A 284,736-nucleotide genomic window follows, 5' to 3' on the forward strand; every position below is an offset into this window, starting at 1 on the left:
TGACGTGCAACAGAGAAGGAAGAACACGGATGATTTGTTTGGATTCCTTCACTTTTTTAAAAACTTAGTATGTTCAAACATTCAGAAAAGTAAAATAATGACAAGGTATATATAGTTAAAGATGAACAATAACCGCTGCTTCATCCATTCCTTTTTTTCTTTGATGAAGTGGACAACCTATTTCCTATTTCATGGTGTCTCTCATTTTCAAAAGCCTTTACATCTCAAATTGGTGAAATTACATTTTGGGGAAGCCGTCTGCTTCAGTGTGGCTAGAAACATGGTAAAGCAAGTTAATCCCATGACCAGGTGTTAATGACTGCTCTTCATTTACTGTGTAGAAAATCCCTAAGGCTGAAGCAATGCCCTTAATGGGGGATATAGCATTCTGTAAGTCTATGCATGAATAGTTGTGGCAGAAGCACTGTGAGCAGGATAGGAAAATCTTTACCCAAAAAATCTTCCCATGAGAACAAAGTGCTATGTCTTCCATGATAGAACTGGTCCAGTGTAATCAGCCTACATAGAAACAGACAGCTGGCTGATTCCCCAGGAGAAACCATGTCAAGGTCTCAGTGTTGGTCTCTGCTTTTAGACTCCATCACTCAGAAGTAACTGTAGGTTGGCCCTGTGCAATTCCATCCCTGACAGTTTATTCTTTTTTATTAAAATTGTTAAAAGTTACTTAAAAATTTACATTTTCCTCTCCCAGAACCCTCTTTTTTACCCCTCCCCAACACCCTCCACTGAATCCCCGCACCTTTAAAAATGACTATTCTCTCTTTTTTGTTTGGCTTTGTGCCCTCCTCCATCACCACTGACATGTTGATGGGCCCAGTATTGCTCAGGTACCAGCAGCCCCTGAGAGATCATTACAGTGATCATTTTGTGTCTGATGAACAGTTTTCCAAAGCACTCCTCATCCTTTGATGCATACCTTCTTTTTGCCACCTTTTCTGCTATAGTCACTGAGCCATTGGAGGGTGTGATAGTGATGTCTTGTTTAGTGCTGAACGCTCAACTGTCACTTCTTAGGACTTTGACAAGTTTTGAGTCTCCTCAGCATGGACACTTTATTCTTGAGTTCATTTTGCTGAAGGAGACTGGTATCTACAAAATTATATCCACCTCATTAAAATTCTCCATTGTGGAGGTTACCCTTTGGTAAGCATTGATATGGGTCAAAAAATATCTAACATTCTGTGCTCAAACATTAAAGAAATAAGGAAAGCCAAGAAGCTCCTGAAAGCTGCCCAATATTATTAACCACTAAGAAAATGCAAATCAAAAGCACAGTGAGGGGCTAGAGAAATGTCTCAGCAATTAAAGGCCCTTGCTTGCGAAGTCTGACATCCTGGGTTCAGTTCCTCCAGTACCCAAGTAAAGCCAGATGCACTAAGTGGCACATGCATCTGGAGTTCATCTGCAGTGGCAGGAGGCATTAGCATGCCCTTCTCCCTCACTTCATTTCTCCCTCTCTTTTTCTGTCTCTTTTAAAAGCACAATAAGGGGATGAGGAGATGGTTTAGCAGGGAAAGTGCTTGTTGCAAAAGCATGAGGATCTGAGTTTGAATCCCTGGCACCCATGTAATGGTGTAATGCATGCACCTGTACTCCAGTGATGGCGAGGCTGAGACAGAAGGGTCCTTGGGACTTGCTTGCTAGCTACTCTAGGCCAGAGTTGGTGACATTTAGGTTCGTTGTGAGACCCTATCTCAAGAAATAAGGTGAAGAGCAATTGAGGAAGACACCCAACAATGACCCCTGGAATCTATTTGGACTGGCACATGTCAAAAAAAGAAAACAATGGAAAGATATTTCTATACATCTATCAAAACAGCTACAGTAAAAAAATAATATTGGCAACCAGCGTAATTGATGAGGTTATGAAAATCAGACTGTTTCATTGTCATTGAGAATGGAAAAGTATGGCAGTTTCTTATCAAGCTAAACACTCAGCTGTTCTACTACCTAGTTGGCATCCCTGGATTTTGCCCTCACAGAATATGAAAACTTATGTTAGCACAATAACACATTCATGAGTATTCATAGCAGATTTATTTGCAATAGCCTCAAACTGTAAATATTCCAGATGTCTTTCAAAGGTTACATAGTTTAACACACTCCAGTAAATCCATGTCATAAAATACTTCTCAACAATAATAAGGTCCAAGTCATTGTTATACAAAACTCAGATGTCTGGAGAATTATGGTAACAAGAAAGCCAGTTTTAAAAATCTTGTACTGAAGCAGGGCGTGGTGGTGCACACCTTTAATCCCAGCACTCGGGAGGCAGAGGTAATGGGATTGCCATGAGTTCGAGGCCACCCTGAGACTCCATAGTGAATTCCAGGTCAGCCTGGGCTGGAGTGAGACTCTACCTCGAAAAAAAATAATCTTGTACTGAGGGCTGGAAGAATGGCTTAGCAGTTAAGGGGCTTGCCTGCGAAGCCTGAGGACTCATGTTTGACTCTCCAGATCCCATGTAAGCTAGACATACAAGGTGATGCAAATGCACAAGGTCGCACATGCATACAAGGTGACACATGCATCTGGAGTTGGATGGCAGTGGCTGGAGGCCCTGATATGCCAATACATTCTCTCTCTCTCTCAAAAAAAATTACAAAAAAAAAATCATGTACTAAGGGGCTGGAGAGTTGGCTCAGTAGTTGAAGCACTTGCCTGCAAAGAGTAATGACCTGGGTTCAATTTGTCCTGTAGCCATGTAAGCCAGATACACAAAGTGACACATGCATCTGGAATTTGCTTACAGTGGCTAGAGGCCCTGGCACACCCATACTCTCTCTACCTACCTACCTACCTATCTATCTACTTACAAATAAATAAAATGTGTTAAAATGTTTTTAAATCATGTATTGGGGCTAGAGAGATGACTCAGCAGTTAAGGCTTGCAAAGTTTAATATAGATTTGATTCCCCAATACCCACATGAAACCAGATGCAAAAGTGACACATGCATCTGGAGTTCATTTGTATAGTAGGCTGGAAGGCCTGGCATGCACATTCTCATGTTCTCTCGCTCTCTCTCTCTCTCCTCAGAAATAAACACAAACATATTTAAAAAGGAAGTGACTTGAGTGAATGTTAGAGAAGAGTACCAGGGAGAAGGGAGATACAGAGCAAATGAACCTGTTTCTAACATGAAACCTATGCTCTTTCTTCTGTGATCTTGACTTTCTAGGAAGAAATTCCTGATTTTAAACCTCAAAACTGGCAGTTTGGGGCTGGAGAGATGGCTTAGCAGTTAAGACGCTTGCCTGCAAAGCCTAAGGACCTGAATTCAATTCCCCAGTACCTACGTAAAGCCAGATACACAAGGTGGCACATGCATCTGGAGGTCATTTGCAGTGGCTGGAGGCCCTAGTGTGCCCATATTCATATTCTCTTCCCCCACTGTCTTTTTCTGCCTCTTCCTCTCTCAAATAAATAAATAAAATATTTTAAAAATTAGTATTCTGGGCTGGAGAGATGGCTTAGCGGTTAAGCGCTTGCCTGTGAAGCCTGAGGACCCCAGTTCGAGGCTCAATTCTCCAGGACCCATGTTAGCCAGATGCACAAGGGGGAGCACACGTCTGGAGTTCGTTTGCAGTGGCTGAAGGCCCTGGCATGCCCATTCTCTCTCTCTGTCTGCCTCCTTCTCTGTCTGTTGCTCTCAAATAAATAAATAAAAATAAACAAAAAATTTTTTAAAAAATTAGCATTCTGACTGCTACTGTACAAATGCCTCCAGGGCATCCTACCTGCCAGCTTCCTCTGCCATGGCCTGCCTTTTGGACTTTTAGGTCTAATATGTCAGCATAGACTCATGTTGAGCTGATTTTCCTGAATTCTGGCCTTAGCTTCCTGTCTTGAACTTTCATATTCTTGAAAGACTGTCCCAGTAAGAGCTAATCTTTATTGGGAAAAACTTCTTTGGCCCATGTTAGTACCTCATCCTGGTTTCTCTACCTACCTAAGTTGCAGAGCAAACAAGGTTCTCAAACCAAGTACCAAAGTACTACCAGAAATTGAAGCCCGGCATGATGCTGCACACCTTTAATCCCAGCACTTGAGACTACATAGTGAATTCCAGGTCAGCCTGAGCTAGTGGAAGACCCTACCTCAAAAAAGAAAGAAAGAAATTGACGCCAAAGCTGCATGGCTAGCTTGATGTAACAGACAAAATGGGAAAATTAAGGGCTGAAGAAATGGCTAAGCAGTTAAGGCACTTACATGCAAAGCCCAAGGACCCAGGTTCAATTCCCCAGTACCCATGTAAGCCAGATACACAAAGTGGTGCATACATCTGGAGTTTGTTTGCAGTGGCTAGAGGCCCTGATGCACCTATTCTCTCTATCTGCCTCTTTCTCTTTCTCTCAAATAAATAAATTAATTAAATAAAATATTTTAAAATGGGAAATCAATTTAGCAATAATTGTTATATCTGAACATTTGATTTTTTAAAGGTTTTATTAAAGTATAATTTATACACCACCAAATTTATCCATTTTAAGTTCATAATTCAATTACTCTTAGTAGATCTACCAAGCTGTTTAATCATCACTATTTATAGAGTTACCTGGGGATTATAAAGGGATGAGGTTTGGCTGAATATGTTCCATATCCACATTTACCTAGTTCTCAAGTACAAATTATGATACTTAAAGAGGGCAAACTCTGACTGAAGGCCATCCTCATTTACTGCTTTCCTAGATCTCGCTAATATATGTTCCTCATACTAGGGAAAGAAGTACACTGAAGAAAGTATGCTACACTTTAAAATCCCTCTCTCTTCTATCGCTTCTTGGCTTTTTGGCTAAGATCAAGTGCAAAATTCCTCTCCAGACTTGAGCCTCCCAAAACTCTCTCCTGCCTACATTGTAACCCTTCAATCTCTCATGTAGCCCTGTCTTCCTGGGATGCCCTTAGCACAGAAGCTGGCTGTCTCCCTGCCTCCACGTGTCTACGCAACCTCTCACTCTCTAAGGCTTTGAACATTTTTCTGGGACAAGCTCATAACCTCCACAAAGTCACACCAATCCACACCACATTATTATATATTATTTACATTGGCAGATCTGTCATAATGCTGTGGAGAACTGTAGTAGGCAAAATCAGACATTGTGGCACATGCCTATAATCCCAGTACTCAAGAAGGTGTGCATTCAAAGCCAGCCTGGGCTACAGAGTGAGACTTTTTTTATTATTATTATTGATTTATTTGTTTGAAAGAGCAAGAGAGAGAAAGAGGCAGACAGAGAAAGAGAGAGAGAGAATAGGTGTACCAGGGCCTCCAGCCACAGCAAATGAACTCCAGACATATGTGCCACCTTGTGCATATGGCTTACATGGGTCCTGGGGAATCTGAACTGAAGTCCTTTGGCTTTGCAGGCAAACACCTTAACTGCTAAGCCATCTCTCCAGCCCCAGAGTGAGATTTTTGCCTCAGAAAAAAACAAATCAGAAAAAGCCCACAATAAAAAGCAAATAACCAGGCTGGAGAGATGGCTCAGTGGTTAAGGCACTTGCCTACAAAGCCTATGGCCCAGGTTCGATTCCCCAGAACCCATGTAAGCCAGATGCACATGGTGGCACATGCATCTGGAATTCATTTACAGTGGCTGAAGGCCCTGGTGTGCCCATTCTCTCCCTCCCTCTCCTTCTCTCCCTCCTTCTGCTTCTCTCCCTACCTCTCTAATTTAAAAAAAAAAAAATGTTTTTAAGGTCTGGAGAGATGGCTTGGCAGCTAAAGTGCTTGCTTGCAAAGCCAAATAATCCTGGTTCAACTCCCCAGGACCCATGTTAGCAAGATACACAAGGGAGTGCATGCATCTGGAGTTCGTTTGCAGTGGCTGGAAGCCCTGGTGCACCCGCCCATTCTTTCTCTCTCTCTGTACCTTCCTATTTCTGTATCTATCTCTCTCTCTCGCTCTCTCAAATAAATAAAAATAGAAAAATTTTTAAAAAGCAAAATCCTAAGCCAAGTGTGATGGTGCACACTTTTAACTCTAGTATTCAGTTGACTGAAGTAGGAGGACCACTGTGACCCTGTGTGATTTGAGGCCAGTCTGGACCACAGAGAGAGTTCCAGGTCAGCTTGGACTAAAATAAGACCCTGCTTCAAAATTTAATTTAATTTAATTTTAAAAAAAAACCACCATGTGGAAGAACAATTCTTCATGTGTTAATCCCAAGAATTTATAAATAGGTAGCCCTACATAGCAGAAGGGACTTTTCAGATGGGATACAGGGCACAGACCTTAAAATGGGGAGATTTTCTTGAATATTTTTAAGTTGAATTCCATGAGCCAAGGAATGTGGCAATGTCTAGCATGCAGGAGCATATAGCTTATACCCAGTTTAAACAACAACAACAAATATCTCAGGGTTAGCCAAGGGCAAGGAATCAGGTCTGCCAATAATCCATATGATCATTAAAGAATGAATCCTTCACAAATTAAAAGAAAATGAATCCTTTGGCTGGAGAGATTGCTTAACAGTTAAGGCACTTGCCTGCAAAGCCTAAGGACCCAGTACCTACATAAGCCAGATACAGAAGATCTCTCATTGGCCTGGAGCTCACCAAGTAGGCTAAATTGTCCAGCCAGTGAGCACCAGGAATCTGCCAGCCAAGGCCTTGCCAGTGATGGAATTATAAGCATGTGCCACCATATCTGGCTATTTAAATATGTGTTTTGGGCATCAAACTCAAGTCCTCATGCCTGCAAAGCAAATGTTTTACTGACAGGGCCATCTCCCCATCCCTGAAGACATCCATTTTATCCTAAACAAGTTGTATGCTCTTCCTGTTTTGAGAAAATGAGCTATTATTCCTCTTAATCTTCCCAGTAATGTGGCAGATAGGACTATGCAAAGAACCTTGCAGATTGAAAAAGAAGCGAAAAATTATGAACATTTTTATAAACAAACATACTGACAATCTGACATGAGAGTGAAGAATTGGTGAGTTTTTTTTAATTTTTATTTATTTATTTGAGAGCGACAGACACAGAGAGAAAGACAGAGAGAGGGAGAGGGAGAGAATGGGCATGCCAGGGCTTCCAGCCTCTGCAAATGAACTCCAGACGCATGCGCCCCCTTGTGCATCTGGCTGACGAGGGACCTGGGGAACCGAGCCTCGAACCGGGGTCCTTAGGCTTTACAGGCAAGCGCTTAACCACTAAGCCATCTCTCCAGCCCGAGATTTTTAAAATAAGTGAGAACTAGGATCCTAAAAGGTGGGTGGCAAACCTGACCTTTGTACTACTAAGTCCTGCAGAGCATAAAATTTCAAATTGACAGCTTCCTGGGGCAGTAAACATAGGGCACAGGGCCTGCCAGTGGATGAGGCATTCTACAAGGAACCCTAGCAAGGACCCCCCAACTTTTTCTCTCAGTATAGGCTAAATGATTTTATTTTATTTTTTTTTTTTTGAGGTAGTGTCCCTCTGTGGCCTAGGCTAATCTGAAATTATGTAGTCTCAGACTGGCCCCAAACTCACATCAATCCTCCTAATTTACCCCTTCCCCCAGTGCTGGAATTAAAGGCATGAGCCACCACATCCAGGAAAGAGTGAATGGGAACATCAGGGCCTCTAGCCCTGTAAATAAACTCCAGATGCATGTGCCACTTTGTGCATCTGGCTTTTTGTGGGTACTGAGGAATCAAACTTGGGTCATTAGGCTTTACAGGCAAGTACTTTAACTGCTGAGCCATCTCTCTAGCCCCATAGATGATGTTTTAGAACCGCCATACAAAATGGAAGGGCAAGAGAAGATATTTATCATATATTATGAATTTAATGGAATTCTGATAATCTGGGGTAAGTTAGGGGTAAAGTTGCTGGAGTGAATGCCCAGTCATAGGGCTCTGCTGGATAGGCCATTCAGGATAAGAATTTATACCCAGTCAGCAGTTAGTAGCATAAGCTTAGTGGTTAAGTGCTTGCCTGTAAAGCCAAAGGACCCATGTTTAATTCCCCAGTACCCATGTAAAGCCAGATGTCCAAGGAGGTGCATGCACCTGGAGTTCATTTGTCATGGCTAGAAGCCCTGACATTCCCATTCTGTCTCTATCTGCACTCCTCTCTCTCTCTCTCTCTCTTATTAAATAAAATACAAAATGTGATGGAGGGGAGGGGATTATTCTGGTTTATTTTAAAAAGGTGAGCATGGTGGTGCTGTTGCAAACTTTTAATTCTAGCACTGCAAAGGCAAAGATAAGAGGGTCCTAGGGGCTTGCTGGTCATTATAGCCTATGTAGTGAGCTCCAGGCCAGGGTGAGATCTTATCTCAAAAAAATTAAACAAAACCCAAGGAACAATGCCTGACATTGTCCACTGTAAAACATACCAACACACACACACACACACACACACACACACACACACAGTGATATTTTATGGCCAATTGTGGAAGCCAAGTGTAGTAGACAGTTCCAAGATGCTGGGATGAATATCCAACCAAACACAGCTTTATGGGAAGAAGGGCTTTATTTCAAGATCACAGATTCAGGAGAATTTCTATCAATGGCAGAAGCAGCTGGCTTCCATTTATAAATCCAACACCAGCCAGAAAACACCAAAAATGCAGAAAGCAGGGACCTCTCCAGAGATCAGATGGCTTTGCACACCTTTGGGCTGGAATTCAGATCTGTCCCCAGTGACATGCTCCCCCGTGGAAGGAGGCTCCCTTCTAGGAGCTAAAGCTGCAAACTCAATTTGAAAAATGTATATATTTTATTTATTTGAGAGAGAGAACAGAGGCAGATAGGGAAGGAGGGAGGGAGGGAGGGAGAGAGAAAGAATGGGCCTGCTGGGGCCTTAAGCCACTACAAACAAACTCTAGATGCATGTGCCACCTTGTGTGTCTGGCTTATGTAGGTACTGGGGAATCAAACCTGGGTCCTTTGATTTTGCAGGTAAGTGCTTTAATTGCTAAGCCACCTTTCCAGCTCCAAACTCAATTTTTGGTTTTTTGTTTGTTTGTTTGTTTTTGTTTTTCAAGGTAGAGTCTCTCTCTAGCACAGGCTGACCTGGAATTCACTGTGTAGTCTCAGGGTGGCCTCGAACTCACAGCAATCCTACCTCTGCCTCTCAAGTGCTGGGATTAAAGGCGTGTGCCACCACACCCGACTCCAAACTCAATTTCAATAAAATACCTGAGTTTAACACTCAAATTACTACACCAAGTAAGAGTAATATGAAGAAAAGCATAAGGCTAACCAGAAAAGAGATACTTAGAATAAATATCTATTTATATTGAGGGATTATCTTGGAAGAATGTCGGTCTGAAATACAATAGAATTAGGAAAGCCATACAACCCAAGAGAAGAGGGTTCCAAACAGGAGCATCCATCCACCAATGTTCTGGGTTGAGGGTAAGGAAGGAATGTTAAAATCATCATATTAATTTAAAAAAACTTCCCCAGTGCTGAGGACTGATCCCAAGGCATTGTGATTACTAGGCAAGTGCTCTACCACTAAGTTAAATCCCCAAACTCTATGATAAGTTTTCTTAAGGAGGTAAATAAGAACTTGGATGGGATTTCAAGAGCAAGGAGGTTAGGGGCGTGGTGGTGCATGCCTTTAATCCCAGCACTCTGCAGGCTGAGGTAGGAGGATCACTGTGAATTTGAGGCCAACCTGAAACTACATAGTGAAATTCAGGTTATCCTGGGCTAGAGGGAGACCCTGCCATTAACCTAAGATATTCTGTTATTTTTACCGATTATTTCACATTGAAAGCTAGGGTTAGGGTTTCCCAAATCTTGGCAGGCTGTACAAACAGGACTTGGGCTGTCTCCCAGCACTCATGTCTGCCTTCTACCTGACAAAAGATCTGCCAGAGATTCACGACCACTGCCCTGCGGGTCTAGAAACAAGCACTACCACGTAGGACCTGGTTCAGCACCACGGATCGGGAGCGCCCGCTCGCGCCCATTTTCTCGCATCATATCCAAGCGCGCGGGCCGCAGAGGCTTCTGGGAAATGGAGTCCGCGCCTAGGCGGGGCATTGATTGGGAGCGGGGGTGCCAAAGCCCTGCGCGCAGGCTCACTGCTTCCCCGACCTGAAGAGGTGCAGTCTTCTTGGGTCCCCAGCACTCTGTGCAGGAGGTGAGGGTTGCGGGTCTGTGCCGTGCAGGAGCCGGAGAACGCAGCGGCCGAGAGAAAGGGACCCTGGGAACTTGGGGGAGGTTTGCGGGAGCAGAACGGGGCGACCCTGGCGGAGCCGGCTGCAGTGTGCGTGTGACGACGTCCCGGCTCCGAGAGCGCGGGCGCAAAGTTGTCCCCACCGTGTGTGCGTGTGTTCCGTGGGGCGTGGGCGCTGTGACCAGCGGTCTTCTGGGTGCGCCGCCCGTATGTCAGATCCCGTGCCTTCAAGTTGGAAGCGCCTCGGGGTCCTTCCCCTGCCGGATGCGTAATGAAGGCGGGCCGAATCGACACTGGATCTAGGGTGCTGTCCACTGCAGCCTCACCCTCCTCCCCTGGAAGCGCCTCACGTTGTCTCTTTAGCTCCGTGCATTTGGCCTGCTCCCGAACGTGCCGGCGTGGGCGGGGGGCGTGCGTAGGAGACAGGAGTTGAGGTGAAGGAAACCCCAATGTAACAAATGTCATTAGGCAGATTTGAGGGGGAGATTTTTACTGGAGTGCAGTGTCAAGGAATCGAGGGAGACCAGGGTGAAGAAATGTACCCTGAAGCTGGCCAAGGCACAGTGGTAAAGCCCGCTAAACACGGTGGTGGGCTGGTCTGAGAACCACAAAAAATATATTAGAGGGCAGTTCTTCTAGAGGCCACTCTCATGATCACAAAGGAGAACAATTTGTATGTGGAGCCGTCACGTCACAACCCCTTGTAATATTCACATGGTACCTGTATAATCACAACGTGGCTGCCATTCCATTGTCAAACACTGAAGTTGTTTGTAGTTTATCACTAGTGATCCTTTTCCTAGAGATGTTAGACCAAATGTCACTATGTAGCCTGCATTGGCCTTAAACTTTCGGCCCTTCTGCCTCAGTCTTCCAACTATTGTGATTGCAGGTGTGTGTGTGTGTGTGTGTGTGTGTGTGTGTGTTTGACAGTACTATTACCATAGTCATGTCAGACTCCCCTGAATGCTTGGATTGAGACTTTCTAGTTTAGTCTGTTGGTTTGCTTATCTTTGTACCTATCTTCCCATAAAAAAAAATCTTTACAGTTATAGAATTAAAAGCTGTCAGGCAACTTCACGATTCAAGTTCTGTCTCAGCTTCTTACAAAGTCTATGTTTCTTATTTGCTGTGGAATAGTTCCTGATTTAAAAGGATGGAATTAAATTCCTATATTAACAGCACTTGGCACATTGGCTGCTGAAGAGCAAGTGCTCAACCATGCTAGGTAGTATGATGCTTAACCATGTTCATTGTATGTCTAGACCCACCTGAATTACTAATCTGATTTCTTGGTTTAGGTTATTTCATCTTCTTGCTATATTATCATAAAAATTAAATGTGATAATCCATGCTTATAAAGTTGGCTGGCACATAGGCCTCAATAAAGGTGAATATGTATGTGTCCATGATTAATGAAAAGGGCTTTGTTTTTATCCTCATTTCCTAGATAAATCTCTAGAAGAGTGTCAACAGGTCAGAGAGTGTGTTTGGAGGCTCTTGCTACATGCCACAGTGATCTTTCTTAAGCACAATCTATGAGGACACATCCATGCTGAAATCCCTCCATGTTTCCGGGTCTATGGTGAAGGGGCTTTGAGAAACTCTCCTCGATGTAGCTGGCTTCTGCCTGCTTCGACAGCCTCTTCTTTTTCCCCAGCAAAACTCAGCCTAAACGTTTGCCTGTCTAATTCCAGTTATTAATCCTGTACACATAAAGACCTGCCTCCTTGTTTTTGAAAAACTCAAGGATTTTCCCTCCTAGAAAAATCCTGTTCCTCTTCAACATAAACACTACCATAGATCCCAGTTCTGCCTTGAGAGGTGTTCCTCCATTGTTCTCTCCCTCCTGTATGGAGTAGGAGAGCCTCTGGAAACAGCCCTCAGAGTTTGCCCCAAGTCTGTCTTTACAGGACCTAATCCATCCTATGGTGAGATGTGGTTTTTGTTTGCTTTTTATTATTTATTTATTAGAGAGAGGGAGAGAAAGAATGGGCACACCAGGGCCTCTAGCCACTACAAACAAACTCCAGACGCACGTGCCACTATGTGCATCTGGCTTACGTGGGACCTGAAGAATCGAACCTGGGTCCTTAGGCTTCAAAGGCAAGTGCCTTAACTGCTATGCCATCTCTCCAGTCTGAGAGGTTGTTTTGTGTACTTGTCAGATCTGTGTACAAAACTTACTTCTGAAGGACAGGGGCTGTATCTTGCAGCTTTTTTGCTTGGTGTAAGCATGGGCAAAATGAATACCAATTGAGTTGAAAGATAACAAAGTTCGAGGGGTGGCAACATAGTCCCTCAGCTGCATGAGAGTGGTCAGCAATCCACAAACACACATTTTCTTCCTCCTTCCCACTCTCTCCCCTTTCCTCTCAGGAATCCCAGAAAGTCTTGCTTCACCCGTCATTGCAAGTAGAATTTGTCAACAGGAAGGGGTTGCGACAGGGTCTTGCTAAGTAGCTCAGGCTACTCTTGAACTCACTATATAGTCCGTGCAGGCATCAAACTTGTAGCAGTCCTCCTGCCTCAGCCTCCCAGGAGCCAGGAATACCAAGTGTGCACTCCCACAATGCTGGGTTTAGCCTCTGGATTGTGAGAAAGTGAGAAGGGGAGATAGCTCAGTTAGTAAAATGCTTGCCTCCCAAGTGAGAGGACTTGAGTTCAATCCCTAGTACCACATGAAGTGCCAAGCATGGATGCACACCTGTATTCCTGGCACTAGGGAAGTGGAGACAGGGAGGATCCCCGGGGCTCCCTGGCCAGCCAGTCTAGCCACATTGTTGAGCTCCAGGCCAATGAGAGGCCCTGTCTCAAAAAAAGTGGATGATATACCTGAAGACTAATGCCCAAGGTGGCCCTCTAGTCACCACAAGTATATGCACACATGAGCACCCACACCCACATGGGCATGCAAACATGCCACAAACACACATCCATGCACACACACTACACATGCACAAAAAAGCAAGATGTAGCTAATTCGAACAAAGGGGCTTAGTGATGAGTTCACAGAGCACAGGAAAGTGAGGGTCTTATAGGAACGCAAGGATCTGTAAGGCTGGTGTGCATGGAAGTGAGCTCATAGGTGAGGCAAGGCGTTCCGTGCACAGGAACTCTTAGGTCTTTGCTTCAATTCCGTCACTGCAGGTGAGTTCTGCTTCCTGGTGACTTTGGTTCCCTGGTCCTTGTAGCTACTTCAGTACTTCCCAATATCCTCTCAGCTCATCATCCACCTGTTTTCCTGACATTTAGTTCATGTTCACACAAAAAGGATGTTATCTTTTCATACCAGATCACCTCTCCATATGCCAGTCACTCATACATTGCCCAGATGGAGCATGGCAAGGCTCCAGGAGTGAGATATAGGGTCTTGTGATACCAAAGATGGATGTGCAAGGGTTGCACTTATGTGAATGAAATTCTTTTCTTTTTTAAATTTTTTTGGTTTATTTTTATTTATTTATTTGAGAATGACAGAGAGAGAGAGAAAGAGGCAGATAGAGAGAGAGAGAGAGAGAATGGGCGCATCAGGGCCTCCAGCCACTGCAAACGAACTCCAGATGCGTGCGCCCCCTTGTGCAACTGGCTAACGTGGGTCCTGAGGAATCGAACCTTGAACCAGGGTCCTTAGGCTTCATAGGCAAGCGCTTAACCGCTAAGCCATCTCTCCAGCCCGGAATTCTTTTCTTTGAAGAGGCTACAGGTTTTAATTTGATATGTCTCATCTACAAAGTCATTTACAAAATATCCTATGGTGTTTGTCCATAAGCATTCAGAGAAATACTGCATTTTATCTTTCTGGCCAAGAAGTGATGATGTAGGGAAATATTAAATGTTAATGTATAAATATTATATGAAACTTATTGGCTCTTGGGAATAGAAGTCTGTCCTGAGGACCATGGTAAAACAGGCACTATGTTGTACTTGTAATATCTGTGCCCTTTGGCTTCAGCTCTGTGGTGAGGGCCTGGCCTTACTTCCTTTTGCCTGCCCGTTGTGGGGTGGTGGAAATGAGTGTGGCTCATAGCACATTGGTATATGGAAGGCCCTTGCTTCACGAGTCAGGAGCATACAAACCAGGACTGATATTTCTCATACAGTCTCTCCTCCCCGTACCCTTTTCTTACTAGGACTCTGCCCTTTCCTACCCGGGGAGCACAGGAGGAAATGGCTGCCATGTCTCCCCCAATTCGATGCCAGGTGAGGTAAAGTTGTGTTTCTGAAATACTGTATTGGTTTCCAAAATGTAGTAGCCTTTCTTTCTTCATCCTGGAGCTTCTTCCATTACAGCCTTCACCCCAAGGTAGATGATGGGCTCCAAAGGGAGTACTTCCTTTCTCTTTGAAATAACCTTCAATGATCTTCTCTTTCCTTGAGACTGTGCCTACTACCCTATCAGCACATAAGAAATGCCTACAGCCTTTATTCTAAGTAACTTTGCCTAAAAGCTAGTAGAACAAAACTGCCTTTACGACTTAGGGATCAGTGAGCTGGTTCTGGTCCTGATTGTCCCTTTGATACAGCCATATATGAGCTAAGAGTTGGCCCCTGTGTTCCAGGGAATGCTGAATGTGGCGAATGCTGTAGAGTAGCCAGAATGAGGTCCTCTCTCAAGCAAGAAAACAAACATCAAATGAAACAAGTTGTGAGTAAGGGAGAGTGTGATTGTGTTTTCTGGCAGTAGTTGCGTGGTGTAATGGCTAGCACTCTGGACTCTGACTCTAGTGGTTGTGTTTTCAGGCATCAGTGACATTTGAGGACGTGGCTGTGATGTTCACAGACGAAGAGTGGAGGCAGCTGGTCCCTGTGCAAAGGGCACTCTACAAGGCGGTGATGCTGGAGAACTATGAGAGTATTGTCTCACTGGGTAAGGAGGCTTTCCATGAGTTGTCAGAACATGTCCTGTTGTGTGTGGGGTTGAAGGGCTGGGTTGGAACCACCTGACAGAGAAAATGAAAGCTCAAAGAGGTAATGTAGGTGAACAGCAGCAGCAAACTTCTTAATTGTGAACCAGGACAGACAGGCTCCCCCAGATGTTAGCAGTGGTGGGCACCACAAGCTCCCTTGCTTCCCTCACAAAATGGAAGGAGGATAGAGCAGAATATGTGCTACATGCAGGAAGCCGGCTCTCCAGCAACGCTGAGCAGGACAGTTAACGTGCCCAGGTCTTCTCCCAGCTCACCAGTCAGGTAACCTCCGAAGCTCCACTCAGATGGTGAAGTGGTGGGAAGGAGCTGTCATGGTGAGGGGAGATTATTCTCCTGGAAGCTAGTGAGAGCAAAGAAGTGCTCCCTTTGAAAGGAGAAAGATAACCAAAGATGTGTTTGATTTTGAATATTTGTTGTAAGTCAGATGCCTGGAGAAGACACATTGCAACTATAGAGACTTATGTGAGAAGGGGGAAATTAAAAAGCCATTGTTGATGTCAGGTGTTAGTGAGAAGGGTAATGAGAAGCTCTTAGAAGCCAAACACAGTGGTGCGTACTTGGTCGCGGCTGCTCTGGAAGTGAGCAGCACACAGACTGGGAAGTAGGCTGAAGCAGCAGATGACAGTGAAAAGTCACACGGCAAAGTTCACATCCAAAGAGCAAGTGGCGGGCTGGGGAGGTAGTCATTTGGTAAGGTGCTTGCATTGCAGGCATGAAGACCTGATGTGATTCCCAGAACCTAAATATAAGCCAGGGGTGGAAGCCTGTAATCCCAGTGCTGGGGAGACAGAGATGGGAGGATCTATAGGGCTTGCTGGCCTGCTGGTCTAGCCTAATCAATAACTCTAGGTTCAGTGAGAGACCAGTCTCAAAAACTAAGATGGAGAGTGACTGCAGAAGACACCTGAGATTGACATCTGGCCTTCACAGGAGTGTTCACTCACATGCACCTGTGTTCACAGACATACACGTGTATTCACGTGCACTCACATCCCCACCCACAAATACCCCACCCACATACATGCACATGTACTCAAGCACATGTACCACACATACATATACACATGCTAAAAAAAAGTACAAGTGCCAACACCTTCAAATTAGTATAAGTAAGCCAAGTAATGTCCCAAACAGAACAGAATATTCAGAGGCACTAAGGGAGATCACTGAGCCTTTCTTGGGCTGTGACAACATGGAATTCCCTAAGGTCAGAGACATGAAGCACAGAGAGGTCATGAGTGTGGCTATTCTGTCAGCCAAAAATCAGCACTCACCTGACAGATGATCCTTGGGCCCAGGAAGAAAGTGTCTCTACCCAATGTGGAGCCTGCATCAAGGGATGTTTAGAACTCAAGCCAGTCTGTGTATGTATGTAAGGCAGGGGCGCCTGATGTTTTTATGTGACTTAAAATAGACAGGATTGCTTCTAGGAATTGCTTTTAAGTAAATAATAAAAGTAGCAGTCCAGGGGGTAGTGAGGGCATTACCATGGGATATTGTTTACAATCATGGAAGTTGTTAATAAAAAAAATTGAAAAGAAAAATAAAAGTAGCAGTCCATGAGGCACACAGGAAGATGTTTACCATAGCATTGTGTGTTCATAGCAAAATATTAAAAACAGTCTAAAATATAAATCAGCAGACAATATACTATCATGTAGCCATTAAAATGTTGAGGACTGGGCTGGAGAGATGGCTTAGCAGTTAAGGCATTTGCCAGCGAAGCCTAAAGACCCAGGTTCAATTCCCCAGTACCCACATAAGCCAGATGCACAAGGTGGTGCATGTGTCTGGAGTCCCTGGCACACCCATGCCACCCCATCTCAAATAAATAAAATATATTTTTAAAAAATCTGGGCATGGTGGTGCAAAAAAAGTTGAGGACTATATATACTAATTATTTTAAGTTTATTAGTATGCAAAAGGAATCCAATATTCAACTTAGTAGTATTTGATTGTTAAGTTTTTAACAGAATGAATCTATAGATATATCTTTCAGAATCAAAATTAATAGAAAGAAAATGAATGGGGGGCTGGAGAGATGGCTTAGCACTTAAGGCACTTGCCTGCAAAACCAAAGGACCCAGGTTTGATTCTCCAGGTCCCATGTAAGCCAGATGCACAAAGGGGCACATGTGTCTGGAGTTCATTTGCAGTAGCTAGGGGCCCTGCAGCACCCATTCTCTCTGTCTCCTCTCTCTCTCTCTCTCTCTCTCTCTATCTTTCTCTCTCTCAAATAAATAAATAATAAAATATATTTTAAAAAGAAGCAAAAAGAAAATGAAGGGGGCTGGAAAGATGGCTCAGCAGTTAATGGTACTTTCTTGCAAAACCTGACAGACCATGTTTGATTTCCCAGTACCCATGTAAAGTTAGATACATGAAGTGGTGCCTCGTCTGGAGTTCATTTGCAGAATTAGGGGGCCCTGATATAACTGTACCACCCCCCTCAGTAAATAAGTAAAAATAAAAAGAAAGAAAATCAATAGATACAACGTATTAAAGATGATTTTTCTTTTTACTTGGACATACCTCTAATTTCCTATGAACACACTTGCCTTGTTTCAGTAAAAGCATTACACTAAATATGAACAAATAGGCAAAAATGGGCACTTTCCTTACCCTTTTTAAATCAAGATGATCTTTTTCCACCATACCAGTGTCTGAGTGAAGAGCTTCCTGTTCACATCCTGTGAACACCAGTGGCTTTGGTCTGCACTGACCTAGGACCACTTGTTCCTTCCTAACGCCTCAGTCCTGACCTCCACTCAGAGCTTCCACTGCTTTGTGCTCTGCATTCCTCGCCTGCACCTTCGGACTTTTCATTGTCTTTCTGGAAGACTCAGAGGCCAAGATTAAGCTTTGGAATAATTATAGATTTTTTAAATTTTATTTTATTTTATTACAAGGAGAAAGAGAGTGGGTAAGAAAGAGAGAGAGAGAAAGTGGACATGCTAGGGCCTCTAGCTGCTGCAAATAAACTCCAGATGCATGTGCCACCTTGTGTATCTGGCTTTACATGGGTACTGGGGAATTGAACCTGCGTCATTAGGCTTTGCAGGCAAGCACCTTAACCTCCAAGCCATCTCTTCAGCCGTGGTTAAGTATTTTCATTACATAAAGCCACCAGATGTGTTTCTTTCTCCATGATCAGGACTTCCAGTTCCTCGACCTGATATGATTTTTCAGCTGAAGGCTGGGGACGGGCCATGGACAGCAGGTCTTCAAGGATCTGAAGAAAGAGAATGGCCAGAAAGCCTCTCTCTAGGTAACTGTGTATGAACAGGATGGATAGAGTTTCTGCTATTTCAGCATGGGAGTGCTTGAGCATTTATTTCATACCACCATTAGTTTTCTTTTTTCCCTTTATGCCTCAGAGAATTTATCTGTATTCAACTGTTTTTTTCAAATCTGTCACCTTGACCATTCATACTTTGATATTCCTAATGGTCATCTACCTCTCCACTTAGCCTACTAACTTTCTTCTAATTATCCTGGCACTTCTCCCCAAGGTCATTGATATTCTGGCAAGTCTACTGTCAGAGGTCTTACCTGCCTCCCCAAGGCCCAGAGTATAAGATCATCTGTGGGCGCATGCTGTGATCATCACTGCCTTCATGTTCATCAGATCTCCTCTTTCCCTGTCATACTCAGGGAAGACACTGCGTCTTTGTATCTGTGTCTTCTCTCTCTCTCTCTCTCTCTCTTTTTTTTTTTTTACTTTTAAAATTATTTTTACATTTATTTTTGTTAATTTTGATTTATTTATTTGAGAGCAACAGAAAGAGAGAGAGAAAGAGACAGATAGATAGAGAAAGAATGGGCACACCAGGGCCTCCAGCCACTGCAAATGAACTCCAGATGCATGCACCCCCCCTTGTGCATCTTGTTTACATGGGGCCTGAGGAATCAAGCCTCGAACCAGGGTCCTTAGGCTTCACAGGCAAGCACTTAACTGCTAAGCCGTCTCTCTAGCCCCTGTGTCTTCTCTTTATTCTAGACTGGGAGACTAAGCCTGAGATTCTAGATACCTCAGAAGGAGAAAAACAAGAAGACTCATTGAAAGAGAGTCCTCTGTGTCCTAAACTTGAAGTTCCAGCCGCAGAAGGTGAGTTGGAGCCAGAGAAAGAATCCTCCACAGTGAACACTTGCAAGACGCCCCTTTCCCTGGACAAAAGCTTGCAGCGCCGGTTAGCACCACTCAAGAAAATCCTCACTAAAGACCGAGAGCAGGAATGTAGTGACTGTGGAAAGACCTTCTTTGACCACTCGTCACTGATCCGCCACAAGAGGACTCATACTGGAGAGAAGCCCTACGACTGTCCCGAGTGTGGGAAGGCCTTCAGCCACAGGAGCAGTCTCAGCAGACATCTGATGTCGCACTCTGGGGAGAGCCCCTATGAGTGCAGCACATGTGGCAAAGCCTTCTATGACCAGTCGTCCCTAACTGTGCACCAGCGGATTCACACAGGAGAGAAGCCCTTTAAATGCAGTGAGTGTGGCAAAGCCTTCTTTGACCGATCATCCCTTACGCGCCACCAGAGGATTCACACCGGAGAGAGCCCATATGAATGCCAGCAGTGTGGAAAAGCCTTCAGCCAGAAGAGCATCCTCACTCGCCACCAGCTAATCCACACTGGCAGGAAGCCCTATGAATGCAGTGAGTGTGGGAAATCCTTCTATGGTGTCTCTTCCCTAAACAGACACCAGAAAGCTCATGCTGGAGAACCTCGCTATCAGTGTAGTGAGTGTGGCAAAGCTTTCTTCTACCGCTCCTATCTCACACAGCACCAGAAGATCCACACTGGAGACAAACCCTACGAATGCAGCGAGTGTGGGAAGGCCTTCAGCCAGAGGTGCCGGCTCACACGGCATCAGAGAGTTCATACTGGGGAGAAGCCTTTTGAGTGCAGCGTGTGTGGGAAAGAGTTCAGCTCAAAGTCCTCAATTATTCAACATCAACGGCGTTATGCCAAACAAGGGCTAGACTGAGGTGGGTGGAAGCATGAGTCAGACAAAGGACCTCCCTACAAACTTGACAGGTCTGTCTTTCTGCAAACCGCATTTGCTTTTTCTACTCTCTCTGTTCTCCTGTCTTGTCTCTGCTTCACAGCCTTTGAATAAATGATCTGTACCTACTGTGTTACAGAACTGATACGGAATTCACAAATTAAGACGTGACTATAGATTAGACACATTGGATGGGGCTGAGGATGTAGCTCAAGGGTAGACTACTTCCCTAGCATGAAGAGACCTTGTAGTCTGATTCCCAACACTGCAGAAGGGGATCCTCAGACAGATCTCCTGTCAGGACATAGGCCCCAGTTATCAATGCACTTTAACTGGCTGCAGCTACTACAGGAGGGAAAGGCAGTTACCTAAGAGTAATACCATTTTCTCCACAATAGTTTTGGGTTCTTTTGTAGTTGTTAGTCCCTCTCTTGGAGATTTTGGGACATGGGTCTTGTTCTGTCTCTTTAAAAAAAATATTTATTATTATTTGCAAGCAGAGAGAAAGAAAGAGAGAGATTGAGAGAAAGCAGATATGCAGGGGCCTCTTGGCACTGCAAATGAACTCCAGATGCCTGTGCCACTTTGTGCACCTGGCTTTACATGGTACTGGGGATTTGAACCGGGCTATTAGGCTGCAAGCAAACACTTGAACTACTAAGCCATCTCTCCAGCCATATCTTGTTCTCTTGTTGCCCCAGTTTTTATATCTCTTAGTATTAGTAGTACTGGTAGCACTTATTGAGCACTTATCATGGGGTAAATTCTCAGCAAAGAAGTTTACAAAGAATATATTGACCTATCCTCTCACCAATTCTGTGAAACAGGCACTAAGTTTTGCACTATAATTCATATACACATATTATATTATGTTTATTATATTATATTCTCAACTAGATTGTAAGCACTTAGAGGTATGAATGAAGTTATTTATATCTTACACTATGCCTTGTAAATAGTAAGTGCTCAATAAATGTTTATCTCAGTGAATACTGAGTTCCCTCCACTAAAAACCTTCTTGGATTTCTCTTGAGTTCTCAAAATCCACCTGTACCCATAACATCCTGGGCTCCCATACAGTAGCAACTTCCCAATTTGTTTTATTCCCCCTTCATTAATCAAGAGGTATATGTTAGCTGGAGATGTGGCTTAGTCAGTACAGTACTTGCTAGCATGCATGAATTCCTGGGTTTGATCCCCAGTACTAAATAAACTGGATATGGTGACACATGCCTGTAATCCCTGTGTTTGAGAGGTGGAGGATCATGAGTCTGCCTTGAAGTAGATAAATTGCAGGGAATACTTTGGGAGTATGTGTGAACTTTGGGAGAAGCTTGAAGAAAATATCTATATTGCTTGATTATATCAAGTAGAAAATAAAAGGGAATGTTGGCAAACTTGCCAGTTGACTAGCTTTGAGACTTCTGAACCTTTGCTGCCTTGTTGAAGACAAATTTGAGAGTCAGCTGGGCAGGGTGGTGCACATTTTTAATACCAGCATTCTGGAGGCTGAGGCAGGAGGATTACTTTGAGTTCAAAGCCAGCTTGTGCTACAAAATGAGTTCCAGGTCAGCCCAGGTTTGAGTGAGATTCTGCCCCCAAAACTATAAATAGAGCATCAAGTATTTTCCCAAGACATTCTGTCATTGCCAGTAAAGTGAGATTGGAACAAATTCAGGATTCCAATGGCCTTTTGAGGAATTTGGTACCTGAAACAGTGAGAATGTAAATTCAGCACTTTCCTTTCCTTCACCTTTAAAATTTTGCAATCTGCAGAACATTTTCTACAACAAAGGATACTGTCCCATCTCTGCTAAGTACCTAGGGAAGGACTATTTTGCTTTTAATTGATATCTCCCAATATGGTGTACTTCGGTAGAGATTTTGAGGTTTCAGCTTTGCCTTGTGCGCTGAAGTAGGATCAGATCATAGAATCAGAAATTGGTCATTAGAAGTATACCAGCGCACTTAAGGCACAAGGCAAGCCAGACTGAGTGGCATTTGTTGGGTTTGAACTGAAGACTTTAAAATAACTTCCAAAAACACTGAAATAATATCTCTGATACCAAATCAGCCTTTTCTAAATTTTGAGAATTGAGTACTTCTTATGCCAGTGAACAGAAGCTCTGGATGAATCAACTCTAAATTGAAGGGGCCAGGTGTGGTGGTGCATACCTTTAATCCCAGCACTTGGGAAGCCCTCCACATGGGATCTCTAGCCACGTGGGTGTCTTCCCTTGGCTCTGCTACCCTCAATAAATATAATAATTTAATAATTGTCCTTCTCAGTTTTCTTTTTTATTCAATTCTTTGACTAAAATTAGAAACAAACCCAGGGTTTGGGGTGCAAGGACTTTCCTGGACTCTTAGCATCCAGTTACATATGGTGACCCAGATGGGGCAATCTTAAGAAGAAAATGATGATATATTATGGAAGAAAAATGAAACCACATTTTCCAGCTGTGAACACTACTTGGGGTACTTCTGCTTCTCCCCAGTTCTGGGAAAGCTGGCTTGCTTTCTCTTCTATCTCTGGTTAAGCTGAAGGGTATGAATGATGTTGGCCAGGCAGGCTCAACTACCCACCATGGCTTCTTGGCCTGGTGTGCTCCACCCTGCTGGGATTGGAAGCCTATTAAAATGCCCGTCACCTGAGGCCAAACTGGTATAGTGCCAGTGGGGGGCGGTTTTGCAAAGCTGACAACTTTTGTAGGGAGATGCACTGGGATGAGCTTCTCAGACCCCAAGGCTAAACTCCTCCAGAGCTTGGGAGCTGGTTCTGCTGGGCGAAGGGGGAGAAGCCTCCTGGCCACATGGAGGCTCCAGGAACCAAAGACCCCTGGCCTAAATGTCTTCTAGGTTTTTTATTTCCTTTTTCCACTGTGCCACAGGACACATGGCTGCCTGTGGGGGGGTGGAGGGAGGATGGAGCTCCAATGCCTGCTCTGGGCTCCACCCATCCTGCAGCACCAGCCTCTGCTGACCCAACCTGACCCAGTTGGAGATTTGAGACTTCACGGCCAGAGGGAAGGGAGCTGTGCCGGGAGTTAAACAAGGACCTGAGGGGAAATAAACCTGGATGGGAGATGAGACACAAAGAAGGAGACCAAGTCTATATTCTGATCAAGGTCTCAGATTTATTCAGGCGAGCACAAGCTTATATACAGAAAATAAAACTTTCTAGACAGTGCCTACGTGCCTAAAGTCGGCTCCACAAATGCCTGTGTCAGAAGACTGTTTGCCAAGGCCATACGATAAGGCCTCTGTGCACGGAGATCCGAAAACAGCTGCAGTTCTCATGGTCAAAGATCAGCTACAGCTCCCAACAGAGCTGTCCACCAGAGACTGCGTGTCTCTGGCTGCCTAAATGAAGGGGAAACTTAAAATGCTCCAGCCAATCCCTGAGCCTAAGCCCTTGGCTGGAAAGCGCTTTTCAGCAGACCTGGGTCTCAACCACATGCTTCCTCCCTCCTATGGAACTGAGGCCTGAGGCTATGTTAACTGGATGCAAAAAGTAACCACACTGTTTCTGAAAAAATGCAAAGACACAATGGAAAAGGCATGCCTCATGGTGCTCACTAACTGCCCTGTTTTTTGGTAAATTGCTCTATGACAAATATATCTTTATGTAACTGTAAATCAATTATTCATACAGGTATTATAAATAGTAAGGGCACAGGTGTATTATCCTAGCTACTTGGAAAGCTGAGACAGGAGGATCACCAATGATAGCCTGACTCCACATTTTTAAGCCATATGACTTTGAAGTTGCTTGGTAAAAATAAGTACATCATTTTAATTTAAACTGTGCCTGATATTTTCTCTTTTGTTTAGGCTTTAAGCATCTTTTGGTTTCTTTATTAATCCAAATAGTCCAACAGGGGGCTGGAGAGATTGCTTAGTGGTTAGAGTGCTTGCCTGTGAAGGCTAAAGACCCAGGTTTGATTCTCCGGTACCCACATAAGCCAGATGCACAAGGTGGCACATGTGTCTGGAGTTTGTTTGCGATGGCTAGAGGCCCTGTTTCTCTATCTGCCTCCCTTCCTCTCCCTCTGTCAAATAAATAAAATAAAAGATCAAATAGTCCAACAGGCCTCTCCTAAAGTTTTTGTTGGCATTTAATTTATTGCAAGGTTTTTTTTTTTTTTTTTGGTTTTTGTCTTAAAGTCAGATTTGCCAGGCATGGTGGCACATGCCTTTAATCCCAGCACTTGGGAGGCAGAGGTAGAAGGATCACCATGAATTCGAGGCCACACTGAGACTACCTAGTGAATTCCAGGTCAGCCTGGGCTAGAGCAAGACCCTACCTCGAAAAACCAAAAAAAAAAAAAAAAGGCATATTAAACTAAAGCCTATGGTGAGCTGAAATTGCTGAAATTTCATATAAATGAAGCTATACTTTGTTACATGATATACCATAAATATAATTACTGAGTTTATGTTCTAGGTCAACTTCAATTTACATAGAAGATTATTGAAAACAACAAAATTCTCCCTGAGGTGGTGGCTCATAATTTGCCAAGTATTTTAAAAGATAGTAATGTTGGGCTGGAGAGATGGCTTAGCGGTTAAGCGCTTGCCTATGAAGCCTAATGACCCCGGTTCGAGGCTTGGTTCCCCAGGTCCCACGTTAGCCAGATGCACAAGGGGGCGCACGCATCTGGAGTTCGTTTGCAGTGGCTGGAAGCCCTGGCGTGCCCATTCTCTCTCTCTCCCTCTATCTGTCTTTCTCTCTGTGTCTGTCACTCTCAAATAAATAAATAAATAAAGGTGTGCGCCATCACACTTGGCAGCATTCAAAAAAAAAAAAAAAAGATAGTAATGTTCTGTTACTTAAAAGGAGAAGTGGAAACTGACCTACATTCTAGGCCAGCATACCTCAAGAGAAAAACAAAAATTTGCCTTACTTCTAATAAAAACATTTCCAAGTATGATAGAAGTATTGATAAAGATTATCCCCAAAACAGATGTCATGGTTTGCCTGTATTCATAGACTTATAACTCAAAAATGTATGGCATGGGGTTTATTAATAGGAGATATCTCAAATCAATGGGTTACATAAAATTAGTAGGTATATATACTGGTATTATAAGACAAATCTACTCAGATAGAGATTTTTGGTGACATAAATACTAAGGAAATTAGAAACTTTTCTGGTAAGACTGTTAACTCTTTAAAGCTAGACTACTTGCTTCTTTGTCAGTGGGTAACAGAATTAATCAATTTGGTGTAATTTCTCTTAATAATCTTATAAAAAGATGGTTAATTATGGGTTGAGATGAGATTATGGAAGGAACTGGGAGAATTTTTTTCAATGTTGGCCAGAAAATGCTTGCTTAAAAAAATGATGGGTTTTTTTTTAGCATAACTTAGATCAAAATGTTAAAGCAAGCCAGGTGTGGTGGCGCACACCTTTGACCCCAGCACTCAGGCGGCAGAGGTAGGAGGATTGCCATGAGTTCGAGGCCACTCTGAGACTACATAGTGAATTCTAGGTCAGCCTGGACTAGAGTGAGACTCTACCTTGAAAAATTAACCAAACAAACAAACCAACAAAATGTTAAAGCATGTAGATAAAGGTGTGCATATGTAAAAAAACAAAAAAAGTAGATCTAAAAAGACCAAATTTTCCATAAAATCAATTTTCTTTTATAAGAAACAAAAGGCTAATTTTCAGGATAAATGTAGATAAACATCATGCTTAAAATTAAAGATTTTTCAACTGTTTACAAACTCTTAAGGATGCTTAAAATTTTTATATAGGGACATAGACTTAATGTAAATTCAGCTTACATCATATTAGACACAAAGTCATAAACATAAATATAATTCACATTCTTTGGAGATCTGACAAGGTTAGATGTAGACTATCACTTTGTGTATTACAAATGGGTAAAATAAGTTTTCTAGGTTAAAAACAACAACTTCAAAATAGGGTAAAGAATGTCAGGATGTGAGCCGGGCATGGTGGCGCACGCCTTTAATCCCAGCACTCAGGAGGCAGAGGTAGGAGGACTGCCGTGAGTTTGAGGCCATCCTGAGACTCCATAGTGAATTCCAGGTCAGCCGGGGCTAGAGTGAGACCCTACTTTGAAAAAACAAAACAAAACAAAAAAAGAATGTCAGGATGTTTAACTCCCTGCTCTGTCACTTCCTTTTGCTCTTGCTTAGTGTTATATGCTATCTAAAGTCATGACAAGCTGGACTCTGGAGAAAGAAATGGCACCTCCTTTATCTCAGACCCCATACAAGTTTAAGCCATGTCTCCCCTAGACCCTGTCCAGAGACAAAATGGCCAATTGTCTCTGACAAAAAAAGTAAAAAAGAAAATGACAGACAACATATAACTTTGTTTCTCTTTATATCTAACATATGTTAGATGACATTTCTCAGTAAACAAAAAAAAAAATTGGTAAAATAAGTCAAGGTACTTAATCAGGTCACAAACTCCTTATATAAAACAAACATCAGACTTACCTAAAATATATTAGAGTATAAACAAATATGATAAAAAAAACATCAAGTAAATGATCACTTAGTGGTTAAGATGCTTGCCTGGAAAGTCTAAAGACCTAGGTTCAATTCCCCAGCACCCACATAAACCAGATGCACAAGGTGGCACATGTGTCTGGAGTTTGTTTGCAGCAGCTGGAAACCCTGACATGCCCTCTCTCATCTGCCTCTCCCTCTAATATCAACAAAGGATAAGGTCCCCATATTTAAAGTAATAAAACCAAAGATTACCTTTGAAATAATAACCTTTAGTCCCTAAATCATTCTAAAACATTCACAAATGGGGGAGCCATATCCCAGGCTCCCATAGAGCAGAAAAAGAAAAGTGGACCCAGGAAACCCCTTCCGCCAGAAGGGCATCTAGGCTGTCAAGACAGGAGTAGATGTGGAAGTCTTCACACTTGGGCCCATCTTGCCAAGGACACTGCTTATATGCTGTGATGTAAGGTATGTGCGGGGTTGGGGGACTGCTGGGGTACTCGGGTTTGGGAACTGGCCAGGGAAGATGAGCACAGATATCCTGTCCTGGACCATCCTTGCTCCTAGAGGCACATAGGCCACACTATGTCGCTGTGCTATGTGTTTGGTTGGGGAGAAAACAACACCACCACCAACAATTAAAAAAAAATATATGGGGTAAGAAATCCTGTAGGAAGAAAATAAAAGAACCCTAATTTCTTCTCCCAAAGGTGGTTGGAAAGATGCCCCCTTCTACTAAAAAATGTGAGCCAGGATCGGACATAACCTGACTCTAGACTCTTCACTTTCCTCCACTTCATTTTAGATGAGACAATTGGCTTCCAAGATAGCTGAAAAGTCTCTGCTAGTCTGTCTTTTAAAAAACTGGAATCATTTAGATAATACAGAGAGAACGGGAATTGTCCAGTACTTCTCTCCGGAGACTTAAGGAGACAATTAGACTTAAGGAGACAATTAGAAAACATAGGTAACACAGGAAACATAGAGGAGAAAATTCTCACCTAATACTTGTAAAATATTACAAAAATTGGTAGTCAAATCATATAAAAACTTAACAGGGGCTGGAGAGATGGCTTAGCAGTTAAGTGCTTGCCTTTGAAGCCTAAGGACCCCAGTTCAAGGCTTGATTCCCAAGGACCCACGTAAGCCACATGGACAAGGTGGCACATGCATTTGGAGTTTGTTTGCAGAATCTGGAGGCCCTGGTGCACCCATTCTCTCTCTCCCTCTCTCTTTCTCTCTTTCTCTGTCTTTCTCTCTCTCTGTATATATCTGCCTCTTTCTCTCTCTCTTAAATAAAGTAATTAATTTAAAAAAAGCTTAACAGGCACTCCAGGTAGCAACTGCTGTTTTCTTTTTTTTTCAAATATATTTTATTTTATTTTCAAATTTTAATTAACATTTTCCATGATTATAAAAAATATCCCATGGTAAAACCCTCCCTCCTCATCCCACACTTTCCCATTTGAAATTCCATTCTCCATCATATTACCTCCCCATCTCAATCATTGTACTTACATATATACAATATCAACCTATTAAGTACCCTCCTCCCTTCCTTTCTCTTCCCTTTATGTCTTCTTTTTAACTTATTGGCCTCTGCTACTAAGTATTTTCCTTCTCACGCAGAAGCCCAATTATCTGTAGCTAGGATCCACATGTGAGGGAGAACATGTGGTGCTTGGCTTTCTGGGCCTGGGTTACCTCACTCAGTATAATCCTTTCCAGATACATCCGTTTTTCTGCAAATTTCATAACTTCATTTTTCTTTACCGCTGAGTAGAACTCCATTGTATAAATGTGCCACATCTTCATTATCCACTCATCATTTGAGGGACATCTAGGCTGGTTCCCTTTCCCAGCTATTATAAATTGAGCAGCAATAAACATGGTTGAGCATGTACTTCTAAGGAAATGAGATGAGTCCTTAGAATATACGCCTAGGAGTGCTATAGCTGGGTCATATGGTAGAAAAATCTTTAGCTGGTTTAGGAATCTCCACACTGATTTCCACAATGGCTGGACCAGATTGCATTCCCACCAGCAGTGTAGAAGGGTTCCTCTTTGTCCACATCCCCGCCAACATTTATGATCATTTGTTTTCATGACGGTAGCCAATTTGACTGGAGTGAGATGGAATCTCAATGTAGTTTTAATCTGCATTTCCCTGGTGACTAGGGATGTAGAACACTTTTTTAGATGCTTATATGCCATTCGTATTTCTTCCTTTGAGAATACTCTATTTAGCTCCATAGCCCATTTTTTGATTGGCTTGTTTGATTCCTTATTATTTAACTTTTTTTTGTTTTTTTTTTTTAAATTTTTGAATTTTTATTAACATTTCCCATGATTATAAAAAAAATCCCATGGTAATTCCTTCCCTCCCCCCTGACCCTTTCCCCTTTGAAATTCCATTCTCTATCATATTACCTCCCCATCTCAATCATTGTACTTACATATATACAATATCAACCTATTAAGTACCCTCCTCCCTCCCTTTCTCTTCCCTTTATGTCTCCTTTTTATTATTTAACTTTTTGAGTTCTTTGTATATCCTAGATATTAATCCTCTATCACATATATAGCTGGCGAAGATTTTCTTTCCCATTCTGTAGGTTGCCTCTTTGCTATTTTCACTGGGTCCTTTGCAGAGCAAAATCTTTGTAATTTCATGAGGTCCCAGTGATTAATCTGTGGTTTTATTGCCTGAGCAATAGGGGTTGTATTCAGAAAGTCTTTGCCAAGACCAATATGTTGAAGGGTTTCCCTATTTTTTCCTCTAGCAGTTTCAGAGTTTCAGGTCTGATGTTAAGGTCTTTAATCCATTTGCATGGAGAGAGAGAAGAATCTATTTTCATCCTTCTACAGATATATATCCAGTTTTCCCAACACCATTTGCTGAAGAGGCGGTCTTTTCTCCAATGAGTATTTTTGGCATTTTTATCGAATGTCAGGTGGCTATAGCTACCTGGACTTACATCTGGGTCCTCTGTTCTGTTCCACTGATCTACATGTCTGTTTTTGTGCCAGTGCCATGCTGTTTTTGTTATTATGGCTCTGTAGTATAGGTTAAAATCAGGTATGGTGATACCACCAGCCTTATTTTTGTTGCTCAGTATTATTTTCAATGTTTGAGGTTTTTTGTGATTCCAAATGAATTTTTGGATTGTTTTTCCTATTTCCATGAGGAATGCCTTTGGAATTTTGATAGGGATTGCATTAAATGTGTATATTGCTTTTGGAAAGATTGCCATTTTCACAATATTGATTCTTCCAATACAGGAACAAGGGATGTTTCTCCACTTTCTAGTGTCTTCTGCAATTTCTTGCTTAAGTGTTTTAAAGTTCACATTGTAGAAATTCTTTACTTCCTTGGTTAGGTTTATTCCAAGGTACTTTATTATTATTATTATTATTTTGATGCAACTGTGAATGGAGTGATTCTCTGATTTCATCCTCTGTGTGTTTGTTGTTAGCATATATTGAAGGCTACTGATTTCTGTGTATTTATTTTGTATCCTGCTACAAGGCTGTAGGTTTTGATCAGCTCTAACAGTTTGCTAGTAGAGTCTTTAGGGTCCTTTATGTATATAATCATGTCATCTGCAAATAATAACTTGATCTCTTCCTTTCCAATTTGTATCCCTTTTATGTGTGTCTCTTGCCTTATTGCTATGGCTAAGACTTCCAAAACTATATTAAATAAAAGTGGGGACAGTGGACAGCCTTGTCTTGTTCCTGATTTTAGTGGAAAAGCTTCCAGTTTTTCCCCATTTAGTAATATGTTGGCTGTAGGCTTGTCATAAATACTTTTTATTATATTGAGATATGTTCCTTCTATTCCCAGTCTCTGTGGGACATTTATCATAAAGGGATGTTGGATTTTTTGATTGCTTTCTCTGTGTATAATGAGATGATCATGTGATTTTTGTCCTTCAACCCATTTACATAATATGTTACATTTATAGATTTGTGTATGTTGAACCATCCCTGCATCTCTGGGATAAAGCCTACTTGGTCAGGGTGAATGATCTTTTTGATATATTCTTGTATTCTGTTTGCCAATATTTTGCTGAGAATTTTTGCATCTTTGTTCATGAGGGAGATTGGTCTGTAATTTTCCTTTTTTGTTCTATCTTTGCCTGGTTTTGGTATCAGGGTGATGCTGGCTTCAGAAAAGGAGTTTGGTAGAATTCCTTCTTTTTCTATTTCCTGAAAAGCTTAAGAAGCAATGGTGTTAGATCTTCCTTAAAGGTCTGGTAAAATTCAGCAGTGAATCCATCTGGGCCTGGGCTTTTTTTAGTTGGGAGATTATTGATAACTGTTCGGATCTCCATGCTTGTTATGGGTCTATTTAAGTGATTAATCTCATCTTGATTTAATTTAGGTAGGTCATATAAGTCAAGGAAATCATCCATTTCTTTGAGATTTTCATACTTTGTGGAGTATATGCTTTTATAGTATGTCCCTATGATTTTTTGAATTTCTCTGGAATCTGTTGTGATGTTACCATGTTCATCTCTGATTTTATTAATTTGTGTCTCTTCTCTCTTTCTTTTGGTCAGATTTGCTAAGGGTTTATCAATCTTGTTTATCCTTTCAAAGAACCAACTCTGTGTTTTATTGATTCTTTCGATTTTTTTGTTTCTATTTTATTAATTTCTGCCCTAATCTTTTTTTTTTTAATTTTTATTTATTTATTTTATTTGAGAGCAACAGACACAGAGAGAAAGACAGATAGAGGGAGAGAGAGAGAATGGGCGCGCCAGGGCTTCCAGCCCCTGCAAACGAACTCCAGACGCGTGCGCCCCCTTGTGCATCTGGCTAACGTGGGACCTGGGGAACCGAGCCTCGAACCGGGGTTCTTAGGCTTCACAGGCAAGCACTTAACCGCTAAGCCATCTCTCCAGCCCCCCTAATCTTTATTATTTCTTCCCATCTACTGATTTTTGGTTTGCCTTGTTTTTCTTTTTCCAAGGCTTTAAGGTGAAGCATTAGGTCATTTACTTGGGACCTTTCTAGTTTCTTAATATAGGCACTGTGGTGGTTTGATTCAGGTGTCCCCCATAAACTTAGGTGTTCTGAATGCTAGGTTCCCAGCTGATGGAGATTTGGGAATTAACACCTCCTGGAGGGAGTGTATTGTTTGGGGTGGGCTTATGGGCTTTATAGCCAGTTTCCCCATGCCAGTGTTTGGCACACCCTTCTGTTGCTGTGGTCCATCTTATGTTTGCCAGGGGGTGATGTCCACCCTCTGCTCATGCCATCATATTCCCCTGCCATCGTGAAGCTTTCCCTCAAGCCTGTGAGCCAAAATAAACCTCTTTTTCCCAGAAGCTACTCTTGGTTGGGTGATTTCTACCAGCAATGCGAACCAGACTGCAACAGTAAAGTGGTCCCGAGGAGTGGGGTTGCTGCTAGACACCTGACTGTGTGGCTTTGGCCTTTTGGAGCTGATTTTCAAGAGGAATGTAGGAGGATTTGAAACTTTGGCCTAAGCGATGCCTTGCAGTGCTGTAAGTACAGCTTGATGGACTATTCTGGTCTGAGCTGCAAGACCTGAATGCAATAAGAACTATGGACTGTGAGGTTTGGCTTATGAGGGTAAGAAAGAGCTTTGCTTGGACTGGGCTAGCAGTTTGTGTGAGAAGCTTGCTCTTATGCCCATGTCCTGAGAAGTTGTGCAGGGTTGCTTTGCATAGAAATGAACTGGTGTGTGCAGAGGAATATGGCACAGAAAGAAAAATCTTTGGGTGAACTGTTGCCCGTTCAGCTGCAACTGAGAGATTACAACCTATGAGACTGGGCTAGCTGACCTGCGCTGGGGCAACAGGAAGAATGTAGACTCTTTTGAAGGGGCCTGAATGTTCAAGGAGTGTCCTGTTCTTCAAAGTCTGCTTTATTCCCCCCTGGATTAACAAATTGGAACCCTACCTGGTATCATGGAGTATAAGAAATGCTGGAAAGAGGGTCATTGAGTTTGCAACACGGTCTTGTGTTTTGGAAATGGCCATGGGCAGTGTGAAGCGGGATTGCTGGTTGCCTGCATAGAGACCCCATGGGGCCATGAGGACGAACCATGGCTTGCAGTGGAGACCCAGTGGAGATGCCGGGACCATGAGATGGCTGCCGAGGAGTTGCCGGCCCAGATGAAGTTTTCCAGGACTGTGAGTAGCCTAGCTGGAGGGGCGGAATTGGATTGCCAGAGACTTGTTGCTGGTTAGAATTATCAGACTTGAAGACTTGTCACTGGCTAGAGTTGTTGGACTTGAAGCTACAGTTTGATATTTGCCCTGGTTGTTTTAAATCTTGTATTAGTTGAATGTTTCTTTGCTATGGCCAGTGCCATCTTTTGCAGTGTGAATATTTATTCTGTGCCATTATGGGTTTTTTGAGGTTATTTTTTGGTATTATGGCTCAGTTAAAAGATCTTGAACTATGGGGATATATGAACATCATTGGAATTGGTAAAAACTATGGGGATTTTTATAGTCAGACTGAAAGCATTGTATTTTACATCATATATGGATATCAGTTTATGGGGGCCAGGGGGGATTTGGTGGTTTGATTCAGGTGTCCCCCATAAACTTAGGTGTTCTGAATGCTAGGTTCCCAGCTGATGGAGATTTGGGAATTAACACCTCCTGGAGGGAGTGTATTGTTTGGGGCGGGCTTAAGGGCTTTATAGCCAGTTCCCCCATGCCAGTGTTTGGCACACCCTTCTGTTACTGTGGTCCATCTTATGTTTGCCAGGGGGTGATGTCCACCCTCTGCTCATGCCATCATATTCCCCTGCCATCGTGAAGCTTCCCCTCAAGCCTGTGAGCCAAAATAAACCTCTTTTTCCCAGAAGCTACTCTTGGTTGGGTGATTTCTACCAGCAATGCGAACCGGACTGCAACAGGCACTTAAGGCTATAAATTTACCTCTTAGAACTGCCTTGATTGTGTCCCAGAGATTTTTGTATGTTGTGTTCTCATTATCATTTGACTCTATAAATTTTTTGATTTCCTTCTTGATTTCTTCATTGACCCATTCATCATTTAGTAGTGTATTGTTTAGTTTCCATGATTTTGTGTATGCTCTATAGGCTTTCTTGCTACTGATTTGTAGTTAAATTCCATTGTGGTCAGATAGAATGCAAGGAATTATTTCAATTTTCCTGAATTTGTTAAGATTTGCTTTGTGTCCTAATATATGGTCTATTTTAGAGAATGTTCCATGTGGGCTGAAAAGAATGTATATTCTGCAGCCTTTTGAAGAAATGTCCTGTATATATCTGTTAGGTCCATCCCCTGACCTCACTTAGTCCAGATAGCTCTCTGTTTGTTTGTTTTTTTCCCCCTGGGATGACTTGTCAATTTATGAGAGTAGGGTGTTAAAGTCACCCACCACCACTGTGTTTGGTGTTATCTGTGACCTTAGTTTTAACAGTGTTTGTTTGATGAATTTGGGAGCCCCCATGTTAGGTGCATATATGTTTAGGATTGTAATGTCTTCCTGTTGGAGTGTGCCCTTAATCAATATAAAGTGACCTTCCTTATCTTTCTTGACTAACGTTGGACTGAAGTCTACCTTGTCAGATATTAGGATAGCAACCGTGCTTGTTTTCTAGGCCCATTTGCTTGAAACACCACTTTCCAACCTTTCACCCTAAGATAATGTCTGTCCTTTGTAGAAAGGTGAGTTTCTTGGAGACAACAAATTGTAGGATCCTGCTTTTTAACCCAGTCTGCAAACCTATGTCTTTTGGTTGGGGCATTGAGGCCATTATATTAATAGATATTATTGAAAGGTGTGTATTTATGTTTGCCTTTTTTTTTTTGGTTCCAATTCTACCTTTGCTGTCTTGTGTTAACTAGTATTTGAGTATTGCTTGTTTTTTCCAGGTTGCTTATATGTGCGCTTTTCCTTTTCCTCAGCATGGAGGATCCTGTCAAGTATTTTCTGTAGAGCTGGTTTTGTCTTCAAATACTCCTTTAACCTGCTTTTGTCATGGAATGTCCTTATTTCTCTGTCTATTTGAATGGATAGCTTTGCAGGATAAAGTAACCTTGGTTGACAGTTGTTATCTTTCAGAACTTGGAATATATCAGTCCAAGCCCTTCTGGCTTTTAAAGTTTGTGTTGACTAATCTGCTGTGATCCTGATGGGCTTGCCTTTGTAGATAACCTGATTTTTCTCTCTAACTGCTTTCAATATTTTTTCTTTGTTTTGTGTGTTTTGTAATTTGATTATGATATGGCAAGCAGAGGTTCTTTCTAGGTTTTGTCTGTCTGGGGTTCTAAAGGCTTCCTGTATCTGCATTGGAACCTCATTCCCAATTTGGGGTTAGTTTTCTTCGATGATTTTGTTGAAGACGCCTACTATGCCTTTGGAGTGGAGATCTTCTCCTTCTACTATGCCCTGAATTCTTATATTTGATCTTTTCATAGTGTCCCAAATATCTTGAAATTCCCACTCATAGTTCTCTATAAATTTGTCTTTCTCTTTGTTGGACTGTATTTGATCTGCTAGCTTAGATATTCTGTCCTCTCTTAAATTTTTTTTTTTAATTTTTTTAATTTATTTATTTGAGAGTGACAGACACAGAGAGAAAGACAGATAGAGGGAGAGAGAGAGGGACAGAGAGAGAATGGGTGCGCCAGGCCTTCCAGCCTCTGCAAACGAACTCCAGACACGTGCGCCCCCTTGTGCATCTGGCTAACGTGGGACCTGGGGAACCGAGCCTCGAACCGGGGTCCTTAGGCTTCACAGGCAAGCGCTTAACCACTAAGCCATCTCTCCAGCCCCTGTCCTCTCTTTCATCCATTCTACTGGTGAGATTTTCTACAGAGTTTTTTATTTCATTAACTGTGTTCTTCATTGCTAGTAATTCTGACTGGTTTTTCTTTATTATTTCTATTTCCTTATTTATGTCTTGTATTGCCTTCTTTATTTCATGAAATTGGTGTCCTGTGTCTTCTTTGATTTCCTCTTTGATTCCTTTGATTTCCTCTTTGATTTCTTCTTTGATTCCTTTGATTTATTCTTTGACCTCTTTGAACATATTTACAATCATTCTTTTGAAATCTTTCTCAGGCATTTCCTCTAACTCGTTCTCATTCGAGGTCATTTCTGATGCATTAATGCTTTTAGGTGGATTTATATTGTCTTGCTTTTTAGTGTTTCTTGTGTTATAATGTATATATTTTTGCATCTTGGATTAAGTTAATGCTTGGATTTTCTAGCTAGCTGGGTATTCTTAGCTTTATTAATTGATTTGATGTTATGTATTTTCAGGGTAGGAGCTTAAGATGTTAGGTGTGGCTCTTAAGACTCTCAGAGTATCTACAAAGGTGTTCCTAGGGGTGAGTTTCCCTGCAATGGGAGTATTCAAGTAGGCTGAGTGGAATAAAATACAGGTAGATTCTAAATCTTAACTAAACATTGTACACATTCAATCAAAAACCGCCCCAGGTATTCGTCCAAGAGTAGTTAATATAACAACCAGATCCTCTATCAACAAAGAGGTTAAGATTTCTGGTCTGTTGAGGGATCCAAGTCAGCTTGTGACCAAGTGATACCCTTCTCTCGTGCAATCCCCGTTATCTTGGATGATTTTGGTCTCAGTCAAGTTGCTGGCTGGCTCTTTGGGCTGCTGTTCTGATTTCTGGAGCTGGGCACTGGCTTTTCCTGCAGGGCATTCGAGACTGGCAACTGTTGCCCTGCAGATCAGCACCCCTGCTGCTGGAACTGCTGCTGCCAAAGCTGCTGCTGCTGGATCTGTCACCGCTGCTGCCTCTGAAGATTCTGCTGCTGGGTCTGTCACCTGTGCTGCTGAAGCTGCTGCTGCTGCTGGATCTGCCGCTGCTGCCTCTGAAGATTCTGCTGCTGGGTGTGCCACTGCTGCTGCTGAGGCTGCCGCTACTGGATCTGCTGCTGCTGGGGCTGCTGTTACCAGTGCTGGAGCCGCTGATGTTGCTGCCGGACTCTGTTCCTGCTTGGGTCCCGCTGTTGGCTCAAGTTGGCATGGCCGAGTCCTGGGACTGCTGCTCTGTTCCCGGGAGCTGGGCACAGGCATTGGGGGAGGAGAGGGAGTCGCAGCTGCTCTGGTTCTCTTGTTGCTCCACGTGTTCTTCTACCTCGTGGTCTGCTCCTCCATTGCTCACTGCTGCTCTCCCTTCACATTTCTTGAGTTGAGGAGAGCACTGGTGTGAGTGGAAGCTCTCCGTTCCTGGCTTTTTCTGTGGCTTGAGCTGAGCCTGGTGGCTTTCTGGTGCTGCCACCACCGCAACAGTTGGCAGACCTGCTGGGGCCACTTTTGCCAGCCTGTGTGGGCTCTGGATGCTCTGGATCTCTTCTACATCTCTGCTGCCATTTCAATTTCCTGTCCACCTCACTTTTTAGTAAAAGTGTGTATTTTGCTGAGTTTTTTTGGTCTTTTTCCCCCGTAGGCTGCTTTGGTGTGGTACCTATGCCACCATCTTAACTGGAAGTCCCTCTGTTTTCTTATAATAAAAAAGCCAGAAAAAAAAGGGACTGAAAAAAAAATTTTTTTTTCTTTTAAGTGAGGACACCATGCTTTAATGAAGAAAAGCATTTTGACAATCTAGGTATGATTCATTTAGGACATCTATTAAGCCATGAACTCATAGGGAATAGGCTCCAGCAGCTCCTGCTCTTTTCCATTAGTCCTCACAAAGTGCGCCTCTCTGGGTGGAGCGGGCTGCCACTTCAGCTGCACCCAGGTTCCCTTCTCCTTGGCCTCCTTCTTCTTCTGGTCATTTTCCTTCACCCATTTCAGGAAGCTGTCTCTTAGAGTGCTTAATATGCTCCATACGCACATTAATTCTCTTGGCAAGAATCTTGCCCTTGACTTGCTTGTTCACAACAATGCCAACAGCATGCTGAGTGACATTGTAGACTCTTCCAGTCTTCCCATGGTAACATTTATGAGGCCTTCCTTTTTGGACAGTACCCATTCTCTTTATGTCTACAATATCACCCTTCTTGTAGATTTGCATATACTTGGCCAATGGAACAACTCCATGTTTTCTGAAAGGCCTAGAGAACATGTACCGGGTGCCTCTCCTCTTTCCCTTTGTGTTTGTCATCTTGGCAAATTACTTCAAAAAATAAAAAGCAGACAGCTGGTTGTAAACCCCGACCCCTTGGGCCCGGCGTCCTTTTTCCGACCAGCTCAGATTGTTGGGTGCAGAAAAGCAGGTGGGAAGGAGCAGCCCACGCGGCTGGTAATTAGGCCCAGGACTCCGGGGATGAAGCCCCAGGAGAACCACATTCGCCTCGCCGCCTCTCTCGGCTTCCGTCTCCACGAAGGCTGTGGCGCGGGACTCGGCGCTCGATCCCCGCGGCGCCGTCAGCTCCCAGCCAGGCAGGACCTCCACCGCCCAGGCCCAGTGACCTGCACAGCGGCTGCACGCTCTCTGAAAAAATTTTTTTAAAGTATAAAAAACTGAGTCTTCGGTTCCCCAGGTCCCACATTAGCCAGATGCACAAGGGGGCGCACGCGTCTGGAGTTCGTTTGCAGAGGCTGGAAGCCCTGGCGCGCCCATTCTCTCTCTCTCCCTCTATCTGTCTTTCTCTCTGTGTCTGTCGCTCTCAAATAAATAAAAATTAAAAAAAAAAAACTGAGTCTTATGGTTAAGACCTCACTCATTAATGGCTCACTGATGCTAAGTGTTATGGTTTAAGGGCTATAAAAATTGGCTATAAGGCTTTCAGTAAAGTAAATTAGGTTCCTCTATTTGTCAAGGTTTTTAACTATGTGCGGTGGTTTGATTCAGGTGTCCCACATAAACTTAGGTGTTCTGAATGCTAGGTTCCCAGCTGATGGATATTTGGGAATTAATGCCTCCTGGAGGGAGTGTATTGTTGGGGGCGGGCTTATGGTCTTTATAGCCAGTTTCCCCATGCCAGTGTTTGGCACACCCTCCTGTTGCTGTGGTCCATCTTATGTTGGCCAGGGGGTGATGTCCACCCTCTGCTCATGCCATCGTTTTTCCCTGCCATCGTGGAGCTTCCCCTCGAGCCTGTAAGCCAAATAAACCTCTTTTTCCCAGAAGCTGCTCTTGGTTGGGTGATTTCTACCAGCAATGCGAACCAGACTGCAACACTATGGAAGAAATTGAGTCTTAAGATAAAGGTTCATATATAAGTTTAATTTGTAAAGATGAGGTACTCATACCTAAAAACATTGTGACTTTAAAGTTAGCTTCTGTTTTATTTATGTTAATTCTATCAAATAGTCATCACTAGGTTTAATCACTTCAGTTTAAGTGATTTAATTTCAGTCACTATAACCTTTATCCTCCTGTTAGGTAAAATATGTTGGGATAACTTACTTAGCTTTACCAATTTTAAGTCATGGGTAAAACAAAAAATTGTTTTTTGTTAATAAAAATTTCTATGGTACAAAAACTCAATTACTGTCAAGATTAAGCCAAAAACATTGGTTGTCAAATGGTGCTTTCTCTTTCAAAACAGATTTGTCGGGGGCTGGAGAAATTGCTTAGTTGTTAAAGCCCATTGTTGGGCCTCACGTCCGGGCCTCTCAAGGCCCAATGGCCCTTGACTGCAAAGCCAAAGGACTGAGGTTCAATTCCCCAGAACCCATGTGTGCCAGATGCACAAGGTAGTGCATGCATCTGGAATTTGTTTACAGTGGCTGATGGCCCTAGTGTGCCCATTTTCTCTCTCTATCTGCCTCCCTCTCTCTCTGTCTCTCTCTCTCTCTCAAATAAATAAGTAAAATGTAAAACATTAAAAAGAAAACAGATTTGTCAAGGGTGTATTAGAGCTTAGCTGTTTTGGCTCAACAATGACCATATTCTGCTCTATTATACATAAAGTTACTGTCTCATTTCTGACATCTCAAATCCAGTACGTATAACAAATTTAACTCTTAAGACATTTCCTGCTTTAGGGTACAGCCTCATGTTCAAACAATAGTCTTCATCTGAGAGAAATAATTTCAAGCTCTGTGGTTCTGTTTCCAGTGTTCCCTGGGTAATTGGTACATACACAGGTATCTGGACTAATCAAAGATATTTCAAGCACAGATGCTAAGACTCTATACTATCTTACTTGTCTTTTTGCTGACAATTTCTAGATTAAATTAATTCATTTAGATTTGTATTATTTTCAAGACTAATAACAGGTTCTGTCTGTATTTATAACTGTTAGATATTTAAAGGATAAGACGTGCCTACTTTCTTTGCCTCAGATATGGCCTATGATGCCACATGACAACTAAATTTAAAAAGGTAGGACAAAATGAGTTTAAGCTCTTGCAACATTCTTTAACTAAATCTATTGCAGTAGTCAAATGTGCTCTATATGTACATACAGCCAGGTGGTATAACTTCCTTACTAAGTGAATTAATAGCCTATGTAAAAGCCAAAGCCAATTAAAATCATCAGAACTAAAAAAGCCACTGGAGATGATGGGACACTTCTACACTAGCCCCCTGGTAAATCATCTGTCTTCCTGGTCAAGGAGGATACAGAGACCTAAAAACAATCAGTGTACAGTGTAAAACAAGACACAAACACACACACACACACACACACACACACACACACACACACAGGCAGTCCTCCTGCCTTCCCCCAAAAAGGAAAAACTACTTGGCCAGCAGGGCCCTGACTCTTCAAAAAAAAAAAAAAAAAAACCAAAAAAAACACAAAAAACAAAAAACAAAAAACACCTATATTGTGAAAGCTACTCCTGGGTCCCTAAGATCTCCTTTGAAGAGCCATTAGTGACCTCCAAAATCAACCCTTGATTAAATTTTGGCTATCTGCTTGGTCTTAAACATTCAGAATATATATATACACATATATAACCAAAGATAAAGTGATACTTCAAATATATAAATGGCCTATTAAGTAATACAAGAGCTTTCCACAAGAAAAATAAACATGGTCTTAAGACATGTTGTCCCCATCTCTAATAGCTCTAATTGTATAATAAGAAAAAACAACCATAGATGTCAAAGGGGTATTTTCAAATCGAAAATATATATTTAGATGACTCTAATCAAAGGTCACTTAATTCAAAAGACTTTCTTATACTGGAAACAATGGTAAATCTCTTCTAATTTATGCCAGGACATCCTTAAGTAAGTCCTAAAACCAAAAATATATTTGTACAGCCTTTAATGACACCCAGTGACTCTATGGTACCAACCTTTGGCCCTGGCTAACCTCAGGACAAATTTTGAAAGGTACACTATAAAAGACTATTGTACAAAATATGGTATATTCATCATTATCAAAGTTGAATGTTGTGTGTATGTTTCGGATAACTCTGTTAATAGCTCATTCGTTTTACAAGCCATACAAAAACAGATTCAGGCCATGTGAAACACTACTGTGTCATTCAATTAGTTCTAAAAAAAGCTCAGCCAGCTCATGTTCAGATGATCCTGAGACAATCTGACTCCATCCATCTACTTGGGTTCCATCAAATGCTCCCCAAGGCCTAGAAGTCCACAAGAAGAATAACCCTCAAGTCAATGAGTTTATTATGTGCTTAATTCTCATTAACTCCTTACTTTGTTTGTTTGTTTGTTTTTTTAACCCAGAGAAGGAAAAAAATTATTTTGGCTTCAGTTCCAGAAGTAGAGTCCCACCAGCGTGGGGAAACACAGCAGGAGCCAGAGGCTGGCACCACACTGTCAAATGACTAAGGAAGAAGTAGAGAGAGATGAATGCTGGTGTTCAGCCTCTCTCTCCTTTCTATGCAGCCCAGGATCCCCATATCATAGTGCCTCTCACAGTTAGGGTGGGTCTTCCTACCTCAATTTATCTAAACAAGAACATCCCTAACAGACCTGCCAAGAGATTTGTTTCCATGGTGATTCTAAATCCTGTCAAATGACACATAGATTAACCATCACAAATGGAATCTTGCTTTTTTTTTTAATTAATTAATTTATTTATTTTTTTGGTTTTTCAAGGTAGGGTCTCACTCTAGTTTAGGCTGACCTGGAATTCACTATGTAGTCTTGGGGTGGTCTTGAACTCTTGGCAATCCTCCTACCTCTGCCTCCCGATTGTTTGTTTGTTTGAGGTAGGGTCTCACTGTAGCCCAGACTGACCTGAAATTCACTAGGTAGTCTTAGGGTAGCCTTAAACTCGTAGTGATCTTCCTACCTCTAACTCCTTACATTATTCTTTCTCTCCAACATTCTCTTCCAAGACTATGTTCCTGCACTCATCAATACACTTTCTGGGTCCTTTAGAATAGTTCCCCTTTCTGGGAGAGATGTGCTAACTGCCACAACTTCATGCCTTATTCAGCAGGAAATAGTTAACAATCTGATATCATCACCCCTTGCCTTCTAACAATAGTTAAAGTGTCTTCTCACGAGAAGAAATGAAAGGGGGGTAGAGTTAGGGTGACTGGACCCCTGAAGGTGAAAAGCACAGAAAAGTTTGTACTTGTTAAAAATCCAAGATGATCTGACTTCTTATCTCTTGCCGAGTGCCCCATGGGCATTTTTTCACAGTCAGGTCCACTCCTGGGAGAGAGGTCTTTCATAGGATTTAAACATTGTGGTTGGTTAAGTTCAGTCCCTGGAACTTGGTGCCAGAGCTAATCTCTTCCTGAGACAGCCCCTAGTTATAACCAACCAGCTGGCCCTCTGGTTTACCTGGGTCAGAAGACAATCCTCTACCCTAAGGTTATAAATACCTTTTAAAGGGGAGAGAAGGTGCTCTGATCTCTTGGGAACTTCCAGCTGTGGGTAAGTTTTTTGTTTGTTTTTTTCTGAGATTTCACTCTAGCCCAGGCTGACCTGGAATTTACTACATAGTCTCAGGGTGGCCTCGAACTCATTGTATCCCCCTACCTCTGCCTCCCAAGTGCTGGGATTAAAGGCATGTGCCACCATGCCCAGCTTTGTGGGTAAGTTTTTTCCTCTGCTGGGCCTGGGCTGGCTTGGCCCAGTCCCAGGCTGAGAGTAGCTCAGCCTAGCTCCTAGCCTAGGCCCAGCCAAGAGGGCACCTAGCCCTTACATTCTGCATGAGTTATTTATCCCTTCCAGCTCCCCACAAGGCAGGAGCTCCCTGAACTTTCTTCTCTCTTTTCTTTCCATGCTTTTCCCCCCAGGCCCTCCACATGGGATCTCTAGCCATATGGGTGCCTTTCCTTGGCTCTTCTTCCCTCAATAAATATAATAATTTAAAAATTACCCTTCTGGTCTGGAGAGATGGCTTAGTGGTTAAGGCACATGCCTGTAAAACCTAAGTACACAAGTTCAACTCCCCAGGTCCCACATAAGCCAGATGCACATGGTGGCACATGCATCTGGAGTTTGTTTGTAGTGGCTAGAAGCCCTGGTGTGCCTATTCTCAATCTCTCTCTCTTTCTCTAATAAATAAATAAAAATAAGATCTTTAAAAAAATAAAAATTACCCTTCTCAGTTTTCTTCTTTATTAATTTTTGACTAAAATTAAAAACAAACTCAGGGTTTATGGTGCAAGGACTTTCCTGAACCCTTAGCATCCCATCACACAAACAAGCATAGGGACTTCCCATCTGTTGCATCATAGTGCTGAGGGTGGGGAATCCTCAATCAAAAGTAGCTTCTTGCGCCTGGCATGGTGGTGTACATCTTTAATCCCAGCACTTGGGAGGCAGAGGTATAAGGATTGGCATGAGTTTGAGGCCACCCTGAGACTACATAGTGAATTACAGATCAGCCTGAGATAGAGTGAAACCCTATCTTGAACAAAAAAAAGTAGCCTCCTGTGGGGTGTGGTGGCACATGCCTTTAATCCCAGCACTTGGGAAGCAGAGGTAGGAGGATCGCTGTGAGTTCAAGGCCACTCTGAGACTGCATAGTGAATTCTAGGTCAGCCTGGGCTATAGTGAGACCCTACCTCAAAAAATCAAAAATAAATAAATAAAGTAGTTTCTTTAAGACCCTCTCCCTAAAATGCTTAGTAGTCAGGGGAAAGAGAGGTTCAGCTGGCAGGGAGGTTGAAAGAGGACTCCTCTGCTCCTAGGAGCTAACATCTGTTAACCACAGACGACAAGACCATGCTCCAGGTGGCATAGACAGGCTGGAGTCACCAGGATAGGGGGCCATAAACTATCGATAAGTTCGAATTACAGGTACCCCAAGGACAATTGACCAGCTTTCTTAGTTAGTTTTCATAAATAATCAGGGACAGTCCTAACTCTCCCTGTAAGCTAACAGCTTATTGTTTTGTAACCTGCTCATCCCTTGAGAATTTCATGACTATGCCCCTAAAATGTGTGGCCTCAGAAACTTGTAGCCCACAGATAATGTAAAAGATACAAAGTGATGTCAGATTTTTGCAGGAGTTTAGTGTCCAGGAGGGTTCCCTTAAATTTATGAACCCCAATTTTGGGCCCTGTCCTACTTTTATGAGATGGACACACTACCTACTGGGCTAGCAAGGCACCTCTGTCCTACTTTTAACAAAGAATTGATAAAGGTGGACTCAAGAAGGATAAATTATGAATTGTTCAGTTTCATTAGGGAGAAATCATGAATTGTGGGTTTTATTTAAAGGGATATTTGGTATCTAGGAAAAAGGCTAAAGCAGTTATAAACATGTGAGAAATAGGAAATATCTATTCATGTGGAAAATGCTGCAATGTTCATAAGGTTCATTTAAGAGAAATTGAGGTTCTTAAGGAAAGACTGGAGTGAAGCCACAACCTCGTGGAAGATAGAGCCTAGGAGCTTGTGTAGGGAGACTTCGAAGGAACACACATTGAGAGACCAAATATAACCATTTTAAGTAAAAAGGCCCAGGCCTGACTTAGATAGAGAACTAGCTGGCTAATGTGCTGACCTTTGCTTCTGTAAACTTTGCTTGCTTGCTCAATTGCTGCCTTTCCCCCTAAAGTTTCTGAGGAATCTCCACTTCAAGGACATTGCAGAAACACTCCACTGCGGGGGGCCTCCAGCCTCCGACCACCTGCTTAGATAAGAAACTGAGGAATCTCCACTTCAAGGACAATGGAGATGACTTCATCTGCCTGGAGTGCCCCTAGCTCCTGCCCCCAACTTTGCCCGCTGAAACCCCAAGCCAGTCAAAACTGTTTAAATCAACCAGCCATGTATCTATCCCCTACTTCTTTGTTCGAAGTCCTATATGAACCCCTTCCCCCAAAAGAAAGGGGCTCTCTCCCTCACTACCGCTGTGCAGGACTGTGGGGACAGAGCCCAGGCCTAGGCTTGCAATAAAGAAACCTGCTGCTTTTACATTCGAGTGTCTCGGCTTCTGTGGCGGTTCTCTGGGTGACTCCTGGGTGACCGGGGGACTTGGCTCCTGGTCAGGGGTCTTGGCACAACAACATAACATCTGCCTTGGGTTGCCCCATGGAAGGAAGTTAAGGGGGCAAATGGTGGGGGGCATAAGGAAGAATTGCAGAGGGAAAATATCAAAGCAGAGACCAAGAAATTCAGATAAGAAATGAGTAGTAAAGATTTACACCAATGGTTACCCCAAGTTTAAAGAAATTACACAGGTAACAGGCCAGAGTTAGAGAAAGTACCCACCTGGTAGATCTGGAGTATAAGGGAAGTACACACATGGTAGTAGATTCAGAGACCAGAGGAAAATCATACATGTACTTAAAGTGAGAAGTTTTCCCAAAGTACAAAGCAGAAGCAAGCAGAAAAACCACCCAGACAAAGAAACAGTACTTTGCTCTCCCCTGACCCAGACTAGCTGGGTGGGTGGGGGAGCCAGACTCAGATGTATCCAAGCAGCAGGGGTACGGCAAGGAGAAACACGGAGAGAATGAGCCGGGCATGGTGGCACACACTTTTAATCCCAGCACTCAGGAGGCAGAGGTAGGAGGATCGTTGTGAGTTTGAGGCCATCCTGAGACTACAGAGTGAATTCCAGGTCAGCCTGGAACAGAGTGAGACCCTACCTTGAAAAACCAAAGGTGAGGGGGAGTGAAGGTTGGGAACAGCCTTTGTAAGTTGATTGAAAGTGTATTCCTTTGTCAGATTCAGGTATGCCAAGGGAAGAGCTGACTGGTTTGCAGATTTGAAAGGGGCAGGCTTCAGAGCCAGCCTATGTGGGCAGTGAAGCCTGTAGTGTGCTGGACTGTGGAGAGCAGGGGCAAGCCAGCTGTTCTACATCAGTTTCCATCAGACACGGGTTCCATTCCTGCCAAGAGTTCTACGTGCCAGAGTGAGGTGGCATCTGTTTTCTCTGGGCTTCAGTTTCTAATTGAAACAGCCTAAAGGAAGCTAGCTTCTTCCTATTTCTCCTTCAAGACTGCCTGCCAAGCGCCTATAAAAGACAGACTTATAATAATTCAGGGTGGAAAACATTTTAGAGCATGGAGCTGAGCTCATTTTCAAACCACCTCTGTAAATAAATGATTTCTCCACCTCTCCGAATGATGCTTGGATTTCTCACTGACTTTAACCCAGATTTTCTGGAACATTAGTAGCCTGTTGTCTAATAAAAACTCTTCACACTTTTAATCTCCTGAAGCCTTGGTAAATCTATTTATTTCTACTAATTTCTGTCTTCCAGTTTTTTTTAGTAGTGAAAACAGTCGGTAGAAGAGGTATGGCGGGGGGGGGGATTAGGAACTTAATTACAAACAAGCTACTTAAGACACTTTTATTAAACATCAAGAAGTGGAGCTCAAGGTCTCAAGGTCACAGAAGCAACCTAGGCTACAAATATTAACTAGAGGTTGACCATATTTGGATGATGTTGAACATCTAGAGTGAGCATGATCACCGACCTGTGGATAGGGAGAGACCCAAGGGCTGAGTTCCGCGGTTTCCCTACACTTAGTTGGTTCCCAGATGTGCAGCTTCAGTGACTCCAGGAAACTCCTTAGAAATGCAGATTCTCTCAGCTGTTGAAAAGGAGATGCGGACTGAGAAGTAACAACGGTAAGCAAAGTTTTCTGTGACAGATGGTAGTCATTCTCTGGTAGCCCAGACAGGTCGGCTGGAACGCCCTTCAAACATACCATCTTTGGAAGGAAGGTAACTTCCAGCTCTTATCTCCTATTGTGGAAGAGTAGAGGCCTTCCAGCTTCTATTGGAGCTGCCTGGGCTGTATCTTCACTGCAGGCGCCGCTCCCTGCAGCCTCAACAAAATGTACAGATCAGTTATAAAGTGTGGCAGTCTGTGTAGGAGAAACCTTATCATAACAATGTCTGGTATAAAATAGAAGTTCACAGCCCCTGTGTGCTAAAGCCCAAGTTCTGTTCCCAACACTCTGAGAGACCTCATTGTGAGTGTAATTCCTTCTCTCTCTCCCTGATCTGAATTACTTTTTCTTTCACTCCAGGATCGCTAGTCTGCTTGATTTTTCATTTTTGGAAATTAGGTCTTGTATGTTGTCCAGGCTGGCCGGGCACTTACTAGTAGTAGAGGGAAGTAATGAAGGTGGGAGAAGCATGCAGGCTTTGGCCCATCGAGAGCAAAATGTGGGAAGACTGCGTGGGTGAGGAGTGGGGCCGTAGGAGCCAAGGTCTCTGGAACGAACGTCTCATGCAAACCGGGCTTGGAGTGCACAGCACCCCACGTAAGCACCCAGGGATGCTTGGTCTTTTCAGAGCCAGGAGCATCATCCTAGAGAGCTCTCTAGGTATCCGGGAAACCAGCCTGGTGCGGACCCTGCGCCGCGAGGTCCTCTGGGAAGGGGCGTTTGGGGAAAAGGCTCCCTGCGGAGGATTCTGGGACTTGTAGTTCAGCTAGCCAGTGGCCAGTCCGCGCGGCTCGGCCCCAGCTGCGTTTAGATACCTGGTGGCTGGTGGCCAGGTGCTTGTGTGTCGTGAGCGTGGTCGGCCGGAAGTGCGGCGGGCTGAGCACACAGCGGCCCTTCCAAGTCCGAGGAGAGCAGCGCGGGGCCTCGCTGCTGGCCTCGGGAAGCCCGGAGCCTCTGGCGGGCTCCCGCGCTCGGCCCGGGCCGGCGGGCGGGAGGAGCGGTCGTCATGGAGCGGCGGGCAGAGGTGAGCATCCGGAGGTGACGCCGAGAAAGGTGGGAGAAGGGCTGCTCTGGCTGGGGCATGTTCCTTCTAGCTGTTCCACGATGTGATTTTGAGGGAGTCCACTACCTCCGTTGCCCTGATAGGCTATAGATGACTAGTGTCTCGCTGACCCCGTAAAATCAACAAATCTGACAATTTGGCTGTTGGTAATGACTTCCTTTTGTCCTGGCCGGAACCCCATAATGCCACAGAAAGGAGAATACCGCATTTTTTTTTTTTTTCTCGAATCCTGTTTTTGGTTGGTTGGGTGTTTTTTTTTTTTCTTTTAAGATTTTTTTTTTTCCCTCCAAAAGACTCATCTCTTTTCTAAGAAAACAAGTATTGGAATCTGAAAAAACAGTGGTCACAAAGAATAATTAGGGGACTAGAGAGATGGCTCAGAGGCTAAGGCATTTGCCTGCAAAGCCTAAGGACCTGGGTTCGGTTCCCCAGTACGTACATAAAGCCAGCTTCACAAAGTGGCACGTGCATATGGAGTTTGTCTGCAGTGGATAGAGGCCCTCGTGCACCCATTCTCTCTCTCTTTCGTCTCTCTGCTCACAAATAAATATGTAAATATTTTTTAAAAGAACGTACCTAGGGCCGATGTTCAGCTGTTAAAGGTGCTTGCTTACAAAGACTGCTATCCTGGTTCGGTTCCCCAGTACCCACATAAAAGTTACACATGGGTCTGGAGTTCATCTGCAGTGGTAAGAGGCTCCAGGTGTGCCAACTCTCATTCATTCTTATCCTCTCTCCCTGTCTCTCTGTCTCCTTGTAAATAAATATTTTTTAAAAAAGAATTTAACTAGTTTAGCCTGCCTGGAGTACAATATAGATGAATCTTTGAGAGAAGGATCAACCCACAGAGACTTGATTATTTTGGTTACTCAGCTGAGAGAGAAATATGTGTTTAGTTTACTGTCCAGATTCTGGTAGAGTACTACCAGAGTTTTAGGGCAGAGGAGGGCAGGAGAAACTTGAGGCTGTAATGTCTTGTGTCAAGGTGTTGTGGGATTGCCCCATCTGTGGCCTTTGAGGAAAATGTAGGCGAGTGCATGGAAGTTTCTATGAGTTTGCTGCAAAGGCTGAGTAATTGCTGTGGCTCCTGATCTCCACTTCTAGGATGGCTATCTGAGGACTCAGACCTTCCTGGTTCTGGAAACCCAACGGAAAATGGCATGACCAATGTGCTCCTGACCTCTAGGTCCTAGGTAAGTGTGGATCTCCTCTTTTCTCAGCATGACTATGTCTTCTTCCGATGTTAAAAATTTACTCAGCCCTATTTCTTAGATCACTGGGGTCATCTTGATAGACTGATGAATGATGTCTCTCACAGAAAGTACACTTGTCCTGCCCCATGGAGTTTGCTGAGCAGTAAGATCTAGATACATAAACAGCATGAAGAAATACATTTTTTTTAATGAAATGACAGAGACAAGTCATAAATGACCTGGAAGATTTCCATCTTCTAGAGTGTCAGAAAAAGGTTTAAGAAAGAAACTGAAAGGCGGGTGTGGTGATGGACACCTTTAATCCCAGAACTCAGGAGGCAAAGGTAGATCCAGGTCTGAGTGAGTTCCAGGTTAGCCTGGGCTAGAGTGAAAACAAAAATTTAAAAACGCAGGGATAGTATGGAGTTGAAAGAGTACAATACAAGAATATTCCAGCTTTGGAAAATTTCTTGGGAGGCTCAGTGGTTAAAGGCACTTCTTTGCAAAGCCTGATGGCCTGAGTTTGATTTCCTAGTGCCCAGGTAAAGCCAGATGCACAAAGTAATGAATGCATCTGGAGTTTGTTTGCAGTGGCACTAGGCCTTGGCATGCCCATTCTCATTCTCTCTCCCTCTTTCTATGTCTCTCTCTCTTTCTGCTTGGAAATAAATAAATAATAAATAAAATATTTTTTATTTAAAAGTATTTCTAAATGAGTGGAACCAGAAATGGGAGTCTGCTGGGCTTAGTGGTGCATGCCTTTATTTTTTTGACATTTTTTTTTGTTTTTGTTTTTATTTATTTATTTGATAATGACAGAGAGAAAGAGAGGCACAGAGAGAGAATGGGCACACCAGGGCCTCCAGCCACTGCAAACAAACTCCAGATGCATGCGCCCCCTTGTGCATCTGGCTAACGTGGGTCCTGGGAAATCGAGCCTCAAACTTGGGTCCTTAGGCTTCACAGGCAAGCGCTTAACCGCTAAGCCATCTCTCCAGCCCAGGTGCATGCCTTTAATCCCAGCACTCAGGAGGTCAAGGTAGGAGGATCACTGTGAATTCAGATTCAGCCTGAGGCTACATGGTGAATTCTAGGTCAGCCTGGGCTAGAGTGAGACTCTACCTCAAAAAAAAAAAAATAAATAAATAAATAAAAAAAAAATCAAAAGGAGTGGGTGTCACTGTCAGGGTGAATTGAAGTCTGGTAAGGGACTTGGAAGTGTTGTAAGCAGATAATCAGTACTAGGTCTTACTCCAGAAGTGCATAGAATGATTTTAGGTTCCAGTCAGGATGAAGCATGCCGTACGTGCTTGGAGAGACGTTAGCAAAGATGCCTCTGTAGGATCTGGAAGACCAGCAGACCTTTTGTAGATGTGCTAGCACTGCTTATCTGTGTCACCGCCGCCGTGGGTGAGCATCGCACCAGGCGTCTAGTTGCTGATGACTGGTGGAGGGGAGAAAACTCCAGTTCAGATTGAGTATTTCTTATCTCATTCTCTCTCCCTCTCTGCCTGCCTGTCTCTCTCTCAGTTAAATAAATAAGAGAAAAGAAAAGTATGAAATCCTTGGGATGCAAGTGTTTCTGATTTTGGAATTTTAGAAATTTGGAATATGTGCGTATATGTAATATCATGGAATTTATTTTTGTTTCATATATGTATAATCCAAAGGTAATTTCTTTTTTTTTTTTTTGGTTTTTTGAGGTAGGGTTTCACTCTGGTCCAGGCTGACCTGGAATTAACTCTGTCATCTCAGGGTGGCCTTGAACTCATGGCAATCCTCCTACCTCTGTGCTGGGATTAAAGGTGTGCGCCACCACACCCAGCTCCCAAAGGTAATTTCATATAATTTATTTAAAATTCTTTATTGACAACTTCCATAATTATAGACAGTAAACCATGCAAATTCCCTCCCCCACTTTTTAAAAAAATGCTGTTTTACTTTTACTTATTTATTTGAGAGAGAAAGGGGCAGAGAGACGGAGAGAGAAAGAGAATGGGTGCAATAGGGCATCCTGCCACTGCAAATGACATCTAGATGCATGTACCACCTTGTACATCTGGCTTACATGGACCCAGGGGAATCAAACTTGGATCCTTTGGATTTGCAGGCAAGCTCTTTAACCGCTAAGCCATCTCTTTAGCCCTTGTTTTGTTTTGTTTTGAGGTAGGGTCTTGTGGTAGCCCAAGCTGTCTTGGAATTCACTGTGTAGTCTCAGAGTGGCCTTGAACTCACAGCAATCCTCATACCTCTGCCTCCCAAGTGCCAGATTTGAAGGCACGTGTTACCACGTCCAGCTTCATATAATTTTTTTTCAAACATTTATTTATTTGCAAGGAGAGAGAAAGAGAATGGGCTGTCTAGGGCCTCTTGCCACTGCAAACAAACTCCAGATGTTTGTGCTGCTTGGAGCATCTGGCTTTAGGTGAGTACTGGGGAATTGAACCCAAGCCATCAGGCTTTGCATACAAGTGCCTTTAATCATGGAGCCATCTCCTTGGCCCTCCTAAAATATTTTAAATAATTTTGTGGTGGAACAAAGTTTCCTTGTGTGGAATTTCCCATGTATGGTGTTAAATCTAATTTTTAGAGCATTTTGGATTTTTGGATTAGGATGTTCAATCCACATTAGTTTTGCCTTGTTAAATTTATAGAACTCTTTCTGAGGGAAAAGAGAAAAAGTCAATGGCATCCTTAAGATGGTGTCTCATTGATTGACCTGGGCACAGGTGTCAATTTGATTAATAAAGATCTCCTGGGAAATAGATCTGAAGGGAACTTCCAATAGTCTTCTATTTTTAGCAAGGTTGATAAGGGAAGAAAATATCAATTACTTTTGTTGTGTTCATCATTGTTAAGGCATGGGTCTTTAAGTGACCATAAATTTAAATAAGAAGTAGAGTAATTTCATACTTAAAATGTTTTAAAAAAAGAGTTCATTTTGCACAGGGGATTTTTTTCAAAGAGATCTTTTAAATTTATATACATTGTTTTGCCCATTTTATATTATAGGCAATGTCATACTCAACAGAATGCTGAATAAACATTAACCTACTCAAATAAATTATAACCCAAGGAGTCATGTGTTACATAAGACATTTTACTCAACAATGGACCACATACACAAGGGTTGTCCTATAAGATTATATCACCTAGTGACGGCATAGCCATCTTAGTGTGTTGTTCTTTCAGGGATAAAGTTGCCTAATGATGCATTTCTCAGACTCTATCCCATTACTAAGTGCACACAGTCATATGTGTCCTGGGGCTTATGGCAAAAGTGGTGGCTCAGAGAGCGGTAAGACCAATATATTTACTAGCAATTCAAGGGGACTGCTCTATTTTAGTGTGTCTCCATTAAACTTCAGTTGCATAGAAAGTCTTATTTATTTATTAAAAAAATTGGTGGGGTGGGAGAGAATGGACATTCCAGGGCCTCCAGCTGCTGCAAACAAACTGCAGATACATGGGCCACCTTGTGCATCTGGCTTACATTGGTCCTGGGGAATTGAACGTGGGTCCTTTGGTTTTGCGGCAAGCACCTTAACCACCAAGCCATCTCTTCAGCCCTAGAAAGTCTTTAATAGAATCAGAAAGATTATTAGACATTTGTCTTAGCAGCAAATAGTTTCAAAGGAGCATTTTACCTCCCTCCTCCCTCCTCTCACATTGTGGCAGATAAAGCAGATATGTGCCTGCCATCTAGATCAAGGTTAGCATAGGGTAACCCCTTTGGCAATGTTGTCATTGTCTGGTACTCTTCCTTTCCCCTCCCACCTCTATTGCCATGCACACATTCATAGAACACCCTTTTAATATTTGTGTTAATTCTTATTCTTTCCTTCCTTCATTCAGCTATTCAACAAACATAATTGAGTCCTGCTGTGTGTCAGGTACTTGGGCTGCTTTGGATCTCTCATGAAGCTTAAGGTCTTCTGGGAAAGACACATTAATCTCAGAGTATGTGACTCAAGTGTTAGAATGTCTGAGACTCAAGGAAGCTGTCTGAGGAGGAGAACCTGAGTGCAGATCTATGGTGGTTTGATTCAGGTGCCCCCCATAAACTTAGGTGTTCTGAATGCTTGGTTCCCAGCTGATGGAGATTTGGGAATTAATGCCTCCTGGAGGGAGTATATTGTTGGGGGCAGGCTTATGGGTGTCATAGCCAGTTTCCCCATGCCAGTGTTTGGCACACTCTCCTGTTGCTATGGTCCACCTTATGTTTGCCAGGGGTGATGTCCACCCTCTGCTCATGTTGTTGTTTTTGGTGACATCATGGAACATCCCCCTGAAGCCTGTAAGCCAAAGTAAACCTCTTTTTTCCCCATAAGCTGCTCCTGGTTGGGTGATTTCTACTAGTAATGTGAACCTGACTGCAACAGTAAAGTGGTGCTGAGGAGTAGGGTTGCTGCTAGACAACTGACTGTGTGACTTTGGCCTTTTGGAGCTGATTTTTTTTTTTTTCAAAATTTTTTTTTGGTCATTATTTATTTATTTATTTGAGAGTGACAGACACAGAGAGAAAGACAGATAGAGGGAGAGAGAGAGAATGGGCGCACCAGGGCTTCCAGCCTCTGCAAACGAACTCCAGACGCGTGCACCCCTTGTGCATCTGGCTAACATGGGACCTGGGGAACCGAGCCTCGAACCGGGGTCCTTAGGCTTCACAGGCAAGCGCTTAACCACTAAGCCATCTCTCCAGCCCTGGAGCTGATTTTTAAGAGGACTGTGGGAAGATTTGAAACCTTGGCCTGAGAGACACCTTGCAGTGCTATAAGTACAGCTTGATGGACTATTTTGGTTAGAGTTGAGAGACTTGAATGCAGTAACTATGGACTGTAAGGTTTGGCTGGAGGGTAAAAAAGAGCTTTGCTTGGACTGGGCTAAAACCAGTTTGAGACAGGCTTGCTGTTATGCCTGTATCCTGAGAAGTTGTACACAATTGCTTTGTGTAGAAATGGACTGGTATGAGCAGAGGGCTAGGGCACAGAAAAAAATGAAATCTTTGGGCCTAAACTGCTGCCCATTCACCTGCAAATTGTTTGAGAGATTACAACCTTTGAGAATGGGCCAGCTGACTTGCACTGGGGCAACAGGAACAATGTAGACACTTTTTTTTTGTTTTTTAAAATTTTATTAACATTTTCCATGATTATAAAAAAAATATCCCATGGTAATTCCCTCCCTACCCCCTGATACATTTCCCTTTGAAATTCCATTCTCCATCATATTACCTCCCCATCTCAATCATTGTACTTACATATATACAATATCAACCTGTTAAGTGCCCTCCTCCCTTCCTTTCTCTTCCCTTTATGTCTCCTTTTTAACTTACTGGCCTCTGCTACTAAGTATTTTCCCTCTCACGCAGAAGCCCAATCATCTGTAGCTAGGATCCACATATGAGAGAGAACATGTGGCGCTTGGCTTTCTGGGCCTGGGTTACCTCACTTAGTATAATCCTTTCCAGGTCCATCCATTTTTCTGCAAATTTTTTTAAAAAATTTTTATTAACATTTTCCATGATTATAAAATATATCACATGGTAATTCCCTCCCTCCCCACCCACACACTTTCCCATTTGAAATTCCATTCTCCATCATATTACCTCCCCATTACAATCATTGTAATTACATATATACAATATCAACCTATTAAGTATCCTCCTCCCTTCTTTCTCCACCCTTTATGTCTCCTTTTCAACTTACTGGCCTCTGCTACTAAGTATTTTCATTCTCACACAGAAGCCCAGTCATCTGTAGCTAGGATCCACATATGAGAGAGAACATGTGGCGCTTGGCTTTCTGGGCCTGGGTTACCTCACTTAGTATAATCCTTTCCAGGTCCATCCATTTTTCTGCAAATTTTTTTAAAAAATTTTTATTAACATTTTCCATGATTATAAAATATATCCCATGGTAATTCCCTCCCTCCCCACCCCCACACTTTCCCATTTGAAATTCCATTCTCCATCATATTACCTCCCCATTACAATCATTGTAATTACATATATACAATATCAACCTATTAAGTATCCTCCTCCCTTCTTTCTCCACCCTTTATGTCTCCTTTTCAACTTACTGGCCTCTGCTACTAAGTATTTTCATTCTCACACAGAAGCCCAGTCATCTGTAGCTAGGATCCACATATGAGAGAGAACATGTGGCGCTTGGCTTTCTGGGCCTGGGTTACCTGACTTAGTATAATACTTTCCAGGTCCATCCATTTTTCTGCAAATTTCATAACTTCATTTTTCTTTACCGCTGAGTAGAACTCCATTGTATAAATGTACCACATCTTCATTATCCACTCATCTGTTGAGGGACATCTAGGCTGGTTCCATTTCCCAGCTATTATAAAGTGAGCAGCAATAAACATGGTTGAGCAATTACTTCTAAGGAAATGAGATGAGTCCTTAGGATATATGCCTAGGAGTGCTATAGCTGGGTCATATGGTAGATAAATCTTTAGCTGTTTTAGGAACCTCCACACTGTTTTCCACAATGGCTGGACCAGATTGCATTCCCACCAGCAGTGTACAAGGGTTCCTTTTTTTTCCACATCCCCGCCAGCATTTATGATCATTTGTTTTCATGATGGTGGCCAATCTGACAGGAGTGAGATGGAATCTCAATGTAGTTTTAATCTGCATTTCCCTGATGACTAGTAATGTAGAACATTTTTTTAGATGCTTATATGCCATTCGTATTTCTTCCTTTGAGAATGCTCTATTTAGCTCCATAGCCCATTTTTTGATTGGCTTGTTTGATTCCTTATTATTTAACTTTTTGAGTTCTTTGTATATCCTAGATATTAATCCTCTATCAGATATATAGCTGGCGAAGATTTTTTTTTCCCATTCTGTAGGTTGCCTCTTTGCTTTTTTCACTATGTCCTTTGCAGTGCAAAATCTTTGTAATTTCATGAGGTCCCAGTGATTAATCTGTGGTTTTATTGCCTGAGCAATTGGGGTTGTATTCAGAAAGTCTTTGCCAAGACCAATATGTTGAAGGGTTTCCCCTACTTTTTCCTCTAGCAGTTTCAGAGTTTTAGGTCTGATGTTAAGGTCTTTAATCCTTTTGGACTTAATTCTTGTACATGGTGAGAGAGAAGAATCTATTTTAATCCTTCTGCAGATATATATCCAGTTTTCCCAACACCATTTGCTGAAGAGGCTGTCTTTTCTCCAATGAGTATTTTTGGCATTTTTATCGAATATCAGGTGGCTATAGCTACCTGGACTTACATCTGGGTCCTCTGTTCTGTTCCACTGATCTACATGTCTGTTTTTGTGCCAGTACCACGCTGTTTTTGTTACTATGGCTCTGTAGTATAGGTTAAAATCATGTATGGTGATACCACCAGCCTTATTTTTGTTGCTCAGTATTATTTTAGATATTTGAGGTTTTTTGTGATTCCAAATGAATTTTTGGATTGTTTTTTCTATTCCATGAGGAATGCCTTTGGAATTTTGATAGGGATTGCATTAAATGTGTATATTGCCTTTGGTACAATTGTCATTTTCACAATATTGATTCTTCCAATCCAGGAACAAGGGATGTTTCTCCACTTTCTAGTGTCTTCTGCAATTTCTCACATGAGTGTTTTAAAGTTCTCATTGTAGAGATTCTTTACTTCCTTCATTAGGTTTATTCCAAGGTACTTTATTTTTTTGATGCAATTGTGAATGGGAGTGATTCTCTGATTTCATCCTCGGTGTGTTTGTTGTTAGCATATATGAAGGCTACTGATTTCTGTGTATTTATTTTGTATCCTGCTACATGGCTGTAGGTTTTGATCAGCTCTTACAGTTTGCTAGTAGAGTCTTTAGGGTCCTTTATGTATAGAATCATGTTATCTGCAAATAATGATAACTTGATCTCTTCCTTTCCAATTTGTATCCCTTTTTTATGTGTGTGTCTTGCCTTATTGCTATGGCTAAGACTTCCAAAACTATATTAAATAAAAGTGGGAACAGAGGACAGCCTTGTCTTGTTCATGATTTTAGTGGAAAAGCTTCCAGTTTTTCCCCATTTAGTAATATGTTGGCTGTAGGTTAGTCATAAATAGCCTTTATTATATTGAGATATGTTCCTTCTATTCCCAGTTTCTGTAGGACTTTTATCATGAAGGGATGTTGGATTTTGTCAAATGCTTTCTTTGCGTCTAATGAGATGATCATGTGATTTTTGTCCTTCAACCATTTATATCATGTATTACATTTATAGATTTGCGTATGTTGAACCATCCCTGCATCTCTGGAATAAAGCCTACTTGGTCAGGGTGAATGATCTTTTTGATATACTCTTGTATTCTGTTAGCCAATATTTTGTTGAGAATTTTTGCATCTATGTTCATGAGGGAGATTGGTCTATAATTTTCTTATTTTTGTTATATCTTTGCCTGGTTTTGGTATCAGGGTGATGCTGGCCTCATAGAAGGAGTTTGGTAGAATTCCTTCTTTTTCTATTTCCTGGAAAAGCTTAAGAAGCAATGGTGTTAGCTCTTCCTTAAAAGTCTGGTAAAATTCAGCAGTGAATCCATCCGGGCCTGGGCTTTTTTTAGTTGGGAGATTATTGATAACTGTTCGGATCTCCATGTTTGTTATAGGTCTATTTAAGTGATTAATCTCATTTTGATTTAATTTAGGTAGGTCATATAAATCAAGGAAATCATCCATTTCTTTCAGATTTTCATACTTTGTGGAGTATATGCTTTTATAGTATGTCCTTATGATTTTTTGAATTTCTCTGGAATCTGTTGTGATGTTACCTTGTTCATCTCTGATTTTATTAATTTGGAATATAGACACCTTTGAAGGGGCCTGAGTGCTCAAGGAGTGTTCTGTTCTTCAAAGTCTTCTTTATCCCCCCTGGATTAGCAAATTGGCACCCTATCTGGGATTGTGGAGTATAAAAAATGCAGGAAAAAGAGGGTCACTGAGTTTGCAACACAGTCTTGTGTTTTGGAAATGGCCATGGGCAGTGTGAAGCAGATTTGCTAAGGATTGCCTGCATGGAGACCTGATGAAGCCCTGAGGATGGACCGTGATTGCAGTGGAGACCAGTGAAGATGCCGGGGCCGCGAGAAGGCTGCCAAGGGGAGCTGCTGGACCCAGATGAAGTTTTCTAGGACTGGGAGTATCCTAGCTGGAGGGGCAGAATGGGAATGCCAGAGACTTGTTGCTGGTTACAATTACCAGATTTGGAGATTTGTCTTTAACTGGAATTGCTGGACTTGTAGCTAGAGTGTTTGCTGTTTGCCTTGGTTGTTTTAAATCTTGTACTGGTTGAATGCTTCTTTGCTATGCCCAATGTCATCTTTTGTCGTGTGAATGTTAATTCTGTTATGTTATGGGTTTTTATGGGAATTTGTTTTGGTATTACGGCTCAGTTAAAAGATCTTGGACTATGGGGATGTATGCATATCATTGTAATTGATAAAAACTATGGGAACTTTTTTGTTTTTGTTTTTTGTTTTTCAAGGTAAGGTCTCACTCTAGCTCAGGCTGACCAGGAATTCACTAGTTTTCGAGGGTGGCTTTGAACTCATGGTGATCCTCTTACCTCTGCCTCCCGAGTGTTAGGATTAAAGGCATGCACCACCATGCTCAGCCCAGCTATGGGAACTTTTAAAGTCAGACTGATTGCATTGTATTTTACATCATGTACAGATACCAGTTTTATGGGGGCCAGGGGCAGAATGTGGTAGTTTGATTCAGGTATCCCTCATAAACTTAGATTTTCTGAATGCTAGGTTCCCAGCTGATGGAAATTTGGGAATTAATGCCTTCTGGAGGGAGTGTATTGTTGGGGGCAGGGTTATGGGTGTTATAGCCAGCTTCCTCTTGCCACTGTTTGACATACTCTCCTGTTGCTTTTGTCTACCTTATGTTTGCCAGGGGGTGATGTCCACTCTCTGCTCATGTCATTGTTTTCCCTGCCATCATGGAGTTTACCCCTTGAGCCTGTAAGCCAAAATAAACCTCTTTTTTTTTTTTTTTTTTTTTTTTTTTTTTCACCACAAGCTGCTCTTGTTTGGGTGATTGATACCAGCAATGTCAACTTGACTGCAACAAGATCTGAATTGTCAGTACCATTCAACCAAATAGAGCAGGGGAAGACCATTCAGGAATAGAAAGGTCCATGTATGAAGTAGCAAAAGGGACCGTGACACACATTTCACATAACTGAATGTCAATTACCTAGTGAAAGAAGTGTAGGAAGAAATATAGTTGGTGGGAGATCAGGTCTTAATTATTGGGGCATTTTGAGAAATGACAAGAACATTTTAGGAACTTTCTTTGTGCTTGAGTAAATCTACATTCTGTGGCACATGTAGCAAACAACTTTTGACATATGCTGGACTGATTTTATTCTTAATGGAAAAGTAAAAAAGTAAAGAGAAAAGAACTTCCTGGGTTATGAATTACATATATATGTGTGTGTGAGTGTGTATGTGTATATGTGTGTGTGTATACATATATATATAATTGTTTTTAAATTTTTTTAACTTTATTTGTTTGAGAGAAAGAAAAAGAGGAAGAGAGAGAATGGGCATGCCAGGGCCTCCAGCCACTGCAAATGAACTCCAGATGCATGCACCCCTTGTGCATCTGGCTTACGTGGGTCCTGGGGAATCAAATTGGGGTCCTTTGGCTTTACAGGCAAGTGCCTTAACCATTAAGCTGTGTCTCCAGCCCTTCTTATATTTTCAATCATTGTGTAAAGAAAATTTAATATTTTCTCCTCTTTGTTCTATATAATAAGCATTTCTACAGTTCTGTAATTTAATTTAGTGATACATAAACTAAGAACCTTGTACTTCAGGTTTTACATTTGAAGGAGCTTTGCTTACTGCATGTAGGTATCGTGAATTCTGATGCGTGTAGGCAAAAAGTGAGTGTGTGGAACACAAATATACCAGAAGATCCTAGTGTTGGAAGGGATGCAGAGTCACTTTATCCAGTGTTTTTACCCCTTCCACCATCCTCCTCTACTGTCAGTTTGATCTGTTCTAATGGCCATTGGTAAGGACTGTTGTGTTTGCTTTTCAGGAATCTAAATTTCCTGCCTTGTCTGTTCTCCAACTTGAACCCTTCACAGAAGATAAGCAAGTATCCTCTGCTAACCACACGTTCTTCACAAGTATTTGGAGCTTTAATCCACCACTTTTGATACATTTGGACATTCATTTGCCTTTGACCTTATGCTACCTTATTTGTTTATTAAAATCCCCAACTCTGGGCTGGAGAGATGGCTTAGTGGTTAAGCACTTGCCTGTGAAGCCTAAGGACCCCAGTTTGAGGCTTGATTCCCCAGGACCCACATTAGCCAGATGCACAAGGTGGTGCATGCGTCTGGAGTTCGTTTGCAGTGGCTGAAGGCCCTGGCATGCCCGTTCTATCTATCTGCCACTTTCTCTCTCTGTCTGTCACTCTCAAATAAATAAAAATAAACAAAAAAATTTTTTTTTAAAAAAGAAGAAAATCCCCAACTCTTCCCTGAGTATGGTATACAGTTTATAATATTCAGAGACAGGGCTGGATATTAAAGACCATTGATTTTACTCTATTTGTTTTGCTATAACAAAATACCTGAGTCCAGGTACTTTGTCAGGAAAAAGCTTATTTAGCTTACAATTCAAAAGACTCAAGAGCTTTCTGCCATATCTGATTGTCATTACAACATGGCAGAGAAATGAAATAGTCATATGAAGAAATGGCAAAATGTGAGGTGTCACATGAAAAAATGACCAAACATGTAGGGTGATTTCATAATATAACAACCCATTTTTGCCAAAACTAACTTATTCCTTGAGACCAGCATTAATCCCTTCTAATGGTAGTTCCCAATTGCTATTGTGGGTTCCTGGGTCCTTGCTCAGGGGCCAGTTGCAGTCCCTCCGGAAGGCACCCAGGCATCCGGCGTGGGTGAGCGTGTGAAAATAAAGGACTTTCGGGATGAGTGTTGGTGAACAGCTCTCTTCAGTTTATTGTCAGTGAAATGGGTTTATAAGCATCTGAGGGTGGGGGGAGGATCCTAAGGGGATTGGATGTACCAAGTTAATTTCTGACGCTTAATTAGCATATGGGGACATTCATTCTAGCACATAGTCAATGGGGTCAGGTGATCTAGGGTCTCAGGGCTGTGTAAAGTCTGCTGGCTGTTAAGCAGTTTCCTAGGTAACTGGCCAAAGGTCACAGGGCTATGGGCAAAGCCTAAATTCAGGTGTGCCGGGCTTGGAGAGGGAGTGGCCTCCTGTAGCCCAGGGTCCTTAGCTGTGCCTGGAAGCTTAGGCCCCTCTCCTGAAGGCTCCAGCCTGTGCCTGGAAGTGCCCGACACCCTGTGACCAGTTTACTTTTCATTAGGCCATACCACTTAAAGGTTCTAACCACATCAACATGGCTATACTAGGTGTCAAGCTTCTAGTACATTCAACCCATGTCAAATGATAATACTTTCTAAATCTGGAGAACTTAAACATTTTTAGCAATGAACACCCCCCCCCAAAAAAAAAAAAACGCCCCTCATTAGTAAGCTCAGGATCTTGGAGTACAAATCCTGACAGGCTAGAGAACATCTTCAACAAATAGAGCTCCACATACCACACACACACACACACACCCTTTATCTTTTTTTTTTTTTTTAAGCTGTGGTAGGGTCTTGCTGTAGCCCAGGCTGACCTGGAATTCACTGTGTAGTCTCAGGCTGCCCTTGAACTCATGGCAATCCTCCTACCTCTGCCTCACAAGTGCTGGGATTAAAGATGTGCACCACCATGCCCAGCTTCCTTCTTATCTTCTTTTTAATAAAAATTGATACTACTTCATTCGTTCCATTTTTCTGGATGGGAGGCTGGAGGAAGAGGTATTTACTTTCTAACTACTAAGCTTTATGTGGGGAAGTTCCCTATAACATTGAATGCTAGCTTCTAAAATTTGTGTTTCGTCTTGAGTCAGTAGTAGCAACAGATTTTTGTTTAAGAGGGGTAGTTTTGAAAGTTTAGTAGTGATTAGGACATGCATGGAAAAAGATTGTGGCAGGGAGAGAAACTGTTGTCACATTTTCATTGCTGGAATAAAACACCTGACCAAAAGCAGCTGATGGGAGGAAAGTATTTATTTTGGTTTATAATCTCAAGTGGAAGCTTCACAATGGCAGGGGAAAGCATGGCATGAGCAGAGGCTGGACATCGTGTCTGCCAAAGCGGGTGCTGAATAACAGCAGAAGAATGAGACAAACTAACATTGGCAATCTAAAAGCTCAAGGTCATGCAGCAGCACATTTCTTCCACCAAGGTTCCACCTCCAAAATTGCTATCAGCTGAGGACTGAGCATTCAAAACACATGAATTTATTAGAAATATTAGTTCAAACTACCACATTCTGCCCGTGGCTGTCACAATCTCATGACCATCCATGATGTATAATGTTGTGTAGTCAGTCCAACTTTAAAAGTTTCCATAGTTTTTTAACTGTTCAAACATCCCTACAGTCCATGGTCTTTTAACTGTGAGCCTGTAAAGCCAAAAACATCTAATGGTACAGAATAAACATTCCTACTGCAGAAGATGGCATTGCATGTAAAGACAACCAATGCAAAAGCTAAAAAGTGCAAGCAGTAAATCCTGTAGCTCCAGGGCTGACATCTGTAACCAGTGATGAAGTCTCTGGAGCTCTAATTCCACCTCTTCAGCTGGGCTGCCCACAGCCCAGGGAAAACTCCATCCCGAGACAGCAGCTGTCCTTGGCAGCCGTCCCATAGTCCTCACATTTCAAAAAGTTCTGGAGTCTCCACTAAAACCCATGATTCATTCTCATTGCTCCGTCAGGCCTTTCTCCATACACGGACTCCAACAACCATGCTTCGCAATGCCCAATGATCATTTCTAAAACACAAACCACATTGCCAATCCATTGACCCTTTCTTTCCTGCATTTGTTATTCTTCCATATACCAAGTAGCCTACCCAATTTGTTAATGCACCAGGGAATAAAGGCTTTGAAGACCAGCACAACTTCTTCAGCATTCTGGCCCCCTATTTTCAAGAGTCAGCATTCTTTTTTTGTAAATATTTGTTTTTCTTTTTTTTATTGACAGCTTCCAGAATTGTAAACAATATCTCATGGTAATTCCCCCCCCCCCCCACTTTCCCCTTTGAAACTCCACTCCATCATATCCCTTCCCCCACTCAATCAGTTTCTCTCTTACTTTGATGTCATGATCTTTTCCTCCTATTATGATGGTCTTGTGTAGGTAGTGTCAGGCTCTATGAGGTCATGGATATCCAGGCCATTTTGTGTCTGGAGGAGCATGTGTTCTTTTGTTTGTTTGTTTGTTTGGTTGGTTGGTTTTTTGAGGTAGGGCCTCACTCTAGCCCAGGCTGACCTGGAATTCACTATGTAGTCTCAGGGTAGCCTCAAACTCATGGCGATCCTCCTACCTCTGCTTCCCAAGTGAGATTAAAGGCATGCATTGCCACTTCCGGCTGTCAGCAGTCTTCCTAATGACCCGATGCAGAATAGCTGACCCGATCTTAATGGTGGTAATCTCTTAAACAATTGCAGCTGAAGCAGTCTTCAGCTCAACGTTCATTTCTTTGTGTGCCATGTCCTTCTGATCATACCAGTCCATTTATTCTAAACTCAACCTTGCACAAGTTATCAGGACATGGGAACAGCTAGCCTCTCACATAAACTGCCTCTATCCCAGTCCAGAAAAAGCTCTTTCTTTCTCTTGTAAGACAAGCCTGCACAGTCCATACTTCTTTATGCAACTAGATCTCTCAGCTCTAACCAGAGTGGTTCATCAAACCCTGCTTACAGCACTTCAACACTACATTTAAACTAAGGTTTCAGATATTTCTACTTTCCCCCTGAAAATCAGTTCCAAAAGGTCAAAAGCCAAACAGTCAGGTTTCTAGCAGTAATTACCTAATCCACTGGTACCTATTTTCTGTTGTAGTTACCTTTTCATGGCTGGGACAAAGCACCTGACCAAATGAAGCTGTTGGGAGGAAGGTATTTATTTTGGCTTATAGTCTTAAGGGGAAGCTTCATGATTGCAGAAGAAAACGAGGCACAAATAGAGGCTGGACATCATCTCTGCCAGAGCAGGTGATAACAGCAGCAGGAGAATGAGCCAAACTAACACTGGCAAGCTAGGGGCTAGTAAATTTCAAGGTTCTCCCCTAGCAACACACTTCCTTCAGCAAGGCTCCACCTCCCAAATTTCCATCATTTGAGGACCAAGCATTCAAAGCACGTAGGTTTATAGGGGACATCTGATTCAAACCATCACAAAAGCTAAAGAAAGCGTACAGTAGAGGCTTTGGCAATTTGAGTAAAGTGTCTATCCTCTGGAAACCATACTTTTCTGATACTAGCCCTATGTCATGAAGACTCTATTTTTATTTTATTTAGTTATTTATTTTTGTCTACCACTCCCCAGATCACCTCTGCTTGGTCACATTCTCTGATTCTTCATTTCCTACCTTGCTGCTTCGAGGAATACTGAGTGCCTCTTCACCTTCTCCTTTTGTGCAGCTTGTTTGCCTAGTCATCTGTCTTTCTTATGTCCTCTCACCATTGCAAGACAATTTAAAAAAAAAATTTTTTTTTTAAAATTTATTTATTTGAGAGCGACAGACACAGAGAGAAAGACAGATAGAGGGAGAGAGAGAGAATGGGCGCGCCAGGGCTTCCAGCCTCTGCAAACAACTCCAGACGCGTGCGCCCCCTTGTGCATCTGGCTAACGTGGGACCTGGGGAACCGAGCCTCAAACCAGGGTCCATAGGCTTCACAGGCGAGTGCTTAACCGCTAAGCCATCTCTCCAGCCCTGCAAGACAATTTTTGAGAGCTTTATAATTCATGTGTTTCTGTAAGTATTTTTGTTTGGTTTATTGTTTTTCTACTACAATGGTTATTTTTCTCAGTTGTACTTTTTTTCTTTCAGAGTGGGAGACAATGCCAGAAAGGAAGGAGCTAACTCCAGAGAAAGGCTTTTCTGAAGAAGACTCAGCCCCTGGAGTGTTGATTGAAAGATTTCCAGAGAAAGGGTCCAGTGAATGTGAAGACTCTTTAAAAAGTCAGCTGGGAAGCCATGAGAATCCTTTGATACAAAAGCTTATCCCTCAGAAGAAATTTTCTGTGGAAAGAAGTTACCATTGTGATGGATTTAGAAGAAATTTTAGTCGGAGGACATTACTTGTTCAACAAGGAGAGAGACTTCATACTTGTGATTCACTTAAAAAGAACTTACAACAAAATTCAGATATAATTAAACATGAGAGAATTTGTGAAGGAAAGAAACCTTGGAAGTGTAATGAGTGTGAAAAAGCCTTCAGTTATTACTCAGCTTTTGTCTTGCATCAGAGAATTCATACTGGAGAAAAACCTTATGAATGTAATGAATGTGGTAAATCTTTTAGCCAGAGCATCCACCTTACTCTGCACCAGAGAATTCATACTGGAGAGAAGCCCTATGAATGTCATGAATGTGGGAAAGCCTTCAGTCATCGCTCAGCCCTAATTCGGCATCACATAATTCACACTGGAGAGAAGCCCTATGAATGTCATGAATGTGGGAAGGCCTTTAATCAGAGTTCATATCTCACTCAACACCAACGAATTCATACTGGGGAGAAACCTTATGAGTGTAATGAATGTGGGAAGGCCTTCAGCCAGAGCACATTCCTTACCCAACATCAGGTCATTCACACTGGTGAGAAACCTTACAAGTGTAATGAATGTGGCAAATCCTTTAGTGACCGGTCGGGCCTTATTCAGCATCAGAGAACTCATACTGGGGAGAGGCCTTATGAGTGTAACAAATGTGGGAAAGCTTTTGGCTATTGTTCAGCCCTGACTCAGCACCAGAGAACTCACACAGGGGAGAAACCCTATAAATGCAGTGATTGTTCCAAAGCCTTCAGTGACCGCTCAGCCCTTATTCGTCATCAGAGAATACATACTGGAGAAAAGCCTTACAAGTGTAAGGATTGTGGAAAAGCTTTCAGCCAGAGCTCATCTCTTACAAAACACCAAAAAACTCACACTGGAGAAAAACCTTATAGGTGTAAGGAATGTGGAAAAGCCTTCAGCCAGAGTTCCTCTCTTTCTCAACATCAGAAAATTCATATTGGAGAGAAAACCAGGGAACATGGACAAGCCTTTGGCCAACAAAAGATAATCCATACTGGCTAAGTGGGTGGTACATTTAGAGCACATTTATTGAGAATTTAATACATGCTGTGAGTGCTACAAAGAAATTTAAAGAGTACTGTTTTTAAAAAGATATTGATAAATCATTGTTGATGTGGGATATAATTCAGATTAGCAGGGCTTTTAATTTTTTTAATGCCCAAATTAAGGCCACTGGATTTCTCTTGTGAAATTAACACCCTAGTGTGTATGTAAATTACCAAGTCCTTGACAGAGAAGTAGGATTAGCAGTGGTGGAAAGAAAACATGTTACTTGGTAGGTAGTCGCATAGTGCTAATGAGATGAAATTCTAAAGAACAAGTGGTCCTTTTATATAAATTATCTGAGCAAACTAAGAGATTGAGAATTCACAATGAGTTTGTCCAAGGTGAGGACTGATGAAGGAACAGTTATCCTTTGGCCTTACATACAAGGACAAAAAAAGAGGTTGATGGAAAGGACAGAGAAATGTTGGAGGATGAACTCATGGAATGTTGGGTGAAATCACTGCTGAGTATGCACAACCAGAAAAATGATTAAACTTGAGTTGTGGAGTTCCTATGATAGCTTTACTGTAAATCTAAGGAGCTTGGTCTGAGGGTCTTCTGTACTTTTTGTCTTGTACATGATATTTATAGATGCCTCCTGGGAATCTTCCAAGGTCAAAGACTTATATATCACAGTGTACAGAAGAGAGCCTGTGATGTGTTCAGTGTGATGTAAGCTGTCTGAGTTAACCCGAGAATTTATAAAGATTTACCTCAGTTGGATGTAGTTTGTGCATTGGATTTTTTATGCCATAGTAACATTGTAAACTTACACTGACACAGCTTATTAGATTGTGAAAAGTTGATAAAGATTTTTAAATGCTTGCCTTTCCCATGTTACTTTGGGTAAAATTACTGGAAACATTTGAGTGTAGGGCTCTTGTTCTTCAAGTTTCTCCATGAGGTGTTTTGGTGTGGCTTTCTGAAAGTTAACTTTGGTTCTGTATTGTTGAGCTTTTTCAGTGTATAAGTTTATGTTCTTTGCCAAATGTGCAGGAATTTTCAACCTGTTAACCTTTTCACACAAGACTTTCAGCCCAGTGCCCCACCTCTCTCCTTTTCTGATGGCAGAACTGTTGGCTCTATAAATTGTAGGTCCACAAGTTTCTGAGTATGTTGTTTTTCTTCCAGTCTGGTTTCCTTTTAGTCTTGTTGAGCTGCTGTAACAAAAATCTCATAGACTAGGTGCTCAAGTAAGGTATTTCCTACAGTTCTGGAGGTTGGGGAGTCTTAAGAACCATTTGCCACCCGACTGTCTAGTTAGGATTCTCTCTTCCTGCCTCACAGATGATGGCTTTTTTTTTTTCTTTTCTTGGTTATTTGAGACAGGGTCTCATTTATTTTTCAGCCAAGGCTGTCCACCATGTGGTTGAGGATGACCTTGAACTCCTGATTGACCTGCCTCCAGCTCCCAAGTGCTGAGAGTCCAGGCACACACCACCATGCTTGGCCCTTACAGCTGCTTTCTGGTTGTGTCTTCACATGGGCTCACCTATTGCATGTACAGGAAGACAAGTAGGAACTAGCTCTTATTGTAAGGTTACTAGTTCCATTACATTAGGATGCTACTCTTGCCACCTCACTTTACCATAATTCCCTGCTAAGAGCCCTATCTTCAAATATAGTCATATTGGGGGTTAGGCCTTCAACATACAACTTGACATATAGTTCACTCCCTATCAAATCTCTATTCCAATAGCCCCAAGCCTTTTAGCTAATTCTAGCTTCCACTGTGAATTCTAAAGTCTAGAGTTTGACCTAAGTATCACCTGAATCAAATGTGAGTGAGACATGAAGTTTGATTATTCATTCTGAGGCAAAATCCCAACCCAACCATGAACTGTGAAACCAAACAAGTTACATACTTCCAAAAACTGTTGTGGGACAGACAAAAAATAGGGGAAAGGGCTACAGGTTTGTCCCCTTGTTCTTTTGCTGATATAGATGGATAAGTAAAGTTTTCTGTCCTGATGGTCTCCCTTCCTGGCCTTGTCACTAGCAACAGTAGACTTTACTTGAGGGTTTTAAACAAGGCAATCTGTTGTAGTCTGGGATGCAAATGGCACAAAGAAGTTCCAAGAAACTTAGTGCTGTGGGTTACTTGGGTGGTTAAGTCTTTGGTCATTCATCCTACCCATCTGTCAGAACCTTACTGTACTTGTTTTATATGTAGTATCCAGGACTTCAGCTGACTTTGAGGGTTAGAGAAAGCCACGTTGGCACTAAATGGCACATCAGGTTGTGTAGAGTGCAAGCCGAACACTTATGTGTTACAGAGTCATCTGTAGATGACAGGTAGAATGGGAAGGTCGCTTGTTCCTGCCTGTATGACAGGAAAAAGTTATGCAATGCTTCAAGCTTTGTGAGGAGTATCCTTTTTAAATTGGGGAAACACTAGTGTTTACTTGTACATTGCAAAATTAAGGAAAGATAAGACTGTGAATACAAACGCACTATAACATTTTTTATTTGTGTCTTTACTCCAAGAATATATGAGAATCACTATGGAATTGAATTTACAATTTACAATTTTTTCAATTATTTATTGCTTCTATGTGACATCAGTTCATTTAAATTTGATACATAACAAAATAAAAAAGGTATAATTGATGTTAGGAACAAGTCACTCCATTCTTGAATTTTTTTTCATGTATATTTTTTTCAAAATGTCATACCTACTTGCAGGTGGTTAGAATTAGGTAAAAGATGGATGCAAAAGTGACTTGAGTGCTGTGTGTGCATCATAATCATTAGATACTGTTGATCTAGTCATTAACATGGTCCGTCCATCCTGTACACTTTGTGATGGTGTAGCTTAATAAAAATGATTGAATATAATGGAAATGTTTTATTTGTGTATTTGTGTGTTGTGTGCATGTGTGTGGGTGCAGTGTGTACAGGTGTATTTCTGTGTGCATGCATGTGGAGGCCAGAGGTCAACATCAGATGTCTTCCCCAGTCACTCTTCACCTTATGTTTTGAAACAGGATTTCTCACCTAACTTAGAGCTTACTAATTTCAATATATATATATATATATATTTATTTATTTATTTATATTTATATTTATATTTATATTTATATATTTATTTACATATTTATAAATTTACTTAAGAGAGAACAGATGTGCTAGGGCCTCCAGCCACTGCAAACAAACTTCATATGCATGCACTACCATATGCATCTGCCTTATGTGGTGCCTGGGGAATTGAACCTGAGTCCTTTGGCTTTGCAGGCAAGTGCCTTAACTTCTAAGCCATCTCTCCAGCCCTTTTTTAAAAAATAATTTTTTGATGTCTTTTCATTTTATATGCCTGTAGCAGACAGCTTCAAGTTCACTGAGATGAACTTTCAGACCGGGCACAGTTATGGAAGAAGGGATATTTATTGAAGATTACAGATCCAGGGGAAGTTCCATAATGGCAGAAGAAGCTGGCCCCCTTATAAAGGACCAACCAGAGAGAGAAAAAGCCCAAAGCCACAACCACACAGCACACTTCAGGAACTCCAGGCAGAACTAGGCACTTTGTATATCTTTAGATTGGAATTTCAAACCCAGTACCACACCTTAAGATCCGCCTAGTGACACTTCTTCCAGTGAGGTGGCTGCAGGTCCAAACTACAAACTAATAAAACACTGAATATATTGGGGGCCATCTATTCAAACTACCACATTCTGCTCCTGGCCCCCAATAGATACAAAACCATCACATACTGTAAATTGTATTTAGTCCAATTTTAAAGGTCCCTACAGTCTTGACCAATTTAAGATAGCTCCAAAGTCTTAAGTCTCCTCTGAGATTTAAGATTGTGTTTTAGCTGTGAGTCCTATAAAATCAAACAAGTTTAATGCTTTAAACACATAAAGGCACAGAGTAAATATTTTTAACTGGTATAAGGCATAGCAAGGAGAGACTGGGACAATGAAAACTCAACCAACATCAAGCAAACATTAAACTTGTGTAGCTCAGGTCCAATACAACAGAGATGGACAGTCTCCAGATTTTCCAATTCTGCTCCAGCTGGGCAGAATAGCCAGGGAAAGCTTTTATCCCAGGCTAACAGTGCATTCCATGGTAGCTCTTATACAGTCCTGGTATATCCAAAACATCTTTGGGCCTTTATGTAAATCATGGTTTATCTTCCAAAGGCTCTTTCAGACTATTAGGGGCATCATGTTCTGTCTTATGCTGCATCTCAGCAGTGGCTCCTGGTACTGTAATGGGGAAATTAGGGTTCTGGGGTGCTTCCTGGAACCCAAGCCCTTATCTACAAACTAACCAAAGAATAGGCAATTCCAGATTCAAGAGAATGATTTTTTAAATATTTTATTTTAATTAATTTATTTATTTGACAGAGAAAGAGGAAGGGAGGGGGAGAGAGAGGGAAGTCGGGGGGTGAGGGGGGAGAGAAAGAGAGAGAGAGCATGAGTGCGCCAGGCCTCCAGCCTCTGCAAACGAATTCCAGATGCGTGCGCCCCCTTGTGCATCTGGCTAATGTGGGTCCTAGGGAATCACACCTGGGTCCTTTCACTTTTCAGGCAAATGCCTTAACCACTAAGCCATCCCTCCAGCCCAAGAGAATGATTTTTAAGATACCACATTTTATTCAGATTTTACAAAGGAGTACAGAAAGGAGAAGGCTGAAAAGTAAGGGGAGATAAAGTGGGGAGAAGAGCAGTACACCACATGGAGCCCAAAAGCCTATGTGGGCCATGTGACCAGAAGGGATCTGGGGGGAATAAAAAAAAAAATGCAAAGAGAAGAGAAAAGAAATTTCAAGGAGCTTCTGCCATGTGGAGAGTAAGGACTAGGGTCCTCCCAGCTGGACCTGGGCTAGGGCTGGGACCTGAGCCTGGGCCAAGGCAATCCAGGCTCAGCAGAGGGAAAAGCTCACCCAAGCTGGAAGTTCCCATGTGATCAGAGAGCCTGCCCTCCCCTTGCAGAGGTACTTAGAACCTTAGGGTGGTGAGCTAGCTTTTGGCCCAGGTAAACCAGAGGGCCAGCTGGTTGGTTAGAGCTAGGGGCTGTCTCAGGAAGAGATTATCTCTGGCACCAAGTTCTGGGGGCGGAACTTGACCAACCACAATGTTTAAATCCTATGAAAGACCTCCCTCCCAGGAGAGGTCTTGATTGTTTGTGGAGAAACTGGTCCCTAGGGTACTAGGCAAAAATGAGAAATCAGATGATCTTCGATTTCTGGCAAGTGCAAACTTTCCTGCCATTTTTTACCTTCAGTGGTTCAGTCATCCTAACTCTATTCAGCCCCCTTAGAGTTAGAACCATGTGTATTTTATGACCACTCCATGCATTTTTTAATGCTTCTGAAACCAATACCAGGTGTGCAGGACACAGCCATATTCTTAATTTAGGGACAAAATAAATCATGACCTTGAAAAGCAGAACTATTTTTTCCAAGTCAATCTTTTCAAAAGAATTTATACTTCTATCATAGCCTTTCCCCATGCATCCTCTCCATTTAAAAAAAATATATTTATTTATTTTAGAGTTACAGACAGAGAAAGAGGGAGAGAGAGAGAGAGAATGGGCATGCCAGGACTTCCAGCCACTGCAAATGAACTCCAGACACGTGCGCCCCCTTGTGCATCTGGCTAACATGGGTCCTGGGGAGTAGAGCCTCAAACCAGTGTCCTCAGGCTTCACAGGCAAGTGCTTAACTGCTAAGCCATCTCTCCAGCCCCCTCTCCATTTTTTTTAATTGACAACTTCTATACTTACAGACAATAAACCATATTTCCCTTTCCTTCCCCACTTTCCCTTTCACAACTCCACTCTCCATCATATCCCCTTCCTCTCTCTGTTGGTCTCTCTTTTATTTTGATGTCATTGTCTTTTTCTCCTATTATGAGGGTCTTGTAAAGGTATTGCTAGGCACTGCGAGGTCATAGATATATCAAGGCCATTTTCTATCTGGGAAATTGCATCGTAAGGAGTGGTGCCCTTCCTTTGCCTCTTTCATTCTTTCCACCACCTCTTCTGCATTGGACCTTGAGCCTTGGAGGGTGTGATAGAGATGTTTTAGTGTTGGACACTCCTCTGTCACTTCTTCTCAGCACTATGTTGCCTTTTGAGTCATCCCAGTGGTCATCATCATCTGAAAGAGAAGCTTCTCTAACCCAAAGTGAGAGTAGCAATAATAGATGTCTCCCATAGGGCTGCATGCAGTGCAGCTTTTTCCAGCTTTCAGTTGGCTGGGATATAGGGAGAAGGTTTACTCAGCTCAGCAACAGCTTGATTTTTCAGTGATCTTGCTGCCCATGCACATGAAGTCTTCATCAATAGGGTCTTACCATCTGTTACTCACGGGAAACCAAGGTCCTTGGCAATAGCCTTTAATGTTTTGGAGGCAACAGGGACCTCCCTAGTCAACAACTCACTGGAAGGTATCCCATCCCTGGCACTGAAAATTTTCTAGTATGGCTTCTGGATGTGACATTATCCAAATTGTCTTTCTCTAGCTCAGGCTAGACCTGGAATTCACTCTGTAGTCTCAGGGTGGCCTCAAACTCATAGTGATCCTCCTACCTCTGTCTTCTGAGTTCTGGGATTAAAGGCGTGTGGCTAAATATCTTGAATTTTGCTTGACCCTTCCCCCACCCTTCTCTCAGTCTCTTCCCATGGCCTCACTTAGGCCTTTCCACTCCCTGTTATTTGTTCTTCTACTTACATATATACAATACCATCCCCTAAAGGTCCTTCTCTCTCCTCCACCCCCCCCCCCATAGCTGTTTTCTAGCTTATTGGCTTTGCTACCAATTGTTTGGTTCCAGCTCACACACAAGCCTAAACATTTGTAGCTAGGGTCTACATATGAGAGAGAACATGTGACATTTGGCTTTCTGGGCCTGGGATAGCTCACTTAGTATAATCTTATAATCCTTTCCAGAACCATCCATTTCCCTGAAAATTTCATTTTTCTTTACTGCTGAATAGAACTCCATGTACCACATCTTTGTTATCCCTTCATCTGTTGAGGGACATCTAGGCTGGTTCCACTTCCTAGCTATTGTGAATAGAGCAGCAATAAACATGGTTGTGCAAGTATCTCTAAGGTAGTGAGAAGAGTCATTAGGATATATGCCTAGGAGTGCTATAGCTGGAACATATGGTAAAACTATTTTTAGCTGTCTCAATTGGGTTGCTTAATTTCTCATTGTTTGCTTTTTGAGTTGTTTTTATATTCTGGATATTAATCCTCTGTCAGATGTATAGCTGTCAAAGATTTTTCTCCCATTTTGTATGTTGTCTATTTGCCCTATTCACGGTGTCCTTTGCTGTACAAAAGCTTTGTAATTTCATGAGATCCCAGTGTCTACATTGTTTTAATGTAAAGCAGTTGTGCCATCTTCCTTAAGATTGTTAATGCATTTGACAATAGCAGCTTCAGTAACCTAAAACCAGTTTCAATGCCTGTAATTTTAATTTGCTTGAAGTTTTTCAACTTAAAATCTTAAGTCTTTTAGTCTAATATACTTCGATAAGCACATCGGTCTATTACAAATTTAATCTAGATCAATCTCTCTAGGCATGGACAGAAGAACATAGCCAGCTCTTATGCCAGTAGCCCAGTTTTAACAATCCTCTGCAGTGTTTCCTTCTCCTTAGAAAGCGTATAAGCCAAGCCTCCAAATACAATTCTTGCTGCACTTGGCTTACCACTCCAGAAGTCCAAGTCCATGCCTGTTCCTCTAAAACCAAAGTTTCAAAAGACAAAAATCCACATGGTCAGATTCATCTCACCCCATATTCTGGTACCAATTTCTGTACATTTATCCCCTGAAGTAAATTTAGATTATTTCTAATTTTGGTGATTATACATAAAACTATAAACATGTATACAGATTACAGTTCCAGAGGCCGGGAAGCCCAAGAACAAGTACCAGCATGGCTGGTCTCTGTGACCATAAATTTTATTTCTCTTGGGTACATATCTAGGAACATAATGACTGGTCATATGCTAAGTAGGTTTAACAGGGAGTAGAAAGGCCTAAGTGAGGCCATGGGAAGAGACTGAGTGAGAGAAGGGTGGGGGAAGGGTCAAGCAAAATTCAAGATATTTAGCCACACGCCTTTAATCCCAGAACTCAGAAGACAGAGGTAGGAGGATCACTATGAGTTTGAGGCCACCCTGAGACTACAGAGTGAATTCCAGGTCTAGCCTGAGCTAGAGAAAGACAATTTGGATAATGTCACATCCAGAAGCCATACTAGAAAATTTTCAGTGCCAGGGATGGGATACCTTCCAGTGAGTTGTTGACTAGGGAGGTCCCTGTTGCCTCCAAAACATTAAAGGCTATTGCCAAGGACCTTGGTTTCCCATGAGTAACAGATGGTAAGACCCTATTGCTGAAGACTTCATGTGCATGAGCAGCAAGATCACTGAAAAATCAAGCTGTTGCTGAGCTGAGTAAACCTTCTCCCTATATCCCAAAGCCAAGCTAATTTTCAAATTAGTTGTAAATTTTTGTATTCCTGTGAGCAATGTGTTACGATGTAGCGATTCCACATTTGGCCAGCACATGGTATTGCTGGCATTTTATTTCATCTACTCTAATATATATGTAATAGTATCTCATGGCTTTGATATGCATTTCCTTGTGCTTATTGTGCATTTATGTATCCTTTAGAGATGTTGATGGACTGAAAGCTAAAATGACTCCATTTTGTATGCTCTACCACATTGTATAGACCAGGGAATTTCCACACCAAGCAGCTTGGAGACTCACAGGTGCTCAGCAGTTCCAGGAACTTGTAACCACAAGTAGGCCAACTGTCCTAATCAATTTCTTAATCTTGGCTTCTGTAAGCTAGCTTTGCAAGAAATTAGATATGTTATTATGCCAACCATAATATGGTTTTTGCCTTTAAATTGCTGTGCCACCTGATGGTTGGGGCTGCACTCAGAAGCCATTCTGTGCTTAGTGCAGTCACTGGTCAGCTAATAAAAGTTGCTGGATTTGAGCACTGCCTGTCCTGGGTAGTCTCTGTGTCCATTTGGGCATTACAGTGTATCTACTAAAATCTCATTTTTAAGAAATTCTGGGCTAGAGAGATGGTTTAGTGGTTAAGATGCTTGCCTGAAAAGCCAAAGGACCTAAGTTCAAATCTCCAGGACCCACATAAGCCAGATGCACAAATGGCACATGTGTCTGGAGTTTATTTGTAGTGGCTGGAGGTCTTGGTGTGCCTATCCTTACACCCTCTCTCAAATAAATAAAAATAAAATATTTAAAAAATTTTAAAAATATCCGATGGTTTGTTTTCCTAGTTTAGTGTCACAGTTTGTAGCTTGTCTTCTCATTTCCTTTTATTCCAGTGTCTTTTATAGAACAGAGGTTTTAAATTTTAATGAAGCCCAGTTATTTTTTTTTTTTACTTTATGGACCATATTTTTGGTATCATATCTTAGAATTCAATCCCCTGTCAAGGCTTAGAAATCTCTACTGCTTTAATAATGTTTGACATTTATATCTATGACCCCTCCAGTTCTTTTTTTTTTTTTTTTTTTTCAGGTTGTAGGATAAAGACCCAGGTCCAATTTTCTGGCATGTGCTTCTCTAGTTGTTCCAGCACCATTTATAGAACCAAATATATTCTCCCCATTGAGTTACCTTTTTCACCTATTAATCAATCAAGCAAGCATTCAATCATGTTTGTGAGTCTGAGTTCTCTCTCCAATTTCATCGTTCCATATTTCTATACCTTTACTGAAACTACACATTATCTTAATTACTGTAGCTTTATACTGAGACTTAAAATTAGTCATGTAAACCCTCCAAATGTATTTCTGTTCTAATTTGTATGTTCCTACTATCAGTATGTTTTTCCTGTGCCCTATGCCAAGTTTTATTTTGTATTTATGTATGTATGAAAGAATCCATTATATTTGTAAAAGACTTATTAAGTTAGAATCCAATAAAATATGCCCACTTAAAGTACAATTCAGTGAGTTTTAATACACTTATAGGTTTAAGAAACATCTTCATCCCTTCAAAAGAAACTTTATCTATGACCCATGCTATAGGAAGAATGCTAGTATGCTCTTTAAATCCACATATTGAAATCTTAATCTCATTGTGATGATACTGGGAATTAGGGCCTTTGGTAGGAGGTGACCAAATCACAAGAGCATCACCCTCATGCATGGATCAGTAAGAGAGGCCCCCAAAAGATCACTCACCCCTCTGCCCTCTGAGAACAATGAACCCATTAACCAGAAAGTGCCTTGCCAAAAACCAGCCATGCTGGGGCCTTGTTCTTCACTTTCCAACCTCTATAACTGGGAGAAATAAAATTTTAAAATTTTTAAAAACTATATACATATATTTTTTATTGACAAATTCTATACTTACAAACAACAAAGCATGGTATTTCCCTCCCCTCCCCAGCTTTCCCTTTCATAACTCTGCTCTTCATCATATTCCCTCCTTCTCTCCATTAGTCTGCCCTTTTAAAAATATATTTTTGTTTATTTTAGTTATTTGAGAGTGACAGACAGAGAGAGAGAAAGAGGCAGATAGATAGACAGAGAATGGGGACGCCAGGGCCTCCAGCCACTGAAAATGAACTCCAGGTGCATGCGCCCCCTTGTGCATCTGGCTAATGTGGCTCTGGGGAATCAAGCCTCAAACCGGGGTCCTTAGGCTTCACAGGCAAGCGCTTAACTGCTAAGCCATTTCTCCAGCCCTAGTCTGCCTTTTAATTTGATGCCATCATCTTTTTCTCCTTTTATGAGGGGATTGTGTACATATTGCTAGGCATTGCAAGGTCATAGATAACAAGGCCAATTTCTGTCTGGACATTTGTATGTAAGGAGTGGTACTCTCTTCCTTTCGCTCTTACATTCTTCCCACCACCTCTTCTGGAATGGACCCTGAGCCTTGGAGGGTGTGATAGAGATATTTCAGTGCTGGACACTCCTCCATCTCTCCTTCTCAGCACTATGTTACCTTTTTGGTCATCCCAGTGGTCACCGCCATCTGAAAAGTGAAGCTTCTCTAGCTAGAAGTGAGAGTAGCATTAGTATATGAGTATGAACATTAAATGTAGTGCTTTCAGGGCAATTTGGTGAGAATAATATATGCATTTATCCAGACAAGAGTAGGATTTATACCCCTAAGGCTCATGACCTTCCCTGTCATAGGCTTTTGATTAGATTTTCAGTACCAGGCATATATTCCCTCCCATCGAGCAGGCCTTCAGTCCAATTAAAGAGCAGTTGGTTTCCCCCAGAGCAGACATGCCACTATTGCACTCGTTCAGTCATTTGACCTATCTGGCCACTGTTTTCACTGATGATTACTTCTGTCTCCCATAGGGCTGCATACCGTGCAGTTTTTTCCAGCTTTTAGTTGGCTAGGCTACAGGAAGAAGCTCACTAAGTGTAGCAATTACCTTTGCATTGCTGAAACAAACATCTTACCTGAAGCAGCTTTTGGAAGGGAAGAGTTCATTTCGACTTGTATTCAGGAGGGGGAGTTTCATCATGGCTAGAAAGCCTGGCAAGAACAGACAGCAGTGTGTCATATCTTGTCCGGCCATTTGGAAGGAAACATCAGGAATGACCTAACTTGCAGTGGCAAGTGGGGCTGGATTATAAAATCCCAAGCTCACCCCTCCTGACACATACAGCGAGGCTATACCTCCCAAAGGCTCCACCAGCTGGAGATTAAGTATGAGGCTGACCTGGAATTCACTAGGTAGTCTCAGGGTAGCCTCGAACTCATGGTGACCCTCCTACCTGTGCCTTCCAAGTGCTGGGATTAAAGCACATGCCACCACGCCCAGCTTCATACTAAGCAATTTTGTCAAGAAATATTATACATATGTGTAGGACTCTCATGAAGTCACATCAGGAGGTTTGAGATCCCAACTTGTCCTGCTTCTAATGTGGAATTTAAATACTTTGATCACATGTTCACATTCTCACTGTACCTCCTAGTCTCTGCCTCTGTACTTGATAAGTCACCTATGAATACATTATTTTCCAACAGTGCTTTTGTAGTGGTGTTAGTAACCACTAATGATTCTTGCCTGAATCAGTTATTGCATTAGTGCTTATGTGTGGCATTCTTCTGATTCTGCTGTTCTTTCCATGTCAAGTAGCTGACATTCTCATGAAGTTTTTATTATGCCCATCCATTTTTTTCAGTATCACTATGGGTTCATGGAATCCTTGTGAAAAATAATTTGAGCTGCGAATGCTGGCGCATACCTTTAATCCCAGCACTCGGGAGGCAGAGGCAAGAGGATTGCCTTGAATTCAAAGCCACCCTGAAACTACATAGTGAATTCCACATCATCCTGGGCTAGAGTGAGACTCTACCTCAAAGAAAAAAAAATTGAAGGTAGACATCCTACCATGAGTAGGTCTTTGGTATATGGCTTGATGAATTTTTATATATACAGAAGATCCTAGAGCCATCAACCAGATTTATGCCAAGACGCAGACCATTTCTATTATTCTGGAAGGTTCTCTCATGGCCTTTCCCAGCCTATCTACCTATTCTACCTTATCATCCCACCTCCTCACTTCCTGAACTCCTAGGTACTACTGCTTTGGGTTTTAGCCTCCTTGACTAGTTTTACTTCTTCCTGAACATCGTTTAAATGAAATCCCACATTGCATATCCTTTAGCATCTAAATTCCTTACAGCACTGTGTGTGAGATTAACTGTTTTGCATGTGCCAGTTATTTGTCCTTTGTCACTAATGGTGTAGTGTTCCACTGAACAAGTGACCGCTTACGCATTCCACTGTTGATGGATAATTGATTGCTTCTGTTGTTTGACTATTAACACAACTGTTGTGAATATTCCTAGTAGATACATCTTGGCTTCAGAAGATAATGTCCAATGGTTTTTCAATGATTATACCAATTTACAACACCTCTATCAACAAAGCACAATAATTTCAATTTCTCAACACTTTAATCTTTTCTATTTTCACTATCTGGCTTATGTGCAATAATCTCTCATATTTTTTTTAAATTTTCTGCTAGTATGCCTGATATTGGTCACTTTTTTTGAATACTTATTGGGTATTTTGATGTCTTCATTTTAAAACTATTTGGATCTTTGGGGGATAATGGGGATCAAACCTAGAGCCTCACAAATGCTAAGCTCACACTCTGCCATGGAGCTACACCTGCAGCCCATCTGGGTCTTCTTTCCATTAAAAAAAAATGCTATTTGTAGAGGTTTTGTAGATATATATTTTGTTAATGTTTTATTTATTTATTTATTTGATAGCGAGAGAGAGAGAGAGAATGGCACATCAGGGCCTCTAGCCATTGCAACGAACTCCAAATGCATGTGCCACCTTGTGTATCTGGCTTACATGGGTACTGGGGAATCAAACTCTGGTCCTTAGGTTTCACAAACAAGTGCGTAACTGCTAAACCATCTCTCCATCCCAATAATCTATTTTTTATAGCTTCTGTTTTAGAGCTATTACTTAAGTAAAACAAGAATTACTTAAACACAAGCACTGTGATAGTTCATCTAGCAACTCTGAAGGCTAAGTGGCTGGTGGGAGGTCGCATACACAGTGTGGATACATTGGACAAAAGGGTAAATTGTTGGAGCAGAGCATACGAAATTTCATCATGCTACTCAGATTGATGCACAACTGAAACTATATAAACTGTTTATTTCTGGATTTGTTTCAGGCTGTAGTTAAGTATGTGTAACTAAAACTATAGAACATGAAGTCCACAGTTAAGGGAGGATCTGTGGTGTCTGTGTTGGGAATATCATCTCCCACCATTCACTTTGTTACAACACAATGCGGAAATCAGCAACCCTTCCTACTGGCTCCTCCATCCTTCAGTTTGGGTACCTTCTTGTTTTCTGATATGATGCACGTACAGACTGCTTTTTCCTTTGCACCAAATCTGAAACTAGCCATCCTCCAAGAATCCTGGGTTCCTTTTTTTTTTTTTTTTTTTTTTTTTTGAGGTAGGGTCTCTGCTTTAGCCCAGGCTGACCTGGAATTCATTTGTAGTCTCAGAGTGGCCTTGAATTTAGGATTAACCTCCTACCTAATGCTGGTATTAAAGGCATGCACCACCATGCCCAGCCTTTAAAAACTTTTTTTTTTAGTTTATCTATTTATGAGAGACACACACAAAGAGAGAGAATCGATGACTCTGGGCCTCTAGCCACTGCAAACAAACTCCAGATGCATGCACCACCTTGTGCATCTGGCTAATGTGGGATCTGAAAAATCCAACCTGGGTCCTTTGGCTTCGCAGGCATGTGCCTTAACTGCTAAGCCATCTCTTCAGCCCCTGGGCTCCTTTTTGTGAGCACTGATTATTCATTTGCTTTTGACCTCTGGAGGAAGGGCTTATGTTTTCATGAACAGGGTGGGTGCACACTTGTTATAAAGTTTGGTGAGTTTACAAAATATCTACTTCTTCTAACACTGGCACAATCATTTATGTTAACACCTATTTTCCTTTTGTAGCTCATGTAGAACTGGATTTCTCGCAAGCTGCAATAATTAAAGGAAACACACACTAGTGGTGGGAAGGTGAAAATGTTAGTACTGCTTTGGAAAATGGCTTGGCAGACATAGCAGTCTGACTCCTGGAGGTTTGCCCTAGAGAAATGAAAATACATATTCACAAAAGACTTCTGCAAGCATGTTTCAAGTTCTATTCATAGTAGCTCAAATTGGAAATAGCCAAAATGTCCATTATCAGTGCAGCAGGAAGACAAGCTGCAGAACGTTTACACAGTGACTCGCAGTCAACAACAAAGGAGCTAGCTACTGACTCGTGACGACCTCCTCCAACGCCCTGCTGAATGGAAGAAGCCCGAGCCCCACAGCACAGTGCTCCATGACTTCTCTCATGGGAAGCTCTGAAAACCACAAAACTGACGGGTAATGACAGAAAGTAGAAAAGTCATTGCTTCTTAGGGAAAGACTGTCGAGAAAGGTGAGAATTCTCTGGGGTGATGACAATGTTTTTTGTATTTGTCACTTATCTGTGTTGTAACATATGTAACATTTTCAATAAAGTTGGACGAATACATGTTAATATATGCATTACTTATGTCTCCAAATTTAAAAGGAAATGAACACGCCCCTGGGTGTGCTGGTTCACCTGTAATCCCAGCCTCAGGAGGCTATGGCAGATGGATTGTGAGTTTGAGGAAAGCCTGGGATACAATGAGGTTCTGTATCACAAAGAAGATGGAAGTGTTAATAGCCTCGCAAACGCTTAGAATTGCTTTAACACTGTGGAAACAGGAACTATCTGCCCATTAGTGGGCTCCAGGGAGGCTGCTATCCACAGGCTGAGCTTTGCTTTTATTGCCAGAGCTTTCATGTAGTTCTTGTAAGAGTCACCAGGTGGCAGTGTTGGTCAGTCCATCAGGTCCCAGTCAGCTCCTAGGAGATACTTTGCCTAAGCCAGGTTTCGTTGCACACCATCACTGGACATTACTCACCTCACTTACCTATTTAAATCACCAGGCTCATCTGGAAACGACTTTTATCTGTTTCCAAAAAGTATATCTCGGGCGCATCTGTGGCTCCGTCACAGGTAAAGAGCCTTGTTGAAGGCTGAGCGGTAGAAGTCAAGTAGGGGCTGGAGAGATGGTTCGGTGGTTAAGGCACTTGCCTGCAAAGCTTAAAGCCCCAGGGTTCAACACCACAGTGCCCACGGAAAGCCAGACGTACAAAGTGGCACATGCATCTGGAGTACCCTTGCAGTGGCTGGAGGCCCTGGTGCACCCATTCTATGTCTCTCCCCCACCTCTCTCTCTCTCTCTCTCTCCCTGCTTACAAAAAAAAAAAAAAAAACAAAACATGTTTTAAAAGGCTACAAGTACTGCCGTTCTTTTTTTTTTTTTTTTTTAAATTTTTATTTATTTATTTGAGAGCGACAGACACAGAGAGAAGGACAGAGAGAGGGAGAGAGAGAGAATGGGCGCGCCAGGGCTTCCAGCCTCTGCAAACGAACTCCAGACGCGTGCGCCCCCTTGTGCATCTGGCTAACGTGGGACCTGGGGAACCGAGCCTCGAACCTGGGTCCATAGGCTTCACAGGCAAGCGCTTAACCGCTAAGCCATCTCTCCAGCCCAGTACTGCCGTTCTTTTTGAACAGGTGGTATGTGTTGAAAAGCAGGAACAGGGCTGGAGCAATTGCTAGTGATTAAGGCACTTGCCTGAGGACTCTGGTTTAATTCCCTAGCACCCATGTAACGTACAAGGTGGTACATGCATCTGGAGTTTGTTGCAGTGGCTAGAGGTCCTAGCCCACCCATTCTCTCTCTCTCTCTATAGTGAGTATATATGTATTTTATCATTTTATTTATTTATTAGACATAGAGTATCAGAGGGAGAGAGAGAGAATGGGCATGCCAGGGCCTCTAGCCTCTGCAAACTAACTCCAGATGCATGTGCCACGATGTGCATCTGGCTAATGTGGGACCTGGAGAATCAAACTTGGGTCCTTAGGCTTCATAGGCAAGTGCCTTAACCACTAAGCCATCTCTCCAGCCAATCCAATGAATATATTTTTAAATTTTATGTATGTATGTATGTATGGATGGATGGATTTGAGAGAGCGCGAGAAAGAGGCAGACACAGAGAGAAAGAGAATGGGCACACCAGGGCTTCCAGCCACTGCAAATGAACTCCAGACGCATGTGCCATCTTGTGCATCTGACTTACATGAGTCCTGGGGAATTGAACCAGAGTCCTTTGGCTTTGCAGGCAAACACCTTAACCACTAAGCCATCACTCCCTCAATTTATTTTATTATTTTTTATTTTCATTTTATTTATTTATTTATTGTGGTGGTTTGAATAGAATAGATGCTACCCAATATATTCAGTTGTTTGTTTGTAGTTTGCATCTGTAGCCACCTGGCTGGAGGCAATGTCACTGGGAGGATCTTTAGGTGTGGTGGTGGGTTTCAGATTTCAATCTAAAGATATGCAAAGTATACCTAGCTGGAGTTCCTGAAGTGTGCTGTAGCTTTTGGTTTTTGGTTTGTACTTCTCTGTGTCTGCTTGGGCCTGTGGCCAGCTTCTTCTGCCATTATGGAACTTCCCCTGGATCTGTAAGCTTCAATAAATATCCCTTCCTCCATAACTGTGCTTGGTCTGGAAGTTCATCTCAGTGAACCTGAAGCTGTCTGCTACATTTAGTTTTTGGTTTTTCGAGGTATGGTCTCACTCTGGTCCAGGCTGACCTGGAATTAACTATGTAGTCTCAGGGTGGCCTCAAACTCACAGTGATCCTCCTGCCTCTGCCTCCCAAATGCTGGTATTAAAGGCGTGTGCTACCACTCCCGGCTTCAGATAAATATATATTTTTTAAAGCCAGGGGTCAGGAGCTAATGAGATGGCTTAGAGGTTAAGGCACTTGCCTGCAAAGACTAAGGATCCAGATTCGATTCCTGAGAACCCACATAAGCCAGATGCATATGGTGGCACATGCATGCATCTGGAGTTTGTTTGAAGTGGCTGGAGGCCCTGGCATGCCCATTCTCTCTCTCTCAAGTAAATAAATAAAACTAAAATTTTTTTTAAACCGGGGGATGGGGAGTCCGCTCCACAGCCAGGCAGACACCTTTAGCCACTGAGTCATCTCTCCAGCCTCTTAGCTATATCTTAAGTTCAAGGCCAGCCTGTGCTACATGAGACTCTGTCTCAAAAAAAAAAAAAAAAATCCATGAGAACCTGACTCTCTTTTCTTGTTTTCATTCAGCACAGCGTTGCATCCTGATCCTGTTGGTAGCTGCTGCTGGCGGAGACTGCTCACCTTTTGTATTCAAGGACATGTAGCTGTAGAAAATGTCCCTCCATTCACCCATGGGTGGATACATTATGGGTAAATGAAGGTGTGTGGATGTAATGGCCTGCTGGTTCTTGGCAAAAAGGAACCTGAAATTAATTTTAGCTCACTAATCCTCATTTGCTTCATTATGTGGGATGTCCTGTTCCCTGGTGCACTAATCGTTTTTGAAAGATTCACTTTGCCCAGGGGTGACTTCAAGTCACATTCTTGGCTTGTTTTCCCTCTCACTTTGTCCAAGGTTTCTTATAAGGCCCAAATTATAGCTCTTTGGCGCTGTGCTGCGCGCGCGCACACACACACACACACACACACACACACACACACACACACACCCTTTCCCTTTCACATGCACAGCTCAGGGCGGGCTAATCCTGGCTGATGTCTGCTAGCTGTTGCTGCATGCCCCTCTAGCCCTCAGTCTGAGCTTGGGAAGCCCACCAGCTCATCAGCAGTTTCCCACTGTCAGGTATGCTCATTTGTTTCCATGGAAACAACCAGGGGCTGCTGGACAGGGAGGCGGATCTGGCACGGGTTGAAAAGATGGTACTACCTCTCCCTGTGTGTCTGAGGGAAAGAGAAAATGGCTCTTGGGTGGCTTCCTGGGGGAGGCGTGAGGAGGTTTCTCTGGTAATATCCAAAGGAGAGGCTTTGCATGGACACCCTCTGGCTTTGAGTAGAGGGCAAGACCTCTTGCTATAATTTGGATCTTGGGAAGCCTCCATATGTTGAAGGCTTTTTCCTCAGCCTATGGCACCATGAGGAGGTGGTAAAACCTTTAAGAGGTGGAGCCTAGGGGAAAGAAGTTAAGCCATAGGTCATGTCCTCAAAGGGGATGTTGAGAGACCTGGCCCCTCTCGTCTCCTTCTCTCTTTACTTCTGGACCCCATGAGATGAGTAGTTTTCTCTGCCTTCCCCTCCCACCATGTGCAGTCTCACCACAGATCCAACAGCAGCATGGCAGGCTGGGAAGACGGCTCTGTGGTCAAAGGTACCAGCTCCGGTTCAATTCCCCATCGCCCACATACAGCTGGACACAAAGAGGCACATGTGTCTGAAATTTGTTTGTAGGGACAGGAGACCCTAGCATGGCCTTATGTGTACACACACACACACACACACACACACACACACACACACAAACTTTACAAAGCAATATGGGCAAGGGATCACAGATTGAAACCTCCATCCTTTACTGTGATGTAAAAAAACACAAAAAACCTTTTCTCTCTTTAAATTGATTAATCTCAGATCTTAGCGGAACAAAAAGCTGACCAACACATACATGTGCTCTCCAGATAGCCCTGTCCCAAACAAGGTCTTCACAGGGAACCCTGCCTGGAGTCACATCCTGTTGGGCCTGCTCTGAGCGCTTGGTCTTGTTGCTTAGAAATACATAGTCAAGTGGAACCAAGGACAGGAATATAATTACATCATGGGAGGAGAGGTGCACCCAAGCAGATAGGTATTCAGGCACCCTGAGGCCCTAGCGTGGATGGTGCATTTGGAGGTTTAGCTGGTGGAAAATTATGGGAGGGCATCTGGGTCAGGGAGCAGCGTGTATCTCCAGAAGGGAGGAGGTGTGAGGGACTATGCAAGGACCATGGTACGGGGTCTCCTGCTGCTGCCCATCTGGATTTATGTGGGTGGCTGGGAAAGTGAACCTGGCCCAGCAGGTTTTATAGGCAAACGCTCCCATTCTATTTTATGTTATAGTTTATTTTACTTTATTGAGACAAGGTCTCCCTTTATCTAGCCTGAGCTGACCTGAAACTCACTTTGTAACCCCAGGGTGGACTTGAGCACACGGTGATTCTCCTATCTCAGCCTCCCAAGTGCTGAAACCAAAGGCATACACCACCAAGCCCAGCTTTATTTTTTTAATTACCTAATTAATTTTTTGGGGTGCTGAGTATGGAACCCAATGTCTTGTGCATGCCAAGCAAGCACTCTACCACTAAGTGACGACTCTAGCTCCTGATCATTTGAGACAGGGTCTCACGATGTAGCACACATGCACCTTGAACTCCCTTCTTAGGCTCCCGAGCGCTGGGACTGCAGACAAATGCCACGGTATCTGGAGTGGCTCTGAGGTACTTTGAGTAGAGAACCACCATCCTCAGAGGTCCTCACCAGTGGCCATTCTTCATAATGGTATGGGCAGAGCCCGGGAGTTTGGCTGGTGGCCCACAGGGCAGCGCAGAGGCTGGGGACACTCAGCAGGTGCTGCTGAGCCTGGAGAGTTTTCTTCCACAGAGCTATAGAAGGGATTTCAATGGTGGTCCTTCTCCTGTGAAGCATGTGAAAGGGGTGCTCCCAGGTGCCCCACACCCACCAACAGAAGCCACACTGGGTCTGGTTTGGGGGAACCCAGGCCAGCTCTTGCTTCCAGGTGCCCCAAACCCACCAACAGAAGCCACGCTGGGTCTGGTTTGGGGGAACCCAGGCCAGCTCGGTGGAACCTGGATCCTGGCTCCTTGCTGCTGTGAGTCTCCAGGCTTCCTGCTGCCTGCTGAGACTTGTCTTTACCATGCTTTGGTATCTGCCCCCACCTGCTTATCTAGTTCCTGCAGTGCCCAGCAGCTGCCAGCCCTCCATGCCAAACTTCTGTCCACCTCGTTGCTTCACAGGAACTTGGAAGTAATGTGTGTGTTTGGCCATCATATTCCCAGCTCACTTTCTGATTGAGCCTAGATCCTTAATCCCTACACACTCAACAGCTCTTTCTCTTCAAGCTCTGTCTACTGACATGCACCACCTCCACTTTACTACAACTACTTATCAAGGGCCCCATCTTCAGGCAGGTCCATGCCTTCCTCACCAAAGTGCATTCCTGGCCACCTGGGAGCAGTTCGCTCTATCAGCTTGCAGCCAGTCACACCACAGCTCCCCCACTGTGTACTGGCATTCACCCAGGTGGTCTTCCACCAGAGCCTTGACCTTGAAGCTAGCCCCTTCGTTTGCCATCCTGTGCCTCTGGGGCCTGGAAGACCTGGCTGTATGAGCAAAGACCCTGTCCCTTTCTCCCTCTGCCTTCATGGCTGTGAGAACTATGACACTTTCTGGGTGGAACTCATTCTCCCTGCACATGGGTGGCTGGCCTTTCTACTCAATAAAACCAACAGTTAATCAGTAGCGTCCCGGGCCAACTTCAGCCGTCAGCAAGACCAAGCCTTCCTTTTCTCCTTGGGGAGGTTGAGGGCCTTGAGCTTAAAGAGGGCGGATCCATGAGGTGAATATGTTTGACATGGGAGGCCGAGGCCAGACTGGTGGTTCTTTCTGTTGTGCCGCACTCTCCAAGTACACAGAGTGACAAATGAAAGGCTATGCATGCACGTGGAAGGTACTCAAAATCTAGTCCCAACCTCCACCATGTGATTGAGAGGTGGGGCCTTTTAGAGAGTTTGTGGGTGCCTCCCTCAGGAATGGATGAGGGCCCTTATTTAAAAAGGCCTTTAAAATTTAACAGGGTTTAATAAAACAATAATAATTAAAAGGATTCTGCCTTTAGCTGGGTGTGGTGTTGCACACATTTAATCCCTGAACTCAAGGGACAGAGGTAGGAAGATTGTTGTGAGTTCTAGGTCAGCCTGGGCTGGAGTGACCTTAAAAACAAACACTTTCTGCGAGATGAGTGCATGACCAGATAGCTGAACACACACACTCACACACACACACACACTCACACATGCACACACTCATACACTCACACACAGTCATATACATTCACACACCGGCTCACACACTCAACACACTCACACACACACACACACACACACACACACACAATCAATACCATAACAGCTATTCCCATGTATCTCCTCCCTTCTTCCTTTCTTCTCTCCCTTCTCCTTCCTTCTTCCCTTCTTGCTTTCCTTCATTTTCCTTCCTTCCTTTTTTATTTTTTTATTTTCAGATAGGTTCTTGTAAATTCACCAAGGCAGGTCTTGAACTTGTGACCCTCCTAAATCTAGAGGGCCTGTGCCTATAAAATGTCTGTTATTTAGACTTATCAACAGCAAGGCTGTTTGTATTGGATTCTGCTGTTTATTTGTATTGTAACTTCCTGAAGGTTGTAATAAAATGTTTTTAGCCCCAAGAGATTAGGAAATAAACAGCTACTTGTCATGAACAAAAAAAACCAAAAAACAACAAAAAAAAAAAAAAACACTTTCTGCCACACGAGGCCCCAGGAAGAAGGCACTCAGTGCTGGCACCTTGACCTTAGGTTGGCCAGTCTTCAGAACCGTGAAAAATTCAGTTCTGTTCTTTATACAACACTCAGCCTCAAATACTTTGTTATGATGGTACAGTGGGACTCCAACACCAGCATGCAAGGAAGGAGGAGAACTTGCAGACAGACAAACAGACAGACGGAGCCAGGAGTAGCATTACTGGGCAAAGGATAATAATGGAGTTCCCATGATTATGAGGCTGATACTCAATTGGAAGCTTTTTCCTGTCACTGTGGCAGTGACCATCCCTCACCTATGACTAATGTCCACTAGTTGAAGATCTTCACATGGCTATCTCAGTGGACACTTGGGCTCAAAGCAAAGGGACCAACTCCCTAGACACCAGATCGTGACCAGCAATAAAGCCAGGAGTGAGGGGATGTGAGCGCATTGTCCTCTGGCCCCAGTTCTCATGGAGGAAGCAGTCTTGCACAGAGGTGGGAAGGGATGATGAAAGATGGAGGTTGATCCAAAAGGAGAGAAGTTCCTTCGATTCTTCGTGTCACTGCTATATGTCTAGGGGCATTGCTGGTTGGTCAGAACAGGCTCCATGCAAGGACTCAAGGCTCCTCCCGCAGAGTCACACAGAGCTAATCCACACATGTGCCACTCACCAGCACTGCCCACGGTCCCTCCTCCTTGAGCTACAGAAAAGTGGCTTTATTCCAGGCAGCAGAGTGCCTAGCTATACAGACATATTTCCCAGACAACCTGAGACTATGGATGGCCTTACGACCAAGTTCTGGTCAAAGAGATAAAAGTTCAGGGTCTCAAGGTAACCCTCGGTAAGGAGGGAGATCAGGCCTTGTCAGTCTGAAATACGATGTGGTGACTGAACTTCCAGTGGCCTCTTTTCTCCTTGGAACAATCACAAATTAGCAATTTAGCTGGGTGCTCTATGAAGAGCAGAAATGGATTCCTGACAGTTTTAGAGACTAGAAGGTCTAAAATATGAGAAGCGAGATTAGAGCAAGGGGAGGTGGTCCCAGGTACTTCGGCAGTCATCCACAGCCAGGCTCCTCCCTCTGCCCCTGCTTCCGGCCCCATGCCCCCTCCCAGAGCAGCAGAAGGCCTGCTCTGAGGCCTCCACCCTGCACTGCTGTCTTACACACACTCCCTACACCCTGACTGTATTGATCTCAAAACCTGGCACTTGAATGACTTATTCTAAGGTCAAGGCCACCTGACTGTGGTGGGTGGGCAAGAAGCAATGCAGGTGGTCACAGACAGGACTGGAGTTGTCCCACTCCCTGCCCCTGCAGTGACTGCAGGGGAATGCCTTGCCTCACAGGATCAAGGCTGCTCCTGGCTCATGGGCCTAAGGTACCTTTGCTCTCAGTTCTGTCCCACCAAAACATACCAGTGCCCCAGAGATTCTCATTTTGGGGTTCTGTAGGTGACCTAGGCATTCATGGTTGGTTTTCTTTTTTGTTTATTTTTATTTATTTCTTTGAAAGCGACAGAGAGAAGGAGGGAGAGAGAGAGAAAGAGAGAGAATGGGCGCGCCAGGGCCTCCAGCCTCTGCAAACGAACTCCAGACGCGTGCGCCCCCTTGTGCATCTGGCTAACATGGGACCTGGGGAATCGAGCCTCGAACCGGGATCCTTAGGCTTCACAGGCAAGCGCTTAACTGCTAAGCCATCTCTCCAGCCCTCATGGTTGATTTTGATGGCAGACACCCATCTCCCCATCAACTGCGTTTGAGGCTTCTCTCTGCTCTTGCCCCATCCTTTCTCACTGGCTGGGCAGCAAGGGCCTACTCTGGTAGCTGCTCTCATGGCCCCAAACCCCAAAGAGCCAGACCTCTCAATGTGGGGGACCTTTTAGTGAAAAAATCAGAAAAGAAATGAGAGAGAGAGAGAGAGAGAGAAAGAGAGAGAGAGAGAGAGAGAGAGAGAGAGACTCTCAGCTCAACGCCAAGACAAGCTTTATTTGGGAGGCCTGAGAAGGGCTCTAACAGGGCACGCTGGCAGCTCCTTCCCTTACACACTAAGGGATAGTGAAAGGGTGGTGGGAGCAATCTTTGGTTGCAGGGTAGTCCACCTTGCCTCAGGGCTTGAGCCACTTCAAGGAAATGATATGTGGACAGGTGGTTTGGGCCATTCTAAGACAATGCTAAATGGGATGGATGGCCTGGGTCATTCCCGGGAAGTGATAATTGGGAAGGGTGGTTTGAGTCACTCTTGGGACACAGAGAGATGACAATCAGAGTCCCAAAAGGGAGGCTTTCTGGTTTGAATGGGCCTTGTGTATTACTAGGGAAAAGAAGGCGGCCCCAGAGAAATGATCACCTTTGGTGCTATCCATGATCTTCAACAGCCAGCATTTCTGTTTTGTTTTGTTTTGGTTTGGTTTGGTTGAGACAGGGTCTCCTGCAGCCCAGACTGGCCTCAAACTCACTATGTCTCTCAGGATGACCTTGAACTCCTGATCCTCCTACCTTCACTTCCTAAGTGCTAGGATTAGAGGCTTACACCTCCACGCCCAGCTGTAATAGCTGGCATTTCCTTGGATAAGGGCATGTGAGACAGAAGCCCCTCTCATAGTTTTATGTCACTTGTTTATGCTTTGGGACTGTTATTATACAGACATCCCATATTGTCATTTATAGGGGAACATGTCTACATTTTATGATTTGAGAGTCTTGTTTCAGTGAGCATAACTCTGCCTCGAATAAACCCACAGCCTGACAGCTGGCAGTGAGGCTCTCGCTTTTGAGATGGCTTTCTGCGAACCAGGGTGCGGGGCAAGTTCCCTTTGCAGGCCTCCATACCGCCTGGAGGCCAGCCAGTGCCTTACTCCATCTGTTCCTGGCTGGCTGTAGAGGGCGTCCAAGGTGCAGGGTAGGGTTGAGCAGCACAGGTTGGCAGCGCTGGGCTCTGCTGCCAGACCTCTGACTTCTAGGGTAAGCTAGCATTACAATGCCATCTTAGGTGTCTCTCTTCATTATTGACTCTGGCTACATTGTGGTCAGCTAACCCATTACAGTCTCTATGCCACAGACAGGAATCTAGGAAACTGTGAATTCCACTGCCATTACAGGCCATTCCATTTCTAGGACCTCCATGTAGTGCTGCAGATTTAAAGCCATCATTCCAGTTGGTCAAGATTCTTTGGAACCTTTGCTCTGTCATGAAGTCTTGTGCCTCCTGCCCGCATTTCCCCCTCTCCCCTGCCACCCACCCCCCAAGGTTTTGTACCCTTGGCCATTTTGGAAACATAATTTCTAGGTCCTGAGCAGAGACAGACTCTGAGCCAAAAGAGAGAGCAGCAACTTCCCAGGAGACTTGGAGTCTTGTTTTGCAACGCAGCAGACCACATTTGGTTTGGTCATCTCACTCTGACTGGCTGGCTGGGCTCTTCAGGCTTCACCCCTTTTGCCAGACCCTCCTTGAGGAGGAAGCTTTACAATTGTGTCCTGGGCCTTCCCTGAACACACCAAGGGACAGAGTGAGAGCCACCTTTCCCAAGCTGCAGCTGCAGATCTGTCTCCCTGAGATGGTGGGTACAGGACATGGCCAAGAGATCCTCGGGATCAGAGGGCACTCCTGAGAGTCTGAGAGGTGCTGTTGTGAGAGCAGCCAGGAGGGAGAAACAGATGCACGGCACCTCCAAAGAGGGACCAGCGGCCCTACTTCCTTGTGCTTGTGGTGATGGGAGGAGAGGAGATTAGAGATGCTGCTGTGTTGGATATAAATTGACTGTGTTCTCCAGGGGTTCATTCCCATGGTCCTCAGTGTTGCTTCGGTAGACCCTCCAATAAGTGGAGCCTACCAGGTGATTAGATCACTGGGGCCACCACTCTTTTGTGTCACTTTGACCACAATACAGAGACAACTGAGAAAAACAACTTAAGGAAGGGAAATTTTGTCATGGCGTACGGTTTCAGTTTAATCATGACAAAAGGTGTGTGGGAGCAGCTCTGTTCATGGAGGGGAATGTGTGGTGGAAGCCGTCCATATCATAGCAGATCAGAAAGCAGTCGCAAAACTAGAACCAGGGTCCAGGGTATAACTTTGAAAGTCCTGCCCCCAGTGAGCTACTTCCACCAGCCAAGCCATACTTCTTACAGTTCGACAGCTTCTCAAGTTAGTGCCACTATCTAGGGACCAAGTATCAAAATATGAATCCATGAAAGGTTCCAGAACATCTTTGGAAAAGATTAATCCTGGTGTCATGGATTGAGCTAGTTCTTTCAAGAGTGAGTTATTATCAAAGCTAAAACAATCTCGTCCCTCTCCAGCTTCTGGCTTCCTGTGTCACCGTACGTGTATCTCCACCATCTGCTATGAAACTCTCACTGGAGCCAAGCAGAAGCCAGCATCATCCTGCTGGACTTCCAGAACTGTAAGGTTTCTTTCTGGCTCACAGTTTCAAGAGGAAGTCTGTCATGGTAGGGAAAGCATGGTGGGAGCAGGAAGCCACAGTCACATTATCACAGCCACAGAGAGGAAATAAATATATACTACTGTAGTCAGCTGTATATTTCTGGATGAATATCCAGAACAGGCACAGTTTAGGGGAGGAAGGGATTTATTTCAAGTTTACAGATCCAGGGGCAGTTCTATCAAGTGATCAAATAATGAAATAAGCCAGGCATGGTGGGTCACACCTTTGTAGGAGGATTTCTGTGAGTTTGAGGCCACCCTGAGGCTACATAGTGAATCCAAGGTCAGCCTGGGCTAGTGTGAGACCCTACATTGAAAAACGAACAAACAAACAAAATGGTAGAATAAACTGCGTCTATACATCTAAATAGAAGCCATCACCTGTCAGCAGCACATGCAAGCATAAACCCAGCAGGGAACAGTAGGAGACCAGGCAGAGTTTAGACTGCTCTGCATACCTTTGGGCTGGGAAATCAGATCTATCCCCAAACACACCTTAGGCCTGGACCCCAGGATCTGCCCATAGTGACACCTCTTCCAAACAGGCAGCTGGAAATCCAAGTTACAAGATTAACAAAACACCTGAGTTGGCTGGAGAGTGGTGTTTGTCTGCAAAGCCAAAGGACCCATGTAAGCCAGATGCACAAGGTGAAGCATGTGTCTGGAGTTCGTCTCTCTCTCTCTCTCTCTGTGTATGTGTGTGTGTGTGTGTGTGTGTGTGTGTGTGTGTGTGTGTGTGTGTATACACATGCATGCCTCTTTCCCCTTTCCCTCTCTCACTCTCAAATAAATAAAATAAAATAAAATGAAATAAAATAAAATAAAATAAAGCACCTGAGTCTATTGGGGAACATACATTCAAATGACCACATTCTTCCCCTGGCCCCAAATAGATTCATGATCATTTCACACTGTAAATTGCATTCAGTTCAACTTTAAAGTTCTCACAAGCTTTACCAACTTTAAGACTGTTTCAAAGTCCCAAGTCTTACCTGAGATTCAAGTCTGTCTCTGAATTGTAAGTCCTGTAAAATCAAAACAATTTACATACTTCCAGCACATAATGGCATAAAGTAAACATTTTCATTGCTATAACACAATACAAGAAAAGACTAGACCAATGCAAAATCAATAACCATCAAGTAAGCATCAAACATTTGCAGTTCAAGTTTGATACCTATATCCAGTGACAACAGTCTCTGGATTTCATTTTCACCCCTCCAGCTGGGCTGAGTGGCCAGGGAAAACTTCCATCCCAAGCCAACACGCTCCATGGTAGCAGTTGCACAGTCCTGGTATATTCAGAACATCTTTGGGTCGCCTTTGCAAACCACAGTCCATCTTCCAATGGCCTCACTGGTCTCTCTACCAGGATCATCATGCCCTGCCTCATATGCCATATCTCAGCAGTGGCTCCTGGAAATATGTGCACTTCCTGACCAATTTCACACATTTTCATGCTTCCAAAACCAATACCAGGTGTGCAGGACACAGTCACATTGTTAATCCAAGTTGGTTCATCTTCCTTAAGATTGCTAATGTGGGGCTGGAGAGATGGCTGAGTGGTTAAGTGTTTGCCTGAACAATCAAAGGACCCAGGTTTGATTCCCCAGGACCCACATAAGCTAGATGCACAGGGTGGCATATGTGTCTGGAGTTCTTTATAATGGCTGAATGCCCTGGTATGCCCATTCTCCCTCTCTCTCTCTCTCTCTCTCTTTCTCTCAAATAAATAAAATGAGTAAAATAATTTTTTTTAAAAGACATGAGCCACCATGCTGGTTTTCTCTTTAAAAAAAAAGAAAGATTGCTAATATGTTTGACAACAGCAGCTTCAGTAATTTAAAAACCAGTCTCCATGCCTGTAATTTTAAACTTGCTTAAATTTTTCCAACTTAAATCCTACATTGCTTAGTTCTAGTCTACACCCATACCACCCTGAATGCACCCAATCTCATCTTAGTTCTATGTCTTTCACCAAGCACACCAGCCCATACTTAACAGTCAATTTGCCTAAACTCTCTAGGTATGGGCAGAAGAATGCACCTAGCCCTTATGCCAGTAGCCCAGTTCCAACAAAGTTCTCTGCTGTCTTTCCTTCACTTTAGAAAGCTCATAAGCAAAGCATTTAAATACAATTCTTTCTTCATTTAGCATTTTCAAACTCTCACCAGAATAGTCGATAAAAGTTAGCTTACCACTCTGGCATTTTCAATTACAACTGCCAAGTTCTGTCCCATTCCTCTAGCACAAAAGTTCCAAAAGAGGCTAAGTGGTTAAGGCACTTGCCTGTAAAACCTAAGGACTGGGGTTCAATTCCCTAGTACTCATGTAAAGCCAGATTCACAAAGTGGCTAATGTATCTGGAGTTTGTTTGCAATGGATAGAAGCCATAGCATGCCCATTCTCTCTCTCTCTTTCCCTCCCTCTCTCTCTGTCCATCTGCCTCTTTCTCACTCTATCTCAAATAAATAAAATATATTTTTAAACGTTCCAAAAGACCAAAATCCACATAGACAGATTTATTGTGCAGCAGCCCCACTTCTGGTACCTATTTTCTGTTGTTGTCAGCTCCATGTTGCTGGGATAAACCTCTAAACAAGGCATAGTTTAGGGGAGGAAGGGATTTATTTCGAGATTACAGATTCAGGAGAATTTCCATCAAACTGTAGAAGAAACAGCTCTTATACTCCAAACAGAAACCATCACCAGCCAGCACCACACACACGCACAAAACTGGAAGCAAACAGCAGGGAACTAGGCAGAGCTCAGACTGCTCTGCATACTTTTGGGTTGTGAATTCAAATTGGCTCCCAAACATACCCCAGGGCTGGACCCCAGGATCTGCCTACAGTGACACCTTATCCAGCCAAGTGGCAGGAAATCCAAGTTACAAGCCTTAACAAAACACCTGGGGCTGGAGAGATTGCTTAGTGGTTAAGGTGCTTGCTTGCAATGCCAGATGACCTGGGTTCAATTCCCTAGTACCCACATAAAGCCAGATGCACAAAATGGTAAATGCATCTGGAGTTTGTTTGCAGTGGCAAGAGGCCCTGATGTTCCCATTCTCTCTGTGTGTCTCTCTTCTTTTCTGTTTTTCTGTTTTAAAATAAATAAATAAATATTTTTTTAAGAAAAATCACCTGAGTCTATTGGGGACATATATTCAAATACACACACACACACACACACACACACACACACACACACACACACACACACTACAAGTGGGGCAAGGCTATGACACCTCAGTGACACCCTTCCTCCAGCAAGGCTCCAACTCTTCCCCCCCACCCCCGCCAAGGCAAGGTATGATGGTTATTCACCATAAACTCATGTGTTCTGAAAGCTTGGTCCCCAGCTGATGGCAATTTGAGAATTGGATCCTTACTGGAGGAAGTGTGTTGTTAGGGATAGGCTTATGGGTGTTATAGCCAGCTTCCTCTTGCAAATGTTTGGCATACTCTCCTGATGCTGTTGTTTACCTGATGTTGGCCAGGAGGCAATGTCCAGCCTCTTTGTTCATGCTACTTTCCCCCTGCCAACATGGAACTTCCCCTCAAGTTTATAAGGCAAAATAAACAAGCCCCCCCCTTTTTTTTTCTCCCACAAGCTGTTTTTGGCCAGGTGTTTTGTGCCAGTAATGTGAATGTAACTACAACACAGAGTCTCACTCTAGCTCAGACTGACCTGGAACTCACTCTGTAGTCCCAGGCTGTCCTAGAACTCACATCTATCTTCCTACCTCTGCTGCAATTAAAAGGCTCTGAGTCTTAAAGGTTCCACAATCTCCCTGAAGAGCACCACCATCTAATGATTAAGTATTCAAACACCTGAGTCTATGGGGGATATTTTTTACATCAAATCACCACCTTCTGATCCTGGCCCACATACACCTATGGCCATCTCATGATACAAAATGCATTAAATCCAGGTCTAAAAATCTTTATCAGTTCCAACACTATCGAAGAATCCAAAGTCCACAGTTTCATCTGAGAATCAAGGCAATCTCTTAACCATGAGCTCTGTAAGATCAAAGCACAAGTTGCATACTTCTGATATATAAAGGTACAAAATAACCACTCTCATTGTAAAAGGGAGGAACAGAGGCATAGTAAAGAAAGACTTGCCGGGCATGGTGGCGCATGCCTTTAATCCCAGCACTCGGGAGGCAGAGGTAGGAGGATCGCCATGAGTTCAAGGCCACCCTGAGACTCCATAGTGAATTCCAGGTCAGTCTGGGCCAGAGTGAGACCCTACCTCGATAAAAAAACCAAAAAAAGAAAAGAAAAAAAAGAAAGAAGAAAGAAAAGAAAAGACTGGACTAAAGCAAGACTGAAGCCCAGCAGAGAAAGCATCAAATCCTACAGCATCACGTCTAGAGTCTAGGCCTCATGATTAAATCCTCTGGGCTCCAAAAGGCTTGGGTAGCTCTGCCCTTCCAGTTATGGGGCCTGTTTCCTCTCTTGTTGGCCAGATCCACCTCAAGTCTGTAGCTTTTCTTGGCAGATTTCCCATAATCCTGACATCTTGAGGTCTCCACTGTGACTTTTGCAGTGACCTCACAGGACCTCTGGGTAGGGCTTCAACCTTGTCTCACATGGATTAGCCTCTGTGGCTCTCTGGAACTGTGGTAAAATATTTGATGACCTCTTCAATCATGCATTTAAAAAATGTGTATGTATGTCAATGCTTTATTTGCTTATTTAATTTTTACATGTGTGTGGACACATGTGCACTTATGTGTTATCTTCAACAGCACCATCCTCAGCTGCCATGTCCAGTATTTTTCTCTGTGGGTACTGGGGATTGAACTCGGGTCCTCAGGTTTGTGATGTGGGCACATTATATCCTTTGGGCTACCATTCAGCCCCATATCTTTTTTTTTGTGTGTGTTTATTTATTTATTTATTTAATTTTTATTAGCATTTTCCATGATTATAAAAAAAAAATCCCATGGTACTTCTCTCCCTCCCCCCCCCCACACTTTCCCTTTTGAAATTCCATTCTCCATCATATTACCTGCCTATCACAATCATTGTACTTACATATATACAATATCAACCTATTAAGTACCCTCCTCCCTTTCTGTGTGTTTTTTTTTAATTTTTATTAACATTTTCCATGATTATAAAATATATCCCATGGTAATTCCCTCCCTCCCCACCCCCACACTTTCCCGTTTGAAATTCCATTCTCAATCATATTACCTCCCCATTACAAACATTGTAATTACATATATACAATATCAACCTATTAAGTATCCTCCTCCCTTCCTTTCTCCACCCTTTATGTCTCCTTTTCAACTTACTGGCCTCTGCTACTAAGTATTTTCATTCTCACGCAGAAGCCCAGTCATCTGTAGCTAGGATCCCCATATGAGAGAGAACATGTGGCGCTTGGCTTTCTGGGCCTGGGTTACCTGACTTAGTATAATACTTTCCAGGTCCATCCATTTTTCTGCAAATTTCATAACTTCATTTTTCTTTACCGCTGAGTAGAACTCCATTGTATAAATGTACCACATCTTCATTATCCACTCATCTGTTGAGGGACATCTAGGCTGGTTCCATTTCCCAGCTATTATAAATTGAGCAGCAATAAACATGGTTGAGCATGTACTTCTAAGGAAATGAGATGAGTCCTTTGGATATATGCCTAGGAGTGCTATAGCTGGGTCATATGGTAGATCAATCTCTAGCTGCTTTAGGAACCTCCACACTGTTTTCCACAATGGCTGGACCAGATTGCATTCCCACCAGCAGTGCAGAAGGGTTCCTTTTTTTCCACATCCCCGCCAACATTTATGATCATTTGTTTTCATGATGGTGGCCAATCTGACAGGAGTGAGATGGAATCTCAATGTAGTTTTAATCTGCATTTCCCTGATGACTAGTGACGTAGAACATTTTTTTAGGTGCTTATATGCCATTCGTATTTCTTCCTTTGAGAACTCTCTATTTAGCTCCATAGCCCATTTTTTGATTGGCTTGTTTGATTCCTTATTAGTTATCTTTTTGAGTTCTTTGTATATCCTAGATATTAATCCTCTATCAGATATATAGCTGGCGAAGATTTTTTCCCATTCTGTAGGTTGCCTCTTTGCTTTTTTCACTGTGTCCTTTGCGGTGCAAAATCTTTGTAATTTCATTAGGTCCCAGTGGTTAATCTGTGGTTTTATTGTCTGAGCAATTGGGGTTGTATTCAGAAAGTCTTTGCCAAGACCAATATGTTGAAGGGTTTCCCCTACTTTTTCCTCTAGCAGTTTCAAAGTTTCCGGTCTGATGTTAAGGTCTTTAATCCATTTGGACTTAATTCTTGTGCATGGCGAGAGAGAAGAATCTATTTTCATCCTTCTGCAGATATTTATCCACTTTTCAAAACACCATTTGCTGAAGAGGCTGTCTCTTCTCCAATGAGTATTTTTGTCAGCCTCATATCTTGTATATTTTATATGTATTTATTTGAGAGAGAGAATGGGAGAAAGAGAGAATGGACATACCAGGGCCTCCTGCTGCTACAGATAAACTCCAAATGCATGTGCCACTTTGTATATCTGGCTTTATGTGGGTTCTGGGGAATTAAACCCAGGTGGTTAGGCCTGCTGAGCCATCTCTCCAGCCCCTATTCCAGTACTTTTTGAATTCAGCCTCCTCAAAATTTCAGAACATGAGCAGAAGGCAGCTGGTTTCTCTGCCACAATATCACATGAGCTGTATTTGGTTGGTTCCTGGTAGAGCCTATTTTCCCCTGTGTAACCTCATAGGCCCAGCCTCCATTTGTCCACATTTCTCTTGGTCTTCTGGTCTTCCAAACTCCCATCAGAATGGCTCCTTAAGCTCTGATTATGGCATTCTAAGGCTTCTCGAGTCCAATGTTCCAAATCTTTCAACATTTTTTTCCTACAAACCAGCTCTGAAGGACTAAGAAGGGGCTAAGGAGAGGGATCAGTGGCTAAAGGTGCTTGCTTGTAAAGCCTACCAGCCCAAGTTCAATTCCCTAGCCACCCTCATAATGCCAGATAGCATTCATTTGCAGTAGCAAGAGGCCCTGGGTGTGTGCACGTGTGCACACACACACATACAGACACACACACTAAATACATTTTTTTTTGTTGGTTTTTCGAGATAGGGTCTCACTCTGGCCCTGCTGACCTGGAATCAACCATGCAATCTCAGGGTGGCCTCAAATTCATGGCGATCCTCCAACCTCTGCCTCCCCAAAACTGGAATTAAAGGGGTGTGCCAACATACATGGCTTTTTTGTTGTTGTTGTTTATTTTTTGAGGTAGGGTCTCACTCTAGCTCAGGCTGACCTATTATTCACTATGTAGTCTCAGGCTGGCCTCAAACTTTCAGCATTCCACCTATCTCTGCCTCCCAAGTACTTGTATTAAAGGTTTGCTACACCATGCCCAGCTTTTAAAGTAAGTACATTTTAATACTTTATTTATTTATTTGAGAGAAGGTGGCGGGGGGGGAGGGGGAGAAAGAGAGAATGGGCATACCAGGGCCTGTAGCCATTGCATACAAACACTAGATGCATGCACCACCTTGTGGCATACTGGGTACTGTGGGTACTGGGGAATCAAACCTGGGTCCTTAAGCTTCACAGGCAAGCACTTTAACCACTAAGTCAACTCTCCAGCTCCAATAAATACATTTTAAAGCAGTTTTTGTATTAGATTCCTAAGTTAGTGGAAGAAAATGTGGTTTTAAATTTTTTTAATTTTAATTTTTTATTAACAACTTCCATGATTATAAAAAATATCCCATGGTAATACCCTCCCTCCCCTAGATTTTACATATTTTTTAAAAGTCTAAGAAACACATGGTCGGGTTCATCACAGTAGTGACCAACTCAGTATCAATTTTCTGTACCAATTACCTTCTCATTGCTGGGACAAAATACCCAACCAGATGCAGCTTGAGGAAGGAAAAGGTTTATTTTCAGCTTTTGAGGGGAGTGTATCATGGCAAGGAAAGTATGGTAGGAATAGAAAACCAGAGTCACACTGTCACATACAAATGGAGTAAGGAGAGATGGGGAGGAGAGAGAGCGTGAGAGAGAGCTAGAGCCACCAGCTGGGGATTAAATATTCAAATTAAAATGTGAGGAACAAATTATGACAAACCACCACACTGAGTAAACCTCTTATCTTCTTTTTTTTTAATTTTTAAATTTTTATTAACATTTTCCATGATTATAAAAAAATCCCATGGTAATTCCCTCCCTCACTTTCACCCCCACACTTTCCCCTTTGAAATTCCATTCTCCATCATATTACCTCCCCATTACAATCATTGTGCTTACATGTATACAATATCAACCTATTAAGTATCCTCCTCCCTTCCTTTCTCTTCCCTTTATGTCTCCTTTTTAACTTACTGGCCTCTGCTACCAAGTATTTTCCTTCTCACGCAGAAGCCCAATCATCTGTAGCTAGGATCCACATATGAGAGAGAACATGTGGCACTTGGCTTTCTGGGTCTGGGTTACCTCACTTAGTATAATCCTTTCCAGGTCCACCCATTTTTCTGCAAATTTCATAACTTCATTTTTCTTTACTGCTGAGTAGAACTCCATTGTATAAATGTGCCACATCTTCATTATCCACTCATCAGTTGAGGGACATCTAGGCTGGTTAAACCTCTTATCTTCTCAAATTACCTAGCTCCAGGTAACTTGTGATAGCAACCCAAACTGGACTATGACAATGTGTGGTGATTATCTTTCTCAGTCAGGGTTTCAGAAGGGATCCTGGGGAGTTATTGAAAAGCATGAAAACCCTCAGTCTCAGGCTCTATAAAACAGACTTCCATTTCTGTCTTTTTCCAAAGGGGCTATGGCTGTGGTGCCCCAAGGGGAAGAGAGACTGACGTTAGGGTCATATGTGGCTAGACCCCTGATCTTGACTGTGGAGAGAGATAGCAGAGGAGGACCTGTGTGATAAGGAGGAGACGCTTACTCTGGCGCAGGCCAGAAGGTACTGTCCTCCCATCTGACACGGTTTTGAAGACACAGGACCCAGGGTACTCAGCCATGCAGAGGGTTCAGAGCCTGCCCTGTGGGCCTGCACTGCCTGACACATCCTCTGGCAGTCTTCCTGAGGAACTGTTTAGCACTAGGCTGCTGTTTCTGGAAGCTTGTCCTTCCATGGGAGCCCTGCCCTCCTGACTCTGACCACTCGGATCAAGCTGCTGTGGTCCCCACATACCTGCCACCTTCCAGCTTGGCCTAGTACCATACTGAAGCCAACCATGGCCTGCAATGGTTGTCACAGGGACTCCTGAGCACTTTGCTGTGACCTTCACATTTCCAGTGGCTTGCTTCTGTTCAGACCTCACCTCTTCCTTAGTGGTTGGTGAGGCTCATGGAGAGGTTCCTAGGCACAGTGCTCACCAAAATGCTTCCTTCCTTCCTCACTGACTCCACTTCTTCATTGTGGACACACACACACACACACACACACACACACACAGGAGGAGGGGGAGAGAGAGAGAGACAGAAGAGCTCTACTTTGGAGACTTCTCCATCTTGTTGCTTGTTGCTTTGTTCATGTGATTGATTAATTGATTTAGAAGGGGTCTTACTGCGTTACCCAGGCTGGTCTTGAACTCTGGATCTCAAGTGGACCTCCTGCCTCAGCCATTCTAGCAGCTGAGACTGCATAGGTTCATGACCACATCCAGCTTTTCTCATCTAATTTTTCCAGTATTTTGTTTGTTTGTTTTGTTTTGTGATAGGGTCTTGGTATATAGGCCAGGCTGGCCTCAAATCATGGTCCTCCTGCCTCAACTTCCCAAGTGTTGGGATGACAGAGGTATGCCACCACATCTACCTTTTTCATCTGTTTCTGATTCACATTCATGTTCAGACTGTCAGAGAAGATATTTTTTCTTCAAAAACAGACAATGCCTTACTTGAAGATGGCTTGACTTAGAATGTTTTCAATTTTAGGATGGTGTGAAAGCATGCCTAAACCCATCATTCTGTTTTCCCTTCAATGTTCAGTAAATTACATGAGATTTTCAACCCTTTATTATATAATTGTTATTAATTATAATTTTGTTTTTCAAGGTAAGGTCTCACTCTAGCTCAGGCTGACCTGGAATTCACTATGGAGACTCAAGCTAGCCTTGAACTCACAGTAATACCCCTACCTCTGCCTCCTGATCCCTGGGATTAAAGGCGTGCATCACCACATCCGGCATCAACCTTTTATTATAGAATAGGCTTTGTGCTACATGATTTGCCCAAGTGGAGCCTATCTATCATAAGTATTCAGTTCTCTATCCCCTCTATGTACTCAGAGCTCTCTTAGGTGTGGCTGGGGTGGAAGAAGTGATGACTGGCCATTCTGATGACAGTTTGACTGGGTAGGGAAGGAGACCTGTGGCATTGGCTCTTGGCCTGGTGGCTGACTCAAGAAAGTCCCTTTTTCTATGCCTCAATTTCCCCACCTGTCAAGTGGGTGGATTCAGTATCTTCATCAGCTGTCTGCCCTCCAGGCTGAGGAAGAGGCTTGTATGTTTTTGTTCTCCCTTGGGGAAAATCTTACCTTCAAAGCAATTTTTTTATTACAGACATTTATGGAAACAATGGTGGTAGGCAGTAATTGGTTTATGGTGAGAAAGAGAGAGAGAGAGAGAGAGAGAGAGAGAAGAGGAGGACCTCCTTATTTCCCAAGTCCCTCAAGGATTTCTGTTCCTGACTCTCTGGAGCTGGGACCTAAATTCTGATGCCACTTATGCATCCAAGTCAGAAACTTTTAAAGACCCTCAATGGAAGTAACTAATTGTTCCATAGATATATTAGGTCTGGCAAAGGCTGTTTCCATCGTGCTGGTGATGAGGCTGTAGTTGGATGGTCAGGGGAGTGATCCTAACAGGTTGCACAGAGGGCAAAAGGAAGACAGGAAGTGCAGGCTAGTGGGCAATCTGAGGGGCAGGATCTGGTGGGCACCGCCCCCTTCAGCTTTTCAGAAAGTTAAAGGTTTCCCTCATATGGGGGCTGGGTCTGCAGGGGAAGGGTCAGTCTGGCCTGTCCCCAGCCCTCAGTCTGTTTCCACTGCTTGTGTCCCAGGGCAACCCCCGGCCCCTTCCTCACCACAGCCCGATCCTCGTCTCTGAATCACTCTTTAATGAGGTCCAATTTCCAGTGCGCACCCATGCTTTCCACGACTGTGCACTCTCAGAGTCTGGGCCCTGGCTCTGAGAAGACTGCGGAGCGACAACAAGGAGGGTGAAGACTTCTGTGCCAGCTCAGCCCTGGCACCGAGCTCCTTCTTGAACAGGAATTCCACCAAGGTTCCACCAGTACCCTTCTGCCTTTCACACGCCCCACACAAAACATCTACTGAACTATATGCTACTGAGCCAGCCCTACTCTACAGGGAAACTTAGGAGCTTCTCTTACTTCTTTCAACACAAGCAACACATGCTTAATGCACAGAACTGAAGATGTACAGATGAGCAAAAGAGAATGGGGGGGGGGCGCAAAGCATAACGACCCAGGTTCAATGCCCCAGCACCCACATAAAGCCAGATTCACAAAGTGGTGCATGCATCTGGAGTTTGTTTGCAGTGGCTAGAGGCCCTGGGACACCCAATTTCTTTCTCCCTCTCTCTGCTTGAAAATAAATAAGCAAATTAAAAAAAAAAAAAAAAAGAATTGGAAACTGCCCCTGAGTCTACTGGGAAAGACCACTGTTTTCATGTCTTCGTGTACCAATCTGTGATCTTGCTTGTGCTTCTCAAGGCACAGTGACGCTCCTCAGGTCAAAGGGGACATTTCCACACGGTTTTCTTTGATGACTACCCAGCATGTCCTGAAAGATGCTTCCTTCAGTTCCTCAGCCTTCTGGGCTGTTTCTGGTATCATGAGTAATGTTGCCAGCAATGTCCTCCATCCATTCAGCAATTTCTCCACCACCTGCTCAACCATTCAAGGGAATCTGAGTCCTGGGCATTCGGCCTGCACAAATCACAAACCTGTGGAGACACATCCCCAGTCAGAGCCTCCTTCGTTAGTTCTTTCAGCTGATGACAGAAGGTGAAGGCTGGGCCAAAGGGCACCCCTCTGCTCTGCCCAGGACCTGTGCCTGCTCCAGTCTGACCTGGCAGTGGGAAGAGAGCAGGTTCCACAGCAACCGGGGAAGGAGCCTCTCCAGGACTTCTGTCTTAGGACCCCTTGGGCCAGGCTTTCACTAGGTGGCCCTGTTTCACCAGCCCTGAGACTGGGTTGATGAGGTTGGGTGTGGAGAATTATATTTGAAATCGGGCCACCCTAGATAATTCACGGGCACGGAGGTGCCTCCTGGACGGGTTCCGAGGCAGCCTGGCCCAGCGTGTGGGGAGCCATGCCGGCTTCGCTCCCAGACCGCCAAGGGCGGCCCGGTTGGGCCCTGCCCCTCCCCCGGCCCCCGCCCCTGCCCTTCCTACGCTCCCGGCGGGCGCCTAGGTAGCTCGGGAGTGCAAACCTGTCGGGCAGGTTTTGAGAGCCACGGGCACAGAGGGAGGAAGGCTGCCGGAGGATGCACGGCCTGTCCCGGGCTCGCACGCACCCTCGGCCGGAGCCCGTCCTGCCCGCCGCGCGGCCCACCCGCACGACCCCATGACGCGCGCTCCAGGCCTCGCGGCGCCCCTGCTGGGCCTGGGCCTGGGCCTGGGCCTGGGCCTGGGGCTGGGGCTGCCCCCGGCCGCGGCTGCAGACTGCGGGTCCTTCGGGCGCGCTGAGCACCTGGCATTCGCTCCGGTGGCCAGGAGCCGCTGGCTGACCCCTCGCGTCCGCGCGCCAGGGCCCCTGGACCCGCTCTACGGCACCGTGCGCCGCTTCCTCTCCGTGGTGCAGCTCAACCCCTTCCCATCTGGTGAGTGTCCCCTCTCCCAGGGGACATCCGCAGGTATTGGGTCTCTCTCCAGCCAGCGCTTTGTGGCCATCCTGTCAACAGGCCCAGGAGGGCAAGGCAGCCGGCATTCCCCGTAGCCTTCTTTCGTCCAGAAATCCCGGGACACCAGGAGCAGCACCTAGAAGAGACTCCAGAACGTTCTTGTGTGACCTTGGGCAAGCCCCTTTTCTAAGTCGAGGTGGAGGCCCTTGCATTAGAAACTCGTTACGTTAATGTGGCTCATTTCCCCAGTGGTGTCGGGGGTCGGTGAGAAGCTGGGGTAGGGGAAGGACTTCCAGGTCAGGCTGGGCCTATCTGGAGAGTCCAGGAGAGCAGTGCTGTACGTCTTGTCTCTCTGGAGCGGTGTTGAAGCTTAGCCAGATGTCACATGGCCACTAGTGACGCTGCTTTCACCAAGAGTCACCCCCCCCCCTTTGCCTGTCAAGGGGAAAGGGGTGAACAAAGGAGTAGAGCAATACCTGCCCAGACCCTCACCCTTCTTCTTTTCCATAGAGCTGGTAAAGACCCTACTGAATGAACCATCCTCTGTGAAGATGGATGAGGTGAGGGCTAGGGCCAGGTGCTGGGGAGGCAGTTTGGAGTGAGCAGGTGTCCCCACCAGTTCTGCTCTGCCCACTTGCTGGGTGTTTGCCAAAGCAGGGATCTTATGCATGCTTTCTTCCCCTCCAGTACCGGGTACAAGCCCCAGCTCCGTCATTTATTCACAGTAGCGTTCCAATGAGCCCAAACCTACCCTGGACTGGAGTCTCCTCATCTGTTAAGTGGTAGTAGTTAACAAGGAAACCTCTTTTGTGGCACCGCGGTACTGGCAAAAGTGCCGACCCTAGAGAGTGCAGAAGAAGCAGGGGCATAGCAGTAGGGGTCAGGACTGTCCCTCACGCCCTGCGTCCCTGCCCAGGTGGTGCGGTACGAGGCAGGCTACGTGGTGTGTGCTGTGATCGCAGGCCTCTACCTCCTGGCAGTGCCCATCACTGGGCTCTGCTTCTGCTGCTGCCGCCGCCGCCGGCGCTGCGGGGGTCGCGTGAAGACGGAGCACAAGGCCCTGGCCTGTGAGCGGGGCACTCTCATGGCCTTCCTGCTGCTGACCACCCTCGTACTGCTGTGAGGCGCTGCCCAGGTCATGAGGAAGGGTTGGGCTATGGCCAGAGGTTCCTCAGCACCCTGCAAGCCCCCACCCCTTTCCCTCCATTTTTGTAGGGTTGGAATGGTCTGTGCTTTTGTTACCAATCAGCGCACACATGAGCACACGGGCCCCAGTGTGGAAGCTGTGCCGGAGACTTTGCTCAGCCTAAGAGGCCTGGTCTCTGATGTCCCCAAGGTGGGTACTGAGTTATCTCCTCAGCCCCTTGTGAACACTCACCCAGGCCCGACACCACAGTCTCTGGCCCATATGGCCTGCAAAGCAAAGGTTGGCTCTTCTTTTGCACATTGGGTGTCCCCGCCGGAGAGTCTCTGAAATGTAAAATTGGGGGGCAGGGGTGGCTGAGGGACTGGGAATGGTGCTCAATGCCCCATGTTTGCCTAGGAGTTGCAGGCCATGGCAGAGCAGTTCTCCCTGCCCCAGGAGCGAGTCTTGGAGGAGCTGGATGGTGAGGGTTACAGCTGGCCACTTCGAGAGCCCCCCTGCCCTGACCTACCCGGGGTACTTCTCACTCCCTTCACCCTGGACTCCACCTGGGTACAGCTTCTCAGAGGGTGATGGCCTGCACAGTAGCTGTGCAGCTGCAGGGTGGAGAAGCCAGTGCCACCCTGCAGAGCCCAGGGCTCATGGGGAGTGGAGGGAGAGGATGTCCAGTCAGCTTCTGGGAGACCAGCCCTGTTACATGCCTTGTGTTGTCCAGGTGTTGGCGAGAGCATCGGAAACACAATTCACAGCCAGCTGAAGAGTACAGTGTACCAGGCACTGGCCTCAGTGCACAGTCTGGGCCAGGGTGAGCTGCACCAGTTCCCTGGCATGTGGTGGGCCCAGCAGATGTCCTCCAGGGGCAGAACCCTCTCACCGGCACTGGTTTGGTGTGCAGCCTCAGCCCCACCCATGACTCTCATCCCACTATCTGCAATCCTACCTTTGGTGTCCCTGCCCACTTCCTGGCCTCACATGCCCTGAGGGCAGTTTCCATGGTGACTATAGAGGTTTATGACAGCCAGTCCCCTTTGGCCAGGAGGAGGGAGTGTTCTGCCTCCCAAAAGGCTGCTGAGGACTCCAGGAAATGGGGGAACTCCCTTAGGCCACGTGTGGTGCTCTTAGCCCTGCAGGTCTCTGTGGACCACCTTCGAGTGCTGAATGCCACCTCGGTAGAGCTGCGGGACGGCCAGCAGCGCCTGGAGCCCGCGCTGCGGGTGCACCGGGAACGCCTGCTCACCCTGCTGCGGGAGAACTGGTGCAGTGGGAACTGCAAGGGGACACTGCGGAGGGCCAGCGCTCTGGAGCTGGGCGCAGACTTCAGCCAGGTGCAGGCCCAGAATAGAACCTCTGGGCACTCAGGAAGGGCTGCTTTGCGCCCCAGGACTTTTCAGGCATCCCACGGTTTGGGAGGTGTCCTGAGATTGGCTTCCCCATCCCCCTCCCTTGGCCCAGGCTTTCTTTCCTAAGCACTGAGGGTTAATAACCAAGGACTCTCACCATCCTGCCAGGGAGACAGGAGCTCTCTGAAGTCCACATACTGAGCCTGGAGCTTCTTAGGCGCTAGCTTCTTGGGTTCTCACTGATTTCTCAGTGTAGGTAGCACCGTGGTTCCTGCCTTACACATGAGGACACCAAAGATTCAAAGGCACCTGCTCCCTTCCTGTGGTGGTGGTCCTTTTCAGACCTCTCTGTAGACATGCCCTCTTCCCATTTCAGATACCCTCTGTGGAGAATGTACTGCATCAGCTGAAAGGTGTCCCAGAGGCCAACTTCTCCAGCATGATCCAGGAGGTGAGTGCACACCTGGGCTGCCTGACTCTTCCTCCACCTGACTGGGAACTCAGAAGAGCCTCAGTTTCCATCTTTGGGGAGAAACCTAAGTTGAACCCAAGACTTGAATTCATCCTCATCACATAGCACCCTGGGCTGGAGGTTCACCGCGCCAGTCCCTTGCTGCAGTCAGCTGGGAGAGGCAGGTTTCTTTCCGAAGAAGAGCTACCCTTCCCCCCAAAAGGGTGGGGACTGTAAGCTAACTAAGCAGGTGCTTTGGCTGTGCCCTGAAGGGCTGGCCAGCAATCCAAGGGGGAGGGTACCATGTGAGTCAGTGCCTGTGACCCAGAGCCTGGAATTGGGGAATCAGTGAGTCAGCTGTGGAGCGGAAGGTTCTGGGAAGAAGTGGTTGCTGAGGTGGAATGGAAGTTTGGAGGTGGTCTTCAGGGAGAGATAGGTGGGAGGTGAGAAAGTGAAGGCTGTGTTCAGCTAGGGAAAGGCTGTCAGTGGAAAGGAGGAGTCTGTGGGGAGCTGTGTTTGGGGGAATTGAGTTAGGCTGGGCCAAAGGAGGGGAAATCCAAGCCCATGAGGAGCAGGGGAGGGCTTTCCCAGCAGCGCCCTCCCTCTGGGCCTGATGGCTTTGGGGCCCAAGGTGGGATGCCAGGTGGAGAGCCAGAGGCACAGCATGCTTGGTTCTGCAGGACAACAGCACCTTCAACAGCCTCCCCTTCCTGGTTACCATGCAGACGGCCAGTGTGGTCAGAGGTGAGCCCTGCCTAGGGGCCAGGCTGGCTTCCCTCTTCCAAGGAGGCTTGCAGAGGGAGGAGCTGGGCAGTGGTGGGGACAGCTGCCTTCCCTGGCTGGCCCTCTGTGGGTCTCAGTGGCTCCTTCCTGTCTCTGGCTATCCCCTTGTGGTTTTGAGCAGATCTGAAGAAGGCAGTGAGCGAGCAGCCTGAAGGTGTGAACATGCTGGCCAGAGAGTTCCCAGGCTCAGAAGCGGCTTCCCGCTGGAGTCAGGCACTGGAGCACTTGGAAGAGCGTAGTCGCCCCTACCTGCGGGACGTGCAGCAGTATGAGACCTACAGGTGCCTGGAACCTGGAGCCCAACCCGCCCCTTCTACTCCAGCTGCACTGCAGCCCTGCCGCCCTTGAAGCCCAAACTCCCAACTCCTTTGAAGTCTGGCTCCTCACCTACCTGTGTGTCCCCCAGCCTGAGCTTGGGGATCCTGTAGAAATGTTGAAGCCTCAAATGGTGTCTGCACTTGCCCTTCTGAAGGTTCAGCCTCAGGCCTAGTGGCCCATCCAGCATTTGGTCCCCCGCTGGTTCCTCTAGTGCCACCTTCAGCTGTGCTTAGCAAGCCCTGTGCCCTCTCTCCGGCAGGTGGATTGTGGGATGTGTGCTGTGCTCCATGGTTTTGCTCGTGGTGGTCTGTAACCTGCTGGGCCTCAGCCTGGGCATCTGGGGGCTGTCTGACAGAGAGGACCCCAGCCACTCAGAAACCAAGGGCGAAGCTGGAGCCCGCTTCCTCATGGTGTAAGAAGGGGATGAGGAAGGAAAACGGGTCCCTCCCGGCTGGCCTGGCCACGGTCTCCTCACTCCATGGAGGGTTCCTCGTGCAGCAACAGAAATAGAGTCCTGGGATTTGGGGAATGAGCCTGGTGCTGGCCTGGCTCCCACTCTTGGGGTGACCCTGGGAAAACCAGTGACCTCTTTGGGCTTCAGTATCCTGCTCTGTATAAGGTGTTGGACTAGAGCAGGAATGACCACACCAAGTGACAACTGTAGTACTTAGTGGGTATGCTTTCCCTTTGAGTCTAGACAGCTTCAGAACCCTTAACCCCGAGCAAAGCAGCACTGCAAACAACAGTAGCAGCAGAGGCAGCCTCTGCTTGCCCTCCCTAAGGCCAGGCCCGCGACAAACAGTTGACCATGCTGTTCATGACACAAGGAGGCTGAGTTGCTCCTAGGACTCAGGTGGGGACAGCCTGGCTGGGGCAGCCAGTGTCTATACTCCCCCAACCCAGCCTCTTACTGCCCCAGAGGTGTGGCCTTCAGCTTTCTCTTCGCTGCCCCTCTCATCCTCCTGGTCTTTGCCACCTTCCTGGTGGGAGGCAACGTGCAGACGCTGGTGTGCCGGAGCTGGGAGAGTGGAGAGCTGTATGAGGTAGGCCTGCTCAGCCCAGTGGTAGCTGGAGGGAGCTGTGGGCAGAGTGGTGGGGTGTTGCAGTCAGGTTCACATTGCTGGTAGGAATCACCCAACCAAGAGCAGCTTGTGGGAAAAAAAAGATTTATTTTGGCTTCCTGGCTTGAGGGGGAAGCTCCATGATGGCAGGGAAAATGATGGCATGAGCAGAGGGTGGACATAACCCCCTGAACAACATAAGATGGACCACAGCAACAGGAGAGTGTGCCAAACACTGGCATGGGGAAACTGGCTATAACACCCGTAAGCCCACCCCAAACAATACACAGCCTCCAGGAGGCGTTAATTCCCAAATCTCCATCAGCTGGGATCCTGGCATTCAGAACACCTATGTTTATGGGGGACACCTGAATCAAACCACCACATGGGGTTAGGAGGAAGTGGGAGCCAGAGGAGCAAATGGGAGAGAAGGATAAAGGACAGAAAGTCACTAGCTATTGCAGGGGTGGGGGGCAAAGAGAGAGAAAACATATTTGAGTCCTGAGGATGCTGCCAGGTTTCAGCAGGGACTCCTGGTAGTCACACTCATACCAGACCCCTTTCCTCTCCCAACCCTGCATGTGGGAACTGAGAATCTCGGTGCCCAGCATACTTCTGTTGGGGAGCAGAGGTTCTGGCTTGGACTCTGCCAAAGGCCCTGCTGGGCATCCCTAGAGATTCATGGGTTGACTTCTTGCAAGCAGTCAGAACCTAGCTGAGCGTAGTGGCACACGTCTTTAAATCCAGCACTTGGGAGGCAGAGGTAGGAGGATCACTGTGAGTTTGAGGCCACCCTGAGACCAATTCCAGGTCAGCCTGAACCAGAGAATGAGACCCTACCTCAAAAAACAACGACAAAGTCAGGACCTGGAGTCATTTGTGTTGGAGGTCAGGCACTGGCTGGAGTCACAGGGGTACTGTCCACCCTGTTCTCTCCAGGCTTTAGAAGCAGCCTTGCTTCTTGTCCCCTAATGCTCTGAGCTCATTTCTTTCTGCTCATCTACAGTTTGCTGATACCCCAGGTAATCTACCCCCATCCATGAACCTGTCCCACCTTCTTGGCCTGAGAAAAAACATCAGTGTCCTCCTGGCCTATCAGTGAGTAGAAAGCCTGGGCTATGGGAGAGGGAGGGGCAGAAGTGATTAGGGTGATGCCAGCCCCTGTGTGCCATCCCTCATGGTTTTCCCTTGATGCCCACCCTCCCTCCCCAGGCAGTGCAAGGAAGGGGCTGCACTCTGGAATGTCCTCCAGCTCAATGACTCTTATGACCTGGAGAAGCACCTGGATATCAGCCAGGTAAAAGAACATTCCAGAATGCTGTGAGACACCCTCCTGAAGGTCCTTCTCCTCTGCTCTTGCCTCTGTAGTCTCTGAACCCAGTAAGTCTGCTCTAACTATTGAAGGGCCTCACGGCAGAGGCTTCAGCTACAAACTCAGGATTAGAGACCCTCAGAAGGTTCCTGGAGTGTTACTAGCTGGAGGCCATGGCTAGCTCTGAGCATGTGTTCCAGGGAAAGCCGAATACCGCAGAGGTGGCAGGAGGATAGGACAGGGTCAGTGAATAAGAGTGGAGTGTGTGTCCTGAGGACAGGTGTTGGGTGGCATGAATTGGGAATGGCTGTGCAAAGGAAGCTGAGCAGATGGGGTAAAGCTGGCAGAAGGCTCTCTGGAGGCTCTTGCTGAGTTCATGCAGTGGCAGATCTGTCCCTGACTTCCAAGCCTCTCTGCCACCCAATACTCAGGTGACTCACTTGCCGGAGGTTGTACAGAGTTACAATGGAACTTAGCACCGAAGTGGAAGTTAGACAGAGTAGCTGTCAGAATGCTGGACAAGAGATGGACACTGTAGCAGACAGCTTCAGGATTGCTGAGATGAACTTCCAGACCGGGCACAGTTATGAAGGAAGGGACTTATTGAAGCTTACAGATCCAGGGGAAGTTCCATAATGGCAGAAGAAGCTGCCTGCTTTCATGGGACCAAATACACACACACACACACACACACACACAGAGAGAGAGAGAGAGAGAGAGAGAGAGAGAGAGAGAGAGAGAGAGAGAGAGAGGGGGAGGGAGGGAGGGGGAGAGAGAGAAGCACAGCCTATGAAGTCCAAAGCCACACAGCACAGCACACTTCAGGAATTTCAGCTAGGCACACTTTACATATCTTTAGATTGAAATCTCAACCCCACCACCACAGTTTAAGATCCACCCAGTGATACTGCCTCCAGCCAAGTGGCTACAGATGCAAAGTACAAACTAATAAAACACTGAATATAAGCTGGGTGTGGTGGCACACGCCTTTAATCCCAGCACTCGTGAGGCAGAGGTAGGAGGATCGCTGTGAGTTCAAGGCCACCCTGAGACTACATAGTGAGTGCCAGGTCAGCCTGAGCTAGAGTGAAACCCTACCCCCCAAAACAAAAAACAAAACAAAAAACCCACAAACAAACAAAAAAAACACTGACTATATTGGGGGCCATCTATTCAAACCACCACAGAAGGGTTCACCAGAAGGGACACATGTTAGAAAGGTGGTTCCAAAGATGTTTGGAGACTCCAGCATGTTCTTTTTCCTTTCTCCATCCTTTCTTGAGGTGGGTGAGGGTCCCCGGGGAGCTTATTACTAAGCAGACCCTAGGAAAACCTCCAGCCCGGGGGCTTACTAGGACTCCTTGCTGCTCACACAGAGCTAATTTTTGCACCCTCCTGAGAAACCCTTCCAACTCACCCCCAAGCATCCTGGCCATGGGTTAGCACAGCTAAATTGCAGCTCTGTGCCTTAACCTGATGCCTTAGTGCTCCCTCCAGTGTCTTTAACCAGAGGAACTTCCCCATGGGTAAAGGCACTGTAGCAGGGCCCTGGGCACAGGGGACCCCTGGCCCTGCTGGCTGGAAGCCATTGCTCCTGGGCCAAATGTCTCAGTTCTGGTTCCAGAGGTGAAGGGTCCAGCTCACAGAAGAGTCTAGACAGATAGGGCTTCAGGTTCAGAGACTAGGCAGTTGGTATCTTGTCAAATGTTACCTTCCGAGTGTTCATCCCCAGAGGAGACAGCTAATTACACAAAGATCAGAGAGACAAGATGTACCATTCAGGGCACCAGGGGGCACTGCCTGCCACGCCATCTTCCACTGCCCTGTCAGAGAAGCTTGATGCTCTCTCTAAGAGGGTTGGGATTCCCCGCCCCCACCCAGGGAGAGCACATGGTAGAAGAGGGAGAGGTGACCAGAGCCAGGCTGCCTTCCCTAACTTGATAGACGTCTTCTGGGCTTGTGAATGCCACTGTCTGACAGTTCCTCATCTGTTACACACCAAGACAGAATGTCATGTGGTGATGGGAGGAAAATTCTATAGGTCTTTTTCTGGAAGTGTGGTTGTGTCCACTTATTCATTCTCACTCACATGGTCCATAAATTTATACTGTGCACTGTGCGGGAGACTCAGCTGTAGATGCTGGCGTTTTGGAGTAGAATAGTCAGATAAAGGCCCAGCTGTTATGAAGGTGACCTACTGAACAAGTGCATGAATAAGTCATTTCAGAGTATCAGAGCCTGCAAAGACTTTAACACAGAGAGTGTAATAAAGATGGGCTGGAAAGCTCTTTTGCATCAGATGGCAGGGAAGGCCTGTACGGCATTCCAGTTGTCTGATAAGCACTCGAAGCGGCTGGGTGAGCAGCAGAGGCCTCCTGAGAACCTGTCTGAGTGGGGAAGGGGCTTCTAGGTTCCATGAGGAGGGCCCTAAGGTGACCCTAAGGAGGGCCCTATGGTGACCCTCACACAGAGAAACGTCTCTGGGTCCTACTCAGCAACTAGGTGTGTCTCCCTCTCGCCCCTTCCCCAGTATACTCACAAGCTGCAGCAAGAATTGCAGAATTTCAAAGTGGACATGAGGGATCTGGACCTGCTCAGCCCCGCCGCCCACCGGGACCTCCAGGCGCTGCAGCGCAGCGGGCTGGAAAGCATCCCTTACCATGATTTCCTGGTTCAGGTCAGCAAGGGGCAGAGATTGGCGCTGGGTGTGTTTGCCTTGTCCAGCTCTTGACTCTTTTCCTTCCCCCCGGGACCTCTCCTGTTGAGAACGACCCCTCTGCCCTAACGGTGCGCTGCTGCTCACGTCGCTGTTCGTGGTCCTGAACCCCCTTCCCAGTTGTTGCCAACAACACTGGCCGGACACTGCCTTTTCCTTTATTTATTTGTCTATCTATTTATTTATGAGAGAGAGAGAGAGAGAATAGGCGCCCCAGGGCCTCCAGCCATTGCAAACAAACTCCAGATGGATGCGCCACCTCGTGCATCTGGCTTACATGGGTCCTGGGGAATCGAACCTCAAACTAGGGTCCTTAGGCTTCGCAGGCAAGCACTTAACCACTAAGCCATCTCTCCAACCCTGCCTTTTTCTTTAGTCAAACCTTGCTGAAGCGAAACTTGTTTTCTTTAATATCCCGTTGGATACTGTCTGAAATAGTTCACAGTTGCAGGTCAAACCCACTGTGACAGATGTATCAAAATAGACTTAGCTTGTACATTTGACAATACTGGAAACTCAGGAGTGGAGAAATAGCTGACTTGGCAGAGCTATACAAGCACAAGGACCTGAGTTTGATTTCCATGTACCCATGTAAAAATGCATCACCCCTATGGTGATGGTAATGCATTCCTGTAATCCTAGCACTGGGGAGGTGGACATGATGGGTCCTTGGGGTTCACTGGCCAGGCATCTAGCCTAATGGGCAAACCCAGGCCACTAAGAGACCCTGTTTTGAGATGAGGTAGAGGAGGCACTCCTGAGGAACATCATCATACACCCACACACATGTGCACCCCCTCACAAAATGGACTGAGCATCCAGAGGCCAGAGGACACTGGGGATGTCAGTGCTCACCCCCTTGACTTCCTGTCTGTCCTCAGATCCAGAAGCCTGTGGTGAAGACTAACATGGAGCAGTTTGCCCAGGAGCTGGAAGAACTGGCCCAGGCCCAAGTGAGAAGGGAGCAGAGACCCCTCCAGGAAGGCAGAAGTCAGGAGGAGGCCATGGGCAGGAGGGGCTAGAAGTACTGGGGTTGGGGAGGGGCCAGGGTAGAAGCAGGGGGCTGAGTGCCCCACCATTGAGCACTGAAGCTCCTCACCCCCATCCTGGTTGGTCAAGAGGGCTTTGCAGCCTCAATTCTGATTCAAGCTCTGCTGCCAACTGGCTTTGGGCAATTCATTCAGCACCTCTGGCTCTCAGCCTCTTCATCTGTAAAGCAGACTGTCTCCGTCCCAGATGAGATGAAGTAGCTGATCTGACATCACGCAGCGGGCAAGAATGCCATGTGCATGCCAGCTGCAGAATCTGCTGAGACAGGTGCCTTGAGCACCTCAACACAAACTGGGGAGCATCTCCAGCAGAGAAACCCACTGTTTGTATCCACTGCTACTTTGTCTGAGATGTTCTCTGTGAGATACCTCAGCGACCGTGTCTACAGCAGCCCTGCCCTTGGTAGGACAAAGAGCATTGCCCAGTTTCAGCAGATGCTGCTGAGGCTCACGTGGTGCTGTGGCTGACCTAACGATGCCCAGTGAGCTCAGGGGAGAACTAGAACTTGGGCTTCGCTCCACATAGCCTAGGGCAAGCCCTGGAACTTACGGGGCTTGGTTTTCTCCTTCTGAGCCTAGCACTTTCTACCTCCCTGCGGTCTGTATGGTGGAAGGACTGCCCCTTCCTGTCAGATGGGGACCGTTCTGATCCTTTTCTGTTCTCAAGGATTCTTCACTGAGGCAGCAGCTGCAAGAGGAGGCCAGAGGGCTCAGAAGCCTTTACCAGGAGAACGTCATCCCTCAGCAGAGCTTTGTGGTAAATCCGGAAGGAACCTGGAGCCTGGGGAAGAGGAGGGGTGGGCAGAGGGCAGGGAGGGGCCAGGCTATCTCTCTATTTCCTGCCTTTGAATCCTTGCCTCTGATCCATCCTCCACAGGCCAAGCTCAATCTCAGTGTCAGGGCCCTGGAGTCTTCTGCCCCAGATCTTCAGGTAGCTGCTAGAGACGGGAGAATGGGGGAAGGACAGGTGGGCCGCTGAGAAGAAGGGACAAAGAACAGCTGGGTTGGGATCTGGCCGCCTCTAACCCATCCCACTGCACCCCAGCTCTCTTGTTGGGGGTGGGAAGAAGATGGAGGGGGTTGGGCAGATCCTTGAGGACCACCATCTTTGGCTGCTGGTTCCTCAGGACCTATACTCCCTCCACTGAGGTGACATGTGCTGTATTGCAGAATGGACAGACAGATGGACAGGTAAATGAGTGGTGACTCCCTGAGGAGGACATTGACTTGGGTTCTCCTGTCCTCTAGATGGAGACTTCAGACATTCTAAACAATGTCACTTATCTAAAAGAAATGCTGCCTGCCTGGGCCAACCGTGTCATGAGGAATGTAAGTGGGGGCATTGTGCTCCCTTTCCTTCTTCCTTTTTTTTTTTTTTGAGGTGGGGTCTCACTCCAGCCCAGGCTGACCTGGAATTCACTATGGAGTCTCAGGCTGGCCTCAAATTCACAGCAATTCTCCTACCTCTGCCTCCTGAGTGCTGGGATTAAAGGCGCGCACCACCATGCCCAGCTTCATTGTGCTTCCTTTGAGCCAAACATGGGGTATCCACCCTAGACTTCTCTCATTCTTCCATCACTGTGGCTCCCAGGAAAGCCAAGCTTGTCCTGATGTCAGACAGGGGTGAGGCTTCTGGGACCTCTGCCAGCCTAGGCCACCCTCTTTTTCTCACAGACAAGTGAGTGCTTCCTGACTCGGGAGATGGGCTACTTCTCCCAGTATGTTTCCTGGGTGAGAGAGGAGGTGAGTGGAGCTTCAGAGAAACTATAGTTTCCCACTTCAGTGGACCAGCTGGTCACCCCTCTGCCTGTTTCTGCCTTCTGAAGCTCTTTGGGATTCCCTTAGGAACCCAAACTCCCAAACCTTCCATCTGCACCTCTGCTCGCTGGCCGAATGTGGCCTCTGCTGCCTCTGCTCTAATCTTCCCATAAGGTCCAAGTGGGAGCGAGATTGGCCATGGAGCCCCTGTGCCCTTCCCATGTGCAGGCCCCTAGCACATCTTATCTAGGGCCTGCTGCCAAAACCCATCTCCTACAGCAGACCCTGCTAGCTAAAGCCTCTGGAAAAAGTCTGGACCTCACACTAGGCCCTGGGAGGATCTGGCTTATCCTTGAATGTCTGTGCATGAGTGTGCAAACACAAGCAAGGATAACCATTTGTGAGCACTCCATTGTCTCTCCAGTGACGGTGACTTAAAGCCAGCATGAGGACCACAGCAAGGCCTTCATATAGGCTATTATGTATATGCAAAGGGCAAGAGTTGAACAAGAAGCCAAGTGTCCCCTTCTCTCTGTGGGTCTACATTTGCATGTCTGTATGCACCTGCCTCTCTGTGTCTGTGTACAAGAGTGCAGTGGTCCTGGCTGTATCCCTGGGCTCCTCTCTGTCCCTGTCAGCCTCTCCCTCAAAATATGGGGTGCACACCTATGAGTGTGAGTGTCTCCACAAGTACCCATCTTATTTTGGCACCACAGGTAACTCAGCACATTGCCACCTGCCAGCCCCTCTCTGGAGCCCTGGACAATAGCCGTGTGGTCCTGTGTGACATGATGGCTGACCCTTGGGTGAGTGTCCCCAGCCCCTCACAGACATGGAGCCTCATAGAGGTGTAACGGGAGCAGGGTGTGAGGCCAGGGCTGGTATCTGCTTGGTGCAGAGTCTGTGAGTGCCCAGCTGGCGGGAAGGCACTGCATGGCGGATGAGCTGACTTCACACCCCTTTCCAGAATGCCTTCTGGTTCTGCCTGGGGTGGTGTGCCTTCTTCCTCACCCCCAGCATCATCTTTGCTGTCAAGACATCCAAGTACTTCCGGCCCATCCGGAAACGCCTCAGGTGAGGGGCTGCCACCACCACAGTGAGCATGATAGTCCCAGAGAGTCAAGACTTTACAACCAGTGGTCCACACCCCTGCTGAAGCCTCCCAGGCAGAGGAGGCTCATGGCCTAGCCCTGAAGACTCACATGCCTTAAGAGATTCTGGACTTGGAGGTTCCCCCTTGCATTTGCCCATGTCGTTCATGCTGTGACACTTGACTTGGGCTCTCCTGTCACAGCCATCTGGGCATAGCTTCTTGGGACTTCCCATCCCCTGGAGGGCTCCTGAGACAGGGACATCAGGGCTCCAGGGGTGGCCCTGTGTCAGGGCTGAAGCTCTGTGCTGGGCATTCACTTTTGTCCCGTGGTGCCGCAGCTCCACCAGCTCTGAAGAGACCCAGCTCTTCCACATTCCCAGGGTCACCTCCCTGAAGCTGTAGGACTCTTGAGTGAGTTCCCCTGCCCCTTAATCCCTCACTGCTGGAGCTGAGGACCTGAGGAGGGAAGGGGCTGGAATCTGGGGTCTCTTGTGCCCAGGAGTGTGGGAAGGTCTGGAGACTTGGGGTCCGGCTCTTGGTGGGGCCCATCCAGCAGAAGCCAGGTTAAACATAAGACCTGCTCGTGCATCTTTTTCTCTTAATATTTAACAGGGCCAGATGATCCCTGGGGCTGCCTGTCCTCTCCCTTGACTGCTCCTGGACCAGAGGATTTCTGTAGCTCCTGTCCTCCCAACTGCAGCTTCCCTGGCTCCATCTGTCCACCCCTTTTCTGCTCATGACACCTTTCATTCATTATACTCAACCTTTGCTGAGCCACAGCGCCAACAGGTTCTTCTGGGTGACTGGCCCTTAGCCTCCTTGCTGCAACATTTCAGCATCAGGAAGGGCCTGTTCTCAACCTACTAGAACACTTTCTCCAGCCTTTTGGGTGTGACAGAAGTTCCACCCAGCCCAACCCAGCTGTGTCTGCCTTCTCCCTTCTCAGGCCTTCCCTGGTCCTGTCCATGTCCTTTGTCACCACCTGGCCTCCCCAACTGCTGGCTTCCTGTTCCCTTCCCGAGCCCTTGGCTTCCTCCCTCCACACAAGTTTTAGTCTCCCCTCGGCACCTTACCCCACCTCTGGCCCCCAAGAACCCACCTTCCTAACCAGTTAGGTCCACCCAGCAGCCCTCACGGGGCTGGGCTGGTTTGTGCTCTGCCTCATGACCTCTGAGCTCTCCACGCCCTCCTGACACACCAGCTTCCAAGAGCAAGACCCAGGCCACACTGGGGCTCCCCCTCAGCTCCTGTGCTGTTAGCATTCCATAGGTGACTCTGACACAGAGCAGTTTCCCAGGAGGGACTTGGGGGTCTGCACAGGGTTTTGCACCCCCCTTCCATCCAATGCATGTAACCTGGGGTCCCCCTTTGCCTACTCCTATGTGGTCGTGGTCCCCGCATGTTGGATGCTGGTCCAGAAAGAATGAAGAGAAAAGAAAAGAAGAGACAGTTTTTTCTTCCACTAAAGTGTCTCACTTCCTTAAGCTTTAGTTTTGTGTCCCTGGGGGCTGGAGCCCTGTATACAGTTGGCATTGAATGTGGAGAGGAGAAATCCAGTGCCTCTCCTGACTGCAGGTATTCAGGAATTGTGCAGTCATTTGAGGGGGGTGGGCCTGTCTGGGAGCATGCTGGCAGGAGCCCACGTACCTGGACTCACAGTCCGACTCTGATGCTGCTAGCTGGGGTACCTCGAACACAGAACGTAGGTCCCCCAAATCTCAGTGTTTTTTATAAGGTGGAGAGGCCAGGCAGGTCCTCCTTGTTGAGTTGTGAAGGCTAAATATGATAATGAGCAGAAAGCCCTTGGCAGGGCACTGAGCAAACACTCAGGAGATGGGAGCTGCTGTTTGTGCCATACCTGCTCGGGGCCATGGCCGAACTTGGGTCTGGACAGGTACAAGAAAAAGAGGAGACAAGTCCCTGCTCCAAGCTCAGAAGCCCTTCACCGTGGTCTACTGACTTTCTGGGCATGTCTATATTGAATTGCCTCTTACAAACCAGCAGCAATTTTTCTGCTAGAAATTGAAATGGTGTGTACACACTGTGCTACACCCCTGCAGGCATGTGCTCAGATAAGCATCCTGGAAGGTACAGCTGCCTCGCTTGGCTGTTCCTCAGAGGTGGATTTTTGTTTGATTTTTTTTTTTTTTCTTTTTGCTCACCTGTTGACTTGTTTGGGGTGGGTTGGAGGGGTGTATCATGCTGTATTTTTAAAATGCAATTGAAGGGATTCAAACAAATGAAATTAAAACAATTTAAAAATCATTTTCAGTGCTCTCTCAGGGTTGCTTATGCGACCTGTTAGGTACTTGAGCATAGTAAGCAGTTGAGCTTCCTTCCTTTCTGTGGTTGGAGTCCCATATCTGCTCCAAGCAGCTATTGTCTCACTTGGGTTTTACCAGTGTTGTCTCCTCACATCCTGGGTGGGGTTTGATTGGGTGTTGATATTCATCATATCTGAAAACCTGTCAGAATAATTTGAGGTGTAGGATGAAATTATCTTCCTCCACAATGCTGACATTCACGTCTGGTGGGTGGCTTAAGGCCCATCCAACAAAACCACTTTATCCACGGACGGGGACCAGATGACTTGCAGTGCCTCAGAAGGCAGGTCTGTTGACAGAGCCTGCACGTTCCTGGGTGACGCCCACTCTCCCTAAGCATGGCATAATCTCCTCTTGGTGGACCTGGCCTTCAGCCAGATGTTAGACAAAGCTCTGCTCAGCATCTTCACAGTTTCTTCTCGAATCAGACCCTCTAGGGCGGGAGTAGCTCCACCTCCAAGACATGCTCCTGGCTTGTCTTCTGTTCCTAGATCTTGGCTCTGTGACTTATTATTTTTTAGACAAGGTTTGATGTATACCAGGCTGGTCTCAAATTTTTTTTTTTTTTTTTTATTTTGGTTTTCCGAGGTAGGGTCTCACTCTGGTCCAGGCTGACCTGGAATTAACTGTCATCTCAGGGTGGCCTTGAACTCATGGCAATCCTCCTACCTCTGCCTCCCGAGTGCTGGGATTAAAGGCGTGCACCACCACGCCCGGCAGGTCTCAAATTTATTATGTTGCCAAATAGGGCCTTGAACTTCTGATCTTCGTACCTCTACCTCCTGAGTGCTGAGATTACAGATGTACACCTTCACCATGCCTGGTAATGAAATGCTGGGGCTGGAGACCCAACCCAGCTCTTCATGAGCACTAGGTGTAAGGCTCAGGAGTGACCGAGGACCACGGAGAGCAAGCAACCTCCACCGAGCTACCGCCCAGCTTGGTTTGGGGCTACACACACTCATTCTGAGCAGGGTTGTAAGTGGTGCTCAGCTTAGAACTTGATCCGGATTACCCCTTTGTTTAGCACCCAGAAATCTTGTCATTCCGTGGATACTGACTCTGAAAAGGAGCTGGTTCAAAGAGTGTTGCTGTAAGCCCTGGTCACCAGGGGAGAGGGGCACTCAGCAGTGGTCAAAGAGACAGAAATAGCTACAGAGGACATAGGTTGCCTGTTTCCCCAGTTCAAATGCTGGGTGGTGCAGTGCTCATGCTGCTTTATGTGAAACAAAACCCTCAGGGGCACAGTCTCGTTTGTCTCCAGGACAGTCTCAGAAGGGATGGGCTGTCCTCTGTGGTTAGGCTCAGTGCAATTCCAGGAAGTTACCTGGCTGGTTCAAGGTCATACACATTAAATTCGGGTCCTTTCATCTGGCTATAGCAATTGGATTCTTTGTCTCCATTTCCTGTGAGTGTGTGGGAGGGAGGCCCTGTCTCCAGGGAGTTTTGAGTCAGATGTCCTAGATGTCCCTGTGGCAGGAGGGATGACAGATTGAGGGCCCTAGCAGTTCTGCCAGATGCTCCACCTGGCCACCCAGCGCAAGGCCCCATGGCAGATTCTGCCAAAGAAACATCACATGGGCTGGGACATTTGAGGTCCCATGTGGGTTGCCAGAGCATCTCTGGCTGGCTTGAGGTATACAAAGTGAGGGCCCACACAGCTGGGACTAAAACAGCCTGACTGAATGCTTGTTTATTCATGAGCTGTCAGTGTGAACCAAGAAGTATGCTAGGCACTTTACATGAATTAGCCAAGAGAGAGGCATGGATTTACCTACTTGGTTAAGAAAACCAAGGCACAGAGAAGATATGAGTAATACCCCCCAGAGGAATCCACTGGTGCTGGTGGCATGCCACACCCCGTCATAATTCTCTGGGTCCAGCTTGAGGCCCTGCTAAGAGTGTCCCCCTTCCCATCCTCCTAGAACCAGGTCCTTCTCCATATATCCCAGAGCCCTTTTTCTTCAGGCTTGAAGACCAGGGACTGAGCCAGGAATCTGGCAGCCAGTCTGGTGCTCATCCCATGTAGTGATGTGACACAGCCGTTTCTCCGTGGTCCCTGGGCCTTCCCTGAGCATCTTAGATTGGCTGTCCTGGAGCAGTTCCCACTCGTTCATCTTATCATGGTGGACAGATAGAGTCACAGCCCTGGGTGAGGGAAGCACAGTATGGGAGGGGACCACAGCCCAGCCTGTCTTCTGCCCACAGGTGATGCAGGACTCAGAGAAGAGGCAGAGGAACTCTTCACCTTCACTGGGGTATCAAGGAAGCAGGGGCTGTGGTTAGAGGAGGGAAACTTGAGGGAGGTGAACTGACCAGGGTGAGTTGAGGTGTGTCCTTTAACTCAAGCCTGCAGACTCTACAGGGTAATGGCTGGCTGCTTGAGTGGCCGAACGAAGTAAGGGGAATGCTGGTGGCCCAGATGAAGGCTCCTGTAAAAGCTGGGAGGCAGGGGGTGAGGGAATCACTTGGGGATGCCCATGAAAGGAAGAGGAAAAGCCCACAATTTCTACCGAACCCGGAGAGCAGCTGAGTTGGAGGCTGACCACAGGTTTTTCCAAAGATCAGGCCTCCCACTTACCAGGCCCTAGCTCTGCATCAAGGGCTCCTACCTCAGTGTGTGCATGCATGCTGGACCATCTCTACCTGCCCTCCCACTCCCTCCACAAGGCCCAGCAACAGAAGGGGCCTGAGGGACAGACATGGGTGGGGCTAGGGGATCTACCGAGTGGGTTTGTGGGTGCCAGGGAAAGAGGGATTGGGACTTGGGTCTGGTATAGAGAGGTCATGAGCAAAAATTGAGGATAGTTCAGAAGACCTCAAGATTTGTGGGTGGGATAGTGTGAGGAGTCCCTTACCTGGGTAGGACAAAAGGTCCCTAGCTGACAGAAGTGACCTACAGATACCTCCTCAAACTCAAGTCTCTGCCAGGGCTTGAAATCACCCATCCATTTCCATTCCAAACTTCACCCACCCAGACCCTTGTGAGTAATCCACAGCTGAAATTCATCAGGCCCAAGCACTGCTGGTTACACAGGGGCTCCTATAGTATCCTTGACTTTTCTTGGATCCAATACACCTCCAAAGAATCTTCCAATACTCTGTGAGTCTCTCTTGGGGGAAGTTTGCCAATGTCCATGCGCCCATGGTAAGGCCACCGTTGAGGTCCATGTGAGGAGCCCTGCTCTGGTCTTTTCTCATTTCTGTGTCCCCCAAAGGTTCTGGAGAGACCCTGGAAATGTCCGAGGCCCCAGAAAGGCCCCTGAGGGAACCCAACAAGAAAGAGGGATAGGGTGGCATAAGGGTCCAGACAGGGTCACAGATGCTCCACACCTGCGTTCTATGAGGGGCACCCACTTGGGTGGAGGTTGCAATGGGAGGTACCTGGTTCCTTGATAGGCCCAGCAGGGGAGGGTTCTGCCACAGCCTGTTAATCCAAAGGAATGTCTCCTGACATGTGGAATTTTAGCAAGGATGCCAAGTAGAGGCTTGGTGGCTCTCCAGAGAGAAGTGCTGGCTTGGGATTGGCTGCTCGGTCCTGACTTCTTCAGAAAGTGCCAGGAGAAAGGCAAAACCATCCTGGGCATCATGATGGGCAGTTTACAAGCTGATGCCTGGGCCATGGACATGTAACTGGTGGGTGGGATCTTCCCGGCTCAACGAAAGGACTAGCCTATGATCTGGGCAGATTATTTAACTTTTCCAACTTTCCTGATGATTATCATAGACGAAGATAATGACATTTTCCTCCCGAGTTCACTATAGATATTCCAAACATCCTCCCTTGTGGAAACTTGGCTCAGAACCTGAGGAGGACTCAGGGGAGCTTGGCCCCCAGCTGCAGCCAACAGACAGTCTTGCCCTCCCCTCTTTCCTAGACTCCTGGGTCTCCCCAGCCCCTTGCCCAGTCTGAGACCCAACCTGTCCTAAAATCCTCCTGGCCAGATACAAAGGCTGTCACCCCCCTTTTAGGGACAAGTCCTCCTTGCCTCAGGAGGCCAGCAGCCCCAGGCTTTTTTTCCCTGAGGAGCTGATTGTTGGAGCTAATTGGCTGGCTCAAAAAGAGGGGGGTAGCATGAGAGGGGGTACAAGTCCTCCAGGGTTTGCTACAAAGGAGGGGGTGGCTCAGGCTTTGTTTCCATGGTAACCACTGGCACAGGCTGGCTCCTGAGGGCGCCAAAAAGGGAAACTTGGCACAGGTTTCAGGCACCTGGCTCTAGTGGAATCCCCTCAGGGCTGAGAAAATGCCCAGGAGCCTGCCTTGGAAGGGATGGGAAGGCACTGTCCCAGGGTGCCTTGGCCTTCCGTTACCCCCCAGGGCCCCCCCACCCAGATCGGGGAGATCCAATCCCTGAATTTAGTCCCAGTCTCAGCGCCAGAGGACAAAGACACTTGGGAAGGGTAAAGCCCTCATGCTTGCAAGATTCCCATCCTGCAAGGTCTGAGAAATGGCAAGGAGGTGACTAAGCATGGGGAGGGACAGATGAGGGAGGTGGAGGAATCCCAGTTGTCACCTTGACAGTGTGACTTCAAGGGCTTTCATTCTTTCTAGACAGCAGGCCCCCCTCTGCAAAGGAGGGCACTCCAGACGCCAGGGCCGGCATCCCAACACAATGGCTTCTGGCTGCCCTTGAGCTCCTCAGGTCTCCTAGGGGCGCACACAGCCTAGGGTCTGGGAGGAAGGACAGGGGCTGGCTTGTTACAGAAAGGGCCTCCAGAAGCTGAGGTGCCAGCTGCCCTAACCCATCCTGGGGCAGAGGCTGGTGATGGAGCTTTCCCAGCCTCCCTCTCCTTCCCTTTGACCAAGAAGAGAGGAGGCATCTGGCTGGGGGAGCTGCGGTGGGCATACAGAGACAGGAGCAGGGCAGAGGCCCGAGGCCCAGGTGGGACCAGGAAAGGCTGAAAGGTCAAGATTAGAAATCCTGACAAGACAAAGTCTGCAGGTGGGGGCGGGCAGAGAAGATGAGATAGAGATAGAGAGAGCGAGAGCGAGAGAGAGCGAGAGAGCACGAGAGAGAGAGAGAGAGAGAGAGAGAGAGAGCGAGAGAGAGAGAGAAAGAAAGAAAGAAAGAAAGAAAGAAAGAAAGAAAGAAAGAAAGAAAGAAAGAAAGAAAGGGAGAGAGAGAAGAGAGGGAGAGAGAGAAGGAAGGGGAGGGAGGAAGGCAGGGGGAGAGAGACAGAAGAGAGGAAGAGAGGAGGGAGGAGGCAGAGCAGGAGGGGCGGAGCCTAGAAGGCAGCCGGGAGGGAGGGAGGGTGGAAGGGGTGCGCAGGGGCGGGGGAGAAGCCTCTGGTGACAATTGCGTCTGGGTCCAAGCAAACATGAGGCAGCTGCCAGCCGGGCTAAGCAGTCTGCCTTGCTGGGGCTACGAAGTGGGGAGACCAGCGACAGTCCCCTTCAGCAGCCAGGATGCAGAGAGGCAAGGTAGGCACTGTGGGGCTGGGGGCTTGTCTGGGCCTGGGGTAGATGGGGACCGGGTTGCTCTGGGCCAGGGAGTCACTGTAGCCTTGGTGCGTCTGTGGCCGATCCCAAACCCTGCTGCCCCTATAAAGAAAGTAAACGTTAGGATATCTTGACTGGAAAGCTGGACTCCCGGAGCCCCGTTTGGATGGAAGAGGCTTTGGGTGTTGGTAAGTAAAGTGGGAGCTTGAGGTCAGCTCCGTGACTGGTCCTGCCCAGTTACATCGTTCCAAGGGCAGGAGCCAGAGCAGGTGACCCTGAGCCTGACCCCACAGTCCTTAGAGTGACCGGAAGCAGGAGCGCAGGGAGAGAGTTATCTTATACTTGGAAGTTGGCAGATGAATTTAGCTTTTAAGTAATCATTCAAAGACCCCTAAAAAAAAGGAAGATAGTTCCCTCTTCATGGGGCTGTTGGAAGTTGGAGAGAAAGGAGGCAAGGAAAATGTTTTGCACAGAGTTCAAGAAATCTTGGTGGGACAAGGGGGAAGGAAGGAGAATTGAACGAGGAAGAATGAAGCTACGTAAAATTAGCACCCCCCCCCCCCCCCCCCCGCGGGCTGAGCTCTAACCTTCAGAAGATCTGGCGTGGTGCCCCACGAGCTACCCACAAGTCCAGGACGGTCTTGCTCTGGAAGAAGCACCAGGGGCGAGGGCCAGCAGAATATTTCAAGTAACAGTGGACAAGGTTGGCTACATGTTTTCTCACACTGAAGAAGTTCAGAAGGAGGCACGAGAGGGTTGGCATGAGCCACTCCCACCCCCTTCGCCCTCAGGGACTCAGGCTCCATCTGTCTCACTGGCTTCTATTCTTGAGGTTACCTTAAGGTCTAACATGGCTGCTAGAGCTCCAGCAACAATGCGGACAGTAAGAAGGAGAGGAAAGGCAGAAGGGCAAAGGGTCTGCATGAAATCAGGGTGTTATGAAGAGAGTAGATATTGGACTGGCAGCCTATAGTCTCTCCTCCCAACAGATGGCTTCTTTCTTCTAGTCATCCATGAGGACAAGCAGCCCAGAGACGGCTTGGGCTGGCTTCAGGAACACTGTCCCAGGGATCTGGAGAATCCTCAGAGCTATGAAGCCCGGGACACCTTAAAAGGTGCTTTCTGGGGCTGGAGAGATGGCTTAGCCATTAAGACGCTTGCTTATGAAGCCTAAGGACCCAGGTTTGATTCCCTGGTACCCAAGTAAGCCAGATGCACAAGGTGGCACATGCATCTGGAGTTCATTTGCTAGAGGCCCTGACGCACCCATTCTTTCTCTGTCTGCCTCTATCTGCCTCTCTCTGTCTCTCTCAAATAAATTTTATATATATATATATATATATATAAAAATTATATATATAGTATATATATATGTATATAATTTTTTAAAGATGCTTTCTCTCCTGTCACAAGTATCCCCAGCAACTTCTAGACAGGCAGGACACGTGCAGAAGCATGTCCCAGGCTCATGTACTCACACACAGGCACTGGTGTGGACACACCATACAGCATGTCAGCATAGGCTCAAAACTGCCCTGTAACTGTGCCTCCCGCAGAGCAGAGCAGTGTGGCCCTTTGTGTCCTCAGGGACAAGGATTCCTATAGTCAGGCTGCACACAACCATGCACACACTAGCTCTGTCCCTCTTGCCTCTCTCTGGTGGCCCTAACTCCTGGAGGTCACCCTGAGACCTTGGCCACCACTCCTCCTGCCAGATGGACAGAGTGAATGGCCTGAGTCCTGCATTGTATCTGGCCCTTCCCTTGGCCACTGTAGCCTTCCTCTGCCCACCATCCATTTCCGGGCCCAATGACTCTCGCTGGCCTTAGGTCCACCCTTGGTCTTCCTGCGTGCAGCCTTGCCAGAGAGGAGAGTAGTCCCTGTACTACACCAAGTAGGGACAATGGTCCGAGCACAACTCCCTGCTATCCCTCATCAGTGGGAAATCAAGAAAGAAAGCTTCCTCTCTAGTGGCAGAAGGGATAACAACCATCTGGGAGCTGTTCCCACTCCCGACAGCACGTGGCTGCTCTCCAGCTCTGCTCCTACCTTCTCCTCGCACTCAGTCCTTCCTTCGCTAGTCCTCACTTGGCCCTGAGGTGGGCACTGCCACCCTCACCTCCCCACCTGCAGCCACTGAGGCTCAGAGCAGGGTCTTGGCTGCAGGACCAGGGCCCCTGGGCTGGAACCCCACAGGCTCTCAGAAGCAGTGACCCACAGTACTGGCAAAACTCGACTGTGGTGGGTGTAGTGCGAGCCTCTCCAGCCAGCCCTCTCAGGACACAAGTGGAAAGAGGGTCTTCATTTGCCATGTTTGCAAAGCCAGTAGCCGAAAGCCTTGGTAGGATGGGGAGAGAAGTGGCTTCAGCCTCCAGGCCACAGCTGGTAGGAGGTCAGGCACCCCAAAGGGCTGACTCTCCCTGCAGACCATTATCCTCTGAGTTATCTCCCTGTGCCCTTTTGCAGTGTGCAAGGTGGTTCTCGGTTTTGCCTCCCACTGTACAGGTGAGGAAACAGGCCAGTCCTAGTGCTGGACTCGAACCTGCTCTGCCCTTCTCTACAGCTGGGGAATAGGGAGAGGAAGGCAGGTGAGCAGGCCATGCCCTTAACCAGGTAGCTGAGCAAGTGCCCTCTCAGCTCCAGGCTGTGTGGGCATGTGGCCTCTTGCAACTCCTGGACCTTCTAGTGAGTGACGCAATCCAGATTCTTCCCAGCCACATCCCCTGAATTAGCCACTTCATCCTTGGCCATTACTTCTCCTTTCTAGGCTGTGGCTCCGGACAGAAGTGTGAAGGAAAGGACCTCATGGTTTCCCTTTCCTTTCCTCTTTCTTTCTCTCTTTCTTTCTTTTTAAAACATATTTTTAAAATTTATTTTCAAGCAGAGAGAGTTAGAAGAAAGACAGAGCAAATGAGCACACCAGGGCCTCTAGCCACTGCAAATGAACCCAGATGCATGTACCACTATGCAGCTGGCTTTACACGTGTACTGGGGAATTGAACTCGGGTCATTAGGCTTTTCTCGCTAGCCCTTTCTTTCTTTTTTAAGGCAGGGTGTTTTGTCACCTAGGTTGGTCTCAAACTCGCCATATAGCCAAGGATTATCTTTTTTAAGGATTTATTTATTTATTTATTTATGAATGACAGACAGACAGAGAAAGAGGCACACACACACACACAGAGAGAGAGAGAGAGAGAGAGAGAGAGAGAGAGAGGATGGGTTCAAACCTGGGTCCTTAGGCTTCACAGGCAAGCGCTTAACCGCTAAGCCATCTCTCCAGCCCCACCAAGGATTATCTTGACCTTCTGGTCATCCTGCCTCTACCTCCTGAGTGCTGGGATTACAGGTGTGTGCCACAACTTCCCGTCTCAGCTAGTGCTGGCAGTGGAACCTAGACTTCTTGCACACTCGGCGAGCTCTCTACTAACAGTTCCATCCCTAACAGGTTCCCTTCTCACAATCTTCCACAAGAGTGGGGAGCAGCTTTGCTGACTCGAGCAGGGATTGGGAGCACCCCCTGCTCCCCAGCCTCCCGGACCTCTCTGGGGTTCTTATGTGCACTTTCAGGGTTCCAGATCTGTGAGAGACAGGGTTGCCTTGACTTCTTTCCAGGGCCAAGAAGGAGAGAAGCCGGTACGTCTGCCTAGATTGGGATGTGAGGGGCGCAGCTGGAGTGACCCTCTGTGCTTTCCTCTCCCCGCTCCCAGCCCAGCTGACTGATGTTGCCTTTGAACAGATGCAACTGTCAGCTGGGATCAACCCACGTCCTAGAATGCCACAGAGCAGCCATGTGACAGGGAAAGAACAAGGGGACCTGCAGGCACCAAGCTTGGAGCAGGGGAGCTGAGCTGAGCAAGGGACCCGTGTCCTGTACCAGCGGGCCTGGCACTCTGACAGAGAAATTCACCAGTAAGGAGCTCCAGTAAACCCCTGCATTATGAGTTGCTTCATTGTCAGGAGTGGGGGAACATGTGTCCTGGATAAGTTGGCAGCCACCAGACATAGGAGCAGCTCAGTTCTGTCCTCTGTACCTAGAGGGCTCTGAGGGATGAAGTCCAGGGACGTATGTGTGCATGTGCATGTCTTCCTGGGTGCGTGTGCATGCTTACACCTGCACGGCCATGTGACTGTCTCAGCTCTGCCTCCCAAGACAAGTTACCTGGCGCACAGCTGTCTACGCCCAGGGGTGGGTGGAGAAATGTGATGCTCAAAGCTTTTCAACTCCTGGGGGCCTGCACGAAAAACACCCACCTCTGCTTCCTGCCATCTGTCTCGTGCGATGGAAATAGAGCAAATGAAAGGTGGGTGCTGGGTGAGCCGTTTACACTGAGGCAGTCATGTGCATGGGGAGGGAGGAGGACCTGCCCGCCTGAGCTACCCAGCGGGCTCAGAGCTGGCCTTATGACAGCTCTCCTGGAACGGGGAGGTTCAGCACCTAGTGCTCCCCCTCCGGGACCCAGAATTTTCTTTTTGTTAATATTTCATAGTTATTTGACAGAGAAAGAGGGAGAGAGAGAGAGAGAGAATGGGCGCACCAGGGCCTCCAGCCACTGCAAACAAACTCCAGATGTGTGCGCCCCCTTGTGCATCTGGCTAACGTGGGTCCTGGAATCAAGCCTGGGTCCTTTGGCTTTGCAGGCAAATGCCTTAACCTCTAAGCCATCCCTCTAGACCTGAGACCCAGAATTTTCTATCTGGTGGGTAAGCATACTAACCCTTAGCTACACATCCTGGGCCCTTCTGAATCAGGTGACACGGTCCTTGGGTAAGGATTTTCCCAGGCATTCTAATGCACTGCTGGGCATGGCCCATTGGACCTTTTGACAGGATGTTCCTGGGCCTTGGGCTGGCCTTGCCCTTGCCCTCTGTGCTGGCAGCCAGCCCCTAACTCAGGGCAGGAGGGGCGAAGTTCAGGGATAATTGCTGCCAGAGGCTTTGTAGCCATCACCTATCTAGCCTTCCCCAGAACTTTGTCAGGCTATACTGTGATCCCCACTTGCATATGAGCAAATTGAGGCTCCAGGTCATCAAATTCTTAGTCCAGGGTCACCTAGTGAGGATGTGAAGGCCAGGGATTCAAGCCACTGGATGGCTGGCTACAGATCTCTTTTCTCAGCTGCAGAAATAATGCCAGCATTTCTCAAAATTATCCCCACTCCCAACAAGTATGGCCTCAGAACCAGCATCCACTACCTTCTTGTGCCTCTTGAGAACCTGTTGACTGCTGTTTTCCACCTAAGATGACTATAAACACCAAAGAGAAATTAATAATGCAGTGTGTGTGTATGCTTCTTTTTTTGCAATAGTGAGGATTGAACCCAGGTCCTCATATTACATCCCTAGGCTCCAGAAACGTGCTTTGCATGTGCATTTATACCTAGGACATACCTCTGGAGAACTAGCTGGATATTTTATTTTATTTTTTTTTTAATTTTTTTTTTTTAGTATTTATTTATTTATTTGAGAGCAACAGACACAGAGAGAAAGACAGATAGAAGGAGAGAGAGAGAATGGGCGTGCCAGGGCTTCCAGCTACTGCAAACGAACTCCAGACATGTGCGCCCCCTTGTGCATCTGGCTAACGTGGGACCTGGGGAACTGAGCCTCGAACCGAGGTCCATAGGCTTCACAGGCGAGCGCTTAACCTCTAAGCCATCTCTCCAGCCCTAGCTGGATATTTTAATACAGGGACTTGAAAGAACCTTCCAGCTATGCACTTCACCCCCACAAGGCTGCCATATGTCTACAGGTTGGTTCTCTGCCAAGGCTAACCTTTGGGGTTCTCTGGAGCCAGGGACTAAGCCAGCTGCCCCAGGATCTCGCCTTAGTTAGACCCCAGTGGTCTAACTCCGTCTTCTTTGCAGATGGACTGTCCCAGGACAGTGTGCCTTTTGTGTCATGGGCAGTGAGTAGAGCAGGTACCCTGCAGACAGTTTGGTTGGCCTTTCAGGGACCTGTGAAGGGACATTAGGGTCACGGGGCATTTGTTCCAGGTGATCTGGTATCTCCCAAGGTGTGGTGAAAACTCTTGGGACAGTATTATCTGTTCCCTAGCCTGGAACACCATCAGAGGAAGAGGAGGCATGGAGGTCGTGATGCTTCTGACGTCTCCATAGGGCCATCTTAACCCCATCACTACAGCAGATCCTAAACATTCAGTACACTGACAGCTGCATCTCGTTCCCCTGCCTCTGCCTAGCCCAGACCTCCTCCTGCTCCTGGATCTGCATGCACGCTCTAGTCAGCCTCTGACTTCATTGTCCTCCATATTGCATGGGGCCACTTTCTAAACCAATTGATCTCTAGCTGGGTCTTAGGTGGGAAAGAGCCACTGGAGACAAGGTATGCTGTGAAGGTGGAATCTGGAAGCTGCCTAAACCATCTCTGACAGGCCTGAGAACCAACCATCTAGAGCAAAGGCTGTCTCAGAGAAACAATGCAAGAGACAAATGTCATTTAAAATATTTTCATCAGTACATTAAAGAGAGCAAAATTTAAAGAGTGAAATTATTTTTTTAAGATTTTACTTTTATTTATTTATTAATTACAGACAAAGACAGGGAGGGAGAGAGAGAGAATGAGAATGGGCGCACCAGGACCTCTAGCCACTGCAAACAAACTCCAGACACATGTTCCCCCTTGGGCATCTGACTAATGTGGGACCTGGAGAATCGAACCGGGGTCCTTAGGCTTTGCAGGCATGTGCCTTAACTGCTAAGCCATCTCTCCAATCCTGAAATTATTTTTAATAACTTTAAGTTGTATGATTTAGCCCAATGCAAATATGATCTTTCCAACATATAATCAATATAAAATTAATTACTAATGTACTATTTTACATTTTAGCAAGCAAATATTTGAAATTCAATGTGTATTTACACAGACATCTCAGTTTGAACTAGTCACCATACAAACTTTCCAGTAGCCACCCACGGCAAGTGACCACCATGTGAGATGACTCAGACTGCTGGGCGGCAGCTGCTAGGCCATGCTTGGCTGGGAGGAGAAACTCAAGTTTTCTAGCTTGTTTGCACTTGCCAGTATGAGTCTGTTTCCCATTATTATAATAAACTTCCTCAGGCAGGCTAATTTACAAAGAAATAAGGTTTAGTTAGCTCACAGTTTAGGAAGTCCAAACAGCATGGCACTCCTTTGGTTATATCACATCATGGCAGAGTATATTTGTACTTGTCTGTAACCTCACTCTCTCTCCTAGTAAATCCACCAGGACTCAACCATGGGCGCTCCACCCTACAGACCTGATCTAACCTAATCGTTTCCCAGAATCCCCTCTTGTCAACACCATAATAGAGTTAAGGTTCTAACTTCATCCCATGAGCATAAGACTTTGGGAATTAACCACTGCATGAATTTGGGGGAACAGTCAAATCTGCCTTGACCATTTTTTCCCAGGAGGTAGGGTCTCACTCTGGTCCAGGCTGACTGTGATTCACTATGTAGTCTCAAGGTGGCATGGAACTCATGGTGACCCTCCCAAGTGCTGGGATCAAAGGTGTACACCACCATGTCCTGCCACTACTTTTTTTTTTTTGCCTTATCTGCCTCGGCCAATGCTATTTGTTTATTTCTTTCTTTAAATTACTTTGCATTTTAAACATTACCGAATTCCTGTCAGAGGGAATTTTTTATCAGTATTATTCTCACCCAGCATATGGCCCTGGAGAAAACAGCAGTGGGACCCCCCCCTCCTTTGTACAGAGAGGGCTGAGACCCCTGGAGCCAGTGACCTCAGGCCACCCCTCATGTAGACACGTGCACCTCTGAATTTGGGGTTGCCCCATGGGACACTAGCACACACCTTGAGGAGTTAGGAGGAGGACTGGGCTTTGAGTGGTCATTTGCGGAACTCTCAAAAGGTTGGTGTGAGCATCAAGATAAGCTTTCCCAGGTCTGGGGAGATTGCTTAGTGTTAAAGCACTTATTACTCGAGTCTGAGTACTTGAGTTTAACCCACAGCTCCCATATAATTCCATTCAGATTCCCCTGCACGTGTGTGTGTGTGTGTGTGTGTGTGTGTGTGTGTGTATCTGTTACGTGCTGTATAATTTTTGTTACCTGTGCAGCTGTGTAGCCATCACCATGATCAAGATATACCACAGTACCATCCTACAAAGGTCCTTCCAGCTGTCCTTTTATAGCCACACCTCCTTCCACCCCCCTTTCATTCCCCTCATCCTTAACCCCTGGCCTTTTAATCTGGCCTCCATTTCTAACATGCTGTCATTTCCAAATGCTATGTAAACAGAATCACACAGCATGTGACCTTTCAGGATTGGGTTTTCATTCGGCCTTATTCCCTGGGGCTCCGTCCAGGTTGTGGTGTGTGTCCCTCAGTCGTTTCTTCTCATGATTTTGAGAATTCCATGGAATGGCTGTGCCATTTTGTTGAATCATTTTGTTTGTTTGTGCCAGTTTGTTTAATCATTCATTTGCTAAAGGGCTTCTGGATGTTTCCAGTTTGGGGCTCTTACAAATAAAGCTGCTACGAACATTCAGGTTTAAGTTTTTATTTGAATGTAAATTCTCATCCACCTGGGATAAACGCCCGAGAGTGCAATTTCCAGGTTGTGTATTAGTTGATGTTCAATTTGCTAAGGACCTGCCAGCCTATTGGCAGAATGGCTAAGGCATCCTACATTGCCAGCGGCCAGGTAAGAGTGGCTTGGGGTTCCCCATCTGTACCTGCATTTACTATTACCACTATTTTTTTTTTTTTAATTTCAGGCACAAAGTGCTACTTATGGTGATTTTCAGTTTGCATTTCCTGGTGGCTGAGGGTGGTGGCCATGTTTCTAGGTGCTTATTTGCCAACTCTGTGTTGTTTTTGGTGACATGTCTCTGCATATTATTGTTCTCACTGGCTGAATGGTTCTCTTACTGTGGAATTTGGGGATGTGGGTCTCTTGGATCCCAGCTCTTGTGACAGGAAGAGCAGTTCACACAGATACACACCCACACACACTCACACACACACACACACAGGGAGAATAGGACAGTTCAAAAGGACCACAGGCTGTGAGGAGGTGGAGCAGGGCTGGCGTGCAAGCACACGGGAGTGACCTAGATAGGAAGGTGCCCCCAGTGCCTGACACCTGAGGGAGGCTTTGAGCATCCGAAGGACAAGTGTCTAGTGCCAAGAGCAGCAGATACCCAAGCAGTGATGTGGAACAAGATTGGCCTGTGAGGAGCAAAGTGAGGCGGGCGCGTGCACGTGACATGAGTTTGATTCAAAATGTGACAGGAAGCCACCAGGGCTCCAAACGGGAGCAGAGGGTGATTAAGTTTTGTTCCAGTGTCCTCACCACCCCAGTGCTCCTTACTCTGTCACCTCCCAGCAAGTGAGGGGGCAACAGGGTTGCCTCCCAGGCAGTGCCTGTGAGCTTGGGCGGCCGGAGGAGGGAGCCTGAGCGGCTATTTAACATTCTTTGGCAGCTCAGTCAGACCCTCTCCCAGACAGACAAGTGTCAAATATTCATGAGGAGGACCTACAGTCACCCTTCCTGCCTCCTGTCTCCCCCATGGTGTGAAAGCCCAGGCCAGGGCCTTGTTCCTCTGTGGATGGACAGACTCTGCTCTCCCTTCTTTCCTCCCCTCTCTTTGGAGCACACTACTACCTCAGGAAAGGAGAATGTCACATGGCTTGTTTCAAGGGATTTATGGGAGCAGGGCATCCCAGCCCCTGAGCCAGGGACAGGAACCTAGCCCAGGTATCTGGACCCCACCCCACCCTGACTCTCCACTAGGAAGAAAAAGACAAGGTAACAGGACATTCATAACCAAGCTCCCCCCAACTTGACTTCTAAGACCCCCTCTAGGGACCTGGCCTTATAAACAACTATGGAAGCTCATGGCCAAGGTTACCTGAACTTTGGAATCAGAAGGCTGCCCTGGAACCAGAGATGTGACCTAATATGTCCCTAAACTTCTCAATGACTTAGTTTCCTTATCTGTAAACTGGAATCATGTGGCCCACCTCATGGAGTGTGCCAAGATGATTTGCAGCTTAGATAGACACGTACTAAAGGGCTTCAGACTGCCCTCTGGAACCCCTCAGCCATTCCAGCACAAAGAACCACTGTTGGATGAAAACCAGGGTACTCTTAGGGTCTCACTCAGGCCAGGCTGGACATGGGGCTGAGGCAGAATCTCCAGGCCTAACCCTAAAGCCTCACAGGACAACCCCTCTCCCCATAGCTGAAGCAGCGTTAAAGTGTGTGTGTGTGTGGGGGGCTCCCAACAGTGGCTCTGAGGCCACCTCAGCTTCTTTCCACCCCACGTGCGGATCTGTCAGCAAGGAATTCATGAAATAATGATGCGCCCGCTGCCAGTCTCACCCCTGCCCCCCCCCCGCCTTGACCAAAATACAGATTTTATTCATTGAGGCCATTTCTCTCCTGAATAAGATCTTTAATAATGAAGAAAGTGCCTCTCTGACCCAACCAGGGCAGGGTACCTATGATGTGTGTGCTTGCACGTGTGCATGGACACGTGTTCATGGGTGCAAGTGTGTGTGTGCACAGTACACGTAGGGAGGTACCTCCCTCCACTCCCCTAGCACCCCTCCCATTGATGCCCCTCACTGCCAGGTGAGCTGGGAAGAAACGTGGGGGTACTGCTGAGGGTGTGCCGGGGTGGTTAACAACTGGGACTTGGCTGAGGAAGCCTGAAACCAGGATAAGATGTTTGGCCATGGCCCTGCCTTAGGAGCCTTTTCACCTAAAGCTGCAAGACGCTGGATGGCTCCACGGGGCCGGGAGCCACTGGCTTCTCCTCCAGATGGAGTCTTCAGAGCGCAGTGGACCGAGCCCTCCACAGCCTGGGAGACACGGTCTCTGTCTCTCCCTGTTCAGGCACTTCCTGCAGGGTTAGCAGAGGCAAGGCGCCTTCTCTGGACTCTTCTGGCCGTCCTGCCACTCTTCTCTTTGTCCCCAAACCTGGCTTTCTGCCCTTCCAGTGGGGCTGGGACTGGCTTGGGCTGCCCTTTCTCTTCTAGTCAAAACCAACCTGGGTCAGTGTCAAGCTTGAGAGCCCAACTGGTACAAGACAGTCTGGGGGATTATGCCTGCCAACCCCACCCAAGGGCACATCTGTCTGCTGGTTATTTAGAACAATCAAATGTTGTTCAGGACTGTTGTGAAAATGTAACACATGTGAAGCTTCACAACCCTACAAAGGTATCCCCGGCCCACCACCCAACGCTGCCTACTGTCCGCATCACTTAGAATGGCTCCCACACAAGTGCTGCTTCCTGCCCCCACAAAGCTGGAGCTCAGGCAACTGCCATTAAAAGAATGGGCCTGGGGTTCCCTGGGGACTAGGACCCACTCATCAGAGCCACCCCTGTTCCACTGCTGCCCAGCAAGAGACAGGCCCAAAGACAGTCAAAACTCTAGAGGAGCAAATAGGGGCCACCCTGCCAGCACTTGGGACTGACGATGCTGGGCAGTTTGGGAGCCAAGACTGAAGGGCCCAAAGAATGGTAAGGAAACACTTCTCCCTGATCTGGGTCTTTTACCACGAATCCAGAATGTCCTTTCCCAACTCACTCAAACTCAAGTCCCATTGTCTTATAATAGCCTCTCCTCTGAGATCCCCCCATGGGGCCCTTTTATAACAGTGTACGTGTGGGTTCCCTCAGCATACCCCTCCTGGGTGGTGGCTCAGCCTTTCTCATCCATGTTTACCTGGGTTCCAGGTGAAAACTCAGGCAGAAAAAAGGCCCCGGGGGAGGGAAGAAACCCACCTCTCTGTGTCCCCTGTGCGAACTAGCTCTGTGTGGACCAAGCTGTCTCTGAAAGCCTAGCCTGTGCTGGGGGGACGGTGTGACAAGTATAGACTCACCTTCAACTTTGCCTCTCTGGAACCCTTCTTTTTCCAGGGCCCATCCCGTGCCAGAGCCTGGGTACAGTGGAAGAAAGTATGGAGGGCTGGCGGGACGATCAGAGCAAGGGACAGCAATAGGTCACAGGGAACAGAACTGAAGTATCCTCCAGCCCGCAAGGAGGACCCTTGTTAAGGTTAGAATTGACCTCGCTAGGATATCTGGGTGTCCCAGGGATGATCTGAAGGTTCCTCTGTTTCTGCTGCAGGAGGTGATGAAGGTGTCAGATGGCAGCTTCCTGGGCGACTCTGGGCGCACACCACTCAGCAAAAAGGAGGGTATCAAGTGGCAGAGGCCGCGGCTCACCCGTCAGGCCTTCATGCGGTGCTGTTTGGTCAAGTGGATCCTATCCAGCACTGCCCCACAGGGCTCAGGTAGGACCTGGGTGGTGGGGGTCAGTTGTGGGGGAGATCTGCTATGGTCTTGTCTTCGTTCTTCTTAAGGCCACAGAGGCTACCCTGGGGCCCAACCCTCATCATAGTGCCTCTCTTCATTCATACCCTCTCCTCACTGAGGGCCTGATCTCCAGGCAGGGCCCACAGTGTATTAGGAACAGAGCTGACACTTGGGTTTTCCTGTGGATGGCTGGAAGACAGAGGCAGGCTATGGCCTACAAAGCCATGCTCTGCTTCACCCAGCACCCATCTGCCAGGTCACTGTGAGCATCTCACACATCCTTCTGAGTCCTCTGTGGAATGGGAATCTGGACCCACCCGTGGCAGTTAAAGACACCCAGCCCCTTCTGAGCCCTGTCCCATGCACCCAGTGGCTGGGGCTATCATTCTAGAGTGTTCTTAGGTGTTCGCAAGATAACTGACAGCGATGTCTGCATCGTGTTTGCTGCCAGCCACATCTGCTATTTGGGGAAATTTGTATGGGAAATAGAAACAGCCTTACACAGTCTTCTCACACAGGCACACACTCATGCCTATGCACACATGGTTGTGTGTTCATAAGTGTACACACTCACCATGCACATGGGCCCACAGCCCCTTCCCAGCATGGCAGGCACAGGTGCATGGCCCCGCGCACCACACACTCATGCCGGGACACAGGCTATAGAATGAGAACCGGCCAGTATGACTTCAAGGAAAAGGCACACATTTGGTCTTGAGGCCTGCATAGTTTGTTTTCTTGGCCTACATACTCTCTAAATGATAATTTCCAAGGAGTTTCAGTCTCTTTGTCTGAACAAAGGGTACAGTGAAGGTCCCAGCCTCCCAAGCCCAAAAGTGGTCATGCTTTGGGGGGCCAGCATGGGCAGCAGGCACAGTGGCTGCCAAGACCCCATCCTCGACCTGCAAACTCCACTCCAGGTTTCTCCCAGCTCTAGTGCAGTCCACAAGTCTAGCCCCTCCATGCTGCTGCCACCCTTCCCACAGAAGAGCTACCGTACATAGACACAGGTGTGGAGGGGCTCTCTTGACCCCTAGTTATACGTTTAATATTTTTATTTATTTATTTGAGAGAGAGAGAGAGAGGTAGATAGAGAAAGAGAGAGCATGGGTGCACCAGAGCCTCTTGCCACTGCAAACAAACTCCAGATACATGCATCTCTTTGTGCACCTGTTTAGACGTGGGTACTGGGGGATTGAACCCTGGCCATGAGGCTTTGCAGGAAGTGCCTTAACTGATGAGTCATCTCTCTAGCCCAACCTCTAGTTATTTTGGGGAGCTAGATCTTAGACAAGGCTGAGTGCATCTTCACAGTGCTGCGTGTTCTATAACAGGGAGAAAACGTTTCCTACTTTCCACTGGGACAGGAACCAAGAGCAGAGGACGCTGTGGCATTCTGGTGTGACCTCTGACTGTGTACAAGGGACTCAGCTCCATCCCAACAGGCTCAGCTTTGTGCCTCCTTAAATCCCAAAGACCCTCCTGGCCTCTGTCCCCGAGTCTTCCTGGTGGCAGTGAGCATCCACTGGGTGCCGGAGCTGAGCACTCCTTTGCCCTTCGTGGGTCCTGCAGATGCCTAGATTGACTGTGCCCCCTGCCTGTCTGCTGGCAATAGTGACCCGAGATGGGGCTAGGGGACCTTTCTGCACACCTGAGACAGCAGCATGTTTAGTGTGGCTGGCCAGGGAGAAGAGCCAGTCGTGGAGCAGGCAAGGTGTGTTCATAGTCACCACGGGAAGGGAAGGGCTACACTTTGGCCCTGCCCAACTCAAGGTGGTTTCTTAGACCTTTCGTGGTCACTCTCTCCAGCACACAGTTGAGGGCAGGGGCAGGAGACCATGAACGGATCCAGCTAGCCTGTGTTTGCCTGGGCAGACATGTTTATCAGAACCCACACCAGACACCGAGAACAGAGAGGAAGGACAGGAAAACAAGATGCTCTTAGGTTGTGTGAAACATGCACTGCAGACCTCGACACTGCTTTTGCTTCAGAGTCCATGTATGCTAGAAAAAACTACATGGCTGATAAGATCCCTGAGGAGTTGGAGCCCAGGGAAGACTCCGACCCAGAGCAGCTTTACCTGCCTGACAGGTGTCTCCATGGGACCCCTCAGGCTGAGGAGCCAAGAACCTGAGGGGTCTTTGTCAGCCCTCTGCCTTGGTCCATACACATACAGCTGTGTGGCCACACTGGAGCCTTTGTGCGCATGTGAAATGCTACTCTGTGTGCAGATGAGTCTCTCGGAAGCCTCCTTGGGCTCTGGGTGCAGAGAACAATGGGTGCGATTCAGGGCAGCTCCATTGCATGCTCTGTGAAGTCTGCCACAGTATCCTGAGCATTGGTGCCTGTGAAAGCTGGGCCACCCAGACACTGTGCCCTTGTTTGGGTGATTTTTCCATTCAGGAGGAACAGGGCCAGGGAGACAGATGTCTGGGATAGCTGAGTGTGGAAGTCGAGACCCAGAGCAGTGTCCCCAAGACTTGGGCAAGTGGAACCTCTGCAAGGAGTGGGCAGGACTCAGGTAGCTTAGGGGATAAAAGCAAAGACTGGTCCAGCTGCAACTGTGTCCTGGGCTGCCCCTGTGAGCTATGGAGTCCCCAAGATGGCGTCAGCATGTGGTGGTAGTGGAGATGACTTCTGAAAGAATAGGCTTGCAGGGTGAGGAGCAGAGTATAAGCAGTTTGGCCTTACCCTACCCAGAAACCCTGTCCTTAAGCACTGAAGCTTGCGGGTCTGTCCTTAATGCCCCAGAACGGGAACTCTGGCCCATTCTGCATCTGTCCCTGGCACCTGTGGCCCTCCCAAGCAGGGTGCCTGCAGGGTGTGTCAGGTGTGGCTGAAGCCATCAACTGGACAGACCTGCTTCTCAAGTCAGCTCCCCCAGTACGGTTGGGAGTTAGGCTTCTTCAGCAGTCTAACTGGAATAGTTCCACCATCACCTGGAGACACCCTGGGGTCCTGACTGCGTGAGTTAAGCAGAAAGACAGTCCTGGGCCTTGGGAAAGTCACAGAATCTCTGCAGAAGCAGAGAACTGGGATGTGATACAACCTGGATTCCCAACTGCCCCCATGGGGCATTCTTCACATCCTGACAACCACACGCTTCTGTGTGACGCACAGCCATTCAGGGAGCCGGGAGGCACGCGTCCCCTCCCCCAAAATTGAGACTGTCCACACAAAACCCACAGTCTCACCTCAAAGCAGATGAGTTTCTTCTGAAGCCAAATATGAGTGACCATGGCCTGGAACAAACTTAGGTTTCCCAAATTCCATGTTTCAGCATACTAACAATTTCATGAAGGCTTTATAGTTACAGAACAAAGAAGGTCATAAACCAAGGCACTTTTAAATATATATTGGTTAAGGGCTGAAGAGATGGCTTAGCAGTTAAGGCGCTTGCCTGCAATGCCTAAGAACCCAGGTTCGACTCCCCAGAGTCCATGTGAGCCAGATGCACAAGGTGACGCATGCACAGAAGGGGTACACGGGTCTGGAGTTACGTTACTGCCCTAGCATGCCAATTCTCCCTCCCCCCCCCCCTTTCATAAAAAATATACTGGCGGAAACATCAGGAGGGCAACTGAAGACATCTATGGCAAATGTTACCTGATGACATTCATAGCCGTTAGGTTGGTGGAAGCTGGTGGTCAGTTAGCAAATTCGAAAAAGGCCTCACCTTGTGACGTGACAGTCACAAGGATGTTAGGTCAGACACAGAAGTGGGCAACAAATGGCCGTTAAAGGGCTCAAGGTAGCCCTAGGCGATTTGCCTCTGGTCTGGCAGCTGTCTGGACTACAGGAATTTTATCCGTCCATTCAGCCTTGGTGCAAGTAGAACTTTAGATTACAAGACCACCGCCCTCATCTGAGTCCTAAGGCAGCGCACATTCAAGGAAAGGCAGAGGGACGACCCGTGCCTTGAGCTGTGGCACAGATTGGCCACCTTTAATTACCTCCAGAGCCCCTGGCAGAGTGACACAGCCCGTGCTCTGCCCGGGGCCTGCGGTCAGCCTGACTAGCCGTCCGCCAGGAGCTGCTGTGGGGCCCCGACCTCTCTGCAGCGCCCCGGCCGTCTCCTCCCGGCCGCCAACGCCTTCTAAGGGGAAGAGGGCTCAGCGGCCTCGCGAGGGTCTGCTCTTTGAGGACACTTTCTTCCTCTGGAGCTCAGAGTGTTAGAGAGAGTGCTGAGTGGGGAGGGTGGCGCGCGGGGCCACCTCGCCGGCTTCCGTCGGAGCCTCCTGGCGCTGGAAAGAAAGAACGTGTTAAGTATGGCGTCCAGCGCCCACCGGGACCACGCCTGACTTGCGCCGCTGGTCCCAGCTGTGCCTAGTTTTCAGGGGACGACTCCACGGTTCTCTCTGCGCCAGGAGGTAGGGAAGGAGAGGGATGGCGTGGAAGCCCGGCCTTTGGCTTCCCTTTTCCTGGCAGAACAAGCCCTTGGGTCGGCGACCGCGGTGTGGGGGTGTGGGGGCGCCGGGCGCGTCCGGGATGGAAGGGACGCATGACGCTAGTCTGCCGCCTGCTGGCTGACTGGGCACACGACGCCAGGGCAGCCCCGCCAGCCGGAGGGGAAGCTCTTCTCTCCCATCCTGAGAAATGACTCTGGGAAGATAAATGCTATTTTGTTTATGAGCAGGTGCTGGCGTTGCCAGGAGGAGAAGCCAGTTGTTTTCCCGGACTTTCCGGCACCTGCTTGGCCCTGGCGGCCATTCAAAAGCCTCCGTAAAGGACTCAGCCCCTAGATGGGTCCTTCCCCAGACCTCACCACTGCTTCTCCAGCCACGTCCCCTCCACCTCCCTGACCCCTGACCCCGTGCTAAACCACAGGCTATGGTCAACTCAAAGTATTAACTCAAGCCACGTCTCCTTCCAGACCGCACAGCAAGCAGTTGTACACAACATTGTACCCCGGCCCCTCCCCCGCACGCTGGCCCTCTCCACTGCCTTTGCCCCGGGGCCTCGCTGTGTGCTTGTCGCTGCCACCACACTTCCTGCAGCTCTCCACCTGCCAGTCACACGTGACTTGCCTTCTCAACGTGGTTAAGAGGGAGGCAGTCGGGCGTGGTGGCACAGGCCTTTAATCCCACTCAGGAGGCAGAGGTAGGAGGATCGCCATGACTTTGAGGCCTCCCTGAGGAAAACCAAAAAAAGAGGGAGGCAGAGCTACCTGTTTGCCTGTGCATTCCCAAGCCCGCTCCCACCCATGCTTGTCTGTCATCAGCAGCACCCACACAGTGATGGAAAGCTGCACGCTCGGGGCTCTCAGCACCTAACATCCACAATCCTCATTGCCTATGACTAGCTGTATGCAAAGGGAGAACAGAGCTTTGCCAAAGAAATCTGGCTTTGCTGGAAAACTAAAAAGCAATGTAGTCTTCTTGTTGGGACCTGCATGGACCCTCAAGAGTCACAACTTGCCTTAGGCACATTGTGTGCCACTGAATATTCTGGGTCATTGGACCCCAGGGCAGAGCTACACCACCTCCCCAGGCCTGGGCCTGCTGTGCCGCCTCCGCCTGAACTCTGTCAGCAGCTTGGAGCGGGCCAGATGACGGCAGCACACACACTGTCACCAAACAGCGCCCCTTTTTGCCTGGCATGACAGCTCAGCTTTCACTTCGGAAAGGGCATCCGGATTTTCCTGCACTTACATACAACAGACACCCCAAGCAAAAGTGGCTTAACCTGGCCTAGGAAGTGGCTGGTACTAGTTTGGAAGCTTGATTTCCTGGTCCTCTCCTTCACAGTTGCAAAGTGGTTACTTTGGCTCCAAGTAGACTGACCTCATTCTAGGCAAAAGGCAGGAAAAACCAGGCGAGAGGGGAAAGTGATGGTATCTACTTCAAGAGAGCAACACTCAGAAATCTCTGGAAAACTTGCAATTCATTGGCCAGGAGTAAGCCACACTTAATGCATGGAAAGTGGAGGAGTGATGGGCTTTCAGTTGGGCAAATTTCCACTTCAAGTGGAACCTGGATTCTATAGGAGAAGCAAGTAGAATGAGCACAGAATTGACACTGTGTAGCCCTCAGGACAGTTTGATGACGGGGTGCTTCCCTTGTGCCAGGCACATATTCAGCTCAGTAAAGAGAGGGGGTCAGCTGTTCCTGCTCCAGCTATGCACTTGTGTCCCTTGTCCTCTTTATCACAGAGTCTGTCTGTCTTCCCACTTTCCACACTACAGAGGCTGGGTTAGGGCTAGGGGCTGGGCGGTGAGGAGAGGCCAGAGGTCAAAGGCAGAGAGAGGCCAGGTGGGAGCAGGCTGTCCCACTTGGCTTCACAGTAGCCCAGTCCTGTCCTAGCCGTGTGCAATGAGATCTCACTCTGAGCTGAAAGTCACACTGTTGTCACCTCCTCCTGGGATGCTGGGAGCTGAGGAATGACATACAGCCCCGCCCGGTCTTGGTCTCCTGGCAGCCTGCAGCCACTCTGCTTTGGGAACAGTGAGTGCCCAGGTCCTAGAGGTTCAGAGGCCAGGTGTTGGGGAGAGGCAAGCCCAGGCCAGGGTGGGCAGGTCACTGGGCAGGAGGCAAGGACAGAGAGGCTGAGACCAAGAAAGACATGACATTAGAAAGAGACGGAGATTGAAGGAGGAAGAAGCCAGGAGTGGGTGAGGGAAGAGAGCGTTCTAGAAAGAAGAGAATGGGACTGGGGGAGGCAGGCCGGGGAGGTCAGGAAGCGCGCGTGCAGTCTCCGGGACACAGCCAGGACCTGGCACGTGCCATGGCAGGCCACGGTGAGGCACCCCACCCTCGGCTGCAGGAGTGCCCGCTCGGCTGTAAGAAGCTCCTGGGCAACCTCGTCACCTTCTTCTTCCGCTTCATCTCGGGGAATCTGGCTCGAGGTGAGGGCTGCTGCGCTGGGGCTGGGGCAGGTGGGAGCTATGGGAGGAGGCAGCAAGGGGCTGGGGACTGTGGCCCTCCTCCTGGGCGGAGATACAAAGGAAGCAGGCCTGAGAGCAGAACCCAAAAGTACCTAGTGTCTGACTGTGCACACAGGGTCCTTTCACCCAGAGGACCAAGCCTGGGCTCTGGGCCTGGAGAGGGAGAGGAGGTGGCAGGGGACAACTCATGTCTTCCTGGTGTCCACAGACCCAGTCCTGCCTGGCTGCTCTGGGCAGTCCTCCCTGCTGGTGCACTGGCTCCTGCCCACCCCTTGCCTGCACTTCCTGCTTCCCAGCTCCCGCCCTCTTTGAGGACCCTTCTCCCCTTCCTTGATGGAAGACCACATGGCATCTGAGTTGTAGATTGAAGAAAATGAGCCAGTATGTATTAGACTATACATAGAACTTCATAGACTGGGAAGGCTTGGTGGGGAGGCAAAGGACTCCCTGGAGCCCCCAGCCCGTGCCCTCAGGTCAGGCCTGGGGGCATGATGGGAGGGTACTTCCACTCTGCTGTTGCTCTGCCCTTCACCCAGGCCTGGGAGGGCGTAGACCAAGGCCCAGCTGGGAGAAGGTCATGGGCACCTGCAAGAGGAGGGAGCCCAGACAGTGGGGATCTTAGTCGGGGATGGGGGAGCAGCTAAGAGCTTTAGACCCTGAGCTGGTGGAACCGTCTGGCTCAAGACCGGGCCTCTTTCATCCTGTACTGGCACTGGAAGCTATGAGGCAAAGCAGTCACGTGATTTCCCCAACAGAAGCAAAATGAAATCCCTAAAACAGAGATAAGTCCCCGTAGTTGTGTGACACATAAAGCCACTTAGGCCACTGGAAGATGCCCACAATGCTGGGGGCAACCTGCCAAGTGGGTGGAAGTGGGCTGGAGTGGCCCCACTCGCTCCGCTCTAGGCCTGCCCCATCTGGAACGCTCACAGCAGAGCCGGCATCGTAAAGCCCTGGCTGGCCTTTGTAGGAATGGAAGCATGACCCTGAGCACTAGCGTCTCCCGTCAGTAGAATAACAACGTTTAACAGACCAGAAAGCCATGCAAAGACAAGGTTCTGCTGTGACTAAGATTAGTAGAGGGAACCCGCGGCCTAGACCAGGCTAACCAGTTCAGGTGGCTCTGGGTGGGGACCTAGGAGGAGTCACCGGGCCTGCCCGATTTTCAAAAGAGAAGGAAGCCTCAAGTTCCCCAGCTCTGCCACCCAGTGGCCCAACCCTTCCTTTCCAGAAGGTATTTTGGGGAAGGTAGACCTGGAGATGATGGGCTCCGGGCTGCTTCCTGGGAGAGATGCCTGGAGGGGAGGTAGGTCGCGCTTAGGATGTGTAGGGATGTAGTTTAGGCCACTAAGTCGCCAGCCCTGTCCCTGCTAGATGCTCTTGCCCCTGGGCCTCCTTGCTTCTACAAGCCAGAGGCCTTGTGACCACACTGCCTTGGCTCCCCTTCCACGCGCATATATGTGTGCATACACAGAACGTATGTAACAGCACCTGCTCCATGGGCAGCCAGGCGGTCAGCTTCTGTCCTAGTGTTGCATCAACAGGAGGCCTTATAGCCTGGTGGCGCTAAACAGAGTTTTCCTACTTTTTCTCCTGCAAAATACTCCTGCAGACTCCTGAGTACTCTTGCTCCCCCTGCCCATCTCAGTCATCTCAGTCTGTCCGTCGATCTGTCTATCCCTTCCTCTTTTTTCTTTTTTAAAGAAAGACTGAAATGTCTGGTGCCCAATTAGAAGGCCTAGCCAGTAGTGTTACTAGAGTTACTTAGGGTCAGGGACTGTACCCTAAGAAGCAGCATTCACCCACCCATCCTCAGTCCATCAATTAAACATATAAATAGTAGTGAAAAGCAGAGAAAGGCGATTTATTCAGTATGGTCACATTGAGAAGAGGAATAAAGAGGTTCAGTGACCACTCGACCACCTCAGTCAGTCTCAGGTTCCTGACATGAAGTTTAGATGTAACTAAAAGGCAAGAGGAATTATGCATAACTAAATGGCCCTGGTCAAGGCACGGGCCCGCCCATCACCATCGTCGCAGCTCCAGTCTCTCTTACAGGGTGCTCGAACAGCTTGTCAGCACTGGATGAAAGTTCTTTCCTGGAGACAAGTCCCTCCTCTGGCTGGCACCAGGCTTCAGTCTTTTCCTTCTTCCAGCAAAAGATTCCTGGGGAAATTCCAATTCTGTGGGGACAGTTGTCTCAATAGTTTAACACATCTTTGTTCTTGTCGGGGTGGCTGCTCCCAAGGCAGATGCTGAGCCCCAGCTCAGAGTGGAAAGGGAAGGGCAAGAGTGGCAGGTGTCTTCCAGGGCATCAGGTGCCTTTGCTGGGATCCAGAGACACAAGCTAACTGGTCTGCCCTAAGCCCCACCTGGCACTCTGGTGGATGGATATGGGATTTTTGAAAACAGCCATTTGTCTGCTGCTAGCAAGCCTTGAGGGACTCTTTCCACCTGGTACCCATGCCCAGGCCAATGCCACCTTCATGGGCAACTCGAGGTACCCTTAGCCTTGCCTCCCAAATGCTAGACCACCCCTCTGTCTATGCAATGTTTTGGGGAGATGGAGGAACTTGAAAACTGGATCTCAGCTCTCTTCCTTGGGTTTGTAGGAACTCTGCAGAGCATGCCCCTTGACTCCAGGAAGGTCATAGTGCAGCATCCAGTTCACACCCTCACCCTGGCTGACCCCAGCAGCCTAGCCACAGCCACTACCCTAACCTCTTCCACGTGCGGGTCAGATGCCTTTGGTCCCAGACATCACGGACCCAATCAGATCATCACAGGCCTCAGAAGCCCCACAGTTGGATGGGGAAAGGAGGGAAAACTCCCCAGTCTTCTCCAAGATATTCTTCCTCTGAGTGCCCGTCACTGCCAGGGAGTAAGGAGGGCAAGTCACAGCCAGTTTAGTCCCTTAGTGTGACCTGCAGAACTGGTCTCTTGTTCTTGGCTATTAGGATTTCTACGAAAACTCGATAGGAAAAGTCATATCGCACTGCAGACTTCACAAGGAGCCAGCATGGAGAGACATGAGCTCTGTGCTGGGCCCTGGGTTCCCGGGTAAGACAACAGCCAGGCCGAAGCAGGCGGGCTGGGCCAGGCAGGGACCGGGAGTGGTCAGCCGAGGCCGAGGAGACCCACATCACAACCAAAGCTGGCCTGTGTGGCTGAAACCATCAAAGGCATCATTCTGACCTGCTAAATACATCATTCTACAAATAGATAGGAGCGTGTCCAGGTTCCACTGAACCCCAAAACAAGGCAGCAGGAAGAACGACAAAGCTAACTAAAACCAGGAAGAAACCTGGGGGAGGGGGTGAGAGGGTGGGATGCACAGGACTCAGAACAGAAAGATCCAGGGTGGTGAGGGGCCATCTGGGGGGGGGGGTGTCTTGTGTGCCAGAGAGAAGAGGAAACCCTTGCATCTTAGTAGTAAAACGTCTGGGCTCCAATTAATTGCATCCCTCAGTGTCCCTGGGAGAGTCAGGAGGAAGACGGTCTGGCAGGACCTCACTAGACACTCAGTGTTCTTTAACCTTTATTTCCATAAGTTTTATTTTTATTTTTAAGTGTTTTTAATTGTATTTATGAGAGTGAGTGAAAGAGAGAGACTGGGCATGCCAGGGCCTCCAGCCACTGCAAACAAACTCCAGATGCGGTTTCTGGAGAATCAAACAGGGATAAACCATCTTTCCAGCCCTATTTCCATAATTTTTAAATGGAACTCTTGTTTCCTGCCATTCACATCTCTGCGTAAAGCAAATTGCATCTAACCTCTCCCAATCTCACTTTCTTCATCTGAGAAATTAAATGGGTGAAAAAACAATGAGGTCATTGAGATGGTTGTGTCTGGTGCTTATGAAAAGCTCCTCCCTGTGGCCAGCCTTCTGCCTTCACCTTGCTGCCCATGGGCTCCTAGATTGGTTCTGTTCTCTATTTGTGCCACACATTGGGCAAGTTCCTCAGTTTCCGTATTCATCAGATGGGTTTAACCAAGGGGTGGTCTTGAGGGTGTTTTCAGCGTCTGTGAAGGGTCACAGCAGTGCTAGGCTAGCAATAACGGACTGAGTTTGTGATTCTGAGATGAAGTTTCCCCATTTCTGGGCCTTGGTTTTCCTGTCTGTGACGGAGGATAGAAAGGATAACTTTCAAGGTCAAGGACCAGTTGTAAATATCATTTCTTCCCACCTCAGGTCAGCGCTTGGGGGCATGGAGTGTGTTGTGGCTCATGGACTCCAGATAGGAGGTTGTTCAGTCCTGCCTCTCAGTGGCTCTTTCTCTAGCTTCTTCTGGTCCTGAAAGGTATTGTCTTAGCTCTGAGCACAGAGCACCTCCAGTCATCCCCAGGGCCTTGGTAATGAGGTGGCGCTCTTTAAGGCCCACTGTGACCAATGTGGAGCTAATAGGTGGCTCCAGGTAGAACGGGCTACAGTGGGAAAGGCACCACCTTTCTGGGCTCCTGAGTGCCTGGAGTTCCCCGGCAGACACTCACCAGTGGACGAGCCTTGGTCCCATGGGTTGATATCCCTTCCGAGGAAACTGTCGCCCAGATTTTCCTGCCTCCCTGTTTCCCTGCCATAGAGACTTCTCTTGATAGATATTCCTCCATATTCCCACCAGGGGTCAGTAGAAGCCAACACCTCCTCCTATTCCTCCCAGGACCAATTTTAATCTTTGAAGTCACCAGCTCTTCATTTTCTGACACACTCTCTGACCCCCTCACACCTTTGAATTTAAGGACATAGGATCTGTCATTCTTGAGCAACCATTTGTCTCCAAATATGCATCTTGACTCCTGAGTCCTTGAGCCAAGCCCAGAACTGACTGTGAGCCCCATGCTCCCCACTCACTCCCTGCTGCCCAGGAAATCCCTGCTCTGGTGGTCCCTTGGAGTGGCTTCATCCTGCTCTACCTCAGAGGCTTCAGGAGGGCAGGTGTGTCCTGGGATGTCACCTAGGATGGGCTCTTTTAGCTGTCACACACATTCCCGTGTGAATGAGTGGACAGGCTGTGACAGGAAGCAGGATCCTCTTCACTTGAGGGATGAGGCCGAGGGAAACCTAAATTATCGAATTAACAAATGTTGCCACAGGCACACAGATCAGGGCTGCTGAGCTCCAGCCCACAGAACAAGGGTTTCTGAGGTGAGATGAGGAGAGACGGTCAGCGAATGGACTTTGTTAGCAAACTAAACCGATTCCCTCCACACTCCTTTGAAATGATAAAAACAATGAGTAGTTGAGGTTTTTCAAAAAATGTTTTAAACACCCTCATGTTACAAATAGAACTGGCACTTTTATGGCCTTTTCTAATATGGAGGGAAATACGAGGAATTCATAAAAACCCGTGAACCACAGAACTCCTCCCTGGCGAAGGCTGCACTGGGAAGTTGAAGGGTGCTCCAGTCACTGGCTTAGTGACAGACAGCAGCTGGGCAAGGTGGAGGGAACATGTCTTGGTTAGGCTCCATGGAGGACAAGCTCCCCGGCCCTGGGTCCTTCCCCCTGATGGCTGGGAGCTGGCTGCCAGAGGAGGACAGCTGAGGACTCAGGCCTGAGCAGTGAGCAGCATGCTCGGAAAGAAATGCGTGGGCCTCTGGTTCTCTGCCAGGATGGACGGAAGGCAGTAGCGACCGAGGAATCAGTGGTTCCTTCTGACCACAGCACAGCCCAACAGGGGAGAAAGCCCACGAGCACACCATATGGTATCTAACTTGTGAAAAAAGGAGCCAAGAAAAGCCCAGTGAGGGGATATGTTTATAGCCATGTGCAGCTTGGGGTCTGTCTGGGTGATTGCACAGTGAAGACCCTGGGCAAGGGGTCCAAGAAAGCCACTGTCTTCTGTCCCCAACACAGAGGGGTTGTTCCAAACAGAGTGAGATGTCTAGCTTCTGAACACCTCCTATAGGCAGAGCAAGGGGACATCCAAGGCGAGGGAGAGGTAGAGTGAACACAGTGCAGGCTCTGGGCCAGGAAGGTGCTGGTGCCCTCGTTTGTACCACAGCCACTGTCACCCCCAATCCCAAGGAAAGAGCTTGACGCTTAGAGAAGGAATGGTTGATCCATTCACCCATTCATCTGCCCATCCATCCATGTACCCAATCCACCCAGCCATCCAACCATCTATTAACTACCCAGTCTATCCATCTGTCCATCTGGTCATCAGCCTGTCTTTCTATCCATCTCCCCACTCACCTATCCACCCATTCATACACCCACTCACCCAACCACTTACCCACCTTTCCACTCATCCATACCCATCCAGCCACCCAAGCATCTACACAGAGCCTGGCACAGAGCAGGCCTGAGGCTGTTGAGAAGGACAAAAGAGCCAGGAAAGCCTTTTGCCTGTCCATCTCCACCTTCCAGAGAATTTTCTCACTCCCTCAAGGCAAACAACTCAAACATTCCCACACACCTACTACAGTTGGACTGTTGAGGCCACACCCAAACTGGGAACAGTTGGAGACCTGTGCCAGCCTGTACTGGACAGAGGCTCCCCGTTCCCTCCATGGGGGTGGGGGAGAGGGCAGAAGCAAGGGCCTAGGACTGGGTTATCCCTGGGGCTCCCCTTGGGGATCTCAAACCCCTATATTTGGCTGCCCCCTTACTTTGAAAACACCCCAAAATAATAGCAGATTCTGCTCCTCCCCTAATTCCTCAGCACCTTTGCCCCATACCTATTGCAAAGACAGAGAAACAGAGGCTAGAGAGAGAATTCAGCTATCTGAGGTCGAATAGATCGGGGAATGGCAAGGGCATTCACTCCATACAATAGTCTCAGCCTTGTGGAATCCACAGGGCACAGACAGCGCTGGAGGCCCCGCACCAGCCCTTGTGGGAGGGGGTGGAGGTGCTGGACTATTTGTAGCACTGATCTCACCGAAGTGGTCAAGGGGAGTCTGTGGGAAGGCTTAGCTGTGTGTGTACATGCACACCATCTTTATGTCCTCTGTGCCCTGTGCGCTCATGTGCTGGAGAAGAGACCAGGTGCTATTCTCTTTATTGTTTTATTCTGTTTCTGTGCATGTATGTATGTGGGCGTGCATGTTTGTGTATGTGCAGGTACATGTGCACATGTGGGGGGTGCATATGGAGGTCAGAGGACAACTTGGTGTCATCCTCAGGAAGGCCATGCACTTTTGAGACACAGGGTCTCTTATTGGCCTGGAGCTCATCATTAGGCTAGACTGGCCGGCCAGCAAGACCCAGAGATTGTCCTGTCTCTGCTCCCTAGCTCTGGGATCACGGGCACATGCCACCATGCCTGCCATCTTCACATGGGTCCTGAGGGCTGAACTCTACTCCTCATGCCTGAAAGATAAGTACTTTACCAACTGAGCATCTTCCCTGGCACCAGCTTTTGTTCTTTTTCTTTTTAAACATATTTTATTTATTTATTTGAGAGAAAGGGGGGCGGAGAATGGGTGCACCAGGGCTTCCAGCCATTGCAGACAAACTCCAGATGCATACACCCGCTTGTGCATCTGGTTTATGTGGGTCCTGGAGAGTCAAACCAGGATCCTTTGGCTTTGCAAGCAAACGCCTTAACCACTAAGCCCTTCTGTTCTTTTTCTATTGGTATGTGTTGGTGTATGTGTGTGTAAGCAAGAGGTCAGTGTCAGCATGGCATTACTGATTCAATTACTTACTGATTCATTTCAGCTAGACTAGCCACCCAGTGAGCCACAGAGATTCCCCATCTCTGCCTCCACATTGTTGGGATTACAGGCGCATGCCACAGTGCCTAGTATTTTATGTGGGTCTTGGGGATCCAAGCTCATGTTCTCATGCTTTTGTAGCAAGCTGCAGGGAAATTCACAGTCCATACTCAGAGCCTCCTTGGAGGTCTGCGGCCAGACCCATGGCTACCTCACCTGTGCATGCCCCTAGGTAGCACATGTCAGAACCTTGCAGACATAAAGAGATCAGTCTTGCTTTCTGCTCAGTGTATGGATGTCCCCTTAGCTACATAGGCTGGAGACAGGTGCCTCTCAGTGCCTGATATGTGAAAGAAAGCCGTAGAAGAGAAGGCTGTGAATGGGTGGATCCTGAGCTTATCCTAGGGATTCCTAGAAAAGGTGGAAGAGGGTTATAGAGATTGCTCAATGGTTAAGGTGCTTGCCTACAAAGCCTAAAGACCTATGCTCAATTCCCTAGTACCCACATAAATCCAGAGGCACAAGGTGGCACATGCATCTGGAGGTCATTTGCAGTGGCTAGAGGCCATGACATACCCATTCTCTCTCTCTCTTTCTCTCCCTCTCTGTTAACTAAATGAAAACAATGTGTTTTTTTAAAGATGGGAGAGACCCTGGGCTGCAGCTGTGTTGACCTAGGACAAATCATTTCACCTCTCTGAGCCTTGCGAATGGAGAGTAGAGACAGACAGTGCTCTGGGGCTGGGGAGACGGCTCGGGGGATAGACGCACACAATCGCAGAGCTCTGCCAGCTTGGGCTCGATTCCCCAGTACCCACAGAAAGCCAGATGTGCATGTGTCTGCAGTTCACTTGCAGCAGGCTCTGGTGTGCCATACTCCACTCCCACTCCCCTGCTTGAAAATAAATAAATGTATTTTTTAAAGAAGAACTCTCTGGGTGCTGGGAGGATTAAATAAGACAGAAGTCAGCCCAGAAGTACTTTGTGACACTAAGTGACCAGTAAATGCTGCAGCTCCTGGGTCTGGGCAGAACCTCAGAGCGGCCCACACCAGTCAACTCATGTGTACAGAGCTCCTAGTGAGAGGACCCCACTACTGAGACACAGGTGGACCCTGTCTCAACTAAGCCAAGGGTCTGAGGGAAGGTCAAAGTGGCAGGTGTCTGCCCCCTCTGAAGTTGCTGGCCCTCTGTACGGGGTTTATTCACAAGCACTGTGGTAGACATCACCTACCCATTTTACAGCTGAGGCCTGTGGTTCAGGAAGGTTAATAGGCTTCTATTCATCTGTCCATCCATCTATCCATCCATCCATCCATTAATCTATCTACCTGTCCATCCATCATCCACTTACCCACTCATTCACCCATCTGGTGTCTGTCCAACAGGGATCAGGCTGTCCAGTCCAGCTGTGTCTGACCCTGGATCCAGGCCCTTAGGGAGCTTGTACCACAGTGCCGACCCCCTCTGCCACAGGTCTCACATTGCACCAGCCTGGCTACCAAGGAACAAGGAGGGGGCTTGGGGAGAGGGCTAAAGTTGTGCACCTCTGGTCAGCTTTAAGAGAGGTGTTGGGCCCAGACCCCTGTGTCAAGTACGTGGCTGGCTCACACATTCATATTTAAGCCAAGTAAATATTTACAGCCATTATGACGATTGATTGCTTTCGATCCTGTGTGCTGCTATGAGATAGCCTTTGCTTACTCATGCTTTCTTAAAAACAGCCTCTTCCCTCAAGCAGCTTTAATAATTCAGCTCCTAATTGTCTCCAAACGCAAACCTGAAAATGCCAACTCAGGGCTTTTGTCCCCAGCCGGGTCCTCTCTTGTCTTCTCTGTGCCCCCGCCCCCGCCCCCGCCCCTTGCTGCTGCAGACTTGGCCCCCTGGCCCTGCCTGTGGCCACTCTGGGGTGGGGCCTGGGACCAGGTGGGTTCTGGAGTCCCTCACCTCTGCCTGTAGCCACTGTGGTGCAGACTGAAGGAGAGCCAGGTGTAATTGAGTCCAGGGCAGAGGCTGGAGGAGGAGGCAACAGGAAGTTCTACCCACTGGTCCCCAAGGCACCCTGCCTGTGAGGACAGGGGGCAGCTTGAGGCAGCAGGAAAGCCAGTGCTGAATAGAAGCAGGAAAAGGCCTCGGGCCAGGCACCACCCCTGCCATGACTGGGGGTGGAGGGAAACCAAATGAACTTTGACATCAGTGCCATGCATGAGGTCTCCTGTAGCTACTTCCTGGCAGGTGATGCTTCTCAAATCCATCAGCCATCCCATATCCATCAGGTGTGAGGTCCCCGGGAGAACATGGTGTCCCAACCCTGCCCTCAATGCAGAATGACCAGGGGCCATCAATAGCCCATCTCTGAACTCCACTTCCCCGCCCTGCTAAGCCAGCAGGGTGACACAGGGGTGCCCAGGAGGATTCTTCTGTGCCCACTACAGAGCACCTGCCTACTGTGAAATCTTCTCAGCCATGGGGCCAGGCCTGACTTCAGCCAGCACTGAGGGAGCAGATAGAGTGACCGGGGCCACCATTGGCCCCTCCACCAACAGAGGCTGGGCCCAAAGCAGCCACTTGGCCATTCACTCAACAGTTTGTAGAACTCCTTGTCCAGGCTGTCCTGGCCCTGGGGACATGCAAGGATCTCATAGGCCAGAGCCCCTCTACAGTTCAGAGGCCATAAGATAAGACTGAGAAGTGGCATATTAATAGGGGACAGAGCTATGGAAGTTGCACAGGATAGGGAAGAAGGTTTGGGGCATCAGGGGAGGTTCTGGAGTGAAAATGCCATCTGAATGTGTCCTGAAGGTGTGAGAGAAAAGCCCGAGGGACAACTGTCTGCGCCAAGGGGCAACATGAGCCAAAGCTCAGAAGTGGGGCAAGCTGCTGGGGTGAGTCCCTGGCACCTGCTTGGTGAGGCTGAGCTTTGAGTGGTGAGGCTGGGTGGGTTCTGTACCATGGGGCTGGGGAAGCATGCAGCCTCCGGGGACATTTCGGCGGTAGAAGCTGGAGTGCTTGCTGATGGGCAGAGCACAGGGAGAGGGCTGTCTGGACAGCAGGGGGGCCAGTTTAGAAATGAGTGATTATTTATTGTGGTAAAAAATGGAGGGGGACCTAGCCCAGCCTCGGGGGAGGTGGGAGCAGTTCAGGACATCCGAGGACATCCCAGGTAGGTACTGAGGAGTCAGGGACAATGTGAGAGGCTTGCATGAGTATGACGCAGGATCAGCAGCACTGAATCTGAAGCCAGAAGCCCAGACATACACAGGACAATGGTCAAAAGCCTCCTTGGCCCCTTCACTGCTTGGTCCTTGACATCTTCAGGAATTTCTTTCTGGGGTATCCTGCTATATACAGCCTAGGCTGGCCTAGAATGTTCTATCCTCCTGAGCTCTGGGATTACAGGTGTGCACCACCAGGATGTGACAAGCACAGATTTTCTGCTTATTCTACGTAGAACAACACAGGCCCATGTTCCAAAGAGGGATCCTCATCCTGTTCTAACCATTGGCCTAGCCATGAAAGCCCTCAGCCTCTCAACTGGCCCAGCAGGAATTCTCATTGCCCAGGGTGGACACCTGAGCCCGTCTAGACCCGTGAGAGCTTCTGCCACATCTTTTTTTTGAGGCAAGCTCAACAGACTGGTCTTTTTTATTTTTTATGTGAGAAAGTGAGAGCAAGAGCAGGAAAGAGAGAAGAAAAAACAATTGGTGCATGAGGGCCTCCAGCCACTGCAATCAATCTCCAGATGGGTGCATCATCTTGGGCTCATGTGAGACATTGCTCACTTGTGTCACCTTGTGCAGCTGGCTTATGTGGGACCTGGAGGGTCAAACATGGGTCCTTAGGCTTCACAGGCAAGCTCCTTAACCACTAAGCTATCTATCTCTCCAGCCCTCTTGCCAGATCTTTTGACAGTAAGAGGTTATGACATGCAGGCCTGGGGACTTCTGCTAGCCCAGGATCCAGCCAGGTAGAAAACACCCCAAGGGCAGAGTGAAGCTGATATGAGGTGAATTGTTGGAACCGTCCTTTGATCACACCATCCCCTTCCCTTCCTGATCTTTGCTTTAAGAGTTACTAAATCCCTTTGCCTGAACAAGTTCAACTAGGCTACCCTAAGGCAGATGCTCAGATGAGAGAGGAGGCACTGGCAGAAGAACTCTGGGAAGAGGGCTCAGAAACCAAGGGAAAGATGGACTCTCCTAAGCATTATGCTCTATGCTGCATTACATGAGCAGGCATAAGATTGGTATGTGACATGAGTGGCCCCTGAGACCAGCCTAAATATGATCTTTGGTGATGGTGATTGGACTTTATTTTATTTTTATTTATTTATTTGAGAGAGAAAGAGAATGGGTGCACCAGGGCCTTCAACTGTGCCTCTGGCTTATGTGGGTTCTGGGGAATAAAACCTGGGTTCTTTGGCTTTGCAGGCAAGTGCCTTGACCACTCAACCATCTCTCCAGCCCTGATGGTCAGATTTTATACTGACGTAATTGTTAAAAAAAAAAAAAAAAAACACAACAACAACAACAACAGCAAAAAAAAAAAACGGGCTGAATGGGTAAAGCACTTGCCCTGAGTCCTGAGGGCAGCTCCTCAGAACCCACGTGAAGCCGGCTGTGGTAGGAGAAGCCTCTGAAACAAGCAGCAAAAAGACCTCATCTCAAACAAGGTGGAAGTTGAGGGTCAACACGCAAGGTTGTCCTCTGACCTCTGCGTGTGTACCATGGCACACGTGTGCCTACACTCACATGAGCGAAAACACACACACACACACACACACGAACAATTTGTTCCTTTGGGTTCTCTGGGAAGATTTACTGTTTGTTTCCTTGTTTGCTGATTTCCTGTACTGAGAATCTTGGTTAGTCCGTGACTTAGGGAAGCAATGAGCTCATGGGTTGGGTCCACACAGCAGCCAAAAGGTGTGGTTTTGGGGATCATGGCTCAGGTCTGCCCCTTCCTGTTAGGCTTGGGGTGCAAGGCTCTATGAGCTCCTTGTTTGATAGATCAGTCCTACTATGGACAATCTGGACAGCATCTCTGCTTAGGCCTGCATACCAGACTCAGCCGCTTGGCTTGCTGAGCATGTATTGCATTCCTACCCAGAAAGGGGGTGTGATGGGGATGGGGTTTTGGGACGTGCACACTCTTGAGGAACATGGGCTGAGGCATCATGGGCACACCTGCTACTCTCCTAGGAAAGACACACTAAACAGCTAGAGCGGGGTGTTGCAGTCAGGTTCGCATTGCTGGCAGAAATTTCCTGACCAAGGGCAGCTTTTGGGGAAAAAAAGTGTTTATTTTGGCTTACAGACTTGAGGGGAAGCTCCATGATGACATGAGCAGAGAGTGGACATCAACTCTGACCAACTTAAGGTGGACAAAAGAAACAGGACAGTGTGCCAAACACTGGCATGGGGAAACTGGCTATAACACCCATAAGCCCGCCCCCAACAATACACTGCCTCCAGGAGGCATTATTTCCCAAATCTCCATCAGCTGGGAACCTAGCATTCAGAACACCTTAATTTATGGGGGACACCTGACTCAAACCACCACAGGATTGAAGAAGGGGTACCCTCTGTGGCCAGAACTGGGAAGAACACCCATCTGATGAGATGCCCATTGGGTCACAGTGTAGCACCAATGCTGTAAGAGATAGCTAAAGCCTCTGGACTTGGGGAAAACAGAGCAGAGGGACACAGAGGGCAGCTTGTGGGTAAGAGGCCCCCCACCTCATGTGTGTGTGTGGTGCGGGCACATGCCATGGCCCACCTGTGGAAATCAGAGGAAAACTTTTGGGTGTCAGTCATCACCTCCTGCCTTGTTTGAGGCAAGATCTTTCTCTCTTCCTTCTTCCCTTTTTCCCTCCCTTCCTCCCCCACCCCATCTCAGCTGTGCTCATAGCTTGCCAGACTGGCTGGTTCGTGAATTTCTACAACATTCTCCTGCTTCTGCCTCCCATCTCGCCATCAGCATGCTGGGATTACAGAAGCCCATTGTGGCTTCTGACTTTTACACAGGGTCTGGAGATCTGCACTCATACACTCAGGCCTGAGCAGCAAATGCTTATCCATGGGGCATCTCCCCAGTCCCCACCTCCATCTTTGCAGGTCTCAGAAGGTGAGTGGTAGGTACACGCCCCACTCTGCAAGGAGGAAGCCACAGGCACTTTATAGCTGGGCTTCGAGAGCCTACCAACACCAGAGGCTTTAAATCGGGTATGGTGGCACATGCCTGTAATCCCAGCATCTGGGATGCTGAGACAGGAGTATTGCATGAGTCTGAGGCTAGTCTGGACTACAGAATGATACCCTGTCTCACAAACAGGACTTGAGGGCTAGAGAGATGGCTCAGAGGTTAAGGCACTTGACTACAGAGCCTAATGACATGGATTTTATTCCCCAGTACCCATGGAAAGCCAGACACATAAAGTGGTGCATGCATCTGGAATTTGTTTTCAGTGGGTAGAGGCCCTGGTGTTCTCATTCTCTCTCTCTCCTTGCAAATAAATTAAAAATTAAAAGAATTTGAGGTCTAGAGAAATGGCTTAGCAGTTAAGGTGCTTGCCTACGAAGCCTAAGGATGGAGATTCAATTTCCCAGTACCCAGGTGTTAGCCAGATGTACAAGGTGGCACATGCATCTGGGGTGCCTTCTGAGAAGGGGTGATGCTGGACGTTTCTAAGGCACCTCTCTGAGTATGTGTCTCGGTCAGAGACCGGTACTTCTGCAGATAGTACAGGGCAAGGCCTCTCGAGTGAGCATGCCTATGTCTGGTACTTGCTTTGAGAGGCAGAGTTGGGAAATTGGTGATATTTTCATATGAGTGCCAAGGAAAGCACCTGGGACCTAATGACCACTTAAAATTCCAGACTGGACAGATGGCTTAACAGTTCAGGCACTTGCCTTGCAAAGCCTAAGAAAGTTTGTTTGACTCTCCAGATTCCACATAGTCAGATGCCAGAGACACAAGTGTGCAACGTTGCACCTGCGCACAAGGGGGCACACGCGTCTGGAGTTCAGTCATAGCCGCTGAAAGGCCCTGGCGCGCCCATTCTCTCCCTCTTTCTTTCTGTCTCTCTCTCTCTCTCCCTCAAAAACAAAATAAAATAAAATAATTTCAGACTGGACCGATGGCTTAGCAGTTAAGGCACTTGCCTAAAGATTCAGATCTGATTCCCCAGTCCCATGGAAGTCAGATGCTCATGGTGGCACATGTTTCTGAGTTTGTTTGCAATGGCTAGAGGTCCTGGTGTGCCCATTAGAGAAAGAGAGCTCTCTTTTTTATCTGCTTCTCTCTCTTAAATAATAATAAATAAATAAAAATAATTTTTTAAAATTCCCTCACTGACCTGGGCCCAGAGAGAATGAGGGACTGGCTGAGGCCTTCCAGTGCAAGGAAGATCAAGGTGAGGCCCAGATACAAGGCTTGTATCTCAGCGCACAGCTCTGGTTTCTCCTCTGCCGTTTTATGCCTCAGATCCTGAAATTCTGTTACCCTGAGTCTTTGTCACCTCTAGCTGCTGCAGAGCATCTGTAACAAACACTCCTCTCTGAGCTGTCAGAGGAGATGCTGGCCCTGGGCATCCCAGATGGAAATTCCCCAAGACACCCTTGGGCCCTGGGCTTGAGTTCCAACAAAGAAAGGCTTCTGTCCAGACATCACAGATCAGCACTTGACTTGAGAGCACTTTGCATCGGTGTCATAACCATGAAGGATTGATGGCTCAGTATGGCTGGGGCGAGTGCCAGGAGCAAGAAGCTGGCCAGCGATGCTTTTTTGGTGTTCTCCCTTCTCAGGGCCCCTACTGGATACACTGAGGGTTAAAATAACACTGCAAATCAGGCATGGTGGCACTCAGGAGGCAGAGGAAGAAGGATCACTGTGAGTTCTAGGTCACCCTGAGACTACATTGTGAATTCCAGATCAGCCTGGGCCAGAGTGAGATCCCACTTCAAAAATCCAAAATAATAGCAATAATGTAATAATAATAAAATAATAACAACAATAGTGCACCAGTTAGTATGGGCCTGCCAGCACAGGTGTGGATGTACGGGCTGGGGGTTAATGAGTAATTTCCCAGCTTTGAATATTGAGGCCCAAGGAGATGAGAAAGCAGTCTACACAGTCTCATGTGATCATTACAATGTCTTATCAACATCAGAGAGAAACAGGGAATGCCAAGTTCACCCAAGAAATAGAAATTTACCCAAAGAAACTCGCAAACCATCATGGTGGGCATTGTATCAACGCTAAGTGTCCAAAGTGAAGCTTCTGAGAAGGGTGACAGCTGGCCTTGTCCTGTGATGTTGGGGCTGGCAAGTTTCCCTGGGCATACAGACCAGAAAAGACACAGAAGAGACGAGAAGTCCTCCAAGTGAGGACATAGGGCGTGAGGTGAGGGGCTAGAAGACAAGCTGCCTTTGGTGTTTCTTCTCCTATACCTGTTCAGTAGCATTAGGTTCCTGTGACTCTCTGGGGGACAGATAGGAACTGGATATACCTTATTGGGGTTGGATGCATATGAAGACATCCTCTCCTGTGTAATGAGGGGGCAATCAAACAGGTCACTGGGCAATGAAAGAAGGGGCTTTCCCTTAAGTTGGCAGTGATGGGCCAAGGACCACAGTGACATCTGGGGATGTATCCATATGACCAACTCACTCAGTCCTCTCATGCCTTCAAGTCTTTCCTGGCCATGAGAATCATGGGAACAAGGACCACTGAAAGAGAATGCAGCTCCTTTCTTTCCACAAATGCCTCAATTTTGACCCAAGATGCTGAGAGATCCCATGAGTCTAATGATTGGCAAAGGCCTATTTCCAGAGTCTAGTTCCCACATGAGAAATGAGCTTCTTATAGAACACATCCACTGTATATATACTCTCCATGACTGGTTAACTCAACATGTCTTGGCTTCTTTTTTTCTTTTTTTGTTTATATGAGAAAGAGAGAGAGAGAAAGACAGAGAGAGGGAGAGAGAGGGATTGAGAGTTGGCGTGCCAAAGCCTCAGCCACTGCAATTGAACACCAGACGCTTGCACCACCTAATGGGCATGTGTGACCTTGTGCTTGCCTTCCCTTTGTGCCTCTGGCTTACATGGGACTTGGAGAGTTGAACAAGTCTCCTTAGGCTTCACAGGCAAGTGCCTTAACCACTTAGCCATATCTCCAGCCCTTAGCTTTCTATTCTTTAATTTTTTTTTAATTTTTTGTTTTTTTGAGGTAGGGTCTTGCTGTTCTAGCCCTGGCTGACCTGAAATTCACTATGTAGTCTCAGGGTGGCTTCAAACTCATGGCAATCTTCCTACCTCTGCCTCCTGAGTGCTGTGATTAAAAGCAGGCACCACCACACCTGGCTGTATTTTTTTTCTTTTCTTTTTAAAATATTTTCTTTATTTATTTGACACAGTGGGGGGGGGATTGGGGGCACACCAGGGCCTTTTGCCCCTGCAGACAAACTCCAGATGCACATGCCACTTTGTGCATTTGGCTTTTGCGGGTACTGGGGGATTGAACCTGGGCCAAGAGGCTTTGTAAATAAGTGCCTTTACTGGCTGTATTCTTAATGTATTGATGTATCTTACTTCTCCCCAGTACTCTCCACCATCTGCCCCACAAAAGCATGCTGCTGGGGAAGCAGCCTCCTTTTTTTTTTTTTTTTTTTTATAAGACAGGGTTTTGCTTTATAGCCCAGGCTAGCCTCAACCTCATGATCCCCCTGCCTCAGCTTCCCAAGTGCTGAGATAACATATATGTGACACCACACACTTGCCCTTTATCTCCCAACTTCTAAGGCAAAAGTTTTAATCATGAATATGGCATTAAAAAATCTCTTTCAGAGCTGGAGAGATGGCTTAGAAGTTAAGGCATTTGCCTGCAAGGCCAAAGAACCCAGTTTTGATTCTCCAGGAGCCACATAAGCCAGATGCACAAGGGGGTGCATACATCTGGAGTTCATTTACAGTGGCTGAAGGCTGTGGTATGCACATTCTCTCTCTCTCTCTCTCTCTCTGAATGAATAAAATTAATTTAAAAATTATTTTAAAATATCTATTTTGGGCTGGGGAGATCACTTAGCAGTTAAGGTGCTTGCCTATAAAGCCAAAGGACCCAGATTTGATTCGCCAGGACCAATGTAAGCCAGATGCACAAGATGGGGCATGTGTCTGGAGTTTGTTTGCAGTGGCTGGAGAGCCTGTTGCACCCATTCTCTTTCTCTATTGGCCTCTTTCTGTCTCCTTCTCAAATTAATAAAATAATTTAAATTTTTTTTTTTTAACTCTCTTCCTCCTTGGGCTGGAGAGAAGGCTCAGCGGTTAAGGCACTTGCCTGCAAACCTTAAAGCTTTCAGTGGACAACAACATCTATAGTGTAAGGATGTAAAAGCCTTTGTCTTTTGTCCCTACTCATGTCCCCATTATTATTTTATGCCTCATTTCAAGGACTCTTTCTTTCTCTTTGCAGGGGGAGTGTTCAAGGTAGGGTCTCGTCCTAGCTCAGACTAACCTGGAATTCACTATATAGTCTCAGGGTGGCCTTGAACTCATGGCAATCCTCCTACCTCTGCCTTCTGAGTGCTGGGATTAAAGGCATGCACCACCATTCCAGGTCTTTCTTTTTTATGAGAAAAAGTGAGAGAAAGCAAGAAAGCAAGCGAGAGAGAGATAAAGAATTGGCATGGCAGGGCCTCCAGCCACTGCAATCAAACTCCAGATGCATGTGCCACTTTGTGTTCACAAACAGCCTTGCACACATGTCACCTTGTGTGTCTGACTTATGTGGGATCTGGAGAGTTGAACATGGGTCCTTAGGCTTCACAGGCAAGCACCTTAACTGCTAAGCTCTCTCTCTAGCCTGAAGTTTTCTTTCTTAATCTTAAGGGGATGCAGATGGGCAAAAATCCAGAACTACTTCACAGCTGATTTGGGACTGTTGGCCCTACCAACTGAGAACAGCAATCCTGAGGCATTTGATCAGATGGGGACAAAACTAATGTCCTATGCTTTATATCTGGAATGTTACCCTCCTCTTTTTCCTCCTCCTTTTGATTTTTAGACAAGGTCTCATGCAACTCAAGCTAGCCTAGAACTTGCTATGTATTTGACCCTAGCCTTGAACTTCTGATGCTCCTGCCTCTACTGCCTAAGTGCTGCCTAATGCACTACCACCCTCAGCTACCATTCATTTTTTAAGTATTTTATTATTATTTATTTATTTTCTTTTATCTATGAGAGGGGGGGAATGAATATGGGCACACCAGAGCCTTCAGCTGCTGCAAACAAATATCAGATGCACGCACCACCTTGTGCACCTGGTTTACATGGGTCCTGGGGAATTGAACCTGGATCCTTTGGCTTTGCAGGCAAGCGCCTTAATCGCTAAGCCACTTCTCCAGCCCCAATGAACGTTTTAAAAAATATGTTATTTTAATTATTCCAGTCATTTTTTTTTAATTATTTATTTATTGACACAGAGAGAAAGACAGATAGAGGGAGAGAGAGAGAATGGGCGCGCCAGGGCTTCCAGCCTCTGCAAACGAACTCCAGACGCGTGCGCCCCCTTGTGCATCTGGCTAACGTGGGACCTGGGGAACCAAGCCTCGAACCGGAGTCCTTAGGCTTCACAGGCAAGCGCTTAACCGCTAAGCCATCTCTCCAGCCCTCCATTCATTTTTAAAAGACATTTTTATGGGTAAAATATTCTAGGTTGGCCATTCATTTTCTTTTGAACACTTTGAAAAAAATGTTAATCTGGTTTCTGTGGGTTTTACTGCGCCTAATTATGGTTTTCTTTGTAATTATTTTGGAAGATGATGTCATCTCCTGCTGCAGGTAACCTGTGTCATCAGGGTTCTCTTCAGTTTTTTTTTTTTTTTAATTTGACAGAGAAAGAGGGAGGGAGAGAGAGAGAGAGAATGAATAGGTGCGCCAGGGCCTCCAGCCACTGCAAATGAACTCCAGACATGTGTGCCTGGCTAACATGGGTCCTGGGAAATCAAACCTGGGTCCTTTGGCTTTGCAGGCAAATGCCTTAACCACTAAGCCATCCCTCCAGCCCCCCTTCAGTGTTTTCTTTTTAATATCATTTATTTATTTATTTATTTGTTTAAGAGAGAGAGAGAGAAAGAGGCAGATAGGAAGAGAGAAAATGGGCATGCTAGGGCCTCTAGCCACTGCAAATGAACTCTAGATACATGTGCCACTTTGTGCATCTGAATTTATGTGGTTACTGGGGAAATGACTTTGGGTCCTTAAGCTTTGCAGGCAAGTGCCTCAGTCACTGAACTCCAGCCCAAATATGTATATTGGTTTTTTGAGATAGTATCTCACTCTAGCCCAGACTGACCTGGAATTCACTATATAGTCTCAGGCTGGCCTTGAAGTTACAGTGATCCTCCTACATCTGACTCCTGAGTGCTGGGATTAAAGGTATCATCACCATGCCTGGCCCCTTTAGAGTATTGGTGCCTAGCATTTTAGACATTATGCTCAGAAATAGTAACATATACATATCAGCTTTCCATTACTGTAACAAAATACCTGAGATGACTTAATAAGAGAACAGGTTTACCTGGCTCATAGGTGTGGAGAGCTTGGTCTCAGTCACTGGGCCTTGTCATTATGGACCTGTGGTGGCACAGTAAGTATATCATGACAGAGGCACATGGCAGAGAAGATGCTTATCCCTGCCCTATGGCAGCCAGGGAGCAAAGGGAGCTGCCTTCAAAGGCATGGCCCAATGACCTAACTTCCTTATGAGGCCCCCACCTCTTTTTTGTGTATGAGGAGAGGGGCAATGCTGTGGATTGATACCAGGGTTTTATACATGCCAGGCAAGCACTCTATCATTGAGCTACATCCCCAGCTTTCCACCATCTCTTTTCTTATGAGAGAGAGAATAGGTATGCTGAGGCCTCAAGCTACTGTAATTGATCTCCAGACGCATGCACTACCTTGTGCATTTGGCTTACCTGGGATGTGGGAAATTGAACCTGGGTCCTTAGACTTTGCAGGCAAGTGCCTTAACGCTAAGCCACCTATCTCTCTATTTTCCCTCAATTTTTATTAACATCTTCCATGATTATAAAAAATATCCCATGGTAATACCCTCCCTCCCCCACTTTCCCCTTTGAAATTCCATTCTCCATCATATCCCCTCCCCATCTCAATCAGTCTCTCTTTTATTTTGATGTCATGATCTTTTCCTCCTCTTACGATGGTCTTGTGTAGGTAGTGTCAGGCACTATGAGGTCATGGATATGCAGGATATGGAGGGAGCATGTTGTAAGGAGTCCTACCCTTCCTTTGGCTCTTACATTCTTTTCGCCACCTCTTCTACATTAGACCCTGAGCCTTGGAAGGTGAGATCGAGATGTTACTCACTACTCCAGTCACTTCTTTCCAGCACTATGATACTTTCTGAGTCATCCCAAAGTAACTGCCATCTGAAAAGAGAAGATTCTCTACCAAAAGTGAGAATAGCATTAATATAAGGGTATGACTATTAAGAGAAGTGCTTACTGGGCAGTTTGATAAGCATAGTATATACATTTATCCAGACATCAGCAGATGTTACACCCCTAGGGCTCATGACTACCCCTGTTTTAATATTTCAGTATCAGAGATGTATTCCCTCCCATGGAGTGAGCCTCCAGTTCAATTAGAGGTCAGTTGGTTTCCACCATAATTGACGTGCCACTATTGCACCTCTTGGCTCATTTGGCTTGGCTTAAGCCATCTATCTCTCCAATCTCAAAAATTTTATTAAAAAAAGGAAGCCACATGTAGTGGTTCATGCCTTTAATTCCAGCACTTGGGAGGCAGAGGTAGGAGGATCACCATGAGTACAAGGCCACCCTAAGACTACATAGTGAATTCCAGGTCAGTCTGCGCTAGAGTGAGATACTACCTAAAAAAAAAAAAAAAAAAGAAAGAAAAAGAAAAAAGGGGGAGGAGGCTGGAAAGATGGCTTAGCAGTTAAGGTGCTTAACTGCAAAGCCTAAGGACCAAGGTTCAATTCCCCAGATCCCATGTAAACCAGATGCACAAGATGGTACATGCATCTGGAATTCATTTGCAGTGGCTGGAGGCCCTGGAATGCCCATTCTCTCTCTCTCTCTCTCTCTCTCTCTCTGTGTGTGTGTGTGTGTGTGTGTGTGTGTGTACCTCTTTCTTTCTCCTTCTCAGATCCCTCTCTGGCCAGTGGTGCTCCAGTTTGCTCTGGCTTTCTCCACCTTGTGTGGCCACCTTGTAGCCAGGCTTTCTCCCACTGGCCCTCAGCAACTTCAGGCTCATGTAAAGGCAACAGTCTGCATTTGTCTCCTCCCCTCTCAGCTCCTATAATTTGAAATGAAAATAAAGGTCTCATTCTTATAATCCAACCGAGATTCCATGTCAATCAAAATTGTTCTGTTTCCCAGATCAAGCCCAATTTTCTGTTAAAATATAAACTCCATCTGTTCATTCATTTTGCTCATTTTTCTGTTTTTCTTTTGTGTGTGTGAATATATAGAGTATAGTATGGTGTGGTGTGTGCAACATGTGGTGTATGCAGTTGTGTGTGCAGATGAACATGTCCCATGCATGTGGGTATCCTCTTCTCATATGCATGTTGCTTAGAGCACGGTCCCTCTTTCAACCCAGAACTTCTGTCCATCAGTGAGCCCCAGTGATTCTCAGGTCTCTATCCTACACAGACTGGGGTTCCAGACATGCATGGCCATGCCAACTTTTTTTTTGTTTGTTTGTTTATCTGTTTGTTTTTAGAGATAGGGTTTCAGTCTAACCCAGGCTGAGCTATTCACTATGTAATCTCAGGGTGGCCTCAAACTCACAGTGATCCTCCTACCTTTGCCTCCTCCTTGCTAGGATTAAAGGTGTGCCACCACACCTGGCCATACTAGCTTTTTAAGGGAGTAAAACTTGGCAGTATTTGACTAAGGGGCCCTCATGTTTAAGTGGTAAATACTCTTAACCATTGAGCCACCTACCCATCACTACCCACCTCTTCTTGAGGTAGGGTCTCACTCTAGACCAGGATGGCTTTATACTCTAGTAATCCTCCTACCTCTGCCTCCAGAGTGTTGGGAGTAAAGGCATACACTACCATGCCTGGCTTATAAAGGACAGCCCTACACAAATGATCCAAACATGTTTTGTGGTTTTTTTTTTTTTTTTTGGTTTTGTGGGGTACAGTCTCCCTCTAGCTCAAGCTAACATGGAATTCACTATGCAGTCTTGGGCTGGCCTTGCTCCTACCTCTGCCTCCTGAGTGCCAGGATTAAAGGTATGCACTACCACTCCTGGCTCATAGATTTTTTTTTTTTTTTTTTTGAGGTAGAATCTCACTCTAGCCCAGGATGACCTGGAACTCACTCTGTAGTCCAAGGCTGACCTCAGACTCATAAATATTCTCCTACCTCCTCCTCCCAATTTGCTGGGATTAAAGGCATGAGCCACCACACCCAGCTCTTTTTTAAAAATAGTATATTAATCATAATTATTTTTGAGTGTGCATACTATATGTGGTGTGTATATCTGGTGTAAGAACATGTATGTTCAGATGCATGTGCCCCTTGCACACCTATGCAGAGGTCAAAGGAGACATCAGGTGTCTTTCTCTATTGCTCTTTGCTCTTTTCCTTATTTTCTTGAAATGAAGTCTCTCACTGAACCTGGATATCCTCCTTATAGTCAGACTGGCTGTGGTGGTTTGATTCAGGTGTCACCCATAAACTTAGGTGTTCTGAATCCTAGGTTCCCAGCTGATGGAGATTTGGGAATTAGTGCCTCATGGAAGCAGTGTATTGTTGGGGGCGGGCTTATGGGTGGTATAGCCAACTTCCTCTTGCCAGTGTTTGGCACATGCTATGTTGCTGTTGTCCACTTGATGTTGGCCAGGAGATGATGTCTACCCTGTGCTCATTCCATCATTTTCCCCTGCTACCATGGAGCTTCCTCTTGAGTCTATAAGTCAAAATAAGCCTTTGTTTCCCACAAGCTGCTCTTGGTTGGGTGTTTTCTCCTAGCAATGTGAACCTGACTACAACAGCAAAGTTGGTAGCAAGAATGGGGTCATAGCTGCTAGAAACCTGAATGCATGGCTTTTGGCCTTTCGAAACTGATTTTTCAAGAGGAATGTGAAGGAATTGAAACCTTGGCCTAAGAGACCCCTTGCAGTGCTATAAGTACAGTTTGATGGACTATTCTGGTCAGAGTTGAAAGACCTGAATGCAGTAAGAACTAAGGACTGTGAGGTTTGGTTTATGAGGGTGAGAAAGAGCTTTGCCTGAACTGGGCTAGAAGCAGTCTGTGTGAGAGGCTTGCTGTTATGCCTGAGAACTTGTGCAGGGTTGCACTGTATAGAAATGGACTGGTGTGAGCGAGGGATATGGCATAGAAAAAATGAAGTGTTTGGGCCAAAACTGCTGCCCATTCAGCTGCAATTGTTTGAGAGATTACATCCTTGGAGATTGGGCCAGCTGACCTGCACTGAGACAATAGAAAGAATGTAGAGTCTTTTGAAGGGATCTTAATGCTGAATGTCCTGTTCTTCAAGGTCTGTTTTATCCCCCCTGGATTAACAAATTGGCAGCCTACCTAGTATTATGGATTATAACAAATGCAGGAGAGGGTCATTGAATTTGCAACACAGTTTTGTATTTTGGAAATGGCCATGGGCAGTGTGAAGCAGGCTTGTTGGATTATCTATGTGGAGACCTGATGGAGACATGAGGATGAAATGTGGGTTGCAGTGGAGACCCAGTGGAGATGCCAGGATATGGAATGTCTGCCAAGGAGAGCTGCTGCCCTGGATGAAAATTTTCCAGGACTATGAATAGCCTAGCTGGAGGTGTGGGTTTGGAACTGCAGAGACTTGTCACTGGTTAGAATTATCAGACTTGCAGACTTTTCATTGAGTAGGGTTGTAGGACTTGGAGCTACAGAGTTTGATGTTTGCTCTGTTTAAATCTTATATTGGTTGGGAATTTCTTTGCTATGCCTAATGCCATCTTTTACAGTGTGAATATTTATTCTGTGCCATTATGGTTTTTTTTAAATATATTTTTGGTATTATGGCTCAGTTAAAAGAACTTGGACTATGGGAATGTATGAACATCATTGGGATTGATAAAACTATAGGGACTTTTAAAGTTGGACTGAATGTATTACATTTTACATGATGTATGATTATCAGTTTATGGGGCCAGGGGTGGAATATGGTGGTTTGATTCAGGTGTTCCCAGTAAACTTAGGTGTTCTGAATGCTATGTTCCCAGCTGACTGAGATTTGGGAATTATAGCCTCTTGGAGGCAGCATAGTATTGGGGATGGGATTATGGGTATTATAGCCAGCTTCCTCTCGCCAGTGTTTGGCACACTCTCCTGTTCTGTTGTCCATCTGATGTTGGCCAGGGAGTTGATATCCACCCTCTGTTCAAGCCATTGTTTCCCCCTGCCACCATGGAGTTTCCCCTCAAGTCAAAATAACCCTTTTTTCCCCACAAGCTGCTCTTGGTCAGGTGTTTTCTGCCAGCAATGTAAACCTGACTGTAACACTGGCTAAGCAGAAAACCCCAGTGATCCTTCTATCTTGCCCAGCACTGGGGTTGCAGGCATGTGCAGTCATGCAAGCTTTTTACATGGGTGCTGGGATCATACTCAGATGCTATGTTTACACAAGTGCTCTTACCCACTGAGCGTCTCCACAGCCCATAGTGACAGTTATTTTGAAGTCTTAGATTCTGTTTCTATTGACATCATAATCAGCTACCTTTTCCTTCTCATATCTAGCAATGTTTGGTTACATTTGGAAATCACTAATGGCACATTGCATAGACTTTGGGTTAGCTTAGCCCCCCATAAAAAGTGGTGGGCTTTATTTTGATAGCAATCAAATTCCTGGCTAATCACACTAATCTTGTCAGCGTTTGTGTTCAGCCTTTGTTAGGGCAAGTTTGCTTTAGTTCCATCCTTATTCTTGGGATATATCTTCTCTCAAGTCATCATTTCTGTGGTGGTTTGGATCTGACTACCCCCACAGACTCATGTGTTCTGAATGGTTGGTCCCCAACTGGTTGCAGTTTGGGAGATAGAGCTTTGCTGGAGGAGGTGTGTGGTTGGGTGCTTTGTGCTAGCAACAAGAAAGCAACTGCAATAGAAAGTTGGATCAGAGGAGTGGGGCTGTTGTTGCTTAAAAATTGAATGTGTAGCCTTTGGAACTGATTTTCAAGAGGAATGTGGAAGGCTTTGAACCTTGGACCTAAGAGATGACTTGCAGTGCTATAAGTAGAGTATGATGGAGCATTCTGGTCAGAGTTGGAAGACCTAGATGCAGAAAGAACTGTGGACTGTGTGAACTTGGCTTAAGAAGGGAAGTAAAAACTTTGGAACTGGGCTAGAGGCAGTTTGTGTGAGAGGCTGCCTGTGATCTTCTCATGTCCTGACAACTTAAGCAGAGTTGAATTTAGAAGAAATGAACTGGTGTGCTTCACAGCACAGAAAGCATAAATAATAGACTAACAGATGAGGCATTGTTAAGTGATGAGAAATTCAGAGGCAGATCATGGTTTGTTGAGCTTGGTTTGACAGCACAAGTCATCAGAACGAAGGAGCCCGAGTTTCTGTCCCATGGCTCCAGGTAGAGTTATTGGACCCCATCTCAGAAAGGACAAGGGGGAAACTGAAGAGCTGGACCCTGATGAATCTGTCCCACTTCTATGAGGTTTCCTGGAAGTCCCATGCAGTGACTTCTGTTTACATCCCATTGGCTGTCTCCATCTCCAAAGGAGAGGGAGAGTGTATGTCAGTAGTCAAATCAGGTGTCCTCAATCTCTCTCCAACTTATTTTCATATACATATATTTATCTATATCTATATATACTAGAGAGAGAGAGAAAGAGGGAGACAGAGAATAGGCACACCAGGGCCTCTAGCCACCGTAAACAAACTCCAAATGCATACGCCACCTTGAGCATCTGGATTATGTGGGTACTAGGGAACTGAATCTGGGTCCTTTGGCTTTGCAGGCAAGTGTCTTAACTACTAAACCATCTCTCCAGCCCCTATTTTCTTATATTTTGAGCCAAGGTCTTTCACCTGAACCCATAGCTCACCAATTCAGCTAGTCTAGCTAGCCAGCTTGTCCCTAGGACCCCTGCATCTGCCTCCCAAGTGTTGGGATTACAGGAAGACTACTACCCCTGCCTGGTATTTATGTGGGTGCTGGCGATTTGAATTCTGGTCCTCAGATTTGTACAGCAAGCACTTTACTGACTGAGCTATCACCCAGCCCCTTGAGGAGCATTTCTCATGAGCCATCTAGGCAGTGACTTTACAAGAGGCTGACTCCTGGAGTGTGCCCCTGGACCACCACTGGACAGAAGAAACTGAGTCTGAGAGACAGGTCTGGGTATTGAGCTACAAATTTCAAAGGTGACCTACTTCTTCTAGCTAGACACCACCTCCCCAGATTTTCAGAACCTCCCAAATAATACCATGAGCTGAGGGCCAAGTATGCAACATATAAACCTTTTGGGAGACATGTCATATTCAAACCATAACACCCCCAGACCCAGTGACCTACAGACAAGTTTATTACTCCAGCCTGTGACCGTCTTGATGTGAATAATCAGGCTGGTGGACAGCTCTGCTCCATAAAGGATTCAGGGCCCAGATGCCTTCCACACGGAGGCTCTGCCAACACTCAGAGTCTTTCACTGTTGCTAAGGCCAGTTACTACTTCACCAGAGCTCCAGATGTAGGAATGGGGAGATAAAGCCACACCCAAGGCTGCAATGCTCCACCCACAAGTCACCTGCATCTTTCTGCTAGAAAGAACTCAGGAACTTCGACATGTTCCCAGCCCACAAAGGTTTTAGAAGCCCAGTCTCCAGTATGTGTTCAGGGATGACTATCACCAGACAACAAGGGAGGGGTGGACTTTTGTGAATATCAGGTTGAATTTGACACTGTTCACCAGCAAACATCTGTAGCAAACACTTCCTATGCATCTTTTATGAATCTACTTTCCATTACTGCAATGAAATACCCGAGGCTGGATATTTTATAAAGAAAAGATGTTTACTTGGCTCACAGTTTGGGAGGCTGGAAGTCCAAACAGTATGGCATCCACTCTGGGTCCCTTAACCACATCATCTTACAGTGACTGATGTCATGACCAAAGGACATGCTCGAGGGATTGATGACAAAGTGAGATAGAAATCTGGAGGGAGAAGGGTCAGTCTTGTTCTTTGTATCACATCTCACAAATACTAAGGTCCCACAAGAATGACTTGATCCCTTCTGAATGCCTCAGTGATCTTTTATTACACTGTACCTCTGAAAGGTCTCACTACCTCAGAACTGCCCTAAGGTCTTGTCCTCTGGCATGGACAACCACAACCAAGCCGTTGAAGCCTTCTTCCATGTTCATACAGTACTTCTTTCCCCTCAGAGAGGGATATGCAAGAGTGGGTCACACAGCAGGCAGTGGACATCACAATGAGTATGTCCTGCTGGGCAGATATTGTAGAGACACAATGTTCTCAGAACCCACTGTAGCCAAAGCTAGGGATGGAACCGATTCAGATTCGTGTCAGCCTGAAATCTCACTGCTGGAATCAACTCACGAGTGTGGTGGAATTGGATTACGCCAGGCACCCCTCCTGATCAAACTCTAAAGCAACTCAGGCTTGCTACAGTCAGGAGGCAGCTGAGGGTCCTGGGACTTGGTAGTGAGCTCATCTGGCTGCCTCTGTTCTGCGCACTGGGAACTCCTTGTTGCTGTCCTTCACAACCTCAATCTTGCTCTCTGGAAACCCATCATTGTACATCATTCATTGGACTATGTTTGAAGTAGCTGTCAGGAAATGTGCCCCAGTTTTCCATAGTGACAGTTGAAAAGTCTAAGACTTATGTCTTTTCTTTTTGGTACTGGGGATTGGAACAGGGCCTCACAATGCTAGGCAAGGGCTCCCCACTGAACTGCACACATCCTTAATTTATTTTAAGTCTTGTGTGGGGAGGGTGCATCAGTGTATATATGCACATTCATGTGTATGTACCTGTGTACAGATACATGTATTTATACGTGTGTGTGGAGGCCAGATTTACCTTACTGGTTGTTGTGACCAAATACATCAGGAAGAAGCTTATATAATGAGAGATGTTGCACTTAGGTTTGCATTGCTGGTAGAAATCACCCAACCAAGAGCAGCTAGTAGGGGGGAAAAAGGTTTATTTTGGTTTACAGGCTTGAAGGGAAGCTCCACAATGGAAGAGGAAAATGATGGACATCACCTCCTGGCCAACATCAGGTAGACAATAGCAATAGGAGAGTGTACCAAACACTAGCAAAGGGGAGCTGGCTATAACATCCATAAGCCCGCCCCCAACAATACACTGCTCTGGGAACTTAGGATTCAGAACCCCTAAATTTATGGGGCACCTGACTCCAACCACCACGAGAGGGTTTGTCTTCTCTTTCATGGGTCCAGTCTGTCATGGTGGGGAAGGCATGGCAGCAGGAACTTGAGGCAGCTGGTCACATTCAGCCCATGGTGAGGAAGCAGACAGTGATAAATTCTAGTGCTCAGATAGCTTTCTCCTTTTTATATATTTCAGGACTCCAGCCCATGGATTGGTGCTACCCATAGTTAAGGTGGGTTTTCTCACTTCAACTAACCTAATCAAGATAATCTCTCACAGGTGGTTCTAGGTCCTAACCATCACATACATTTTCTGTTTCTGAGACAGGGCTGCTCCTTATCTATACTGGCCAGTGAACTGCCTTCACCTTCACAGTGTTAGGATTACAAGTGTGCATCTACTGGGTACTGAGGATTGAACTCAGGTTATGAGTTATGAGGCATAGAACATGACAGTCTCTTTCCCTTTGCCTCAAAGTTATCATAGCAGGATGTGATGTCTAGGATTGCGCATCCCTCATGCGAGCATGAGGAAAGCATGCTGTGGAGTAGGTAGAAGCTGGCAGTGTGGACATCAGAACTCAGGCCCTTGGTGTTGCTGTTGCATCTAAGCTAACTGCCCCCAGAGCCCGCCTTCTTCTGGGCTTTCTGTGTGTGCCTGGGATTTTCCTGATGGTTTAAGCTGAAGGAATGGGGTAGAGGGTGGGTTGTTACCTGCAGTTATAAGGTTCCAAATTTCATCTGAGGTTGGGCTGGAGCGGAGAGGTTGTGGACAGTTCTGTGTGGTTCCTGTGTATCCACCACTGCAAACAGGCATCCATTTCACAAGAAGAAAAGGGAAGCTCAGAGTTCAAGGACAGGTTAGGAACAGAACTGGGGCTCAGCCCTGGAACCCCCAGACCCATACTCTTGCTGACAACACCAGAGTAGCCTCTGCTGAGATGACAGAGGAGAGGTGTCATCTAGGATCCCATTAATTACAAGAACTATTTGTGAGGCAGGTGATACCCATTGCTCAGAAAGCTTCCGGTCTGGTGGGAGAGAGGGAACATATTGGAGGTGCTAGGAGATATTGAGGTCCACATTATGAGCAGCCAAGAGAGAAAGGATGGTGTCTCATGGTGATGGATAATAGGGAAGGATCCAGGAAAGCACCTAACAGAGGAGCCATTGCAGCTGAGAGCCAGAGGACAAGCGGGCATGGCTGAGTGGAGCTGGAGTGCAGGGTTCAGGAAGAACACGTGTGGAGACCCTCAGGTGGCAGGGTACAGGGCAAGGCTAGCTGGTGCATGAACGCAAGGTGGGAAGACCTGGGGTACACAGCTCTAGAGACACAGAGCCGTGATGTCCTGAGAACACTGGCTCTGGAGTCTGACTTGGCTTATCAGCTGTGTGTCCTTAGGGAAAGTGTTGACCACTTGGGACTTCTTTTCCTTTATCAAGTCCCACCTCCTCCAGAAGCAGTGAGGAAGGAATGAGATGTGCCCTGTTAAAATGCCTGCAGGTAGCAAGTTCTCAATAGATGCCAGCAGTTCTTACTCTGGGGCTATTTTTAGGAGTTTGGTCTTTCTTCTATGAATAATCGAGAAAGCATTAATTAGTACCCTCTTGTTGCAAATGATAGCAACCAGTTCTCCTTGGCTTAAGCAGTGATAGGGGGATTCTCTTCGGCTCATATGACTAAAGAGGTTTAGATGTGTCATCAGGAACAGCTGGATCCAGGCACAAGGCTTTGGCAACTGGACAGTCTGTCTCTTCACGCTGTCACCTAGGGGATAACATTCTTAGGCCTGCTGTGTCCTCCTGAGAGCTGGGTGGCTGTTGTATTCGCCTTCTTGTTGATGGGACAAAGCTCTGGACGAAAAGCAGCTGCCGGGAGGAAGGGTAGATTCTGGCTTACAGTCCTTGAGGGAAAGCTTCGTGATGGCAGGGAAAGCACGTCATGAGCAGAGGCTGGACATCACCTCTGCCACAACAGGCAGAAAATAGCAGCAAGAGAGTGAGCAAAAGGGAACTGGCTGTAACACCCCTAAGCCTGCCCCCGGTAACATACCTCCTCCAGCAAGGCTCCACCTCCCAAATTGCAATGATCTGGGAACTAAGCATACAAAACTCATGACTTTAAGGGGGACACGTAATTCAAACCAGCACAGTGGCCTTAGCTCTGTGGGTCTCCTGAAGGGTATCATTGTCCTACCCCATCTGGAGCCCAACCTGAGCTGAGCACTGTACTGTGGAGGGGGACATGTGTGGAGTGGAACAGAGGAACTGGTGCTGTTTGAACAGTTACAGTCAAAGCTCCAAAATCTCTGTCCTGTAACTTTCTGGGGCAGGAGGCCCTATGCAAGAAGTTGGGGTGCAGTTACCAAGTGTAAGGGGAGGAATATTGAGCAGGCAAACGAAGCCCAGGCTGAGTCAGAACCACATGAGGGTTCCAACACGGGAGAGGATCTGATGTTTGTCCTGACACGGTGGTGGCTGAACAGAGTGGGCCAGTAGTGGAGGTGGGGAGGCATTGGGGAGAGAGGCCAGGAGTCCAGGAAGGAGGGACGCTGATGTAGCTGGGCTACTGGTGTTGGAGAGGTAGAGGGATGGAAAGAGGGGATAGTGCCAGAGCATGGTGGAGGCCAGGGTTTGTGCCTGAGCAGCTGAGTTGGGGAGAGTGGAGGAGGCACAGGCTTGGGGAAGGTGGAGAGATCAGCTTTGGGTATTCTGGGTTTGAGGCACCTACAGACAGCCATGGGGGCATTTTAACGGCACTTCTTGGGGGAAGGGAGTCCACTCCAGTGCATCCTTGTACAGTTCCCATGAATATGAGAAGGATAAATAAATTGAGCAATGCCTGTTCTGTTCAGTAGAATCCACTAGAACTAAGGGAAGGTTATCACCTTACCTCTAGGGTGGCCCAGCTTGCTGAGCTGATTCCAGGGAATGGGTCATTTGGACATGTTGGTTCCAAGCCTCCCTTAAGAGTCAGAGCTTGAATTCACAAGCTGGGGAGCTCACTAGCAGGAAGTAGCATGCAATATCCAATAAATGTCAAACTCACAAGTCCCTGCTCTGAGGACTGACTGAGAGTAGTTGTGATGAGAGAAATAAAAGGATCACAGAATGACAAGGACGGGGAAAGGGGGAGATAGCAGGAAGAGCACTAGCAGGAGCTGTGGCAGAGACCATGGGAGTTTGGGGAGAACTGAGAAGGGCTGATGTAATCTAAGTGGGCTTTCTGGAGGCAGCGTCAACACTCCAGTCCAAAAGGACACCATGACCTCAGGTGTAGAGGGCAAGGTTAGATTTGGAGTGCCCCCTAGTCCCAAAGCAGCTTTGACCATTTCCTAAAGTAGACCAGGCAACCCAGACATCTAAGACCGCCAAGTGAGGTCCTTGAGGTTCCCAACCCCGTCTCCAACCTGGGCTGCTTCCTCCAGAGCCCTTCATCCTGCCCAGAGATTTCCTTGCATTTCCCATCAGTGCCTGCCCCTTTTCTTTCCCCAAGGCCCTGAGTGCTGCCTCCTCCCAGCAGGCTGCCACCTGTGGGCCCTCAGTTGTGGAATGAGGGCGTGGCCTGAAGTTCCTGGCTGAGGGAGGAGGCTTGCGGCTCTAGGCTGGTTTGCTTTGCACCCCGAGTCTGGGGAAGGGAGTTGTGACAAGATCAGAAGCCCAGCCTCAGCGGACCTGGGTTGGCCCTGAAGCTCACAGATCCTTCACTCGGAGGAAGCGAGCGGGGGAGGCAGCTTCCATCCATTAGGCCCGTAGCCCAGGCGGCTCATGCCGCGCGGACACTGCGCTCTGAGCCTTGGAGCCACTTAAGCATCGTTAATATTTTACACCGCACAGCTAGGAGATCGATGGCTCGTTTATAGCTCAGTGTTTATTAGCAGTCATTGAAGCTTCCACTTGCAACTGGGAGGATGTGCAGTGGCAAGGGGAAATTGAGGCAGAGCAGCACCAGCGTATGCCAACCTCATGCCTGTTTGCATGCTCCATTCATGACCCCATGGGACACAGCGACCACCATGCAATCTGATGCTGGGGTACATAATAGGGTCCATCAGAGCCCATGCACTTCCCTGTCTGTAATCCTTCACAAACCACCAGAGAGGTTGATTATCGCCCCCATTTTATGGATGAGGAAATCGAGGCTCACAGAGTTATGGCTCCCGGGCTATCCATCGGGCTGTTACTCAGGATGAAACTGGTTGGGACTGAGGTAAATTTTACTCGGTGCTTATGTGTGCAAATGAAATTTCAGGAGAGACTCTGATCTTCTCAACTAAACATATTAGCGAGTGAAGCCTTCTAACAGAGCTGTCTGAACTCTGCTCAGCCCTCTGGCCTTCACCAGCGGAGACTTTGCATCCAGATTAACTGCAAATAAAAGCTGTGCATGTACGTACAGTTCTTTACAAATCACACCCAAACGCAGGCTTTGATCCAGGCGGGTGCGGGCCTTGTCCCGATCGGTGAAGCCCCGCTCCGGCTCTGACAGGCCGCTAACTTCTCTGCTCAGCGGGCGAAGTGCAGCGGGGCGGGAGCCCTCAAGCTAAGCAAATCCAAAGACCGCCTGGGCGTGAGCGCTCGGGGCGGGGGAGGGGGCCCGGCCACCCCACGCCGCGGCTTCCCACGCCCCCCAGAGGACCGGGGACTGAGCTCTGCGCCTGGGACTGAGCGCACGCTCTCGGCCCTGGGAATGAAAGGGAGAGCGGACAGTGGACTCTAAGTGGAAGCTGACCTTGTTCAACCTGAGATTGGAACCCGGCTCGCAGTTACAGGCGCGAATCGCTTCCATAGCAGGAAAGATTTGATATTCGCCAGCGCCGGGGACTTCCAGCTCTGGCCGGGACACCTGCCGTGCCCAGCGCCCGCCGGAGGGCAGCAGAGAGGCACTGCTCCTGCCGGGCGGCCCTCTAGGTTTTTGCCGCCCGGAGGATACCCGGCTCCGCCCTGCCACTCCCAGTCCTCTCCTCCTCCTCTCTCCTCCGCGGCTTCTCTAGCTCTACGCCAGGCAAGCACAGGAAGAAAGCGGTCCACAAACTAATTAGCAAGCCCGGGCACTGCCGGCACGCTGCGCCCTGCGGAGCTTGGCGCTTCCGGAGAACCGGAAAGGCCGGGCAGCCCTGGCAGCAGATCTGCAAGTCTGGGTGACTCGACCAAGGTTACGCGGCAAAGTCAGGACTTGAACTCAGGCAGTAGACCTCCTTCCCAAAGACTGGAACGCGCCCTGGTTTCCAGGCTGGAGAACTCCAGATACCAACTTCTCCACTTTCAAGGGGCGGGGGGAGCACATCAAGGCCAAGTTTAATCCCAGGCCGAGGGTTGCGGGAAATATTTCGGGGAGACCAGGATTCTGGGATGCTCTGCGAGACAACTCTGCGCGGGGCGGGCGGGCTCCGTATCCTCCCTTGGCCCAGTGTGTCGCCACCGCTCCCCTCCTCTCGAGCACCCGGCTCCGAGGGCGGCCACCCGGCCCCTACCCTGAGCCGGCGGGCGGGTGAAACCGCAGACCGCAAGGCCTAGCCGGGTGGCGGTGGCGACCCGCCAGGCTTGGTCCCCAGCTGGACGGGGCGGGGCTGCCTCCCTCCGCCCCTTCCCGAGCTCGCGAGGCGTGGGTTGGGGGGGTGCTTGGGACGCCTCCCCGAGTGGTCGCGGCGCCTAGGCCAATGAGCGCGCTGGGAACCGCGATGGAGCCTGGGGCGGCCGAGAGCGCCCGGGACCCCCGCCGCCGCCGCGGCCCCGCGCCCTCGGGGCAGGATCGGAGGCGACAGAGGCGTGGGGCATGGAGGCGCCGCTGGCCCTCACTCGTCCTCCGAGCAGCGCTCTGCGCCCTTGCCTCTGCGCCTCGAAGTTTGCCGGCTGATTTGGAAAGTTACGCCGGGGCTCTGCAGCCACGACGCGTCCCGCTCTCCGCCGCCGTCGCTCCGCGGGGTCCCGGCCCCGCCATCACCCTTAGCCCCGCCTGCCAGGGGCATGTGAGCCGCCGCCGCCCCGAGAGGCCGGGCAGGCGGCTCCGGGCCCGGCGCCTCCGGAGGCAGCGTGCGGGCTAGGGGTGCGCCCTGGCCCCAGGCAGCCCGGCTCGCCATGGGCATCCAGGGCATGGAGCTGTGCGCCATGGCGGTGGTGGTACTGCTGTTCATCGCTGTTCTCAAGCAGTTCGGCATCCTGGAGCCCATGTCCATGGAAGGTAACGTGCTAGCCGCCCTCCCCTGTGGGGCCCGACGAAGGTCTGTGGGAGGGAGCTGCACCCGCTCCCTCCCCTACCGAGTTGGTGAGGAGCGGCTCTTGGCAGTCTGCGCTCCGCGGCCCGGCTGCTTTGGCCCCGGCCTCCTCCCAACTGCGGAGCGCTGGGTCTGGGACTAAGACGGCCAAGAGGGCTCGAGCTCCCTCCGAGGAGCCCCAGAGGGGATGGGACTACGGTGCTTGGCGTGAATGCAAACGAGATGCTGGGTGACATCTTGAGCGGGGGTTTCCTAGCGGTCCTAGGCCTGAGGGTCCGGGCTCTCCCTGGCTTGTGCCGCCCTGGGGCGGCAGGTGGCGCAGGGTGAAGATGCCCGGAAAGACCCTCAGTTCAAGGTGCCGGTAAGCGCTGAGTGATTCGATACCCCTACTACTCGTGCGACTGTTTCTTTCGCCCTCCTTCTAGTGTCCAGCTCCCCACTCATTGGGTCAGTAACCAAATCTGCGAGTACTACATTTCTGTTGCAATAAAATATTAACCAAGGAGACGGGTGTACTCTTAAATTAGCACTTGGCGTCTCTCAGGGACCCCTGACAGATGCCCTTGGAACAAAATCCCAACCCAGTGGCGGGACCCTGCTGATTCTGGACAGGTTAGGAGAAGGGGCCCCTCCAGAGCACACGCGGGCCCCGCAAGGGCCCCTCACACCAGGACTGTACCTTTCCCTTCCCTCTCCCAAAGATGCAGGTGCAGCCCTACTGGCGCCTCTGGATTGTGAAGGGGTTGGGTTTGCTCTCTTCATGCCACCGGGGCCCTTCTGTTGCTGTCTCCAAGGAGAGTGGGCATCCTGCCTGCCTCAGCACTCTGCTGACCTTGCCAGGCTCCAGCTCCTGGGGCTGGAACCCAGAGGCCTGCCTGCCAGCTGCCCAGCATCCCCCTAGAAACAGGATATGCCCCAACCCCTGTAAAGGGGTTCTAGGGTCTGGAAGGGACCCTAGGCAGAGAAACAAGGCCCTGCTTCTATTCTGCTCCAGAGGCCAAGGCTGGCTCTTCAGCTGAAGTCCATGGTCACAGGCCCCTCAGAAGCCACTGGGTTTTTATTTATGCAGTTGCAAGCAGAAAGAGATAGAAAAGAGAATGAGCACATTAGAGCCTCTGGCCGCTGCACATGAACTCCAGATGCATGCACCACTTTGTGCACGTGGCTTTATGTAGGTCCTGAGGACCTGAACTTAGGAGGTTAGGCTTTGCAGGCAAGTGCCTTAATCGCTTACCATCTCTGTAGTCCTCTGTCATCTCTTTACTAGGTGAGTGCTTCAAGCCCAGAGAGAAAGGTTCAGACCACCGCCTCCTTGAGCTTTAAGACTTTAGTTGCCAGAAGAGTTTCCCAAGCTAGTCCTTGCCTGGCTGGAGGGCGATTGTGGCCAGGAAATCCATGACAGCAAACTTGGTGGGAAATACTGTGTAGGTGCTTGGGGATGGAGCGGGGCTGGGGAGGGATGAGCATGAACTTGGGTAGCTATGCATCTTGCAGGACAACTGTCCCCTTCTGATTCCTCCATTAGCAACCTGAGGTGGGTATAGGAAGTGGGGGTGCCCAGGGAATCCATTATCTATTGCACCTTTCTGTTTCTCTGACTTCCCTGGGGCCACCAGGGCCCAGGAACACCAGCCAGCCTCATTTTGCTTAGCATTGTAAAGACTCTTAACAGTGACTCCCTCCAAGGTCTGGGGCAGTCTGAATTTTGCCTTTGTGATTTCTAAAGAAAAGGGATTTCTTTATAATGTGGACATTATGTACAAGACAGTGTATTGTTTATTCAACCTGATAACCAGCCCACTTCGAGTTGGAAGTTTTCCCACTTCCACATGTGCCAGTTTTTTAGAGTTTTTTTGTTTGTTTTGAGTCTCAATGCAGGTGGGGAAGCACACAGACTGAGCCAATGAGGCCTGAGTAGGAGCCTATCATCCTCACATGTTGGCTCTAAAACTCTTGAACTGCAGAGCTTCAGTTTCTCTATCTGTGAACTGGGGCTGATAACATAATTCCTGCGCCCTGGGACTGTGCGGGTCTTAATGGTCAGTGGGGCCTTACTGCCCCCACATACTGTGAGCCATTGCTGTCGCCAGTAACTAGCGAGGCATGGCTACTAGTCCTTTAGTTACTCCTTGTGGTTGTGGCCAAATACCTGACTCAAGGAAGGAAGGTTGATTCTGGCCCACAGTTCAAGGTTACAGTCCATCATGGCAGGGGAAGGCATGGCGACAGGAGCATGAAGCAGCTGGTCACATTGCAGCATGGCCAGGAAGTGGAGAACAACCAGTGCTGGTGTTTCTTGTTTTCCTCATTATATTCAGTCCAGGACCCCAGCTCATGCAGTGGCGCTGCCTACATTTTAGTGGGTCTCCCTACCTCAATTAATTTAGAAAATCCCTCACAGACATGCTCAGAGATTTGCTTCCATGGTGATTCAAAATTCTGTCAAGTTGATAACTGAGATTAACCATCACAACTTGCAATAACAGAACTGATTCCGGGTTTAAAACGTTCCCTCATGCAGACAGCCACCCCCCTGCTTGGGTCAGGGCGGGGGAGTTATAAGTTCTAGATGTTCTGTGCTGATGGGGAGTCCTGCCAGCTGAGGGCCTGGAAGCACCCAGTGGCTGGCAGTGTCTAAGGGACTGTGAGATGAGCTGCGAGGAGCCTGGAGCCGGCCATCGCATCCAGCGGGGTGTGAGCTGTTCTCAATACTGCTAGGGGTGGGGTGGGAGCTGGTGCCTCAAGTGCCCTCTACCTTTTTCATCTGAAAGAGATCAGTTACAAGACCATAGGGACGGGCAAGATCTAAAGAGCTGGCACCTGAAAAGGTAGCTCAGGACCTGTGTGGGATGGGCTAAGGGGCTGAGGCTTCTCTGAGTGGTGCCTGGATTGGGAGATCTGGGCCTGGCAAGTCTATAACACCCCTGAGGTGAGGGCTGGTGGCTCTCCTTGAAGGGCTGGAACAACATGTAAGCTCACCCCTGGCCCTTGCCTGAAGCCCTGGTCGAAGCTGCTGTGCCCCTAGCTGTGATCTGACGTGATGGTGACCCGAGGGACTTCTGGCTGCCTTTTCCCTGCAGGAGCAGCTCTCCATTACATGCAGGTTTCTTCATGGCCCCATGCCCATCATCAGGTACTGGGTATCTTAGTTCCTTCATTAGTTTGTGATTTGTCTCTGCTAGATGCCAGCCACATGGGGACAAAGACTGTATCTTGCCCATGGTAGTGCCCATGCCTGGATGCTTCACGCCAAGCAATAGCTTGGTGAGGACTTGTTGAACCTGTGAAAGAACTGTGCCAACAAGGGAGGAGAGCTAGCTCCTTCTCCTGCCCTGTCCCCAGCCTCTGCCCACCATGTAGCCTGAGACTGGGGTCTGTGAGAGCAGCTGAGTGGATGGGCATGAGGGGCGTCGAGTAGCAAGGCTGGGGCACTGAGATTGGGGGTGAGGTATTTGAGTGTCAAGGAGGACAAGAGTGGCTGGAGTGGAGTAAGTGACCGGTCTTAGCAAGGGACGTGGCACAGGGGTCCCAGACAGGTGGTGTAGAGCATTGGTTGTTTTGTGTGTGGGGAGAAGGTATCTCACCATGTACCCAGGCTACCTTTGAACTTGTGATATGCCTGCCTCAAGCTCTCATGCACTGGAATTACAGATGGGTATCGCATGCCTGACCGGGACATTTTCAACGGGCTGCCCATTGTAATCATCTTGGGGGTTCAAAGAATGTCCGTTGAACCCACCCAGGACATTGAGCGCCTGTGCACTCTAGGAATGGCCCTTTGTAGGGACACTGTCTTTTATTCTCAGAGAAGTCTGGAATCTTTGGGTGAAACTCAGATGCTGAGACTTTTGTGAGTTTCTTCAGAGACCCAGCCAGGGTTGAGAACATGGGTTCAAGGATAAAGAGGCAGGAGCTCTCAAAAAATGTCCCCACACCACTAGCAGCAGCAGCAGCATCCTCTGTGGCTTGTTTAAAACGTGTCTACAGCCAGGCCTGTGTATCCTGCAAGCCTATGACCCCAGCTACTCAGGAAGCTGGCGAAGGAAGGGCACAAGACCAGGGCCACAGAGTGAGTTAAAGGCTAGCCTGAGCAACAGTGCTGAGGGTAGAGCTGTGTGTCAGAGTGCCAGCCTAGCCGCCTTAGGTCCTGAGTTCCACCCCCAGCACCACAAAAAAGAAAAAAAGAAACATGTATCTTCAGGCCCCTTCCAGACCTTGGGGACCAGCATCTTATCTCTTATCCAGCTCTAGGGACCACTGTGACATGCACTAGGCATGGAGCTCTGCAGGGACATTGGCTTTTATTTACAGAGACATCTAGAGCAATTGGATGTTCCCAAGTAGTAAGGTGAGGATGTCTGGGACTTTGGCAGGAGCCCTGACGCCTCTGTTATGAGTAGGTAGAGGGTAAAGGCCCAATGGCAGCACCAGAGCCTATTGGAGGTATTTGCAGACATCCCAGAGGGGGACCCTGGGAGGTCAGGAGGAGGGGGTAAGTTCTAGCTATGTGTCCAAGGCAGGCTTGCTAGGGCTTCCATGGGGTGAGCAGACAGGGTGAAGGAGGAGTGGAAGATGGGGCTGCTGTTTGCAGGATGAGACATGAATGGGCAGCAGGTTTGCGATAATGCCCATAGTTCCAAAGGGACCTGGTAAGATTGGAAAGAACAGAAAAGATTTTCTAGGCTGGAGAGATAGCTTAGCGGTTAAGTGCTTGCCTGTGAAGCCTAAGGATCCCGGTTCAAGGCTGGTTTCTCCTGGACCCACGTTAGCCAGATGCACAAGGGGGTGCACGCGTCTGGAGTTCGTTTTCAGTGGCTGGAGGCCCTGGCGCACCCATTCTGTCTTTCTCTCTCTCTCTGTCTGCCTCTTTCTCTGTCACTTTCAAATAAATAAATAAAAATGAATAACATTTTTTTAAAAAGAATAATTTTCTGTCATAAATGGTACCACAAATCATCACAAGGCCGGTACTCCACAGTTCTGTAAGTCAGACACCTACGGGGATCCCTGCGCTAAGTTGAAGCAGAGGAGCAGGCTGTCCTGGAGGATCTTGGGAAGAACGCATTCCTTGCCTTTTCCAGCTTCTTAGGCTTCTCCTTGGTTCTTGGTTCCTTCCTCCATCATCATCAGCAGACTGCATCCCACTGGCCTGTCCTCTCTCCAGGTCTCTTTTCCAGGGCACCTGCATGATCCAGGACCTGGATTCTGTTGTAAGGCCAGCCAGGAGCATCCCTAACTCCATTTGCAGCCTTCTGCTATGTGATCAGATTTCCTGAGTTCTAGGCTCGAGGTTCTCAACTGAGTTCAGGCTTGCCAAACCCCCCAGACCTTTGGTGACATTTTTGCTTGTGGCAGCTTGGAGGGTGCTGCTAGCAGCCAGTGGAGTGAGTCACCACCCATTCTGCCACTCATAAGGCAGCCCCTTTGGCCCAATGGCAGCAGGTCCAAGGGTGAGACCAGTTCAGTTCAGAGGGATTAATGCAGTTCCCCTAAGATGCCAGTTCTAGAAGAAGCTCTGGCCTGGGCAAGTGACTCCATAGTCTGAGCTGTCTCCTCATCTGTAGGGAAGGGCTGGGAGAGGGGCACATCTCCCCTGGGAACTGTGTCTATCCACTTAGGGCCTCAGTTGACCCTGCAACTGAAGCTGACCAAATTGAAAGTCTTCTTTGCCCCTTGTGTTGGTGTCTTCCTGGCAGCATCCTTGGTACAAAGCGGGGCATCCCATGGCAAGAGACAAGGAGCATGTACGTGTCTCTCCTTATACAGCCACCAGAGTTCCATCATGGGGACTCCACCCTGACGGCCTCATCTAATCCTAATCACCCCCCAAAGGTCCCACCCCTGACCACCATAGTCCGATTCCATGGACAGTAAATTTCATTCAACACATAACACTTGGGGGACACACTCCAGCCCATCTAAAGAACATCAGGGAAATGCAAATTACATGTCTTGGCTTACAGTTTCGGGGCACCCATTTCATACCAGGGGCAGGTACCAAGAACTTATGCTCTTCACCACTGCAAAGATTCCCTCCGAGGAGAGGGGCTTCTTTTTGCTAGGGTGGGTCAGGAATGCTGGGTGAGGTGGGTAACAACAGCAGAGGTGAACTGTGATGGGGGAGAGAAGTACTCAGAACTGAGAAATGCAGCTCCTGGCTCCCTGTCCGTGTTCCTCCCTCCTGGAAGGTGACCCCAAGCCCTGTGTGCGCTACTGCCTTCAACGTGGGCCTTGGGAAGGTCACCCGGGTCCCTGGCTGGGTCCACAGCCACATGGCTTAGAGCAAACCCAAGGGGCTGCTGTTAATTTTCTTGCTCTTTCTCTAATTCAGTTCCTTCCAGCACTTTGTCCTACCTTTACTGTGGGGTGGACACCAGCCAGGGTTTGGGGATCGTTTAAGCAGATCCTGTAGCTGGCGCTCTAGTGCTGTGGGCTGGTGCTGAAGCGGCAGGACCCTGAGAATAAGGGCCCGTAGCAGATAGCGAGGTCATGGAGAGGGCTTGCCTCAGAGGGATTAATGCAGTTCCCCTAAGATGCCAGGTACTTCCCACAAGAGTGGCAACAAAAGGAATCCTCTGGCTCGGAATCCACCATGTTGTGATGCAGCCAAGGGGACCCTTAACAGGACAGGCACGCAGCTAATCTGGACCCTCCAGTTACCAGGCTCGTGAGCCAAATGAGTGCTTCCTCCATGCTGGGCCCTTTAGGCATACTGTAATTTTGACCATGTCAGGAGGTCAATTTTAAATGATCAATCCAGGCTCAGGGAGGGTGAGCGGTTCTCCTGAGGTTGCACAGCCTGGGAACAGAAGTGCCAGGCTGCTTTCGATGTTTCTATAACTACAGGCCCAAGGGGGGCCACTGCACCCAGCCTGTGTGTCCCTCTTCCAAGGCAGGTGTTAGAAGCTCAAAGTAGAGGCAGCTGCTGAGGTCTACACCCTGAGTGGGAAACATTACTCCCTCCTCTAGCCCTTGTGAGGACTAAGTGAAGCAGCGTGTGCAGAGCTCACAGACAGGTCCTGCCGCAGAGTGAGTGCATTGATGGTGTGCACTCTCCTGTCCTGTTCCACCCCCCACCCCCCAAATCAAGTTCCCCCACAGCCCCATGTCGCTGATAGGAGGAGGTGGGAGAGAAAGGGGCACTTGAAGGACATTTGGGGGGGGGGTGGGCAGCCTTTATCTTGTGCTCCATTAGGTCAGGTCCAACCCCCACTGCCCCCAGGCTGCACCTGGAGACCTGCTGGGCCAAGCTGGAGGAAGGGAAAGTTAGACATAGGATACTTGTGATGATGGCTGTAACACAAGGAGATGGCTGGAGCTTGAGGCTTGATATTTCCCTGGACTGGATGGAACTCTAGGGCAAGGCTGCCTCATGTACCGTGGTACAGACAGTGGGTTCAAGGTCATTTAGCCACAGGTTCTCAGAGAAGGACGCTATAGCTTAGACTGAGACTGTCCCCCAAGGCATATGTGCTAAAAAACTGGTGCCAGCCTATGTTGCTTTTGGGAGGTTTTGAAACCTTCAAGAGATGGGACCCAATGGCAGGAAGTTAGGTCACTGGAGGTGCACCCCTGAAAGGAAAACTGCGGGCCTGGCTTCCTCCTCTTTTCTTTCCACTTGACTGTGACTATGAGGTGAACAGGCTGCTGTCACCAGCCCAAAGCAGCAGGGCCAGATGACCAGGATCTGTACCTTCTGAAACCAGAAGCCAAACCTAACATTTCAGGCAGGAGAGATGGCTTAGTGGTTAAGGTGCTTGCCTGTGAAACCTAAGGTCCCAGGTTTGATTCCCCAGGACCCATGTAAGCCAGATGCACAAGGTGGTACATGTGTCTGGAGTTCATTTGCAGTGGCTGGAGGCCCTGGCACGCCCATTCTCTCTATCTGCCTCTTTCTCTTTCCAATAAATAAATAAGTATATATACCTATATCTATATCTATCTATCTATATATATATATATACACACACACACATGCCCATTCTCTCTATCTGCCTCTTTCTCTTTCCAATAAATAAATAAATAAATAAATAAATATGTATATATTATGTATATATATATATACATGTATATATATGTGTGTGTGTGTATATATATATATATATATATATATATATATATATATATATATATATACACACACACACACATACACACATACATACACATTTCTACCTTATACTCTCAGGGGCTGGTTAGGACCACTTTCTTTCCCTGGTCTCCAGAGGCCTTAGGTGGGTTAGGCCAAGTAATCTACAGCCTTCCTCCTCATGCACAGTTGCTTAGGAGGGGTAGGATGTTAATTCACTGGTGTGAAGACTACATTAAGGCTTTCAGAGGCCCAAGACTGCAAGGCTTCTGGGACCTCCCACAGTACATCAGATTGAACTTTGCATTGAAAGGCATCGTGGCTGTGAGCAAGTGCGTGGGATCTTCACTTAGTAGTCACAGATGCTTCCGAAACACCACATTCAATCCCAGCCACATCAGCCCTTGCCTCACTGGCATCCCAGGCACGAACTGCTGTGTCTGAGGACTCTGCCAGCTCCACCTGCCCCCACCCCCTCTGTGTGCCCATCACCTAACCAGGCACACAAGTGAGTAAGGGGCCCTGGCTCAGCAGCCCTGGGGAGAGGTAGTCATGGGACTCTGTTGAGGGGCTGGGCTCGCAGCAGGGGAGCAGAGGCCGGAACCAGGGAGTGCAGTGGTGCTCCTGGAGTTTGCTGCAGAGGAAATGAGGAAGGGGATGGATGGTGGGCAATAGGCCCCAGAGGAGGTTCTGAAGGGAGTCTGCAGCTGCAAGAGGCTTCTGGGGCAGATGCGGGGAGGTGACAGGGTCAGCCCCAGGAAAGGGCTCAGCCACCAGGTTGGGCAAGAGTGCTGCTCACTCAGCCCTTCTGTTGCTCTGCTCCATGATTCAACACTCTCAGTGCAGGTGAGTCACACACAGAGGGGGTGGAGTGGAACGCGAGACGAGACCCTGGACCAGGGCTGTTATGCCCAGCTTGTAGTCTTTAAAGGCTGTGCAGCTTTTGGACTTTGAACATTAAAACATCAAGACAAGCTGGCGTGGTGGTGCATGTCTTTAATCCCAGCACTTGGGAGGCAGAGGTAGGAGGACCACCGTGAGTTCGAGGCCACCCTGAGACTACATAGTGAATTCCAGATCAACCTGGGCTAGAGTGAGACCCTATCTTGAAAAACCAAAAAAAAAGTGGGGGGGAGGTGCTGGAGGGATGGCTTAACAGTTAAGGCATTTGCCTGCAAAGCAAAGGACCCAGGTTTGATTCCCCAGGATCCACATTAGCCAGATGCACAAGGGGGTGCACACGTCTGGAGTTTGTCTGTAGCAGCTGGAGCCCCTGGCACACCCATTCTCTCTCTTTCTCTCCTCTCTCTCTCTTTCTCTGTCAAATAAATAAATAAACATCAAGGTAAGCCTCGTGCCCCAGGTGTGGAGGTACACCAGGGATCTAAACAGTCTGGAGGCTGGGCCTGTATGTAGTGAGACCCTGTCTCACACACGAAGGTAGAGGTGAAGTGGGGAAGGATGCCCCATGCCTTCACTCCTCACAGTGTTTTCAGTGTGTTTTTTAGGTGGCTGTCTCTGGTGTAGAAAACATCTACTGTATTTTTCATAAATGAGTCTTGTATGACCAACTTCAGTGAGCATTCATATTTATGATAATGTGTGTGTGTGTTTTCCTTCACATGTGCACCAGCCCAGACTGGCCTCCAACTTAATATGTATCCACGGCTGACCATCTCTCCAGCCAAGTTATTGTATGAATGGCCACTCAGTGCTTGGAAGATTTTTTGGTTATTCCCAGCCAAGAGCAATCATGAATAAATATTGTGGGGATATAGGATATAGTAGCTTTCGTTACATTTGAGTAAATAACCAGGAGTGGGATTGCCAGGTGAATATAAGTCCATAAGAAACTGCCTACCTGGTTTTCAGAGTTTCCATTTTCACACCTGTGAGCTAAGCATACTGGTTTCAGTTGCTCCCTTCTGACCTCTTTTTTTGTTGTTGTTGTTTGTCAAGGTAGGGTCTCATTCTAGCTCAGGCTGGCCTGGAATTCACTCTGTAGTCTCAGGGTGGCCTTGAACTCACAGTGATCCTCCTACCTCTGCCTCACAAGTGCTGGGATTAAAGGCGTGCGCCACCACACCCAGCTGCTTACAACCTCTTAATATTGGTCTGTGTTTGCTACTCCTTTCAAGTAATTCTCATAATGGCTTTATATTTCCCTAGTGGAAAAGACTGCTGAACATCTTTACGTGTATGTTGTTTTCAAAAAATATTTATTTATTTGAGAGAGAGAGTGTGTGTGAGAGAGAGAAAGAGACAGTTAGGGTGAGGGAGAGAAGGCGTGCATCAGGGCCTCTAGCCTCTGCAAGCAAACTCCAAGCACATGAGCCACCTTGTGCATCTGACTTTGCATGGGTACAGTGGAATTGAACCCGGGTCATTAGGCTTTGCAGGCAAATGCCTTAACCACGAAGCCATTTCTCTAGCCCTGTTGCTGTCTTTGTTGGAGAGTCTTTGCGCATTCACTAACTTGAGTTCTTTGTTTCCTGACTGCTGAGTGTTTGGAGCTCTGCATGCATTCTGTCTGTCCTTTGACAGACAGGTCCTTCACAACTGATCAGGTCTGGGTTTACCTTCACACTTAGCAATATCTTTTCCCTAATAGTTTATATATACAAAAACTTACTGGCGTTTTCACAGGAATTGAGTTTAATCTGTACATCATTTTGGAGATAATTTATATCTTAGGGTGTTGAGTCTTTTAGCCCATGAACATGGATGTCTCTTCATTCACTTAACGTCTGTGGGTTCTGTCAATGGCACTTTTCAGTTTTTGTCATACAGATTGTGTGCAGGGTTTTTTTTTTTTTTTTTTTTTTTTGAGATGGCATTTTCACCAAATTGTCCAATCTGGACTCTCATTTGTGATCTCTCTGCCTCATCCTCCCAAATAGATGAGTTACAGGCAAGGAACATTGAATACAGCTCTATGTGCATGTTTTGCTGGATAGATGCCAATATTTTATTCGTGGGCAAGTGATTGCACACTGTATTGGTTCTGAATTTTTTGTTACTTTTTCCACATGTGGAAGATTTTTTTCTCCAAGTTCATTTTTATTCTGAAAGAGATTATGAGCTGTGTTCATGGAATACAGCTGGGGCTCTTCAGCCACATTATAAAAATGTGAGTTAAAGTTTTAATGAAGGGCCAGGTGTGCACACCTTTAATCCCAGCACTTGGGAGGCAGAGGTAGGAGGACTGCTGTGAATTCGAGGCCACCCGGAGACCACATAGAGAATTCCAATTCCAGGTCAGCCTGTGCTTGAGTGAGACCCTACCTTGAAAAAATAACAACAAAGAATTTTAATGAAGGGTTGGAGATGTGGCTCAGTTTGTCGAGGGCATGCCTAGCATGCACAAAGCCCCAGGTTCGATCCTCTGCACCACATAAAACTAGTAGTGGTGAATACCTTTAACCTCAGAACTTAAGAGGCGGTGACAGGAGGGTCCGAAGTTCAAGGTGATCTTCAGCTACAGAGCAAATTTAAGGCCAGTCTGGGTTTCATTTTTTCGTGTCTCAAAACACCAAAAAATGTTCTAACACATATCACAAAGCATGATGAATTAGCAGATCACAATTGGGCCACTTGCCTGGAGAAGGGAAATTTCTACTCCGTGCCTGGCCCTGTCACCGTTCAGGATAGCATGGGGACTGGAGGGAACAGAAGCGCTGATAACTTCTCCAGCCCCGACTAGAAACTCGTCTACGCCTCTGACAGGGGTGGAGAGCAGCCACATCTTCAGTGAACCATGGCCATTTTGACAGCCTTGCCAGCTCTTACCAAACTTGTTTCTTATCAGCGCATTTCTGTGCGTGATCAAGCTTGTCTGCATGCAGACTATATTAGCTACTTCTCTTGTTGCTGTGACCAAATACTGACAAGAAGCAACTTAAAGGAGACAGGATTTATTCTGGCTGATGGTTGGATGGTACAGTTCATTCATGGTGTTGGGGAAGACTTAGCAGCAAGAGTGGCTTACAGTTGTGGCCTTGGCAACTTGCTCGCATCTGAATGGATCAGGAGACAGGTGGATGCAGGCGCTCAGGTGACTTTATCCTTTCTCCTTTTCACTCATTCTGAGACCCTAGCCCATGGGTAGTGCCACCCACAAACAGGATGAGTCTTACCCCCACCCTTAGTTAATCTGCATTAGAAACGTTCTACAGATTCACCAAAAAAAAATGTACCTCACTATGCCCTGGCATTTCTTTTTAATTTTTTAAATATTTAAAAAAAATTTTGTTGTTTATTTATTTGAGAGCAACAGAGAAAGAGAGAGAGAGAAAGAGAGAGAGAGAAAGAGAACAGGCGCGCCAGGGCTTCCAGCCACTGCAAACGAACTCCAGACGCCTGTGCCCCCTTGTGCATCTGGCTAACGTGTCCTGGGGAATCGAGCCTCGAACCGGGGTCCTTAGGCTTCACAGGCAAGTGCTTAACCAGTAAGCCATCTCTCCAGCCCTCTTTTTTCTTTTTTGTGGTTTTTCGAGGTAGGGTTTCACTCTAGCCCAGGCTGACCTGGAATTCACTATGTAGCCTCAAGGTGGCCTTGAACTCATGGCAATCCTCCTACCTCTGCCTCCTGAGTGCTGGGATTAAAGGTGTGCGCCATCACACTTGACACATTTCTTTCTTTAGTTTAATAATTTTTTATTGACAACTTCCATAATTATAAACAATATTCAATGGTAATTCCCTCTGTCTCCCCCTTTCCCCTCTGAAACTCCATTCTTCATCATATCCCCTCCCCCTCTCAATCAGTTACTATTTTATGTTGATGTCATGATCTTTTCCTCCTATTATGATGGCCTTGTGTAGGTAGTGTCAGACACTGTGAGTTCATGGATATCCAGGCCATTTTGTATATGGGGGGAGCACATTGTAAGGAGTCCTACCCCTCCTTTGGCTCTTACATTCTTTCTACCACCTCTTTGGCAATGAACCCTGAGCCTTGAAAGGTGTGAGAGATATTGCATTACTGAGCACTCCTCTGTCTCTGGAACTTTGTAATTCAATGAAGTTAACAGTCAAAATGAACCATCACACAGGCCAACAACAGACCCTTCTTCCTAGTGGCAAAGACTATATCTAGAGCCTTTGTGTGCTCATGTTGAAATTTAATCCATCAATAGATTTACTCATTTGTGAGGATAAAATCCTGATGAATCCAGCTGTGGTGGCACACATCTTTAATCCCACATTTGGCAGGCAGAGGTAGGAGGATTACTATGAGTTTGAGGTCAGCCTGGCACTACAGAGTGAGTTCCAGGTCTGCCTGGGCTAGAGTGAGACTCTACCTTGAGAACAAACAACAGGGCTGGAGAGATGCTTAGCAGTTAAGGCACTTGCCTGCAAAGCCAAAGGACCTAGGTTCAACTCCCCAAGACCCACATAAGCCAGATGCACAAGGGGGCACATGCATTTAGAGTTCATTTGCAGTGGCTAGAGGCCCTGGCGTGCCCATTCTCTCTCTCTTTGCCTATTTCTGTATATCTATCTCTCAAATAAATAAATAAAATATTTTAAAAAAAGACAACAAAAACCCCTGATGATTCAATCACTTTCTCTTTCTCATATGTTCTCTTTTACCTCCCTTTTTTTTTTTATTTTATTTAAGGTAGGATCCCAGTATAGCCCAGGCTGGCCTGGAATTCACTATGTAGTCTCAGGCTGGCCTTGAACTCATAGTAGTTCTACCCATGCCTCCTGAGTGCCCGGTCTTTCTCACCTCTTAATACCTCAACATGAGTTTGAAAACCGTAGCAGGAGTTTTATGAATTGCAGAGGGGATAAAACTCAGCACCTCATTCCTGTCTCCTGTATATAGAAACTACAGTCAGGGAAGAGGAGGCTTCATTGCTGCCTGAGAGCTTGGTGGGTGTTGAACTTTGACAAGCATCTGAAGGCTGTAGGTGTGGGCTTTTGCTGCTAGGCAGGTGGGAAATGTGTCCACTCTGGCAGCAGTTACTATGGGAATGGCTTTGTTATGAAAGCAGCGCCCTCTGGTCTGCTAGCTCGGTTTCATGTCTAATTCCATAGGATGCCCCTTGACACTTGGCTACTCTTGCAGAATCCTCACCATCAGGAAAGTTCTCACCTGGGCCTCCAAGCCTCTAGGACCACAAGTTGAACCATAAGCTAAACCCAGTCTATGGAATTCAGCTATAGCAATAGAAAATAGAGTAAAATAGCTCTTTGCCTAAATTTTGTTTTATTTTTACAAAATATTTATTTGAGAGAGAGGGGGGGAAGAGGGAGAGAGAGAGAATAGGCATGCCAGGGCCTCTAACCACTGCAAATAAACTCTAGATGCATGTGCCACCTTGTGCATCTGGCTTACATGGGTACTGGGGAATTGAACCTGGGTCCTTAAATTTTGCAGGCTAGCACCTTAACTGCTAAGCCATCTCTCCAGCCCTTTTTTGTTTTTCTCTAATTGTGCACTGTTGGTACATTTACAGTGGCTCTAGACACATGCACCACCAAATATGTCTGGCTTATGTGAGTTCTGAGGAATCAGCCTGGCTCCTTAGGCTTCATAGGCAAGTGCCTTAACACTAAGCCATTTCTCCAGACCTATTGGTTTCTTTATGTTGACTTTGTTCTTATGATTTTAGGGTTCATTTGATGTAGAGTCATTGAAATTATCTACATAGACAATCATATCTATGCAGACATTATTTGCAAGTAGTAATGGTTTGATTTTGCTCTTTCAAATCTAACATTGCAAATATATATGTATGTATGTATATATACATATATGTATCTTCTTCACTTTCTCTCCTCTTTCCCTCTCTCCCTCTCCGTCCTTCTCTCTTGCCTCCCCCCATTCTACTTTGTTGTTCTCCTTTCTTACTGCACTGGCTAGAACTTTCAGTATGATGTTGGATGAGAGCAAATAATATTAGGAGGAAAACATGCAGTCTTTCACAATTAAATTTGATGTTAACTGTATTAAACTTAATAACTGTAATAAATACCTGAACAATATTTATTTTACTTTGTGGTGTGAGAGTTTTTAGTCCATGTACTGCTAGTTCCATTCATTTATGCCTGGTAACGGGAGAGGTAGTAGATGCTTCTCCCTCCCTCTCTCTCTCTCGCTCTCTCTCTCTCTCTCTCTCTCTCTCTCTCTCTCTCTCTCTCTCTGTGTGTGTGTGTGTGTTAGAGGGAGAGAGAGAAGGAGAGGGCAAGGGACAGGGAGAGAGAGAACCATGAACTCCCCTTTTAGTTGCTTCTCTCTGGAAAAACTATCAAACACGTCCATCCAGAAGTGTGTTTTATTAAGCTTCCAGATGTCTCTTATTCCAATGAAGTTGGCAGTAAAAATTAGCCATCATACTAAATATAGATTTTTTATTTAAATTTTATTTATTTGCAAGCAGAAAGAGATAGAAGATAGAGAGAATGGGCATGCCAGGGCCTCCAGGCATGGCAAATGGACTCCAGATGCATGCACCACCTTGTGCATCTGGCTTTATGTGGTTACTGGAGAATTGAACTTGGGTCGTTGGCTCTGCAGACAAGCACTCTATCCACTGAGCATATAGATTTTTTTGCCAAGTTCTTCTATGCCTACCTAGTTCTCTAAGACTGTGCCCCCCAAAAGATAAGAGCCTAAATTTTGCCAATTTTTTTGTATCAATTAATATAACCATGTCATGTTATTCAGTTCATGATAATACATGTCAGTCCTCTTCAGACTATTGACATGGTGTATTCCATAGATTCCTGTCAGATACTGAATTGGCCTCATCTTTCTGGTAAATACTACTTGGATGATGGATTATTCTTTTTTAATTTTTTAATTTTTTTATGAACAAATTCCATGGTAATACCATCCCTCCCCCACATACCTCTTTGAAACTCCACTCTCCATCATGCCCCCTCTCCATCTCAACCAGTCTCTCTTACTTTTGATGTCATGATCTTTTCCTCCTCTTATGATGGTCTGGATTATTCTTTTATCACATTCAAGGATTCAAGTTGCTAATATTATGTTGAAAATTATGTATCTATGTTTATGAGTAATATCAGCTGGGACTGTTTGACTGGTTTTCACCTTGGGTGAATATGAATAGTTTGTGATTTTTGAGGAATTTGTCTGTTTTAACAAAATTAAGGCATTTATGTCTAAAGTTATATGTAATATTTTCTTTTATTGTCTTATAGGTTTATATTTTTTACTGTTTCATTCCTGATATCCTACTTTTTAAAAAATTCTTGCTAGAATTATATCAAATTTGTTGTTTTCAAAGGACCATCCTTTGGTTCCTTGATATTCTGGATTTTTATTTTCAATGTCATCGATTCTCCTCTCATGTTCCTGCTTCCTTCTTTCTGCTTGCTTTGTATTCACTCTTCTGTTTCAGTCTCTTAAAGTAGGAGTTTATATTATTTACTTAAAACTTTTTCCTTTTCTAAAATAAGTGTCTACTGCTTAGATTTCACTTTAAGTGCCAATTTAGGTATATCTCTTAAATTTTAATACTTTTCATACAGATTCAGTTCACAATATTTCCTCTTAGCTTCCCTTTATTTCCTGCAGATCTGAATTTCCATTTTCTTATATATTAAAGCACTTCCTTTAATATTGCTTATAGTTCAGTTCTGTTGGCAATAAATTTCCTTTATGCCATTATTTTACCCTCCCTTTTGAAGGATATTTTCACTAGATAAAAGACTCTAGCTTAGATATTTTTCCTTTGAACAAGTCAAAGGATTGTTTGCATTGTTTTCATCTCCACCATTTCCCACAAGAAGTAAACCTTTTTTCTGATGTTCTATCCACTTCCCTCTCTTCCCTGGATATGTTCTTGTTATTTTTGGAGGTAAGTTCTCACTGTATCATAGGCTGACTTGGAACTCACTCTGTAGCCCTAGGCTGGCCTTGAACTCTTGGCAGTCTTTCTACTTCTTCTGCCACCCAGTGCTGGGATTAAAGACATGTGTCACCATGCCTGACCTCTCATGGCTACTTTAAAGAAATTATTTATTGGGCTGGAGGGACGGCTTAGTGGTTAAGGTGTTTGCCTGCAAAGCCAAAGGACCTAGGTTTGATTCCCCAGGACCCACGTTAGCCAGATATATAAGGTGGCACATGCATCTGGAGTTCATTTGCAGTGGCTGGAGGCCCTGGCATGCCCATTCTCTCTCTCTCTCCCCCCTTCTCTTTTCTCTGTCAAATAAGTAAGTAAAAATAAATACTTGTTTGAGAGCGAGAGAGGAGGGGGAAGGACACACCAGAACCTTTAGCCGTTGCAAATAAACTCCAGATGCATGTGACACTTTGTGCAATCTGGCTTTATGTGGGTACTGGGGACTCAAACCTGGGTTCTTAAGCTTTACAGGCAAGAGCCTTAACTGCTGAGCCATCCCTCCAGCCTCTCCCATGGCTACTTTTAAGATTTCCTCTTCTTGGGGTTATAGCTTAGTGACAGAGCACTTGCCCAGCAGGTGTGTGACTCTTGGTTCAGTCTTCAACACTGCAAAAGGAAAAACAAACCAACAAACAAACACTATTTTAGAAAGGGTATTGTAACTGGGGAAATGGCTCAGTGAATAAAACACTTGCTGTACAAGCTTGAATACCTGAGTTTATGTCCCTAGAATTCTTCTTTTTTTAAAAAGCTGGATGCTATAACAAGCATCTGTAATTCCAGCAGGCTTGCACCAAGAAGGGTGGCAGAGACAGAAGGTCACACCATAAGCCCGTCTGGAAAGTGGAGCAGTGAACAGTGAGAGACCCTGCCTCAAAATAAGGTGGAAGGCAAAGATTGACCCCCAAAAGTTGTCCTCTGCCTTCCACACATGTGCTTATACTCATACACACACACGAACACACACACACATGCACACTATGTACACACACAAAGCCATCAGGCACGGTGGTCCATGCCTGTAATCCCAGCACTTGGGAGGTGATGTCAGGAAGATCAAAAGTTCAAGGTCAGTCTGGGCTACTTACAGCGACCCTGTTTAAAACAAACAAAGGCTAAAGTGCCTCTGGTTTCACCAGTTTGACCATGATGTTGGTAAATTGCATTTTCTTTTCATTTGTCCTCAGAGTCCACTGTTTCTTAGACCTGTAATTGATATTTCGAACAAATTTGGGCCTACCTTGGCCATTATATTATAAAACATCTTAGCTTCCCTCTGCTTTAGGCATTTTGAGGACAATGTATTGGACTGTATGATATCGCCATTGAGATGCTGTGTGTGAATGTCAAAGTTCTTTCTCTGTGTTTTCAATTTGCATCATCCTGATTCACCTTTAAGCTCACTAACCTGTTCTGTGACGTACAACCTTTTGGAGAATTAAGTGGTCCATATTATCCTCAAGTGAAGTATTAACCTTAGAGGTTGCTTTTGTTGTGTTCAGAAAGTCGAGTAGGTTCTTTGTGGAGTTAGATATATACATTCATGTTATATGTCTGTAGGTATATGTGAGAGCATGGGTGTATGTCGTGGTGGCCCTCAGGCACTTGTTCAGTTTTTGATGCAGGATCTCTCACTGGCCTGAACTTGCCAAGTAGACTAAAGTGGTTGGCCAGCAAGCGACTAGATAGGTTAGTCACAGAGAGACTAGAGTGGTTGTCTAGTGAGCGACGACAGTGGCTGTTCAGTGAGAGATTCAAGTAGCTGTCCGGTGAGCTACCGGATTAGTTGGCCAGTGAGAGACTGGAATGGTTGTCCAGTGAGCCTCAGGGATCAGTCTGTCTCCCCCTCCTCAGTGCTGGGATAACCAGCACTTGCCATCATGCCTGGTTTTAAATTTTTTTTTTCATGGATTCTGGAGATCGAACTTCGGTCTTCATGCTTGCAAGGTAAACACTCAGATAACTAATCTATTTTATTTATTTTTTAAATTTTTTTGTTTATTTTTATTTATTTATTTGAGAGCAACAGACAGAGAGAAAGAGAGAGAGAGAGAATGGGCACGCCAGGGCCACCAGCCACTGCAAACAAACTCCAGATGCGTGTGCCCCTTTGTGCATCTGGCTAATGTGGGTCCTGGGGAAATGAGCCTCTAACCAGGGTCCTTAGGCTTCACAGGCAAGCGCTTAACCGCTAAGCCATCTCTCCAGCCCAACTAATCTATTTTTCTAGCCCCTAGTTGGTTCCTTTATTATAGTTTTGTTTTTCTACTAAGAGTCCCATCTTTATTTAAATATGCTGATAATTGTTGTGTTTTTGCTTTCCTTTATTTTTGAGGTCCAGGTGCTCTGAAACTCACTCTGTAGCTCAGGTTCACCTCGAACTCATAGCAATCCTCCTACCTCAGACTTCTGAGTGCTAAGATTAAAAGCTTGTGCCACCATGCTCAGTTGATAATTGTTGTTTTAATGTCTTCTCTAATAATTCTAATAATAAAATCTAGTTATTCTGCTCATTTCATAGTTCCTTGATTTTTGTTATATTTTCCTGTTTCTTCTCATGTCTTTTTTTTTTTCCAAGGTAAGGTCTCACTCTAGCTCAGGCTGACCTGGAATTCACTATGTAGTTTTAGGGTGGCCTCAAACTCACAGCAATCCTCCTACCTCTGCCTCCCAAGTGCTGGGATTACAGTACGTGCCACCACACCTGGCTCTTCTCATGTTTTTTAATTATTCTTTAACAAAAATGATTTACAGTTCAGTCTCTTACATTAATTTATTATTCTATGTTGGACACAATGAATTATAGATAATTTATAGGAATATGAATTATATTGTTTTTTAAAAAATCTACATTACTTTTTTGTGAGCAAAGAGGGAAGGAGAGGGGGAAAGAGAAGAAGGAAGAGAGATAGGGAACAAGGGAGGGAAGGAAGGAGGGAGGAAGGAAGGCTGGGTGAATATTGGAACAACAGGGACTGTAGTGACTGCAAACAAACTCTAGACCCACACACCACCTTGTGTATCTGGCTTTACATGGGTACTGGGAAAATTGAACCTAGGCCAGCAGGAGTCTTTAGTTGCTGAGCCATCTCCCCAGCTCTACTGTCTTGAAATAAATGCTGTTGACTTTTAGTTTGTTACATGGTAAATAAGTGGAAACCCCCTTTGATCTTCATAGACCTTATTTTAGGCTTTAAGTGGGTTTGTGTTTACTTTGTCCATAGGTCTAGAGCAAAGCTTCTTAAATGGTGAGAGGTAACCCCATGTAGGGTTGAGTAATTGAATACGGGAAGGGTGATCCTGAAAAATCTGACAATGGCAAAACTTTCTGAATGCACAGTGGCCAACAATTAATCCAAAATCAGGCACATAATGAATCTGGAGTGTTTCTGGCAGTGCTCACCCATGTTACATTGCACAACTTCCTTGCAACCTTAACATATCATGTAAACTGCACATGCTATCATGGCCAAACAATGCTGACTAAAATACCTCACCTCAGACTCAAGGCTATTGTATGGTGTCAATTACAGTAAACATATACATATACAAGCTTTCCTCATCTTACAGAAACAAAATAGTTTCATTATGGAAAATAAAGACTTCATATTTTTCTATTCTTTCTCAACATGTAAATATCAAATTAGTATGGTTTGGGTTATCATATTAGAATGTTTGATTCTATTTTATTTTAAGATTTAAAAGATTATTTATTTGCAAGTAGAGGGAGAAATATCAGAACCATCTGCCACTGTAAACAAACTCCAGATACATGTGCCACCTTTGGGCATCTGGCTTTTTGTGGGTACTGCAGAATAGAACCTGGGCCATTAGGCTTTGCAAGCAAGCACCCTTAACCACTAAGCCATTTCTCCAACCCTAGTTTTGTAAATTTTTTTTGAGGTAGGGTCTCACTCTAGCCCAAGCTGACCTGTAATTCACTATGTAGTCACAGGGTGGCCTTGAACTCATGGAGATCCTCCTACCTCTGCCTCTCAAGTGCTGGGATTAAAGGCATGTGCCACTACATCCAGCTAATTTTGTGATTTTTTTAAAAAATATTTTTTTAATCAAAGAGAGAAGGAGTGAAAGAGAGAGAACTGGGCATGGTGACATACACCTTTAATCCCAGCACTTGGGAGGCAGAGATAGAAGGATTGCTATAAGTTAGAGGCCACCGTGAGACATCATGAATTCCAGGTCAGCTTGGGCTAGAATGATTGAAAAACCAAAAAAAAAAAAAAAAAAACAGAGAGAGAGTATTGCAGTCAGGTTCGCATTGCTGGCAGAAATCATCTGAACAATAGCAGCTTTTGGGGAAAAGGTTTATTTTGGTTTACAGACTCAAGGGGAAGCTCCATGATGGCAGGGGAAAATGATGGCATGAGCAGAGGGTGGACATCACCCCCTGCACAACATAAGGTGGACAATAGCAACAGGAAAGTATGCCAAACACTAGCTATCATACCAATAATCCAGCCCCAACAATGCACTGCCTGTAGGAGGTGTTAATCCCCAAATCTACATCAGTTGGGAATCTAACATTCAGAACACCTAAGTTTATGGGTGACACCTGAATCAAACCACCACATTCTGCCCCTGGCCCCCATAAACTGATAACCATACATGATGCAAAATATAATGTATCCAGTCCAATCTAAAAGTCCCCATAGTTTTTATCAATCCAATTCAAACATTCCCATAGTCCAAGATCTTTTAACTAAGCCACAGTACCAAAAAATATACCAAAAACCCCATAGTGGTACAGAATAAACATTCACACTGCAAAAGATGGCATTGGGCATAGCAAAGAAATGTTCAACCAATACAAGATTTAAAACAATCAGGGCAAGCATCAAACTCTGTAGCTCCAAGTCCAGCAACTATAGTCAGTGACAAATATCTTTAGTCCGATAATTCTAACCAGCAACCAGTTTCTGGAGTTCCAATTCTGCCTGTCCAGCTAGGTTACTCACAGTCCTGGAAAACTTCATGCAGGGCTGGCAGCTCTCCTTAGCAGCCATCTCGTGGTCCCAGCATCTCCACTGGATCTCTACTGCAACCCATGGCCCATCCTCATGGCCCCACTGGGTCCCTGCGGAGGCATCCAGCAAACCTGCTTCACACTGTCCATGGCTGTTTCCAAAACACAAGACCGTGTTGCAAATTCAATGACCCTTTCTTTCCTGCATTTCTTATACTCCACAATACCAGGTAGGGTGCCAATTTGTTAATCCAGGGGGGAATAAAGCAGACTTTGAAGAACAGGACACTCCTTGAGCACTCAGGCTCCTTCAAAAGAGTCTACATTCTTCCAGTTGCCCCAGTGCAGGTCAGCTGGCCCAATCTCAGAGGTTGTACTTTCTCATGCAATTGCAGCTGAACAGGCAGCAGTTTTGGCCTAAAGATTTCTTTCTGTGCCATATCCCTTTGCTCATACCAGTCCATTTCTTCACAAAGCAACCTTGCACAACTTCTCAGGACATGGGCATAACAGCAAGCTTCTCACACAAACTGCTTCTAGCCTAGTCCAAGCAAAGCTCTTTCTCACACTCACAAGCCAAACCTCAGAGTCCATAGTACTTACTGAATTCAGATCTTTCAACTCTGACCAGAATAGTCCATCAAGCTGTACTTACAGCACTGCAAGGCATCTCTGAGGCCAAGGTTTCAAATTCATCCACATTCCTCTTGAAAAATCAGCTCTAAAAGGCCAAAGCCACACAGGTGTCTAGCAGCATATGACGCCACTCCTTAGTACCAACATTACAGTTGCAGTTAGGTTCACATTGCTGGCAAAAATCAACCAACCAAGAGCAGATTTGGGGGTGGGGAGGTTTATTTTGGCTTACAGACTCTAGGGGAAGCTCTATTATGGCAGGGGAAAACAATGGCATGAATAGAGGGTGGATATCACTCCTGCCCAACATAAGGTGGACAATAGCAACAGGAGGTTTGCCAAACACTGGCAAGGGTATACTGGCTATCATACCTATAAGCCCACCCCCAACAATACACTGCCTTCAGACATGTTAATTCCCAAATCTCCATCAGCTGGAAACCTAGCATTCAGAACACCTAAGTTTATGGGGGACACTTGAATCAAACCACCACAGAGAGAAAGAGAGATAATTGGCATGCCAGGGCCTCTAGCCAGCGCAATCAAACCCAAGATGCGTGTGCCATCTTATGGGCACATGCAGCCTTGTGTGCTTGTGTCACCTTGTGTGTCTGGCTTATGTGGGATCTAGAAAGTTGAACATGGGTCCTTAGACTTCACAGGCAACTGCTAAGCCAGCCCTAAGTTTTGAAATTTTTTAGTGTGTGTGTGTGTGGATGCACATGTGTGTATGTGTGTGAGCACCAGAGGACAACTTAAGGTCTTGTTCTTTAGGCATCATCCACATGTGTGTGTATGTGTGTGTGCATGTGCAGGTACTCACATGCCACATAGAGCATGTGGAGGTCAGAGGACAACTTTTGGGTGTCATTCTTTCTTCTCCTTTGAAGCAGGGTCTCATGTTTACTGCTTGTTGGAGTTTGCTTCTCATTGCTGGGACAAAGCACCCAACCAAAAGCAGCTGATGGGAGATAAGTTTTTATTTTGGCTTTCAGTCTCAAGGGGAAGCTTCATGATGGCAGGGGATAGCATGGCATGAACAGAGGCTGGATATCGCCTCTGCCACAGCAGGTCTAAAACAGTAATAAGAGTGAGCTGAGCTCTGGCAAAAGGGAGATGGCTATAACACTCCATATCCCATCCCCAGAAACACACCTCCTTCAGCAAGGCTCCACCTCCCAAACTGCCATCGGCTGGGGACCAAACATGCAAAGCATGAGTTTATGAGGGGTGCATCTTATTCAAGCCACCACACCATTTCACCACACTGAGCCATCTCCCTAGTCCCCACCCTGTTTTTCTGTTGAGACAGGATATCTCACTGGCCTGGAACTTGCCAGCTATGCCAGACTCACTGGCCAATGTGAGGTCCAGGGATCCACTTGTCTCTGCCTCCTTCGTGTTGAGATTACAAGTACATGTATTATACCAGATATTTATTTATTTATTTTATTAACAACTTCCATGATTATAAAAACTATCCCATGGTAATACCCTCCCTACCCTCCTGCACTTTCCCTTTTGAAATGCCATTCTCCATCATATCCCCTCCCCATCTCAATCAGTCTCTTCTTTATTTTAATATTTTAATGGTCTTGTGTAGGTAGTGTCAGGCACTATGAGGTCAAGGATATCCAGGCCATTTTATGTCTGGAGGGAGCATGTTGTAAGGAGTCCTACCCTTCCTTTGGCTCTTACATTCTTTCCACCACCTCTTCCACATTAGACCCTGAGCCTTGGAGGGTGTGATTAAGATGTTACTCAGTACTCCAGTCACTTCTTTCCAGCACTATGATACCTTCTGAGTCATCCCAAGGTCACTGCCATCTGAAAAGAGAAGATTCTCTACCCAAAGTGAGAGTAGCATTAATTAATATAAGGGTATAAATATTAAGAGAAGTGCTTACTGGGCAGTTTGATAAGCATAGTATATACATTTTTCCAGACATCAGCAAACGTTACACCCCTAGGGCTCATACTACCCCTGTTTTAAGTTTTCAGTATCAGGGATGTGTTTCCCCCCCATGGAGCGGGCCTCCAGACCAATTGTAGGGCAGTTGGTTTCCACCATGACAGATGTACCACTATTGCACCCATTGGCTCATTTGGCCTACACCAGACATTTTTATGTGGATTCTAGGGATTTGACTCAGGTCCTCCTGGTTACATGGCAAGGATTTTACTCACGGAGCTATCTCCCCAAGCCAGAATGTTTGATTTAAAAAACTGCTTTTTGAGCTGAGCATGGTGCACGTCTTTAATCCCAGCACAGGAGGCAGAGGTAAGATCACTGTGACTTCTAGGCCAGCCTGAGAGTACATAGTGAATTCCAGGTCAGCATGGGCTAGAGAGAGATCCTGCCTCAAAAAAAAAAAAAAAAAAAGAAAGTACTTTGTTCGGCGAGTGCTGACAGTTCTCGGCAGCTGCCTGCTGCACCGCTTTCTATCATGATGGTATTGGGGTTGCCCGCCTTGGAACACTTGAACTGGAATCCGCGTAAACTTTTGTCCGTCTGGCATTTTTTTGCTCAGCATAAAATTTTCTCTGTGTTGTTGCATATGTGAGTGGATCATTCTTTTTCTGCATGTGTATTGTGTGATGTGCACATATATGTACATGTGTATGGAGGCCACAGGTCAGTGTCAGGTGTCTCCTTAGTCACTTACTCCTACCCCCTTTGAATTTTTACTTTGGCTGATAGTCTCAAGGAGAAGCTTCATGATGGCAGGGAAGACATGGCATGAGCAGAGGCTGGACATCACCTCTGCCACAGGTGAAAATAGCAGCAGGAGAGTGAGCCAGATTCTAGCAAGGGGGAGCTGGCTAGAACACCCAGAAACCCACCCCAACAACAGACTTATAAAAAACCCTTTTGTTGACAATATTCATACATACACATAATGTAGTTTTTTTAATAATGAAACAGCCTGGCGTGATGGTGCAGGCCTTTTTTTAATTTTAAATATTTTTTTGTTCATTTTTTTATTTATTTATTTGAGAGTGACAAACACAGGGAGAAAGACAGATAGAGGGAGAGAGAGAGGATGGGCACGCCAGAGCTTCCAGCCACTGCAAACGAACTCCAGATGTGTGCGCCCCCTTGTGCATCTGGCTAACGTGGGACCTGGGGAACCGAGCCTTGAACCGGGGTCCTTAGGCTTCACAGGCAAGCGCTTAACCGCTAAGCCATCTCTCCAGCCCCACATAATGTATTTTGATCATACTCTCCTCCCACTACCTTCTGTTGTCTCTCCACCCATGTCCCCCTTTCCAGTAAACCTCTTTTTCCGCCAATTAGTCCATTTCAACCCTCAAAAAATATTCTTATTTGAGAGAGAATGAGCACACCAAAGCCTCTTCCACTGCAAATGGACTTCAGATGCATGCATGCGTGCAGTGAGTATCTACATTTATGTCAGGTGCTAGGGAATTGAACCCAGGTCCTCAGGCTTTACAAGCAAGTGCCGAGCCAGCTCCTTCTGCCCTATTTTTTAAGGCAAGGTCTTTCATTGAACCTAAAGTTCACTAATTTGGCTAGACTAGCTGGCTCGTAAGTCCTAGTAAATCCTTCTACCTTTGCCTCCCTAGCTCTGGGATTATAGGTGCATGCCTCCGTGCTCAAATTTTTGTCGATCATTCTTGTTTTAAAATGATCACAGCTGGGCATGGTGGCGCACGCCTTTAATCCCAGTGCTTGGGAGGGAGAGGTAGGAGGATTGCCATGAGTTCGAGGCCACCCTGAGACAAAATAGTGAATTCCAGGTCAGCCTGAGCTAGAGTGAGACCCTACCTCAAACAAACAAACAAACAAACAAACAAAAAGATTCACATTCCTTTATAATTAATGTACCCCATTTCCATACTTCTGTTGATTGAGTAGTTTTCAGTCTTGTAACTGGAAACACGATTAAGAATAAGTTGTACAAGTACAAGTATTTTTACAGATTTATCTTCACCTATCCTGTGTAACTCTGGCCATAAGGCTGATGTATGTTTTCGCTTTATAAGAAACTACAGAACTCACTATGTAGCCCAGGCTGGCCTCAAACTTTGGGAAGGCCTTCTGCCTCAGGCTCTTCAGGCAGGGATTACAGGTTCAAATTACCACACCTGGCTCTACTCTTATTTATTTTTTCTACTCTTATTTTTATTGTGTCCTTTTGTCCACTTACTTTGAACTTAATTTGTCCTGTTGTTTTTTGCTAAATTTTGAAAAGCTTAGATCTAGAGGTCTGTGTTATTGGTTTTGCACATTTTCTTTTCTTTTTAAAGTTTTTAATTATTTATTTATTTTTGAGACAGGATGTCCCTGTGGTATAGGCTAGCCTGGAACACACAGCAATCCTCCTTCCTCTGTCTCTTGAATGTTGGGATCACAGGTATGAGCCACTGTGCCCAGCTCTTGTCTTCCTTTCTAATGGAGGCCTCTTAAAGCTCTAAGCATAGCTTCTCTTGTACTCAGCAAATTTTTCTGTGCTGTTTTCACTGTCACTCAGCTCAAAATTCACCTGGAAAATTGTTGTCTGTGGCCTTAGTTAGAAGTATATTGTTTCATTTATGAACATTTGAGATTTTTCTGGATATTTTGTTATTTTGAATTTTAATTTACTACCATTGTGGTCAGGGTCTGTTTATGTCCCAGAATCTGGTATATTGTGGTAACTACAGAATGTTCTCTTAAAAATAATGTGTATTCTACAATCATTGCATAGTATTCTATAAATATTAATTAGATCAGATTGGTTGGTAGTGGTTTCTGAATCTTTTATATCTGCTTGTGCAATTTACTGAAAGGGGATGTTAAAATCTCAACTATGAATGTGGTTTATCTGTTTCTTCCTTTAGTTTTGAATTCTTTTTGCTTTGAGTATTTTAAAGCCCTTACAAAGTGTTCTGCGTAGTTCAGGTCACCCTGTCTTCTGGATGAAGTCATTGTGTCTGATCATGAAATTTCCACCATTTTTATCCGTCTCACCTTTTTGACTACAAGTCAGCCTGTGCTTCTGTATTCAGGGTATCTTTATATAGCATAAGACAGGGTTTTGTTTTTCACCCGGTCAGAAACTGTGCCTCTTAGAGGAAAGCCTTTTCGACATACATCTGTGTTGCTCTGTTTACATTACCCAGTGCATGGCTGTTCCTGGGGTCTCTCTGGTTTATTTTGCCTGCTTATCCTGCTGTGGTAGACCAGCCAGTTGTGTGTAGTTTCCCCTTGTAAGGTGTCCTGAGCTGGGGGCATTTACCTGAGTGACATTGCTGGTACACACATTGCTCACCTAGATGTTATTTGATTAAGGACTGCCAGATCTAGTGGGATGCCCAGGGCTAGAGGTATATCTAAGTGGTTAGAGCACTTGCCCAGCAGGTCTGAGGCCCTAGATTCAAATCCCATTTCTCTCTCTCACACACGCACACACACGCACACACGTCAACTGGTGATGACAATGGCTAGAGTTCTGGGTTGAGTAGTGAAGAGAAGCCCGCTGCCCACAGAGCGGGGCCGGTGGTTTGCCTTTACAGAGACACAGGGATGCAGCACAGGTGAGGACAGAGACACACAGGTAGGTCGGCAGGTAGACTGAGAGGAGCTTGGGGATGATGGGCAGGAGGAACCAGTCACCTAATGATGTAAGACATGAAGTCTCCACATGGGAGCCGGGGTATGTGCATGGGCCAGAGAAACAGCTGGGTGCTTTTGAGACTAGGCATGAAGCAGTTTTGACCCACCAAGCCCTGAGCCTCAGCCCCGCTGGGGCAAGTGAGCACAGGCAGAGTGGTGCAGGGAGGCTGCCCCTGAAGGGCACCCCCTTGCAGGAAGAGAGGTGTAACTTGCTTGGTCGTGCACGGTTGGTGGCACAGCAGGACTTGGGCATTTATCTGTGTCAGTGGGTCGATGAAGTGCTCTAATGGAAGACCGTGCTGCCCACAAGGAATGGGCATTCGGTGCGCGCTTGTCTGCGGCTTTCACCATTCTGTGAAAGTGACACATGCCACTCCAAAGGAATTTAGGGAAAATATCAGAAATAGAAAAGACACCAAAACTCCCACATACTCCACAGAGGCAGTCATGGTTCACACATTCCAGTGCTGTTTTTGACTATTGTATGTGTGTGTATGTGCAGTGTGCATGTGTATATTTGTTCATATGTGTATGGGCTAGTGTATATGAAAGTGTGTGTGTGTGTACACACAAAGGCAGAGGTCAGAAGTTGACATCAGATGTTTCCCTCACTCTCCACTTTAGTTTTTTGTTTGTTTGTTTGTTTTTGTTTTTGTTTTTGTTTTTGTTTTACAAGGTAGGGTCTCACTTTAACTCAGGCTGACCTGGAATTCTCTATGCAATGTCAGGGTGGCCTCAAACTCACAGTGATCCTCCTACCTCTGCCTCCTGAGTGCTGGGATTAAAGGCATGCACCACCACACCCAGCTCACTTTAGCTTTTGAGACAGGGTCTTTCATTGAACCTGGAGTTCATCCCTTTGGCTAGACTAGCTAGCCAGCGAGCCCCAGGAACCTCCTGTCTTTTCCTCCCCAGTATCTGGATTGCAGGCATCTGCGGCTATGCCCAGCATTTAATGTGGGTGCTAAAGCTGAGCTCAGGTCAGGCTGGTCCCCTCCCCAGACTCGGGTACTGGTTTTCTTTTTAATCAATAATAGTAATTTATTACACAAGTCCTAGTTGCACATATTGTTTTCTACCAATATCATCTGTAATTTCTTTTTCATTTAAGTTTTTACTTCTGTTTGGTGGTAAAAAGTGTTTTGCTAATATCAAAAGAAGGTCTGCAGCTATTGTCTATGTGAAATGATCAAGCACATTTTGAAAGCTACAAATCCTTTTTTTTTTGTTTGTTTGGTTTTTTTTGAGGGGGCGTTTCGAGGTAGGGTCTCACTCTAGCTCAAGCTGACCTGGAATTCACTATGTAGTCTCAGGGTGGCCTCCAGCTCATGGCGATCCTCCTACCTCTGCCTCCCTAGTGCTGAGATTAAAGGTGTACAATACTATACCCAGCTAATCTTTTATTTTTTTGGGGGGGGAGCTGGGCAAGGTGGTACACACCTTTATGAGAGAGAAGGAAGAGAGAGAATTGGTGTGCCAGGGCTTCAGCCACAGCAATTGAACTCCAGACACGTGTGCCACCTTATGTGTGACCTTATACACTTGCATCATCTTGTATGTCTGGCTTATGTGGGACCTGGAGAGTGGAACATGGGTCCTTAGGCTTTGCATGCAAGTGCTTTAACCACTAAGCCATCTCCCCAGCCGTCAGGCACCATTTTTAAAGAAAATATCTGGGCCCTGGAGGTTCAGTGACATACTACCCAAATGGGAATAACTCCCCTGCACCAATGTGACTGAGCAGTGGCGTGTCAGGCTGGGAGGGCCCAAGAGGGGTGCCTGACCCTTTTCTGGGGAGATCAGCAGGGGCTGCAGGAAGGAGGCAGTCTATGAATGCTCTCTCATCTTTTTTCTTCCCATCTCCTCTTCTTCATTCTCTCTGACAAAACTCACTCCCACTCCCTTCCCTCTGTGTGGCTGAAGGGTGGGCATGCTCAGGGTGGCACAAATGGGGAGGACCAACTCAGGAAGAATGGAGAAGCAAAACATCCAGAAGAAAAGGAACAACTCTGAGCATGCCATTCCACCACCGCCCTTCTGTGTGCGCAGTGCCCTGCCCGTGTGGCCGAACAAGGTGTTTGTGCAAGAAGCGTTCCCCCTTGCCCTAATTCAGCCATGCCCTGGTACTGGCCCACACCGCATGTCTCTCCCACTGGGTTTGTGTTCTCCAGACAGCAGTGACAGTGAGCTGGAGCTGTCCACAGTACGCCACCAGCCAGAAGGGTTGGAACAGCTACAGGCCCAAACCAAGTTCACCAAGAAAGAGCTGCAGTCCCTGTACCGGGGCTTCAAGAACGTGAGTACCCCTGTGTCCCCAGGGGAGGTCCTGAAGAGCCTGCTCCTCTTGTCCCTGCCTCCAAGGCAGGAGGGACCCTGAGCCAGGAAACCTAGAAAATTCTCTAGTACATACTAAGCATGCAAGGGCCCTTTACAGAACTCACATTTTGGGGGAGAGCAGTCTGGGGGTGGGGGCAGATATGCCTGGGCACTATAATGGCTCCTCTCTTAGCATTGGTGCTGTTACCAGGGAGGAGAGTGTGTGGACCAGCCTCCTCCTCCCTCTCCTCCCACCTGCCCTGTGCAGACCTCCCCAGCCCGGGGCTTAGAGTGGCCCAGCAGAGGCCAGAATGAGAAGCTCTGTGAAGTCAGGCCTCAAAGTGGGGGTGGCCAAGGTAACTGAGAGGGGCAACTTCCCGCTGCAGGAGTGTCCTACGGGCCTGGTGGACGAAGACACCTTCAAACTCATTTACTCGCAGTTCTTCCCTCAGGGAGGTGAGTCCAAGGCCAAGCCTCCCCGGGGCTACGACCCTTTTCCAGGGAGGGGACCCCACTGCCACCCATACCCTCCTTGCCACCCTTACCTTCTTGAGGCCTTGTGCTGCCTCTGAACCACAAGAATGTGGGCTCTTGCCCAGGATGAAGCTAGAGCCTTTGGGCAGGGCTGGGTGGGGCGGGGGAGGCAGGCTTCCAGGCAGCTCCCCCCAACCATCTATTCCTTTCTGCCCCCAGATGCCACCACCTACGCACACTTCCTCTTCAATGCCTTTGATGCCGACGGGAACGGGGCCATCCACTTTGAGGTAGGTCCCTGCCGACCCCTCCCACGTGCACTGTTCCTACAATCTGCCAGATGGTCTTCTCACCCTAGTGCCATCCTCCTGGGGCTGTGGAGAGGGTCAGGCTCTATTCTAGATGGAATGAACCAGTGTGGCCCCCAGAACATGAATAGGCTGCTGTCCATTGGCCAATGAACTGGATTTGGGGGGTCCAGACACCTTAGACTCATCCTTCTTACATTCTGGAAATTTGCATCTAGCTCTGGAAGCCAAGGGAACTGAGTACACACTGGGTAGTGGTGACCCAAAACAAATTTGTATTCTTTAAAAAAAATTATTCCAGGGAGAGAGGGAGAATGGGGGCTCCAGGGCCTGTTGCCACTGTAAATGAACTCCAGATCCATATGCCACTTTGTGCATCTAGCTTTATATGGACACTGGGGCGTAGAATCCTGGCTTCAGGCTTTGCAAGCAAGCATCTTTAACTTCCAAGCCATTTCTCCAGCCCCAAATTTGCAATTTTTTTTTTTTTTTGGTATTTTAGGTAGAGTCTTGCTCTAGCCCAAATATGCATTCTTAAAAAACATCAGGGTCTAATGCGGAAGAGGTGGTGGAAAGAATGTAAGAGCCAAAGAAAGGGCAGGACTCCATACAACATGCTCCCTCCAGACACAAAATGGCCTGGATATCCATGGCCTCACAGTGCCTGACACTACCTACACAAGACCATCATAAGAGGAGGAAAAGATCAAGACATCAAAAGTAAAAGAGAGACTGAGATGGGGAGGGGGTATGATGGAGCATGGAGTTTCAAAGGGGTAAGTGGGGGGAGGGAGGGTATTACCATGGGGTATTTTTTATAATCATGGAAGTTGTTAATAAAAAATAAAAATAAAAAAATATTTAAAAAATAAAGGGACTCAATCAGTAAAATACTTGCCACAATGAATGAAGGCCAGAGTTCATATCCCCAACACCCGTGTAAATGCCAGATTGGTGTGGCTGATGGTACCTGTAATTCCAGTGCATGGGAGGCAGACACAGGAGATCCCTAGGGTGAGATGGTGTTGCAGTCAGGTTCACATTGCTGGCAGAAATCACCCAACTAAGAGCAGCTTGAAGGCAAAAAGGGTTTATTCTGGCTTACAGACTCTAGGGGAAGCCCCATGATGGCAGGGGAAAATGATGGCATGAACAGAGGATGGACATCCTCCTGGCCAACATCAGATGAACAACAGTGACAGAAGAGTGTGCCAAACACTGGCAAGGGGAAACTGGCTATAATACCCATAAGCCCGCCCCTAACAGTAGTCTGCCTCCGGGAGATGTGAATTCCCAAATCTCCATCAGCTGGGAACCTAGCATTCAGACACCTGAGTCTATGGGCGCCACCTAAATCAAACCATACAGATGGCTAGCTAGATTAGCTAAATTGGAGAACTATGGGTTCAAGTGACAAACTCAGCCTCAGTAAAATAGAGTGATTAAGGAAGGCACCTCATGTCTGGCCTCCACATACACACACATGAGACACACATGCACACACAGGTGTGCACCAAGAGGGAGAATCAAGGTTTTTGTGAGTTTTTTATTTTATTTTGAGCCTGGGTCTCTGTATGTACCTAGAACTGTCTTCAAATTTACACCTAGCCCTTCGATCATAGCCATGAGCCACCACACCTGGATCTAAAAGAGGTCAGGGTTTAGTGATGGCATTTCAAACCCATGTGCCCAGAATTTATCACTGTTCCTGAGCAAACAGGCCAGAAGCATCCAGAAAACAAAGTGAGAAGACTCGAGGCCTCTGGGTGATCCCCTCAACAAGATGCCATGAGTAAATCCTAATGCTCCTGGGGTGAGGAGGGAGAAGCAGGCACTCCCCCACTGCTGCAGACACCTGGGGTTGGAGGCTGGGCTGGACTCCCTGTGCGGGCAGTGGTGTTATAGGTCTGCTCTCTGGCCTGGCCACATACGATCATTTGAGAGAGGCCCCATCTGTGGAGCCCAGGCCCCTAAAAATAGCTGCAAGGAAAAGCTGAAACCTCTTCAGAGAGGAAAACCTCAGTGAGAGCCAGCCTGATCGATCACTGCCCAGCTCAGCTTCCAAGGCCAAGGGCGGCCAGCAGGAAAGCGGTCCAGCAAGCTTACAGTTCAGAAAGCCCCCGAACACTCTGCACTGGGGTAATAATAACTCGTCAATAATGCCACTGGGCTATTTTTATACTGCGCCGGCCACAATGACACACCCAGTGGGCCCGGGAACCCAGGCTAAGGCCAGGCTTTGTGACCACAGCCCCCCTTCTTCTGACTCTGAGGGCCATAGCTTGTGTGAACAGTGTTGTCATTCTTTTCTTTTCAGTAACTCCTGGAATACCAAAGCCATAACACATGGGAAATCCAGTGATTACAGGGAGTTAATGGGGAACTGTGTGGCCTCCCCTTCTCTGCTGTGTCCAGTTTCTAGTATTTCCACCTAGGGCTCTGAGACCTCTGGGGAGAAGGGTGAGGGAATGTAGTGTGAGAGCATCTCTTGTTCAGAAATGAGATGATGCCAGGCATGGTGGCGCACGCCTTTAATCCTAGCACTTGGGAGGCAGAGGTAGGAGGATCACTGTGAGTTCGAGGCCACCCTGAGACTCCAAAGTGAGTTCTAGGTCAGCCTGGGTTAGAGTGAGACCCTGCCTCAAAAAAAACAAAACAAAAAAAGAAATAAATGAGATGATCTGTCAGCTTTGCTGGTTCTCTTGTGAGCAGGGGCCAGGAAGGTCCTGGTTATCCTTCTCTTGTGGCTATTGCCTCCTCTCCCCTAAAACAAGGGGTGGGATGACAGATGGTGTGGAAGTGGCTGAGATGGGGGCTGTGGTGCAGTTCTGCAGACACCTTCTCAAGTCACCCAGCACGGGTCTCTAGTGGAGCCTCCCATGTACTTCTTTGCATGTGAAATTCCGAATCCTTGCAGGGAAGTCCTAACTGCAACATTTTGTCTGGGAAGCCTTTTACAGGAAAGAAGGGGCCCATATACCCACAGCCCTATCCTCACTTATCCCAGGTTAGGAACCAGGGGTCTAGAGCTCTGTATGTAAGAGCTGGACCAGCAGACATTTGTGCCAACTCACCACCGGGCCTCAGAACCTTCCGTGTGCCCTTAAAATGGAAAACCAAGTCAGCTTACCAGTGCATATGATAACCTCAATCCTTTTGCATATGTATAGAGACAAGATACTATTTTTTTTTAATTTTATTTATTTATTTTAGGGAGAGAGAGAATGAAAGAGACCAATGGGCATGGTAGGGCCTTCAGCAACTACAAAAGAACTCCAGACATATGCCCCACTTTATGCATCTGGCTTACATGTGTTCTGGGGAATTGAACCTGGGCCCTTTAGCTTTGCAGGCAAGCACCTTAATAGCTAAGCCATCCCTCCAGCCCAAGACACTATTAGTTACAGTTTGCTGGTATGGGAAAAAAATAGTATTACTGCCCTTCACTCAACAAAATAAGAACAACAGTGGATGAACAAAACTAGCAAACCTCACCTACCCTTTTCCTCACGGGATCTGCTAGCAACATGCTACCAGGCCTTTCAGCGAAATTACCTTGCGAAAGCCTCACAAGACATTCCAAGTCATTCTGTAACTGTTGGTATCTCCTGGGACCTAAGATGAATAGGCTGCCCAGACTGGAGATGGCATTGGCCAAGCTGCTTATTTGGAATATAGGGGCTAGTGCGTGTATAAAGGACATGGTGGATTCGCTGTCCTTTCACCTGACCGACAGTAAACGTCTTCCCATGCCTTTGGTCAAGCCAGGCATCCCTGGCCATGATGTGAATGCTGCTATTAAGGGCAGGCCTGTATTTGCTCCACCCAGCTCCCTGGGCACTGCTGTGGGCTTTGCCAGTCATCCTTACGTTCACCTTTGGGATGTCTTGGCCTGGAAACCTGGTATGCCCTGGGTGCTTCCTTGGGAATAGCCACATAACTCTGGGGAAGTAACAGGCCTCTTACACTCTGGATTTAAGATCAAGGAGTTACCAAGCCATGTGGCCTGGAATTTTTAGAACTAGTATATATTTAGACCTGGGCTGACTGGACTTGGGGTCTTCTGTGGCATGTTTACAAATGAAGCTCTCCAGTGGCCTTTCAGGGGACATCGCCACCTACTGTCTCCTAGTACTGTCATGTCTCCAATGCATTCTAAGGGGCCCTCCAAAGGGACATTCCCTTGTTGTTAGGAGCAGACTGTGTGGCTCAGCATGAGGGCAAGACAGGAGGAGGGTGCTGGCATCTTCTCATGATCCACCTGAGAAAGATGGGTGCTAAGTTAGATGCCACACCTCCTGGCCTCCCACAAAGAAACCCTGGGTTTGGGACGGGGAAGGGACATGGCTTCAGAGATGACTTTGAATCTCCCACACACTCACGTTTTTGTATTTCTCATTTCCCACACTTGGGGTTATAAGAAATGACACATTGGGGCTGGAGAGATGGCTTAGCAGTTAAGGCACTTGCTGGCAAAGCCAAAGGACCCAGGTTCGATCACCCCGTACCCATGTAAAGCCAGATGCACAAGGTGGATCTCACCTGGAGTTCATTTGCAGTGGCTAGAGGCCCTGACATGCCCATTTTCTATCTCTCTCCCTGCCCCCTTAAGTAAATAAATATTTTAAAAGTAACAAGAAATGTCGCATTGTTCCTCCATGAAATGTTTTCATGATTTCAACAGGTTGACAGGGTATGCTTTGGAAAAATAGCAGGCGACTTCTTCCTCTGGCTTTAGCCCATTGTCATGGCTTCTTTCTGTGTTACCTAGTGACACGTTTCTGTGGCTCTTCTTGGATGTCCAGTTTATACACAGTGAGCTGGGTATCCCTGAACATACACCTTTCCCATTCCCCACCAGCCGACTGCAAGATTCAGATAGCCACTGGTAGCAACCATCGCATTTCCCCTTGGCCAGGTGTCTGTGACATCCTCATTTCTTCAACACCAGGCTCTTCTGTTTGTCTAAACCTCTTGCCTGGCATCTCCTGAAGCACAAGCCCCTTTCGTAGGCTCCACTGTGCCCCTTGGGACCCTCTTCCTCCTTTCCCTCAGGTCATGTTCTCTGACATATGGATCCCTTACCTTCCTCTCTCTGGCTTTGCTCTGGTCCAGGGGCATAGCGCCCAGCAGCATTCATAGGAAGAATGTGTGGGTGGTAACTTTGGAGGGTCTGGGTGTCTGGGAGTGTCTTTACTGTTTTTATCCTGTGCACACTTGCTCCATGAACTCCCATAGGAAGTTACCCTGTTGGCTTCTTCCAGGGCTGCAGTTCAACAGGCATCACCCGCTGATTCCAGCCTGGTGTGCATGAAGCCTGATGGATGATGGATAGGTGGACGATTGCTATTGACTGTTTTTCCCATTTGGCTTTGCTTTTCTCTCTGGGAGTTTGTGGGTCTTCTCTTGGCAGCCAGCTTAGCTGCACTTCACCGTGACCTGTACCTGTGGGCTGTGCTGCACTGGTTTTACGCACTGTGCCAGGCCAGGGGTATCAGAGGGGCTTGGGGGCTCAGCCTTCCTTTCTGGGAAACCTTCCTGATTTCTTTGCCACACTTTTCTGCGTTTCCTTTGGCTGTTCCTGGTGTTGACTGCCCTGAGTGGCCATGCCCTCTTGTCTGCTCTCCAGCTCCTGCCTGCCTCATTCCCATGCTCTCCTCCAGCCCTTCTTTTGCCATTTTCAATCCCGAGGAGCTCTTTCTGGTCTCTGATTGTTTTGCTTTTGTTTTTAAACAACATCATATCCCTTTTTATTTATTTATTATTATTATTATTATTATTATTATTATTATTATTATTATTTGGGGAGATTCAAGGTAGGGTCTTCCTCCAGCCCAGAATTCACTGTGTAGTCTCAGGCTGGCCTTAAACTCACATTGACCCTTTTAGCTTTGCCTCCTAAGTGTTGGCATTAAAGGTGTGTGCCCACACCCAGCCTCTATTCCTTTTTAATTTTTATTTATGAGAGAGAGAAAGAGGCAAAGAGAGAATGAGTATGGGTGTGCTAGCCCCCACCCCTGAAAACTCCAGATGCATGCATGACTTTGTGCATCTGGCTTTAAATAGGTACTGGGGAATTGACTTGGGCCATCAGACTTTGCAAGCAAATACCTTTAACTGCTGAGCCTTCTCTCCAGCCCAAACATTCTGTTCTTATTTTAAGAGGTTCTAACCTCTTAAAATTTCTAACCTCTCTGTCTCAAATTTTTTGTTAGTTTTCCTTACTGAATTGTTCCCTCCAAATAGTTGTTTGTTTGCCTTGGTCTTACCTTCTCATGGCATAGACTTCCTTGTGGCCAGGATGTAGTATGGGAGCAGGAACAGAGTCCTTTCCTCACCTGCTTTCCTCTCTCATGGCCATTCTCTGACCGCCACTTCTTCAAAACAGCCTAAGAGGACTTCATGGGGCAGGGAAGGGTTAACTCTCAAACCTTCCAGAAGATGAAGGAAAGACTTGATTTCCACATACTGGTGTAATAACACAGTTCCCCCCTGACAATCATGACATCATCTGTCATACCCCACAGGTGATGGCAGCCCACCGGCCTGATTCAGGAGTTGAACTTCATGAGTGTAACATGTTAAGCTGAAAGTTTTCAAGCACTGTCAATATGCAGATGCTTAGCAAACTAACAGTCAAGCATCCCTGTATAAAAAGAGCACCCTGTGTGTTCTCTGACAGCAGCAATGCAGAAAATGAGTCTTGAGATACGATACAGTGATGTCTGTTTATTTGAGATCACTATCTGCTACCATGCAACTTCCTCCCATGCACTCACACGTTCCAGTACATGTGTGTGCACACACATCCATCCTACCATGTACTTCACTCCCACATTTACACATAGTTAAGCATATGTTTCCACATACAAGGGCATACAACTCACACTGTCACACACAAACATGCTCCCACACTGCGTTAACCTGAATGGATGCTACCTACCACGCTGCCATGGACGACCCTCACCTGTGAAGGTGTGACTTTCGGTGGACTGGAGATGGAATATCAGCTTTGGTTTGTCACTACTCACCCACCTTTTCCTCGGTAGGACTTTGTGGTCGGGCTCTCCATCCTGCTGCGAGGGACAGTCCATGAGAAACTCAAGTGGGCCTTCAATCTCTATGACATTAACAAGGATGGTTATATCACCAAAGAGGTACTGGGTTGGCAGGACTGCCTGCCCATCTTTCTCCCCTGCGCTCCATGCCCGACCTTGCTGTCTCCCCTTCTCCTGCTGCTGCTATCCTAGAAGCCCTCAGTCTCACCTTGGCACACAGCAATCTGCGGGAAGTTCTCCTGCTGCCTCTGGGTCCTGTACACCTAGTATAGAGTAGAAGTCATACATCCTTATCCAGCCCAAAACTGTTTTCAGTCAGCCTTGCTTGTGGAGAGGGTCTGGGAGAGACATAGTGGAAAAGCTGGGCACTCTGGACCTGGCTCCTCAGAAGAGGGAGAGGCAGGGTGGTCTTTTAAGGCAGGGGGCAGATGGGCCCTCAACACATGGCCCCACCGAGAGTTTGGTTTGGCCCAAAGATTTTTTATCTGAAATAGCTGTTAGAGCTTCACGTTTTGGAGATGGGCACGTAAGAAGTTATCTCCAGCTTTGCTTGGGAGTCAAAAGCCAGCTGTGTGGAGAAGTGCAGCCAGGCTTGCCTTCCTCCAGCTTCCGTGATTCTTCTGATTGGCTCCCCGTGGGCCTTAGAGGCAGCCCTCTGCTGGAGCCCTTAAGACTATCAGGTGGCCCTACAGTGGACTCAAGTGGCCTTCTATCCCCCAGGAGATGTTGGCCATCATGAAGTCCATCTACGACATGATGGGTCGCCACACCTACCCCATCCTGCGGGAAGATGCACCCCTGGAGCACGTGGAGAGGTTCTTCGAGGTGCGCAGGAGCCGTGGCCACACTGGGAGAGAGGCAGCCGCAGCAAGCCATTTGCCGTCCTTAAGCACCCCTCACCCCAGGAGGTCCAACTTGGCTTCCCATCCTGGCTGAGGATCAGAATTCCCTGAATGGTGAATGAAACCCAAGCTGTATGTCAGTGAGCATGACGTCATCTCAAAGCTGAGGTGCTCTGAGCGTCGGGGTGTCTCCCAACGTGTTTCCAGCACACCTGCCCCGCTCCCCACCAAGCGGGTTGTCTGTGCTCTGTGTTTGTGAGGGGCTGAGAGTCTGGAGGAACCAAAGGTTCTGACTTTCACTGGCCTCTAGTCCCTGGGCCTCAGGTACCCTGGCTAATGTCCTGCAGGTGAGGCCGTCAGGTGATCATGGAGAGACTGCTGGGAAGTATCTCCATGATAAACCCAGGTGGACGTCAGGGAAGCCACTAAGCAGACCGCCTGGGGAGATGCTAGGAAGGGTAGCCAAGTGGGGGAGGTTGAGAAAACAGAAACAGAAAGACTGGTTGGATTGGGGAAGTCCATCCCTCCCCTGAAACATCCTCCGGCAAGGGTCAGGACCAGCCCTGGTGGGAACTGACTACTAACCCTGGGTGGCTTGGATTGCAGAAAATGGACCGGAACCAGGATGGGGTGGTGACCATTGAAGAGTTTCTAGAGACTTGTCAGAAGGTAGGTGGCATCAGAGGACTGGACTCTGGGTCCTCTGTGGGCTCCGTATGTCCACACAAATACACACACATCCGATCCAGGAGGATGCTGTCAGCTGCCCTTGGTCTCTCCCCGCCTCCTGAACGGTGTCAGTCTCTCCTCAGAGCCCCCCTCCCCATGCCCACTGCCTGCTCCTGACAGCCCCGCCGTGTAGCACCTCCAGTCAGAGGAGCAGATGTGAGGCCCGCAGGAAGGTGACCAGCCTGGTATCCCTCCTGACAGTGACACCGAGAGAAAGGTGCCCAGAGCCTACTCAGCATTGCCACTGGTCCTCTTCTTAGAGCCACTGAGGGCAGGATACTATGTCCCTGTCCCCGCCACTGCCTCCCATCCAGAGTGGTCTCTTATTAGCCCACCGCTTCGGTTGTTATCTGATGACAGCCACATTGCCGGCAGTTAGGCCTCAATATTGAACATAGTTTGTGTCTTGTCACCTGGACTCTGGGACCATCGGCTCCCTGTCATTCCCACTTTTCCTCAGCACTCCATCCAACCAGTGAGACGGGGCCCCTGATGAGAATCTACTCGCCCGGGTGGGATGGGAGCCACCGCTGCTTCCTCCCTCCTAGCTCCTGACCAGCCTCTCTCCCCATGCAGGATGACAACATCATGAGCTCCATGCAGCTGTTCGAGAACGTGATCTAGGACACGTGGGAGGGACCCTGGGTGGCCATTGCTACTCCACCCCCCCAAGAAGCCTCCATTCTGCCAGGAGCAGCCTCCATGAGAAACATTTTTCTAATATATTTGCAAAAAGTGAGCTGTTTGCTCCCTAGATAGACACACACAGCCTTTCCCCTCTCTTCCCTCTCTCTCTCTCTCTCTCTCTCTCTCTCTCTCTCTCTCTCACACACACACACACACACACACACCAGTTCCTCTGGCATGGTGGAGGATGTGGAGATCAGATGAACCCAGCCCTCACCAGCTATCCCCCAGGTCACTGGAGCAAGGCTGCCTATGGGATGGCGAGCACTGCCTGGATATTACCCAGGAGGGCACGGAGGTTGATCTCCACAGTAAAAGCCCCTTGTGTCCTTTCTCAGCACCCAGGGGCCAGGGCACTCCTTGCCTATAGCCTCGTGCACCCAGAAAGCTCCTGAAATCCTGGAGGGGTCACATAGGAGGGTCTGACTAGAGAAGAAATGGTGATGGAGGCATAGCCTGCTGCGTCCTGAAAATGCAAGCCACCCACTGGAGGGCAAGCTTGAGTGGTGACGACGGCCCACTGGGCTTATCTTTCCTTCAGCTCAGGATGGGGTTGAGGCTTTTGAGAAGCTGGGGGACTGTTTGTCCACTCCACTGGGTAGAGACACTCATGGGAATGTGCAAGGTAGGGCTGCCCCCATCCCTCCAGCAGCAGAATGTCTCCTTACAATCTTTTGGGGTTCTGGGAGGAAGTCACATGGCTCAGGGACTGGCAGCCAGGGAGCCTTTGCCATGCTAGGAAGAGCCCAAGAAGGCTTCCCTCTACCCTCTCTTGCCACCTTCCATCCATGTCCCTTAGCCCAGAGGCCTGGCCAAGGCTACCCTTGAACAGGCCCACCCCCAGCCCATACAAAAAGCACAAACACCCCAGCAGCTCAGACTGCACCCAGGAGGGGAGCCAAGGACACTGCTATTCCAAGGCAAGCCCTCCCTGGTGGGGTCAGGCCTGGGTCCCAGGAGCCCTGACATGGTGGCCTGGCGAAGGAAGCTTGGGGATTCATCCCAGCCTCAGCCATGGGGTTTTGAAGCCTGTTCCCAGCCCAGCCCAGCCCACCAACATTCTAAAGCACAAGCCCAGGATTCTGCTTGGCTGGGGCTCCTCCATGGGGAAAGCCAGAGCCCACCATGAAGGTTAAAGAGCCCGTGGCCAGGCGGCAGAGGAACAGCAGCCTCAGGAGGAAACAGAGCTGCTCCCACCTGCCCAGGTCTCCCTGAGAAAGAGTACATCCCAGGCAGCATGGGCCCTTCTAAGGAACATTCCCACACAATACATTCCATCGGCTGCAATCCTGTCTACTGGGGCCCAGCTCTGGGAGTCTGTGAGTGTCCCCAGGAGGCTGCCCCCAGGGTAAGCTGTGTCCTTAGAGGAAAACCAGGATGGAGGAGGCAGTGAGAACCCTGTGGCCCCCACATGCAGGTGGAACCCCTTGGGGCTGCATTTACTCCCATCTCCAGCCTGACTGGGGGACCCCCTCCCCTCCTCTGGAGGGCATCAGCTTCCCTGGCTCAGGGATCACCCCCTTCTCCAGTCTGACCCTTCCACCTGGGGTCCCTGTGCTTGGGAGGAGCCAACATCACAGGAGAGGATCACCACCATACCCTGTTCCCCTTGGCCTCTGGCTGCACATCCAATCAGGAGAGGTCTGTTCCCTGTGAGGGGGCACAGACTGGCCGCATGTCTGCATGGCAGAAGCGTCTCCCTTGGGCACAGCCTGGGAGGGTGGTTCCTGTCGCAGTGTCCACCAATATTCAGTCCTCTATATTTTAATAAAATAAACTTGACAAAGGAGATGGACTCCCATCAGCCTTTTCTCTCATCCAAGTACTAACCAGGCGTGACCCTGCTTAGCTTCTAAGATGACGTTGGTATGACCTGTGGCTGTAGACACATCAACTTAACCTCAACTCGCAACTCCTGTCAGCCCACCCCATCCCCAGCGCTATTAGCCACGGCTCCTGCACAATGCTATGCTGGTAAATGTTGACATCTTTGGGAAGGAAGCACCTGGAAACACTCAGGCTCCCAGTGGTGATGTCACTGAAGCTGGGCGAGTCAGCAAGAAATGATGTTCACGGGGGACCCTTACCAGAAGCTCCAGTGCTGGAGCCGACAGGCTGTGGGGCAGGGTCGCTTCTCGAGATGTCATTTATATTTCATGCCCAGATCATTTTTCTTCCCACTGCAGGAAGTCACTTCTGGGTGTTCCTTGGCTGGGGCAGGTCGCAGGGCAGAAGGAAGCAGAGAAGCTCTGCTTAGTTTCACGAGTGTAAACTCTTGGAGGGAAAGAGGAGGGAGCTGAGCCCCATGTGTAGGTTGGTGAGCAAGGCAACATCATCACTGTGGTTTGAAGCTACTGTCTGGGGTGGTTCTGACATGGGAAATATTGGAGTGACGAACAGAAAGAACATATAAATTTCTGGTTAGACATGGAGGAGAGATGACAAACAGGGTCTGCAAGTAACATGCACTCATAAAGGGTCTCTACAGCAAGCCTCACACCCAGCTGGAAGTGAAGTCCCTGGCCCTGGTTACCAGGCATCGCAACCGTGTGTAGACTACCTTGATGGAGACCAGCAGGTGGCAGAATGGGGACTCGAACCACCTCACCTTCTTCTAAAGTCTGTGTTCGTTCTGAACCAGAGCAATGGCCAAATGATGTGATATAAATAACTATGACAGAAAGTTGACTATCTTGTGCTATATTCAAATAGAGCTAAGGATACAGCTTAGTTGGTAGATACCTGCCTGGTATGCATGAGGCCCTGGGTTCCCTCCCCAGTGCAGTGTGGAAGTACATACCTGTAATTTAAGCACTTGGGAGGTGAACGTGTGAGATCCAAGAGCTCGGGATCATCCTTAGCTGCATAGTGAGATTGAAACCAGCCTTGTATACATGAGATCCTGTGAAAAAGAAAGAAAGGAGAAGAGAAGAGAAAAGAAAAGAAAGAGCAGAGGGAGGACTTGTTTCTGCCTGGGGAGGTGGCTGGAGGATGGAGGACCGGAGTTTGTGTCTAAGTAGACAAGTAGATGCCGGAGAGGAAAGGTGACGGGTGTGGGGCACTTTTGTAAGCAGCTCCATGGACAGCAGAGGTGAGTGGGGCGTAGGATGAGGTGAAGACTCCAGGGCAATCCCAAGAGGTCCAGTACACAAGGCAGCCAGCAATGCCCACGTGCCCCTGTAACTGTCATCGCGTCTACTGGGAGCTCACAGCCCAGCTCACCACACACCACCTGCATGGCTGTGGGAAGGCTCAGTCATGGTGTCTCACTTGCCTCCCTGTGAATTGAATACATGTCGTGAGCCCTCACTACAGAGCTAGGCTTACGTGAGCACAGGAGCTCAAGCATAACTGGGGTCAGGCCCTCCTGCGCCCCGGCACGGGCGAGCTCATGAGCTGCTTTCCTTGAATTGTGGTGGCTCTCTGCCTCCAGCTCTCGGTCACAGGCTGGGTCTTCCTGCTCTGTCCCCGGAGGATCCAGCTGCTCTAGAGACTCCACTTCCTGATGGAAGTGACTGTCCCCTGCTGGTCCCCTTGCTGGCCTATGGATTGGCTGGCTGTTTTGGGGACAGCAGTCAAGGCTAATCAACTTAGCTCTGGGTACCCAGAGTATGCCACCAACACCCACTGTCTGGGCAAGATGGGCATGAGGGATGCTCAAGGTGTGAGGCCAGTGAGGGAAAGAGTCTCGTTCCCTTCCTCCTTCCCCGAAGATAAAGAACTGTATCTCTCGTATACATTCCTAGGAACTCCTTAACACATGCCTCTAAAGACCATCTTCCCTGGTGGAACTTTCTGCATCAGTTTGAATTTACTTCACTGACACTCAAATTCCTTATCTATAAAATAAGCAGAAAAATCCTGTAATAAAAGTACATTAATAAGTCAGTATTTTTCTTTTTAAAAAATTTATTTTTAATATAGTTTAATCATATTTATTTATTTATTTATTTATCAGAAACAGAGGGATGGAGGGAGAGAGAGACAGAGAGAGAATGGGTGCACCAGGGCCTCTAGCCTCTGAAAATGAACTCCAGATGCATGTGCCATGCTGTGCATCTGGCTAACGTGGGACCTGGAGAATCAAACCTGGGTCGTTAGGCTTTGTAGGCAAGCACTTAATGGCTAAGCCATCTCTTCAGTCCCACAAGTTTATTTTTTAATTAACTAATTCATTCATTTATTAGACAGGGAGAGAGAGTGGGCATGGAAGGGCCTCTAGCCACTGCAAACAAACTCTAGATGCATGTGCCACCATGTGCATCTGGCTTATGTAGGTTCTGGGGAGTCAAACCTAGGTCCTTAGGCTTCGCAGGCAAGTGCCTTAACTGCTAAGCCATCTCACCAGCCCAATGTTTTTCTTTTTTGAGAGTCTCATTCTGTAGCTCAGGCTAACCTCAAACTCTCAGTATAGATAACCAGTAATGCCTCTGCCCCTTAATAAATACATTCATTCTTTCTTCCTATATTCATGTAGTTTTTTTTTTCATTCTGTAGGACAGTGACTCACACCAATAAACCATCAGAGAAAGGACTGACACTTCAGAAGTTTGCAGGTCTTAGAAATAATCTGATGGTCACCAGTTTCCCTGGCAATTCCAAGGTTCATGTGGGGAATGGCCAGCTAGAAAGGAGCAGCTGCTTTCAGCAGATCACAGCAAACAGCTCATGGTCCACACATCCCGTCCTTAAACCACTCTCCCTACCTTATGGCCTAGACAGGAAGGAAAGGGCCCAGAGCAAACGCTGTCCGTTCTGCCGGTTTCCTCCACCCCACCATGGCTTATCCAGGTGGCCTCATTACCTTGATAACACCAAAAAGGGGGAAGTGAGATTCCACCTCTTTCCCACGGCCCACCTGCCATTTAAAGGACCCCGGGGTTCTCAGGACATTTTCACTGGAGCTGCCACGTGTCTGCTGCTGTGTCCCCTACTGACCACCAGGGAGAGATGGCTCCACACGCCAGCTTTCTCGCCTCTGCCTTCAAGTCCCAGGGGAAGGTTCGTGGAAAAGAAGCAATTTGTCATTTCCTTCATAGACATTTTCCTATTTTTGCTTCAACTCTGTGTGGTCGTTAACCTGCCCGAAGGCGAAGTGAATCAAGGAACAATTCCACAAGTGTACCCAGAGCACATCAAGCTAGGTGCTGGGCAGAGGGGATACCGCTGTGGTCTCCCGTTCTATTAAGTAGGAAGTGCATAACTTCTCATACACATACCATGTAGACTTTTTAAATCCTGAAACCTCACTTCTGCCTGGCCCCTGTAGTGTCCAGATGGCAGGAAGGAGACAGTGGTCTCTGGTCAAGCCTAGGAAGGAATGGGTTTCAAACAACTGGGAGTATGTTTCCTGCAGAACTGAACTCCACAGAATCCAGATCCTTCCTCCTCAAGACAGTCTCAGGACTTGGGAGTCATCTTTGTCCAGTGGCCTGGAGCATTCAGGAATATCAGCACTGTTGCAGTCAGGTTCGCATTGCTGGTAGAAATCACCTGACCAAGAGCAGCTTGTGGGAAAAGGAGGTTTATTTTGGCTTACAGGCTTGAGGAGAAACTCCATGATGGCAGGGAAAACGTTGGCATGAGCAGAGGGTGGACATCACCCCCTGGCCCACAGAAGGTGGACCATAGTAACAGGAGAGTGTGCCAAACATAGCATGGGGGAGCTGGCTATAACACCCATAAGCCTGCCCCCAACAATACACTGTCTTCAGGAGGCATTAATTCCCAAATCTCCATCAGCTGGGAATCTAGCATTCAGAACACCTAAGTTTATGGAGGACACCCGAATCAAATCACCACAATCACTGTCTTTTGCCCTTCAAGTTTACAGCAGTAGCTCTCTCTTGTTCCAAGTTCTAGTTCCCAGGTCTAAACTAAGGAGGCACCATGCTAATTGATCACACTCCTTCCATGCACCAGGCATGGACCGTGTGAACAGAGGACTTGGAAACTTAGCCATAAACCAGTCTGTAGGAAAACTCAAGTCTGTGAGGTCACCAGAGAGCAATGACAGGAGTCCAAGGCAGTCATTTGAGCAGAGGGAAGTACCTAGGACACAGGTTGAGAAACCAAGTTTGCCAGAGATGATGTTGAAGGACTTGATCTTCCTATAGAACTGTGACTGAAACAGAAGTCAGTGGGCTCCAAGTTAGAGGCTGTGGAGCCTCCCTCACAGTCTTTAGTAGTGTTTAGAGCACTGGGGAGCCTTGTTCCCCTCTCCCATAGAACACTGGGCTACTGAGTCAGTACAACTTTGAAGCCCACTTCTAGGGATCTCCTTGGTCCAGGTCCCACTGTCCTGGATGAGGGCCCCTTAGTGTTTCAGGTGTTGACCTCCTCTGTCCCAGGCTCTTGGCCACGCCTGAGCCCTGACCCTTCAGGTAAGGAGGGTACAAAATGCCAGTTGTCCTTAAAGAGGAAACCGCAGGTACATGTGGACCAACTTCCGTCGCCTAGACTTTGCCTGGAGACACGGGTTGTGAAGGAAATGTGTGGAAGCTATGGAGTAGGTCAGAGTCCTCAGGGCCTCCTATTGAGATTTCCAGGCTCTTGTGTCCCAGAACAAAGTACTGGACCAGATACACATGAATGGTGATAGATATAGACAGTGTATTAAGAAAGAGAAGGGAAAGGCACTCCTAAAAATTGAAGAGGTCACGAGAGGTGAACCAGGTTCAGAGCTCCAAAGCCCCAGCCCCTCATTCCACCATCCTGACTTTATATAGTGTCTATCCACCATCTCTGGAGGTTGGAGTCCCAATTCCCGCCCCCCAGCATCATGACTCTTCATACTACTTATCTATCTGTCCTCCAGCATCATGACCCTTTATAGTATCTATCCAATTTGGACACCAGACTTTCTTAAGTGTATGCTGTTTTGTTATATGTAACCCAAGTGGGGAAGGATATCCAATCACCTGCCATCTGGCTTCTTTCAAGTTAATCTTGATCTCTCTTTCTCTTCATCCTTATCCTCCTGCCACACTGAGTCTACCCACCTGCGAAGGAAGAGTGATGTTGTTCAAAGACCCAGGTGAGTAGAGCTGTGGGAGAGGTGGATGGGCCCAGCAACACAAGGACCGGTGAGCTGGGACCACAGCCAGCATGGCCAGAGGTGACCTGTTCCTAAGTAGGGCCAAGATGAAGAGGGAGGAATCCCATCCCACCCTCTCACACATCTCAGCATCGAGAGAGGACCAGTGCACAGCCCTACCCTGGGAAGTGGTGGCGTCCACCACTGGACCATCCACCAGCTGTCCAGCCTGCTAAGGGTGCCAGTCTTAGAGCTAGGCTCCCTGGTAAGGGCTAGACACATTTGTGTTCTGTTTATTCCTCTAGCTGGAGCCAAGCTTCCCTCCCTCACCTGCCCCAGCTTTCCATACCTTTGTTGAGGGGCCCCTCTGTTCAACCCTCCTGGCCAGCTTTGAACCTCATAGAACCTTCCTGTGGTTATCTGTTGCCCCTTCAATAAAACCCCTCTAGGAATGTCCTCACCCAGGTCCACTGAGGGCTAGAAGAATCATTCCTCAATAGGGCACAGGTCTTCTACTCCCCAATGTCTCTCCTCTTTTGGAAGTATTTTCCTATTTTCTTCCTGAAAACCAAGGGATTCCCCTCTGCCTTCCACCCATGGAGTGTTGGGCACAGTCTTCACTCTCAAGGAAGAAGAGCAAAGCTAAGCCTGAGGCCTGAGCCAATTGGTGTGTTGTCTTTCCTGGTCACCATGGCTGGTTGAGGGATGGGCACATCCCTGACCTGATCATATAATGAGGCCCAGTTAGCCCTTAACTGGGAATGCTGGAGAAAGCAGCTCCTCTGAAGCTGATGGTGTTGAAGTCCTGGAGCAGCTGCTGCTCTCTCATCACTCCAAGAAGCAGTGAGGAAGGAAGTCCTGGCAGGGAGAGGAAAAGAGAAAAAACAAGAGGAGTCTTGGAGCTCAAATTCAAATTTACCTTAAGCGCCTCCCTCCCAATTTCAGGACTTATTAATGCCTCTAGAAGTACTCCCAATACCTCTCTCTCTGTCTCTGTCTACACACACACACACACACACACAGCCGTGCACACAACCAGTTGGGACAGGATGTTCAGCACTTTTAGCTGGAAAATTCTCAACTGCTAATGTCAAGGTCAATGTGCTTTCCAGACTTCTGCCGCCCTAACTGAAGAGGGAAGAGGGTGGGGTGGGGGAGGGGGCAGATCAACATGTCCTGACAGGCTGAGAAGGTCCTGACAGCAGGAGTCATGGCATGAACACAGATGCCCCCAGACTGTCAGGAGGACGAGGACACGCTGGGGAGGGGCAGGAAGCCTGTGCAGGGTCCTAGAGTGAGGCCAGGACTCTGATCCCGAGCCAAAGTCCGAAGCATAGCTGGACGAGGGGCAGCCTCTGTCTCTCCCTGGACCACAGCATTCTCCCAGCTCTCCCCCCTCCCTTCCTCTCTGAGTTCTGCCTAAGTCCTAACCCAACAGCACGGTGCACAGAGCCAGGCATCACTTTTTCCAAGTTTTGAAAAATCACCAAATACAGTAAAACATGGTGAAACTAAAAATAAGATCCCAGAGAGCAAGTCATCACTTAGTTCCTCACAGCCAGCTGATTTCAAAATCCTTGGGTTCCTTGCTTTGTTGACAAACTTTCCCAGCCCAGCCCCATTGCAAGTTTCTCCTGAGCACAGACAGGGAAAGGGGCCCAGAGAGGAGAGAATGCTGATGTCAGGATTGCTCCCTGGTCCACTCCCTGCTCCGGTGTATGTGGGAAAGGCAGGAGACATCTTCACAACAGTGCCCATTACCCCAGGCTCTGCCCCTCCTCACTGCTCCATTCATTTCTTTCATTCATTAAATAAACGCACACATGCTCACACCAGGCTGGGGATGTAGCTCCATTGGTAGAGTGCTTGCCAGTGTGAAGAAAGCCCTGGGTTGGACTGCCAATCACCACATAAACTGGGTATGGTGATTCAGACCTGTAATCCCAGCACTTGGGAGGTGGAGACAGGAGGATCAGAAGTCCAATATCCTCTTCAGCTACACAGTGAATTCAAGACCAGGTTGGGCTACATGAGACTCTGTCTCGAAAATAAAAAAGAAAACAAGCCAGGCATGGTGGTGCACGCCTTTAATCCCAGTACTTGGGACGCAGAGGTAGGAGGATTACTGTGTGTTTGAGGCCAGCCTGGGACTACAGAGAGAATTCCAGGTCAGCCTGAGCTAGACTTGAGACGGTACCTTGAAAAACACAAAAGGGGAAGGGAGGGCAAGTACTGTGAGCCGGGAAGATGGCTCTATGGGTAAAATGCTTGCTGTGCAAGCTTGAGTACCTGAGTTCAGATCCCCAGAACCCACATAAAGGTGGCTACAGTAGGGCACACATCTGTAATTCCAGCACATGTAACATGAGAATGGAGGCAGAGACAGGAGGAGTCTCTGGAAGCTAATGGGCCAGCTAACAGCAAATGCAGTGGTGAGCCGCACGAGACCCTGCTTCAACCAAGGTGAAAGGTGAGGACTGACACCCAACATCTCCAACCTCCACATGTGCTTCATGGCACATGTGTGCCCACACTCACACACATGTGCACACACATACACAAGCATGCTAACAGAGAATGGAGCACAAACAGTGGAGTTTTGTAAAGCCTTACTGGGGGAGTCTATAATTTCTTGGAGATGTTATTAATAAAGTCAGTCATACATACCAGAGTGCAAATTTACATAGACTGTCATGAAGATCAGACTTGGTGACATGGGAATTTTGGGGTTTCTCACCAATATATACTTAGATTTCATACACCAATATGCCAATGCATCAATAAATTAAGGCACTCCAGATTCTTGTCTTATGAATTTAAAGAATTAAAATCCATAGGCCAGAGGGTAAGATTTAGAGAGACTTTCTTAGATTTAGAGAAGGAAGCAGGAGGAAGTGCAGAGAGCTCCTGCCATGTAGAAGGCAGGAGGGGGTGGAGAGCCCATGTGGGAGATGGGGGAGGCTTGCCGGAACCTGCAAATTCAGGAGAGGGGAACAGCCAGCAAGGAGAGTCCTGCCCACCTGGCAAGCATCTACTTATCACCTTATTGTGGTGGGTTTTACCTTCAGGCTCAGGTGAGCCAGGGTGAGGGCTGATTGGTCTGGGCTAGAGGTTTGGCTCAAGAGGTGGCCAGCCATGAAACCAAGTTTTGGGGCTGAGCTTAGCCAGCCACAATGTCAGGATCAGATTTGAATTCTAGGAAAGGGGAACTCTCTCCCAGGAGGGGTTCATATTGTTCACGGGAAACAGATCTAGGGAACTCCTTTAGTCAAGAGATAATGTTTAACAAAGCTACCTGACTCCCTGTCACTGGGGTTCTGTGAGACCTCTGGGTGGGGCCCATGTCCTTGGGAAGCTCCCTGAGAGGAATGGCATTTGTGCTGAGCCTAAGGGAAAAGTGGGAGAGCCTGGTAAATCGCTGTAGAGTGGGCTTGAGAACGCACTGGCCACATGGGACTTACTGGTGGGGTACACCTGCCAGTGGAATGGAGGCAGTCAGTTGGGCAGAACAGTAGGTGGGGGCTAGACCCTCACAGGCTTTCACTTCAGCCTGAGAGCAAAGGGAGGCCATTTTCTGTTGCAGGATACCTGAGACACCTGAGATAGGTAACTTATAATGAAAGAAATTCCTTTTGGCTCATGCTTCTGGAGGCTGAGAAGTCTAAGACAGGGCAGTTCTGTTACATCAGGGCCTTGTGCTGTTTTATAACATGGCAGAAGTCAGGACAGAATCATGGAGAAGAGAGATGGTGAGGGGGGGCTGGGCTTGCTTTATTATTCATTAATTGATTTACCTATTTATAGTCTTCTTTATATTTAATGCGGTATGTGTGGGTTGTGAGAAAGAGAGAGAGATGCAGTGTGCATGGAGTATGCGCATGCCCTTGAGGTGCCCCATGCACTTGCACTTGCCTGCTCAGGGAAAAGGGCTCTCACCTGCAGTAGCTATAACAGAACAGTGGGTGTCGCTCTCCCACCTGTCCTTACTTGAGCCGGAGTCCCCCACCCCCAGAAGCCCAGGTGGTTCCCTTATCTCTTTGCTTCCCTTCAAAGAATTGGGATTAGAGGCTGGATGTGTGGTCACATCCAGCTGTTTATGTGGGATCTGGAGATTCAAAACCAGGTGGTTGGTTTCAGGCCCCACTCAGGCCATTCATGCATGAGCAGGAAGCCCACTTAACCACTGAGCCATCTCCCCAACCTTTATTATTGATTCAAAGGAAGTCATAACTATAGAAAGCTTTTATTTTTGACTTAAAGTAACCAATGTTCTTGATGCCGAACAGAGAAACATAAAAGCTAAACAACTCTTTCAAAAGTAACATAGCAGTATATTATATATCTATGTTTGGTTGTATTGTACAAATTGAGGGAAAGTTTTCCTTTTGTATTTGTTTTTCACAAATAAAATATTTAATGAAGTAAAAAAAAGTAACATAGCAAATATTGATTTTTTTTCTCACAACATGTAGTTATTTAAAACTATCATACAAAGTTTTAGGTATCATTATGACACTTTATTTTTTCTTACTTTCCTTTTCTTTTTTTCAGAATGTGTTTATTGATAACTTCCATACATATATCCAATGTTCCCTCAATTTAGTCCCCTCCTTTATTGCTCCTCCACTGAATCACTTCTTTCCAGCTGGTCTCTCTTATTTTTATGTCTTTTTTCCCCTCCTCCATGACAACAGGTTAATGGGCCCAATATTATGTAGGTATTATGCATATAACATTATCAGCTATGAGGCCAAAAATGCAAATGTCAATGTTCCAAAGCACTCCATCCCATCCTTGGGCTCTTATATTCTTTTCACTGCCTCTTTTGCAATGGTCCCTGAATCTCAGAAGGTGTTATAGACTTGTCTCATGTAGTGCAGAACACTCAACTAGCCCTTCTTAGCATTTTGAATGAGTTTTGAGTCTCCCCAGTAGTCCCTGCCATCTGAAAAGAGCTATCCTAACCAAAGGTGACAGCAGTATTAATGTATAGGTGTAAACAAATATTTAGAGGATAATTTGGTGGGCATAATATATACACTTAGCCAAACAACAGCTTCCCTTCTAGGCCTTATGACCTTTCCAGCCATAGGTTTTTTGACTTAGGTTTTTAATATCAACCATGAATTCCCTCCTGTGGAGTGCACCTCAAGTCCAATCAGAGAGCAGTTGGGTACCCCCATAACAGGATTTGCCACAATTGCACTAGTGGGCACATCTTGCCTGGCTGGACAGTTGTACAGCTTGCAGGGTCCACTGCGAGATAAAACTGTTCATAACTTTTTTTTCGAGGTAGGGTCTCACTCTAGCCCAGGCTGATCTGGAATTCACTATGGAGTCTCAGGGTGGCCTCAAATTCAGAGCAATCCTCCTACCTCTGCCTCCCGAGTGTTGGGATTAAAGGCGTGCTCTACCACACCCGGCTTTGTTCATAACTTTTCTTCTCTAATAGGCTTTGTTGTGCTGAGGTTCACATTGCTGGCAGAAAACACACAACCACAAGCAGCTTGTGGGGGAAAAATACTTATTTTAGCTTAGACTTGAGGGGAAGTCATCCATGATGACAGGGGAAAACAATGGCATGAGCAGAGGGTGGACATCGGCCCCTAGCCAACATCAGGTGGACATGAGCAACAGGAGAGTGTGCCAAACACTGGCAAGAGAAAACTGGCTATAACACCCTTAAGCCCACCCCCAACAATACACTGCCTCCAGGAGGCTTTAATTCCCAAATTTCCATCAACTGACAACCTAGCATTCAGAACACCTAAATTTATGGGGGACACCTGAATCAAACCATCATAGGCTTCATAGTACTTTCCAGCACTATGACAGTCAGCAGGGATGTGGCTTCCAGCTCACCTGTAGCTTGACTCCTCAGTGTCCTGCAAACAAAACATGTTGTGTCCTCAGCAATAGGGTCTTACCATCTAGTTCTGGGGCAATCAACTTGGCAATAGCCTGTATTGTTTTGGGGACATCAGAGACCTCCTTGACCAACAACTCACTACCTTACCATAGCATAGGCCATGTCTGTGGCAGCCTAGCATGTTCTGTAAGGTCAGACTACTAGGAAGAAAAAAACTCAAGTTTGGTTTATGTTCAGGTCTGCACAGTATGCAGATACTGCCCCAAAGTTCCAGCTCTGGGTGAGTTTTCCGCTGGTTGGGCCTGGTCTGGTTTGACCCAGGCCCAGCTGGGTTAAGCAAAGGGAGGGCCCCCTGGCCCTTACTTCCCACATGGATTCTTTATCCTCTTTAGCTCTTTACATGGAAAGAACTCCTTAAACTATTTTTTTTCTCTTTTCTTTCCACATTTTTTCCAGGCCCTCCACGTGGGATCTCTAGCCACATGGGTTCCTTGCCTTATCTCTGTACTTCCCTCAATAAATAAAATAATGATCCTTCTCATCCTTTTTTTATTCAATTCTTTGATTAAAATTAGAAATGAACCTAAGGTTTGGGGCTCAAGGATTTTCCTGGGCCCCGAACATCCCATTACAGAAAGACCAAGAAAGGGAGATTGGTGATCAGGAATCTGGAGAAAAGGCCTGCAGACAGACATCTCTGAATGGACAGATTGTTAAAAACCTCTGTACATGTGACTGCTCACCCAAATGCAGCCACTGCAGAGGAGATACTCACTAGTCAGACGGACAACCTGGTGCGCTCCCAGGATGTGTGGGAGCCTCTCTCCCTAGCTTCACTAGAGTATGCTCTATGGGCTCATGAAAATGGTGATTGTGTTTCAGGAAGAGGGTTTTTGCATGGCTTCAACATGGACTTCCCAGTGCTGACCTGACTAACAATATTGCCACATTCCCGAATGTTGGGTCCCTGAGCTGGCACCATTCACAGTGGAGACTAGCCAGCAACCTCAGGGCAGGTTGGTTACCGTGGGCCTCCTCCATTGTGGAAGGGATAGAGATTGGCCCTTACAGACCACATATTCTAGATATGGACTTGCCTTCCTCCATTGCCCATAATGCTTAGCCATTATCATCTGTGGACACCAGTCCTGAAAGAAAGTTCATCCCTAGGCTCATTCCCATGGAAGAAGCTTGTCTTCACACCACATGCCCCATCATCTTCCAGGTGGGAGACAACATTTTAAAAGGATGGGGTCTTTCTTAATGTAGTGCATGACTTCAATCAGAGCCCCTTGTTTGGAGTGTCTCATGCAGTTGGGCTACACAGACCCAGGAAGGCAGGAGTGGAATGCAGGAGAAGGGGTGCAGCTTCCTTACTACATCTAATATCTTACTTGCAGAAGTTTTGCTTTGCATCCTGACCAGCTTGAGCTCTCTTTCCACCAGGGAATGCAATCATGACTCCACTGAGCTGGAAGATCACACTGCCTCCCACTCACATCAGGATCCTAATGACACTGTGAAAAACAAATGAAGTGATTGGTCCTGGTTACATGGGAGAAATTTGGTTCCCAAGGAGAACACAGCTACAACAGAAGCAAAAATGACCATGTCTGGAAGCTAGGGCATTCATTCTCCAGAGCATCCTCAGTATTTCCATGCGCAATAGTGAAATTTAATGAAAAACTACAGGAGCTGAATACCCCATAACCCCAGAACCCAGAAAGGAAATCAGGAGCTCAAGGTCACCCTGGGCTACATAAGCCCTTGTCTCAAAACAAAACAAAAACCCTAAGGAAGCATAAATGGCAGAGTTGTTGACCTATTGGGAATGAAAGGTCATTCGTTTAGGTAAAGACCCTCAAGCAGTTCTTGCAGAAAGCTAACATAGTACAGAAGCGCAGGTCTGGCAAGCCCAGTCTCCCTCCCTGAGAGGGAGTCTTTGGAATGCGTCCCCTAGGCACTTCAACTTGACCCAGGACACACAAGCAACCGCACAAAAACCACCATTCCAGCCTGGGCCCGCCCCTGCACGACCTACTTCTGGGAAGAGCAAGGCGCCCTCCTATTGGCTGTGGTTCCGTGACGTCATCAGGGCGCGACCCTCGTCCCTCGTTCTTGCAGAGGTACAGGGCTGAGCCGCTGTCACTATAGGACAGGGAAGGTTGAGGGTCTGGCGCCCGCCGCCCTCTCACCCCCCCAGCTCGTCTACCCCAACCCTATAGCGCAGGGCGACCGCAGCCAGGTAGGTTGAGGCCATCCCGGGCGGATGTCTCTCCCAGGGCGGGCGGGACTGGACCCAGATGACCCATGGCTTCCGACTCCACGCACGGCCGAGCGGACCCATTGGAACGTTCACTGACTGCCGAGTGGGACTGGGCATCTAGCAGACAGAGTGATGGACAGGTTCCAGGAGAAGCTGGGATGCGGCCACGAGAGAACCTGCGTCTCAAGCTGCCTGTGCCTGTGCAGTTGCCCCCACCCCCCACTTTTTTTGCGGCCGGTTTCCTAACGGGCCCTTTTGCAGAGTTTGAGTCCAGGCTGTGATGTTTAGTGGTTATTGCAGAAACCGCGAGGCCACCTTGGCAAGTGTCTTTAGCTGGTGAAGTCTCACCGCTGCCTCCTGTAGAATGGGGATTGTTACGAAGGCGGAAATGACATCTGCATGTGTCCATCACATCGTGGGACTGGTACAATCAGTGGGGTTATCCACGAGAGCAGGTGCTCAGCGCTCACTCTGAGGCAGCAGCTACTAGGCGCCCGCAGACATGGCTTGATAGCCGTTAGGAATGCTAGCAAATAGGACCTCAGTGTCTCCTGTTGAAGGTAGTGCCTGGGGTGAGTAGGGCGGGTTGAAACTAGATCATCTCGCTTGCTAAGCACCTTGCTTCTAAATATAGGACCTCATCTGATCATGGATTCGACCACCACCACTTTGTCTTCCTAACTGTATGACCCTTACCCCTCTCTAAGCCTTAGTCTATTTATCTGTAAAATGGGACTAACAGTATCCACCATCCACAGTTGTCAAAAACAAACAAATATGGGGCCGGGCTCAGCCCTTAATGGTTCAACCCTTAAGGGTGCTTGCTTGCAAAGCCTGCCTATTTGGATTTGATTCTCCTGCACCCATGTACAAAATGGTACGTGTCCGGTGTTCATTCGAAGCAACGGGAGAGCCTAGCACCCCCTCATAGACACTCACACATGCAAATAATTTAAAAAGGACAGACATGATAGACCACTTACCATAGTGCTTGTCTCTCACTGGGAGCAGCTACTGTCATCTTCGTGTGTGGAATGTCTGAACATATGTACTTTGACTGGAGTAGCCTTTGCACACTGGCATGGTAGGTGTTTGTGTGAGACAATACAGTTGGAGACACAAAGCCCTTGGTTTTATGGTCAGGCTTGTAGACCAGCACTGTGATTACCCAAATCTAATGAGTCTTTACCTGAAGTGGGCAGATTGACTCAGCCCGGTGAGGACCAAGGGCAATTTTTCAGCATAAAGAGCGTGTGTGCATGCGTGCACATGTGTGTGGGGAGGTCAGAGGACCATCTTGGGAGTTTAGTCTTCTCCCACCTTATTTTTAGACAGGCTTTCTCTATTTGGCTTCTGGGCTTCAAGATTCTCCTGACTCCCCCACCTGCTGCCTTGTTGCCGTAGCCATGGCTGGATTTATGTGCGACCTAGAGATCCCAACTCTGGTTGGCAGGCTTGTGGAGCAAGCACTTTTAACCACTGAACCATCTCCCCAACCCCTACAAAAGGCTTTTCTCTTTTAAAGCATTGTGTCCAGCCAAGAGGGATTTGGTAGGGAAGAGAGACCAGACCTAAAAACAAGATAAAGGAATGAGCTGGGGCTGTGGCTCTGCACAGGTGCTTGCCAACTATGTGCCCTCCTTCCTTGGCATTGACAATGGAAAAAAACACAGAATGGGGTCTCTGTCTCTTTAAGTGGGTTTAGTCCCTGAACCAGAGATACAGCTGAGCAGTCCAGTAAGGCTTGGGCTGTCAGCAGCCACAGAGGCTGCTTGTTCTCCAATAGCAGAAACCAAGATCTAAAGAGGCAAGGAGGGCAGCCTACAGGCGGCTCTGGCTTGATGGCATGAACAGCTGGAAGCATTTTAAGTGAGACGCCAACAGAATCAAGTTAGCAATTAAAAATTTTCATGTGGGCTGGAGAGATATCTCACCAGTTAAAGGTGCTTGCTTGCAAAGCCTGACAGGGTTCAATTCTCCAGAACCCATGTAAAGCCAGATGCACAAAGTGGCATATACATCTGGAGTTCATTTGCTGCTGCAGCATGTCCTAGTGTGACCATTGTTTTTCCTCAAGTGTTTTTTAAATTGCATGAGGCAGCTGTCAGTCCATGTTCAGCAGCAGATACTTATCTGACTTGTAGCAACTTTCTGGTCCTGTTCATTTTTGGTTTCATTCCTAGAGCTTTGAGGAACCAAAGGCAGTGCCCTTGGTGAACTCATGGCATCATCCCAGTAGCTGAAGCCTGTGTCCATCAATTCATGACTATCTCCCTGCATGCAAGTGAGCAGGGCTGAGTTTGGCCTACATTGTTTTCCCTGTGCCCTCAGCAGTGTGAACTCTCATAAAGCACTGGCAGAAGGAAGGCTGCAGTTCCTGGGGCTAAGCTTGATACCTGGCATCGTCACCTACACTCCTTTACCTAATGAATTGCAGCAGGGGCTGGGAAGATGGCTCAGCTGTTAAAGGTGCTTGCTCACAAACCCTGCAGATCCAGGTTCAATTCCCCAGATAAAGTGGTGCATGCATCTGGATTTAGTTTGTAGCAGCAGCAGGATACCCCTACTTTCTCTTTCGATAAAAAAAAATTTAAGAAGCATATCAGGGTGAAATATCCTGTGTGACTGCTTCCAGGAAGGGCTGATGAAGGAGAGGGACTCATCCTGGTGATGGATCTGCAATCCTTGGGTCCTATTCTTTCTCTTTAGGCTCTGATGCTGGTCTCTGGTAGAAGGAAGTTGTTGTCAGCTCTGCTGCAAGCTCAGAAGGGGCCCTTTCAACCCTCCAGAGACATGAGATTGGTGCAGTTCCAGGCACCACACCTGGCGGAACCTCACCTGGGCCTGGAGTCAGAGAATGGTGGGGGAGTCGTTGACCTCAATGCCTTTGACCCTGCACTTCCCAAGACGATGATGCAGTTCCTGGAGCAGGGAGAGGCCACCCTTTCAGTGGCAAGAAGGTAAGGGGCAGGCAGCATCTCCTGCGGCTGCTACCCTGGTCGTCCTTTCCTTCCCTCACCTTTCTCCCAGCTCTGGAATCAGAGCCAATCGGTGGCTCTTCTGCAGAGGAGGAGGAGAACCCTGCCTTTCTCTTTACACTTGTTCTCTTAGTTAAGAGCTAAGAGCCTTAGAAATATGTTTTTGATTTTTGAAACAGGGTAATCTATCTCAGGCTGACTTTGAACTTGAGATCCTCCTGTTGCAGCCTCCCAAATAATGGGATTAGATGTGTGTGACCATGTTTAGCCAAAACCTTAAAAATTTTTTCTCATATAGAAGGCACCACGGTGCTAAGAAGTGACAGAGGAATGCTCAGCATTGAAGTATCTCTGTTACACCTAAGGCTCAGGGTCCAATGCAGAAGAGGTGGAGGAAAGAATGTAAGAGCCAAAGGAAGGGTAGGACTTCTTACAACGTGCTCCCTCCAGACATAACATGGCCTGGATATCCATGACCTCAGAATGCCAGACACTACCTACACAAGACCCTCATAATAGGAGGAAAAAATGATGACATCAAAATGAGAGAGACTGAGAGGGGGAAGGGGTATGATGCAGAGTGGAGTTTCAAAGGGGAAAGTGGATGGGGAAAGGGAGGGAATTACCATGGTTTATTGTCTATAATTATGGAACTTGTCAATAAAAAATTTAAAACTCTTATATAACATCATCTTCCATTTAGAGGGAGCAAATCAAGGCTCAGGGAGGTTGTTTAACTCATGTGGTAGTGAAATCAGGTCCTTACTTCATTCTATGTCCTTCATTGTGCCTAAGTTAGGGTCAGGCCCAAGTGTCCTAAAAGGGAGGTATCTTGGAAGCTACAGGAGTCATTTTGACATGTCCTCCTAACTCCTGAAAGAAAGGACTACAGCCCCATTCTCTGTCTCTCTCTCTCTCTCCTTACAAATAACAGCAAGAGTAAAAGCCAAGCATGGTGACACATGCCTTTAATCCGGGCATGTTCTCTCTCAGTCTCTGTCCATATATATCTTTCCATCAAATAAGCAAAGATTGGAAGCAACTTCCCTTCCCTTCATTGAATAGTAGGTGTATTTCTACAGTGTAGTAATATGCAGTCATAAGGAGAAACTATCTGTATATTGCTGTTGGGGAGACTGTCAAAATGTGTATTTAAAAATTAAAGGCATATGCTGCACTATGCTTAGCATGCAAAAAGGTGGTGGGTGAAGGCCATGATAAAGTAGCTGTTAAGAGCTATTCAGGACACAGTGGTTGTCAGCAGGGAGGCAACATGGTGACTGGAAGGACTGAAAGCCCATTCTTTCCATTTCTCATTGGACTTTAAACCCTCCTAAATGGATATGAATTCCATAAGGGGAAAGGAAATAAACAGTAGATAAATAATAAATAATGCTTTGATATCAAAAGACTGTAGTTGGGCTTGATAGGTGATAGACCTACAAAATATGCTTAAATGTAAAAGCTCATAGCTGCTGTGGGATCGCCCCACTCTGCCCAGGATTGCCGACCTGTTCCCAGCCAGTCCCTCTCCTACTTGGTCTCTCCAGAGCTATGAATGCCCAGTTGCCAGTCCTTCCACGGTCTCAGGTGACCTTCCTGGCCCCAGTCACCCGGCCAGACAAGGTGGTATGTGTGGGCATGAATTATGCCGACCACTGCAAAGAACAGAACGTGCCAGTGCCCAAGGAGCCCATTATCTTCAGCAAGTTTGCTAGCTCCATCGTGGGACCCTACGACGAGGTTATCCTCCCACCAGAGAGCAAGGTCAGTGCTTCCTGCCACCCTCCCCGGTCACAAGGGCCCATCACAAGGATCATTCACCTGGAAGAACACCTTGTCATTCAGTGACACACTGAACAGAAACTACGGGGGACTGTGCAGTTTTAGAACACTAGCCTGGGCAGGGGTGGAAGAACTGATATCGTTTCCTGATTACAAAAACATTTTTCTGGGGCTGGAGAGATGGTTCAGTGGTTAAGGTATTTGCCTGTAAAGACTAATGACCCAGGTTTGATTTCCCCAGTGCTCACGTAAAGCCAGGTACAAAATGTGATGCATGTATCTGAGTTCATTTGTAGCAGCTAGAGGCCCTGGCATGCCCATTCTCTCTGCCTCTCTTCTCTTTTTGCTTACAAATAAATAAATATTTTCAATTTTAATTTATTTATTTACAAGAAGAAGAGGAGGCAGAGATATTGTTTTGTTTTGTTCTGGCTTTTGTTTTTCAAAGTAGGGTTTCACTCTAGCCCAGGCTCACCTGGAATTCACTGTGTAGTCTTAGGGTAGCCTTGAATTCATGGTGATTCTCTACCTCTGCCTCCCCAGTGCTGGGATTAAAGGTGTGTGCCATGATGCCCAGCTGAGAGAAAGTTTTATAACAAAATTTTCCTGCAGTGAAAGTGTATTAATACAGATAAAACTGCCCATATTCCCATTGCCCAGAGTTTTTCATAGTTTTGTTTTACTGTATACAATCCCACTGTTCTCTTTCCTATACATAACTATACCATGCATATGCACACCGGTACCTAAGACTCCACCAGGAACATCTTTTTGTTCCATTCAGTTTTCTCCCCGACACATTTTATAATGCCATGTAGGGTTTTTTTGCCCTCACCTCACTAGTTTCATGTGGCCACACTTGCTTCCAGTTTGAGTCTTTTAGAATTGCAGTGAACATCCTTACGTAGAAAAGACTGTATGTACGGTCATCAATGCATGATTATTTCCTTTGCTCCCTTACAATTTGAATGTCTGTGCCAAAGTACAGGCAGCCGTTCAAAACTCTGAGAAATTCTACCAAGTTGACCTTTAAAAGAGCTGTTTGGTGTGTCTCGTTAGTGACTTTAGCCACAGACTTTTTCTTAAAGGGCTCATTAGTAACTGTTAGGCTTTGAATGTCACATGGTCTCTGTTGCAACAGTTTCATGCTGTTTTAGCATGAAAGCTGCCAAGGGTAAGGTTTAAATGATACCAATAAAATGTACAAAGCCAGCCAAGGCTGGCCACAGGTTACTGACCTCTGATCTGAAACAACTACACTGCTCTTTATCTTCCATGACACTTTGAAGAGTTCAGCAAGTTTTCTCCTATCATATCCTCCCATGTGCTAGTTTTGTCTGGTTTCCTCGTGATTAGATTTAGATGAAGTATTTTTGCCAGACACCCCACACAGGAAATGCCATATATTTCCCATTGCAGCCCATTGGAAGGCTCGTGTCAAGTGGTCTGAAAGCGAAGTGGTCAACGTCTCCACTCTAACATGTAGGGATGTATGGGTGGTGTTTTGGGATCACATGATTGCCCTGTTTCCCTGCTGCTTTCATCCTTACCTGAACCTATTACTGTGTGGGGTTGGAAGTGGACCTTTCTATTAAGCCTTCTGCCTTTATTTACCAGCATTCTTCTGAAGAAACTATGCCTCCATGTTTCTCATATCCCTTGCATTCCTGACTTTTCCTCTCGTTAATTTGGTTATGATACACATTAGTTTTTTTTTTTTTTTACGAGGTAGGGTCTCACTTTAGCTCAGGCTGACCTGGAATTCTCTATGTAGTCTCAGGGTGGCCCAAACTCACGGTAATCCTCCTACCTCTGCCTCCCGAGTGCTGGGATTAAAGGCGTGTGCCACCACGCCCGGCCACACTTGATTTTTTTAGGCGGCCTCAGTTTGGCTAGCAGAGCCATCCTGTCAGTTCCTATCCACCTTTGAGCACACCCTACCTTCTGCCATCATTCCAGGCTCATCCTTTTATTTGGGATTGGTAAGATACTGGCACATGGGTATTAGATGTACTTCTGCCAGCTCTCATCATTACCATTAAAAACAGCAGACAGTTTGAAAGGCTACTTGCAACTACTTCACAGTAGTATTTTGCTAGTTTTAGGAAGGGTTGAACATCTGCTCATGCTCAATGAGGGCCCTCATTGCTCTTATTCTGCATAGTAGGGCATTTCCTTTTTGTGAATTGTTTAAGTCCCTTACCTACATTTATTTTGGGATGTTGATTTCTTAAATTAACTTAAATTTTTTTATTTTAGAGAGAGAGAAAGAGGCAGATAGAATGGGTGCACTAGGGCAAATGAACTCCAGAGGCATGCACCACACTTTGTGCATCTGGCTTATAAGGGTCCTGGGGAATCAAACATGGACTCTTAGGCTTCACAGGCAAGTGCCTTAACCAGTAAGGTGTTTCTCCAGGCCCTTTAGTTAACTTTTTGTTGACAACCTCCATACAACACAGACAATACTCCAATGATCATAATCTCCCACATCCTCCCTTTTTCCCCCTCCCCTCCAACTAGTTTTTCTATTTTTGATGTCATCATTTTTTCCCCCTACTCTGCAGGTCTCATGTAGGGGATGTTGATTTTTTTTTTTTTTTTTTGGTTTTTCGAGGTAGGGTCTCACTCTGGCTCAGGCTGACCTGGAATTCACTATGTAGTCTCAGGGTGGCCTCGAACACTCGGCGATCCTCCTACCTCTGCCTCCCGAGTGCTGGGATTAAAGGTGTGCGCCACCACGCCCGGCTACTTTTTTTTTTTTTTTTTTAAACTGAAATGGGTTAACATGTTAGGATACACTAACAGTGCCCAATGCATAGTAGGGTTACATACTGTTTTTACTACTTGGCATCATTTTTTCACTGCAAGCATCAACAGTGACTTTTAATCTCAATTCTCCAGACATGTGTGGATCCCTCCTGATCACACTGTTGTAATTACCTCTCATTGCTGGGACAAAACACCCAGCCAAAAGCAGCTGATGGGAGGAAACAATCTCAAGGGGAAGCTTCATGATGGCAGGGAACAGCATGGTATGAGCAGGGGCTAGGAATCACCTTTGCCACAGTGTATGCAGAACAGCAGCAGGAGAGAGCCAAGCACTGGCAAGGGGGACCTGACTGTAATACCCCTAAACTTGACCCCAGAAACAACTCCAGCAAACAAGTATGTGGGGGACATCTGATTCAAACCACCACACACCTCCAGTGATGCCACCTACCTCTGTCCAGACCTTATAGGTTTACACCTGCGTCATTCACTTGGCTCTGGTTCATGGCATCCAAGACTCACTGACAGTGTATAGCTTCTGGGCTTGGGAAGAGGTCCCAGGGGCCTCATTGCTCTTCTTCTGCAGGAGGTGGACTGGGAGGTGGAGCTGGCAGTGATCATTGGAAAGAAAGGCAAGCACATCCAGGTGAGGTGGAAGGGGGCTCCCACGAGGAGAGGCCCAGCTCCTGCCTGTACTAGTCTGACCGCACTCCCCAGCAGTACTGGCTGCCTCAGGCTCTGGGACATGGTCGGCACCTTCCTGCCCACAACATATCCTGCCTTCACCTTCCTCCTTTGGCTAGCTTTGGCTGCTAATGTGGGATAATGGCTTTGAGATCCTTTGTTCTAGGGTTTGGCTGTTGTCAACTGTGACGTAACTTGTCTGGCTAAATCCCCTGCCCCAATAGACCACAGATGCCATGGCTCATGTGGCTGGCTTCACTGTGGCTCATGATGTGAGTGCTCGGGACTGGCAAATGAGACGCAATGGAAAGCAGTGGCTTCTGGGAAAAACCTTCGACACTTTCTGCCCTCTGGGCCCTGCCTTAGTTACCAGGGACAGCATAGCAGGTAGGTCCCAGTCTTCACTGCCCGCGCCTGCCCTTGCACAATACCTGAGCAGTACTTCAGGGTGAACTACAGGTAGATACACAAGGGGAGCCCCACCCTCATCAGCTGAGCTGTCACTGCTGTTCCCAGAGAGCCTTCCACAGCCTCCCTACAGGAAACAGCTGCAGCTGCTGGGAAACAGAATTTGTAAAGAGCATGACACTGTTGAGTGGGTCAGGCTTCCTCTAGCTACCATCTGGAATAGTCCTTAAGTCGGAAGTAAGCAAGGCTGCTCTTGAGCCCTTGCAGAATGGCTGTGAGAAAACCCATTCCAACAGGCGCACACACATCCACCAGGACTAGCCACAAGCAACAGGGACAGCGGGAGAGCAGAACATAGCCATGGGGGGTGGCACGTCCACATGGGTGAGCCTTACAGAGGACAGCAGTGCTTCAATCACCCTGTGCAGTTAATCCTCAGCAAAGTGGAGCTGGACTTTAGCCACTTTTCCTAGGGCTGAGAATACCAAGACCTCAGAAGTTAAGGGTATAGGATAACCAGGACACTGGGTAGGCCATTGCCTCAGGGTCAAGTAAACGCAACTTTAACATCCACAATGCTCTGGAGACACCTGAGTCATTTTTAGGACTACAGTTGTCAGCCTCTCCTGTGGACAGAAGTCCCTATTTTAAGGCAAAGAACCCAACCATTGTTTCCACCTTCAGAAGTCTGGGACATCCCCATTCTTTCACATGCTGCCGGGATAGAAGGACCACTATAAAGTCCTGGAGTAGTGCCAAGCCAGTGTGGCACAGGCCAGGCTCCCTAACCTGACAAATCACAAAGCTTCCTAGTTTCCAGTGTTATTCTGAATTACAGATCCACACAACTTAAAGATCTGCTGCCGAGTGAATGGGGAGGTAGTCCAGAGCAGCAATACCAACCAGATGGTGTTCAAGACAGAAGAACTGATAGCCTGGGTCTCCCAGTAAGTGAGTGGAATCTATTGTGACGAGCCTCACCCACCAGTACATCTGTAGGTTGAACCCAATCCTCAGTCCCTTACTGTGGGCAGAGGTGCCCACAGTTTCATCTGGCTGTTTTTCTTTGCCCTAGGTTTGTCACTCTTTACCCAGGGGACATCATCCTGACTGGGACTCCCCCAGGTGTTGGTGTGTTTAGGAAGCCACCTGTCTTTCTCAAGGTAAGCTAGCCAAGAGGAGGAAAGGGGATAAGGATGAGGACTGGGAAGGCCTGGCAGGCTTGGAGGGCCCTGGGGTGCAAGCGCATTGCCAGAGCCAAGACCCTGTGGCTATCTCTATTGCAGAAGGGTGACGAAGTGCAGTGTGAGATCGAAGAACTTGGTGTCATCGTCAATAAGGTGGTGTGATGGCTTCCCTGCAAGTTCCTGGCTTTCAGACAAGATGGGGACATCTGCTCCCAGACAGCACATTGCTGGCCCTACCCCCTCAGGGGCAGGAGTAAGGCTGGAATTCTGTAATAAATTTTCCAGATCAAAGCAGGGCTTAGCCTCTCCTACTCTTATCTTGAAGGACCATTTTCACAGGTCTTGGAAAGGTTTATAGTCACACCCCACAAATACACTACAGGGCATGGGGAACAAAGACTCACCCAGTCCTTTTATTTATCACACCTAGAGGATGGAGAAAGCAAGAGACATTCAAGCACAGGCAAGTTCAGCTTAGCATGAAGCTTCCTTGAGTCCTCCAGCTCCACAACAGCCAAGTCCTGGGCCAAGAAATCTCAAAAAGTTCTGTTCTGGTCCTAGCTGCAGATGAACTGCCGGATGAACTGTTCCAGCTTGTCCTGATTGTCCCGGTTAGCAAATGTAGGGGACAGGTGGAGCTGGGGTCCAGCAGGGCTGGGTATTTCCTGCAGTACCTGGACCATGAGATGGACTGTGACCACCCTCACCATGGGGACAATGCCCTCTAGCACCAAGCCTGTCCCCCCGCTTCCCCCCAAAAATCAATGAAGCTTCTAGCCCCTTAAGCCTCAGTGTCTTGAGTATAAGTGCTGTCTCATGCCTCTCAACCCCCCACTACCCCATTAGGGGAGGAGAAGCCAGTGGCTTAGAAACCAAAAGGGGCAGGAAAGCCATCCAGCCCCTCCATATCCCTGGGTAAATCCCAGGGTCACATGAGGTATCATCAGGGCCAAGATGGCAACACTGGCCCCTCTTACCCCCAGGTCTTTGAAGGTCCAAACAGCACTGAGAGCAAGGGTTAGGTCTGCATACTCTAAAGGGAAAGGAAGTACCAATGAGGAGTGTAGGGGAGACGGCCAGGAAGCTGCTGGGCAGATTTTCTCTTCCTTCTTTCAGAAGGATCAGCCCAGAGATAGGGCTTACATGGAACCCAGAGCCCCCAGTATTCTAGCCCTGCTCATTGGCATCTGGCAGCCACCAACAAACCCACCCGCCTTCAGGGAGCCTGGGCAGGCTACTTGAGACTCACCAAACATCCCTTCTTCCTGGGCACTGGCCTTCAAAAACTGGAACAACTGCTCCAAGTAGCCTGCCTCTGTAGGAGAGGAAAGACCAAGACCCCAGTTCTGTGCAGGCCCAGCCCACCATGAACACTACCAGGGGAGTGAGGGCCTCACCAGTATCTGGCAGCTGCCCCTGGTGGAGGAAGGCAGCAGCCTGTGCGAAGGCCTTCAGCATGGGGCTGAGGAGGCGGCAGAGGAAGAGGAAGAAGTCAGGGCAGCGAGACTGCTGGCTAAGCTGGAGGCAGACAGGCAAGGGTGAGTGCAGCCCACCACTGCCTGCTTGCCTCCTCCCTCCTGGGACAGCTTCTCCCAACACACCCTGAAGCAACGGCCTTCAGTCTCCTGGAAGTCGTCACTATCACTGTCAGTAAAATCCCCGCTTGGTTTCCACAGCAGCTTTGCACTCAGGTGCTTTCTCTTTGTGTCACAGGCTGGACGGAAGCTTGGAGTCTGGGGGTCGTGGGAGTCATTGGTCCCTGATAAGCTGTAAGGATTAGCCCTACAACCCTCACCTGGTCCATGCTGGGGAAACCACTAAAAGATCTGGAATGCCTAAAAGGATGCCCAGAGCCACAAAGGCCAGGGCCCTTGGGATGAGGGAAATGAGCACCCAACCACTCAAGGCTTGCAGCACTATGGATAAGAAATGTGGTAACAGGGGCTGGAGGGATGGCTTAGTGGTTAAGGCATTTGCCTGCGAAGCCAAAGGATCCTGGTTTGACTCTCCAGGACGCATGTAAGCCAGATGCACAAGGGGGCGCAAACATCTGGAGTTCATTTGCAGGGCCTGGAGCCCTGGTGTGCCCATTCTCTCCCTCTCTCTCAAGTAAATAAATATGTATTTAAAAAAATGTGGGAGAAAGCCATGTGGAGGGAACCTTACAGGCACACATGCACAGACCCGGTGTGAGACACACAGTCCAGTGAGCAGCCCACCCCACAGCATACATGGGACAGAAGAGGAGCCTTGGGATCTTGCTTGTGAGTAGCTGGAGCAGACCAAGACAGGCAGGGGCTTTTTTTCCTTCATCCCTCAAGCCTACCTCCTCAGCAACCAGGAGCCCACACTGGATGAGCCGGTCTAGCACCTCCTGACAGTAACAGTAGGAAGACTGGCAAGGCTGGGGGAAGAGAAGCATGTGTATGACCACTGGAAAGCCAAGCCCCAGAGCAAGGGTCTGGCCAGAGGTGGTATGAGGCCAGGTGAAAGCCAGACATCACGGCAGGGTACACTGCAGGTCCCTGCTGAGTCTGGGAGGCCTGACCTTTGTCAGCAGCAGGTCTTGAGGCAGCAGATGCAGCAGCAGCAGGATCTGGCGGTACAGTTCATTCTGGCTCAGCAGCTCTATGCCCTGCAGCTCCCAGGGCCCCTCAGGTGGTACCCTGCCTGCTAGCAGCCCCCGCACTGCACACGCTAGTGGAGGAGGGGTCAGCGTGAGGGAAGGCCCAGTCCCTACTCTCCTGAACGTCTCACCCACCATGCGCCCTTGGACTCACCACCCACAGCTTCACTCAGAAACGCAGGAAGCAGGTCTGCGCTAAGACGTGCCAGATATGTGAGGCCTGGGCCAGGCCTTGGCACCACAACCAAATCCCCTTGGTGGACGCGCAGCAAGACCACGTGTGCCCGCAGCAGGCTGAGTGTGTGTTTTGTCAGGCACCGCAGCTGCCCAGAGAAGCCCACATCAAAGCCACGCAGCAGTGTCTCTTCTGTCAGCCAGGAGAACTCCCCCAGGAGCTTGGACAGAGCCACACCCTGGAGAGAGTAGGCCTCAGCAGGGGCCCTGCCCCAGGCCCCACACGGCCCGCCCTCCCTGGCCCAGGCCCCACATGCCACGCACACCCTACCTTCTGGTGCTTGAACAGCAACAGCGTCGCCATGATGGCTGTGCTCATCACTGCCGCACTCGCCACACTGGCTAGGGACAGAGGTGGGGTACTCTCGGGTTAGGCCCCGCCTGAACCCTCCAATATCTCGCAAACTTTCCCAGCCACTCGCCACACTGGCTAGGGACAGAGGTGGGGTACTCTCGGGTTAGGCCCCGCCTGAACCCTCCAATATCTCGCAAACTTTCCCAGCCACAAAGTCTCAACTCCCCCCAGGGAGGGAACAAACCAGGAAAAGCAGTTATAACTTGTGTTAAGAGCCAAGCCGGGGCCTTTCCCAAGGTCCAAAGGGCCCACCCACCAATACGGCAATGCCAGTGGTGTGACTCATGAAAAGGGGTAAGTTCACAGTGGGAGCCCTCTCTGGCAGGTTCCAGCCCTGTTCCACTCAGTAGTGGCCATCCCCATTTACATGTAAGCAGAGGAGTGGCTGAGATAGCTGAGATAGAGCCTGGTGGCACCTGGGATAGGTGGCTACAAATGGGCCTGTGCCCACTTTGTAGCTTGTCTTCGGCTCAGGGAGCTGTGTGCTAATCCGCTCCCTCTCTTCTGACAGGTGGAGAAACCCCTTTAGGTGTCCCAAGTGTGCAAACAAGAGGGAGACACACCAGACCCTAGGAGGCCCACAGAAGGGACTGGTTAGGCCCTACCATAAAGGTGTAGATCCAGGTCTCCCTCACCATTAAGAACATGCTGACTCAGTCTCCTGACGAGGAGCTGGTCTTTTTCCTTGAGGGCCAGGAGAAGCCCAGTTGTCGGTGTCCACTCCTGCTCCTTTTCAGTGTCTGGGACAACAGAACTGGGACAAACACAGATCATGGAATGAAGGACAGTCTGCTGTTAAACTAAATGCACATACCCCCTAAACACATGTTTATGCTCATGTGTTAATGCTACTCTCACCTCTGGCTAGAGAAACATCTCTTTTCAGAAAGTAGTGACCACTGGGGTGACTCAACTCACCACAATGCTAAGAAGTGGTGATACTGGAGTGTTCATTACCAAATGAGATATCTCTATCACACCCTCCAAAGCTCAGCGTCCATTGCAGAAGAGGGACCAGAAAGAATTGAAGAGCCAAAGGAGGGTATAACTGCCTACAATATGATCTTCCAGATGCACAATGGCCTTGATATCCATGACTTCACAGTGCCTGACACTACCTACACAAGATGACCCACAGCTGTATTCAAGGGAGGGTTGCTGATATGCTGGGGGTGCAGATGCTGGCCACTATGCGAGCTGAAGGACTGCCTGCCTTGCCCAGGACACAGACCCCTGCCCTTACCATTGGCCCAGCACAATGGGCTGCAACAAGTGTTCCAGGGTCTGCCTGCCATCCCAGCAGCTTCTGGCATTGATGGTGTATTCCTGCCCAGGACAAAGATTTTTGGGGTGGTCTGCTCTGGAAACCTGCACATTGCCCACCTGAGACAGGCAAGGCTATCCTTGCAGTGACTCAAAAGGCCAAACTGCTTCAAGCTCCACCCTCCATGTTCTCCCAGCCTTGCTCAGCTGGCTCCATACCTGGAGGGAGAATGGCTGGCCAAAGTGCACCCTGACACAGACTCTGCTGCTGCAGCCCCAGCACTTGTGCAGCCTCCGCAGGACAGCCAGAGCCCCTGTCCACAGTCCCAGGGGAGCTGAGGCCTGCAGGTACATCCTATTGGGGTTGCTGCTCTTGGGCAGGCCTCTGGGCTCGTACCCAGTCCTGTCCTCTAGAGCATCTGTGTTCCCGCCCAGCCCATTCATCTTTATCTCAGACCCAACTCCTCCTCTCCAAGCTCCTGTGTTCTCACCCATGAACAGGAGAAACCCTCCCTAGCAGGCAGATGACTATGGCAAAGGCCTTGCGAGGTGCTGTGGACTGATGACTGTTAACAATTTCTTCTTATCCACCCCCTACTTCCTGCTTTGCCCTTAACCGTAGGGTTACTTGGTCACAAAATACAACATTGTGTCTCCCATCCGAGACAAGAGGGTCTCACGTGGTTCATATCACTTGGTGCATCTGGAACCCGGTCATAAGTAATGGCCACTGGCACTAACATGGCATCTGGGATGATGCCCTCCTGGACCACCTGGACCACCAACCCTAGCCAAGCCTGGCCCAGGGCTGAGAGCCGGGGCCCTGGGTGGCCCGGGGGCTCCTCCAAGAAGATGAGCAGGGGCTGTCCACTGACCAGCAGCTGTTCCACAGTCTAAAAGGGGAGTGAAGGGAAAGCCATCAAGGCCAGAGCAAAAGAAGAGTCCTGTTCCATTGGCCTGGCCCACATATAGCCACTGAAGACACTCACTGCACGGACTACAGCCCTTGCACGGATACCCTCTGAGCTGTCCAAAGGGAGGTTGGCCTCTGGGGGCAGGAAAAGCACTCCAAGTTTTCTCAGCAGAGCTCTGTGGGCACAGAGCAAAGCCTATTGAGAAGGGACTCCAAAGGAGACTGCCAGAAGCCTGTCCAGGCTAGAGTGTGTCCCACCTAAACATCCAAGGAAGCCATGGCCCAGGGACCCACAGCCACCCCTCCATGTGAGTCTAGAGTCTGAGTTGTCTTATGGCTGAGAGCACAGGGGCCAGGAAGGGGCCGCTGGAATGCTGCTGCCAACACAAATCCTACTCTGTCCCAGCCTGGGACATTCCCTTTAGTTCTTACCTAAGAGCAGGAGAACAGGTGCAGGGGTCCCAAGCCACACGAAGCACACCCAGGCCCTGGGACAGCAACACAAATGGCAACAGGATCCCATCCATGAGTGACTTGTGAGTAGAGAGGAAGATGAGTGGCGAGCCCTGCTACAGAGAAAGCCAGACACAAGTGCCCACTTGACCCACCTGAAGACACAAGAAGCCAAACCCCAGCACCTGTAGACCTAGGACATCCCTGAGGGATAGAGCGCTCCACTGAAGAGTTCTTCTGCTCACTTCTCTAAAGTAGAACAGTCTTTCTGTAACTTTCAAGGTGAGCATTAGTGGAGACCATGATGGGAAGACATTTAGACATTTAAAGCCCCATGGGAGAAGGATCACGCGACATGAAGGGAAGGCTACCCAAGAGCAGTGGTATCTTTCCACCAGCTCACAGGCTGCTGTGGACTAGGAGGGGGCGTCTGGCTCACCTCTGCTCAGGCCCTCCCATTCCATCCCAATGTAGTCTAGCTCACTACCTGGGTGGCTTTATGGACCATCTTCATCTGCCCCTTATGGAGCTGCACATTCAGGAAGAGACGGTTCAGGAACCAAAGCAGTGCCCAGCTGAACAACCTAGTAAGAGACACCAGCTGCAGGGTCACTTCCTGTAAGGCTTAGCTTCCAACCATGTCTTTTCTTCTTCTTTTTCTTTTCTTTTTTTTTTTTTTTTAAAGAAAACCTGGTCCATTTCTGCCCAGGGCCATGACTCTGCTGTTCCCCTTACCTTAACTCCTGTACCCACAAGTTTGGCTTTTTCCCCTTGTGGCCCTGGCCTACAAGTCTGTTCTTCCACCCTCTGGGTAGTCTCCGTCCTTGCTCCTGCCTTAGCACAGCCATCTGCATTGCTGCTCACCCTTCCCTTCCCCTGTACAGACTTGCATGGATCTGGGGAGGCATGTGGTGACAGTAGGCTGAGCCCACTCTGGTAAACTGCACTCAACTTCTCAGGAGGGGTATCCAGTGCTTCTTCAGGCCCACCTTATTAATACCCACTTTTCAGAAGGGGCAGTGGTCCCAGCCTAGGGCAAGTACCCCTCTGCCATAGTTACCTGAGCAGGAAGGGGTGAAGTGGGGCCTGAATGTGGCCCAGGAGGCGATGCACCTCTTTCTTCACAAGGCTGGGTGCCTGGCCTTCCCCAGCCCCTCCTGGTACCCTTCCTGAGAGGAGGTTCTGCACCCTGTCAGGGTCAAGGGAGCAGTGTTGGGCTGGGGCAGCCCAAGGTCTCTCAGGCTGCCTCCCTAACACACAGCTGGCAGTCACTGAGACAGGTTCAAGCAAAGCTACCACTCTAGAAGCTTTGCTGCAGCCAGAATTCTCAGCCATCCTGGCCTGCAGCCTTTGTTTTTAATGATCCCACAATTGCCAGCCAGCCCTGTATCCTGCCTTCTCACCCAGTGCTTTCCATGATCTTTGGTGAGGCATCACAGCTGGTTGGTATGTGTTGCTCCAAGGACCAAAGAAAATAGCAGAGCCTGCGAACCAGCCATCCCCGAAACCTGGGCACAGCTCCCAGAGCAGGGAGGAGATGATTCAGAGGGGGCCCAGAGCCCATAGGGAGCTATTCATCAGTAAAGGTCCATACCCCAGTCCTGTGTCCCAGGACAAGGTCTACCACAGCGCAAGGAGGGAAACCATCTAGCTGCCCACCCCTCTTCCCCAATGAGAGGGGCACTGGTTCATGTTCACAAAAGGCGTTTCAGAGCATAAGCCTACAGGGCCCCTTCTTTTCCCATCACAGGAAGAAATGGCCTCACAAGGCAGCAGAGCCCTAGAAGCCCACCACCCCAGCGCCCAGAGCTCTGACTACCTGGTGTTCTCCTCCTTCACCAGAATCACATTGCAGAAGCCCAGATCCATAATGCTTCTGTGGAAGAGGGACTCCTGCCCAAGGGGAACAGGGACATGTCTTGGAGGGGCCTCTTTACTAGCCAGGGAAGTCCCTGCCCTGCTTCTTTTGCAACTGCCTGATGGCCTTTTGAATATAGCAGGGGAGAGGAGTATAGCACAGCATCTCCCAGAAGACATTTGGCCCCGATCCCAATGCTAGCTCAGGAAAAAAGGTCCCACGCTCAAAATAGAAAGACTGCATCCTGCTGGGTGTGGAGGCACACACCTTTAATCCCAGAACTTGGGAGGCAGAGGTAGGAGGATTGCCATGAGTTCAAGGCCACCCTGAGACTACATAGGGAATTCTAGGTCAGCCTGGACTAGAGTGAGACCCTACCTCAAAAACAAAAAAAAAAAAATAAGGCACTTACCTGCAGAGCCAAAGGACTCAGGTTTGACTCCCCAAGACCCACATAAGCCAAATGCACAAGGTGGCACATATGTCTGGAGTTCGTTTGCAGTGGCTGGAGGCCCTGGCGCACCCATTCTCTCTGTGTCTCTCTCTTTCTCTCTGCCTGCCTCTTTCCCTCTCTCGCTTTCTCAAATAAATAAATAAACAAGAAATTTTTTGTTTTTTTAAAAAAACAGAAAGACTGAATCCTATACAAAATTGCCCACTTGGAGAGAAGTTGTTTAATCAACAGCAAAAGACATGTAGCCTGGGCCCCTCGGCACGAGCACGCGACACGGACATGCACAACATCTTCATACATGCACTAAGTGCTGGGGAACCTGAGCTGACATTTTCCCCACACTGAGAAACAGGATTCACACAGACCTGGTTAGATACCAGCTCTCTGGACATAATCTATCTTCCTGACACCCTTCTGTCCCATGTCTCCCAAGCCACATCCTACCAACACACCCCTATATGTCCCTGAAAGACCAAAGCCGATGCATAGGGCAGGGGAGGACAAAGATTGGAAAGATATGAAGGAAACAGCTTCTGAGGGTCATGGTTCCCAGAACTAGCTGAGCCTGAGCTATGCAGTATGCAGGGTGGGACCCATCCCTACCATCCATCACTTACCCAGCTCTTAGGGGTACAAGTCTGGCAGCAACGACCCACAAAGGGGCGATACTTGCCCAGGAATGGAGTGACTGCCTCCAGCTTCATCCCAAAGCCCGAGGACCACAAGCTAGTCTAGAAATGGGTCACAGAGAGGTGAGAGGACTTGGGGTCCTTGACAAAGGGAGTGAGGGAAGGGTGGAGGGAGGGAGGTGGGAAGACAGAATATTCTGGGAATGGAAGGGCCCCCATACCTCCTGACCACTGTGGTTGTTCCTCTGCTGGGTCTGGGGTCTGGATTCCAACATCGTATCTGTGACAGTATATGGTATCTGGGAACCAAGTGTATTTGCCTCTCTCCCCGCACAGGAACTTGACCTAGAGAAAGGTACAAGACTGGAGTGATGCAGTAGCTAAGCCATTACCCAAGGGATCCTGGGGTGATCCCATGGTCCCACTCCCAGGGCAAACAGCCAGACCAGAAGCAGGGCAGGAGGCCTACTTTGGAAGCTGGGGGCTGACTCAAATCAAATTCCTATGCCATAGGCTGGAGAGATGGTTTAGCAGTTAAGGCACTTGCCTGCAAAGCCTAAGGACCCAGGTTCAGTTCCCCAGGACCCACATAAGCCAGATACACAGGTGGCACATGCTTCTGGAGTACATTTGCAGTGGCTAAAGGCCTTGGCATGCCCATTCTTTCTTTCAAATAAATAAAATAAAAACAACACTTTTTACAAGGCCAGTCTGTTGGGCTTGCCTCCAAAAAAAAAAAAAAAATCCCTATGCCATATCCAAGTGGTCCCCACAAGAAGCTAGCTGTCCTTAAAAATTCTCACCTTTCCCAACTCAGGGGCTCACTTAGCCCAATATGAAGGGGATTGGTTGATGTCTCCTGGTACAGATTGGGACTGCAATGGAGATTCAGAATCCTTCTGAGCAGAGGGAAAGAGCCAGGGCTGGACTGGCAGGAAGCTGCCCCCCAAGAACAGTTTCCTTGGTACATAACGCGAGTCCTGCTCAGCTGCTCTGCTCTTCTCTACCAGGAGAGGGCTCTTTACCTCCTCAAGCATTGCTAGGGAAGTGGGCTAACTACTAGATGAGGGAAAGCTGGGGAAGTCTGCTACACGCAGACATACTCACAAGGGACAACTGTCCACTTAGGGATAAGAACAACTTTCCCCACAACCAACCTCACATGTAGCATTTTCCACAGGAAACACTATTTGGTATCTTGTCAGCTTTCTTATTCCCACCACAGTAGTTTCCTCAACTAGCAATTATCTACCAGTACTCCTCCTGAACCTCTTTTGGCCCAAAAAGTAAGTGGTTAAAATCCCCCTTATTGATGTCTCCCACAGTGTCACTGATGAGTCAGGCTGGCCTAATTGACATTTTCCTCACTCTCACCACATTAAGGCCATGCCAGCCTGGGAGCGCCTTCTCCCTTTCTGTCACCACCAAATTCTCCACACAGCTGTATGTTAATGACGTCTCTATTCTCCTCCTCCATGGGCTCCACAGCCCAAGCTTGCCAGGAGAGCAGCCTGTGAAGTCGCCCTCCAGAGTGCCCCTTTCACTTTCTCCATGTGGTCGCAAAGTGTCCCGAGGGCAAGGGCAACCAGTGACTCATCTCCCTACTCAGTGGCTCAGGCAGTATGGAGGAAGCCAAAAGGAGCTACATATGCCTGTGACTTAGCTTCCAGGAGTTCCTCTGCTTAGACCCAGGAAGCCACCCAGAACCAGGATAGTGATCAGTGTATGCATGGACTCTGGAGGACTTACCACAAATACATTCCATTTTGAAAGCATGTTCTTACAGACCCTTAGCACACGAAGGTCTAAAGCCAAAACTGAACTTTGGGGAGTCATGCCTCCTTTACAAGGAGGATTTTGCTCCTCAGCCTCAGATTCCCAATCCCAAAAATTAACCCCACTAAATCTGTGCTAGCCCTCAAAGGGCAAAGAAAGATAGGGTATGGGTAACTCCCATCTGCCAATGAAGTCAACTGCTCAACTCACTAAGTCCAGGTCAGTTTGGGGGGTATATCTTTTTTTTTTTTTTTTTGACAGAGTCTTGCTATCTTACCCAGGCTGGCTTGGAACTCTTTATCCTCCTATATCAATCTCCAAAGTACTAAGATTATAGGCTTAATTTGCCACCAGACCAAAGGGTTCTAGAATACATCTTTCTAGCATTCAGATTCCTCAAATGGTGGCTTCTGTCAAGTCTGTAGCTCCTTCCTGGATGCCCGGCCCACGTCCAATGATCAAATGCAGTTCATATAAGTATTTCTGAATGCAGCTGCTTAGACTAATTGGCCATCCTGACCTACTAAGCTCACATAGGTATTTGTATTGTCTGCATACTGTGGGAATTAAGTTCAACATTTAAAAGTAGGGATCTTGTTACACACACATTGGGGTTTCCAGATGTTGTAAACACAATCTGAGATTTGACATTTCTAACCATATACTCCACAGTGCTTTAGCTGGGGGGAAGCCCAAAGGCCATGGCCACTTACGTCAGGGACCATGAGCTCCTCCACTAAACACCACATAGATGACACGTGGTGCCTGGCCCCTGTGCACATCTGAATATGCAGTCCTTGATCAAAGAAAAATTCAAACATGTTCATTCCCCTGTTTGCAATGTTCACGTTTGATCAAAAAAAGAAAAAAGAAAAAAAAAAAAACAAGACAGATGAGAGATGGTTCAATGGTTAAAAGCACTTGTTTGCAAAGCCTGACAGCCCACGTTCAATTCCCCAGTACTCATGTAAAGCCAGATGCAAAAAGTGGCGCATGCACCTGGAGTTCATTTGCACTGTCAGGAGGCCCTGGTGTCTCTGTCTGTCTCGCCTTGTAAATAAATACATATTTTTTAAAGCACAGGATAATATCCTTCAAAGCTCAGCTCTAGCACTTCACACGCCGCCAGTCCCCGCCTCGGAAACCCCTCACCAGCCCCCTGGCGGCCTTTCCTGCTCTGGTCACGACGTGTAAGGCTGCGAGAGGTCCGTCTTGGACTCTCCCTTTTGGGTCTAAGATTGATGGAGCCGGGACAGGACAAAATGAGGCTGCTCCAGCGACACCCCACAGGCCACGGGTCCTCCTGCGGGGACGCATTCGGGTGGCAGGCCCAGCAAGAGAAACGCTCGCCAGACCCAGTTCCCGACGACGCAGGAAGGTCGCTCTTGACCGGGCCCTGCTGGCCCTGGCCAGGTCTGGGAGCAGCTCCCGCGAGTCTCACCTCACCCCTCTGCTAACTGGAGCCAAAGCTCCCGAGAAGCCGCAAAACCACGAAGCCACGAGAAGGAAGTGCGAAGACCTGACGCGCCCCCGGGTCGTCGTCGTAGCCGAAGCAGGCCTGACAGCCAATGAGGAAGCACGCTCGGCGCGAGGCCCCGCCCCCGTGACGTCGCACCGCTCCTTCCGCCCTGCCATGTGACTCCTGCTGTGGGAGGAGGAGCTGTCTGCCAAGTGTTTTGAGCATGCGCAGAGACTGCGCCTGCCTGGGATTTTCTTTGTGTAGGGCTGCTCTTGGTTGAAAGAGGAACCATGGGCATCCAGATTCTTAGGGTAGAGAGTGTCAGGGTGTACTCACTACCAAGGTGGAGCTGGGAATATTTAGAAGAGACCCCCATCAGAGCGTTAGGGTCAGGACAATCAAGTCAGACCTCGCAGCATCTGCCCATGTTAATGAGAATGTGGAACCATACGGAGGGCCTTGCTAGACACCACATAGAGGGATTTCAGCTGTGTGTGTGTGATAATTGGCCTTGATTACCAACTTGACTGGATTTAGAATCACCATGGAAACAAACCCTTGAGTGTATTTATGGGGGAGTTTCCAGAAAGGTCTACCCTGAATGTGAATGACTGTTCCATGGCGCGGGGTTCTCAGCAATAAAAAGGAGAATGAGGGCTGGAGAGAGAGTTCAGTAGCTAAAGGCTTACAAAACATAATGGCCAGGGTTGACCCCAGTACCCATGTAGAGCCAGACTGCGCAATGGCACATTTTCCTGGAGTTTCCTGGAGCAGCAAGAGACCCTGGCACATTCATACACACACACACTCAAATCTTTTTTAAAAAACTTTTTGTGTGAGAGATGAGGTGCGGGGAGGGTGCACATGGGCATACCAGAGCCACTTGTGCTGCAAATGAATTCCAAATGGATGTGCCTCTTTGCATATGGCTTTACGTGGTTACTGGGGAATTGAGCCTGGGCTAGTAGACTTTGCAAGCAAGTGCCTTTAACCATTTAGCCACCTTCTCAGCCCAATAATGAAATTAATTTTAGGGGCCATGCTAATCTCTATCATTCCAATTTTAGTATATGTGCTGACCAAGCGAGCACAAATAAATTAATTTAAAAAAAAACTTTTTAAAAAGAGAGAGGTGAGCACAACATCTCTCTACTTACTGGCTATAGATCCCATGTCATTCTCTCTCTTGATGGACTATAGCCTCTTGAACTGTGAGCTGTAATAAACCCTTCCTCTTCAAGTTGCTGCTTATCACAGGAAAAATGGTCACTAGTAGAGCCCATGACCACTGTCATGATCATGAGGTCATTTGACTAATAGACTCAGCTCCCAGGGCAGCCCTGAGTGTCCTGTGAACAAAGACCTTGCGTGTTCATTCACTTTTGACTGTTCTCAGCACTAAGCAAGAGATGAGCGAGTGAAAAGTGCGCAACGTAGAAGAAACAAGAGAGAAGGGCTGTGTTGTTCTCTGCCCTCAGAGCTCCTGGCAGCCTAATGGAGTCTAGTTGGTGATGTCCTTCTAGCACTGTGCCCCATCTTTTATGGTTGTGTGGGAGGGGCACGCTTGTGCCACCACATGCATGTAGAAGTCAGAGGACATTTTTGGTGTCTGTCTCTCCTTGTTCACTGCTCTATTCACTAGGCTAGCTGGCCCCCAAGCTTGAGGCGGATTCTCAGGTTTCTACTTCCTTTTTCACTCAGGCATGCTGTAATTTCAGATGTATGCTACAATGTCTAGCTTTGTATGGGTGCTGGGGATCCAAACTGGTACTCAGGCTTGTGTGGCAAGTACTCTGAAATCCACTGAGCCCTCTCCCTAGCCCCCTTCTTGTTGTTTAAGACAGATTCATGCATCCCAGGCCGACTGGAATTTGCTGTATACCTGAGGTTCTCCTTGAACTCCTCACTTTCTGGGTATTAGGATTACAATACTATGCTGGACTCCAATCTTACCTTTCTTTCTTTTTTTTTGTTTTTTTTTTTTTAGTTTTTGTTTTCAAGGTAGGGTCTCACTTTAGCTCAGGCTGACCTGGAATTCTCTATGTAGTCTCAGGGTGGCCTCGAACTCATGGTGATCCTCCTACCTCTGCCTCCTGAGTGCTGGGGTTAAAGGCGTGCACCACCACGCCTGGCCTGTCTTTTCTGTTAGGATGCACAGCTACAATAACAAGACCTTACAGTTCTGAAGCTAAATAACAGACAAAAGGCACCCCTGTATTTAGAAGTTGTGAGTTGCCTCCTAAATGCAGGTTTGAATTTCTCCAAGGGCTGGTGCTCCTAGTTCTGGGAACACCATTGAATAGGCAATTGAGATTTGCCCTTGTTAACAGGCAGCCTTCTGTCCGTCTTAGCGTGGTCTCACGCTGAGAAGCCCTAAGGTAGATACTTCAGGCTGGAAAGTTGCATGGACTGTGACAGCAGAGGCAGGGCTGCCCTTAGATGCGCTGCTGCTTTGGAAGAAATGTTTGTGTTTGGTGGTGGTGCGGCGGGATGGTTGTGATGGTAATTGTATAAAAAGAAGCATTGGCTGTACCCCTGAATCTGACTGGTGTGCTGAGGGCTCAGCATGCTGTTCTTCAAGTGGTTTGCAGTAGATGTGGAGCTACAGTGGTGTGGTGAGACCTGCAGGCCAGCAACTATGCAGTCTGACTCGGACTGACATGACCCAGGGAGACACAGAAATCCAGCCCACCCAGTTTGGACTGGACCTACAAGCCCTTCCCTGCACTGCCCAGAAGATCCTGACCCCAGGATCTAACTCCCAGGACCCAGAAGGGCAAAACTGTTACCTGCGGTGGGGCAGATGTTCACCAGATATGATGACAGGCCTTCCTGCTATGTGACATCTAGAGAAAAACACTTGGCCTGGCGCTGGACTGGGCTGGGGGGCGTGCGCCCTGGGGAAATGGAGATGTGATGGTTTATCTTAAGTGTCACCTAAGGGCTACCCAAATAGCAATACTTCTGGGTATCTACTTCTTAGAGTGTTTCCAGAAGAGACTGTCATTTGAAAAAGTTTTGTATGGAGAAATGACCAACCATTGCCTTTTTTTTTTTCAGTTTTGTATGCAAAAATAAAAGAAGAAATGACAAGTAGCAGGTTAAAAATAATAGAACATTATGATGGTTTGATTCAGGTGTCCCCCATAAACTTGTTTTCTGAATAACAGGTCTCCAGCTGATGACAATTTGGAATTGGAGCCCCCTGGAGGAGTTGTATTGTGGGGGATGGGTTATGGGCATTCTAGCTAGCTTTGCCTTGACAGCGTTTGGCACACTCCTCTGCTGCTGTTGTCCACCTAATGTTGGCCAGGATGTGATGTCCATCCTCTGCTCATGCCATGTTTTCTCCTGCTAGCATGGAGCTTCCCCTCGAGTATGTAAGTCAAAATAAACCCTTTCCTCCAACAAGCTGCTCTTGGTCAAGTGTTTTTGCCTGCAAAATGAAGTTAAGTACAACAAATGACAAGCTAGGCATTAAACAACATCAAACAGAAGTGATTGGAGTAGCCCTGCTAAAAGTGGGAGAACCAAATGGCAAGCAGCAGATAAATAACAGGACAGCAGGGAACATAATGTCAGATCAGGTGCTTACAACATCCAGCAGAGATGACTGAAGAGCCGCATGGGACAGATCTGGATTGATCAAGAGCCTCACCTGGGTGTCCTCCCCACAGGTGAGACTTCCAATTAGCAGTTCCCACCACAGGCATTTTTTTTTAATACCATGGGTTAAACAATAATGACATCTGTTCAGAACAGCCTGGGAAATGGTTTACTTTCTAGCTAATCTCAAATGCATGATGATTTTCAGCCTTTGGGCCATAAACATGCTTGGATCTGAGGTAGGGATGGGGCTTATCCTGTGCTCAAAGTCAGCTCTCAGCAAGCTGAAACAGCACATGACAGCTTGTCGACATGGCTGACAGAAGCCGAGGAAGAGCCTCCCTCGCCCACCTTGGACAGGTGTCTTCTAACCAGGCAGTCAGGGGCCCCCGGGAAAAACACAGAAGTAGATTTGGGCACTCTCCTTTGGAGTCAGGACACCCAACTTCTCTCAACTACCCCAGGATATACGCTCAAGGACTCCTTCCAAAACACCCCTCATCCCCCAGATCCAGGAGGTCTTCACAAAAATTATGACTGACTGCATCCCAAGATTTACATCCACCTACCCTCCCCATCTCTGAGCACAACCATTCTAAATGACAGCCATTGCTTGGGCTCCATGGTGTAGAACCATTCCTTCATTCCAGAACCTTCCATAAAGTCTTATCCAACCACAGGCAAGAATGGCAGGTTTAGTAAAGCTTGGGTGCTGGTAGCCAAAGTACTGGTGCTGGGAGCTACCACAGAGGCCACTCTCCTCTGCACAGGAAAACAAGGCAAGAGGCTGGGAGGGGGTAGTTCTCAAGTCATATATAGCAATGGCTTCTTTTTTACTTTAATATGCTTTAGGAACAATATACAAAGCAAGCTCCAGTTACATAAATTGAGCATTTTATGATGGCTAAGAACAGCAGTCGGCACCAGACTTGAACAGTTACTACAACACAAGTATCCTTCTAAATGAAATGTCAGATTAGCAAGACAGGTATACCAGCTGTAACAAATGACAACCACTTGAGATTTGACTTCATTGTTCTTGTTGAATTTCATGTGTCATTAAATATCTTTTACACAATTTACTGTTAATCTGCTTTAGCTGAAACCACTCAAAGAATTATTTCAATAAAGTATAAACATTCAGCAAGAATAGTTTTGATGAAGAGTCCCCAGTTGGTTCAAATTCTAATATGCATTGACTGAATGAAAAATAACCATTTTTTGTTTGTTTTAACATGTTTATTACAACAGATACACTTCAAATATGACTAGCTTTGATTCCTCTTTCCCCTCCCACAACCATGTTCACTGGGCTTCTTCTATTGGAGCAATCAATACACTTTCAGCACAAATGCCCAGCAGAACTTGTAAGTCTGCTCTTACAGGGTGCAAATAGATTTCAATCATTTATACAGACATGTATCCAGGTTATGTTGTCAATCACCACAACAAGCTACTGTACACGGGGACGGAAAGGTCACAAAAAAATGTCACAGCAACAGTACTGTTAAGAAAGGAGGAGAGGCTGAGCATGGTGGCGCACGCCTTCGATCTCAGACCTTGGGGAGGTAGAGGTAGGAGGATTACCATGAGTTCAAGGCCACCCTGAGACTACATAGTGAATTCCAGGTCAGCCTGAGCCAGAGTGAGACCCTATCTCGAAAAAAAAGAAAGAAAGAAAAAAGAAAGAAAGAAAGAAAGAAAGAAAGAAAGAAAGAAAGAAAGAAAGAAAGGAAGGAAGGAAGGAAGGAAGGAAGGAAGGAAGGAAGGAAGGAAGGAAGGAGGAGAGCTGGGTGTGGTGGCTCATACTTCTAATCCCAACATTTGGGAGGCAGAGAAGGATTGTTGTGAGTTCAAGGCCAGCCTGAGACTACATAGTGAATTCCAGGTTAGCCTGGGCTAGAGTGAAAACCTACCTCAAAAAAAACAAAAAAGAAATAAATAAATAGAAAGAGGAGGGCTGGAGAGATAGCTCAGCAGTTAAGGTGCTTGCCTGCAAATCCTAGTGACCTGACTTTGATTTGCTAATACCCACGTAAAGCCAGAAAGTGGTGCATGCATCTGGAGCTTCTTTGCAATGGTTAGAGGGCCTGACGCACCCATGTTTTCTCTTCTCTCTCCCTCTCTCTCTCTCTCTCTCTCTCTCTCTCTCTCTCTCTTCTCTCTGCTTGCAAATAAAATAAAATGAAAAATAAAAAATAAAGGGCTGGAGAGATGGCTTAGCGGTTAAGTGCTTGCCTGTGAAGCCTAAGGACCCCGGTTCGAGGCTCGGTTCCCCAGGTCCCACATTAGCCAGATGCACAAGGGGGCACACGCGTCTGGAGTTCGTCTGCAGTGGCTGGAGGCCCTGGTGCACCCATTCTCTCTGTCTCTCTCTGCCTCTTTCTCTCTCTGTCACTCTCAAATAGATAAGAATAAACAACAAAAAATTAAAAAATAAAAAAAAGAAAGGAGGAAAGGAAGCTTTAAAAAGTGGGTAAAATAGGATTACAGAGAGAAATGGAACACCCAGGAAATGAGAAATACTTCTTTGCAAAACAAGTGGAGAAGCACTGCTCCTGATGGATGCAAGGGTGGACACGGCCACCTCATGATAGTTATACACTGCCCATGGGGTTCACATCGTGTCCTTACAGGCACTTGCACTGAATTTTTTTTAACTTTTTTACTTTTATTTATTTGAGAGTAAGAGAGAATGGGCGTGCCAGGGCCTCTAGCCATTGCAAGTGAACGCCAGATGCATGCACCACTATGTGCATCTGGCTTATGTGGTGTCTGGGGAATCAAACCTGGGTCGTTAGGTTTCATAGGAAAGTGCCTTAACCACTGAGTCATTTCTCCAGCCTTTGCATTTAATTTTTGAAAATGCAAGATTTCTGAATGATAAATTAACCCCCCCCTTTTTTTTAAAGGTAATTATGAAGGCAAGTTTTCTTGTAAAAGGCTAGGTATTTGGCCACTTCAACATTGATTAGTTTTGGTTGTCTACAAGCTTCTTTATACATGGCTTCCCATGGCTTCACTCTACAAAACATATTTACAATGTGAAGAATACATCTATAAGAAATCTACATTTCGACGGTTTTACAAAACAATCTTGTATCTTTCTCACAGACCGTTCCCTTTGTCATTTTGTTTGTACAGCTTTACTATTCAGATACTTAAATTTAAATGCAGCTCACAAGTGTTAAGAAGGGGCTGGAGAGAAGGCTCAACAGTCAAGGCACTAGCTTGCAAAGTGTAAGTACCCTGGTTGATTCCCCAGTACCCAAGGTAAAGCCAGATGCACAAGGTGACACATGCTTTTGGAGTTCATTTGCAGTGGCTAGAAGCTCTGGCATGCCCATCTCTCTTTCTGTCTATCTTCCTCTTTCTCTTTCTCTTTCATAAATAAATAAAATATTTAAAAATGTTAAGAATGGGCAGCAGATTTACAGTTTCTGTACTCAAGACCATGTGCAATTATCCACATCTTTAAACAATGAAGGAATTCTGATTTTTCAGTTTTTCAGATTCCTTAATTTGCTATCTCAAAAATTGTATCCTTGGTTCTCACAAAGTTGCTTGAATTTCACAAAGTTGGACTAAAGATTTAAAATTTTTAAATTAAGTAGAAATTTCTGACATGCAAACACTTCCCATATTATGGGCTTCTTCCTGCAATCTTGATGCCTGCTTCTCTGTATGACCTGCAGGCCATCCTTGAACATGTTTTATGAAGCATGCCACTATAGTGTAGGGGTTAATGAGCACACAGGCCAAGCAGATGAATTTTGAGGTACAACTGTTGCATTTGAGGCATTACTACTAGAAGTGTGATTTGAACCAGGTGATGGGCTTCTCTCTCCTGAGCATTGAAGCTTTTGAGAAGAGAGAGGTTCAGGAACTTGCTGCTTATTACAGCTGTTACAGGTTGCTGTGTGGTCGACTGTGACACTGGTCCTGGCTTAACTACTGGAGTGTTAACCTTGGCTGTGATGAAACAGGAAGAGTACCAATCAAAGGTTTGATAGGGACAGTGTTAGTTGAGGCATGCTTATTCTTAGAGAGACATCAGATCTTGGGGATAAAACATCAGATGTTAAAGACGCTGGAGACTGGTTAGATGGCTGTGCTTGTGTGGAGAGCTGAGCAGCTTGAGAAATCAGAGGGGTGATGCTGAGAGCAGATGGTGCAGCACTAAGGAACTTACGGATAATAGGCTGTGGCAAAGGTTGTGTCACAGCCGCTATAAGAATTGAGGAAGCAGATATAAAGGGAAGAGAAAGGAAGGGAGGAGGGTACTGAACAGGTTGATATTGTATATATGTAAGTACAATGATTGAGTTGGGGAGGTAATATGATGGAGAATGGAATTTCAAAGGGGAAAGTGTGGGGGAGGAGGTATTACCATGGGATATTTTTTATAATTATGGAAAATGTTAATAAAAATTGTGACAATAAAAAAAAAAGAATTGAGGAAGCAACTGTCTAAGGAGATTTGGGTCCTGAAGTAGTGTAGGTATTGGTAACTGAGGCACAGACACTGTTGAAGCAGATGCTGGAGGTGCAGATGTGGGATTCAGTCCAGAGGCGGAAGATGTGGAAGGAGTTGTGCAAGAATGTGATACTGTTTTGTGTCCTGACACAGGCTGTTTTCTTTCTGTCTTCTGTGCAGGCACAGCAGATATGGGTGATGGCCGTTTGGAGAAAGCAGATGCCCCATTAGCATGGGGTGATTTCTCTGGCTGGTAATCAGACAGCAGCGGTGCAGACTAGAAGGAAGGGTGCTGGCGGGAGCAGCTGGAGGAAGCGCTGGTTTGATGGGGTGCTGCACTGTTGTAGAGCTGCTGTGAGTCTCTGCTCTTGGCAGTTTGTGGTCTTTGTCATTGTGTCTGTTTGTCTTGATGTGGGGGAATTGAGGAGGGGTCCCCCAGAATTTATGAACCCCAAGTTTTGGGTTCTGTCTTACCTTTAATAAAGATGGACTCAAGAAGGATAAATTAATAAAGATACTTAGGAGGAAGTCACAAGTTGTGGGGTTTAGTTAAGGGAGATTGGGGTCAAGAAAAGGAGGCTAAACATGTGGGAAGTAGGAAACACTCTCATGTGGAAGCACTATTGTTTATAAGGTTTATTTATGAGAAATTGAGGTCTTTAGAACAGGACTGGAACAGAGTTGTAAGCATATGGAAAGTAGAACTTCAAAAGTATGTAGAGAGACTCAGTATGTAGAGAGACACATGGTATTCACTATATGCCTTTCTGAAGAGGGAAAGTCCCAAAGCAGAGGAGAAATTAAGGGTCAGTGGGGGAAAACTGGAGTAGAGCTGCAAACACACGGAGGGGAATTAAACTGAGACTTTCAAAGAGAAATTGGGGCAACACTTCAAGCACATAGACTAAAGAGAAGCCAAGACTTTTAAAGAGAAATTGGGGTAAAGCTGCAAGTACATAGACTAAAGAGAAGCCGAGGCTTTTAAAAAGAAATTGGGGTAAAGCTGCAAGTACATAGACTAAAGAGAAGCCGAGGCTTTTAAAAAGAAATTGGGGTAAAGCTGCAAGCACGTGGAAAGCTGAATCTAGGAGCTTGCGTAGGGACACTTGGAAGGAACCCACATAGCATCTGACATGAATTTTTAGAGGTGTTAAGAGGACAAATGGCTAGGCTCAATGGAAAAAATAAAACAAGAAGGCAGATATCAAAGAGGAGACTAAGAGATTCAGAGAAATGAATGATAAAGAGGTTTATACTCATGGCTACCCTGAGTTTAGAGTAAGTACACGGGTAGCAAGACTAGCCTTGGAAAGAGCACCCATGTGGTAGATTCAGAGATCAGAGAAAAATATATAAAATTAAAGTGAGAAGTTACCCCAAACTATACAGCAGAGGTAAGTAGAAAAGTTTAGATCAAGATATAATGCAGGGCTGGAGAGATGGCTTAGCAGTTAAGTGCTTGCCTGTGAAGCCTAAGGACGCTGGTTCGAGGCTCGATTCCCCAGGACCCACGTTAGCCAGATGAACAAGGGGGCGCACGCATCTGGAGTTCATTTGCAGTGGCTGGAAGCCCTGGCACGCCCATTCTCTCTCTCTCTCTCTCTCTCTCTCTTTCTCTTTCTCTCTCTGTCACTCTCAAATAAATAAAAATGAATAAAATTTTAAAAAAAAAAGAAATAATGCAATTGAAGTTCAACGGGAGAAAGGGAAATCACCAGTGAAGATACTCAACAGTGGACACTGCAAGCCTTAAATTTTGCCAACCAGGCCAAATGAGCCTATGGGTGTAATAGTGGCATGTCTGTCATGGTGGAAACCAACTGCCCTGTAACTAGACTGGGGGCCTGCTCCATGGGAGGGAATACATCCCTGATACTGAAAACCTAAAACAGGGGTAGTCATGAGCCCTAAGGGTGTAACGTCTGCTGCTGTATACACTATCCTCATCAAACTGCCCAGTAAGCACTTCTCTTAACGTTCATGCCCATATATTTTATATATGCTACTCTCACTTTTGGTAGAGAACCTTCTCTTTTCAGATAGCAATGACCTTGGAATGATTCAGAAGGGATAGTGGTTCAGGGAAGAAGTGACAGGAGTACTCAGCACTGCAATATCTCTACCATACCTTCAAAGGCTCAGGGTCCATTGAGGAAGAGGTGGTGGAAAGAATGTAAGAGCCAATGGAAGGGTAGGACTCCTTACAACGTGCTCCCCCCAGTCACAAAATGGCCTGGATATCCATGACCTCATTATGCCTGACACTAACTATACAAGACCTTCATGATAGGAGGAAAAGATCATGACATCAAATTAAAAGAGAGACCGATTGAGATGGGGAGGGGATATGATGGAGAATGGAATTTCAAAGGGAAAGGCGGGGAAGGGTATGAACCATGGGATATTGCTTACAATCATGGAAGTTGTTAACAAAAATAATAAGAAGAAGAAGAAGAAGAAATAATGCAATGCTCTCCTAACAGAGGCCAGACTCACGTGTGTCAGGCAGCACAGGATAAGAGCTGGTGAGAGAAACACACACACACACACTCAAGCTGAGGGTCGCATCCAGAGAGAAGAGAGGGAGGGTCTGGAAGGCCAGAGCCTTTATAGCATCAGATTCGGGTATGTAAGGGGAAAACTTGATTGGTTAGTAAATTTGGAGGATGAACCTGAGTGTCAGCCCATTTGGATCAGCCCACCACGGTAACACAGCAGCAGGGGGCACTGTGAATCAGTCTCAACAGACATGTTTGCCAAGAGTTTTGTTCTGGTGCCACAGTGAGATGGCATGCTGGCACCTCCTGGTTCTCCTTGAGCTTCAATCCTTAGCTGAAACTGCCTAAAAAAGCCACCTTTCTCCTATCCTCCTTCAGTCTGACACAAAATATTCTGTGGGAGCAAACTACTGGCATCACTGGCATGCTTGTCTTCCATTCCCTGGCAAGCCCACTTGTGGCTGTTGCCTGCATCACCTTTCTTCTGTAATCCAGATCTTTTGAAAAGCTAGTAACTACCATCTTGTTTGCTTCTTTTTGTCTCTGTTCTCTTTCAGGCCATTCTTTTGTTTTTTCCCATTGTGAAACTTCTGTTTGACAATTCTTTTTTTCCAGAAGAGCTAATGTGCTCAGGCAGTCATTTGCAAAAACCATAAAGTGCACCTGAAGTTTTGCTAGGATTATTGCTTGGCTTATAAGAATGGGAGTTTGAATTATGATGAGCACTGCGGTTGTGTGAATGTTTTACGGGGAGTAACTGGTCCCATCTTCCCTCTCCACCTCTGTGAGTATATACATTTTTGGCCTTATTGTGGCCTGTGCTGTCACTGGATTTGTTTTCAGGACTATCGGATTTCTCCAACATTTTATTTGATGGTGAAGGATCTGCAGCATCTTGTATCTTTTCATGTCTTGTGGTCACTGCTCTTGGGGTGACTTTTGGATAATTACTTAAGTGCCTGTAGAATATCACCCCCCCCAAAGGCTGTGAATCCCCCTCCAGTGGTGACAACCGTCACTGAGCCTCTGCTGTTTCCTTGCATACATTTACCATCCATGTTTGGTGTGTGTGTGTGTGTGTGTGTGTGTGTGTGTGTGTGTGTGTGTGTGTGTCCACACCACTGTCACTCTCAACCAGGGAGGCAGAACAAACCGAGGGAGGTGGGGGACAAGAAGAGGCATACAACCTCACCCCTGCAGAGGGCTGCGCCCCTTTCCCTTCCTCCTGCTGCATCCCTCTTTCCTCCTCACCACTGCTGCTGCCTCCTGGCCTGTCCTTCTGCTCTTCTTCCTCCTCCCCCCACCCCAGCTGCTGCTGCTCCACCAACTATATCTTAGCAACCTGAAGTCCTTTCTTAAAAGGGGGGGTGTCGGGCTTAGTGGTTAAGGCACTTACCTGCAAAGCCAAAGGACCCAAGTTTGATTCCTCAGGACCCACATAAGCCAGATGCACAAAGTGGCACATGTGTCTGGAGTTCATTTGCAGTGGCTGGAGGCTCTGGTGCACCCATTCTTTCTTTCTCTCTCTCTCTCTCAAAATAATAAAGTAATAAATAAATAATTTTGTAAAAAGAAAAAATTTATTTGTTTGAGAGGAAAGGGGAAGAGAATGGGTGTACCAGGGCCTCTAGACATTGCAAATGAACTCCAAACTCATACACCACCTTGTGCACCTGGCTTTACATGGGTACTGGGGAATCAAACCTGGGTTCTTAGGCTGTGCAGGCGAGCACCTTAGCCACTAAGCCATCTCTCCAGCCCCTGAAGTCCTTTCCTACCACAGACTCTGCGGGTCTCTGAAGACCAGGGATGGTGTGAAAAGCGGAAGGGCTGTTGGCCTGCAGTGGGAGCGTCTTCCATTCAGTCTTCCATTCCAGCTTCTTTTCCACAACTTCAACGAGGATGCCCAAAAGTTTAGCTACCAGATGTCAATACACAATAAAGAAAAATACTTGCTGTCAAAATTGATTCTGAGAGATTTCTAGGAGAATTTTGAACAACATAAGCTCAAACCTAAGTCAGATAAGAGCAATTCAATAGAGTGGGCAGGGCTGTACTCTTTTTGTGTTCAGTGGGACTCCTTCATTTCCACTGAATCTTACTCCAATAAGCTTAAGGTAAAAGACTGGGTTGGCTCGTATAAGCAGAATGTCTAGGCATGGCTAGATCGGGCTGTCTGAACAATGGTGTCAGCCCTTTGTTTCTCCTCTGTGGGTCTGTCCTGCTTGTATTGTATCTGGCCTGCTTTTTTCTTCCTTCTAGAAGAATGAACTAACAGCTCAAGACTAAATCCACCTTCTCAGTAACCTCAGCCTAAAGAAATTCCTGTCCACTGATGTCCAAATGAAAACCCCAGGGAAGTCTGATTGGTTCAGCTAAGATCAACCTGTCTGTGCTCTGGACCCATCGCTGTATTTAGGGAGTGTGCTGTATGACCATATTGACTCCGCCTGGACCACTGCACCCTTTCTGCAGTCTGTGAGCCAGGTACCACAATAAATCAGCAGAAATAGTATGGCAGGCTTGGCTATCTCAGGGAAAGGGAGCTAGCTGAGAAAACCTGCATGCTCCCTTTGGCACCCAGTACAGACTGTCACACACTGTGCTGGGTCAGTTGTCCACTGTCTGCTATATCCCCAGGGCATAGCAGAGACGCCGTTTACACCTGTGGCCTCTTAATGAATGTGAGTAGGCTGATGAGTAAATGTTCTTCTCAGGGAGCCTAAGTTCTGTCTGTTTGAGTTGAGGCGATGGTCTGCTCCACGGAGTGATGGACGGCTCAGTACAGCAAAGAGGCTCAGGCTCAGGAAAGGCTGCAAAATGCCACAGGAGTGCTTGCACCAGGAGACTGCATGCTGGGACTACTTAAGATAGCCCACTTTAGAATCAGAGTGTTTCACCTCAAACAAAAAAACCACCTTCCACAGTGTTACATGAAACTTTTTCCTGGAGGAGATGCCAACACAAATCTACTTACCCTAGTCAGGGCACAGGTGACAGTCCAAAGTACAATTGCCCCCAAATCTAATTTTGGGGAGCCAGTGGGTTTATTGGGGTTACTTACAAAGCACGAGCACGGGGTTTCCTACATGGGCATGGATGACTCCATAGCAGCTGTGTGACCAGGAAGCACACCCCAAAACTAAAGAAGCATCTTGGAGGGCACCACATTACCTGCAGGCAGCCCCGCTGGCCTGGGCAGAGTCCTTCCCCCGGTGGTTGCCGAGTGCTTCCGTGACTTTGGGAAGGGTCTTGTGCCCTTCCAAGTTTCACCTCTCCCAGGCATGGTTATCTGCACAGTCTCCTGTTTGCTACACAGTTTGTAATCCCCAAACTGGTGAGGTGAACGCAGGCAGATCGCCAGGGCTTGCTGACCAGCCAGTCTTGCCTACTTGAATCCCAGGCCAGTAAGAAACCCTATCCCAAAAAAGATGATGGCATTCCTGAGGTGACCGCCACATGCAAGTGCACACACAGAGTCACCTCAGAGCCTGACAAAGGCTTATATCTGGAAAAGGTGAAAGGACTTCTGAAGTGATTAAACTCCCTAATCAGCTGACTTCAGTTAACCAAAGGGAGACTATCTCCGATGGTCTCAACCTAATTGAGTAAGCACTTTAGAAAAGGATCTACAGGTCAGAAACTTTCCATGGAGAGGCCTGCAAGCAAATCCCTCTCTAGTTGGGCCTCTGATGAGAATATAGTCTGCACAGAGGACCCAGCTACACTGTTCTAGCCTCCTGCCTCACAGAAAATTTTTTTGTTTTGTTTTGTTTTGTTTTTTGAGGTAGGGTCTCAGATGCTCTGGCCCAAGCTGACCTGGGATTCACTATGTAGTCTCAGAGAGGCCTCGAACTCATGGCAATCCTCCTATCTCTGCTCCCAAGTGCTGGGATTAAAGGCATGCACCACCATCCCCTGCATCAGACAAGATTTTTTTTAAAGTGTATGTTTGGGCTGGAGAGATTGCTTAGTGGTTAAGGTACCTGCCTAAGAAGCCTAAGGTCCTAGGTTCAGCTCCCAGATCCCACATAAGCCAGATGCACAGAGTGGCGTCTGCACACAAGGTCGCTCGTGCTCACAAGGTAGAACACATGTCTGGATTCCGATTGCAGCGGCTGGAGGCCCTGACACACGAGTTCTCGCTCTCATAAATAAATAAAAATTTTTAGTCACTGAATATATAGAAACATAACAGAGCAGTGGGAAACAAATGTAATTAGACAGAAGTTAGCTGGTGGGGGTTAGGAGATGTTGGTGAAGGGGCCACTGGTGGAAGGCGGGCTAGCATGGCTCCCCAAGGAGGGAGGCTGGTCTGTAGTGCCAGGCCCATCACAGCCTGCCGTCCCAGTTCAGGTGTGGCTGTAGATGCCAGGGACACAGGTCTGCAGCACAGACACCAGGCAGGTTGGTGCCCATTTCTTTTCGTGAATCTTTCTGCTGTGGTGGGTGAAAGTTGTCAGAAGCAACCTAGGTGTCCATCTGCACAGGATGGAAAGACAAAAGCAGAGCCTTGGAGAAGGAATGTGACAGGGAGATTAGTTAGTCATTGCAATGAGGATGGGGCTTCTTGCAATGCTGGGGTTAAAAGTAAGAAGCAAAGCCAGGTGGGGCGGCATCTGCTTTAGTCTCAGCACTCAGGAAGATGTGGTATGGGGATTGCCAGGGGTTCAAGCTCAGCCTGGCTAGAGTGACCCTGCCTTGAAACAAACAAAGGAAGAACCAACATGGGAGCCATCTGCAGGATAAAATCCACAGGCAATGCCCATGTCACAAGAGCACATGGGGCATCAGTTAAAAGAGTTTGGGGGGTTGGAGATATGGCTTAGCGCTTAAGGCACAAGGCTGCAAAGCCTAAGGACCTAGGTTCGATCCTCCAGGTCCCAAGTAAGCCAGATGCACATGGTGGCACATGTATCTGGAGTTTGTTTGCAGTGGCTAGAGGCCCTAGTGTGCTGATTCTCACTCTCTCTTCCTCCCTCTCTCTGTTCCTAATAAATACATTTTAAAAAATTTAAAAATTAAAAAAAAAAAAGTCTAGGAACCCGAGGCCAATGGCCTATTCAGGGGAGTACATGGGATAGGAATGGAGCTAAGAAAATGAATAAACCAGAGGGGTGTTTGAGGACCAAAGCCCAGGAGTTGATTCAATTTGAGAATCTAGTTGGCTGCCCTGGATCTGGGATGGCTGACTAAGAGGACTCAGCCAGTGGTGAAGGAGCAGTGAAGACTTCCCAAGGTGGGGAGCACCTCAGCATATGTCTCACAGTGTCTGCTGCTCCAGGACCCAGAGGCTCTTCCTACCCAGAGATCAGTGGGGACAGGTTCAAGGTTCTAGACCTGCTTCTTCCATCGGCCACTGACTCTGGACATGCTCCCTGACACTCACAAACCCAGCAGGTGACCTCTCTGAATTGTGCCACTCACAGCCTCCGTGAGGGTCCTGGCCGTGCCAGGGGCTGGCATGGCCTCCCCATCCGTGTCCATCAGCTTCCCTTCACTGGAACAAAGCCCTGATATAATCCATTCATTGAGAAAAAAAAGATTATTCTGGGTCACAGTTTTGGGTGCTCTAGCGACCAATAAGGGGGGGGTCCCTTGCCTTTAAATCTTTGGTGAGGGGACAGCAAGGTAGGAGACATTGACATAGCCAGGCCACACATCTTAAGGCCAGGAGAAGAAAAAGAGACTGGGGTCCCAGTCCCCTTCAAGGGCACACCCACAATGGCCCCAGAGACCTCCCACCAGGCTCTGCCCCTTAGATCCCCGCACCCCCAACAGTGCTAGCTTCAGAATCAAGGCTTATGGCGGACACTTGAAGCCCAGGCTGCAGAGCTCCATTTGGGACAGGGAGGCCTCGGGCAGGAGCGGAATGAAGCAAAGGGCTTACTTCATTCTCATGGATTTCAGGTGGTGGGACAGCATCCAGTTATCTATAGGGAAACAGCATGCAGGAGGATTTCTTTCTCTCTGATCCAATGGGCAAGAGGAGAGTCAGCCCTCAGGAAGCCTGCAGGCCCAGGTTCCCTTTGGAGGGGAGGAGCCCCCCCCCCCCCCGGCCCGTGTTCAGTTCCCTGGACAGTGGGCTGCTGTGGACCCCGCCTTCGCCTTGCACTGCAGACTCCTAGCAGGGGTGTGCATCCTGGCCAGTCAACGGGGCTTTCGGTAGAGTTGAGCAGGAGCTGACCACACACCTGAACATCAGTCAGGGATGGGGAGAGGCTAGGGCATGGAGGGTCTGCTTTGGCATCTGGGAAGGGCAAGTGTTGGCCAACTGAGGACCGCTGTTGGTTGTTCTGTGATTTTACAAAATACTACTATAACCTCACTGTGTCCTCTCAAATCTTGATTTTCAAAACAACAAAAAGTCCAAACTCTGATGACTTGGTCCATAAGGGAATCCGTGGGTTCCCCGAACAGAAGAGTCTGAGCCAAAGAGGGACCCAACACTTGGCTTCACAGTATTTCTCTGCAGGTTAGAGTCATTTCCATTGTGATCCCCCTCCCACCGCCCCCAGTCCTTCCGGTCTGTTTCTTGCTGCTTCTACTGCCTGGTCCAGACCCACCTCACCACCAGAGGGCGCGCTTTCACTCAGTATTCCTGGAGGTTTGGGATTGGCTCAGTTAGACTACATGCTCCCTTCTCACTTCTCCTTCAAGACTGTTACCTTTCTGTGGTCACGTGATCCCCACACAGATTTCAGGGGCTGTAGGGCAAAGAGGGAGAAAACATGTCTCCATACCACCTCCAGAATCTGGCTAGTCTGAATGAGACCCTAAAAAATATGTCTGGGTATGTACTAGGGTGGAGGTCCATGATGGCCCCCAAAGGTGTGTAGGACACACCCTGAATCTGAACCATAAATAGGGAAGCTTACAAAGCAAGAGAGAATAACTGTTGCTACATTGTCCTGGGTCACCCGCACTGGCCCTGAGCAATCCGAGGCAGGGTCTCTTAACAGGGAAGAGGAGACAGGGTCAGAGTGTCTGACAGCCATTGCTGGTTTCGTAGTCCAAAAGCCATTCAGGGAATGCAGCAGCTCAGAAAAGTTGGAAAAGGCAACAACATAGATTCTTCTAGCTGGTCCAACCTTGCAACGTAGCAAGATACTGTCGTCTATAAAGTTCACATTGGAGAACTCTGCAAGCCAGTTACAGACAAACAAACAAAAAAACCTGCACGTGTACACACACACACACACACACACACACACAATACACACACATCTCAACATTTTAAGCAACTTTATGATTTTGTGTTGAGCTGTATTTGTAGCTGAGCTGGATCACATGTGGGCCACCAGCCATGGGTTGGACAAGCCTGCCAGGCCCCAGAAAGAACAGCCCTGGTAACATCCTTATTTGGGCAGGATGACACTCAAGGCTGGCTCTGACCCCAAACACTGTGGGGTAATGAATATTGGTCCTTTTAAGCCAATAAGTTGGTGGTGACTTGTCGCATCAGCCTTAGGAAACCGACATATTATGGGGGCGGGAGAGGGTCTGGCATCGTGCCAGGCAATACAAGCACCATGTGTGTGGCATCTGTGATCTTTAATTAAAAAGCCCCACATTAGGTAAAATTCACTTCAGTCGTGTATTTAATCAAAACATTCCAAACGCTATCATTTCACCAAAATATTTATGAACTATTCCATGTTTTCATCTAAATCTATAGAATCTTTTTGTTGTTGCTCTTTGTTCTTTTGCACTCACAGCACACCTGCATTGCTGTGACCCCACCCAATGTGTTCAGTAGTCACATTGGCCAGTGGCTAGTGTGCCCTGGGTGTCACAGTCATGGTGGCAGTGGATGGCATTAGCCAAAACAGAGATTCATTTGTGCCAGGACAGCAGAAAGTGGTGACCCATGTTGACCTGTGAGAACTGAGTCTTTTCCAAATCAGGTCTCCTGACAGAGTCCCAAGTTGTGTGGCTCATCATGGTGAGCAGAAGGGACCCTGGGAAGAGGGACTGGGGCTGGGGGTGTGACATCTTGTTGGATTCAGCCCCAGTGGAATATTCATGGGCTAAGCAGGGAATTTAATAAGCTCTATCTAGAACAACTTGCCTCTCAGAATCAGGTGAGCTCGGAGCAGGGTGCTGACTATAGAGAGGGGGTGAGAGGGCTGCCAGCTTCAAAAATGAACAGGAAGTGGCTGCTCTGGCTTTGGATACAAAGCACCAGAAACTCCAGGAGGAATGAGATCAGCTGAAAAATAAAAAGTGAGTTTGATCTTGTGGAGCGAGCCAGAGCCGCAGGGAACAGGCCAACAAAAGATGAGGAGAGCAGACAGCCGCTTCTGCAGCTGTGCCCCATCTTCTCCAGGAGGACAGGGACCGCTTAGGAAGCTGGGTTGACAGCTCCTGGTGGCAGCGATGGGGGCAGGGTGGCAGGAGAGGAGCCGAGCCAGGGACTGTACTGGGATTCCAGCGGCTTCTCTACAACTCATAGCTGCAATGGAATCTTTGGGAGAAACCAGCTGTTACATTTCAGGTGAGACCTGTGGAGAGAATTCAAGCTAAATGAGGCTGGGTCTTCCAGGGAGACATTAGAAGAGAAACCCAAACCAGAACTTCTTTCTCACCATGTGATGTCCTGTGCCACCCTGGAATTCTGTGGAGTCCCCACGAGTATATGAAACCCTCACCAGAGGCAGCTGCTGATCTTGAATTTCCCACCCTTGAGAACCATGTACCAAGAAAACCTTTATTTACTATAAATGACAGCCCATGACAGCTGCAGACAGGGATTCTGTCAAGTGCCGCTATGTGGTGGCAGAGGTGAAGTCTGTGCTGCAGACCAGGGTAAAGCCCTCTGGAGCCCAGAAAAGCCCAAGGAAAAGCTCATGGGGCCAAGCCAGTCCTCCCCAGTGAGCATGGAGATGGTTGCCCCAGGCCAGTGAGCTGGACAATGAAGTCCACACTGTGGACTTGCCCATCAGCGCGCGGGGGGGGGGGGGTCTTAACCCAAAACCTCTACTGAGCATTATAAGATCCACCAGCTTGTTGCAGCCGCCAATCAGATGCTGCTGGTCTTTAACTTTGGCCCAGGACAACATGCTTTTGTTGTTGTTTTTGCCGACACAGTGTCCTACTCTGCAGCCCACAATCCAGACTGGCCTAGAATTGTTTTGTAGCCCAGGCTAACCCCAACTTCAAGGCAGTCTTGTCTTCCTGCTTTGACCTCCCAAGTGCTGGGACTATATATTTGCTGTTGTTTTGTTTTATTTATTTATTTTTTGCTTACATGTTTGTTATTTCTTGTTGTTGAGAGGTGTGGATGTGGGTCCCAGAATAACTCTCATCCAATTTAAATATATTTATTTTATCTTAAGAGAGAGAAAGAGAATGGGCATGCCAGGACCTCTAACCACTGAAAAACAGTCCAGACACATGCACTGCTTGTGCATCTGGCTTACGTGGGTACTGGGGAATCGAATCTGGGTCCTTAGGCTTTGCAGGCAAGTATCTTAACCACTAAGCCATCGCTCCAGCATGCCTTCATCCAAGTTACAGATCATCTCCACTTCACAACCATCCTTTAAAGTGGATATCTGTACTAGTTACTTTTCTTGTTGTTGTGACAAAATATCAGGAAAAAAAAAAACCTAAGTGAAAGGGTTGTTTCTGGCTCGCGTTAAGAAGGGGTCTGCCCAGCATGGCGGGGAAGAGGTGCTGAGGAGCATGAAGCAGCTGGCCACATCACACCTGCCTTGAGGAAGCAGAGCAGGTGCTCAGCTCACGTTCTCGTTATTTGGCCCAGTGCCCAGCCCATGGGATGGTGTAGCCCACGTGGAGGATGGGTCTTCCTACTTCAGTTAACTGTTAGATTTCAAGAAAACTGCCTCTCCTGTCTGCCCCCTCCCAACTGGTGTACTCAGGCCCAAACATCCCTGTCTTCTGTTAAGGAAACAGACTAAGCTAAGCCTTACTGTTCCAGGGATTGGATGAGGAGCGAGACCTCCTTGAGCCATCACCTGTGGGTGGGGATATGACAGCCCAAATCTCACTTCCCTGTAACTATGCTGGAAAACCCTAGGAAGAAGCCATGAATCCCAGACCCAGAGAAGGAATGACCCCCTCATGTAGGCCTGAGCCACAGTGCCACACACCCCATGGGGGCCCCCTCTCTCACCATGTCGTTTTCCTCCCTCCTGTTCCTGAAAGCCCTTGAAAGCACCTTCTTCCCCTTGACCAGGGTTCCAACGTTTCTTGGAATTAGAATAAAATCTTGAGGGCTCAGGAGACGGCTCACCAATCAAAGGTGCTTGATTGCAAAGACTGCTGGCCCAGGGTGCGTTCCCCAGCACCCACATGAAGCCAGATACACAGTGGCATACACATCTGGAGTTTGTTTACAGAGGCAAGAGGTCCTGGTGTGCCCATTCTTGCTTGCTCTCTCCAAGAAATAAATTTAAAACAAATAAAATCTTGGGCCCAAGAAACTGTCTTATCTGGACCATTACAGCAAACCCTAAACCTAACATTAACTTTATCTGGAAACTTCCTAACAGACATGCCCAGAGGCTTGCTTGTAGGTGATTCTCAATCATGTCGACAATCCTAACCACCACAGCCTCATTCCTACCCACTTTACGGAGATTCCTCCTGGAGAACAGGATAGGCCAGGTTATGCTGCTATAACAAAAACCTCTGAATCAAGGGCTGGAGAGATGGCTTAGTGGTGAAGGCACTTGCCTGCAAAGCCTAAGCACTCATGTTCAAATTTCCAGGTCCCACGTAAGCCAAACACACAGGGACACATGCATCCAAGAAGAGGCACACAGCTGGAATTCATTTGCAGTGGCTGAAGGCCCTGGTATCCCCATCTCATTCTCCCTCCCTCTCTCTCTCTTTCTCTCTCTCTCTCTCTCTCTCTCTCTCTCTCTCTCTCTGTCTCGCATGCATGCCCTCTTTCTCTCAAATAAATTAAATAATAAATACAAATAAGTTTAAAAGCTCTGAATTTCCATACTTCATCAATGGAATGGCTCCCTGCACACACTTTGGCCTTCATGTTGATGGCTGTTTCTGTAACAGTGGTCTTCATGCCTCCCTGGTAGGGGGAGAAATAGTTGGAGGTGGAAGTGAGAGCTCAGTGTGAATTCAGGAGCGTCCCACCAAAGTTTGCTGTGTCCTCTGCAGTGCGTAGTTCACGACTGTGCAAATGTGTCCTGAGCTGCTTTGTGCCACACAAACCATGATACCAGGTATCCTTATCAGCAGCCTCCTTCACCCTTCCAAGGTATCCAGGCCTCTGCTAAGCCGTGGACAGCTGGGCCACACAACTTCAGCCTTTCCGGCTTGCACACTGTGTTCCTGCTGAGTCCGAAGACCTCCAGGTGCCCTCCAGATGCCCTTTGGGAAATGGTGCAGTCAGGTTTGCATTGCTAGTAGAAATCACCCAACCAAGAGGAGCTTGTGGGGAAAAGAGGTTTATTTTGGCTTATAGGCTCGAGGGGAAACTCCATAATGGCAGGGGAAAACAACGGCATGAGCAGAGAGTGGACATCAGCCCCTGGCCAACATAAGGTGGGCCATAGCAACAGGAGAGTGTGCCAAACACTGGCAAGGGGAAACTGGCTATAACACTCATAAGCCTGCCCCCAACAATACCCTGCCTCCAGGAGGCATTAATTCCCAAATCTCCATCAGCTGGGAACCTAGATTCAGAACACCTAAGTTTATGGGGGACATCTGAATCAAGCCACCACAGGGAGCCTGAAGATTTCTCTTTATTCTGGTGAAATCTATAGCTTACCCCCTCTACCACCCTTGCTGGTGCAGCCACATTACCACATTACTGGCTATGCTAATCTGTTAATTATCTGCTTCTAGCATAGGAGCCTGTTAATTGAAAACTCAGCCCCCTCTTTTAATTGCCTGCCAGTAGCTGGCTGGCTCAGCCTCCCTGAGCCCTGGGTTCTCTGTCTTTGGGTCACTGCTTTCTTACAGGTTAGAAATACATTTGCAATCTCTTACAGAGGCATCTGCCAGGGCTGCTGCAGCCCAGGCATGATGATGCTGAGAAGCTGGTTGTCACCATCCTGTCGCGGCGGCAGCCTGCAGAGCAGTCTCACTCCTACTTGCTCAGCTGTGGGTGGTAGGAAGGCAGTTAGCTATTTGCCCCGGGAACTAACTGGCCCCTGGCCTGTGGGAGGACTCCAGAGGAGATCACGCAGCTATGAGAACCAGAGTCCAAGGGTGCAGGTCAGCTAGTAGCCCAGCTAAGCTGGGGGCAGGGGTGGTGTCTAAGGGCTGAGCTTCTTGGCCTGAACTAGGGACCTGGAAGGTTCTGCCCTGAGTGCCGAGACTCAAACATGCATACTGGACTTTGATCCCATCCTCCTGAATCTGGAAACACAAGGGCTTCAGGCTGCCCCTGACCTCCCTCACCACTTCCCTCCCTGGCAGGTCACCTGGTTGACCAAATACAAATAGAATCGGGCAGTGTCAGCAATCTGATGCACAAGACCTGGGGATGTGGCTGAGTTGGTAGAGTGCCTGCTCAGCATACATGAAGTTCAATCTCCAGTTCCATATAAAACTGAGCATGGCAGCATATGCCTATAATCCTAGCACTTGGGAGATGGAGGTAGGAGGATCAAGAGATTAAGGCTAAGATTGGGAGGATGGCTGAATGGATAATGCTCTCATTCCTCAAGCCTCAGTAGTATCTGAGTTCAACTCAGACCGCACATAAAAAGCCACAAGCTAGGGGCTGGAGAGATGGCTTAGTGGTTAAGGTGCTTGCCTACAAAGCCTAAGGACCCATGTTCGACTCTCCAGATCCCATGTAAGCCAGATGCACCAAGTTGAGGTAAGCACAAGGTCACACATACCCACTAGGTGGTGCAAGCATCTGGAGTTTGATTACAATGGCTGAGGCCCTGGCACACCAATTCTCTCCCCTCTCTCTGTCTCTGTCTCTCTCTAAAATTAAAAAAAAATTTTTTTTTAAGCCACAAACTGTAGAGTGCTTTTATAACTGAGAATGATGACTACAATATGGGAGGCAGGAGAGCTCTGAAGTTGGAAGTTCAAGGTGAATGCAGCAGTCAACAACAGCAAGAAAGAGAGAGAGACTGCCTAAAAATGAGGTCAATGATGAGGACCACCAACCTGAACATGGCATGCACTCACACATGGAACTCACATGCAAACACACACTCATCACACATACACACACTGTTGTAGTTATCTTCTTGTTGCTGGGACAAAGTACCTGCCCAAAAGCAGCTGATAGGAGGGAAATGTTTCATTTTGGCTTACAGTCTCAAGTGGAAGCTCCATGATGACAGGGGAAAGCATGGCATGAACACAGCCTGGACATCACCTCTGCCCAGCAGGTGGAAAACAGCAAGAGAGTTAGCTAAATTCTGTCAAGAGGCGCTGGCTATAACACCCCTAAGCCCAACCCCAATAGCACACCTCCTCCAGCAAGACTCCACCTCCCAAACTGTCATCAGCTGGAGACTAAGCATTCAAACCACACGAGCGTATGGGGGAACATCTGATTCAAGCCACCCACTGCACAGAACAAATTTACAAGAAAGAGTTCAAGATCATCCTTCTTGGCTACATAGAATTTGAGGGCAGCTTGGGCTTCATGAGATGGCATCTCAAAAAACAAAAATCTGGCTTGTAAAAAAAAGCAAATTTCTGACAAATGGGTGCAACATAATCCCATTTTTTTAATAGGAACTTAGTCCTGTGGGTGAGAGAGTGTGTATGTGTGTGTGTGCTCATAAAGACATTTTGTGGTTCTTTTTTTTTCTCTCTCTTAAGGTAGGGTCTCACTCTAGCCCAGGCTGACCTGGAATTCACTATGTAGTCTCAGGGTGGCCTCAAATTCGTGGTGATCCTCCTGCCTCTGCCTCCTGAGTGCTGGGATTAAAGGTGTGTGCCACCATGCCCAGCTGTAGTTTTTTTTCCTTTTGTGGTACTGGGAATTGAGTCCAGGGCTTTGTGCATGCTAGGCAAGTGCATCCACCACCGAGCCTAACCCCAACCCCAGCCCTGGTCCCATCTCTTAATACTACTGCCTGGGGACTTAAGTTGCATATGGTGGGTGCTGGATGGGGGCTGGAGTCAAAAACCTTCAGACCACAGCCCTCACCTTCTGACAAGAATAGTTCCTTTTGGAGAGTACAGTTGAGAGAAGGAGAAAGAAAGAGCTGCATTTTCTCTTTACTGTTGGAATTATGTTAGCCAGAAAAGGGAGAGAGGGAACATTGGCCTTTGAGGACCTTTGACTTTGCACAATTCACTTGACTCTGAGCTTCCTCTGACCTAAGTACCAACCTACAAAATAAGGCTACCTTGCTCTAATCTCTATCACTTTTGCTGAATCCATCATGGTAGGACTTCCCTTTCAGGGACCCGGGGGGGGGGGGATTCCAGAGGCGGTCCAGTTTCTGGACATTAGCTGGCTCCCTTCCAGGAGTAGGGAAATCATCATGGCAGACAGCTAGGCATCTGATAGGTTCCTAGGAATCCCAGAGTCATCAAGCCTACCTTCTGGGACTTGGAGTCACAACAAGGACTCTGTCCCCTCAATCCACACCTTCTCTTCTCCAGAATACAATACAACTGGTGGAGGAGAAATCCGGCTGGAGTGAAGCAGGAGCTGAGTCTTACCCATTGTCTCAAGCATAAACTGAAGCCTCTGCTCTGCTGGTTCCCACCCATCCCCGCCGCCCAGCTTTACCTTTAAGATGTAACCTCTATGTAGGCATGGAAGAGGAGATCTAGGAAGAGCTCTGTCACTGGCTACATGGCCTGCACAGGTCAGTTGACCCCCAGAGCCTGAATTTCCTTGACTGTCCACTGAGCTACTTGCAATGTCTATCTGCCTGTTAGCCCCTCTGAGTTCTTCTGACAGCAGCTGCTGTGGTGGCTGTGCAAGTTCTCTGCCCAGGACAACACCTGGACAGACAAAGATCGCCTGTGCATGGTGCTGACCTTCCTGGGATCCTCACTGGGACTGGCCCTGGCTCACCTGGCACCTGCCTCCAGGAATAGCCCATGCTGTCTCCTGCCTCCCCAGATAAGCAGCAACCACTCTCCCAGCTTTGCAGAACAACTCATCTCTCAGATGAGTGTTCGACAGAATAATTTCCTCTCCCTCTCGCCCCTGCCTGTCCATGAAAATCACACAACCCACACAGTTCCCCCTCACATGTGCCCACACACTTCATGGCCATTGTTTCTCTCATCAGCCAGCCAAACAACAGAGTGAAACCCTACAGGAGGAGGGAGGAATCTGGAGACAGGGTGCCCCAAACCCTGAGGGGTCCTATCACCAGGCCAAGGGGTAGACAACATAGGGTCCTTCCTATCCCCTCACCAGTAAGCTCCTGATGGAAACTAGCTCAGGACCCAGGGATGCATTAGGTTAGCCACACTCAGTCCACCCTGCTGAAGCCATGGCTTTCCAGAACTTCTTGCCACTAAAACCCTGGGAGGCAGGAGAGCCAGGGAAAGTGGTACCCAGAAGGCCTGTAGGAGAGTAGCCAGCAGGCCCAGGAAATACTAGCCATGCCTATGTGGTTCCTACCTCTGTTGGCTGTGGTTAACTGTCACTGTTGGGGCTGGAACTCAGGCCACCAGGGGTCTCTTCCCATAATGCTGCCCTTCACACTACCCAACTGGATGCGAGGGTAAATAAAGCCATTATGTCCCAAGAAAATGTTTGTGTCCTCTGAACATGCCACACTCAAACAACCCCACCCCTAGAACAAGGAGGCTTCCCTCCAGGAGGAGTCAGGCTCTGGCAGGGACCAGAGGGTCAATGTGAACCCCCACCACCACCATCCAGACCAGGTCAGGGGCTGCTGG

At 47.2% G+C, this 284,736-nt stretch overlaps 6 protein-coding genes, 1 long non-coding RNA gene and 2 pseudogenes across 21 annotated transcripts; 5 read left to right on the plus strand and 4 right to left on the minus strand.

The window, feature by feature from the left end:
• The first annotated feature begins 10,032 nt into the window (after positions 1-10,032).
• Znf2 (zinc finger protein 2) lies at positions 10,033-21,606 on the plus strand. 5 transcript variants are annotated; one of them, XM_045146955.1, is made up of 6 exons: positions 10,052-10,114; positions 14,284-14,353; positions 14,713-14,798; positions 14,894-15,020; positions 18,236-18,349; positions 19,082-21,606. In XM_045146955.1, exons 2-6 carry the CDS (start codon positions 14,347-14,349, stop codon positions 20,071-20,073), a joined length of 1,326 nt encoding a protein of 441 aa, XP_045002890.1. In that variant the 5' UTR covers positions 10,052-10,114; positions 14,284-14,346; the 3' UTR covers positions 20,074-21,606. The 5 variants fall into 5 exon arrangements, with proteins under 5 accessions (XP_045002892.1, XP_045002890.1, XP_045002893.1 ...); XM_045146956.1 differs by having other exon boundaries at positions 10,074-10,114; positions 14,284-14,358; XM_045146957.1 differs by lacking the exon at positions 14,713-14,798 and having other exon boundaries at positions 10,033-10,114.
• Positions 21,607-37,182: 15,576 nt separating this feature from the next.
• On the minus strand, positions 37,183-37,833 carry LOC123460050 (annotated as a pseudogene).
• Positions 37,834-46,203: 8,370 nt separating this feature from the next.
• LOC123460051 lies at positions 46,204-47,783 on the minus strand. The gene is made up of 2 exons (XR_006636765.1): positions 46,977-47,783; positions 46,204-46,698 (listed from the first exon to the last, which is right to left on the minus strand). It is a non-coding gene; the product is annotated as an uncharacterized LOC123460051 (long non-coding RNA).
• LOC101616085 (zinc finger protein 501-like) lies at positions 47,273-67,358 on the plus strand. 6 transcript variants are annotated; one of them, XM_045146961.1, is made up of 4 exons: positions 47,284-47,566; positions 48,710-48,798; positions 51,136-51,223; positions 64,756-67,358. In XM_045146961.1, exon 4 carries the CDS (start codon positions 64,767-64,769, stop codon positions 66,003-66,005), a length of 1,239 nt encoding a protein of 412 aa, XP_045002896.1. In that variant the 5' UTR covers positions 47,284-47,566; positions 48,710-48,798; positions 51,136-51,223; positions 64,756-64,766; the 3' UTR covers positions 66,006-67,358. The 6 variants fall into 6 exon arrangements, 4 of the variants coding, with proteins under 4 accessions (XP_045002896.1, XP_045002895.1, XP_045002898.1 ...); XR_006636764.1 differs by lacking the exons at positions 51,136-51,223; positions 64,756-67,358 and adding an exon at positions 57,607-57,665 and having other exon boundaries at positions 47,273-47,566; XR_006636763.1 differs by lacking the exons at positions 51,136-51,223; positions 64,756-67,358 and adding an exon at positions 59,855-60,129 and having other exon boundaries at positions 47,274-47,566.
• A 37,763-nt stretch (positions 67,359-105,121) lies between these two features.
• Positions 105,122-120,564, plus strand: Prom2 (prominin 2). The gene is made up of 24 exons (XM_004651748.2): positions 105,122-105,377; positions 105,909-105,958; positions 106,315-106,517; positions 106,614-106,734; positions 106,942-107,005; positions 107,258-107,347; positions 107,665-107,867; positions 108,259-108,333; positions 109,014-109,077; positions 109,238-109,397; positions 109,694-109,846; positions 110,354-110,477; positions 111,502-111,593; positions 111,708-111,792; positions 114,338-114,484; positions 115,405-115,476; positions 116,240-116,329; positions 116,450-116,503; positions 116,821-116,901; positions 117,247-117,315; positions 118,047-118,136; positions 118,298-118,404; positions 118,762-118,834; positions 119,036-120,564. The coding sequence occupies exons 1-23, from the start codon at positions 105,122-105,124 to the stop codon at positions 118,823-118,825; spliced, it is 2,514 nt and encodes an 837-aa protein (XP_004651805.2). The 3' UTR covers positions 118,826-118,834; positions 119,036-120,564.
• A 5,444-nt stretch (positions 120,565-126,008) lies between these two features.
• On the plus strand, positions 126,009-223,096 carry Kcnip3 (potassium voltage-gated channel interacting protein 3). Of its 2 annotated transcripts, none has more exons than XM_012952494.2 (9): positions 126,009-126,169; positions 138,298-138,463; positions 211,069-211,189; positions 211,596-211,665; positions 211,903-211,973; positions 219,041-219,148; positions 219,770-219,874; positions 220,498-220,560; positions 221,197-223,096. In XM_012952494.2, exons 1-9 carry the CDS (start codon positions 126,067-126,069, stop codon positions 221,242-221,244), a joined length of 855 nt encoding a protein of 284 aa, XP_012807948.2. In that variant the 5' UTR covers positions 126,009-126,066; the 3' UTR covers positions 221,245-223,096. The 2 variants fall into 2 exon arrangements, with proteins under 2 accessions (XP_012807948.2, XP_004651803.1); XM_004651746.3 differs by having other exon boundaries at positions 126,014-126,169; positions 211,065-211,189.
• Positions 223,097-236,303: 13,207 nt separating this feature from the next.
• On the plus strand, positions 236,304-246,588 carry Fahd2a (fumarylacetoacetate hydrolase domain containing 2A). Of its 2 annotated transcripts, none has more exons than XM_004651745.2 (8): positions 236,304-236,457; positions 239,188-239,438; positions 241,007-241,223; positions 244,600-244,659; positions 244,922-245,084; positions 245,944-246,052; positions 246,181-246,268; positions 246,392-246,588. In XM_004651745.2, the coding sequence occupies exons 2-8, from the start codon at positions 239,194-239,196 to the stop codon at positions 246,452-246,454; spliced, it is 945 nt and encodes a 314-aa protein (XP_004651802.1). In that variant the 5' UTR covers positions 236,304-236,457; positions 239,188-239,193; the 3' UTR covers positions 246,455-246,588. The 2 variants fall into 2 exon arrangements, 1 of the variants encoding a protein (XP_004651802.1); XR_006636858.1 differs by having other exon boundaries at positions 245,944-246,056; positions 246,392-246,443.
• A 131-nt stretch (positions 246,589-246,719) lies between these two features.
• On the minus strand, positions 246,720-255,416 carry Gpat2 (glycerol-3-phosphate acyltransferase 2, mitochondrial). 4 transcript variants are annotated; one of them, XM_045148315.1, is made up of 21 exons: positions 255,299-255,416; positions 255,066-255,179; positions 253,956-254,029; positions 253,540-253,644; positions 253,197-253,325; positions 252,621-252,720; positions 252,116-252,249; positions 251,760-251,859; positions 251,451-251,663; positions 250,990-251,112; positions 250,751-250,833; positions 250,143-250,261; positions 249,424-249,494; positions 249,073-249,313; positions 248,841-248,989; positions 248,619-248,696; positions 247,894-248,025; positions 247,690-247,810; positions 247,542-247,607; positions 247,270-247,325; positions 246,720-246,966 (listed from the first exon to the last, which is right to left on the minus strand). In XM_045148315.1, exons 1-21 carry the CDS (start codon positions 255,350-255,352, stop codon positions 246,850-246,852), a joined length of 2,379 nt encoding a protein of 792 aa, XP_045004250.1. In that variant the 5' UTR covers positions 255,353-255,416; the 3' UTR covers positions 246,720-246,849. The 4 variants fall into 4 exon arrangements, with proteins under 4 accessions (XP_045004250.1, XP_045004249.1, XP_045004252.1 ...); XM_045148314.1 differs by having other exon boundaries at positions 249,073-249,331; XM_045148317.1 differs by lacking the exon at positions 251,451-251,663.
• Positions 255,417-265,392: 9,976 nt separating this feature from the next.
• Positions 265,393-269,940, minus strand: LOC101615504 (annotated as a pseudogene).
• Between the last annotated feature and the right edge of the window lie 14,796 nt (positions 269,941-284,736).

This window comes from Jaculus jaculus, chromosome 4, assembly GCF_020740685.1.
Source record: "Jaculus jaculus isolate mJacJac1 chromosome 4, mJacJac1.mat.Y.cur, whole genome shotgun sequence".
Taxonomy (NCBI): Eukaryota; Metazoa; Chordata; class Mammalia; order Rodentia; family Dipodidae; genus Jaculus; species Jaculus jaculus.

What these genes read in the sequence shown, in the direction of transcription:
- Znf2 (XM_045146955.1), top strand. An exon ending in AACATCAAATGAAACAAGTT is followed by an intron (nt 14,799 to 14,893) that starts GTGAGTAAGGGA and finishes TTGTGTTTTCAG; the next exon opens with GCATCAGTGACATTTGAGGA. An exon ending in TGAGAGTATTGTCTCACTGG is followed by an intron (nt 15,021 to 18,235) that starts GTAAGGAGGCTT and finishes CTCCATGATCAG; the next exon opens with GACTTCCAGTTCCTCGACCT.
- Kcnip3 (XM_012952494.2), top strand. Translation starts at nt 126,067, where the DNA reads ATGAGGCAGCTGCCAGCCGGGCTAAGCAGTCTGCCTTGCTGGGGCTAC. An exon ending in CCAGGATGCAGAGAGGCAAG is followed by an intron (nt 126,170 to 138,297) that starts GTAGGCACTGTG and finishes TTTCTGCTGCAG; the next exon opens with GAGGTGATGAAGGTGTCAGA. An exon ending in TGTACCGGGGCTTCAAGAAC is followed by an intron (nt 211,190 to 211,595) that starts GTGAGTACCCCT and finishes TTCCCGCTGCAG; the next exon opens with GAGTGTCCTACGGGCCTGGT.
- Gpat2 (XM_045148314.1), bottom strand. Translation starts at nt 255,352, where the DNA reads ATGTTGGAATCCAGACCCCAGACCCAGCAGAGGAACAACCACAGTGGT. An exon ending in GCCAGCCATTCTCCCTCCAG is followed by an intron (nt 250,834 to 250,989) that starts GTATGGAGCCAG and finishes TGTCCTGGGCAG; the next exon opens with GAATACACCATCAATGCCAG. An exon ending in GGCTCCTGGTTGCTGAGGAG is followed by an intron (nt 248,026 to 248,618) that starts GTAGGCTTGAGG and finishes CACGACCCCCAG; the next exon opens with ACTCCAAGCTTCCGTCCAGC.
- Fahd2a (XM_004651745.2), top strand. Translation starts at nt 239,194, where the DNA reads ATGCTGGTCTCTGGTAGAAGGAAGTTGTTGTCAGCTCTGCTGCAAGCT. An exon ending in TCCTCCCACCAGAGAGCAAG is followed by an intron (nt 241,224 to 244,599) that starts GTCAGTGCTTCC and finishes CTTCTTCTGCAG; the next exon opens with GAGGTGGACTGGGAGGTGGA. An exon ending in TACCAGGGACAGCATAGCAG is followed by an intron (nt 245,085 to 245,943) that starts GTAGGTCCCAGT and finishes TCTGAATTACAG; the next exon opens with ATCCACACAACTTAAAGATC.
- LOC101616085 (XM_045146961.1), top strand. Translation starts at nt 64,767, where the DNA reads ATGCCAGAAAGGAAGGAGCTAACTCCAGAGAAAGGCTTTTCTGAAGAA.
- Prom2 (XM_004651748.2), top strand. Translation starts at nt 105,122, where the DNA reads ATGACGCGCGCTCCAGGCCTCGCGGCGCCCCTGCTGGGCCTGGGCCTG. An exon ending in CTGACCACCCTCGTACTGCT is followed by an intron (nt 106,518 to 106,613) that starts GTGAGGCGCTGC and finishes CCATTTTTGTAG; the next exon opens with GGTTGGAATGGTCTGTGCTT. An exon ending in TTTCCTGGGTGAGAGAGGAG is followed by an intron (nt 117,316 to 118,046) that starts GTGAGTGGAGCT and finishes TTGGCACCACAG; the next exon opens with GTAACTCAGCACATTGCCAC.